The sequence below is a fragment of the Cyprinus carpio genome, chromosome A8 (assembly GCF_018340385.1).
Source record: "Cyprinus carpio isolate SPL01 chromosome A8, ASM1834038v1, whole genome shotgun sequence".
NCBI lineage: Eukaryota > Metazoa > Chordata > Actinopteri > Cypriniformes > Cyprinidae > Cyprinus > Cyprinus carpio.
The window spans coordinates 12562666-12846149 of record NC_056579.1 but is presented as its reverse complement, the minus strand read 5'-3'; the positions used below and the strand labels follow the sequence as shown (position 1 = coordinate 12846149).

General features: G+C 36.8%; 21 protein-coding genes, 3 long non-coding RNA genes and 2 pseudogenes across 58 annotated transcripts; 10 read left to right on the top strand and 16 right to left on the bottom strand.

Annotated features, from left to right (window-relative positions):
* Positions 1-2779: 2779 nt before the first annotated feature.
* Positions 2780-7047, bottom strand: LOC122145928. Its single transcript, XR_006160659.1, has 3 exons — positions 6364-7047; positions 6172-6288; positions 2780-4137 (listed from the first exon to the last, which is right to left on the bottom strand). It is a non-coding gene; the product is annotated as an uncharacterized LOC122145928 (long non-coding RNA).
* Positions 7048-8363: 1316 nt separating this feature from the next.
* LOC109095264 (DALR anticodon binding domain containing 3) lies at positions 8364-15279 on the bottom strand. The gene is made up of 13 exons (XM_019108956.2): positions 14919-15279; positions 13322-13626; positions 12927-13237; positions 11781-11839; positions 11577-11678; positions 10908-10972; positions 10694-10752; positions 10495-10577; positions 10292-10418; positions 9821-9879; positions 9509-9625; positions 9321-9389; positions 8364-9106 (listed from the first exon to the last, which is right to left on the bottom strand). Exons 1-13 carry the CDS (start codon positions 15117-15119, stop codon positions 8987-8989), a joined length of 1677 nt encoding a protein of 558 aa, XP_018964501.2. The 5' UTR covers positions 15120-15279; the 3' UTR covers positions 8364-8986.
* LOC122145927 lies at positions 14216-18409 on the top strand. 2 transcript variants are annotated; one of them, XR_006160658.1, is made up of 3 exons: positions 14216-14339; positions 17542-17689; positions 18274-18409. It is a non-coding gene; the product is annotated as an uncharacterized LOC122145927 (long non-coding RNA). The 2 variants fall into 2 exon arrangements; XR_006160657.1 differs by having other exon boundaries at positions 14324-14895.
* LOC109094871 (inosine-5'-monophosphate dehydrogenase 2-like) lies at positions 16474-29592 on the bottom strand. 3 transcript variants are annotated; one of them, XM_042762344.1, is made up of 17 exons: positions 29175-29592; positions 27014-27062; positions 26799-26900; positions 26259-26333; positions 25811-26017; positions 25644-25731; positions 24810-25009; positions 24618-24708; positions 24446-24541; positions 21932-22003; positions 20490-20633; positions 20251-20395; positions 19795-19938; positions 19411-19494; positions 17725-19126; positions 17107-17192; positions 16474-16653 (listed from the first exon to the last, which is right to left on the bottom strand). In XM_042762344.1, exons 1-15 carry the CDS (start codon positions 29270-29272, stop codon positions 19105-19107), a joined length of 1617 nt encoding a protein of 538 aa, XP_042618278.1. In that variant the 5' UTR covers positions 29273-29592; the 3' UTR covers positions 16474-16653; positions 17107-17192; positions 17725-19104. The 3 variants fall into 3 exon arrangements, with proteins under 3 accessions (XP_042618278.1, XP_042618277.1, XP_042618279.1); XM_042762343.1 differs by having other exon boundaries at positions 16474-17192; XM_042762345.1 differs by lacking the exon at positions 21932-22003 and having other exon boundaries at positions 16474-17192; positions 29175-29583.
* Positions 29593-35635: 6043 nt separating this feature from the next.
* On the bottom strand, positions 35636-44021 carry LOC109052831 (E3 ubiquitin-protein ligase ARIH2-like). The gene is made up of 15 exons (XM_042762367.1): positions 43865-44021; positions 41715-42168; positions 41522-41571; positions 40597-40669; positions 40127-40268; positions 39868-39989; positions 38965-39074; positions 38744-38861; positions 38572-38622; positions 38082-38103; positions 37829-37980; positions 37421-37564; positions 36641-36709; positions 36440-36547; positions 35636-36334 (listed from the first exon to the last, which is right to left on the bottom strand). The coding sequence occupies exons 2-15, from the start codon at positions 41961-41963 to the stop codon at positions 36263-36265; spliced, it is 1482 nt and encodes a 493-aa protein (XP_042618301.1). The 5' UTR covers positions 41964-42168; positions 43865-44021; the 3' UTR covers positions 35636-36262.
* A 914-nt stretch (positions 44022-44935) lies between these two features.
* LOC109095005 lies at positions 44936-45959 on the bottom strand. The gene is made up of 3 exons (XR_006160655.1): positions 45824-45959; positions 45668-45729; positions 44936-45453 (listed from the first exon to the last, which is right to left on the bottom strand). It is a non-coding gene; the product is annotated as an uncharacterized LOC109095005 (long non-coding RNA).
* Positions 45960-46607: 648 nt separating this feature from the next.
* Positions 46608-47189, bottom strand: LOC122134104 (annotated as a pseudogene).
* Positions 47105-47904, bottom strand: LOC122134248 (annotated as a pseudogene).
* A 20752-nt stretch (positions 47905-68656) lies between these two features.
* On the top strand, positions 68657-73462 carry LOC109095570 (hyaluronidase-2-like). Of its 2 annotated transcripts, none has more exons than XM_042762346.1 (5): positions 68657-69043; positions 70695-71280; positions 71373-71768; positions 72116-72205; positions 72466-73462. In XM_042762346.1, exons 2-5 carry the CDS (start codon positions 70768-70770, stop codon positions 72967-72969), a joined length of 1503 nt encoding a protein of 500 aa, XP_042618280.1. In that variant the 5' UTR covers positions 68657-69043; positions 70695-70767; the 3' UTR covers positions 72970-73462. The 2 variants fall into 2 exon arrangements, with proteins under 2 accessions (XP_042618280.1, XP_018964826.1); XM_019109281.2 differs by having other exon boundaries at positions 68657-69058.
* A 2104-nt stretch (positions 73463-75566) lies between these two features.
* LOC109095501 (BLOC-1-related complex subunit 6-like) lies at positions 75567-81019 on the bottom strand. Its single transcript, XM_019109234.2, has 6 exons — positions 80913-81019; positions 79087-79571; positions 78237-78717; positions 77988-78151; positions 77343-77426; positions 75567-77249 (listed from the first exon to the last, which is right to left on the bottom strand). Exons 2-6 carry the CDS (start codon positions 79558-79560, stop codon positions 77124-77126), a joined length of 1329 nt encoding a protein of 442 aa, XP_018964779.1. The 5' UTR covers positions 79561-79571; positions 80913-81019; the 3' UTR covers positions 75567-77123.
* Positions 81020-82284: 1265 nt separating this feature from the next.
* Positions 82285-99921, bottom strand: LOC109095500 (semaphorin-3A-like). 2 transcript variants are annotated; one of them, XM_042762341.1, is made up of 17 exons: positions 99727-99921; positions 95614-95768; positions 94767-94829; positions 94534-94653; positions 94042-94135; positions 93832-93951; positions 93474-93619; positions 91737-91851; positions 88629-88698; positions 86865-87009; positions 86524-86743; positions 86318-86406; positions 86187-86228; positions 85661-85818; positions 85462-85523; positions 84608-84750; positions 82285-84526 (listed from the first exon to the last, which is right to left on the bottom strand). In XM_042762341.1, exons 1-17 carry the CDS (start codon positions 99824-99826, stop codon positions 84122-84124), a joined length of 2247 nt encoding a protein of 748 aa, XP_042618275.1. In that variant the 5' UTR covers positions 99827-99921; the 3' UTR covers positions 82285-84121. The 2 variants fall into 2 exon arrangements, with proteins under 2 accessions (XP_042618275.1, XP_042618276.1); XM_042762342.1 differs by having other exon boundaries at positions 85661-85815.
* A 3991-nt stretch (positions 99922-103912) lies between these two features.
* On the bottom strand, positions 103913-108074 carry LOC109082310 (rho-related GTP-binding protein RhoA-B). 2 transcript variants are annotated; one of them, XM_042762362.1, is made up of 5 exons: positions 107922-108074; positions 105757-105914; positions 105224-105344; positions 104943-105073; positions 103913-104738 (listed from the first exon to the last, which is right to left on the bottom strand). In XM_042762362.1, the coding sequence occupies exons 2-5, from the start codon at positions 105910-105912 to the stop codon at positions 104565-104567; spliced, it is 582 nt and encodes a 193-aa protein (XP_042618296.1). In that variant the 5' UTR covers positions 105913-105914; positions 107922-108074; the 3' UTR covers positions 103913-104564. The 2 variants fall into 2 exon arrangements, with proteins under 2 accessions (XP_042618296.1, XP_042618297.1); XM_042762363.1 differs by lacking the exon at positions 107922-108074 and adding an exon at positions 107809-107827.
* A 1072-nt stretch (positions 108075-109146) lies between these two features.
* LOC109082312 (transmembrane protein 115-like) lies at positions 109147-112790 on the bottom strand. Of its 3 annotated transcripts, none has more exons than XM_042762356.1 (3): positions 112433-112790; positions 110897-111801; positions 109147-110294 (listed from the first exon to the last, which is right to left on the bottom strand). In XM_042762356.1, the coding sequence occupies exons 2-3, from the start codon at positions 111751-111753 to the stop codon at positions 110066-110068; spliced, it is 1086 nt and encodes a 361-aa protein (XP_042618290.1). In that variant the 5' UTR covers positions 111754-111801; positions 112433-112790; the 3' UTR covers positions 109147-110065. The 3 variants fall into 3 exon arrangements, with proteins under 3 accessions (XP_042618290.1, XP_042618289.1, XP_042618288.1); XM_042762355.1 differs by having other exon boundaries at positions 110897-111933; positions 112433-112788; XM_042762354.1 differs by having other exon boundaries at positions 110897-112790.
* An 8934-nt stretch (positions 112791-121724) lies between these two features.
* Positions 121725-128232, top strand: LOC109082311 (opsin-5-like). The gene is made up of 7 exons (XM_042762320.1): positions 121725-122091; positions 123554-123641; positions 124294-124456; positions 124891-125018; positions 126077-126215; positions 126303-126498; positions 127304-128232. The coding sequence occupies exons 2-7, from the start codon at positions 123554-123556 to the stop codon at positions 127802-127804; spliced, it is 1215 nt and encodes a 404-aa protein (XP_042618254.1). The 5' UTR covers positions 121725-122091; the 3' UTR covers positions 127805-128232.
* A 5433-nt stretch (positions 128233-133665) lies between these two features.
* LOC122134102 (EF-hand domain-containing protein D2-like) lies at positions 133666-149069 on the top strand. The gene is made up of 4 exons (XM_042762319.1): positions 133666-134218; positions 145673-145820; positions 145973-146107; positions 146322-149069. Exons 1-4 carry the CDS (start codon positions 133935-133937, stop codon positions 146451-146453), a joined length of 699 nt encoding a protein of 232 aa, XP_042618253.1. The 5' UTR covers positions 133666-133934; the 3' UTR covers positions 146454-149069.
* A 2168-nt stretch (positions 149070-151237) lies between these two features.
* Positions 151238-153409, top strand: LOC109095546 (transcription initiation factor TFIID subunit 10-like). Its single transcript, XM_042762317.1, has 5 exons — positions 151238-151576; positions 151769-151926; positions 152018-152082; positions 152832-152946; positions 153078-153409. The coding sequence occupies exons 1-5, from the start codon at positions 151447-151449 to the stop codon at positions 153165-153167; spliced, it is 558 nt and encodes a 185-aa protein (XP_042618251.1). The 5' UTR covers positions 151238-151446; the 3' UTR covers positions 153168-153409.
* A 644-nt stretch (positions 153410-154053) lies between these two features.
* LOC109068176 (dihydropyridine-sensitive L-type skeletal muscle calcium channel subunit alpha-1-like) lies at positions 154054-175371 on the bottom strand. Its single transcript, XM_019085031.2, is given in 45 exon segments — positions 154054-155956; positions 156049-156135; positions 156230-156315; positions 157457-157542; positions 157622-157842; positions 157934-158056; positions 158138-158265; positions 158360-158461; positions 158535-158637; positions 159117-159213; positions 159341-159468; positions 159583-159742; positions 159887-159978; positions 160094-160159; positions 160525-160650; positions 160759-160785; positions 160980-161027; positions 161563-161646; positions 161737-161847; positions 162415-162573; positions 162822-163023; positions 163133-163279; positions 163360-163412; positions 163500-163607; positions 163807-163894; positions 165614-165720; positions 165805-165864; positions 165950-166079; positions 166218-166350; positions 166707-166776; positions 166999-167095; positions 167711-167825; positions 168051-168171; positions 168244-168451; positions 168530-168755; positions 168959-169119; positions 169199-169283; positions 169413-169552; positions 169823-169926; positions 170569-170774; positions 170946-171098; positions 171333-171466; positions 171667-171806; positions 173270-173375; positions 174680-175371. Coding segments are annotated over 45 exon segments (5568 nt in total). The 5' UTR covers positions 174889-175371; the 3' UTR covers positions 154054-155725.
* Positions 175372-175498: 127 nt separating this feature from the next.
* On the bottom strand, positions 175499-178419 carry LOC109068301 (putative protein 2). Its single transcript, XM_019085134.2, is given in 7 exon segments — positions 175499-176545; positions 177094-177225; positions 177365-177473; positions 177615-177683; positions 177685-177704; positions 177824-177924; positions 178302-178419. Coding segments are annotated over 6 exon segments (567 nt in total). The 5' UTR covers positions 177920-177924; positions 178302-178419; the 3' UTR covers positions 175499-176404.
* A 296-nt stretch (positions 178420-178715) lies between these two features.
* Positions 178716-188145, top strand: LOC109050848 (histone-lysine N-methyltransferase SUV39H1-like). Its single transcript, XM_042762316.1, has 6 exons — positions 178716-178871; positions 180357-180538; positions 184210-184863; positions 185191-185337; positions 185457-185586; positions 186155-188145. Exons 1-6 carry the CDS (start codon positions 178853-178855, stop codon positions 186286-186288), a joined length of 1266 nt encoding a protein of 421 aa, XP_042618250.1. The 5' UTR covers positions 178716-178852; the 3' UTR covers positions 186289-188145.
* Positions 188146-188444: 299 nt separating this feature from the next.
* LOC109050849 (protein phosphatase 1 regulatory subunit 3A-like) lies at positions 188445-195843 on the bottom strand. Of its 16 annotated transcripts, XR_006160648.1 has the most exons (6): positions 194722-195843; positions 192477-192517; positions 192265-192353; positions 190936-190962; positions 190267-190354; positions 189785-189824 (listed from the first exon to the last, which is right to left on the bottom strand). XR_006160648.1 is itself a non-coding variant. In XM_042762304.1 (5 exons), the coding sequence occupies exons 1-5, from the start codon at positions 195558-195560 to the stop codon at positions 189706-189708; spliced, it is 1200 nt and encodes a 399-aa protein (XP_042618238.1). In that variant the 5' UTR covers positions 195561-195843; the 3' UTR covers positions 189301-189705. The 16 variants fall into 16 exon arrangements, 13 of the variants coding, with proteins under 13 accessions (XP_018923953.2, XP_042618237.1, XP_042618238.1 ...); XM_042762304.1 differs by lacking the exon at positions 190936-190962 and having other exon boundaries at positions 189301-189824; positions 190267-190378; XM_042762306.1 differs by lacking the exon at positions 190936-190962 and having other exon boundaries at positions 189301-189824.
* A 3064-nt stretch (positions 195844-198907) lies between these two features.
* LOC109050537 (forkhead box protein P3-like) lies at positions 198908-206416 on the top strand. Of its 4 annotated transcripts, none has more exons than XM_042762301.1 (14): positions 198908-199084; positions 199675-199766; positions 202770-202930; positions 203137-203211; positions 203333-203414; positions 203492-203648; positions 203748-203855; positions 203942-204029; positions 204251-204319; positions 204825-204978; positions 205150-205226; positions 205307-205408; positions 205674-205795; positions 206009-206416. In XM_042762301.1, exons 3-14 carry the CDS (start codon positions 202772-202774, stop codon positions 206082-206084), a joined length of 1269 nt encoding a protein of 422 aa, XP_042618235.1. In that variant the 5' UTR covers positions 198908-199084; positions 199675-199766; positions 202770-202771; the 3' UTR covers positions 206085-206416. The 4 variants fall into 4 exon arrangements, with proteins under 4 accessions (XP_042618235.1, XP_042618234.1, XP_042618236.1 ...); XM_042762300.1 differs by having other exon boundaries at positions 198909-199084; positions 199675-199898; XM_042762302.1 differs by lacking the exon at positions 203748-203855 and having other exon boundaries at positions 198909-199084; positions 199675-199898.
* A 351-nt stretch (positions 206417-206767) lies between these two features.
* LOC109050850 (testis-specific Y-encoded-like protein 1) lies at positions 206768-211215 on the top strand. Of its 2 annotated transcripts, none has more exons than XM_042762298.1 (7): positions 206768-207908; positions 208383-208460; positions 208558-208669; positions 208817-208971; positions 209100-209176; positions 209261-209379; positions 209509-211215. In XM_042762298.1, exons 1-7 carry the CDS (start codon positions 207120-207122, stop codon positions 209673-209675), a joined length of 1497 nt encoding a protein of 498 aa, XP_042618232.1. In that variant the 5' UTR covers positions 206768-207119; the 3' UTR covers positions 209676-211215. The 2 variants fall into 2 exon arrangements, with proteins under 2 accessions (XP_042618232.1, XP_042618233.1); XM_042762299.1 differs by having other exon boundaries at positions 206769-207908; positions 209264-209379.
* A 5654-nt stretch (positions 211216-216869) lies between these two features.
* Positions 216870-239259, top strand: LOC109050539 (semaphorin-3F-like). The gene is made up of 18 exons (XM_042762294.1): positions 216870-217398; positions 220971-221099; positions 233143-233303; positions 233441-233503; positions 233651-233770; positions 233861-233954; positions 234496-234615; positions 234754-234899; positions 234984-235098; positions 235266-235335; positions 235475-235619; positions 235821-236043; positions 236454-236542; positions 236701-236742; positions 236963-237120; positions 237247-237314; positions 237431-237558; positions 237987-239259. The coding sequence occupies exons 2-18, from the start codon at positions 220982-220984 to the stop codon at positions 238380-238382; spliced, it is 2256 nt and encodes a 751-aa protein (XP_042618228.1). The 5' UTR covers positions 216870-217398; positions 220971-220981; the 3' UTR covers positions 238383-239259.
* Positions 239260-239963: 704 nt separating this feature from the next.
* On the bottom strand, positions 239964-248078 carry LOC109050851 (wiskott-Aldrich syndrome protein-like). 2 transcript variants are annotated; one of them, XM_042762296.1, is made up of 11 exons: positions 247564-248078; positions 245375-245515; positions 245024-245110; positions 243561-243657; positions 243393-243425; positions 243251-243286; positions 242611-242785; positions 242343-242521; positions 241333-242267; positions 240696-240804; positions 239964-240509 (listed from the first exon to the last, which is right to left on the bottom strand). In XM_042762296.1, exons 1-11 carry the CDS (start codon positions 247666-247668, stop codon positions 240457-240459), a joined length of 1950 nt encoding a protein of 649 aa, XP_042618230.1. In that variant the 5' UTR covers positions 247669-248078; the 3' UTR covers positions 239964-240456. The 2 variants fall into 2 exon arrangements, with proteins under 2 accessions (XP_042618230.1, XP_042618231.1); XM_042762297.1 differs by having other exon boundaries at positions 242611-242779; positions 247564-248065.
* A 7359-nt stretch (positions 248079-255437) lies between these two features.
* LOC109086818 (sodium-coupled neutral amino acid transporter 5-like) lies at positions 255438-270003 on the bottom strand. 4 transcript variants are annotated; one of them, XM_042762293.1, is made up of 17 exons: positions 268824-268975; positions 268561-268686; positions 263163-263297; positions 262199-262283; positions 261804-261919; positions 260047-260120; positions 259846-259938; positions 259607-259688; positions 259106-259188; positions 258664-258722; positions 258423-258551; positions 258228-258307; positions 258031-258131; positions 257773-257888; positions 257529-257673; positions 257337-257440; positions 255438-257260 (listed from the first exon to the last, which is right to left on the bottom strand). In XM_042762293.1, exons 3-17 carry the CDS (start codon positions 263225-263227, stop codon positions 257159-257161), a joined length of 1434 nt encoding a protein of 477 aa, XP_042618227.1. In that variant the 5' UTR covers positions 263228-263297; positions 268561-268686; positions 268824-268975; the 3' UTR covers positions 255438-257158. The 4 variants fall into 4 exon arrangements, with proteins under 4 accessions (XP_042618227.1, XP_042618225.1, XP_018956659.1 ...); XM_042762291.1 differs by lacking the exons at positions 268561-268686; positions 268824-268975 and adding an exon at positions 269975-270003; XM_019101114.2 differs by lacking the exon at positions 268561-268686 and having other exon boundaries at positions 268824-268980.
* A 1652-nt stretch (positions 270004-271655) lies between these two features.
* Positions 271656-280094, top strand: LOC109086849 (serine/threonine-protein kinase 38-like). 4 transcript variants are annotated; one of them, XM_042762289.1, is made up of 15 exons: positions 271765-271799; positions 272393-272480; positions 272843-272979; positions 273435-273486; positions 273658-273780; positions 274351-274434; positions 274522-274645; positions 274754-274908; positions 275017-275119; positions 275482-275543; positions 275774-275891; positions 275974-276097; positions 276351-276446; positions 277024-277130; positions 277245-280094. In XM_042762289.1, exons 3-15 carry the CDS (start codon positions 272849-272851, stop codon positions 277379-277381), a joined length of 1416 nt encoding a protein of 471 aa, XP_042618223.1. In that variant the 5' UTR covers positions 271765-271799; positions 272393-272480; positions 272843-272848; the 3' UTR covers positions 277382-280094. The 4 variants fall into 4 exon arrangements, with proteins under 4 accessions (XP_042618224.1, XP_042618221.1, XP_042618223.1 ...); XM_042762290.1 differs by lacking the exon at positions 272393-272480 and having other exon boundaries at positions 271656-271799; positions 277024-277118; XM_042762287.1 differs by lacking the exon at positions 272393-272480 and having other exon boundaries at positions 271656-271799.
* The last annotated feature ends 3390 nt before the right edge of the window (positions 280095-283484 follow it).

Genomic DNA, 283484 nt, shown 5'->3' with positions numbered 1-283484 from the left:
TCTAGTCTTTAGTGCTGCGGGTGTGCTTGTGTGTGTCTAGACGCTTGATGGTATTATATCATACAGTCATGGCAACCCTAAATCACATTAAGTGAGGAGGAGAGGAATTCCCATAACTGAGAGCTTCCTCTGTGAAACCTGACTGATAGACTGACGGGTAACTCCGATCAGCCCTCCTGCAATTTACCGGCTCGCCAAACAGCCTCTGGGAAAAGCAATCATATTTAGTGTTACACATCATTCCCCAAATAAAGTAGAGTCCATAATTCAAATTCTTGCAAGTCATGAAATCACATATGGCTTATATTTCTGCTCATTTCTCAAAATGTACACTGGTGGATGATGATAAGATTAAATTTTATTCAGTATTTTTATTAGGAATTATATGTTAGAGCATTCTTGTAGCTCAAACAGCAGAGCATGACTCTAGCAACACCAAGGTCATGTGTCTCATTACCAGGAAATGTATGCATTGTAAGTCACTTTTAACCATCTGCCAAATGCATAAATGGATCAAATGTGAATGCAACAACAGTCAAAATACTGTTAATCCATTTAAAAACAATAATGTCTAAACCAGTAATATTGGATCAAATGTGAATACAATAATGTCAAGTTACTTTAAATGAATGCAACAATGTGTAGATCCCCAAAACATGACCTAATTTAATATGTTTTTCAGAAAATCCCTGAACCATTTAAAAATGAGCGTACAACACCTGATCTGTTCAGACCCGCAGACAGCACTCATGTCCTGGGCTTAGTTGGTGTGCTGCTGAATGCTGAGATCCATCGCTTCAGTCTCACATGTGCTGGTATCTGTGGATTTTGAAGCTGGAATTCAAAGTGAGTGGAAAAAAAGAAAAAAAAAAAGAAAAAAAAACAGGTCACATGTATTTCTGTGGTCCAAAACCATGAGAACCAAGTTCAGTTTAGAAGGACTTTTAATATCAAGTGAAATCTTGTTTTATTCATGCCTGCATCAACATTGACATACTAAATATAGCGTTGGATAAAATTATTAATAAGATGCCCATCTGCACAAGACTAAAAAGATAGTCTATTCCATACAGTCTTTATGGGTGCAGGTTTTGAGATGACAAGAGAGGAGCGAAAGAGTGAGAGCTCTAATGGGCTGATTTGTAATCCCCAAAAATCCAGCCTGTGGATTACAGGGGTGCACACTTCACAGAGCACACCTGGGGGCCCTTAACACGCATGCACACACATGTACATTCAGGTAAGCTGTCAGCTACAAGGCCACAGCTATTCTATGAGTTACCATGGGAACGGCAAAAGTAGGGGGTACCTTCAATCAAGAAAAGGGGTTTGTGTTTGTGCCTCACCACCACTGTTGATCTGTAATTGCCTGCATCCGGCGGACCCCTCCCTCCCCCCATATGCACAACCCTGCTGTCCTCTCAGCTCACCCCACTAACCCCTCCCCTGTGGCCTCAGCAGCAGGTGGCCTCGGCCCAGTGAGCATCTGTCATGGCTGGGCCTGAACGGGCAGGAGGCAATAATACATATTCACAAGCAAGAGGGACTGGCAGATAATCGAGCACATACTGTGAAGGCCATTTTTATTTGCTATCACCTTATACACCTAAGCATGGGTGCATGTACCGACAACGCACAAAGTTAGGTTTAAATAATGCTTTGTATACCAACAGAGACAAATCTCAAGCATTCTCTTTCTCTGACACCTACTCACACTTTAATCTGTCTCTCAAAATACTACCGTCTCCTCAAGACACAAACAGAGCCCTTGAGATACGACTGAAGTCATATGGTGTCAATTGGGCGGAGTGTGCTGAGCGTTATAAGACCCCTCCAAATCTGTGCCTGGTGAGCACGAATTAATTAAAGTGATGTGCACGTGAGCTGAACCTGAATATTCAATGTGGCTTCCACACCCAGAATCCATAAAAGCAAAGCAAGTTTAGCAAGCCCAGCCGTATCGTACTCATTGCGCTGTGTTGCACTGGAGCATAGTGATGTCATTAGCAATTTTAGAGGATTATGGGATTATATAAACTGTATGTTCGTTATCTGCTGCATGGTTATTGGATTTCGACATGGAGCTCTCGTAATTTAACTTCTGAATGACTCTTAGAGCAGACCACGCTCTCTCTAGCTCATTTGTTAACATGGAATAGGCCTATGCAAAAAGTTGGAATTAGTCCATCCGCGCCCACATGTACCCTTCAAAACGTGTTATCATCGCATTACTGATGCATCACTCCCATTTCATAAACAAACACAGCAGTCTGCTCTTCGCAGTCTATTCTGACAAAATGGTGAATCATAGCAAAGTAATATAAATGCAAAGGGCTGAAAAACAAGCACACAAACACAGCTGGATGATTAAGACTAGTTGATGAATTGAATTATTGTAAAATAAAGTAAAACATGTTTCTATATTTTTGGAAACGTAAAAAGGAAGGGTCATAATGGAATAAAATGAAAATATATAGATTAAAAATGTATTTTATATTTATAAAATTGTCTAAAATTGTATATTTCAGGCTAAAATATTTTTATTATTTATTAAATATTTTAATTATATATATATATATATATATATATAACAACTTATTAATTTATGCATTTTATAAAATTACATTTGATAAAACATTTAAGTAATAAAATAATTTAACAGTATTGCAAACCTAAAACAGAAAAAAAAACAAAAAAAACATTTAAGCACATTTAAATGCACAGCCTGGGAATAGACAATAAATTTCAATAATATTAATAACTATGTGGCAATAAAAAATATAGAGAAAAATACCAAAAGACAGAATTATGATTGTGCAAATGTTCTATTTAAAGATGAACAGTGTTGAGTTATGTACAGATGTGCATATATACTGCAAGCTTAAGGCAAAACAGCATGGAAAAATCAAATATTTCTTGATATAAACACACAGAGGATAAGAGAGTGGTTCATAAAGCTTGTTTTAAAAGACCTAGTAAACAAATGATGGTAAACGATGTGAGAGATTTGTGCCGCTGAATGCTGGAGTGAGAGGAGATTGTGTGTGTGTGAGAAAGCTAATGCTACTGAAAGGGGGAAGGCTGTTTATAGGCCAGCTGTGAGTTGTCTCTTAGTCAGCCAGTGACCCAAATCAGCAAATAAAAAATAGAGAGAATAAAAAAAGAGGGAATGAGGCAGGAAAAGAGAAAATGGCAGCGGAATGAACAAGTTAATAGTGTGAAAGAAAGAGGGAAATCAACAAAGAGATAGGCAGAGAGGGGTGACATTTAAGAAAAATAATTATTTTAATGCAGCTATAAATATTTTCTTGCTCTTTTATCACCTTCCCCTTGCATTCAAAGACAATGCACAGACACAGCAGATTATACATTTAGATATATACACTATATACATATATGAAACTGCACTTTCCATGCTAAACTATCATAGAGAACTAAAATGAAAAAATACAGATGATTAAATTACGATAAACATGAAATATTTACACATTAAAAAAGAGAAGCACATATCTGCATTTTGCCTAAATTAAATAAAATGTCAAAAGCACATTAATATTTATACATAAATATATAATTCAATATTTAGATATTAATATCAACAATACATAAATCCATCAATAAGAGTATGCATATATTAAGACATCTGAAAACTGAAATAAACCTTCTTACGCCAGCTCTTAAAAAAGGGTGTAAATTAATGAAAAAGAACTGGCTATGTGCCTTTAATAGGATCCTAAAGATTATGTCATATTATATTAATGAGAACAAATCTTACTGGATCCTATTACATCTAAAGAGGAGGAGCATATTAATTTGTTCCAGCATGGGATATAAATGCCTTTATAGAGCAGCCATGTTTTAAACACGCTTCAATAGGCAGCTTATAGCTCATCTGAGTCTTCCTCGATATGAATCAGAACTAATCCTGTTTGAGTGTGAATAGAATGTTTGGCCTGAATTCAGATCGACTGGAAGCCACTCTAATTGTGTTTGGAGTGAAAGTGAACTGGGATTAAATTGGATTAGCATCAGATGAGAGAGGTATCTAGCTGTCTTACTCAGGATTTAGATCTGCTTAAACTCCAATCCAGCTAGTTTCTCACCCAGCTGCTGGATCTGAACCTGACAGACCCATGCCTGGATAAGACACACACACACACACAGAGAGAGAGAGAGAGAGAGAGAGAGAATTATCAGAGAATTATTGCATGATATTACAATGGGGCTAAATTAAAATGACACAATATTATGGTTTCAACTGTATTTTTTATCAAATAAATGGCACCTTGGTGAGCATAAGAGACTTCTTTCAAAAATAACTTTTAAAGACCCCAAACTTTTCAACATAGCATGAAAAAACAACAGCAACATATTTTTGTGAGACAATGAACCATGAATTCCCCAGACCTAAAAAAAAAAAAAAAATTACCATCAACATGCATATCATGGTGGTCAGAAGCACACCTGTTGCTTAATATTTTTCACATAACGGCAATCTCTTTTACATTTAGGTGGGCGGGGGTGTCTCGTGGGGACAACATTCACATTTTAAGACTCGTTATCTTCAGAAGACCAGGGAGATTGCCCTCTCTGGAGGAAGGACCGTTAACGTGACATGTCTAAAAATCAGGAAATGGTTAGTAGGTAATTCAAACCACTTTTTATCAGCAGAGGTACAGAAAAAAGCTAGAGAGAAACAGAAAGAAAAGAGGAAGCTGATGCACTAGGTTCTTATCTGTTAACGCACACATACACAATGAAATACACTACTGACTATGCTATCATCTGTACCCCAGCAAAACCAGCAAAAATTCCAAAAATAATAAAAATAAACTCTGTTCGTAATACTATACCAAAGTAACACATTCAAAGTATGACACAGATTCATAAAGCAGAAAAATTTTCCATAAACTATTTAAAAAAAAAGACCCCCCCAGCCCCCTTTTTTGTTGGTTAAAGATAGATCACATGAGGTTGCTCTGACACAGTTTTAAATGACAGATTTATGTAGTCTCAAAGATCTCAACCCATCAAAAATTATTTCATCTCTAGTCTAAATTTGTCAAACTATCAAAAGTTTCAGCTGAGAGATCTACTTCAAATACGGTGCCGCAATCTCTAAGCTTCAGTTTGATAGAGGGAACCCAAAGGCTTTGAGAAAGATTTTTTTTCCAGCATGCTGTTGGGAAACACACACTCACACACACACACACACACACACACACACACACACACACACACACACACACACACACACACACACACACACAGATGACTTCACTGGTAACCACTAGAAGCTTGACAGACTCTAGTTTTGTTTTAATTCGATTCTGAGGCGAACACTGCAGCCTTGACTGATATTTGATGGGATTAAAAAAAGGATATAAAAAAATGAAGTGTGAAAATGGTGATCTAATTTATCACCTTAAGACTGCATTGTGTACTAGGCAATAATATAAGGTGTATACTAAGAGTAAAAAAATATGCAATACTTGCCAATATTATTATATATTAACAGTATGATTCTTGAGCACCAAATCATCATACTAAAATGATTTCTGAAGGAACATGTGACACAGAAGACTGGAGTAATGGCTGCTGAAAATTCTGCTTTACCATCACAGGAATAAATTATATTTTAAGAGAACAGTTATATTAAATTTTAATAACATTAATGATCAAATAAATTCAGCCTTTAAAGAAAAAAAAAGTTAAGTTTTTCACTGAGGTAAAAGTCATTCTTAGATGTGAGTCTTTGATTTGACTCATTCCTATCAGTGAGGTTCAGAGTAAACCATGTTTTGAACACACTTCAGTCAACAGCTCAAGGGCACGAGTCGACTCGACCCTGATATGTATCACAACTAATCCTGTTTGAGTGTGAACAGAATGTTTGAACTGAATTCAGATTTCTTGGAAGCCTGTTAGTTGTGCTCCGACTGAAAATAAACAGGGATTAAAGTGGATTAGCACCTCCTAATAAAATTAAATTTATACTTACAGTATGAATGGTGCTTGGTGACAATGGTCAGTGTTAATTTTGCACCCTGAATATGTTTGATATCAGACCTTTCGAGCTAAAACAGCAAAAGAAAATTATCGCTGTTAGAGGGAAACTCTAACAATCTATCTCCATGTGTCATTTCCCAACACTCCACAAACCACACCCACCTCATACTGTGATTTCCTGTCTAGGGTTCCACGCCAGTCAACAAGAACAACATACATCAATATCACTCTCCTCGATCATCTCCACCCCTCCTCTTCTCCCTCTCTCTCCTCCTATCCCTGGCAAATACAAAAAAAATCATTCAATTCCCATGGGCACCTCTGACCTCATTCATTCATCTCGCTCACACACACCTCTTGAAAAGACAGCAGTTGTGCTTGTAGCGATTATACAGAGTACTTCTTTATCCTTTGAACTCCTTTCACGCACTAGTCTCCTTTTTTCTCTCCTCCCTCTTTTGTCTTCAAGGTAGAGATGCCCGGCAGTGATGACTGACAGCCTAACCAGAGAAGGAGCGAACGAGAGTCATGATTGCTCTCCAGTGGATGAACGATGATATTACACTTTCTTAAACTTTTCATGTCCATATATACATGTGCATTCTTAGTATGCAGACATCTGTGGTTACTACTGGACAGATTGGCTGGCAGTATGATAGAGTTTAAACCAACAATAGTCACAGCGCTGAAAACTGGAGCCATTTTCTAGCAATGTGGCCACTATTAATGTTCAGTTCTGCAGATGGGCTCTACATTACAACCTGAGTTGCATATTTAACATACACTTCATTAAAAAAAGACCAGCTGCTGTCAGCCCACTCATAACTGTTATGAGATGTTTAGTCATGCCTGTCTGGGTCATAATTCTGGCTCCATCTCAAACTGAAGTAATATTTAAACCACACAAAGCACTGAGTTTGGATGCAGTCTCAGAAATTAACCAAATATTAACTGAGAATGACAAAAAGCCCAAGACATTTAAATATGGAGGAAAAAATGCCCCTGCATTTTTTTATACATAACCATTCAAAAGGTTTGGGGACAGTAAGTTTTTTTTTTTTAATTGTTTTTAATTGTTTAATCAAGAATACAGTAAAAACAGTAATATTGTGATATATTTTTACAATTATTTTTTTTAACTTAATATAACAAAGCTAAAACAAATCTCAATAAAATCCCACATGATCCCACTTCCTCATTCTAATATGCTTATTTAGTGATTGTCAAGAAACATTTATTATTATTATCAATGTTGAATACAGCTGTGCCTATAATTTTTGTGGAAAGTTTGATCCAGTTTTTCCAGGATTTCAGGTGTCATGGCGCAAAAAAAATTTTTTTTTTTACATTTTTTTTTATGACTGAAGTGTCAAAACTTTACAATATTCTATACATTAATAATAGTTAATGCAATTTGTTAATACTTTTACAGCATTTATTAATCTAGGTTAAAGTTTATGTCTAACGCAAATCATAATCACGTATAAATTAACAGTTGATGTAGTATGAACAATTATGAATACATAAACAATCTAGATTAATGAATGAAGTAAAAAAAAAAAAGGTAGTTAATTGTTGGTTACCTAATGCATTAACTAATAACTCTTACTGTAAAGTCTTGTTTCAAACATTGGCACACTTGAAAAACAACCAGTTCAGAGGTTGAAGTAGACACTCTTTTAATTATGAAGTGTCTGGGGTTTTTTTTTTTTTTTTTTTAAATACATTGACTGAAATCACCACTAACAAAAACTTATGAATTGTGAGAATGTTACAAAGTCACAATAAATGTGACCCTGGACCACAAAACCAGTCTTAAGTGCAAATTTTTCGAAATTAAGCTTTTCATTGATGTATGGTTTATTAGGATCTGACAATATTTGGCCGAGATACAACAATTTGAAAATCTGGAATCTGAGGGTGCAAAAAAAATCAAAATACTTAGAAAATACCCTTTGAAATGGTCCAAATGAATTCTTAGCAATGCATATTACTAAATCAAAAATTAAGTTTTGATATATTTACGGTAGGAAATTTACAAAATATCTTCATGGAACATGATCTTCACTTAATGTCCTACTGATTTTTGGCATAAAAGAAAAATCAATAATTTTGAGCCATACAATGTTTTTTTTGGCTATTGCTAAAAATATACCCCAGCTACTTAAGACTGCTTTTGTGGTCCAGGGTCACAAATGTGTTTAGTACTCTCAGAGCTTTGAATACTGTGGGGTGTATGGCACAGATCTGTGAAAAGTGAGAGTACCAACACATCTCAACCGTATGGCACATGAGGAATCTTAGCAATATACCTGTACACTTTGAGTGGCATAAACAATGAGGGACAATGGGGGAAACTTGAGAATTAAGACTATATTTGGTAAAGATAAGACTATTCATGGTAAAGAAAATAGCATCCCAGATCATGACATTTGAAGAATGCTAAATGATCGCCAACCACGCTGACATGATTCCTAATAAGAAACAGTGGTGACAGATCCTTTATTGCATGTGCATCTATCAGACTGTGAGAACAAATGTGCTACACTGACAATATGTGTTCAGAGTTGAACAAATAGAGCTGGGCACTTACACCAATTAAACATTATTACACAGAATACATATTCATGCAGGAGGTCAGAATCTATGGATATGGTGCAGGGGAATTTTAATTCACTGTAAAAGAAAGCAACTTCTTTTGACATTGGTAGGGGCGAACTTCAGACTAAATATAATTTATTGGATGAAAGGGTTGAATAGTGACAGATTTAGTGGGGTCCATCCTGCCTTGTGTAGCACATTTCAGTGGTAAAACTGCCTTCTGTTAAGGGCAAGAGGACTATTGGACTAGATGGTCTGGCAATTGTGGCTATGAGGAAGGTATCTAAAGTGTAATAACTGAGAAAAAAGAAAGAGAGGCTGGCTGTTAAGGGAGAGAGTTTGTGGCTGTCGGTGTACAATGTCTGTAGTGGAGATGCTATAATTGGGGAATTGGGGGAAGATTAAGGGAGTCCAGGGCGCTGTGGTAAAGTTCTCTTAATGCTCTCAGCAACAATAAACGACAAAACATCTGATTAAAAAGATGAGGCAGGGGCTCCTAAAGAGAGAGAGAGAGAGAAAGAAAGAGAAGGATCAGAAAGTTAATGGCCTTGAACTTGTTTAATCACATTAATCACTGTTAATGCTGATACACACATAGACTAACCAGTTCTAAGTGTCTAACAGAATGTGGAATGTCCTGATGTAAACAGATTCTGACTGAAATTCATAAACTGATTCATGAACAACCACACAGATGCATAATGTCTTACCCCAAGGACGTGAACTCTGTTGTAGTAGGAGCTAAAATCTTTACTGAGAGACACCAAGAATCTGCACACCTGACAAGACAAACAAAACACACATTATGTAATGGATGGCTGTATTAATGAAGCCAAGACAGCAGATAGAACAAGAGATTTGACTGGCTGAGATAACTAGGAATTTTTTTTTTAAGTACCTGTTCAGTCCTTAAATTAACTCTGGCTGTACCCCCTTCATGCTCCAGGATCTGTCCTGATTGGTCCAGCAGCTCAGAGAATGGAATGAGGTAATTGAAGAGAAGAAGCCACTCCCCCTAAAGACAAAATATAACAACTTAAAACAAACTTTTTATGCCACTAAACACAAAACAGATCTTGTCTGAATACATTTGGCATGTTTTTATTCATAGCAACTGAAGAATAATTAGTATACTTGAATAAGGACAGAACAAATAAGACTTTTCACAATAACGGGATCACTAAGTCAAGTTAGTTACATATTGCTTTACCTCCTCTTTTAGGGCAGAAAAGTCCAGCTCTGCGCCTTCAGGGATTTCAGGATAAAGACCTACATATTTTAAAATAGACATGGATATTATTTCACAAATGGACACAATATTTCCCGTTGCATTGTGACACTGTCACACATGCCATTAATCAAAAAGCCTATATTGGCTATTTTTTTTTTTATTCTGTATTTTTTCTGTGCATTTTCACATTGTCACAGAGCACACATAATGTCTTTCACTGCTTTTCTATTACCTAAGTTTAGAATAGTTACTAGCAGTAAAAAACATAGCATTTGCCTACTAAAGTTAAATTTTAAACATATATACAACAACAAACGGTTCAAATCTGGGTGTAGTCATACTGCATGCGCTTTAAAAAACAACTTCTCCATGACTGCTGTCTTGATAAAACTGCTTGGAACATGATTCATAAGTCAAGAACACTACAGTGTGTGTGTATGTGTGTGTTACCTTGCTCCACCCCTTTCTCGTAGCTGCTGAAAAGTGTGTGAAGACGAGCACAGTTATACATGACAAAGACTCCACCCCTGGGGCCCTTTGTGGACACACCACTGTCCCGCTGAACATCTAAGGTCACCTGAAATAGAGCGGTCAATCATCTCTGATGCAGGAAAATATATTCCACCCACAAACACACATGCAAATACACACACCGGACTTGTGTGCACTGTGGACAGCAGTTCAAACCTCACGGTAGCCGAGGTCATGACTCTAATGATGTCATCCCATGTCTGACCTAAAAGAGTTTAAGGAAAATTAAATAATGACACACAGAGAGTTTACATCTGGCATTAACATGCATCACAATATGGCTGTAAATTGAACTTTTCAAGAATGCACAGATAAACACACCTTCAACTTGTTCTCCATACTTCATTTCTGAGGCCTCTTTCATCTGAGCTTTTCTTAACCTACAGAAATACACAGCCAAACATGTACCACTGTAGTCATCAGACTTATAGACTGAACCCTTGTAAGAATGATTTATAGAGTTAAATATATTTATAGAGTTAAAAGCATTAAAAAGAGCTGTGATAGAGAGTTGCTGTTCTAAAGTTTGCCTTACTGAATATACTGAGCTGCATTCATCTGAATGCCAGGAGTTTTAACAGGACCACAAATCACCAATCTCTAATAGAGAGGAAGAAAGCGATCATTCATTTATTCATTCATTTTCCAGCAGAGATTGTCTAAAATGTAGTCATGTTCAAATGTGCACCATCTGAACTGAAAATTGTGTATCCATTTGGGAGTATTACAATGGCTTGATATTGCTGTAAAGACTTTTTAAAACTTATTATGACTTATGGGTTTCCTTTAAATGTTTTTTAGATGTTATGCCATCAATATGCTACTTTACACCTAAAGCAGTTATACACACTTTTTCACATACAATTTTACAAACTTGCTCTTCCAGGAAGTGGAGAATAAATATTGATCAGATCCAATTAAATGCTCTCTAAGTGAGCGTGACCCTTGCCCATTTCCAGTTGCTACTAAATAGGATGAACCAAATCATGGTTCATAGCATGGTTAATAGCTGTGATATAACTAAAAACTATTAGCTACTTTAGGGAAAAAAATAAATAAATAAAGGATGAGTCCTTTGATGGGTTCAACCAAAAGTTCCTATTACAGGAAATAGTAAATACAAAACAGAAAGCAATTGTTTAATATGTAAAGCACGCTGAAACAGCTGATGGGCAAATGTGTCTGTGTGGGCAGAGTGTAAAACCTGCACTGCCGCTGCACCCGCTGCTCTCCATAACATGGCTGTTTGTTGTTGACGAAACTCGTCCTGACAGGAAGTGACATGCAGGGCTGTTGCCGTAGAGACCTGCAGTAGAGAAATCCATTACAAGCGTCCAACTAAAATCTGGTAACTCACTGTAAGGTAAAGCAGACAGATATTATCCAGACAGAAGGTCATTTGACTCACAGGGAGATCTGCGGTAGCACTGTCCAGCTGGGCCAGATGACACAAAGCTTCTCTCTGCACTGAAAACAGAGAAATCACTGACTAATGCATAATACAGAGGAAAACTAAGGCTATCCAATAGTTTATCACTCAAACACTACAGGAGTAAAGCAGTTCTTGTAAAAAATCTGGTTGACTTGGCTCAGTACGGTCCAGTTCATGTCATCATTTCATCTGAAAATATAACTAAAAATTATAAAATGTAAAAAAAAAAAAAAAAAAAAAAAAAAAAGAGAAAAACAGATTTCACATTTGTTCCTTTTCAACATTTTACTCATCACAATGCTAGCTCACTAAAGATGCTTTTGTGCAGTAACTATAATTTCCTGCACAACTTGTATAAGATTCGATAAGTGCTGACATGTCACATCTCAGGCATTGTTGAATAATTAAGTGATGCATTGGTATTAAAATCATTACTACTGATGAGATTATAATTATTTTCATATTAAGACCAATAACGGATTAATTGGCCGGAATTGGCTGGAAACTTTGTTAATTAAATTAAAAATAAAACACTACAAACTAAAATCAATCATAACAACATATAACTTTCAGTTTTGAAAAATGCATACATTTACTTAAAAATATTTTTAACAGTGTCATTAAATCAATTTTAAGTGAATATTAGATCATGGCAAAAGTCTAAAGGCAAATAATGGATGACATAATAAAGCACAGTTAAAGTTCCAATGTTGACTTATGGTGATAAATAAAAAAAAATAGTAATAATAATAAATAAAAATACAATAAATAGAGAATAACCTATATCATACCAATATATTGTGCATTCCTAGTTAAATTTACAATGTGGTGCATTTTAATGCATCATAATGTGGTGCATTATGGCTTAATTTTAAAAGAAAAAAATTATAAATAACAAATGTCTTGTTTAAAAAATAAACATCAGCAACTGGAACTGTATTGGTCGATGACAGGGTTAAAATATTTATAAAATTAAATACAATTAAAATCTCAACATCAAACATTCTACTCATGCAACCCTAATAATGACATTTACTGACCAAACAGACACAAATCTTGTATATAAACCAAACCACGAGAAATTTAACCCGTTAGATCCCTAATAAACACACTACAGCTCACCTGTGCAAGAGCCAAGGCTGGGATCATATCCCTGAACGTTCTCGTCCTGTACCACTTGATCAACTCCTACCCTAACTTCCTCTTTTATCCCTCTTTTCTCTCCCTCTATTTTCTCTCCTCTGCTTCTCCTTTTCCCCCTCTCTATCTCTCGGTCTCTGTAGGTTGAGTTCTCTAAAGCCTTTTTCATCTTCTCCTCCCTGTCCTCATTGGTCCAGCTGACAGGGACTGTCGGCCAATCAATGCCTAGTGTTTTCAGAAAGTTGACAATGTCACTGTCCTGTGGCAAGGCTGGACAAAAGGACACCGTATACCTAAATGGAATATAGAAAGAGTTGATTAATCTGTCCTTCTGAAGACAAAATTTATGCCAATATCATAAAAGTCAAAGCACACACCCTTGTCTTCTGAGATGTGCCCCCAGGTGGTCAGCAATGAGAACGGTCCGTAGCTGCCCCAGAGCTAGTGTATCCGGAGATGGTGTGGTTTGTTTAGTGTGGAGGGCAGGACAGTTGATGAGGATACAGCCCTGTCTCTGAGCAGGAGGTGTCAGATATGGCGTTATTCCACATAAAACACCTTTAAATGCTGCACAGCGATCCACACACACGCGCAGGCCTTCTGCTGTCACTTCAGTGGCTCCTATCGGCAACACACCGCTGCCATGAAGAGAGCGAACACCACTGAGAACATCAGAGGGAACCTGAAAATACACACAACAATTCACATATTTAGTGTAGTGCCCAGGGACACTTTCTCATTAAATCAAAACTTTTGTTGAAAATGGTATAAAGTGATTTGAAACAATGCACAAAACCAACAACGAAATCAAAATTGACAATTTTTGTTTTTGTAATATTAGAATATTGCATTTAGATTGATTTATCTTTGCACATTACTCTTTTAATCAAAAACATTGTCCCCTCCCCCTCACAATGAAAAAGTTCCCCATTTCACTCATCTTCATTTTGGTCAAACGAATCTGCTGCATTGACCAACAGAAAGCTGACTGATTTGAAAGTACTTCTGTGTGAGTTTTGCTTTTTTGCCAAATAAATTTTACCGAAATGCTTTTTAAATTCTATGGACATACATGTCGTTCAGACCTACCGACAGAAGACTACATGAAAAAATACTTAACTCCCACAAAGAGTGTCAAGAGTATGTTTTAATTTTTACACATTCATTTTTTAACTAATTTTTTTTTTTTTACAATCACATATTTCACATCGTTTATAACTGTATATGTTGCAACAACTTTTTCAAGCAACATTTCAGTAACCACAAAAAATTAGATTAGAGGATAGAGGGCGCTGAATAGATGCACGCGAATGTCTGTGGTAACCATAGCAACAGTTCGCCGCTTGGGCGGTTTTCGTTGAGGTCTCCCACCGGACATCAACAAAACATAAAAAGGTATGTTTGTTAATACGTACTATCATAAACGTTTTGTTTAAAATGTCATTAACACGTTTGTTTTTCAGGGACGCAAAAAGACAATTCAGTTAACTGAGATTCCCCTTAAACATTTTGACCGCCTGAAAGTCGATAAATAATTCACACAGCACAAACTAAACAAGTTTTTTTCTGTAATAAATCAGTAACGTTAATAAATCGAGAGGTGATGATGGCATTGCGGTTCTCCTAGTAGCCTAACTTACATGTGGTTTTTAATATTGGCATATTCTGACCTAGATCTAATGGCAAGTGAGGAGTTAAATGATTTCTACCGCAGGGTTCAAATGTTTAGTCGATGCGACCGATGTCAGCAGTCTAGCTGTGCAGAGCTCGGGCTTATATTCTGATAAGAATATATTCCGGGTCAGTGACTTCGCGATGCATAACCACACGTCCAAGCCAATGCTTAAAATATCCAACAAGCCATGAATATAATATCCCCACGCGGAGAAGCGCATCTGTCAGTAGTGCAGGCCAGGAAGAGCTCATAACACAGAAAATAAAAAACCCACATGTAAGTAAATATTTCAGACTGACCTTTCCATCGGCGTACAACGTCGTCAGAACCGTGTTGGGTGACAAAAAGTCACGATTTCTCAGGTTTTTGGCGCTGCTCTCCTTGAACCAGAGCTTCTCTCGCTCGCGGCTGATCTCGGCTTCATGTTCAGCGTCTCTCCGCAACGCTCGGCTCAACGCTTTGACGGTGGACACGATGCTGAAAGGCACAGCTTCCTCCATGATTAGGCTCAGTATGTTGACATTGTTATTAGTGCCTGGACTCGAGGAATGTTACTGAGAACTGAGTGCCGTAACAGCACTGCGGTGCTGCGCTCCGATTGATTACCAGTCATAACAGATGTATGGGGACCGGAACGTTAAGAAATGTCACTGGTTAGAGGGGGGCATATTAACTTGTAACACCAGTTCCCGGTTGCGACCTTTTGAAAGGCGCCATTTTGAGTGTGGCAAAATCAGGTCTGACATTTACAGAACAGAAAGCAAAAGTGCTCTTTTGATCAAATACGTTTTGTGCAGAAGCTGCCGTTTTATTTTAAATAATATAGACAATTATTTTGATATGCTATGGATTACTTTTCTTCTATTACTGATATTTTACATATTCATATGTAACGTTAGTTAACTCAAAAATGCAAGTTATGTCATCTCTTTTTCATTTTCTGGTTCTAAACCTACGTGACTGTATTTATTGTGCTATATTACAAAGTCATTTGATAGCTTTGGGTGAGGAAAAGAGTATTCATCGTCATTAAAGTATTCTCTACAAATCTTACTTGACAGCTATATGTCGTTATTTTCATTCATTTTATGTAAAACAGCAGCATGCACATTCTGTTCTTAATTTCTGATTTTCTGAAAAGAAAAGAAATCGAGGGTGAGTAAATGATAACAAAATACGTTAGTTTTTGGGTGACTGAAGGTGAAAAAGTCCTTTAACTCCATAAAATGGAGCTATTTTTATAGATATATTTATATAAAAAATATATCAAATAAATAAATAAATACAAGCCAGCCTTTTATTCTATTTAATGTTTAAGCAGGCTGCCTCAGGAATATTGTTTCCAGCATAAACAAGTTTAAAAAGCATCAACATATTTTTAACGTTTGACTTCTGATAATACTAAAGTATTTCCATATGGAACAGTAATAAGACACCGTCTGTAAATGGTTTTATATATTTATCTTTAGAAAAGCATATCAAAATGAGATCTGGTCATACTGAGGCATATTTGAATGCTGGTTGTTCAGTTGCTTATTCGAGTACTTCCGCTTTGTTTGGTGCAGGTAACAATTGACTGTAAGAGCTAAACATGTCACATGTTATGGTTGACAGTAAGATCTAGATCTCTTCCCAAAAAAACCAAAACAGCAACACTGACTCAAAGATTTCACTTTATATCCTCTAACCAGAGTAAAATCTACAAACCAAATCATCCAAAACCTGCTTCAGATCACTCAGCTATTGAAAACACAAACCTCTATCATTCCTCTCCATGTAGATCTAAAAAATTCTTTAGGAGTTTTGATGATAAAGGCCTAAAAGAAAAAAAAAAAAAAAAAAGTCGACAAGTGATGCATGACAAATGTTCTTAATTTATTGGAGAATTCCAGAGACAACATTCAAATGTCTGATGACGCATTTTAGTAAGAGATTATGTGATGTACTGATTACTGAAGATTCTGAAGATTTGTGATTGTCAGGAAGTGATGCCAATCTTGGCTGACACGAAGTTCCCGGTGGCGAAAAATATTTCTGGCGATCCGGGAGAAAACGTGTCATTCCAGAGCAACATCAGAACTCATATACAGTACACACATACACATTTCTGACTCAACTATAATTTCAAGTGATACATTTCAAGTAATACAGAAGTAAAATTCACATTCAATATCATGTCTGAATGAGGCCAACTCCTGAATTCCCCCAACACACACAATTTTCATCTTCAAGCTCCTGCAAGAGAGGAAGGGCACGGAATCCATAGCCAGCTGTCAATCAAGCAAACAGCTGCATTATGGGTTCCGTTACCTTCCAAACTGCTGTGGCCATTTTCACAGACACTCTGTGAACAAACACTTCTGCCAATACTTCATCATTTAACTGTTTTTTTTTTTTTTTTTTTGTATGGAAATTTCAAGCTACTTTACATACAAAGTGTACTTTTATTAAATAAGAAAAAAGAAATAACATTCAAACAGCTTTTACCACAAACAAGTTTGGTGCCTCAATGAATCAAACTTGTTTATTTATCTCGTTTCATCTGTAGGCTTGTGTCTTGAAAAACCTGTTCCCTATCAGAGAAGAGTGGGCAGAGAGAGAGGGAGGGAGAGAAGGAGAATGAAGACAAAAAGACAAGAGAGATTAAACGGGATATAAAATTGACTAAAGAAAGTCACATGAAGTAAAACAAAGGAGGAACTAGAAGCTTCATTTTAGAAAAAAATGCCCTGATGGCACATTGTAAATACTTTAGTGAAGACTAGTTGATCTTTCACTGTATGTCCTTCTTTTTTTTTAGTGTAGATTTTCATATATTTGCCAAACACAGTGAAATGAATGAGGAAAAGATGAGCAGACAAATGAACAAGAGACAGTTTGTATCAATGTACATTTCCATAACTATTTCTTTTTTCATTTCAGAGTGATCTACTTTCAAAAGAGAAGACAAGTTAACAAATGAAAGAATCAAGTGGAGCTATAGGTGAAGATAAATGAAAGAAAACTACTTGTCACTGTGATAAACGACAAGAGAGGAGAAACATTGTACGTGCCATCTAAAAACAGACAGGTATGAAAGAGATGAGATGAATAATTCTCTGTTACCTGCTCCCGCCATTCCTCCTGTTTTTTTGCGCTCTCTCTCCCTCCTGGCTTGTGCGAGTTTGTCAAAGAGTGTTCGCGTATTTATGCGTACTGACTTCCTCCTCAGAAATCTGAGGAACATTTTTACTTTCACTTCTTCACTAGACTGCCCACAACCTCCCCCCTCCAAACATCTCAATGTCTTTCCCTTCTCTTTTCTCTTCTGATAATTCCTATCTCTTTCTTTTAACTTATATTTCTTTGTCTGTTACATCAAAAGGTGCTTCTACTATTATGGTTGATACACTTATTTGATTGTAGGTGTAATATATGTTATTTATTAATAATATATAATTCAAATTATAGTTTAAAATGAGAATTATATATATGCATATTCTTAATTTTTTTTTTTTTAATCAAAAAAGTTCTAGTTTTCAATATTGCAATATTGCTACACAGTAATATAGATCTGTCAGTCATTTCAATTTTGCTGTGTATAAAAGCGTTAAGAGATTTGGGCCCAGCTGGGCTGAGCTCACTAACGGGCCAATATCATATTTCGTTTATGAGGAGCCACCTGGAGCTCTCAGCCCAACCTGTCCAGGTGTGGATCCATTAGTGAGCATGTGTGAACGCTTGTTTGGAAAGTCCGGTGGTTTTGGAGGTGAAGGCTGGTTCCCTTGAGACACGCTTGCAAAATGAGGAATAACGTACCAGTGTCAATGTTGAGCAGACATCTACCCACACACCCACAGATTCAGGATTTGAAAACTAATTTATGATGAAAAACACATGCAAGTGAAAAATGTTGTATTTTACACGACAGGCACATTTTTATGAAGGTATTCGCATGCACCTAACTTGAACGGTCAGTTCTCTTTTTATAACAAACTTGACAGAAATCCCATTAAAATACAACACTTCCTGTTTCACACAGCTCAACTGCACTCAATCATCCTGTTTGCTTCTCTGGACAGAGAATGTTGACTGTTTATTGCTTATAATGATACACATGCAGGTATGTTTGTATTTTATTAATCAAGACAAGACAAATATCTGTGGCAATTTATTTTTTTATATTTTCCAACAAAAGTTGTCAAATGATTACAATCAGAAACATTTTTTTTTGACATGTAAGGCATCTGATAAAATCAGCAGACATCATGCGTTCCGCACAACCACACAAATGCACACATTCAGGCAAACTGGCATATGCTTGCAGACATTCACACACGCTTTCTCTCCTCGTTAAGAGGAAAGGCGGCTGGGAAGACGAGAAAGAGGAAGCTGAGGTTCTCAGTGTGTTTGGGTGCCTGTATGTGCAAAAGCATGCGTGGAAGTCCATTAATGGGGGTTTATGTGAGTTTGGCTTTGCATGTACTGGTATCTGTAGTGTCTTCTTTAAAACAGGCGTTTCTCATAGCTGAAAGAACAAAAAAGGTCAGTCAATTTTTTTTAAGTTGAAAAATTGTACATTATTCAATTCAAAAGTGTGGTTTCAGAACGATTTTGCATTTTCTTTTTGAAAGTAGTCTCTTACACTCACAATGCCATTTATTTATTCGATCAAAGATATACATTATTGAATTTCCAGCAGCCATTACTCCAGTCTTCAATCTTCAGTTGTGTTTTTTATTCTTACTGACCCCAAACTTTTGATCGGTAGTGTACAATATCTTCAGACTAAGTGTACAGATGTTCAGCTACCTGTGTAGACTGTGTACTCCACCCTCCATCTGAGCTGACATTGTCCTCTTTTCAAACCTCAGTTCACCAGAATACATCATTGCCCTGAGATAGATGGAGAAAGAAAGGGGGGAAAAAAGGAAAATGACAAATTGTCTCTAATTAACAACAAACATATAAATATTTGGGATGGTGTCGGTTTTAGCAGTGCATTATTGGGCTAAAAGTGCAGTGTTTAATTTCAGTGCCACTAAAGGAATCAAACAGAATTGCAAAAATAAGAAGTGATTGTTTTGGAAATAATCATACTTTTTACTATTTTGTTTTGCGGCACAGAAATGCTACACTGCGCCTTTGAATGCACTTAATTGCAGGTATGTGAGTAATTAGTGCGACTGCGTGTACCTCAGCTGTGTGAGGCTCTTTGCACCGATGTCTTGGCAGGAATGCTGTATGCCAACAAGAAGATATGGAATAAACTTATGGATGGAACCTTTATCCTGAACAGCCCCTGAAACTCCCTGAGCTACTTTAATCTGATCACTCTCACTGAAAAAGAGACAGAGAGAGATGACAGAGGGGTTGAGAGACTGAACATGGTTTAAATTTATATTCTGTAAATATTCTTACTTTCTCAGCCAAAAAGCTGTTTTTGATATTAGCTTTTATTAATGTTTCATAAATATATCTATATATCATCAAGCATTACTCTACAGTATATATGCAGTTTTGAAATAGTTAGCATATAAAAAAACAAACAAACAAACATGGGAACCTATAATTAGTGGCTAAATTGTAGCAGAAACTAAGAGCAATAAGTGCACAGTATTGTATTTGGGAAAGGATTTATTTGTATAACACCTGAAGTATCTGCTCTGTGAGCCCAAGTTCTTGTCCATGGCATCCAGTGAACCCATCCCTCTGTACTTCTTCAGACGGATCCCTTCAGAAAAGAAATATTCACCAGGTGCTTCAGAGGTGGCAGCGAGCAATGACCCCATCATTACTGAGAGACAGAGGAACCAAAAGCATAAGAGAATTTAGTGTCAATTATGACGTTAGTATATATTTCATGAATCTATATCTAACTCATAACTCACCTGTAGATGCTCCCAATGCAAGTGCTTTAGCAATGTGACCAACTGTCTGAATTCCCCCATCAGCGATGACAGGCACACCAAACCGCCGAGCGTATTCTGATACCTTATACACAGCTGTTGCCTGTGGCCTCCCGCATGCTAGCACTGTGAGAGCAATGAAAAATACAGACCCTTACTTACAAATTACTATCAACTTAAACTTGCATATTTTACAAATATTAATTGTGTAGATTAGGACAATCATTTGCATTGCTGAACAAATACTCTCCATTAACTGTTGTTCATACAAACACAGACATTGATACTCTCTCTCATGCACAAACAGACAGACAGACATATGAACACATGAATGACTATCAGTGTATTCTTTACTCATGCAGTCATGTGACTTCAGTCAGTGGCAATCAACCAATCAGTAAACGTTACAGAGACAGTATTACATGTCAATTCAAAATGAGGCCAAACCAAGATGAGTTCAATAAATCTGAATCATGGCTCTTCTTTGAACTTCACTAAGTTCAAAGACAAAAAGTTAGTATTCCATGAAATATGTGGGTTTATGAAAGTGCTATTTTAAATGTGAATTTTTCTATAAATGGTGAGGTAACATGAGAGGAGAAAAAAAGGGGCCAGTCAGCAAACTCTCTGCTTGTCTTGACAAACAATAACAACTGAGAAAGGACAAACCAAAGGAAAATGATTTGAATCATTCATAAGTTTTTGGCATTTTTTTTTGTTTTAAGACAAAGTATGAGAGTAGACAAGAAATGAAGGAGGGGGCAGCAGCAATGGAAAATGACAAGTGTCAACTTTTTACCCACAACCCCCTACTGTATTCTATAAAGTCACACCATCTACATTCTGCATACTGTAAAATGAAAAAAAAGAAAAAGAAAAGGTGTGACTTAAATTAACACTGACTATACTTAACTGTAAAACAAAAACCTTCTGCAGTGAGACTGATGATTGTGAAACCCTCAGCTATTTGTGCTTCACTTAGCAAGTGCACTTTATATACTCCAGTATCTCTAAAACACACACACATACACATACATATATATACACACACACAAAAAAACTTTTTCTTTTTACAAAATATATATATACACACACACACACACACACGCGTCACTTGGTTTTATTTTTCATGATGCAATGACACTGATGCATGTTTAAGTGTGACTTTCATGTCCAAATACCTTTTCTAGCCACTGCACAAACTAGTTCACGAATGTTAGAGAGGGATTCTGGGTAACAGATTTAGCTCAGAGGAAATGCCAAACGCCATTACTGACAGGTTAGTCAGACAATGACAAGCATCCAAAACCCCAAAAACCAGCAACTACTTCTAATGATGCAGAGCCATTAGCCAGTCAATGCAGCAGGCAGAGTGAGATAGTGAGCCAGTGGGATCTGAATGGGGATCAGGGGGACGGACTTACTGGAGTATCCCGTAACAGTAGTTGGGGTTTTGGGGCTGTGGCGCTTTAAACCAGGAGGAATACTGAGAGGCGCTAGAGAGACACAATTATAGAAAGGGAAATAGAGACTGAGAAAGAGCATGGTAGCTCAGTTCTAAAACCTAGTGAGAGTTGCCTTGCTGCCTACATAAGCGGCTTTCTTCTAAGGAAGTGTAACTAATTGTTATGGAATCTCGTAAGTCATGGATTTGGAATGCAGTACAAAGGCTGCAACTGTGTACAACACCGTTTGATGTTAGCATGTTGCTAAACTAACAGCATGATACTCCAAGCATAAAAAAATGTTACACTCATAAATGCTGGGTAAAATAATATTTTAAAATTACTTATCTATTTTACAGTATAAAACATTTTATTCAGTAATACATATATTTATAATCAAATTTTTGATTAACTTGTCAGCCGTCTTTGATTTATTTGCAATGCATTATGGAGCTGTGATATTCACTATTTTTAAAATGTAATTTATTTCTGTGATGGCAAAGCTGAATTTTCAATCTTTAGTGTCACACGATCCTTCAGAAATTATTCTAATATGCTGGTTCTTATCAATTATGAAAACAGTTGTGCATTAGTATTTTTTCGAGTATTTTTGTGGAAACCATGTTGCATCAGGATTCAGGATTCTTTGAGTAATAGAAAGTTCAAGGAACAGTATTCATTTTAAATAGAAAGCTTTTGTAATATAAACGTCTTTAATTTCAATTTTAATCAATTTAATGTGTCCTTGCTAAATAAAAGTATTAATTTCTTTCTTTCAAAAATAACAAAACAAAACTTCTAAATGGTAGAGTATCTCAGAAAGCAGTATAATTTTATAGCCTAGCTTCTGGAACAGTCTTTGCTAGGTTTTGGAACAGAGTAAAAAAAAAAAAAAAAAAAAAAAAGAAGGGGGAACTGATGCAAGTAACAAAGACAACAGGTCAGAAGAAAGAAAATATGCCATAGAGACAGTGAAAGAAAGCACAAGAAAACTGAGAAAAAAGGGTAAAAAGATATAAAAGTTGTGAAAGAAAAGAGCAAGGAAGAGCCTCCACTACCATACTCCCATCATTCAGAACGACATTTGTCACAGAGAGCTATACAAATGGACAGACAGACACTTATATAGACACATACATATTCAGGCATGTTATCAGCTAGAGACAAAAAATAAGGAAAATCTGACCACGCCCCCAGCACATTAAAATATATATCTTATATTGTAAAAATACATACTGTCCTGTAAAAAATAAAAATCAGTATTTAATAATCATGACAACAATATAATATATTATAATAAAGTACTATAATATATTATAGTAAAGTATATAGAATTATTATTATTATTATTATTAAAGTACCTGCCAAAAGTTTGGAAACATTACAATTATTAATGATTTTGAAATATCTTCTGCTCATCAAGGCTGAATTTATTGGATCAAAATAAAGTATTTTAATACATTATAAAATGTAATGTTATTCCTGTGATGCAAAGCAGAATTTTCTTCATCATTACTCCAGTTTTCAGTGTCACATGATCTTTTAGAAATCATTACTCACAAGAAACATTTCTGATAATTTTCAATGTTGAAAACAATTTAGCTGCTTCATATTTTGTGTGGAAATGATGATGCACTTTAATTTTCAGGATTTTTTTTTTTTTTAATAAATATAAAGTTTAATGAACAGCATTTATTTGCATTCATCAAATATATTAATTAAATTTGTTAATGCATTTATTAAATAGAAATCATTTTAAATGTCTTCACTTACTTTTTGTAACTTTCATGCATGATGAATAAAATTATTAATTTATCTCTCTTTTTTAAATCTTATACAAATGTTTGAGTGGTATCATTGTTTCCACAAAAATATAAAGCAGCAGAACTGTTTCTAACATTTATTATAATGAGAAATGTTTCTTGAGCAGCAAATAAGAATATTAGAATGATTTCTGAAGGATTATGTGACACTGAAACGTCTTTGTAAACAACAACAGATTTATAAACGTTTCTAATGATGAATGTTGCGTGCCCAAATGCAAATTAAAGTGGCTCAAACCAAGCGCAGCACTAACAGTGAATCACAACTAACCCCTCCAAAAAAAACTACGCGAATCACATGGGGGGTCCCTCAGATGTCGGAAAATACGGAAATCTGGAAAAATCACATCCCTGATATTATTTCTTCAAAACTACAGAATATGGAATAATACCACACAAACAAAAATATGAAACCTTTTCTCCACACATTCTAAAACCCCAGAAAAATGCTGGAAGAGTGGAAATCAATCAGTCTGCACAATTACCTTGCAGACCAAAACGGCAGGATTATTTGGGAAATGACACATAATTTGGACTGCTCTAACCATGTTAAAAGAGGGCCAAATGAGGCACTGGACATTAGGTGCTCTCTCTGGAAAGACTGGATGTAGAAATACAGCCGGTGATTGGCTGAGGTGGAGGCATTCAGGCATGGGATTGGTGGACTGACCTTCTTGTGTGATGCAGATGGAGCCGCTGCCCATTCCCACTCTCAGAGCATCCACTCCGGCATCAATCAAATTCTTCGCCTGAGCCGCAGTCACCACTACGACAAAAAGTCAACCCATGTTAACTGTGTGTTTGTAGATATTACGTTCAAAAGCTTTGTGTTTTAAACTGACCATTGCCGCCAATGACTTGTAGGCTGGGATATTTCTCTTTTATGTACTTAATCATATTAATCTGAAAGATGGAATTTCCTTGGGAAGAGTCCTAAAGTAAGCAGAGAGACAATATGTAACCAAATGGGACAAAAATAAACAGTGTTCAAGAACAGATTCACTGAAAGAAATTAAGCCCAAAACAGGCCTCACCAGGACAACCACGTCTACGCCAGCCTGCACCAGCAGGTCGAGTCTGTATTTGTCATCTTTGTGTGTTCCAATGGCAGCGCCACAAAGCAGCTGTTTACGAGAGTCCTTTGAGGCCAACGGGAAATCTCTGTTCTTCTTTAAATCCGTCCGAGAGATGATGGCCACCAAACAGCCCTCCTCATTTACTATAGGAAGCTTCCCTATGGCAAACAAATATTAAGTGTGAGAATGTGACATGGGAAAATAATCTTGCAGCATTCTGCCTTCATTTCAAAGCAGCAGTTGAGTAACTGAACATATTCAGTTATTTAGTGACGGTTGTATCAAACTGATTCAATATGATAACTCAGAGATTTAACTTTTTAACTTTTATATTTGGTCATTTTATACCTTGTCAGCAGCTATATTCTTGGCTAAAATCATTCACATAGACAAATAAATTAATAAACCTCTAAAAGGAGGTATAGAATGGATATACAGAATAAATAATTTTTACAAGCAGAAAGATCAAATGTATTAATATTTAAAAGATAGAATTCCACTTCTAGAATTCTAGAACTTCTCCTATTGACACTTTAGTAATATTGCAAATAAATGCTGTTTTTGAATAGTAGTGTATACTGCATGCAATCTGCAAAAACAAGTTGCAAGATTATTGATTATTTTGTAGCATGCCACTGCAGAGATATAGGTTGCTATATGGGTTAATGAGTAATTACCATTCACATAAATGTTTTATTTGGTTCAAGGATTAATCCAAAACTTTCCTCAGCCATGAAGTGTGAAGAAAGAACAGGGCAAAGAGCTCTCATAAATGCTTAAAGTCTACCCCACCTTTCTTGCTCCTCTGGAGGATTTCATTGGCCTCTTTCAGTGTCACTCCTGCTGGAGCAACCACCAGGTCCTCCCTCTTAGTCATTACCTGAGAAAGAGAAAGTTAAGGTGAGCTGAGTTTAGTAAAAACTGCTTAGCCCTCGTCCTCTGTGTTAAGCCCCACCCACCTCATTGAGGGGCAGGTCATGCTCAGACTCTTTGAGGAAGTCGATATCTCGTGATGAAATGATGCCAACCAGACGTCCGCCCATCTGTCCGTTGTCAGTGACTGGAATCCCGCAGAATCCATGCCGAGCTTTTGCCTGAAATACGTCTCTTACCCGCTCGTTAGGACTCATCACCACCGGATCTGTAATGAAACCTTGTTTGTACCTCTAAACGGAGGTTGATCAAAAGTGGAGGGAAAGGGAGGGAGAAAAGTCAAGTGATTTTCTATTTGGTAGTCACCTCAATTTATATCACTTAATACAGAATGAGTTGGGATTTCTCATTGACAAGGACACTGTTGCAACTACAGGGTAGGGGTCTGAAGAAAAACATATTACGAATGAGAAAAGAAAGCTGATACATTCATAAAAAGACAAGAGTCAAAGAAAGAGACCTGAAGAGACTCACCTTGACTTTACGGACTTCATTAGCCTGGAACTCTGGAGTGCAGTTATGATGAATGAAGCCAATCCCACCAGTCAGCTGTGAAAAGACATCATCACATCAGACTTTAGAACAAAATGCCACACACATAGATAATCAATCTTTGTAAATTTAAGTTTAAAGACTCAGAATTAAAGTGGAATGTGGTTTTGGGGAGACAGGACAAGAAATTTGTAGGAAAAAAGCTCCACTTACATGAAAGAGGAAGTACATTTTAGATGTGTATGTCAGCTAGGATTTTTATTTTGTCAACTTCTAGAAGTATATTTGCAAAGATGGTCTAAGAGCTAGTGGACATAGATTTAAAAGACTCATATCTTGATTCGTGGGACTTTAATGATTTCATTCTTTAATGATTTTCAACTGATATCAAAATATGAAGCAGCATGTTTGAAAATAATCTTTTCATTTGTAATATGCACACATTTAGATAATTGTGCTTACTCAAATGCCTATAATAGTAAGAGCACTTTCTGTGGTAGAGTCTTGCGTCAATCATCTTACCGCCATAGCAATGGCCACGTCAGACTCTGTGACTGTATCCATGGGTGACGAGACCAGTGGAGTTTTCGTTGTGATTTGTTTGGTCAGCGCTGATGTCAGGTCCTACAGAGAGAGCCAATCAAATTAAACCACTGATGATACACAAGCAACATCATCCATCCAGCAACAGAGTGTACAAAATTGACTACTGTTCAAAAGCAGAGTGTTTCATTTACCACTTGGTCAGCTGTGAAGTCAATGTATCCTGGCAGGATCAGAAAATCACTAAAAGAGAATGGAGAAAAGGGAGTTAAATTTAAGAGATTAGGGAGATTCGTTAATTTACAGCTGGTGCAAGTGATATTTGAACACATATAACTATTATTTGACAGATGTAAGTGAAGTACTTGTATCTGTGACAGCATCACATTGGACTCCAGTTCTAGCCAATCAGAAATCTTTATAGGTGGCTCTCTGCCAATAGCAAGAGTTTGGGCGGGACGAACTGTTTGACCAACCAATTTAAGAATGTATATATTTATAAACTTATAAACATAAAAATATATACATATAAAACAATCTATTTTTTCCTATTTAGATAATTACACTTAGAAACATTGAAAGTTATACATTTAAAACAGGCTATTTTTTCCAATTCTGCAGAGTTCACTTTTATGAATTACACTGAATCGATAATGATTCAGTGAGTTGTTGACTTGAGTACTGCAGATGTGCTTACAACTATGACTTTCGAGGCCACAATCAAACAGCATAAACTGCTGGTATGATTATTTCACATAGAAGAAGGACACAGGTATTGAATCACGTCTGCACTGATTGGTTTGTTATCACATGGCTACAGAAAGAAAACAGAAGAAACAGCAGAACCGCTGTGTCTCCGAACAACAGTGTTTTGTTCCTCAGCATTACATGGACCACAGTTGTTGTGTGCAAAGTTAAATGAATCAACTTTTTAAATGAATCGGTTGATTCAACTCACTCATTAAGACAGTCACTTGCTGCCACCTACTGGTGGTTGTAGTTTCATATTTAAAAAAGTAGCTTAATCATTTTTGCAATCATTTAATATTTCTACATTAAAATGCTATATTTAAACTTAACTTTTATGCACAATCCATCTATGAATTTTGTTGATAATGATTTCATTTGATTATTAATAGCCAGCATGTCTTTTTTATTTGATTGAATTTATTGATTAAGAACCTTACATAAGAGGGGACAGATATGACAATAACTTTTATAATACTAATAAGCCAACACCTCTGGCTTTTTTTTTTTTTTTTTTTGCTTAGAGTTATTTCAGGGTTTTTTTTAGGGTATTTATGGGGCTTTGATCTCTCAAACGATAACACATCCTGTTTATTATATTACAATGAATATTTAATATTACATTTAAACTTTGACTGTAGCCTAGACATGCTGCATATTAATTGTACTATTTATGAACCTCAAAGCATATGTTTGTGTATTTTGTGTTACTCCATAATGATGTTCTATTTGAGGGCATTTGTAGTGTAAGTATAAGGCCCAAGGGGGCACCCGCCCCTAGTCCTCATAATTTTTTGTTTTTAACAAATCATTCAAAAAACGACCTTTTCAAAAAACTCCCTCAAAAAAATAAAATCTAATAATTCAATGCTGCAACCTCATTATCATTAAATCATTATATCCAATGTAAACAGTCCATTAGCGTACAAGTCTTGTGTTAGACGGTAAACAGAAAGGCGCACCAGAAAAAAAGAAAAGAGAAAACTCGCACCTGCCACGGATAGGCTTTCACTTGGAGACATTATATGCTTTAGTTACATGGCACCAGAGAATTTGTAAAGAGAAAACAACCACAACATACTTCACGAAGCTCAACCTATTTATAGCGCATTTGGAAGGCCTGGCGTTGAGAGACAGCGATTAGTTTTGGTACAAGAAAAGCTGCTTGGGGTGTCAGTGGTTTAAGAATAGACTGTGGTAACTCTACTCCTCTGTACTTGGCACAATGGAATGGCAGCAGATGACGAATCTCCGATAGTTCATCAGTCAATCCAAAATGTCCCCCCGACCTGACATAACCTTGTGAACACACTGCACCACACGAACATGTGCCCTCCATAGTGATCTATGCAGTACTGACCCACGTGAAACCAGATGAAAAACAGTGTGCTGTCATATATAGCCATGCCATGCTGGATGCCAAACCAGACAAAAGTGGAACAACAACGACACCTACATGCTGTTCAGCCCATGTTACGTTTTAAATGAAGCTGCATACTGTGTAAGTACATCTGCAGTGCTGACTGGCAAGCCTGTTTGATGTTTAACAAATAGCAAGCATATGGAGAATGAAACAGAGGAGTATGAGACACAACTTAAGGTATTTACTTATAGGTAAGGCCGTCTCCGCAGTTGAAGAGTTGCTGTCCGGTTAGACCGTCGTCAGGCACGTAGCCCGTCTGTCCGCTGATTAAATAGTCCGCCATAGCGCATGGAAAGCGTAAAAGTCCAAATTCTCACAGGAGGTGAGAGCCGGTGCGCACACAGTCCGGTGAGTGGTGTTCTCCTCGGAGCTTCAGTCTGACAGTCTTCACGGCACCTAATTAAATGTCGCCAAAACAAAACAACAACGACGCAGGTTTGTATTAAGAGACAGGTCTTAATCAAAGTAAGACCCAGCGTGCTCTTGTTTTTGTGACTGAAGCTGGCCCATAGTGCCCACAAGCATCACACGTGCCTGTCTGTAGGACGGCCTCGTCTTCCGCAGATATAAATAAGCTGTCTTCGTTCGTCACTTCCGGGTTGTAGTAGGGGGGCGTTTATTCGCTAAAACTGTTTTATTTAATATTCCCGAATATTGCAGACTGAACAGTTACGTGACATACAGCCAAGTATGGTGACCCATACTCAGAAAACCCACCCAAAATACAAACCAACCAAAACACACGCACACGCACACGCACACGCACACGCACACGCACACGCACACGCACACGCACACGCACACGCACACGCACACGCACACGCACACGCACACGCCAGAGCAGTGGGCAGCCATTTATGCTGCGGCGCCCGGTGAGCAGCTGGGGGTTCAGTGCCTTGCTCAAGGGCACCTCAGTCATGGTATTGCCGGCCCGAGACTCGAACCCACAGCCTTAGGGTTAGGAGTCAAACTCTCTAACCATTACTTACCCTATTCAAACGAAATCGAAGAACGAAGTGATATGACATCTTTTCGAACTAAATCAGGCCGAAACGAAGTTCCTTTTGAGTTCGAAACAGCTGACCAAAGCGAACTTTCTGGGGGCAGTGTTGCCAACTGATGTTCATGGGAAGTTGCTAAAGGAAGGTCGATTTTTTTGATAAAAGTTGCTAAATGACGTTGTGATGTCATTGTGCGATGACGTAATCACGATGCAAAATTGACTGCATCAAATCTCAGCAAAAAATATATTTGATATATGTTAATTTTCGTAAAATAATATAAATGCATAATATAAAAATATAAATAACTGTATTTTTAATACAATATTGAATTACTGAATACTTACACATTTTTGAACAATTACAATTTAAGTTTTTTTTATTATTAGCTAGTAAACTAGTAAAAAAAAACAATATTAACAATCATAATATTAACAATCATATAATAAGCTAGTTACTATCCTAAAAAATAGTCTTAAAAAAATTCCAATATATAAATTAATTTTCCATAATGATTTTTCAGGTTTTTTTTAAACTGCATTATAAATTACGCATAGTATTTTGTGTTTTCAGGTTACAGGGTTACAACGGATAATGGATAAAGACCTGGAAAATTACTACTTTTTCCATTTTTCTAAATCAACTAACTGATCACCAATTACAGGTACAAGCTACTAACAATGTGTATCATAATAAGTGTGTTCGACTTGAAGCAATTTTCTAGGGTAATCTGAAATGTTGCTATAGCAACAAAATTGCTAAGTTGGCAACACTGGGGGAGTTCGCTTCGGCTCATAAACACCTTTGAGTTTCTATTGGTCCGTGGCGGTTACGCAAGCGGTGGGTGTGTTCTGAAACTCCACCTTCTTCGACATGCAATTTTTTTTCCCCCCGGTTCGTTTCTCATTCAGCGGAGGTCAGGCAAAAGAGAACAATATCTCTGGCCTAGTCACTAGCAACATGAATACGCTGGAGTGTCGAATAGCTGAGCTGGCACAAATACAGGTGCATCTCAAAAAATTAGAATGTTGTGGAAAAGTTCATTTATTTCAATAATTCAACTAAAATTCTGAAACTCGTATATTAAATAAATTCAATGCACACAGACTGAAGTAATTTAAGTATTTGGTTCTTTTAATTGTGATGATTTTGGCTCACATTTAACAAAAACCCACCAATTCACTATCTCAACAAATTAGAATATGCTGACATGCCAATCAGCTAATCAACTCAAAACACCTACAAAGATTTCCTGAGCCTTCAAAATGGTCTCTCAGTTTTGTTCACTAGGCTACACAATCATGGGGAAGACTGCTGATCTGACACCCTTCACAAGGAGGGTAAGCCACAAACATTAATTGCCAAAGAAGCTGGCTGTTCACAGAGTGCTGTGTCCAAGCATGTTAACAGAAAGTTGAGTGGAAGAAAATAGTGTGGAAGAAAAAGATGCACAACCAACCAAGAGAACCGCAGCCTTATGAGGATTGTGAAGCAAAATCGATATAAGAATTTGAGTGAACTTCCCAAGGAATGGACTGAGGCTGGGGTCAAGGCATCAAGAGCCACCACACACAGACGTGTCAAGGAATTTGGCTACAGTTGTCATATTCCTCTTGGAATACCTGGGCTAAGGAGAAGAAGAACTGGACTGTTGCCCAGTGGTCCAAAGTCCTCTCATAAGATAACAACAATCTTATTACATCAATATCAAACCAACTACATACAGAATGAAGGAAGGATAAACAAACACACAAACCAAGTCCCTTGAAGTCCAGTGTTAAAGGGGTCATGAAATGAGAAACCAAATTTGCCTTGATCTTTTGGAATATAAGAGGTCTTTGTACCATTAAAACGTCCTGCAAGTTTCATAGCTTAAGACGTCCTCCCCATTATAAACGAGCCATTTATTTAATCAAGCTCTAAATACAGCTCGTTCTGGATCCATGGTAAGAAGTGACGTCACGGTGCGAAGTGAGGTTCCAACCATTTGCATATGACCGCCTCCAGCACAAGACAACTACGCTCAATTCGTATCATTGTCGCGCCGCGCGCCTCACAAGTGTTCAGTCGACGGACAGACGCGTGGGTCTGTGTACAGGAAAATTACAATGCCACGCAGATGTGCTCAAACATATAAAGTTTTATCATTGCAAGAGCCATCGCTTCGAATGCATCACCCGCTACTAAACAGTTACGCTCAATCCACAAATGTTCTGGCTGGGGGTGTTAATAATTGATCCATAGGCACTGTCGTTAGCCAATCATTACAGTGGGCGTTAACACTGAACTCTTCAAGGGGAAACAACCCAAAAACAGACTGTTTGAATCAAAGGATGAGAAACAGTGTGGAAAATGTCATAATGCACTACATTTTAAAAGGTTTTTTTTTTTTTTTTTTTTTAAACTATAGTAATACTATAATTGCACCTAGGGGACCATAATAATAAAATAAAAAAACCCATGTCATGACCCCTTTAAGTTTCCACGGTCTATGATGATTTGGGGTGCAATGTCATCTGCTGGTGTTGGTCCATTGTGTTTTTTGAAAACCAAAGTCACTGCACCCGTTTACCAAGACATTTTGGAGCACTTCATGCTTCCTTCTGCTGACCAGCATTTTGAAGATGCTGATTTCATTTTCTAGCAGGATTTGGCACCTGCCCACACTGCCAAAAGCACCAAAAGTAGGTTAAATGACCATGGTGTTGGTGTGCTTGACTGGCCAGCAAACTCACCAGACCTGAACCCCTTAGAGAATCTATGAGGTATTGTCAAGAGGAAAATGAGAAACAAGAGACCAAAAAATGCAGATGAGCTGCAAACTGGCTGAAATGCAAACTGATCACCTCCATGCCACGCCGAATTGAGGCAGTAATTAAAGCAAAAGGAGCCCCTACCAAGTATTGAGTACATGTACAGTAAATCAACATACGTTCAAGAAGGCCAACAAATCAACAAATAAACTATTCTAACATGTTGAGATAGTGAATTGGTGGGTTTTTGTTAAAATGCCAGTCAAATCACAATTAAAAGAAAAAAGACTTTTTTTACTTCAGTCTGTGTGCATTGAATTTATACTTGTACGATCGCTCGCGGAGAGACTTAAAAGATTCAGAGAAAGCATTAATTACGAATTCTAATTTGTTGAGATGCACCTGTTTATCTGCACTTGTACGATCGCTCGCGGAGAGACTTAAAAGATTCAGAGAAAGCATTAATTACGAAGCTTGGTGTCGACGACTGGGAGTTATGCAAAAAGTGACGCAGAGAAACATCCGAGACAAGTTTTCCAAAGCCATGAAAAGAATGAAAGGAAAGAGTAAAGATATAAGGGAGCAAGTACCAAATACATGTTTCAATTAAATGTTACACCATACTGCTGCTGCTGCTGCTGTTCTTTCATTAAACAAATTTAAAGGGTATACAAATCAAATGGCATACAAACATACAATAATAAACCTTTGTTTTTATCTGTAACAATTTATCCAGTTTAATATAATAAATGAACTAGGGCTGTCAATGATTAATCACGATTAATATCCAAAATAAAAGTTTTTGTTTACGTTACATAATATATGTGTGTATACTGTGTATATTTATTATGTAATATAAATACACACACATAAATTAAATATTTAGAAAATATTTACATGTATATACATTTATATTATTTATATTCTATATTTTTTATATTAGATATAAATATATTTAATATATAAACATAACATATTCTTCTTAAATATATACATGCATGTGTGTGTATTTATATATACATAATAAATATACACAGTATACACACATATATTATGTAAACAAAAACTTTATTTTTGGATGTGATTAATCGTGATTAATCATTTGACAGCCTAATAAAAATGTGTAACAATTTTATCCAGTTTAATATAATAAATGAACACTAATAAACTGGCGCCAATATTTTTTTTTCCACATCATGCTAAAGTTTTACAGACTATGAGACATTCACACTTCCCATAAAGGACTGATTATGGTTATTTTGTATTGCAAACATGATACTTGACTCTGAACTGCTGCTTATCATTATTCTTTTGTCTATAATATTCTAACCATTGGTGCCCGTCTCACAACTAGATTGACTTCATCATTTTATCGTTGTTGTGTTTAGGGGATACGCGCAAAAGTCGCGAGTCATGTTTACATTAATCTACACCCCGTCTCCAGCAGCGCGAGAGTGTTGGAATGTTCGAAAACAGAATACCGTTGCTTAGCCTTTTCGAACTTCTCTTTGCCCCTAAACAAACAACGAAAACGAACTTCGTCTGAAGTATACCGGGGCCTTGAGGGTCATCTCTTCGCCCTGGGTACAGTGGAAGGGTGGGGTGTTTGTTTGTATCGTCTGTTGTGAGCGCTTTCTCGTTATCTTAAGCGCACATGTGTTCAGCAAGAGGGGAACTTCTTCGATTTAAATGTATCTCGTGCACACTGTTGCTGACTTTATTTGGCTCTCATGAACTGACCTGAATATGCAGGCCCGGGAGCGCGCGAAGACACATAATGTGTTTTTACTGTGAAATAATTTTCCTAATGTTTACTCTTAGGGTCGCAATAAAAATACAATAACAAAATAAATGTTACATATTTAAGCCTTGTATTATAATATTAATTTTTGTATTATAATAGATTTTATTTCTCAGAAATGTTGACTTTGCACCTGATCTCTGTACTACGCGTTTGACTTTTGAAGATAAACTAAATCCTAGCTAGCTACTCCTTTATGAAAAATCATCAAAAGGAAAAGTGGTTCATACAACACTGCATATTGTGTTTATTCTTTTCTATGAAGACCAAATGTATTTCATAGCTGTGGTTTGCATATAGTAATTATAATTATCCTGATGTAAGAACAGTATAAGTATTCAGTTTGTGATATCTCTAATTCTGTGTAAACATAAATTGGCAAATATGAACTGTACTAATATATGGCAGCTCTAACATTGTGGTGCCAGAGGCAACTCTGGTTTTGTGTAAATTAAGTGGTAAATTAATATATGCCATTTCAAATGCACATTTACACTACCATGCAAAATTTTGGGATCAGTGTTTTTTTTTTTTTTCTTAAAAAAATGTATACTTTTATTTAGCAAGGGTGCATTTAACTGATTAAAAACACAAGACATTTAATATTCTAAAATATTTATATTTTTAAATAATGTTTAAATGTTCTTTGATCATAAAAAAAAAAAAAATCCAGTTTCCATGCTACGTTTAGCAGCACAAATATTTTCACTTGTTATAATATTTAATAATAAAATGATTATTAATAAAATAATAATTACCGTATTAAAAATAATTGTAAAAAATATTGAGCATCAAATTAGAATGATTTCTGAAGGATCATGTGACAAGGAAGACTGGAGTAATGGCTGCTGAAAATTCAGCTTTGCCATCACAGGAATGAATTACATTTAAGATATATTAAAACAGAAAACAGTTATTTTAAATATTTCACAATATTACTGTTTTACTGTATTTTTAATAGAATAAATGCAGCCTTGGTGAGCATTAGAGACTTTAAAAAACAAACAAATATTACTGACCGCAAAAAGTTTATTGGTAGTGTAATGCAAATATATCTTTAATGTGTGTGCACAAGAAAACACAAGAGTCACTTTCTGGTTTAAAAACGTTCTCTCAGTAACTATTTCTGTATTAATGTACAACCGTTGAAAATTACAGCATCATTTGTTTTTCATCTTTTTTTTTCAGTTTTCTTTTTTTCATTTTTTTTTAAATGATCTAACTATCAACAGCCATTTCCAAGGAAGAAAAAAAAAACATGAGAAGAAAGCAAGAGTGAGAAGGAAAAAAGGCAGAAGTTATGGCAGGAGCAATGATGGAGGAAGAAAGAGTTAGACTGTTTCAGTGGAGTGTTTTGAGTGCGTGTGTGTATGTATGTGTGTGCGTGTCTAATGTCAGCTGACATGGGGGTGTGAGAATGCAATGTTTGTGTATGCGAATGCTAGGATACAATCATGCTATTCTCAAACCCTGCAGCGGAGTAAAGACTAGAAAGCAAAAAAAGGGGAACTGATTAAGGAAAGAATGAACAAAAGGGGGAAAAAATGCTTTGAAAAGAGATGCTTTAAATGAGAAAAACACAAAGGAGCTGGACAAAACGTGCTATTATGAGATGCAGAGTACAGTTGACAAAAAAAGTGGAGGGGTATCTTTGGAGAGAAGGGGCCAAGAACAGTTGAGAGAAGAGTGAACTCGACGTGGATTTGATGGACGGATGTTTAGGTGCCGTGGAAATCCTTCAGCAGCGTCCGTCTCTTCTGCTCAGCAATGTGCATCTGATTCTCCAGATCCTACGCAGAGAGAAAGCGAGAGGAAAAAAAAACAGAAATTATGATTTTATTTTTATTCCAGTGTTCCTGTTTACAACTTCCTCTAGTCTTTGTTCCAGCTCTCACCCCTCTATCGTTAGCGCTCGGCTCTCCTCTCTCATAAGTGTCTGCTCTCTCCACTTTCCATGACAAGTTCTCGATCTCCGCCTCCAGCTGAGCTTGCTGATACTCAAACTACAGGGAATGAAAATGAGATTTCCCGTTACCAAAGACTGATCTCTATTTGACCGTCAATGAGAGATTCACACATTTAATGCAAGTGCTTACCAATTTTTTGCGGGGTCCAGACTCCATGTAGTAGGCATAAGGATAAGTGTACTGCAGTGTGTAACGACACTATGGAGAGAGCAAACAGCCAGCGTAAGTGTGTGGAAGCACGGACCCTTATGCGTGTGCATTTGTTTCTGCAGAATAGGGCTGTAAGATTAATCAAAATAACTGGAATTGCATTATGGCTTAGGACAATTATCAAATCGCAAAGGCTACGATTTAATTAAACAAATATACACAATTGATTGTTTCAGAGTGAAGCGTGGCACAGTGTCATTTGACTTGTGAGCAGTTTTTCAGTTTGTCTCACAGTAAATGCAGCTCTGAATCACTCAAACTCCATCTCTCAATCTGCTAAGTCTGGGTCGATTAACGTACACTTGTAATGAGAAGTGCTTATCAACTGGCTGCCATGAAAAAAACAGAAGTTTTAAGGTTCCCCTCCATTTTTCCACCAAAATAAAAGCTTGATGGTTTAATGTTTGAAAATTAAAAAAATAAGACACCCTTAAATATTAGTACTCCAAGTTTTACAGTAAAATAAAAGTATTATTATTATTTTATTTATTTTATATTTTATAGCCATATTGATATATAAATTAACATTTTTGGGGCTAAATTGTGTGGCCTTAAAAATAACCAAACCCCGCAAAAAAAAAAAAAAAAAAAAAAAAAAAAAAGTAAAAAATCTAATTTGAAAAATCAGAAAAAAAAAAAATCACAATTTCCACAAATCGTGCAGCACTACTGTAAAGTAGAGCTGGATTTAGCTTGTACCTTGGCCAGTAGCTTGGCAGCATTCTGCAGGTACTGCCAGTCAATCCAGGTGCCCAGGTTATTCATGACTCGCTCCTGAATCTTCTCCTGGATCCGCTGGTATGTCTGTGCCTCCAGCTGCATACTCTTATTGTGGTTCTCCCACTGGACACACAGATAAAGTACAGATTGATGCTTACATATTTAAGCAATTAAGTGTCAATGGAGTTATTAAGATGAAACCTGCAACTCATAAATACAATTGATACCTCTCTGTAATGAGTTAACTATAATGTTACTGCCTACTCTTTGGAACAACCTACTTGTCAGAATCACTACTAAGCTCACTAAGTTTTGGAACAAAGCTAATGTTTATCAGTCTTTTTCAAAAGAGATTTATTTATTATTAATTAATAATTTTTGTCTCACCCTCTCAAAGTAGAACAGGTATTTTTTGAGGGCCTCTCTGGCCTGGGCCTGCTGGCTCTGATTCACGATGTCTGGGTTCTCTTTGTAGCGACTGCACTCGTAGTACTCACTGCCATGAGTCTTCCAATCTCCCAGACACATCCAGCAGAAATCTACACACAGCCATAACAATTTCATTACAATCAAGACCAATCAGCACACATTTTGATGTCATTTCTAGAAACTAAAAATCAATGGGAAAACAAAAACATACCATGTTTACACTTTGAGCATTGCTGCAAAGAGAGGAAGAGAAAATACAAGTTTAGTAAAAACATCAATCTTTTTTATATTATCATCCTTTTTAACATACACTACTTTCTATTCATCAAAGCATCCTGAATTTTTTTATAGTGGTTTCCACAAAAATATTAAGCAGCTAAACTGTTTTCAACACTGAAAATAAACGTTTCTTGAGCACAAATCAGCATATCAGAATGAAGCAGCATGCGACACTTAAGACTGGAGTAATAGCTACTGAATCACAGGAATTAATTACAACCTAAAATATATTAAAATAGAAAACTTATTTTAAACTGTAATAATATACTGTTAATAAAATGAAAAACTTCTATTTTGATGAGAACGATCTGAAGTTAACAAATAAAATATTCTACTAGTACTCTCACTCTGACATGCTGGGCGTTTTATTAAGTGCACTAAAAAGTGTGCAGATAATGTAAAAGATTGTGTACACTACTCACCATGTGGTTGCACCCTCCATTCTTCTCAATGCAGATATTGCACTTAGGGCACTGTGGGAACAAAATCAAATCATAAGGATATTACTAATACCTTTACTATCAAATTAAACTTACACTCAACAATATATACTTAATGTGACAATCTTAAATGTATCTGTGTGTGCTTCCTTACGTCTTTAGTGTGTGCACTGATGTAGTTGGCTGTCTCAGAGTCATCTGCACATTTGGTCAGCCATTTGCGGATGGTAGCACAGTCTGTGGGTGCATGATACATCTGTCTGCACTTAAAACTGAAGACAGACGGACAAAGTCAATCCAAACACACACACATGCAATTCCATGTATTACGCCATGAACTGAGTAGTGTGTGCAAGTGTAATCGGTGTTTAGTACCAGAAGACTTCTTCGCAGCGGCTGCATTGGACTCTACGAGCTCGAGGTTTCTGCACCTGTATAACTATCGGACAGTCGGCACCAGGACACAACTGCAGCTGGAAATGACTCTGCAGACACACAGAAACATGAGCAGGTTAAGAGCAATCAGTGAGATGTGCCTGTTCTACAATGTGACAACACTGGAGATGTACTGATATCAGAATTCTGAAATAAATATATTAATATTTCATAAATAGAATACATTTTTAATACAATGTAATAAATAAATCTAAAAAGAATAATGTTAAATTAAAGGTTTTAAGTGAATTTAGGCAGCATAATATTATAATTTAATACACATTACAGTTGAAAAGTTTGGGGTTAGTAACATTTAAAATGTTTTTGAAAAAAGCTTGTCAAGGCTGCATTTATTTAATAAAAATACAGTAAAAACAGTAATATTGTGAAATATTATTAGCATTTAAAATAACCATTTGCCATTTTAATATATTTTAAATTTCTAATTCTAATATGCTGATTTGTGCTTAGTAATGAACAGTGATTTGTTATCAATAATGTGCATTTTTAATATTTCATATTTTTGTTCAGATTTTTTGACAAATAAAAAGTACAGAACAGCATTAATTTAAAATAGAATGTTTTATGTAACAACTGTCAGTTTTTGATTAATTTATTTTAATCCTTGCTCAATAAAAATACTTATTTCTTTAGCTATAATAATACTTCTGTAATATAATGTATAATAAAATAATGTTTTTGAAGTGTTAGTCATCGACAAAGTAATCTAAATACAATAACAGGTGAAATGAGCATGCAAAATTAAATATTACAATAATCTTTAATATTGGCAGGTAACTTATATGGTAAAGACACATTGTGCACTCCTGGACAGATGCACACCTCCACATAGTCCCTGAAGAGGTAGCGTCTGTATTTGTCTTTCAGTTCCTCGCTGGGCAGCAGAGGAAGAACAAAATCATCTGGCATGCGAAGAGAGCAGTCCTGCGCCATGCAGGAGATCTCTACAGACAAACACAACCCACAGAGGAGATCAGATAACAAGCTCACTCTAATCATCAATACATACTCTACTGCACACAGTCTTTATGTGCTCTGAGTGTGTGTGTGTGTGTGTGTTTGTGTGTGTGTGTACACTTACCTACTCCCACACCATCTTTGACAAGTACAGTGCAGTGCTGCTCCCAGCATGTCTTGCAGAAGGAGTGCTGACAGGGTAGAGAGAGGAGAGCATCTCTTCGGACCAGCTGCAGACACACCCCACACTGCTGCGATGTCCCGACCTGAAAACGCACACACACACACACACACGAATGTCAAGAGAAGGAAGTGCTATGATCCTTAACAGTATAATTAACGGTTGTCCCAGGCAACCAGTTTTTTTCACAGCTGTGCTTGTTTCTTGTCTTTCAAATTACTATGTCCCACATAATAAAATAATTAAACATGAATCAATATTTCTTGTCCATCACTGATGTGGTAAATAGCCATGTAAGATGCAGAATAAAGTACAGTGAGCTGGTCATTATCGTGTTATCATATTATTTTCATCAAATAACTATGTAAAAGACAGTTCTCACGTCTAAACACACACGGATTACAGGAACTCACAGTGAGAGATCTGCAGATGCTTGTGGGCTGAGCATGGGCTTCACATAGCAACTGAGAGGAATTGGACTTATACCTTCAAATACAAGAAAATATTTACAGATTGAGACAGAAGTAACAAAAATGTGTCTAAAACTTTTTTAACATCAGGATTTTAGGTTAAGCAATATCTGAATGTAATGAATATTTTAGGTGATTTTTTATTCTTTTAGACTTTTTGCAGTTCACCTAAGAATTTCTGCAGTGACAAGTAACAAACACTTATGTTCAGAAGTTTGGAGTCAGTAAAATAATTATTGTTTTCAAAAGAAGTCTCTTATGCTCATCACGGTTGCAGTTATTTAATCAAAATACAGTAAAAACAGTAATATTGTGAAATATACAAAAACAGTTAAATATAATTTAACTGTTTTATCTTTTAAGATATGATTTATTCCTGTGATGGCAAGGCTGAATTTTCAGCAGCCATTGCTTCAGTATTCAGAAATCATTCTAATATGCTGGTTTGGTGTTCAAGAAACGTTTTTTATTATTATTATCAATGATAAAATTATTAATATTTTTGAATTCTGATACTTTTTTAAGTATTCTTTCACAAAAAGAAAGTTGAAAAGACCCCAATTCATTTGAAACAAATCTTTTGTAACATTATAAAAGTATTTACTGTCACTTTTGACCAATTTAATGCGTTCTTGCTAACTAAAATTATTTCTAAAAAAAAAAAAAAAAAAAAAAACTGACCCCAAACTTTTAAATAATAGTCTCTCAGATGTCATGAGTAATTACACAAGAATTACAAAAACATTTGTTTAAATAATTTTAGATGAAATATAGCATATCACACCACTGTAACTATTTCACTTTTCATATTAATTACCAATTTATGTGTACATATTTTGTGTGTGTGTGCTTTGCTGTACTTTATTACCTTTCGAGTACTTGTGACACTCCACAGAAAAAATACAAAAACAACATTTTCTACACATCTTGACACACCAAAAGAGAAAAAAAATTCATTTACTTACAGACAAAACAAAACAAACAGAATGAACAATTTATAGTTTGGAAAGATACATAAATACACAGCTTAATATTGTCAGCCAACGGTAAATCTGCTAAACGTGGTCACTCATTCGGTCCCTCACCTTTAGGGCACTGGCTACACTGTTGACTTCCTCAGTTAGTACCCTCTGGCTCTCCCTGTACGTCAAGCAATTGAACTGGTACTCTTCTGGGTCAAACGCTTCTTCTACCGCCACGTCATCGTCAAGTCCATCATAATAATCAGGGATGTCGCCCTCTACGCCATCTTCGTCTTCTTCGAATTCCTCGTTACTGTCTGAGGCTTGGCTACTCATATCCACAGACATAACCCTCTGGGCTCCACCTTTCCCTGAATGACAGCTGCTCTCCACCAATCAGCAGCTACTGAGCTGCTCCTCTCCACCCCCAACTGGACCGAGAAACCCAGGGGGCCCTGTGGCTTTTAGCAGCAACGAAAAAAACAGAAAAAATCACACTCCCCGTCACTCATGAGGAACCGGAGCAAGGGATGAGCTCAGACAGAGAAAAATACTGAAAGAGAGAAGAAAAACACATCATTTGTTATCTGTCATTTATACATGTTCAAACTGTATTTTTCATGATCTTAAAAGCTGTTTAACCTTTACGCTCAAAATGAGTTGGCAGACATAAATTGTGTCTATAATTTCTTTACAAATCTACAATTCCTATTTTCTGTTTCTAAATGGATTTGAATTACACCATTATGAAGAGATTTGTTTTGTAATAATGACCATCTGACTCTACCACTCCCCATTTATTACACAGCTCCTTAATAAATATATGAATGGACATGAAATATTGATTAGAGTTGAAATTATTTCATTCTTTCTTATGAGAAGAAAGAGACAAACACAAGTCCTGGTGTTAGTGGAGTTTATTATGCAATAATGCCCATCTGAATGCACATTATCTGTGTGATAATATTATTATAACAATCGGTAGAGTAATAACCCTATTATACAACTACTTAAATAAATGAGTTATTTTAATAGTTTACTTAATACTTTAATTACTCTGAAATATTCTACAGTTGAATCCTGCGATGGCCGATCAAATTCTGGGATTCCCCAAGTTGTGTAACAGAAGGTGACCCAACCACTTTTTCTGCAACCTTTGAAAAGTATTTCTCCCGTAGGGATTTTTTAAAGTCTTAATTAAAGAGATATGAGCAATCAACCAAAACAAACCGGCTACACTGCCTTGCTAGTGTACTTAACTTCAGTGACACCCACTGAGCTTGACCCGCTGGTCAAGGAGCTGTTCCGATATCTTTAGATCAACAAACCTTGGAAACTATCTGAAGGTTGTACTTGTAGATATCTGTCTCAGTATTACCAGTGGCCAAGCATCTCTTTGAGCGTAAGACAATCATACCCTCACATGCAGAGAGGCTTAGCGTTCCGTTTTAACGGATTACACGGTGTTCTGACAGTCCAACCGGACAGCAGGAGCAGGGGAGGCCGCGTGACCGCGCGCCTGATGATCACGGAGATCAGTGCTCTGTGTGTGTGCGCGCACCTGCTGATGTGATGACAGTCACCGACTCAACTGAATAAACAATCAGTGCACATTAAATTCAACGTGAATACGGGGTCGGGTGAGCAACCGTCCCGTCCAATCCGGTCCGGTACAGGGTGGGTCGGAACCCCACAGTCATGGAACGACCTGAAGGTCCCACGCGTCTGTCCCTAGCATTCCACTCGGGGCTATAAATAGAGCGCGACGCTGGGTGGCATGCATGGTATCACCCTCAGCTGGGTTACGGATCAGGTTTTAAGTGCGTAGGGGTCGGGTGGGGGGTTGAGCAAGAACTGCAAACTCACCGCACTGACAGAATGGGTTCTGCTTTGTTTACTCCATATGAATCGGGCCGCACCAGCTGTTGCTTCTCTCTACATCAGCACACATAAACAGCAGCGCGATCGATGCACGGAGTCCCTCTCTCCCGCTTTATCCCTCTGAATATCTATTGTTTCTTTACGCATATCTCGCAATTTAAAGTGCATACACTCCAATTAAACTTGTTTAAGTGAATGCATGGGTCGTTTAATGTCGCTTTAACGGCTTTATTTGCAATCATCCGCCAGCGCGCACTCCAGCTCGGGGATTCGTATGTAAACAAGGCCGTTTTGGTTCGCTCGCAAAAAAGCCGCTGCTCTGATCGTTTAAAGCCCCCCGTCGTACCCAACATACTGACTTTACTCACCTGCAGGACCGCGTCGGGCCGTCACTCGACACTGGCTATTGGGACAGAGATCCGATCCGTTCGCTTAGATGAGTCGCAGCACAGCTAAAGATCGGAAGTACGGGGGGATTCTAGCGCGGCGTCACTTCCGTGCTCGAGTGTGAGTTCTGTTACTGAGGACTGAGGAGGGGCCACACAGATACTAGACTCAAAATTGACATACAAACTTGCAGTCAGCACACACATGCGCGCACGCTAATGCAAATGTAGGTCAACAAAACAAGAAACCAGATTTACAATGTGCAACTAAAGTAACGTTACAAAGGCAAACAGAGAAAAGCGCCTTCATCAGGTCTTAATACCTTTAAGACCTGACTGCTTTGTTTATAAAGATATATATATGGAATATATATATGGAAAATAGGCATATTTGGAAATGACATGCTTTATGGTTGAATTCGAAATGGTGATTTTTCTGTAATATCTTTGTCAGAAAAAGTAAGAGTAGCTATTATGAATTTAGCCACTTCCTGTTTCAACAGGAAATGGTAAATTAGAAACACACACACACACACACACACACACACACACACACACACATATATATATATATATGTATATATATATATATATATATATATATATATATTGTAAATTCATGTTTTAGATCTTACTGATTCAAAATCCAACTAACAACCGCTGAATAGAACCAAGTCATTTCACTCTGATGTATCACAATTTGGATGAAAAGATCCATAGCTCTTTCTCTTTCATCACAACTTTAATAGTTATCACTAAAGTTGCATTAAAGATAAAGACAATTTAAAAATGGTAAACAATGTGCTTCTAAAATATGAATTATACAATTAATCTATTGGAAACATATTTTCAAATGAAATTTGTTTTCCCAGTCAATAGTCAAAAGTACTATTCTGTGCATGACCAGATCACCAGGTGACACCTACAAAGAGTGAAAGACTCTAACTAGACCTATTTGGAACTCATAATTCACAGACACAAAAAGCTGCAACATACCATTTGTTTATTTGCATGTTTTTTCAACAGCATGTTCTATAAAAATATGTATTTGGATATAGAAGAACAAATATACAGTCTGTAAAAATTACTAAACATAAATGGCTGACATTTTTGAAATTCCCTGCATATGTAGCTATTGCAGTTATAAAAGGTTGGGTATAGTGATGTAGAGCTCACAGTTACAGATAATACAGTACATGCTTATAAATGCAGAAAAACATTTAAAAGGAAGATAAGGAAAGTGAAATAATAAAGGGCCGATTTAGTCACACTTTTCAAAAGAGAAGAGATGTTTCTCCATGTTTTTCTCGTTTAGTTACACGCCTTAAAATCTTTTCCTCTTGTTCCTATTGCCTGTGTGGCAATGAACTAACCAGAGAGGGTGGAGCTGTCTGAGCCCCGCCCTCTTCCTCCTCATCTGAGGACACTCCTTCAGCCCCGCCTTCTTTGCCTTGCTTAAGCCCCGCCCCTAATGCCAGCCTTTGTTGCCCATAGCAACGCTTCAGCCTCTCTTTGATTAACAGGCCTTTGACCAGCAGTGTCCAATTAGCCACCACACACTTCTCACGTTTCTGTTAAAAGATTCAAAATGTGATCACCAGAATATAAAAACACAAACTGTTGACTATAAAATCAAAAGTACTGTTTCTTAGCTAAACTATTTCTTCAATTTTAGGCAAAGCTGACATTTTTGTAACACTAGAGTGTTTTAGATGGTGACGCTGTAGTGAACTACGACATTATTTACAGAGAAAGAACTTCACCAGATCCAAGAAATCAACACACCTCTTGTTCTTTCTGCTTCTGGTTATCTTGCTCATTTTCCCAGGCTGCTCATTACGTGGTACCTGAAACATACACACAGCTCAGCATTCCAGCAAATAACAGATCAGTAGATGTTTATTAACTTCAACTAACTTTATTAAAATGATTTGAACTCACTTTGCCATCAACAGCGATCAGAGGCTGGTATACTCTTCAGTTTGCCAGACTCCAAAGAGAGGCAGATCTCTGACATCTTTCTGCTCGGACATCATCCTGGCTTTGTGAGAACGGTTGGTAAAACCAAGCACCATCTGACAGACATTAGCTTTAAAAAGAAATCATATCATTTATTGTAAAAAGGTCAAATACACGCAACTCAAACAGCTCCTCCCCCATTCAAACAGCTATCTCTACAATCAACCACACACATCCAGAATGGAAAAATAAAACACAAACACAAAAAACAAACAATTAAAACAAATCTAATCAACTCAGAATCTAACCTAACATCTCAGATTCTAACATCTCAGATTTGGGAAACAGGGGATTTTTTTTTTTTTTATTTTGTATAGAATTGGAAATATTTGTTTTCGGTAATTTAAATAAAGCTGAAATTAACAAATTAAAATAACTGTTTTCTATTGTAATATATTTAAAAATGTAATTTATTCCTGTGATGGCAAAGCTGAATTTCCAGCAGCCATGACTCTAGTCTTCAGTGTCACATGATCCTTGAGAATTCATTCTAATATGCTGACTTGGTGCTCCAGAAACATTACATACTATTATCAATGCTGAAAACAGTCATGCTGATTAATATTTTTGTGATAACCGTGATATATATATTTTTTAGGATACTTTGAAGAATAAAAAGCTAAAAAAAAAAAAAAAAACATTTATTTTTCTGACATTGACATAAATGTCTTTTTTTTGTCACTTTTGATCAATTTAATGTGTCCTTCCTTATTAAATAAAAGTAATAATTTATTTTTAAAAAATCTCTATGACTGCAAACGTATGAAGGGAAGCATAAGTGTAAGTACACACTTACCTCCTGATCCTCCTTCTGTCCTCCTTCAGTATCTAGAGACTTGTAGAGCTCCTTCCACCATTCTGAGTCGATGCGTCATCGGCGTGATGATGTCAGCCACGTGGGGTCATACCTGCTGCTAAGATCTTTCAGGTACCCCTCGTTATCAACGGCCACCACGTAAGTGATCGTTTGAGTCGCCCGATTGGAGCAGAGCTGCATTTGGCCAACACCTTGATCCACATCCCACACACCCACTTCCTGGTACTTTCCAAATACCCCTCCAACCACTCATCCACCCCTTTTCCCTCCTTTCTTTTACATCTTTGTTTCTTCACCACCTCCTCCTCCTCCTGTTTGACCTCACTCGACCTCCGAGGAGCCCGACCCTTTTCCTTTCACCTTCGACTTTCTGCATACTTCCATAGCCCCGTCAGAGTCTTCACTGTTGTCCTCACTGGTTGGTTGAAACTCTTCCTCACTCTGCTCCTCTTCCCCACCAGCGGTTCCTTGTTAAATCGTTTCATCATTCGACACAGGAAAGTTTTAAACTCTTCTCTTTTCTTTTCTCCCTGGAAACAGTTGTCTTGGTGTTACAATTTCCTTTTTATCTGACCATCACTACTCCTCTTACGAATGCAACTCCAACTATCTTGTGGGCATTTATCACACTAAAGACTTTCATCACTTGGCAATCTGCCCCTTATTAAACTCTCTATCACAAACACTCACTTCCTCTGCCTCTTTCGAGCCATGTCTGGAGTCTCGATCTCAGTCTCCACTGGTTTTGACACAACTGCTAGTTCAGTCAAGTCCACAGGACCCAGCGGTTCTGCCATTTCTGAGAAAGCACACAGTTCAAAACAGTGTGAATGAGTGATGAAAAACATGACAGCATAGAGGACAGTTACTGACTTACTGTGCTACTGAATCTAAACACGTGTCTGATTTCTGATTCACAAAAAAACACTATGTACCTTCCACTTCCTCCCAGTCCCCCTCATCTTCACGTTCTTTTCTCGTCTTCTTTGATTTGTTTTGATGGTGATGAGTGCTCTGTGAACATGGGCCTCATCTCTTCACTGTGGTCACTCATGTCCTCTGACTCTTCTGTTTTAACTTCACTGGAAGTACTTGCTTGCTCTCTCATCAGAGGAATCTTTAACCTTTCTGGACGCACGAGACGCCATCCTGGAGTTTTTGCGGTTGTTTTTGTCCACCATACTGTTTTCTGAAACAGACAAACAGCTCATGGACCACAGCATAACAACGATCTCTATATAGTTTTGTGGAAAATGTCCTTCTCTGCAATGTCAATAATAATTTATACATGTGTCGCATCATGTGCTGGCACCTTTTGCTTGCAAATAATTAACATAAACATTGAATAACATCAGTACATATATGTTTATTTAAAATACTAAATAGAAAATATTAAAGTATTATATATGCATATATAATATTTATCTAATTTGTATCAGTCTTATAGTTAACTAAAACCATAAACCAAAACATTTATTTGAAATAATATAAACATTGACTAAATAAAATATATATATATAATACTTTAATATTTTCTATTTAGTATTTTAAATAAACATATATGTACTGATGTTATTCAATGTTCATGTTAATGTTCACAGCTATATATATATATATATATATATATATAAAAACACATATATATATATATATATATATATATATATAAAATCTCAGCTATTTGTGAGACAATATTTCTTATTTTTAATTTAGTACTTGAAATAACTAAAATAAAAACTTTCTTTTTAAAGAACATTTTTATAAACTACTTAAAAGTATCTAATACTAAAATAACCATGCTATATATACAATGTATGTGATATATAAAATATGTAATATTTCAATAATTTCCTTTGGCTTTGGTAAAATGAAAAAAATATATATATATATTTTAGGAGAGGGTCTGTCACAATAGGAGCATAATTTTATGATCCCAAATATGTACGCTGGACACAACCACACTATATTGATGACACATACAATGAACTGACAAGAGGGCCTATTTTCATTTAGTGAACCAGTTAACAAGCTACACAAGAGAACTCAAGCGAGAGTCTCTGCACACCTGCACACTGCAGCTGTCTGCGTCAACCGAGCACTACATTCAAACTATTAAAGCTCATTCATTTAACTGTTCAGCTGCAAAACTGCATTTTAACTCAGCGACTGGTTTTGATTCAGGGTTTGAGCATCAGGCAGACAAAGTTTATTTTATGGAGCATATAGATACCTTTTTTTTTTGTGATTTGGATGCCGGTTTATTCTTTGCAATCTGCTTCGGTTACTTTGTGTCAGTTTTCTGCTGTTTCTCTTTTCTCTTTGCCATTCTGCTGCTGCTGAGAGATCGCCGATAGTTTCAGATAAATTAACTTTGGTGTACTCAGAGAGACTTGAATTACACGTCAACTTATGTAGCTAATGTAACCTGAAGACCACTGTTACCCAGCACACTCACTTCCCACCTTTCGTAACACTGAAAAGCATACACTTTGCTTGCAGGAGATCCTAACATACGTCAATTCCACCTCTACTAAAGAATGGATAGTACAAGTAGACTGGGTAATGAGATCATTTAAACGCTAGGAGGCGTTGTCACATAAGCTTTTTTCTTTTTTTTTTTTTTTTTTAATACTGTTCGTAAGGTTGTAATCATCATATGGTATTAACATTTAGGTTGATGACGATAATATATGTACTTCTGACTTATAGTTCGGCTAAAATTGTTTTTTATTGTAATTATGATTAACTTGAATTAATATTTGGGAAATAGTAATTTATATTTAAATATGTAGGTATAAGTGGACAATAATTTAACTGTCATGCAAAACAACTCATAATCATGTACTGTAATGTAAAAAAAAAAAATAGTTGTTGTTGCACTACCTTTATTTTATGCTAATTTTAATAATAATAATAATAATAAAAAAGGTTATTGCACTTCAGTACTAAAAATATATCACTTTTAAGAATGGAAATTACAAGTAAAATTTTAAGTAAAACATCTGGACACATTACAGTAGGCGGGAAATGTGCCTGTTATCATGAAATATTGATAAAAATCTTAATGGCCCTTAAAATATGTTTCATTTTCTCAAAATAAACATTTTATTTTTATTTCATTTTTTTTATTAAACATTTCAGGATAAAGTGTTTTTTTTTTTTTTTTTTTTTTTTTTTTTTTTACACAAACCCATTTTATGTTCTATGGATCAATAAATGAACACACACAGACAACTATACAGTTATTCTTTTATTATTTGAAGGTTTTCCATTTAGTTTGTTAAGATTTAAGCCGTGATAAACACATGAGGGGACACAGATAGGCCTAATCAGTATGGGCTGTTTCAATCATATCATACATACGATCATATTAATGATGTGTTGATACTAGCTTGTCATCTATAGCACAGACAAGAAGTGATAATATAAAATTGTGTGTTTCTTTATATTTAAAATTGCTGCAGTTTGTATTCTATAGGACATTAACCTCATTCAGTCAAGTTCATTAACATTTGGGCCTGACTTTGTGTGTGTGTGTGTACCTGGTGGTGCTGATGCAAATGAACAGCTGTTTTAGCGTCACTTGGCAGCAGATGTCCATCCAGTGTGTGTGTGTGCGAGTGTGAGACTTCAGAGAACCGTCTGTGGACTTGATTGGCAGAGCAGATATTCTCCCTGCAGCCAGCCAGACTCAATGGGCATCTGTGCCCGGACCGATGCCAGGACAGGTGTATGTGTGTCACATGATTGGCATATAAAGAGGGCTGTTGGTACCAAGTCTCCATGACGACACAGTCCCCCATCCCTGCATGGCTTCCATCCCTATATGAGTCCTGAGCATTCTCAGATAGGAATAAAAAGCCATACGGGGCAAAGAGCAACAATCGAGATCTCTTTCAAGCATTTACACACAACAACGCTGGCAAAAATAATTTTTTACCTATTCTCAGAAAACGTAATTAATCAGTTTTATGGTGTAGCGCGACCTCCTGTGGACAAGTACGGTATTACAAGTCTGCCGTGGTCTTACATCGCACTGCAATAGTCGTCACCACTACTGTTGTGACCATTACAGGACAACCTTTCCGATACCACATCGACAAAAATAACGTCATATCCCTAAACTTAAAAAATAGCGCTAGCTTTCTAAAACGTCCACGCCAAAGTGTGAGAAGAAACCGCAGTTTTGTGAATGAAATAATTACCATTTACATTATTGTAGCCAAACCTATGCATTTTGAGGTTAATGGCAACAGTCGATACACTGATTATAACACGGATCTCCGGCACATGCACCTGTTGTCCAGCCATTGCGATGTCTGGGAGTAAAAGGGCAAAACGCTAGCGACAGTCTTTTCTCTCCAACCTAAACGCGCAACAGGAGTAGGCTACAAACCGACAAGCCACTCTGCATAGAAAAAAAAACAACAACTTCTAAAATAGATAAAAAAAAAAAAATAAAAAAAAAAACGCATAGTGTACAGTGAAAACTATAATCGCGATGAAGGTCGAGCTGTGTTCTTCCGCGGCTGACCAGCAGTTCCGTGCGTAAAAACTAGCAGCGCAAATCGTCACGATGTCATACATGACATTAGAATGACCAACGCATGATGATGAAACGACTGGAATCGCCTGTGTGACATTCCTGCAACATTTCTATTCACTACACACTGGTAGGCTACTATGGCAAGCTGGATTAACACTTATTATCGGTATCTCGCTAGTTACAATTGCGTTTTTCTTAATAATTAAAAAATGTTGCAAATATTAGACTACTACTAAAACAGATGCTGTACTTATATTGCAATAAAATATTACAATATAAAACTAGTAATAACTGTCTTTCTATATTAGGTTCTAGTCAAACTGGAATAGATAGGGATAGTTACTAGTAACTAAAAAATAAGAACATAATGAATAAGTAAACTAGTAAAACTGGAATCGGTACCATCATTAATCGGAAATACATATTAGATAGAAAAAAGTTGATATCTGAACCACAATTTTTCATAGGTTTCAATTACAAAAAGTGCGTAATTTGTTACCAATAAATGGAATAGTATTGAATAGTACATGTCACTTGGGACAGTGAAGAATACAAAAAAAAAGAGTCATTACTATTGACAAGTTTAATAGATTATAATCAGTATCGGAATATGTTCCGGTATAACCTATCAAATGAATAGTATTATTGATCAAATGTAATATAAGACAGTAGTCTACTCACTATTAGATTAATTCCTAGTAATTAAAAAATATGTATTGCCAATATATTAATAAATACTAATTGCTACAAATACTAATTTTACAGCATAAATGTTAAAATTGCGTGCCATACTAGTACCTGCTTTTCTGTTTTAACAGTTTGACGTAGCTTCATTTTTCTCGAGTTTGCCCTGTAAGAGATAAGTGACTCAGACAAAGATAGACAGAGGAGCCCTTGATCGATCATATCAGTGACCGGATGAGAGGAGCCATGGCGCAGCAATCTGACAGGAGAGAGATGATGAACGGTAAAAGTGTCTGTCCGGCTGCTCCAGACTCCAGAGGGGAGAAGTCTGCGATGTAGCAGCGGCTGAGGTGAAAAAGTTAGCGGAACGGCATTCCTCATTCCAAAGCATGGCTCGGAGCACGTCATCCCGACACAAATGCCCGTGTCTCCAGCTCCAGTGCCTCAGTTCGGATGATCTTAGGTATCGGTAGTAGCGACTGTGAGCCAGCAGGTGGATGTCGCCTCGCCCAATCAGAGTGCCGGTTTCACGGAGCACAGTAGCGTCAGTCAGTCAGGCAGCCGGTCGGAGTTTGAGCAGCGCTGTGCAGCTGTGCGCTCCTCCATTCACTCTCGCCCAGACAGAGGCGAAGGGGCCGCCGCGAGGAGGGGTGGGGGAGCGGACCGGCCCCCTCCCCTGGAGCCGTGGCGACCAATTGCAGGCGAGCAGCGAGAAAAGAAAGGACATCATACCTGAGCACGAGACCAACCTCCGTGCGCGCGGGGGATTTCCCCCCTCCTCATCTGTTACAGAAGCGCGCGTGTTAATAAAGGGCTGCGCCCGCTGAATAGGGCCTTTTTAAACCCTCTTTTCAAATACCGCAAGAGAGCAGTTTCTTTCTGCTTCTAATAGTACGAGAGAGACATTGGGAGTGGAAGAGCCAATAAAATATGCGTGTGTGTGTGTGGCTACTCTTTCTTCATCTTCAGCTCCTTAATACTAATGAACACCTCACCAGGACATCCTGCACTTGCTCTGTCTCTCCCTCCCTCTTTGCTTTCTCCAGTCTATGCGTGTGTGGTTCCCGTTTGTACTTTGTCAGGCGTCCGTTCCTGTTGGTTGTCCTAACAACACACTGTAGACTCAGACCCTTGAGACAAAAGACAGCTCCAAGTGTCTACTGAAAGAAGAAGGGAGGGGGGGGGGGTACCTTTCCACAGCCATTTGGAGAGTTCACTGCCCCCCTTCTCTCTTCTAGCACATTCCACAGTGTTTCCTCGTGCCCTCTCTCCTCTTGCCCTTCCACTGCTGTCTCCTCCAAGCCGAGCGGGGCACATCACTGTAGAGTGGAGAGGGAGGGGGAGACGGGGTCGAAGGCGTTTTTGGAGGCAGGGGGTTTCTTTTCTTCAGGCGATAACTTAGCCATTCGAAGCAAATGTCAAATGATGTCACTCTTCTTCCATCCGCTGTTGTTTTTGTTGTTTTGCATTTAAAAAAATAATTATGTTGGCACAGAGGCAGGAAGAGGCTGCCTTGTACTTCCACTACCAACTGGGAGAAACCTGATGCTTTTTTTTTTAAGTGAGTGGTCTTAGAGGGGAAAGAAAGAAAGAAAGAAAGAAAGAAAGAAAGAAAGAAATAATAAAAAAAAATAAAGAAAGAAAGAAAGAAAGAAAGAAAGAAAGAAAGAAGAGAATTGTTGAGAAAAGTTTAAAGTAAATTAACAGTAGCATGCATCTTCCTAAAATTAGGAATTTTATTAGGAATCCTAAAGAACTAATTTAATTCAACTCAATTTTATTTAAATGTATTATTCAATAAATTATCAATTAGCACCACAATTTTTTAGTAACAGCTTAATTATTGTTTTATATGACACTTGTATGCTGTTGGAGTTAACTCTGCAACTTGTGCCACTGAAGAAGAAAACATCTCGTAATACAAACATAGAACACCCAAAAATTACAATTCTGTCATTCTCATCTTTCATGTCATTCCAAGCCTGTACGACTTTCTTTCTTCTGCGGATCACAAAAATAAATTTTGAAGAATTTTGGCAACCAAACAGTCTTTGTGACCATTGACTCCTATAAAAAAAAAAAAAAAAAAAAAAAAAAAAAAAAAAAGCCATGCTGGTCTGGAACAACAATAAGGTGAGTAAATTTAAAAATTCAAAAATAACAACGGCATAAATAAAGTATGCAAACAGCAAAAAATAATCCTATAACACTAACTGCATAATTTATTCATACTGCAATGCATGCTGGGAGCTAGCAAACTCTAAACAAATCAGCAACATTCTCCAAAAAGAAACTGTCTGTGCAGACAACTCTGTTAGGCTAGTTGGATCAACATTTGTTGGTCTAATGTATTTTACACAGATTCAAAGTCATTCATTATTATCTGCAGACTGCAAGTCAAAAAGTCAAGTAATGTGGATAAATGTCATTCCTTTTTATCATAACATCAATAGAGCTCTTATGATTATTTTAAGTAAACAGAACCTAAAGAGTTAATGTAATGTAACCTTTAATGAACATTTAATTTCTTAAGGTAGCGATAAGTTCATTTCAGCCTCATAGTAAAAATTAAAATGGGAAATTAATAACATGAATTTTGAAATAAAGACATGTTGTGAGATATAAATTGTTATTGTGAGATTAAAAAAAAATGCCACAAATCTGCCATAAAGACTATGGGATAAAAGAGCCCAGACACTATTGTGCATCACTTTAAGGAAAATAGTGAGAATAGTTTAAGAGGCTTCATGCTTGAATGCCCTGAAATCATTCTGCCAAAGAATAAAGGTGTTTGAAACATTTTTAAGTATTCAAACAAATCTGAAGAAATGCAAGTGGAAGCAATTACTGGGAAGAACAAGCCTCTGTAATAGCCGTATTTACAGAGTGCTGATCAGTAATTTGGTATCTGTCGGTTTACTAGGCAGAATAGTGTGGTTTCTCTTGTGAAAAACACTACCTGGGGTTCGCAGCTGAAAGTTGGGCACACCTGCATTTGTGATTAGACGGAGGGATTGTGCGAACAGCAGCGTCGGCCGTTGGAACAAAAAGAGGTACAGGAAAATCATGAGAGTCATCTGGTCTGCAGCGAGGCTCCCCGTCAGAATTCCACGCTCAGCTCTCTGGACGCCGCACCAGCACAACAACACAATGAACTGCATAATCAACTGGGATTTACCTAACAAAGAACAGCCGCCACACATGGGCACACATACACGCACACACAAGGGTACAGACACGCATGGCACCTGAAATACACTCGCTCAAACACAGACACACAAACACACAGGCACAGCTGAAATAAGCATCTACTCAGTTTTAGAACCACTGAATCAGCAGCTAGACCAGTGCCAGTAGTAAATGAGAATGCAACCGTACACATCTATACAACACACTCACACTTACACGCTTTAATTAGTGACTGATGTGATTTATTCAGGTAATTGTAGGTGTAGAGCTCTGTGTATTCTTGTGATATGGATGGCTGGGTAAATTGAGCACAGTCTATGTGCGCGCGCGTGCGTGTGTGTGTGTGTGTGTGTGTGTGTGTGTGTGTGTGCGTGATGTGAATGGCTGGCTGAGTTGTGTGTATATGTGAGCATGAGGTATGAGTCTGATAGGGGGTCCAACGGCACTTTGATCATTACAGCCTGCAGAAGAGATGTTCTGACAGAGCTCCCTCCCACCCCCAGCACATACACACAGTCTCTTATCTAGACAATATTTTCAGTACTTTCAATTTTAAATCAGCCATTTTATGTTTTAGTAATCAATTCCAACCCATAGGTTACTAAATGGATGAAAGTAACCAGCAGTGCACATTTATTTAGAGCGAGAGGAGCATGATTGTTGGTAATGTCAGCTGTAGATTTCTGTCAGAGGTTTTCTGTCAGGGTTGAGTTCCCAAGACCATCCCCTCATTCACTCAAGGATGAAATTTCTGTTTCTTATCTTTTTATCCAGAAACATTGGGAAAGCAGACTCCTCTGTCTACTCTGACCCTGTCGAAGCAGTAGATATTGCAATTCCTGTTCAAGGAATTGGTGAGCTCAATAACATTTTGATCCAATTGCAAATGTACAAAGCTCCATACATAACATCGAGAGAAAAAAAGCAATATATCAAAGGTTCACTCCACACCAAAATGAAAATTTTGTCATTAATCACTTACCCCCATGTCCTTCCAAACCCGTAAAAGCTTTGTTCGTCTTCGGAACACAATTTTAAATATTTTGGATGAAAACCGGGAGGCTTGTGATTGTCCCATTGACTGCCAAGTAAATTACACTGTCAAGGTCCAGAAAAGTTTGAAAGAGATCGTCCATCTGCCATCAGTGATTCAACTGTAACGATAAGAAGTGACAAGAATAATTTTTGTACGCAAAGAAAACAAAAATAACGACATTATTCAACAATTAGTCTCTTCTGTGTCTCTCCGCATCACCATAACACCATTTTGGAGAACATCTGCTGAACACAGGCAGTGTACGCTCCTCTGTGTCAGCCTCGACAGTAGGATACGTTTTCTACATATATTTACGCTTTGATTTGAATGAAAACAGCGCATCTGTGCAGCTCAGCTGACATAGAAGAGTGTACGCTGCTTGCGTTCAGCGGATATTCTCAAAAATAGTGCTACGGTGATGCGGAGAGACTAATTGTTGAATAAAGTCATTATTTTTGTTTTCTTTGCATACAAAAATATCTATAATATTCTTGTCGCTTCATAATGTTACGGTTGAACCACTGATGGAAGATTCTGATGATGTCTTTCATACTTTTCTGGACCTTGACACTGTTATTTACTTGGCAGTCTATGGGACAGTATCAAGCCTCCCGGTTTTCATCCAAAATATCTTAAATTGTGTTCCGAAGATGAACAAAGCTTTTACGGATTTGGAACAACATGGGGGTAAGTGATTAATGACAAAATTTTCATTTTGGGGTGGAGTAACCCTTTAAGGCCACAAACTGGCCAACAACCCTGCACTACTGAAGAAATAAAAATGTATGTAGAATAAAAAATAGATATCGTATTCCAACGACTTATTATCAATTAATTTATGACCACACTGTACTAATGCGTTCTATGCTTTTAGGTAAATCGTGACTGCATGTACTAAGTCGTTCTTGTACTAATTCTCATTTTAGTTAAATTGTAGCCAAACTATAGTAATTTCTTCTCTTGTTTTAGTTAAATTGTGCTCACATTGAACATAATTCATTAATTGTACTAAATAAAACATGGCCACAAATTAATACATAGTGGGAACAAATTCTTACCCCTCATGGGGGAGTGAGCAGATATGTTTGATATTTAAAGAACAAACTAAAACATGAAGGTTCATAAAACCCCCTCATGGGGGAGTGAGCAGATCATAAAAACATGCTAATAAGATTTTATGAATTCACAAAGAAATGAAAATTAATAGAAATGTGGATCAGGTTGCTGCATAGGGAAATGAAATTGGGTCCTGGCATAAATCCAAGATGGCCATACTGGCCAGCGCAACATAAAAAAACAAAAACAAAAAAAATACTTTTTCATTTATTTAAAGTCGGCATGAAGTGAAATTTAATTTAAAAATAAATTTTTAAGCTTGCAATGTTGAATCAAAATGTCATAACTTGATTTTCTAAGGAAACAGCAGATTTCTCTGTGCTGGACTCCTCCAAATATTTTGCCCACATAAACCCTGCAACTCCATAATCAACTTATGGATAACCTGTTTCACTTGAATGTACGTCACAGTACGAAAAAACAGATCTGTCACTACTTCCATTGCACATCTTGTTTTCTACACAATGCACTGCCACTTTTTCCCCACACTTTGAGCTCTGAAAATGGTCAGGACATGTCTGTGTGGAGAACCCTTTCATTCTGGACTTACATTAGTCTTTAACGATCCCCTCCAGGATAACTTCCTTCTGTCTCACTCCTCAATTAAAGGACGCTTCACTGCCAATTCACCTACTGGATAAAGTGTTGCCAAAGCTTTTGACAACAGCAGCAATGTGTATAAGTGCCCATAGAAACGGTCAATAACATTAACAAGGGCATAATGCAACAATAAGTATACCACTAGTTATTATAACGGTGTGGTAGTTAAACTGCTGTAAAAATAACAGTTGAATGGTGAGAGGTAATCAATACCATTCAAGGCCTTAGGCCACTGTCAACCATGTGCATCTCTCTCCCACTCTCTCTGTCCAGGTTATGGGGTAGCGGTGTGTGTGGATGTGGGTGTGTTAGTCAGTGCATGCGTGTGTTTTTACGTGAGACAGGCAGCTCTTCCTGCTGAGTGGTTGTCATGGCTACAGCAGGGAGATGGAATGCGGTAAATATCTCAATTTCCCAATCAACCACACTCAAACACACACACACACACGAACACACACACAAACACACACACACACACACACACACACACACACACACACACACACACACACACACACACACACACACACACACACACACACACACACACACACACACACACACACATACTGGTGGTCTTTTGGGAGAAAGGTCAGAACATGCCAGGAGACAGGAAAAGGCAGAGAGGAGTAGGCAGTAAGTGTAGCATTGGTCTACATTAAATAGTTTTTTTTTTCTTCTTTTCGTTCATTTGAGCACACTGAACCTACAAAAGTTTGAAAAACTAAAATGAAGCTTGAAATTTTAATAACAGAAAACTGTAGTTTGGCTGAGAACATAATAAACCTCAGCACCTAACCTTCAGCCAGCTCCGATGCTCGCTGGAAGAACTACTTTAACAAGTCTGCTAGTGCCTAAGGCATTTATTAAAAAAAATCAAATTTTGAAGCCAGACTAAAAACAACACAAAACAGTGCACTGAGAAAAGCAGGGAAAAGCAAACATGCACGATAACATGAATTCTAACCATTTTTCTAATTTGATTTGTTGAAATGAGCCATTAAATCTTACACACCATAGGTGAAGTATTCAAGTTCGGTCTAAGCTTGGGCGTCCAGGCATTAGAGAGTTACTGATTGGACGAAATGTGTTGGTTAAGTACTTCCTAACCATTGTGGGCGATGTTACCAGGTCGTGTACAATTAAGCAGCTGTGTTTGCCAGTGTGTGCATGCTATTAGTCGCTAATGACTGCTTGGAGGCTGAAATCTACCACTAGTAGTATCAGCAAGGAGCTTTATGATTAGGTTTATGAAATCCTGGAACACAATTAAAGACACTCAATCAAACATTAGAGATTTTGCTAATTCCATTCCGAGCAATGAACAGCAGACAATTCCTACGCTGATCATACATGAGTTGTTTATCGAATTTTCTATGCTATAAACATCCTACATCCAAATGCACCACTAAATAAATCTGTCATGATGCAACCTTGATACACAATACTAAGATTTTTAAAAAATATATATATATTTATATTAAGCAAGGATTCATTAAACTGATCAAAGTTAACAATAAAAACATTTAGAATGTTACAAAAGCTTTCAAATTCAAGTAAATTCTGTTCTTTTGAGTTTTCTAGTCATCAAAAAAAGAAAGAAAATGTATCACAGTTTCCACAAAAATATTAAGCAGCACAATTATTTTTTAACACCGACAGCAGCAAATCAGCATATTAGAATGATTTCTGAAGGATCATGTGACACTGAAGTAATGGCCGCTAAAAATGCACAAAAATTACTTTACAAAATTATATTATATTATATATATATATTATATTATATTATATTATATTATATTATTATATTATATTATATTATAACAGTTCTTTTGAACAATACTATTTTTACTGTATTTTTGATCAAATAAACTTATGGTGAGCATAAAAGACTAATTCAAATGCACCAGCTCTGAGAGTCTTACCACTGTTTGTTTATGGTTACTTTGCATATTTTGCTATTATTAATTCTTCTAATCTGAAAAGCTGGCAAAAAATAGGTACTACCTGTAATCATGCCACCGAAATCTTGTAACTTTTAATTAAATGTGACAAGACAAAAGAGGTAGGATGAATCAGATGAATCAGATTTAAACTGGTGGGGAAAAACATAAAACAACAACTAAAAGAAAAAAGCGGGACTGGTCACCTGGAGATCCCTGGCCTGGGCTGATACATGGGGAGGTGGTAGCAGTTGTCATGGAGAGGGGCTCTGGTTGCCATGGTAACAGCTGGGCCGGGGGTCAGTGGCTAAGGGAATGTGTTTGCACACAGAAGTGCATGCTGGGAGGAGAATCCTGCTGGGTGTGTGTTTAAGTGAGTGAGTTTGAAAGAGAGAGAGAACGTTCTTAGTGTCCCTTCAGAGCTGAAATACCCCTGTGTTGCCATAACAAAGAGGAGAAATTAGTTTGGGGCTGTGAGGTACTTGTTGAGGCATTTTGCGAAGTTCTTTTGAGGTGCTAGATGAAATTATTTGTTTGATGAAATGGAGGCAGGGGGCTGTTTATGAGGTATCGCACTAAAACAGCTCAAAATCTTCAGTTCAAATCCAAGCCCTGTTATATATGACAAATATACACTTGCATGACCCCAGTAAACACAAGAACATCATAAAATTGATCTTCCTGAATGAGACCAGAATCTCTACACACTCCAACTCCACAGACGCAGATGTAGAGAACATATAGAGACCCTTAAATCGAAAGGCCATTTCTGTACCCACACAAACCTTAACTGAAGTTCACGAGTCACAGAGAGATGTCAGCAAGCCAGCACACATGGATGAATTCACGGATGAAGGTTTCTTGATGTCTGTGGATAAAATAATACTGGTTCAGATGAACACATTCAGTACATTTAGTAATAAATGTTTTTTGTTGCTATTGTTTTTTTTTTTTGAGGCACTTGAATAGGACCAATTTTTAGAAGATTTTAAAACAAATTCACTATCATTCAAAATTTCAGTAAGTCAGTAAGATTTTCTTTTTTTTTTTTTTTTAAAGAAATTAATATTTTACCTCAGCAAGGATGTGTTAAATTGATCAAATATAACACAAAATAAAAAAACAACTGAATCAGTATCAGTAAATTAAAATAAATATGTTGTTGTCTATTCATCAAATAAACCTGAAAATAAGTACCACGGTTTTCAAGATTGATAAAATGTTTCTTAAGCACCAAATTAGCATATTAGAATGATTTCTGAAGGATCATGTGTCACTAAATACACAGCAATAACAGGAATAAATCACATTTTAAAATACATTAAAAAAAATGTACATCTAAAAACAAATAAAAAAAAATAAAAAAATCAGTCCTTCTACATCAAAACGTTTCATTCTGTTACTTGACATTTTTTTCTGTGAAATGTGCTTGCAATTTTGGAGTAAAAATTGTTTCCAATATACTATTTGTGTGTGTGTGTGTTTGTGTGTAAGAGACTTCTTTCAAAAACATAAATTATTGAATTGTAGTGTACAGTATGTTATTTTTGTAAAAGCATATTAATTCTTCTGTTAGAATTATTTGAGCTATCCACCTTACACCTAATTTTAAAATTTACATCTTCTGTTAGAATTATTTGAGCTATCCACCTTATTTTTAATGTTAGAATGGCCATTTGTAAATTTAATGTGTCTGGCTTCCAGTGTCATGTGCTTCCAGTAATTTTTAGCTGTACAAAACTGCTAAAAAACTTCACATAAACTTCAAACAAACATCAAACTTACAATATTATTTTAACCAAATTACTTTAAAATAATAAACACTTCTTAATTATAAACACACTGGTTTGAAGAGTAAATAGTACAGTTTTACCATTTACCACACTTTGATATGATATTCTTCTCGTTATTTCTCTATACCGGCTAATAAAACGAAAGTGTCACACATTCACAGAAAACAAGCTTACTTCTGCGTTGAAAAATAAGGTGGATAGCTGTTTAAATATATTCTGTCAGTTTGGGGTTTTGGGGGATTTCATGGTGTTGACATGGCAATGAAGTTACAAAATTGCATATAACTTTACACAGAAAGGGTAATATTATTATTATTTTTTTTTACAGTAACACATAGCTATTTACATCTTGTGGCTATACTTGAAACAGTGAGCGCTTTAACGGTTGGCCCCATTCACTTCCATTGTAAGTGTCTCAGTGTAACCTAGAAAAGGTTGGACAAGCCACAATTTATGCTGATTAAGCTTAACTTATATTGAACTCCGAATATTACTTTAATGTAATGACAAAAAAGTGCATTTCACTTACATGCTCAAATACTTTCCAAACTCCACCCACACTTATATTCAAAGCCATCAGGTTCACTGAGTCAAACACACAGAAACACACACAAGCACATACAAATGTTGCTCCCAGAGCCAAACTGTCTGCAAGAGATGCAGTGAGATGGAAAACTTTAATCGCATTAAAAGAAAAACCTTCTCCTTTCATTTGGAAATTCCTCAGTTTCCCCCTGTCTCTCCCACCCTCATCCTTCTCCCTCTATTTTCCCAGTTGTCTCTCTTTCCGGCCTTCCCCCTCTTCCTCCTCCAGCACTTACAGCCACTTCTGTCGCTCCTGAATACCCCCCCCCATCTGTTCCACCCGTGGAGGAATTACAATCTGCTCTCGTCTCTCTCCCTGTTTCGCTCCATCTCTCTTACTGTCTCTCTCTCGTTCTCTTTCTCTCTTTCTTTTCATCCTGCTCCTGTGATTCTGTTCCTCCTCTTTCAGAAAGCAGACAGATCAAAGGCTCGGCCCCTCCTCTCTCCTCCAGAAGGCTTTGTCCCCATCTCTCTGTCACTTGCTCTTTGTGGACCTCTTTCCAGTTTCATGCCACATTCAAACTCTCCTTTTGTCATCTAGGTACGAAACACATTTACACACGGACACACAAATACACACGGTCACACACAACAGGGATAAACCACCTGAGGAGTGAGAGGGACTTTCAAAGTCTTAGTGACTTGGGGGATTTTGTACCTTAGGGGTCCTGAGGAAAGTTCACAGTTTAGGCTCTTAATCCAACAAAAACAACTTCAACAAGGTTTCATGATTCAGCTAGAGCTGAAATATGAGTTTGTTGTCTTAATCTGAAGTCTTTCAGTATTACTAGTGATAATGATAAATCACATGCCTACTAAATTATAGGAACATAACTAAACTCACAAACAAAAATACACAACACACTGGATCATTATCAAGCAATGCCATCAGAGAGCCTGTCATTTTACAACTCAAATAATCACAAGAGGGCAGTGCTGCACAACGTTAAAGGGATAGTTCACAAAAAAACTTTTCATCAATTCCTCACTTTATTCCAAAACTGTGGAAAACAAAAGTAGTTCCACGCAGTTATTATAAGAAAAATGAAGAATCAATCTTCAAAACAGACACAAAAGCAACAGAGTATAATGAAACTGACTCATACAACTTATGCAACATGAATAATTCTTGATCCATAAACTTGCACTGAAGGTATATTACTGTAAACACGTTACTTGTAATGAAACCAGAACATTCCTTTAAAAAGGGTTTGTGTTGAGGCTGAATTAAGTCAAGTTTGTTTTTATTTGTCATTTGCACAGCTTACATGATTCACTGGACAAGGAATGCTTGTGACAAGGCTCAAATGGCAGCGCAAAAACAATAAAGACAATGACACATAAAACATTACACAGAAGAGCTAATTCAAATAAAGTACACTGCCCTTCAAATGTTTGGAGATAGTAAGATGTTTTATGTTTTTGAAAGAAGTATCTTATGCTCAACAAGGTTGCATTTATTTGATCAAATCTACAGTAAAACAGTAATATTCTGAAATATGACCACAGTGTAAAATAACTGTTTCTATTTAAATATATTTTAAAATGTCATTTACTCCTGTGATGGCAAAGCAGAATTTTCAGCAGCCATTACTCCAGTCTTCAGTGTCACATGATCATTCAAAAATCATTATCATTTTCAACACTGAAAACGGATATTTTCAAAAGAACAGCATTTATTTTTGTATTTGAAATAATAATACTAATAATAATTTGTAACAATATAAATTTCTTCACTATCAGTTTTGATTTATTTAATGCACTCTTGCTGAATAAAAGTATTATTTTTAAGTGTATACAGTGGGTATAAAAAAAAGAATCACCCCCTTTAAAAAATAATGTTTTGTAGCTTCGCAGCCTGAAATTAATATGGACACAGTTTTTTTATCCAGCTGTATTTACTCAGTGCAACTTATAACATCCAAGTGAAAGAAACAACACCAACATGTCAAAAAAAAAAAAGGATCACCACCTTCAAAAAATGACTTATAAACTCAGTCAATCACCTTCTCAAAAGCACACAAAGCCATTTGACTTTCAACTGTGATGAGCTGTGGTCATTTTGATCAGCCCAGCATGAAAAGAGCTTTCCTGGAGCATTTCAGTCCGTGGTAGTGCAGCTGAAGCAAACAATCATCTATGGGTGGCAAGACACTGTTAAAAGCTTTACGGGATAAAGTTGTGGACAGGCACAAGTCAGGAGATGGATACAAAAAAAAAAAAAAAAAAAAAAAAAATCAAAGGCTTTATCAATGCCTAGAAGCACTGTAAAGTATATTATTAAGAAGTGGAAGGTATCTGGTACAACACAGACCCTGCCTGGATAAGGATGTCTCTCCAAACTGGATAAAAGAGCAGGAGGAAACTGGTCAGAGAGGCAGCCAGGCCTACAGCAACCCTGAAGCAGTTGCAGGAATTTATGACAAAGAGTGGTCACTGTGTGCATGTGACAACAACATCACAAATTCTCCACAAATGTGTCTTGCATGGGAGGGTTGCAAGACAAAAGCCGCTATTCAAGAAAGTCCACATGAAGATTCTGAGGCAGATGAAACAAAAATTTCATTATTTGGCCTCAACACCAAACGATATGTCTGACGAAAATCCAATACAGCTCACCATCCAAATAACAGCATTCCTCCAGTAAATCATGGAGATGGTAAGATCCTGTTATGGGGGTGTTTCTCTGCAGCAGGGACTAGAGCACTTGTCAAGACAGAAGGAAAAATGGATGGGGCAAAATACTGTCAAATTCTTGATGAAAATCTGCTGCCTTCTTCCAGAAAGTTGTCAATGGGAAAAAGGTTTACCTTCCAACATGACAATAACCCAAAACACAGCAAAACTGAGCACACAGTGGTTGAAGGAGAAAAAGGTGAATGTCCTTGCAAGGCCTAGTCAGAGCCCAGACTTAACCCCATTGAAAATCTGTGGAATGACTTGAAGACTTCAGTCCAAAAACACTCACCATCAAATTTAACTGAACTTGAACAGTTCTGCAAAGAAGAGTGGGCAAATATTGCAACGTCGAGATGTGCAAAGTTAGTAGAGAAATATCCCAACAGACTAAAGGCTGTAATTACAGCTAAAGGTGATTTAACAAAATACTGACACAAGGGGGTGATCCTTTTTCAGTGACTTTTTTTTCAAAGTGTTGGTGTTATCTTTCACTTGGATGTTAAAAGTTGCACAGAGTAAATACAGCTGGATAAAATAAAAACTCTTTGTATTCATTTCAGCTTGCAAAGCAACAAAATGTGATTTTTTTTTTTTTGGGGGGGTGGGGGGGGGTGATTCTTTTCTATACCCACTGTATATGTATGTACAGTACAGAACAGCACAGCACTGTGACAGTATATTAAAAGTTAAAATGTAAAAAGAAAATACTATAGTTAACAGCATGATGAACAAGCAAAAAACCATAACATGATGGTTCAGGTTGAGACTCAGGTCAGAACTGAAGTTCAAGTTAAGGTTATGAAGGAGGTTTAGATGTTGAGGTTTAGATCAAGGGGAGGCTGGTTTTGTGGCTGTGGTTAGTTAGGAATGAAGCACGGGTTAAGGGCAAGGCAGAGTTTAGCCTTAAGTTTAAAGCTGGACTGAGAATAAGCTTTGTTGGTTTGAGGTTGAAGTTGGGATTCAGTCTTAAGTTAAAGGAATTTTAAAAGCGTTCAATATAAGTTAAGCTCTGTCAACTGCATTTATGACATAATGTCAGTTACCAAAGAAACATTTTTGTCCCTTTGCTTTTGAAATAAACCACACTATAACATTAAAATAACTTTAGATAACACTGAAAAATATATCCAAAAGTATTATTTCTTATATCCTACCCCTCACAGAAGCCTGCAAACGTTTAAAGTAAAACATGATTTATGAGCCCTTCAAACAGCGAGAAACAGATTTCACTATATTTATGAGTTGGCCTTCACAAGAACAGCCAAACTTGTATTCACACACAAGTCTGGTCCATCTGCTAATTAAAATGATTGACCTGGTGATCCGAGTGACATAAAATAAATGAAAAAGGTTTCAAAAGTGGTGAACTGATCACCTAGATACAAAAATACTTTTTTCCTCAACTACTGTTTTTCACTTAACTGCATTAACAGAAGTTCACATTCTAGACACAAGATTCTAGTAGCTAACCATATTTTATTAAATACATTATTTAAAGTCACACCGCTCATACATTTTCCTGGTATGACACAAACATCCACATGAAAAACATTTCATGGAAAGCAACCACAGCATCAAAATAATGGTTAATACTGAGAAAGGTGTGATGTTTGCTTTTTTTCATACCTGATATAATGATCAGGCATCTTTCTATCTACACTCATAATAGATGCCCACTGCCCACATAACAAATTAATGTAAAATACAAGAAAAAAAAATAGGTTTAAACTATCATCATTGTAACTGCCTAGCAAGTAAACAGCAAAAACACATGAGCAGTGACTGTTTGAAAAGCAGGACTAAGAATAAATTGGAGTTAGAGGTGTTTACACTGGCTCAGTGAGGTGACCGAGGTCAGTTCCAAGCCTCCACACCTGTTTCCATCTGCATATACAGAAAGAGAAGGAAATAACAAGTGAGCTATATACGTATGTATATAAAAAAATAATAATTTTCGACATATTCACATCCTGACTTCTTGAGTACAATTTCATTGTCATAACTTAAGGTGAGTCTGTGTTCTGATCATCTGTCTTCACAGTCACTTTTCATATCATCAGTGTTCAGTCTAACCGCATATCAAACACGATGACATAAAGGTCAATCTTACCGAGAGAGAGAGAGAGAGAGCGAGAGAGAGATCTGTTAAACCTACTTCCACAAAACTGGATGTCCATGTACAAACCATCAGCACACACATGCACACACACACACACACACACACACACACACACACACACACACACACACACACACACACACATCCTTAACCCCCATCCACTGTCTGGGCCGGACTCATCTGAGCCGTTACCATGGTGACGGACCTGGAGAGCAGGCATCACCTTAGATACCTCAAACAGATAATCTCAACTAAGCATATGCACAAACAACCTTGACCAGGTAAGACATCCACACACATATCACATGAACATAAAACTGATAAGAAAAAAAAACGTACTGGACTGACTATAAGCACAAGTGAATCTACAATTAGAGGTCAATTAGAGTTTCAGGTGTTTAAACAGAGAATAGACAAAGCTGAACAAAAGTCTTAATTTCACTTCCAATTTGTCACAAATGCTATAGTGTTAACAGCTTGTAAAATTCAGTGAATCATTCAAGATCATATTTTAAAGAAAAAAAAAAATACAAAAAATAATATATATATATATATATAATGAAGCCTTGATGGAGTTTAATTCAAACTATTTTCTTTAAAATATGATCTTGAATGATTATATATATATATATTAACATCAATATATTATTTAAATGATGTACCCTACCATTAAAAACTGTGGGGTTGGTAAGATTTTGTGCTCAACAACACTGCATTTAATTGATAAAAATCTAGTACAAATGTAATATTGTGAATTGTTATGATTACTATTATAGTAATATTACATATCATAATATAATAATATATATACACATTTTAATAATTATTACGAATTTAAAATTACTGTTTTACATTTTAATATATTTATAAACAATCCTGCCGAAATCATTCTAATATGCTGATTTGATGCTCAAGAAACACTTATTGTTATCCATGTTGAAAACAGCTCTGCTGCTTAATATTTTTTGTTGAATTTTATTTTTTTCTTCTTCTTCTCGGGATTATTTGATGAATAGAACAACATTACAACATTTATTTGAAATAGAAATATTTGATAACATTGTAAATGTTTTTATTTCTTTCAAACACACACACACACACACTTTCAACCCTGTCAAGAAAAAAAACTGCCTCTCATTAATTAGTCTTTTTTATGACTATACATTTCAATCTGGACATAAGACAGACAGCCTGGAATGACACCAGTCACAAAAACCAAATCCTTCTTTTATCTCATCTGTAATACCAAAAGAGACTATAGAAAAGAACAGGATTATGACAGATTATGTCTGGATGATATAATTGTGAATAATCTTGCCAGTGATCCTTTTCAGGAAATGGGATCAGTCATCAGAAAATTGCCAGAGAAATGTGAAAGACAGGAAATGGAGAGAAACCAGCAGAGATTAAGGAAAAAGGGATTTAAAGAGATTTAAAAGTAAAAAAGGTATAGTTTGACATGAGGGTCATTCATGGAACCGAAATGTTCCATTTCATTACAGGTATGATGTTGAATTAAACGAAAACAGGAAGGAAAGAAACACTCATTGAATTTTATAATAAGTATTTTCTTTCTTTCTTTTTAATTTTTGTAAATTTGTGTCACTGTGACACAGTTTTGTGCTTATGTGTGCTGGGATGGATGTATGCGTGTGTGGGTGCGTGTTTTTGAATTAGGTGTGTTTGGAGGGAGTGGTGGATTAAGGGATTACGGTGAGTCTGATCATGTGATTGTCATGGTCCGTGGTGACCCTACTTACTAACAGATTACCATGGTGAAGGTGAGGTAGACTGCTTTCCTCTCTATTTCCTCCTTCTGTCACTTCATCCATCCTTTTGTCAGGACAGCCTGTGATCTCATCCCTCATGGTTGGGCTGAATTCTCTCCCTTCTGTGGCTTCCTGTACTGAGCCAGGACACCCGAATGCACGAACCTGCACAGAAACACTCATTTCTTATTATTCCGCATTCAGAAGAGTCCTCTTCATCTTGACCTTTCCTTCCGGATTCTTTGACCTGGAGATCCAATGCAGAAGTGAGTAATGCTGAGGTGAGTAACACAACAAATCCAGCACTCCGATCCCATCTCCTTAAGCACCCGATGAGGGAAACCAAACTATCAGTCAAACAACTGTGTTTTACTCCAAATGCTATAAATGAGATGGAAATTGGCATTATAAAATCTAAGTCGATTGCCAGCCGCTTCCTCGAAAGCAGGAACTGGCCTAAAACTATCACAACCAACAACAAAAGCTTACTTTGACATAGCCAAGTTTAACCGGATGAGAAACAACAAAACTTTGAAATGTGTGAGAATGATAACATAGCTTTCAGGTCCTTCCGTTTCAATTTCAGAGAACCTATTCAGAGAAAGGCACTCATTTGACTCAGAAAGATGTCTTTGAGTTCAGCTCATTACACATATATAACTGGCTCTCCTCTGTATGTGTCACAGCTATTATCTGGCATGGCTGAGTGGCCGAAATCACTTCAGAGTGAGCACTCCAGCGTAAAACGGGTACATGTTACATTTAGCAATGTTTCTCCCACATACGGAGAGCCAAAAATCTGGCAACTCCCCCATACAGCGGTTATTGTTAAACTATAATAAATCAATAATACAGAATTAGTACAGCTTATTGATAACTGTAGCTATTGTGGTACAAACTATTGTTATCATAGTTTCCATGGAGATGGTTTCTTTTTTCCATGATGAAAAAAATGGTTAATTTACAGCAAGCAGTATTTTCAAGGGATACACGAACAGCTTGATAAACTTCTTCAACCATTAATAAATAGTAACTTCCGAATAAAGTGAAAATTAGTATGTTGTGGCAGTATTTTTTCAAAGTACATAGGTAAAGAGATCGATACATATGTTTCGTCAGTGTAAGGAGACGCAGGTGTTGCTTGGCCCTCTGGCGCTCTCTGTTGAAAAGCTTGTGAGCTGCAGACTCGTATTAATACACTTTAAAGAGCGTTTAGCGCTGAATTTGGGCAGCACTAATTAATCCTGTTAACGATTAATTATCTTAAAGTGTCTCCTCTGACGTAGCGTCGCAGCTCCGTCCTTTCTGTTGGTAAACAGGGACTTGTGATCACACTTTTCTTTCACTTTTATTATTAGTAGTATTATTATTAGTGTCAATGACTGACAATAAAAGCTGTTGAAAATTTTGCCAGGAAAAGTAAATATATCCAAATTATATATATATATATATATATATATATATATATATATATATATATATATATATATATATATATATATATATATATATATATATATATATATTTAGATATATTTACTTTTCCTGGCGAAATTTTCAACAGCTTTTATTGTATATATTTATTGTATTATATATATATAAGCCTATCTACACGTGAATTGACCTTCTGTGACAACATGCTTGTCATGAGAACGCAGTCCAACATTTTGGATTAAAATCTATACTTTCAGTTATAATTAATGAGATATACATTTTGTGATAACTAACCCTGGACCTGGGCTCTCCTAACTTTAATAATGAGGGATGGAATATTTCTGTCCACAAGTGGTCCTAAATTTTAAACTGAAGTTATTGTTGAATTGCCCCATGTTTCATTATGGACACAAACACACCAGAACAGAAATCAATAAATACCTGAGAAATACCTATAAGATGTCTCTATGTCTTTATCTCCAGACACTATTTCTCTCCAAGGAGGCTTTTGTGTGAGTTTTGGGGTGAGGGGCCCTGAAACCTCTTGCTCAGCTCCATGGCTGGAAGAAAACACACATTCATCCTCCTCTCCCTTTCTCTTCTATTCGTCCTCCTCTGTCTCTTAACTCGTCCATGTGTCTGCGGTCCTGCCCGGGCCCCTCTTCTTGCTGGCCAGCCTTTCCTGGTGTTATGGGGGGTTCCAGACAAAGACTGTTTGGGTCGGCCGAACCCAGCTGCATTTGGGATGGAGTGGGAAGGCCGTGTGGCAATGTTTTATGAGGACACGCTAGGACTTTACCCATATTTCACTGCACAGGATCGTCCTGTCAACGGTGGCCTACCACAACACACCAGCCTTGACATTCACCTCCAGAGGGTGGAGGGTGACCTGACGGCCTCATTACCCCAAGCAGGAGCACCTGGTTTAGGGGTGCTGCGCTGGCAGGAGTGGGCGCCTCAGTGGAACAGGAACAGGGGAATTAAAACAAAGTATATTATGGAATCGAGGGCACTTCTCCGGGGATTTTTTCCAGACTGGAGCACAGAGGAAGTGGAGAAATGGTCTCAGGTGATGACAATCACAACATATTATGATATTTCAGAGACTATCATACTGCATTATGTTGTATAAATCTATCTTATGATTTAATTTCTTGTCAGGTTGACTTTGAAGCAGCAGCACAGTCCATAATGATGGAAACCCTGCGGGAGGTGAAGAGACTCCGCCCACAAAGATTATGGGGCATAGCCCCATATCCTAACTGCTATAACTTTGACTCCACCCAGATAGCATTAGCCAATTACACGGGACGGTGCCCTGCGGCAGAAATGGCGCTTAATGATGAGCTGATGTGGCTGTGGAAGCGAAGCGGTGCCCTCTATCCAGCCCTCTCGCTGGAGAAGCTGCCAGAGGGAACTAAAGGGGCATGGCTTTACGCAACCAATCAGATCAGAGAGGCTTTACGGGTGGCGGCTCTTGCAGGGACAACCTTTGATCTTCCTGTGTTTCCACTGATCAAGATTGTGTACACCTCCTCTAACTCCTTTCTCTCAGAGGTAATGGACAGTAGGTTGCCATCTGTTGAGTTTAACAAAACCAATGGTTACCAAAGACATTATAAGCGGGTATATAAAGAAAATATAACATACAGTATCACTCGAGTAGCCGCGAGACATTTCAGTCTCTTTCAATAAAAAAGTCAATATAAAAGTTCATAAATGGTGAAAAGGTTCCCGTGGGGATATGGGGTGAATATCTAGAAAAATTATGTTTCAGCCAATCAAAACTGAGTACCAGACAGAACTGTTGTATAAAGTATAATATAATATGAGGGTGTACCTTATAAGGATTTTGTTGTTACTCAGTACATCTCATAATTATGCCTGTATTGTACATGTATCAGATTGATCTGGTGAACACAATTGGAGAGAGTGCTGCTATGGGAGCATCTGGAGTCATTATATGGGAAAAATCCTTAGCAGTTAAAACACAGGTAATCATTCAATCATACATGTATTGACACTACCATACAAAAGTCTGAGATCAGTAAGATTTAGATCAGTCAAGGATGCATTAAATTGATAAAAAAAAAATATAAATTCTGCAAGGATGCATTAAATTGATCAAAACAGACTATAAAAGATATAAAAGATATTTATAATGTTACAAAAGATTTCTATTTCAAATACACACTGTTCTTTTGAATTCCTGTTTGACTGACATTATTTACATCTGCATGTGTGTCTCCTACAGAAATCCTGCTCAGAGTTCAGCTCGTATGTTCGTCAGGTTCTTGGCCCATATGCTGTCAATGTGACCACTGCAGCACGTCTCTGTGGAGTGTCATTGTGTCAGGGCCGTGGCCGCTGCGTGCGTAAGAAACCTGAGGACCCCACATACCTGCATCTTCCTTCAGCCCACTTTATGCTTCTCCCAAATGGGGCAGAAGGTGTCCGGGCCACGGGAGAGCTTCCCACTGCTTACATAGACCTCTGGAAGAAGGACTTCCGGTGTCAGTGGTTCGAAGCCTTGGAGGGTGCAGCAGCAGATCAAGAATCTGGCGTGGTGCTAGAAAACCGAAGGAAAATAACATCACCGGCAATAAAAACAGTGGTTGGAATAAGCCAGAGTCAGAGTACAGTGGTTCCAGTGATTCCAATGACAGTAGTGCGTACCAAGCAGCCAGTAGACGGTGGAAATTCTGCACTTATTACACCCACAATCTTTTTCTCCTCACTGGTTCTTCATTATGTTTGACGAGTAGAGAGCTGGAGTGTGAAGGAACTTTTGTTAACCTCAGTTGGCCTTGATTTTGATCGCAAATTTTAATATAAACACCCAAAGGAATATCTCTGTTAAGAGAATAGGTTCTGTGAAAGACAATTTCAGAGATAGATTTAAATTTACAATCTAAACACAACTGAATAAACAGATCTGTTCTGCTTCACCTGCACTTGAAAATGAACTGCATAACTTATATTGGATACAGTTTTTTAAAGGGATAGTGCTATCATTGACCCTCCACTTGTTCCAAACCTGTATGAGTTTGTTCTGTTGAACACAAAAGAAGATATTTTGAAGAATGTTATAACTAAACAGTTGAAGGTAGACACTGACTTCCATAGGATGGGAAAAAAAACTACCAATATGGTCAATAGCTACCATCAACTGTTTGGTTACCAACATTCTTCAATATATTTTGCATTCAACATAACAAACTCATACAGGTTTGTTACAAGTGAAGGGTGAGTAAATGATGACCCTATCCCTTTAAACTACAAACAAAATGACCCTGAATGGTTTTTTTAAACAAAATGATCTAACTTCTATAATATTTTTTTTTTCCTGACATGTTGGTGTTATATCTTTCACTTGGATGTTAAAGGGGGACGATTCTTTTCTATACCCACTGTATATATAATGTCAAACCTGTGTAAGACTTGTGATGGGACAGTGATTGCACAATCATAAAATGTCCTGAATGCAGCCAGGCCGGGGTGTAACTGGCCTCTATCTGTCTAAACTAAAATCTAATCAAATGTTTAGTCTCCGTTTTATCTTTTACACTTAAGAAAAAAAAAGAGAGAGAAATCAGCCAAGTTTACGCTTGATCGGAGCAGTCTGTCCCAAACAAAACCATCCTCCATAATGAAAATGTAAAGCTTTTCCAAACATTCAGTGACAGATATGAATAACTAGTAAGCAAATCTGCTGTTTTTTTAAATTAACAAATACCAACTAGAGGAGGAGGATAAGAACAACTACAATGTCCAAATTAAAAATAAATAAATAAATAAATGTGTGCATCTATGCGTTTTAATGCACTTTAATTAAAACTCCACTATACTTCTGCATAGGGCTGGGCGATATGAGCAAAAATTCATATCTCTGTATTTATTGTCTAATTTGCGGTATTTTGTATTTAGATTAAACAAATAAAGTGAATGTAAGCATGTAGACAAATATATTAAGTCGCATCAAAGCAAAAGCTCATGCACATCTGACAGCAAAATGGAAATTTTCCATGGCTTTTTTAACATTTACAGATGGAGAATATACCTGTGAAATGTAAGTTATGCATCAAGGAAGTGTCGCATCAGAATCGAGTGATGGAAACGCTGAATTTCGAACAAAAATGCCTTAATTCGCAAAAAAGTTTTTACGCTCGCTTCAGGTGGTTTTTGACTTGTGCGAAAAAGGGTTAATGCGAATAATGGGACATGGCATGTCCGAGCAAAGTCTTTCTTCAAAGTATTTCTGTATAATTGGCTCCCAGAACTGTTAAACGACTGCGTTCCCAAACAGCAGCATCCACCTCCGAAAGCAATAACCGCATTCATTGTGTTTCGTCTGCTCGTTCTGAGGTGCAAGTAATTTATTATATTCAGTAGCTTCTCCTACTTTTCTTAGTGACGTATAATACCAGTTTATCAGGAAGAGACGATTTTGTTCTCTTTGTCTCGTTGGATGGAAACCGTGCTTGTTCGCAAATGTTTTGTACGATATTCCAATTTTGCGCATAAGTTAAATTCGCAACTTTGGATGGAAACCCGGCTTCTGTCAGGGCATCTGACGGGCGAGCGCGAGCCGCTTTGAACTGACACTATAAACTATAGGCTACTAGGAGAGAAATAAAATACAGAAATTATTTAAATGCAAAACAAACAAACAAAAAAAGTTTTGATTGATTGAACTCTTCATCTTTTTCTGTTGCTTGTTTTGAATACGCGTGGACAGGGGCGTCACTAGATTTTTGCATAGTTTAGAGTGACAAATTGTACCAGCGTACTTTGAGGTCAAAATGCGTAGCCGCTACACAAAATGCGTACAGGTTGGCAGGTCTGAAAACATACATATTCTTTGCGTGAACATTTGGGCGGCATTACGAAAATATTTCCACATAGTGACGTAGATATGTGGGGGCGTGTTTAAATGAGCTGTTTAAGGGGGGCGTGGGAGTCTCTACTTTTATAAAGAATATCTCTTTGGATTTGAGACTTCAGTCTTTGCAACTTTACAGATCTTCTTCATGCACCAAGAGCTTGTAACACTCCAAAGAGAAAGGAAAAATTTAAATCGCATCATATGACCCCCTTAAGGGGTGACAGAGCAAAACCTTTTATCCTGCAGTGTAAATTAATCCAGCTAAGGCCATATGAGGACACAAACACGCTCTCTCTCAGTCACTCACACACACAAACAATATGCTCCACAATTTCACCCTGATCAATAGTGCAGATCAGGATGCAGCTGTAACCGAACTCTGCAAAAGCAGAAGACACTCAAAAGAAAACAACTATGTCAAAGAGCAATGAACAAATTCACCTTAAATGTAGCGAGAAGAGGCACAAAAATCAAGTATCATTCTAGCAAATTTATTTTGTTATATCATATAACAATTTAAAATATACAGTGATGACAGATTGTTGGACAAATCAGGGTTATATTTAGCAAGACAGTGATAAAGAGAGACGATTCAAACAGGAACAAACAGAGAAAGGTAAAGATCATAAACTTTCATCCATCCTGATTTTTTTTTTTTCACATCCACCGCCAATCTTTCCTGACCTTCCTCTGATTTGTGAGGTTCTTGTGGGGAACACTTGCAGACAACAAAACAGTTAATCAAATTACAGGACATTTGTCATGACTCTCAATACCGTAATCAAGAGTCCAATATTTGTAGGCGGGCCTTTATGGCGCTTGTGTTAGGAATAGTTCTGCCATTATTTACTCACCCTCATGTCGTTCCAAACCTGTATGACTTTCTTTCCTCTGAGGAACACAAAATATGATATTCTGAAGAATGTCCTGACCACTCTTTTCCATGCAATTAAAAAAAAAAAGTGAAGTGGCCATTTATGCTGCGGCGCCTGAGGAGCAGTTGGGGGTTCGGTGCCTTGCTCAAGGGCACCTCAGTCGTGGTATTGCCGGCCCGAGACTCTAACCCACAACCTTAGGGTTAGGAGTCAAACTCTCTAACCATTAGGCCACGACTTCCCTAAAATTAATGACTGGAGATTATGAATGTACACTAAAGAGTTCAAGCTTCATTATAACAGTAGTTCATATTATGTGTTCACAACTCTTCCAAAGTAATATGATATCTTTGTGTGAGAAACAGATTGAAAAGGAAGTCGTTACTCATGATTTATGGTGATTGTATAAACATGAGCAGCAAGCAAAGTCTTCAATAAAATCTCCTTTTGCACTCCATGGAAGAAAAAGTCATACAGGTTTCAAACAACATGAGGGTGAGTAAATGATATCAGAATTTATTTTCAGGTGAACTATCCATTTAACAGTGGTCGCTGTGAAAAGAAGAACTGATCTGGGATGCATAGCATCCATCCTGCAGAAACAAAGACGTCCGGGAGGAACAAGTATACACAGAGCATGGCTTCTATACTGGCGAATATTGGTGTTAAACTACTCTATGTTTTAAATTTGAGGCCATTAGAGATGGTGCATTTAACACCAACGATGCAATCCATCAAAACATCCACCAATGGTTCCAATCACACACACACACACACTTCATAAACAGGCAACAGTAAAACCAATCAGTCGCCCTAGAGCCACCAACAACAGACAGTGCTTCCTGTGCTCACGTGGAAGTTGTTGGACGGCATGAATCACAGGGAGGAGTCAATTTTGCTGTGCGAAAGTTCTAGAGGGGAGGAGCCAAGACAAAAGGAGGTGATTAAAGATGTGGTCTCCGAGGGGAAGGGTGAGAACCAAGCTGTCAGTAAGGGGATGAGCACTTGCAGAGCATTGCTAGTAAACATTATAATTAGCAAAACGCTTCCATTGCACGGTGTGTAGCAGAATGACTGCAGGAGGTGGAGCCACTGCTTTTCTCCAAGGGATGGAGTCCTCATTCGGAGAGGGGGTGTAGTTTGTTGCCATAGTTACTTGCAGATGGTCTCTAGGGCATCAAGGGTTCGTTTGATGTCTCTGATCTGAGCAGCTAGAGCATGTATAGGTTGCATGGAGCGATCTAGCTCCTCACACCGGGCCATGAGTGTGTACATTCCCTGGAAACACATATACAAGCACACACAGATCAAAACAGAAAATAAAATCAAAAAGAAAACTCGCCTGATTCTCACCTTTGAAGTCACTCTCACCTTTATACTCATGTCTACTGACTCTCCCAAACTGTCCACAGAGTCTCTGTATGTCTGGATATAACCCACACTTAAAGCAGTCATCTGTAGAGACACAACATTTTCATTTATATTCACGATCTGTATAAATGAATATACAGAATGAGGGTTGCATACATAAAAAGTGGAGCCAAAAAGTATTTAGACAATGAAAAGCTGTAAAGGTTTTTACACACATCGGATCATCCTATAACTAAATAAATATGAATTAAATTATATATTTACTACCGTTCAAGGATTGGAGTCAGATAGATTTTTTTTTTTTTTATTCTTTCAGCACAGACACATAAAATGGATCAAAAGTGAGAGTAAAGACATTTAGAAAGGTATAAAAGTTTTATATTTCAGATAAATGCTGTTCAAATCTGAAAAAAAAATTAATCATGGTTTCAACAAACATATTTAGTAGCACTGTTGGATACTAAGAAATGTTTCTTGATCACCAAATCAGAATATTCAAATGATTTCTGAAGGATCAGTAAAAAAAGTTAGTTCTTAACAAAGGAACAGAAGCATTTATTTGGAGATTGCTTGGTATTTTGAAATGTGGCTTAAGTGTCCAAATATTTTTTTGGGTGGCTGTATATGAATCAGGTTAATACTCACATTCTGTATAGTTCCATTGAGGCTTCGCAGCATCAGTTCTACACTCTGAGCCACATCCTGTGTGTGTTTGTGCAGGTCTTCCAGCACTGACGGGTCAATGGGTGGAATATCAGCCGGCCGACGCAAAGAGCCATGACCACGTACCACAGGCCCAGAACAGTCCGCTGAAGTAGTCACATACAGATCAAATATTACTGATACATGACATAACAAATCAAAAATAATTTTTTGACACCCTCAGATACTCACAATCTGTGTCCAGACTTGGCCGCAAGCTCATTTTAATCTTCTGTTCAAGATTTTTGGCGATGAAGTGCGTGAGATCTCCATCATGGCTGACGGTTCCCTCCAATTCGAGGGCACTGGATATGGTAGCTCTGCGTCCTTCCACCTGGCCGCCTCTAGCCCCGCCTCCTCGTGCCCCGCCCCCACATGCCCCACTGATCTCATCTAGGCTCTTACTGTCCTGCATGCCACGCACGACTCGATCTCGCTCTGGTACTGACCGTACACGCACCTCTGCCATCACGTGAGCCGGGCACGGAGAATCGTCCAGGTTTGGCAGCAGAGGGGGTGGGGCCTGGTTGGGAGGAGGGGCCGGAACAAGGGGAGGGGCCTCATCAGGAGAAATGGAAGCATTTGGCTGGACTTCATCCAATGAATCAATATCGGCCCATTCTTCAGGCTCAGAGCGAGTGGAAGGGTGTTCAGTTGAGAGCAGACCAAATGGCTGTAATTTGTACAGATCAGTTCATTCAAGATAAACAGCAACAGATATTTGAGTCACACAAATTGGCCATGTTAAATTATTTTGTTAAATTGGCCATGTTAAATTAATTTAACTGAATTAAATGTATTAATTTATTGGAATTATTGTAACAAGTTTAAGATTTTATTAATTATTGTCCACTATTTATTCCATTAGTTAGTTGTTTGTTTTTTTTTCTGAAAATTTCCCCCCAAAAAATCATGTAAAGTTTCCAGAAGTTTTCTGCATCGTTGCAACCCTACTAATAATATTAAGTAAATTAATTATTACATTATAAATGAGTATTTAATTGAATGAGGACCAGCGCACATCCTTGATTTAACCCCTTACCTGTACAGAAATAAGTGTCTCCTTTTTTTGCTTGATCTCTCTCTTGTTGACATTGTTCACCTCTCCATCACTTGTCTTTCTCTCATCCTCATCCCCTATCCATTCTTCCAGTTCTTTTTTAGAGTGGCCGTGTAGTAGTTCAGTCTCACAGGAGTGCGTGTCCTTGTGTGAGCCGTCTTCAGTTAGAACATGTGCACATTGGTTGTGCTGAACCAGTGACTCTGTAGATGTGGACTCAGAGTGATCTGTGTGTGCATCTCTACATGAGTCCATGTTGTGAAGTGTGTGTCTGAGAGTCTCTGACTGAGCAGGTGAACCCTCGTGAGGCTCGAAATCAGCCCCATCCCTGAACTTTAACCCCTGGGTGGTGAATCCATGAGGACCTGACCAATCTGAAGCTTTGGGAGAGTCAGATGTGTCCACACCATTGCTTGCTTCTTGCGCATCCTGCCCGGTCACAGAAGAGCGGCTCATCCCTCCACCTGCTGCACCAAAACAATTCATCTTAATCATCATCATCTTCATCACTGTAGATGTAGAGCTAAAGGCATATGTGATGCAAGTCATAAATTCTTATTAAAATGTGTACAAATGACAGTTTATAATTTTGCATGATAGAGTTTGCATGATATTATATGGTAAATTCACCATACAAAGAGTATTTAATTTTAATAATTTTCATTTTGTTAAACATTCCATTTTATAAGTAAATCTATTTATTCCCCCAAAAGGAAGAATAAATGAAAACATGGCATTTAAAATGATCTGTAACAGCATCATGAAATGTTTCCACTCAAACTACACCACAAGAAAATTAATATAAAACAACATTGCATATCTAATCAATTTAAGACAACATTATTTTAGTATCATAAAGATTATATTATAGTTTTTAATAATATTCTGAATGAGCTTTTACCATTATATTTTAAGTTTTCCATTAATTTTCAAGTTTTGGTAATTTTGCTTCTGTCATTTTTATTTTAATTGTTTACTATTTCTATATCGTTTTAATTATTATATTTGTTTATTTAGTTTTAGTTATTTTAGTGCAGGATAAACTAAATGAAAATGAGAAACAGTTGCCTCCCCAGCTGAAATAAAATAACTGTGAGTGATTTTATATTATATTTCAGTTAACAGTACAATAAAGCCACAAAAAAAATTATGGATTTAGTTTTAGTATCAGTTAACTAAAATAACCATGATTATTAAACAAGTCATTCGTTTATTCTTTATTTATTAAAGTTGTTCGATAAAAAGCAAAGCCTAAGTTGTCATGAACGCTCGTGCTGGTTTCACTTCACACTGAGGCTTTATGAACTGACTCGATCCGTTTCCTGAGTCTGTTTTGACAGCTGTCAGTTCATTCGTTGCTAATCAGTTTATTGGGATATTTCCTTACTGACATAAGCACTAAAACCTCAAAAGATTTAACCTAGTGATGAAGTGTCTCTCTAATGACAGAGAAACTGAAATCATACGACGCTGAAATCACCAGCAACAATTATTTACGGGTCTTAAAATTCATGACGTACAAACGACGACCTCTTCACAAACATTCAGCATCACAACCAGAAAAATCAGACGCAGATCAGCCGAACAATAAATATGTTAATAAACGGATCAAGGAAGCGACAGTGGTCACCTGACGTTAGCTTTAAGATAAGCATTAGCTGTGATTCAGGCCTCTGAATTCGCAGTTATTATGCGAGATATCAGCGAAAATCCGCAGCCTTATGGCTATTTCTGTTTGATCTGGGGCTGATTTGTCATGTTTCAGATGCTTGTAATGCAATGGTGGAGTTGAGAAGTTAAATATTTACCTGCAGCTCTTCGCCCAGGATGAATGTTGCCAACTGTGTCCGCACTAAATATTCGTCGTACTTAAACACAACGTTGACGTTATAGTTCCTCATTACATACAGGGATAAATCTCATGACATAAAAGTCGTGTGTAAAATTGCATGTAAACGCATTCTGTGTTTTCATATACTCATACCTTAATTTAGTTTATCAGATGACTGCGTTATAGAATTAATAAATAATAAACCTGCGGTTAATTATTCATTTATTTGCACAAAGGGAGATGTCTAGACAGCCTGTCCAGACAGACATGTAGTACACACATTTCGCCACAAAGGGCGGTAGACGCCGCCGATTGATTCAGCTACTGGCGTGGGTCCTGTTCAGTGGGCTGTGTGTATTTTTACCCTGCTGCCATTTTATAGGCTGGAATTAAAGGAATTGTCAACCACATCAGCAAAACCTAGGTCAGCTTTGACCCTGTCACAAAACCCTGACCAAGACTAAAACCTCTAAGATCCTGTTATTATCCAAAAAACCTCCCCCTGTAATAAAGCCCTCTAAAGTAGAGCCAGAGTAATGCTGTGAGTCACTGACCTACTCTCTCGACCTCTTTAGAGGACTGTAGTCAACACGAAACCTTAACGAGTCTTTTTATATCAGTAATTTATTATATTTCTAAGTGAAACTATGTATAATAAGTGATTCTATTTTGATTAATTTTTTTGTTTGTTACATTTTGGTATAATGTTTGCTAAGTGATTATGCTAAATAAGATCAGGAAAGTCTATTAAGACGGTATATTCAATAAAGTCTTGATTTCTTGTCAGTGTTCAACCACAGCAAGGTAGATATTTTCCTTAATAGAAATTAATATATTTCTTTCACTTTCCTTGTGTTTCTCTTCCGGTCTCTCCTCTTCACTTTGCTATTTGCATCACTGATCTCACTTATTCACATATAGGCTCTCCAATATTTGGTATTCACTTCTGTGAGGGTTTTAAGGGGCAGCCGTATCCAAGGCAACCCGCCTAGTCCATTTCCTATCATCTATATAGGATGCAATATGATGTGCTCATGGAATTCAAATGCTTGTCACACAGTAAGAGAAAATTCCAGCACATGTCTGTGCATGTGAGAGTGTTTCTGTTTATATTATACAGACCAAAAACAAAAACTGTTTTACTATTATGACATATCAGTGATCATTTTCTGCATAAAACAGGACTGTTTCTTGGCTCAGATTAAAGTTCAACATATGTTAGATGTTGGGATGTTGTACTGTACAAAGCAGTATATGTGGATGTTATTAATTTTACAAAATGGAATACAATAAGTAGTGCAATGTTGAATTCTGTTTTTTTTTTCTTTCTTTTTTTCAATTTCATGACAGTCTTCCAAAACAATTTATTCAAGGTTCAAAGTCCATAAGATTTACAGTTTAAGGTAAGACATAGTCACACAATTCACAAGGTTTAAATTACACAGGATTTACCATATGTAAAACATGAACATGAAACATATATTAATTTTTATGTATTTTATGACAACAACATTTGAGTTTTGTTTGAGTCTCCTGGCGAACCAAGCTGCTCCAACATATCCACAGATCTCTGGTTCTGTCTCTGTCATGTGGTGTGGGTCTGACAGCATTTTAATTTGCTCCTCTTCTCTCTGTTTTTGTACCGTACTTTAAAGCCTTTAAATCCCTTTTGCCTAATTTATTTTTAATTTTTCCATCCTTCTGATTGGAGGCACTTCAGGGCGGGTGCCAAACTTCTTGGCAGTCATGCATCTGTCCGTGTGCAGGAGAAAATAGCTGCTGTTTCTGTCCAGTAAAATAACACACCCTTTGTGCCTCCATCGTTCCCCAGAGAAACACAGTGTTCATCATCCTACAGGATCTGTTATATTTTGGGACTTTTGCTTTCGTTGATTAATTTAAATACATTTCTCGAAACCTTAATGAGTGATTTCAGAGACAGAATTACACCCTATTCAAATATTTGTAAAAATAATACCATGTACAATTTTTACACTTAAAATGCAAGACAATATCAAAACAAACCACAAAAACACAAGGAAAATAAATACCATGAAAGATAAATTAGGAAATACATTTCAATACAGTCTTTTTAAACAAAGAACATTTTAAGATGCTCCCTAACTTTGGAAGATTTGTCTTTTGTTCGTCAGAGGATAATTTGGGGACACTCCCTTGCCCTAAAAGATTTTTCAAATATGCTTAACACAGTCCTCAAATAATCAATTATTTTTAATATTAAAGTAAACAGTTCTTCTTGATTCAGACCTAATTCAGTTCATTCTTATAGCAACAGTTCTTCACATGATACAGAGCTTTGTTCCAAAACCTAGTGAGCTGTTTTATTGCCTGCATAGGCAGCATTCTACTTGTCAATGAACTCGTTAAGAAATTAGAAACACTCTACAATTCTGGACAACAAACATTCTTGAGATGCAATCAAGTTTATAATTAGCATGTCAAAACACACATGAAATATTTGTTAAAATAATATGTTCTTAATTACACTACTGCTCAAAAGATTTTTTTCATGTTTCGAAAAAAGTCACGCTCACCATCAATTTGATCAAAAATACAGTAAAACAACTAAAATTCTCTTTTAATATATTTTTAAAATGTATTTTATTACTGGGATGGTAAAGCTGAATTTTCAGCATCCATTACTCCAGTCTTCATTTTCACATGATCCTTCAGAAATCATTCTAATGTGCTGATTTAGTGCTCAAGAAACATTTCTTATTACTATCAATGTCGAAAACAGTTGTGCTGAATAATACTTTTGTGGGAACAGTGGTACAATTTTTTGAAATATAAATCTTTCATAATATCTTTCCTGTCACTTTTGATCAATTTAATGCAATTTTGTGCACAACAAATGTATTTTAAAAAATCTTGCTGAGCCCAAACTTTTGAACTATCTATACTGATATACTTCTTTGAATGAACTGAAAGAAATATAAGTTTATCAACATTGTTCTCTTCTCATCCCCTATCTTGCATGTATATTTTTGAGCTTGTTGCTTGACAATGTTGCCGCATACAGGCAGCTCATTAGGATTTGAAACAAAGCAAAAGTCTGTTAACATGATGCCATGCATGCTTAAATGTAATGTGAATATACTGTATATTGCATGTTTTGTTGAATTCTTTTGTTTTGAGCAGCTTTGTAAACACCTGCGATTTGTTCTATGCGCTCCTTGGCAGCCTCTTTGCTGAAATCTGCATTTGGCTCCGGTTCTTCCGCCCCCTTCCTTTCTCCTTCTCTGCCCCTCCTCTGTGCCTGTGCCGGTCTGCTCTCTTTCTGTCCTGTTTGTTATGCTTGTGATTCCCTGATTCCTTGTTGCTGTGACGCTGACTGAGTTCTTTGCAGTGTCGCTCCAGTTTGCCGTGGTTGATCAATGCCATCACATCCTGGTACCATGGCTGGGCGGAGACAAATGTGGGGCTCCACACAATTAAACGAATAGTAACGGCTGTCCAGCGGAATCCATGTTCTTCTAGCTGACAGTGATAAACACCGCCGTGATTTAGCTCAGCCCGGGGAATGAGGATGCCCCTGTCAATGACAACCAGCTGCTCCCCAGGTGTGACCTGAAAAACAGAAGGTTCAAATTTAGAGACATCTCAATATTTGATAATGTTTTGAGTGTGCAGGCATGAGTGTGCATGTACCTTATGTTGCTCCAGGCTGTTCTCACCTACGTCTTTAAACCAGGTGACTGTGGCATGGTGAGATTTGGGTAGGCACTCCAGGTAGGTGCTGTTACCCACGGCAACAACTAATGTCTTCTCCTCTGCCTCCACCTGAAGACCAGCTGAATAACATTGAATAGAATAACAAAAATTAAAAGAATTTCAATTAAATTTTAAATTAATAATTTTATAGTAATATTAACAACTATAACAAATATTATTAGCATTACTACTACTACTATCATTACTATTATTATCATTACTACAGTTCTAATTAATTGCTAGCCTATGTGCACATGAACACGGCATTTCTCAAATAATAATAACATTTCATTATTTCATTTTTTAATGAATTAATTGATGGTCTATGTGCACATACACATGGCATTTCACACATAATAGTAATATATTTCTAACATATTATTATTAATAATAATATTTTTATTGCATTTTTTGATTATTTGATTATGTGCACACATGAAATTTCACACATAATAGTAATATTTTATTATTTTTGTTGATGATAATATTAATAATGAAACATTTATTTATTATTATTATTATTATTTCTAATTATTATTAATATTAGATAATTATAATTTCGATTTTTTTTTTTTTGCACATAAACATGCCATTTCACACCATAGGCACTGCGCAATGCATGTTTTTCTAAAGGCACAAATGGTAAAAGTTCATTCAACCTTTAATAAGTTTCCACCCAGATTTAATGAGCAATGAATGAAATCAACATATAAATAAACACAAAAATGACAGAGCTGTTCCAAAGCAGGATGTTCAGCAATTGTAAATGTCTGGTTGTCTGTGTGTCTCACCTCCCTGTCTGACACACTGGTTCAGCGGGTTGCCGTCATCATTAACCTGACGAATGTTTCTTCTGCAAATAGGGAGGAATGTTTCAGATCAGATTTATTTCAGATATACCAACACGTTTCAGTTTCAGTGTATTGGAAACTGCTGATGAAATGGATTCTATCAAACAAGCTGCCTATACAAGTGTGAGATGTGTGTCACCTGCGTGCAGTCAGCATGTAAGGGCTGCAAGAGTGGCCATCCCAGGTGCAGTATGGGTCTCTAGCAAGACAGCATTCAGCGCAGGCTTGGCCGTACAAATCGCAGTGGAACAGACCCAATTGAACCACACCCTCTGCTGATCCAGCAAACAGCCACTGCTGGAGACAAAACACACACACACACACACACACACACTGATATTAGGCTGTGATCCTCTTTATTGCTTTTCTTCAGTAAGCAGGAAAGCTGGGCCAGAAACACAAAGATCTAAATCACATTCTTATTTCCAGCTTCAGAATTACAGAGCTCTTTCCATCCCAGTTCTTCGGGTTTCAGTGAGTGTTTCATGGAAAGAATGTGTATAAAAAAAAAAAAAATAATTCACAGTTTCATTTTAAATATCTTCCACCCTCTCACGCTGCCATGGCGACAAGATGAGAATGTTTATAAAAGTGTGTCAGTGTATCTTACATGTATATTCATGTATGTTTGTATGTATGTGTGCTTCCACTGAAAAACATGGTACCTTTTTCTTGGACAGCGTCATGGCCGTGATTGGTGACTTGTTCTGTTGAGTGACAGGAGATGAGCAGTTAATGTTTCAAGTTCAAAAGGTTATCCCAATGAATTTAGAATGTTAAGCTATAGCAGTTTTACCTTAAAAACCTGCAGCTGTTCCAGAGTGATCTCCTGATTCTGTCCGTTAGCTTTAGGGAGGTGAATCACTTTCAGAACCAGGCCAGAATCTGAAAACACACATAAAATACACACAGTATTTAAACTAACTAAATGGACGTCACATAATTTCCCTCAGAAATTCAGCAAACCTACAGTTTACGTCAGTATTCACCACAAACACACACCTGTGCCAATGAACAGCACGTCATATTGTCCATCCACCGCCTCCACTCTGTCCACAAGGAGGCGGGTCAGTTTATAAGGCACGCCCACTCTGATGAGCAAAGGATGACCCCCAAGTGGATTTACCACTTCCTGCATTAAAGGATGTGTGCGGCTAAAGAAGATGACATCGTCAGGATATTCCCTTGTTGATTTGAACCCTCCATATGTGCTGCTGGGACACTGAATTTTGACAGGAAGTTCAGTATTATGGTCCAAAAATAATTCTTTACATGATATTAGAATAAACTTTTTATACTGTACATTATACTGCTGTAATGCCTAATTGGATTTGAACACTCACTGTGCCTGGTCTGGGATAGGGAACTTTGCCTGTATACTCCGTCCACTTGTACTGTTGACCCTCCCTATGAAGGAAATTTCCTTTAAAAGCTCTAATAATATCTTGCATTCTGTAGACGCACACAGCGGATCCATTCAAGACATTGCTGTTGAGAGAGGAAACAAACGCACAAAAAAATAGAAACATGAATTATTAATTGATTGAGGGATATAAACAGACAGCATCAACAGCAATGAATAGGAATTAATCACGATGTATCAAAACAACAGAATTAATCTTATTCAGCTCCCCTTCATGTTTTTGGCCAGACTTAAATCAAATTAAAACTGAGCTCTGGTGGCACAAATGAAAGTGGCACTTAAGTTCAAGTGTGAAGCTAGTCGGCAGCAAGGCACTGACTCCTCAGTGAAAGTTAAAATGTCATCTGATCTGAATTGAATTGAATTTGGGTCTGCCGTGAAAGCTATAGTCTTTACAAGTCTCTGAGAGATTTAACAGTGGAACAGCTTAGCAGACAGCAATAACACTGTCACTCTTTCCATACTGCTTTTTCTATATCCATACTTCATTGTGCACTCCACCCTATGCAACCCTCCCCAAAACCTTAGGCAGACACACACACATTTTCACAAACAAAGAGGAAGGCATATGCTACTTGAGATGGCTGTTGTAAAATTGGTTCAACTTCTAATGTGTTTTAAACATCTTGGGTGCATTATTAATGTCATCTTAGACCAGCTGGAAAGCATGACTCAGTAATACTGCAATTCTATCCACACCCTTAACCACATAGGCACACACAGAGTTGTCATGATGTGCACATTGCTCTTTTCCATACAATTAAAAAATGCAGGGGCCATCAAGCTTCAAAAACAACAAAACAGCATAAAAAACAAGTACCATTACAGTAGTAAACTTGACTTGACTGAAGCCTACAGTAGCTCTGTATGCAGAAATGTAAGTCATTGTGTTATTTACTGAAAATCATGATATATATTTACAATTTGCATAATCAAATTTAGTGACTCATGATTTGTTACAAGTTCATTAAGATTCAAGATTCATATTTGATTATACACTACCATTTAAGTCACCAAGCCTGCATTTATTTAATAAAAAATAAAATAAAACAGCCATATTGTAAAAGTTTTTATTTTTTTTATTTTTACAATTTACAATTAAAAATAAACACACACACACAAATTTATTCCTGTATTTCAAAGCAGAATTTATTACTCTTTACCATTACTAGAAATCATTCTAATATGCTGATTAGCTGTCATTTTTGATCCTTGCTGAATAACATTAATGAAATTAATTTCTTTCAAAAAGCTGTTTTGAAAATTTTAGATTTGAAAGTTTCTAAATTTATTATTCATATCTATCAACATATAACAGCTTGAATTTCTTGTCTTTTTGTAAATAGCTTTAGAAGACCAGGAATATAGCACATAAGACATATGGACAAATTTGATGGTGATTTTTGTCAGTTTTGGAGCTTGACAATCCTTAGCCACCATTTAGTTTTTTGTTAGTTTGTTTTGTTTTGTTTTTTTTATGAAGAAGAGCAGCACCAACATTCTACTAAACACACCGTCTTGGGTTTTCTGTAAAGAAAGTCATATGAGTATGGAATGACTTTTAAAGCTGAGTAAATGATGACAGAAATTTCCTTTTTAATGTCTTCTCTTATTTCAGCTATGACTTTAGGCTCCAATTGTCATTTATTTAAAAACTGATACCAGGTCAGTGTGTAAGACTCACCTGGTAGTGGTGAAGAGCCCATAGATAAGGGGGTTCTTTTTTTCCTTTCCACGCTGAATAAAAATATCCTCTACAGAAAAACAGAAAACAGGATTAGAATATTAAACATGCTTTGTATGCGCTTTAGTCAATGCTAATGAGAAAGATTGAGTGTATGGTCTCTGGTTTCATCTCAAGGCTGTATAAACTCATGAAAAGAATATTTCCCTGGTCACACTCTCTTTCTCATTCAAAAAAAAAAAAAAAATGTGTGTAACGCAGCATTTTTGTGGTTTTACTTCTGTTTAAACACACACACACACACACACACACCTATATCTTCACAAAGAACTTGTGCCATCGGGGGTGGGCTAGTTCATTTCTGCATTCCAGCCATGTCAGATATAATCAAATGCCTTATCAACTCAAACACACACGTTAAGATGGTGGTTCTAAACTGGTTTTGCTTCAGGACCCAAATTTTACATTGGACAATATGTGACAGCCCAAAACAACAATTTTATTTTTTTTTAACTATAAAAGTAAACAAAAATGTAACATGTAAATTACCACTAATTTCATAGGTTTAGGTCATAATTTATATATTTAGCAAGGACACATTAAACTGATCAAAACTGACAAGAAAGAATTTTACACTTTTACAAAAAAAATTCCCAACTGTTTTCAACACTGATAATAAGGAATGTTACTTGAGCACCAAAACAGCATATAAGAATGATTTCTGAAAGATCTAGTACCGTATTTTCGATCAAATAAATGCAGCTTTGGTGAGCATAGGAGACTTTCTTTAAAAACATTAAAATATCTTAGCAACCCCAATTAAAAATACAGTGGAGTTTGATCAAACACGAAGCCCTTGGCGACCACAGTGTTAAACATTCATGCTACCTCAGACACGCTTTTGACTGACTCTCACAAACTGTTAAAAACTGGGAACATAAACTAGATCAGAACTATAAAACTGTTAAAACCTTTATTACACACCACTCTGGGCTAAATCTGCACGTATAAACACAGATGCTCTGTTTCCCCCTCCTATTTTACAGACAAACCAACAGAATCCTTTAATTAAGCATCCACTCTCCCTCTTTCCTTCTGAATCCCATTACTATCCCTCATTTCTGTCCCACCCCTCCTCTCTCTCTTTCAGATTGTTTTCACTACCCCCCATTCCCTGGCTCTTCTTCTCTTTCACTTTTGCGGGGACACTATAGTTGTGTCAATTTCATCCAACAAAAGCTTTTGTTTTCTTTGAGGACAGATAGTTTTGTCTGCCCTGCACTTGTTGACACTTCTCCGTCCTGCCACTATCCGTCCTTATCCCTACTAACCTCCGACTCTCCTGCTCTCTGCTCTCCTCCCTCATCCTCATCCCGAGTTAGCCAGTAGATTATGTGCAAACAGGATGGGGGTGCTACTGTAGATGTGAAAATGCACACACACAGATACTGGCGGCCTTCAAAACATTCAGCAGACCACCAAGACAAATGGCATATGCACTGGCACACTCATTTTAAGATACATTTATCATCATGTGGTTCAAAAATGCAAAATATTCAGGGGGAACTCAAGAAAATTAGTTCAATTTGTGACAAAACTTCTAGACGGGCAATAAAATGTATATAACCATAAGAAATTAATTCCTTAATAGGTGTTAGACATTAAACTTTTTTGAGTCATAGATATGTATGTAAATATCAGACCAGACACAACACGAATTCATCTCAGCTTCAAAATCAGAGCCACAGAAACTGGCAGCATCCCCTCCACACACACAAACACACACAAACACAGACATTATCTAAACTCATTTACACCAGACCGTGACGCATTCTGGAGTACTTTCAATCTCGCATACCAAAACACACGCCAGTCAATTTTTTTTCTTTAAAGACCTAAGCTTCATCTGTTCCATATTTCACAAGAACATAATTCACATAATTCTAACTCTACTCTTCCAGCAACCTGGCAGTTCTCAACTCGTATCATCAGTTTATGGATGTTTCTTTATACAATCTATAAACTCACTATTCCTGACAAACATTCACTGATTGCGGTGTGGTCTGGCCCATCATAACTATGGCAACATGATGCAGGCAGAGATTATGGAAGATGTAGTGGTTTAGGGGCCATGGAGCACAATGTAAACAAGACAGAGAATAGAATTCTTATAGTTTACCACCATAGGACAAAAAAAAGCTAAGATGAGATGCATATTAGCATTAGAGCATGTCTACATTATGAATCATAAGAACATTTTTACAGGCACAAATAAACATGAAAACTTTAAGAAATCAAACACAAAGCTGTTTTTTCATGTTCTAAATACTTTAGTAGGCCAAAAAATAAACACATTTCACAAGTCTCTAACACTTGAACATAACTGGACATGCACTGAGTTAAACAAGTTATGTAAACTCAGCTGTTTAAAGATTGCCATGCCACTGGACAATGAATAGTTCTGTTCAGAGCCGCTTGCAGATTTGATAAAGTTGCAGTCAGATATGGAAGCCATTCTTGATATCAGGTTATTGCTGGCTGTGTTTTATATCGTATTTGGGTGGAATACTTTAGGGGACATGCTATCTTCAGTGCAGTCGTCACTGATAACTGAGACGAACATTTCAATATGTATGCGCTGTAATGTGTATATCTTACACATATAATATATGAGTATGAGACTACAGTAAAACTTTGGTCAGAATGAGGATTTAAGAATTGTTTATTCTATGCAAGGACTTTGTTTACACAGACTGATTGATAAGAAACTGGTTTTTGTCTGAATTACTGTGTGTGTGTGTGTGTGTGTGTGTGTGTGTGTATGTGTGTGTGTGTGTGTGAGTCTACTGATAAACTTTGTGCCATAAATCAGGGAAGTTTTGGCATATGACACACACACACACACACACACACACACACACACACACACACACACACACACACACACACAGATTCAACAGTATAAATAATATTCTAAAAAATGTACAAGGTTATCTCAACACCTTATTTAATTTAAGATATTTGCTTAAACTTTGAATGTGTAATCAAGTGGGAGTGAAATGTTTTTAGTGTGTGTGGCATTTATATGAAGGTGTTTTTATTACTCACGGAGTTTGTCAAAGTGTGTCTGTATGCCGTCGGGTCCTGGTACTGAGCAAACAACACGAGCTTTCTGAAAGGTGCTCCATTTATGAACCAAACTACGCTGACCACCAATATCATTCTAAAAAAGAAAGAAAGAGAGATAAACACACTGATGCAGTACCATAATATCAGTTTCCTTCTAGTTTTCTCTAACAAAACTACCATGACACCATTGTATAATATATATACACCATGGATGTTTTGCATATTTTTGGACATGTACCATGATAATAAGGTTTTTCTTTTTTTTCTTTTTTTTTGCACATGTAATCTGTTAATACCATATTTTTTCAACATGTACTGTACCATACTAATATAATGTTGTTGTTGTTGTTTTTTTGTTTTTTTTTCAGATATATACCATACTAATAGCATGGTTTTTAGACATGTTCTTTGATGTAGATGTAAATGCCCTGGCACATGGATATGGTAATCATTATTTTCTATGACATACATGAAAGTACCAAGGCATTACCATCTGATTACCATCAAGTCAAGTCACCTTTGTTTATATAGCGCTTCATACAATACAGATTGTACCAAAGCAGATTTACAGTCTTAAACAAGAAAATAGTGTTTCAGTAATACAAACAAAATTCAATTCTGCTGTTCATCGCTGATGTCATCGTCCAGCTCAGTTCAGTTCTCTTCCAATATTATCTGTGCAATCAAGTCGACAATATTGCCAAATATTAAGTGTCCCCAGCAAAGCAAGGCAAATGGTGACAGTGGCAAGGAATACAGTTTTGTACATTTATTAATAATAATTTTGCAATATAAAAATGACAGAAATCCAACCAGACAGAAATTTCAATAAACTTTATTTTATTTATGTTTGGATCTCCAAAATATATGTATACTTTTATTTCTGTTTAAATTTGTACATAACTTATTATTGTAATAAAATTTTATTTCTGTTTGGATATATATATATATATATATATAGTCCTTAGCCATCTTCAAGATATATAATATATTATACTATATATAGTAATATATAAATATGTATATATATATATATATATATATATATATATATATATATATATATATATATTAGCCATCTATTCATATATGTTATATAGTCCTTAGGCCATCTTCAAGAATCGGAAAACACATCTCTTCCATCTTTATTTGACCCTCTAACTCTAACACTCTCTATTCTAATTCTATTCTTAAAAAAAAAAAAAAAAAAAAAAGCTTTCTAATATTTTTGTATACTGTCTGTTATCTTTTCATTTATTATACAATTGACAAAATCAAAAATGACCTCTAACACTAGCTTGCTCTATTCTTTTTTCTATTCTATCTGTTTTTCCTTTTATTTATTATATTATTTAAAAAGCCCTTGCTATGTGTACTGCGTTAAGCTAACTGAGACTTGTTATAGCACTTATATACAATTTCCCCATTTTTAAATCTCTATTGATAAAATCGTCCTCAAAATTAATAAACTTAAAAATATTTATTATATATAATGCAGTTACATTGTCAAGTGCCTATAGTGAATATATATATATATATATATATATATATATATATATATAAAATTCTATTATTATTTTATATGAAAATGACAGAAATCCAGCAGAGGAACAGTCAGAGTCATATCACCCAGCACATCAGATTCACAGAGGTGGTCATACAGGCACAGGAGCCACACAAGTGCAGTTAAGGACGTAGGAACACACTATTAGATACCTTGCAGACGCGGGCGATTCTAGAATAGAGGACCTTCCCAGCAGCCCCCTCTGCCTCCTGGGCGCGCTCAGTGAAGAACACGTAAACCTTATCATCCTCCTCATTATCACTCTCTGACATCGCTGCAACATGTACAAATTCAGCACCTGGAGAGAGCGCGAGAGACAAAAATACAGTTAACTAACACATACATCTGTTACTGTGTAAACAATATGGTTGCATTTTTTGTGTTTAACTGATAGACCACAGTGCATCTTTAATTGCTGTCAACGACCTGGCATGTGTATTTTTGTAAGTGTGAGTGTAAGTGTTAGAGCTAGCTCAGGAGTGTGTGTTCTTGTACATGCACATGTATCACCTTGCAGCCATGTAGAGTCGTATTGTTCAGTGCGAATCACATGTCGCTCCCCCAGACTCCGAATAAAAGCAGTATCATGACTTAGAAAGTCAGATGAGATGCCAGCGTACAGCTCTCCATCTGAACAAACATGCACAAAGATTTAGATCAGAGTTACACTGGCATGTTCTCACACAAACTGAAAAATTACACATAAACACACAGTCTTACCTATCATGGCCGTAGCTGTTCTCTGGTGAGGGTCGTAAGGACATTTTCCCTTCCCTGACTCTGTGTCTTCATACTGCAGCATTTGTTCCTCAGCCTGAAATTCCCATTACATTATTTACAGTTCAAATTATAAATTTTTGCCTATACACAATAATGTACTGTATAAAACTTGTTTTTTTTTATTAAAAATCTCATATTATATTATATTATATTATATTTATATTATTTTAATTAAAAAAAAATCTGTTTGGACGTAATAATTTATTTTATTAGAATTATTTTTATTAATTTGTATTATTTTAATAAATTAACATTTAATTTTAATTTATGAGCAATTTATTTATTAGTAATATAATCCTCACAAAATTGTATAATCTGACATTTCCTATTCTACCACCTGAGACACGCATAGTACATAATATTATAAGTACACAAACACAACAGGAAGCGTTTATGTGAGTGAGGTGCATGCTGGGAAATGTAGTCCTTTACCCTGAGGAAGAGGTTGGTGGGGATGAAGGCACAGCGAGGGTTGAACGCTCCAGTCCCACAGGCGTAAAGATGTGTTTGGTTATACAGCTCTAACACACGCAGGAAGTTTGCACAATCCGTCTGTGACATGAAAAGGAAACTATTACAATGAGGATTGAATTGATTTTGTTTGTGATTAAACACTTCAAGAAAAGCTGTCTAAACAAGCTGTGTTTCATAAAATCATGTTTTACCTGCAGGTTTTTTCCAGCCATGATACAGTTCTGGATCCGATCAGGACTTGCAGGCCAGTATATCTGAAATACAGCACACACACACAGATGTGAATCTCATCTGGTGCACAAGTGTGCATAAAAGCACCTCTTAGTCATATTAAATGTTAATGCTTATGCTGATTTCATCATGTAGCATGCAAGGAATTACAGTTGGATGCCACCCTGGCATTACTCAGATGAAATCATTATAAATACACACTAAGTTATGTAGAAAAGCAGGGATGGGCTCACACACACACTCTTACTCACACAAACATCCACAAATACACTCACAGGGCCTAATTCATGCAACAAATGTTTGTTTGAAAACCAATACATAAATTGTGTTTTTCAATTTCAATGAGAATGGGACATGTTTTTTAGCCTGGGACAGATTTTATAAGATAAGAATCTGCTAGTAAAAGCTATCTTGTTTGATACTACAGCATGTTTTGGTAAACTAAACTATCTTTTTAAAATTCTTGTTATTTACTACACTCAACTTGCTTTCGTCTGTACAATGAAAGTGAATGGTGACTTACTAGCTCCAAAAATACCATAAAAGTACTATGACATCAGTTCTTGTGATTTATATATGATATATTCCAAGTCTTTTTATATTTTCTCAGCTTGACAGCCCATGGTCACCATTCACTTTCATTGTATGGAGAAGAGCAGCATTAACATTTTGTTAAACTTCTGCTTTTGTGTTACATATAAAAAATACAGTATATAATGACAGAATTGCACTTTTTGTATGAAGTGTCCCTTATTTAAGAATATTTAAAATATATATGTGCGCATGCATGTTTGGGCACGTGCATACCTTGCAGGGGGTTTGAGTAATATCATCCAGGTTGGTGGACAGCAGATAATCTTTCATACCAATGTAAAGACGACGACCGTCTTCATCCGGCAGCAGAGAGTTCAGATCTCCAGCGGGCACAGAGAGAGATATGAGCCTGCCGCTCCGCATCAGCTCTAAGAAAGAGAGGGAGCGATTGAGAGAATGTGAACTGATTATTTCATACATTTCTGTTATGAGTATAGACCCTTGCAGCTGAGTTTTACATATATGCAGCATTGCTGTTTTCCATAACAAATCTTTTATTTCTGACAGGCCAATAAAGAAAATGCAGTTCAGATTTACTGTTTTTATAGGAAAGGGAAAAAAACAGTGAAAGAGGGTTTCTTTCTTCCATGCAACAGATGGTGAATTTCTGTAGAATGTCCTGGTCAGTTTTTCCAATTTACTGTCAAGCTCTAAAATTACTAAAATTACCATATCATAAAATGGTCTACAACTTGTGATCTATGTCCCAAGTCTTCTGAAGTCATAAGATAGCTTTGTTTGAGGAACAGACTGAATATGAAAGAGTTATTCAATGGAAATAACTGAAAACTCAATGGCACAATGATCCAGTTACATTAGTTAAAAGCCCACTGGAGGAGAAGAGTTTCAGAGAATCAACATTTCTTTCTTACACAAAGCAATCATATGACTTGAAATATAGTGCATCATTCAGATGTACTATTTCACAACGCTCCAGAAGCAACTAGTATTGTTCAAAACATCTCCTTTGTACTCCATGGAAGACAGAAAGCCAAGCCACTGGTTTAGAATAACATGAGGGTGAGTAAATGATGATAGAATGTTTATTTTTGTGGATTAACTATTTGTTTAAATACATTTAAAGCTGTCCACCAGAGTAACACTGTATTCTGTACTTTTCCTTAACACAATGAACTCATATAAACTCATATGTGGACCAGACAGGCTCACCATTGAGCAGAATAACCTGTTCAAAAATATGAACAGTCCAGACAGACAAAGAGATAAAATAACGTGTGCGATGAATGGAATAGACAAAAATATTGAAAAAATGACATGAACAAATGAATTAAATACAGTGAGAGTGCAGCAGATAATATTATAATACACCAAAAATCCAATGCACACATATCACGTTAGTTGTTCTATAGATTTGCATGTTTATGACTCCTTTAAAATATTCTCTCACTCACCCACACACACTAAAAAATGTCAGCTGTCACGAGGAACATGCACACAATCTGTCACAGCCTGAAACCTCACACATGCATTCCTGGCTCTTTCTTAGTGGGTGTGTTTGCTGTGTAAACAAGTGTGTGTATGTGTGTCTATGAACATTTAATTACTAGTTGGTGTGTATGTGTGTGTGTGTGTGTGTGCTCAGATCACTCAGATGGATTACAGGCTGGTATTCCACCTGTCTCGAGTGTGTTTAACAGGAAGTGAGGGAGTTTTCATGACTAGGTGGTCTAGAATCTGGTAGCCCCAGACTGTAATCAGTCTGACTCATGACCTTGTTAGCCATAAACTAAATTAGACAAACAGTGAGACATTCTGATGGTCTTACACAATTAGTACAACTACTGTCATTTTTCTCTCATACACACACAAAAAAAAAAAAAAAACAAACACACTTAACACAATGAACACAAAGTGAGTCACAGACCCTTCTATCCATCATTCTATGACCAGGGTATATTTAGCCACATACAGGCCTAGTGTTGTATATTTAACCACACACAAGCTGTGAGTGCATATCTGAACATTAGATCATCACAGTCATGAGAGAGACGGATGTGGGATTACATGATTAGTGCAAATATATAGCATGTGATACAGCTTAGAAACATTATACATCTACATGAGGGCAAGCGCGCCCTATTGAAACATTGAAACGCCCAATCTTTACTACCAAAAAATATTAAAAAATTATTTTTAATAATTTACTATGAGCCCTAAACAAAATATTACATAAACAAAAAATGACATCTACCAAAAAAAAAAAAAAAAAAAAAAAAAAAAAAAAACCTTTTACTGATTTTTTTTTCAATGAACAATTATGAGGATCTCATTTGAATCAGTCTGAAACACTGTCTTGCAGAGTCATAAAAAAAAACTAAACAAAAACAAAATCGTTAATTTAAAAAAAACATAAATAAAAAAAAAAAAAAAAAAACAAAAAAAAACTTAAAAAAAGAGAGATTTGCATGTAACTAAAATAAATAAGTTGAAGTTTACAAAAATTACTAAAAACAAAACTGAAATAAATATAAATGGACATTATAACTGAATATACTGAAATATGGAATCAAATGGAACTGATTCAAACTAAATCGAAATGGGCATCAAATCGAAAGCTTGTGAATCGTAAGTGAATTGTGAAATTTGATCCAAAAATCTGTTCACAAGCACACACCTCTTATACAATAATTGTGGATGGAAGTATGTTAGGGTGTGTTGGCCACAACTTTTCCCATAGTGCTACTGGCAGACAAGAGCAAACAGTAACTTCCTGTGCAAATTGAGTTATCGGCTATTACTACTCAATCCACCAGTTGGCATGTTCATATGTGTGTGGTAGAAATGTTAACAGGTGCAACTATAAGTCTGTGACGGGGAACACAAGGCCCAGAGATCATGCATAAACACACAGACAGCTAAAATAAACTGGGTGAACACACACTGCTGTGTTCTGGAATTTCTCAACTCTCTGTCAGTCAGACCTACTAAACATGACCTACGACCTGGGCTGAATACGAGTATACATCATAATTACAACACTCAAATGCACACAGATAAACATACTTGCCAGAGCTTATACTTAATTGATTGATGCTGTTAGTTATAATCACACCCAAAAGGCCAATCAACTGCAAAGTGACCAATAAAAACAGACTAGCTGGAAAATACATTTTATAGAACTGCTTGACATATTACTGGATATATGATTTCATTTTTTTATCCAGTGGCACAAAATCTCAGTATGTGTGTGTGCGCTACTTAAGAGCTGTCATTTATCATCTCTTCGGGGAAATCAAGCCAAAATGAGCTTGATAATAATCAACCACCAGCCGTTCCCTTACACAAACACATACTTATGCTCTACCCTCTGGGAGTCTGCGTGAATGAAAGGCTAATTGGGTAATTAAGAGATCCACATAAACACAACACATGCATTCATACAGATTCACACAGATTTATTAAGATATGTATTACCCCTAAAACTTTCTAAAAACATTTCACACACAATACACACATATACACACACTCTCTCTCTATCTAGCTTCTCTCACATTCAATCCCAGACATCGCTGATATACAGAATGAATCTGTGCTGTATCTGTGCAGGGTTTTCTAGGTCAAGGAGAAACACACAACCAGTTTCAGTTTACACAATGGCACATCACACATGATAAACGCCTGTCGAACCACGACTGATTACAGATGGCATTAGGGTAATTGGGTTTAAAAGAGAGAAAGAGTTTGTGTGTGGAGCACGGAAAGACTGAATATTTGTGTGACTGTGGGTCCACAAGGATAGTAAATCTTGAAATCTTCTACATAGTGGGGAAAAAATAGCTTAATAAACATACTAAATAATGTCTGTATTAAAATATTAAATGCATAAATGTTTGAAAAAATAAAACAACAACAACAACAACAAAACACCAAGAGCTCAATAGAAAAGCATTAGAGGTCAATGGAAAGTCAGTTGTCTCACCTGAGTGTTGCAATATAAACTATGCAGACCAACAGAACATTAATTAAATTATTTATGGTAACATGGTATTGCATAGTGCATGTTTTGAATGACCTTCTTAATTATTTTAAAATTATATAGTATTACTTTATAATAATAGGAATTGTGACAATTATTAATATTATTTAAATTGTATTTACTGTAATAATAATAATGATGATAATAATAATAATGACAACAATAATACAACCTGAAATCATTTACATTGAGGGAGGAAAATATCATAATAAACATACTAAGTAATGTCTTAATTAAAACATTAAATGCAGAAAGGTTTGTTTAAGGGTCAGGAAATTGAAAATGCCAATATCTCAATAGAAAAGTCAATAGAAAGTCAGTTGCTTCACCTGAGTTTTGGAAGTGCAGTCGTGGTTGTGATGGTCTCCATGCATCTGTTAGAAGTGCTGCCAGTGAAATTAAGCAGAAGAGAGCCTGCATCCTCTTCATGGCTGTCTGACACACACACACACACTCATGCGACTCTAGCACGGAGTAAACACACACTCTCTCTGTGTGTGCTCTGTTCAGAAATATCACACACACAAATGTGTGGTTGCAGCAAAATCCTCCCTTGGTCTGTCTTCTGTGTTTATAATATTGCGTGTGTGTGCGTGTGTGTGCAGTGCAGTGTAATATAATCCTGCTCAGGTCAGTGTTGCAGCAAAATCCTCCCTTGGTCTGTCTTCTGTGTTTATAATATTGCCGACTGAATTTCTCTTCTTCTGCTCCGTTCTCTGTTTTGTTCACTCTGTTATTGTCTTTCCCTTTCCATCTCTCTGCATCTTTTAACTCTTTATTAACTCTCTCTCAGTCGTCTCTTATCATTAACTCCTTTCTTTCAAACACTCCCCTGCTAGGAAGGAGGGAACTGTCCCAATTGTGCTCACCCTTCTCTCGCTCTCTCTTTCTTTCTATCCATCTCTCCCTCCCTCCTTCTCTGTGTATATCTTTTTTTAAGGAATAAGACAGCTGCTGAATGTGACTCTCTTAGGATTCATTTGCTTAATGGCTGTTGAAATTTCATGTTGGTTTTCTCTCTTTTCATCTCTCACCCTCACCGTCTTGTTTAAGTGCACACACACACTCAACACATTCCAATTAAATCTAACAGCATCAGAATTAATGGTAGCTGAATCAGGTCACATAAACAATTATCAAAAGATCAAAAGAATAAGAAAATGAGTGCGAAAACCCTTATTGCCCCATGGCAGACTTCACAGCACTCTCTCTCTCTCTCTCTCTCTCTCTCTCTCACACACACACACACACACACACACACACACACACAAACACAAACACAGTTTCTGGGAGATCATAGTTCTTTGCTGTATGAAAATTTCACGGAGATCGAGGAAACTGTGTGGATTTAACGCCCTCTAGCGACTAAACGAGGATTATTTTTTTAACATACCCCCCTCATCACAAGAAGTAAAATTAAGACAATTATCAAATAAGGCGCCACAGTGTCACTTTAACCCTGTACAAATTAAACAGAGTGTGTTTGTATTATCATGATGGGGTTTATTTTGTGATAGTGACTGATCAACTGTACTTTGTTCCGCTTATTTCACGGCTACTTTACATAGACATGAAATACTGATTTGAGTTGAAATTGTATTATCCTATTGTATATTAAAGTGCACACAGAGCAACAACTTTACAATATTAGCTGATTTATATTATTTTGTATAGGCCTTTTCATCCGCATCCAGGAATTTTTTGCTAAAATACATAAGCTACCAATATAACCGTCAATTTTATATTCCCTCTTATCCGTGTCTCTTACCAATTTCTTGTTCTGATGTTTTCTTGCTTTTCTACCTGAGCTTCTATCCATAGTGTCGAATGATTACCATTTATTTAGCATGGAACTGTGGTATTATAGCACATGTCCAAAAGAGTATGGAATAGTTTTGTGTTTTCTTAGTGTGGGATTCAATACGGGACACAATACGGCTCGATTAAGCAGTGTCTATAATTTAAATGAGAATGCCACTAAATATACAGTACAAGCTAAAAGTGTTATTAAAAATATTTAATTCAATATCAAAAGTTACGAGCATTAGCCTAACAGTTTAATACTATAGTTCTATATCGATTATAGAATTGAAATTAGAAGTAGAATTATGATGACTGGCCACCAGGTGTCAATGTTGTATAAATCTAGTTTTTGAGATTTAAACTGTTGAATTTTTTTTTTTTTTTAATTCCCACAGTGTTATTTACAGTGTAGGTATTGTAAGTATTTAAAACAATAAATATACATGCAGACTTACATACATAGTGGGTAGAAAGGATTTTTTCGTGTCTCAGTGGAACACTGAAATGTCTAAAAGTGAAGGTGCTCTTACTGTACTATTGGATATGAGGATGTATTGCAGGCTGCTGCACTGGATGTGAGGGGTTATTCATAATGCTGAAGAGTTTGCACAGCATCTTCCTCTTGGTCACCACCTTCACTGAGTTCAGTTTAGTGCCCTGTCCAGAGCCAGAGAGACTGTCTCCCTCAGCGTTTTCTCTATCCTTTTGCCATCTTCCCATTTAATGCTTTAATACCATTTTATTATGGTATACCGTGGAACTACATAGTGCATATGTTGAATGACATAAACCTTCTTATTATTAAAATGTTATTGTATTGTGTTTATATATATATATATATATATATATATATATATATATATATATATATATATATATATATATATATATATATATATATATATATATATATAGTTAATATTTTTATTATATTAATTGTAGAATATAATAATATATCGTTTAATAATGTATTATTGTACAATAATGTATTATTCTTATTTCATTTTCAAATTTACAACCCCGAGAACGCGCCGGGCACTGCGCGCTCCCGTACTTCCAGCCCGGTTTCCATCAGCTGTCCGTTTATTCATCTCTCTCTCTGTCTGTGCTTCCCGCCCACACACGTGCTCACCTCCGCGTTCTGATTGGATGAGCAGGAAAGCGATGAGCTCATATTGGTTAAAAATAGCTTCATGCGCTGGGGCTAAAAATAGGAGCATATATAAACCCCGGCGTTCGAGCTAGGCTCGCTGCACTTACGCAGCAGTAGCGGGGAAGGCTGAAGCTCTCCGAGAGATACAGAGAGGGAGAGGGAGATTGCGAAAGGGCGGCGGCCCCTTTTCTCTCGGTCCCGTGTCACGGCGCAGTCTTTCTCAAGACAGACAGAAAATGGCAAGATGTTGAGTTTTTCAGCCAGCCCGGGTCTGGGTGTTGCCCGCTGGGGGTGGGGGCTGCATGAGCACTTCCTTCCTTCCTTCCTCAACAGTTAAATAAAAGCAGGCTGTGTTATATTGCATAATATCCGAGAATTATCCAATACACTGTCATTAATCATATTAATAAAGATGGTTTGGAGAATTTCATCGAGCTGTTCTGAAGCCCGGATTATCCAGTGGGTGGCAACTCAAAATAATTCCAGTTCCTCTTTACGAAGTTTTGAATTAGAAAGCTCTCTCAGCGTTAGCTGGAGTGCAGAGGCTTAGTCATCAGAGTAAAACAGAACATACTGTTCACTAACAAAATGAAAGCAGGATTTCCACTTCTGTTAAAACTCTTTCATTCCAGTCCTGTAAAGCAACTGTCTTGTCATCTATTAAGTCTTCATGACACCCTAAGGCTCATTTTCCACATATTCTATGAACAGATTATGATGTCACAATCTACATATTTTTTGGTGAGTGAATGGTTCCTGTTTTTACACTAGGAACTGACTTGAGTTCTGTATTGTGTGCATGCGTACAATAATTGGTGATAATGAAACAGCATAAATATCTACTCAACTTTTGCTGAAAAAAAGTGTCATACAATAACTTTTTGTTAGGAATGGACCAAAATGTCATCATTCACTAATAATCTATTAAAATGATGAATTCTGTGGTACAGACTTATGAACTCTATGCAGAATTGCTTCTGCAATTAGCCTCAATGATCACTGCAACGTCCGGTGGAGCAGTGTTTGGAAATTATGAGTAAACTAAACAGAAAAATGACATCAGGGATATGTCACAACACGACAGACAATGTTGATGCAATCCACCTTTGATCTAAAGGTAATTAAAGCTTCTAGATCTCATAATTAAACTGTTTTCATATAATATACTAAAATATCACATTTACTATAGTTTAACATTTACTAGAAATATAACAAATAGTTCTCCACTAGCAGTTTGCTAGGGATAATACTGATTTTAGCAGAAATGCATAGGCAGTAAGTGTGCATGGAGTCCATTGATGTCTCTGATTAACACATGCTTTTATTTCATGAAAAAAAGAGAAGTGTGAACATTCTTTAAAATGTCTACACTTTATGAATAGCAGGTTTGTAGTAAGTAAATAACAGAAGTGTATTGTTTTGGAGAACAACTTACAAAAAGGGAGGGGGAACAAAATGTTTTGTTTTTTTTCTGTTAGTATCATTTACATTCTGCTAGTTTCTGAAGGTTTACACATGCATCTGATCATTCTCTCTTTCTCACACACACACGCACAGGGTTGCTCTTTATAGAACATATTTTATTACACAAGATTACCAAGTCTAGTTTACAAATACAGTTTCCAGTCCTGAATGTGTGTACATATAAATACACACGTTCATATGTACAGGTATGTATACATATCAACCCCCTACCCACCCCATGCCCCTTTTTTGCTTTAAAAGAGCTATTATGTACTTTTGTTCTAAAACCCCAATCTTGCCCTGATCTAAAAGAAAACCTTAAAATTATTCATACATACAGAAACAATCAAGTTCAGCCCTGTTTCATGTTGCAGAAAAAAAGCCCAGCATATGAGGGATGGGCTGAAGTATTGATTGGCAGCTCACAGGATCACACCTTTCCAATCAGCCAACAGGGTCAGCATTTGGCAGATGGGCAAGCTTGAATGATACCACAAATTCAGGTAAAGCATAAAAAAAAGTCCCATTTGTCCAAGTTCTCTTAAATACTGATAAACATCTCCATGACTTAAAATATAAGACCAAAAGGGGGGAAAGAGAGACAAAACAAAGCTTTTTTTCTGGGATCTCTGTCTCAAAAGCATTTGGCGAATGTGAGGGGGGTGTACGACTGTGTAAATAGGAGTGTGCCCCTCTCACACACTCTTACTGAGGCCCAATACGGGCACAGAGTCCAATGGCGAGTATTCACAGCAAACTGCATTTGTTGTTCTTCTTTCCCCTGCGTGCCTGCAGCGCCGCTCTAGTGGCCATTTCAAACACCTCCCGAACACCATCTTTTGTTTTGGCTGAGCACTCCATATAACCAAATGCTCCAATCCGATTGGCCATGTCTCTCCCTTCCTCTGCTTTAACGGGCTCCTATTGGGCAGTCAACACAAAATATGCTGTCAGTACAAAATATTTGTGCCTTGATTTTGTCTATGCCAATAGTAAAAATGATCAAATATTGTACATGTTTCTTTATTGAAACAAGGAAAACTAACAACTAATTATCTTAAAACATCCATTAGAAGAGTGACAGTAAACATTTATTTCCTGTGCGAATACTCTGTATATGTTTACCTGCTTCATCTTGGTCAGCTCCCTGCGTGTGTGTTCATCATTCCGTAGGTCCTTTTTGTTGCCGACAAGGATGATGGGAACGTTAGGACAAAAGTGTTTCACCTCAGGTGTCCATTTTTCTGGAATATTCTCTACACAGAGGTCAAAGATCAAAGGTCAATTCTGGAGTTTTAAAACCGACTAGAAGTCAGCTTCATTAGAAAATTGGAAAATAAAGTGTAATTTGAGCATGTGCATGTAAGAAAGGTACACAAACAATAGACCAAAGAGAGCATCTTTACCTAAACTGTCAGGACTATCAATAGAGAAGCACATAAGAATGACATCAGTGTCTGGGTACGAAAGAGGACGGAGCCTATCGTAGTCCTCCTGTCCTGCGGTATCCCAAAGAGCAAGTTCCACCTATTGTACAAAGAGACACACTGAGCTCAAACACACATCAGAACATCCCAAACCATCATAATGGACTTGCACTGCAAAAAAGACAGATGGAAGTGCCATCAGTATGTTAAGCTAAATAAGGAAAGTGAATCAGGTCAATATTTTCACATTAAAGCCACTTCCAAGAGCTCCAACTGACAGGCAAATACTTATTTAGCCTATTAAACTAGGTTTTGGGGTTTACTTGAACACATAGTGCTTCAATAGCCAATATTTTGACCTTAAATGAGCCAAACTTTATTGAGAATCTGCATTTTACAAACCATTGTTTGTTTAACCAGCATAAAATGACCTCAGTGAGTGAAACATAATTACAAACAGCAGGAACAATGATATTTATGCACATTGTATTTCTCAAGTGTGTTTTGCTCACCTGTTTGCTGTCAACCTCAATGTCGGCGACATAGTTCTCAAACACCGTGGGGACATAGACTTCAGGAAACTGGTCTTTACTGAACACGATAAGCAAACATGTTTTACCGCACGCTCCATCTCCTACAATCACCAGCTTCTTGCGAATTGCTGCCATACCTACAAAAGACACATAAACATGGTTAAATACTGCAGCACTACGCTGGCAGTCATCTTTGCAGCAGCAACTGGAATAATCGCCATAGCCATAATGTTGGGATACTTCATTTTTCAATGTCACTTCCTGCAGAATAAAAACTCTAATGTGAACGATGCCATTCGTGATAGTCCTCTACCTTTATAAAGTCCTGTAAATACACACCAACCCATCCCTCAGGCCCAGTAATCAAAGCCACACAGGGTTCAGAGACTTCAGAGTCCTCAGTTGGCTCATCACAGCCAACGGTGACATCCGACAAGCCTTCAACAGAGTCATTTCAACATGACCACTGCAGAACCAACCCATCCGATCGCATCAAAATGATGCGGCACTTCATTTTCTGATCCAGAACAGCCGTTTAGATCTGGAAGTGTCTGTTAACTGGGACAGATGTCTTTGAAGTGCAAGCTGCACCCCAGTGGCCAAGATAAAGCTGGCAGCTACAGAACAGAGCCCACATTATTGATGAACAGGCCCGTGGTGATGAGAGAAGCTCATATGGACAGTAGATTAAACACTGACACACACACATAGCAGCAAAGCCTCGGAACTAAATATCAACTGTTGGTTCTGTCTTCCATTTGACCCACTATATTAAAACATACATCGATGTGGTATATTCTCACCCCTACCTAAAAGGAGACACGATGTGCATCATTATGAGATCCTGTGCGGGCTGCGGGCCTGGATAACAGGCAAGAATACTGTACACCTGAAGATGAATCTGATGTTTATCAGCACCTCCTAAACTATTATTCTCATATCCTCATGGAAGTCAAAAAGTCAAACTTCATTGGGTTGTCTGTGGGCACATGATTTTGGGACCTCCTGGTAACTGCATGATAACAGTAAGGCTAGTGAATTATTCAAAGTGTTAGTACAGATTAGTCTGGATGGCACCTGTTGACTCAATGAAACTTAATTCAAGAAACAAAAACTTGCAGTATACAAACGTCTGTAAAATCACTTGACACAAATATTTATGAAAGATTTACCCTGAAATGTCTTCTGCTTATGCTGTCATGGAAATTGTAAATAAGGCCCAATGGGAATTTCAAACCACTATATGGGATTATAGACCCATATTAATAGAAACATTACTCACTATGACTTCTAACAGTCACCGGGAAAATTTCATGCATCAAAACAAAAGACTGTTACTATATCATAGCTAACTGAAATAAAATATGCTTGGATCATTGTGTCTGACTGCATGTACTGTTGTTTACAATTAAAAAAAAAAAAAAAAAAAACATTTTACATAAGCAGCTCACCTGGACATTAACAGTGTTTAACATCAAACTAAAGCAAATCATGGTAAATGATCAGAATAAAACGATAAAGTTCTTTGTGCTACCAAATAAAACAACACCAAAGATGAAATTTATACATTTCAAATTTTCAATAATCAGATAAATCACAGGGGTCAATAAAACATACACCAATAAGATTATAATCTCAACGATTTACTAATCTTATCAACGTAAATGAATATTGAAAATCACTTAAGAACAATGACAGTTATAGGCAGATAAAATCAATAATCCTCCAGTTACGTCTAAATCTGAGATTATGCGCGTCTGAGTCGAGCTTTAGCTCTCCGCTTCAAATCAACAAAGACAAACAGCTTCACCACATATATAACTGTTACCGGTAAGATCGAATATATTCACGAACAAACACTTGGGTGTAAACTTTACCGCTTTCCCCACACAATTCAAAGGTCTCTTCTATGTCTAAATACCTGGATACATTTTTAAACGGATTTACAAATCTGGACGCCGAGGGTGAGCTGCTACTCCCGGCCGGCGGTTGCTTGCGGAAGCGGCGAATGGTCAGTCGCTGAGCGCTTACCTTTTCACGATCTCAAAAAAGTAGTTTTAAAACAACCATTCCGCGACGAATTGAGCTTATAAAGTTTATAATAGCTGTATAAACACAGAGACGTGAAGAAAAAGTAATCTTACTTGTAGTTTAGATGGCTAGCCGTTTTGTTTTATACCAGCGGTGGAGCTCCGTCGCCTCTTCTATCCGATACAATAAACCGTTGACGAGCACGCGCAGAGCGCGGGCATTCAGAAGGGGGAAGGGATTGCGTGCACGAGCTCGAGCCACGCCTGCGCGAGCACGTTGAAGAGAGTTTGTTTGGCGGTGGATGAATGAATCATTATAAGAGACGGACCACCCTAACCACCACAAGGCAGTTTTGTGTTATGTATGAAGTTAAAAACTAAACTTGTGTGTTTCGTTCATGGAACGAAAGGCGACTATTATCTAACCAACGTCCAACTTTTTCCAGCCTAAAACAACCCCAAACCCTATAAAAATACTGTTTAATACAAGATATATCACCTGAAATGTAATTAGCATTAAATATTATGTTCAAACTGAACATAGGACATCCCTCACGCTAGATGAGGAAAAACGATGGTGCGTGTTTGTTGCGCCATCTATCGGCAACTGTGCTACATTACAATACCTTCAGTCTACAAACAAACCCACCCGTTAAAGGAACTCAAAAATGAAAAATTCCATTTACTCACCATCATGTTGTTCCAAACCTGTACGACTTTCTGTGGAACACAAAAAAGATGCTAACCAGAACGACAGCCTCAGTCACCATCCACTTTTATGGCATATTTTTTGTCTAACAAGATCGTTGTGTGCTGCAGTAAGTCAAATGGCTGAATGGTTCAGGGTGAATAAATGACATATATATTGAATTGTATATATATATGCACACACACACAATGTTACTGTATTTTTTTATCAATTAAGTGCAGCCTTAGTGAGCATGAGACTTTTCAAAAACAACAATCTTACGGACTCCAATGAATGATATATACACAGAGAGATATAAACACTAACAAATAACGTGAATAACAAAGCACTCATTGAATGTTTTGAATCAATAAGGTCCTCTGGGACAGGTGTGCTCTTCATTCAGTTTTTATTACAGATGGAGAGAGCAAAAAACTGGGTTGAAACCTGAATCAGAGAATAAGACTGTGAGAGAAGCATCAAGGCTGACACCTAGGAACCACGAGAAAACATAAACAATTACTATTAAAAACGGCAAAGAAAAAAGGTTAAAAAAAATATTAGTGAAAAATTCAGGAACCCCAATCAAAAATCGTAAAATAATCAGGTTTCTCCAGAGAATAATATTCATTAAATGAAACTCAAGTCACATTGTGTAGACAATCTGTGTTTTATAAAAAAACAGGTCCATTATGCAAGCTCATAATTTAGAGTGCAACACTCTTATCAAAGCCAACACATAAACAAAGATCATTAAGCACAGATGAGGAAAAAGGGCATAACGGGACAGAATCAGATTCTGTATTGCTATTATCATTTCAAACTATTCTGAACAAAAATATCTTTGAAATGACTGTATTTAACTCTCTCCTCGCTATGCCTCCACCTATGAAATCACAATGACTAACAAGAGGAAATCCCAGGGCCACATCATTATCAATGAGAGCAGAACCTTAAATTAGAGATCACATGTTCTTTGAAAAGTCCCAAATTTGCATAAACATTCTTCGTCTTTAGCAAACCCACCCTTGATGTTCCCGACATTCTATTGATGCGGTTACATCAGTAAGAGGAAAAAATTGCATCTTCTACTCAATAAATATCAGGAATCTTGCCTTTTTCTTCCTGATACAAGGCCAAAAAAAATAAAAAAAATAAAATAAAAAATAAAAAGGCAACCCATAAACATTTGTTGAGTCTTCGATACACGTAAAAAAATGGAATCCCATCAACCATTAGAGCATTTATTCAGAAATGGTACTTCCCAAAAAACCTTACACAAGAGGCCAGTGGGAGAGATATTTTTACAAAGCAAAAGTACTGGAGCACTGCAGATGTTATGTGACAGTCTAGTCCAGGGGGTTTTGTAGAGCTGAAAAACTGAGTATGGATGTCTTTGTCATTTTGTTTGGGTAATGTATTCATTTAGTGGCAACTCCTCGTTAGTGTATGTAAAACATTACCAAGATAATGTGTGTGTGTGAGATGTCTCCAGTAGCATTTGTGATTTTAAGGGTAAAGTGAACTCTGCAGGACAAAAAGAAGGATTGTGTGTGTGTGTCTTTGTGTGTTATGAATGGGTCGAAGCATCTTCAAAACTTATGATGCTGGACTCCTTTTGTCCCGTAGGATTTTGTGTGGTGCTGGGTGCTGGTGGCAAAGTCTCTCGGCTTGAAAGGAGAGGAGTGTCCGTTCGCACCTCCTCATCTTCATCATCCTCCTCATCTTCCATGCTGGGCCAAGCCGACTGGTCTTCCACACGCTTCAGACGCTCATTCAGAGCTTTCAATGCCAGTTGCCTGTATGCACAAATATGTCAGTACCATATTGGTCACTGGTCGATATCAAAGATTTGTTTTAAATGTACTAAACCATTTACTGAATAAAGTTGAAAATAAAATATAAATATTAGATGAACAACAAACTTGTGATGAAAAATTATGATGAAGTACTAAAATAACTACAAAATTAAATAAAAACAATTGAAAGCTAAACAGATCAATTAAAAACAATAAAAATGACAACAGAAGGTGGGAAAATTACTAAAACTAAAATAATTGTAGTTTAAGTTGTAGTAATTTTGTTACTTGTACTTTTATCTTTATATTTTAAGTTTTCATTTCACTTTTAATTATTTGGAAACTGAAAACATAAAAATAAAAGCTAATTCAAAATATTAATAAACACTATAACTGCATATCAATAATATTAAAATAACACTGAGCTAAACATATTTTTAGTATTGTACACTAAAAAGTTGTGAATCCTAAATTCATTTGCAGCATTTAAAACAATTAATTTTAGTTAATAATTAGAAGAAATAGTACATAATGTTAATATCAGCCATACCGTGAAAATATATATCAGCTTATCAGTATTGCTCAGAATTAAATCAACGTACCTCCGTCTTTCTGCGTCTTGTGGGTCTGTGCCTGGTAGGCTGATGGTGATGGAGGACGGAGCCCCGACATCATATCGCTTCACCATCTTACGGCAAACTTTCATCTTCACAAGGGCAGCATGCACAAGCCCGGCTGCAAAGCCAACTGCCGGCTGGAGCGCCTCTGGGAAGAAGGAGGCGAAGGCAAAGTGGTCCGACATGTCTCCACGCCCCCTAGGGTGCCTCTGGTAGAAGCGCAGGTAAACCCACCCGGACAGAGCACCGTACCCGCATGCTGCTAGTGGAGCTGAAGTGTCCAGTAGCCCTGCTAGCCGCAGGACGGCTATTGCTAGCAAAGCTAGTGCTGGAGCGGCTTTCAAGCGTACTTGAGGAACTCGAAGCACTGTGGTATCTCCTGCAGTCTGCTTCAGCGCTACAAGAACACCCCCCAGAAAAGCGGGCGCGCCATACACCCGTACGGCAAACAGGTAGTCCAGGTCAAAGGTCGCAGCATAGGTGAGAAGATAAGACAGTGCAGATAAAAGACCGGCTGCTACGTTTACCACGGCGAAGAAGATCAGCAGCTCCAGCGCTCCCCATAATGGCTCCAAAAGCCGTCCAGCAACCATCACAGTAGCAATGTTCACCACCACCCCGACAATGTGTTGCTCCACCACCGCATGGGTCAGAAGTGTCCAAATCCAGAAGTTTGGTGGGAAAAGGAATCCAGGTGTGACGCCAAGCAGGTAAGGGGTGTTAGCCGCCCAGGAGAGCAGGTACAGCAGGATCACTGTAGCACATATGGACTTGACCACTACGCTCGTGCTCGCGAGGGCACTCAGAAAGTGCTGCCGTGCCACTGGGAGGTAACGGTTCATCCTGACGGATTCGAGTCCTCAGCTGTAAACGCTCCAGAAATGGCAAGCCTACGAAATCAGCAGCTTGTGTCAAATATGAGGGACACAACCAGGAGATGACACCCAGACATCAACATGCAAGCAGTGTGACCTCATCAACAGAGGCTCTGCAACATAAGCAACTTTGGGATGGCGTCTTAGCTGAGGATTGTGGAGAGAAAATGACAGTATTACCTCACACTGGTCTTACAGGTGATTGTAACACTTGTGGTGAGATGAGCAGATCTTAACCTCTCTCAAAAAAAATTTAAAATAAAAAAAACGGTTGGTTTAAATAATATTGTTACCTAGTAAATAATACAAATAATCTGATCTTCCAGTATGCACACAAATTACTTTTAAATATAGAGCCTTAGTCAAGGTAACTTTCTTTCTAAATAAGTAATTAACCTTACTGACAAAACATTATTTTGACTATCTACCTGCTCAGGTCTTCCTGTTTGCGAGTTGTTAACATATAATTCATCACTTACGCGTTTCTATCAGAATCACCCGAGCTACTCTAGCGGTACACGTTTATGAGCACCGTCTGCTAACACTCCATAAACCTCACCTCCTCGAACTAAATTAACACACTTTCATGTCAGTTAGACAGTTTCATGTCTTATGTAAGTCTTTTAGTCTTGGTTCAGGCACTTGCCGTTGGTTTTATGGGTAAAATACGCGAAGAAAGGCGAGCTATGAACAGCTTTCTCTCCGGTAGCATGTCCTCTCAAAGCGGCCTGGAGTCGCAGTTCAGTCCGGGGATTTCCTCTCACAACAGGCCTCCAGGTAGCAGGTTTGAAGACAGTAAGTGTTAATCCGAAACAAACGTCCCAGCTTGTCTTTTTAGTATCCTAACGTCGACATTTCTTCTGAATTAAGCTTGTATTTTGTTGTTTGATAGTGTGGCGTTTCCAGCAAACAGCCACAAAGCACAAACATCAGATTTGCAAACGTCACCGTCCAGCTTTGCGACTGGGCGTGTCGTTTACGGCATTGTTAAGCTAAGACTGCTGGGAAATGCATTTTTTCCCCAAATGAACGCTAAAAGGCAATTCGTTTCTTTATTTCACCTGACCAGTATTTATTTTTATGCTACCAGTAACGTTAGTATGTTTCTTTAATTCTAGAAATAAATTAGTGGTTGGTTGCTACAAGTTGATTAAAGTAGCCTTATTATTCTTTTGCAACCCCAATACCAAACTTTTCCATTATTTATGTGAGCTTCACGTTCATCGGTGTTGGGTGAATTATCGTTAGCGAAATTCAGTCAGTAATACAATGCGATCCAGGATTTTCGTGTGAGGTGCTGAAGGTTTCCCCGCAGGTTTCGCAACAGGTTCATGTTGCGAAATCGAAGCTGCTTGGTTTGAAAGTGACTTCTGTGTGAGCGGTGCTTCAACGCTACACTATTGACAATAAGCAATGGACCTTTTTGCCCGTGAACTTTTGCTAATGAGATCGCATTTTTATTTTTTTAAAAAATTTTTTTTTTACCAAACATTTACTAGTAACTATTATTCATCACACAATATTAGCTACTATGTTTTTTAGTTACCAGAAAATATTCAGATATTCATAGTAGTGACTTGCTTCTATGAATATAAACTGATTAAAATAGCAATGTAATTGTTTAACAATGCAATAGCAATAAAAAAAAAAAACAGGAAAAAAAAGACTGTTACTAGTCATTATTGGAGTAAATATTACGTATTTACTACTGAAATTGAAAAAGATAGTAATCAATATTGGATAACATAGCTAAAACTAAAAAAATTATAAAAATAAAAATAGATATTAGTTAGTTTTAAGCAATAACTACCTGTCAATGTCTTATCTAGTCCACTAGGTGGCAGACAAAAGTCATTTCACACTGACTAGTATGAAGCTTATTTGAGCCCAGTCTACTTGTGATGTACTCATAGACAGTAAAAGAAATGGACACAGCGACCCCATTGGAACTCAATTGAGACAAGTGAAGCCCGTTTTTAGCGATTTTTAGAACTTCCGTTTCTGACGCGCAGACTCAAACTAAGCTTGATGACGTCAGCAACCTGTCTGACAGATGTAAACCTTCAAGTAGCTGTGCGTGCAAACTGCCATCGTTAATCTTGCAGAGACGGCGAGTTTGAGCGGTGAGTTCTTTGGCCTGAGTGAGCAGGAGTAAGTATTCTGATTAATTATTTTGTATAGTATTTTAAAATGTAACGCCAGTACGCCATATCTCTTGACGTCTCCCCGATTGCCTGCGAGCTTCTCCTCCTGTCTGTACGGTAATTTCTCTACTGTGCGACAGAGAGTCGAGTGGTTATGACGCAATCGTTAGCCTATTTTTACAAAAACTGTTTCTACGGGGCCATAATGTAACATAGAAGGTAATGGAGCCCTTTATACATTGTCGTGTATCTTTAGAAATAAATAATGGACAAATGGAGTCTTTAAACGCCTCAGATGTAAAGTTATTCGCTGTCAAAGTGACGCAAAAATGAATGGGAGTCAATGGGATGCTAACGCAAGTGAAGTTCTGCTACAAGATGGCGGCACGCGGCCGACTTCAACTTCCGGTCGACTTCCTTGCCCCCTGGATGTACTGAAGTGATTAGTGATGCACCGACTGCAATTTTCTTGGTTTCGGTCCCGATTATCATTACATTTTTTGCAAGTGTGACCTGCCGATACCGATTTTTGCCGATTCCTATTTTCTCTCTAACAACTATTATTTGACAGCATATACAAACAAAAATCTATGCAAATTCCAATGCAAAAAATATTTACATAATAAAAGAAATTATTAAACAATACAATTCCCCCAATCTGGACTAAGTTACAAATGTTCACTCACTTAAACAGCTCTCAAAATAAAGTGCTCTGTGACTGGAAAGAGGCAGAAAAAACAATTAACTGAAAATAATTTGCTGTATGTAACAAAACAGACATAATTTCCCACTATGTTTTTTTAAATGGTCAATAAACGTTTTAATGTGTCATCGTTTATGTCAAATTCTTACTTTGTTTCAATTAAATCAGTTAGAACAAGAGAGTTGTTACCATTCAAATAAAATCAGTATCAACAAACTCCATCTTTCCACTGCTGAGGAAACATAAGTTGCATCTGAAATGGCGTTAGATGTATTTACACAGACTGAAGCTGAGGTGCATAAATGCATTTACACCACAACACTTTAAATGCACAAATAATTTTATAAGATTGATGTTTTACATATTTTTCAAACATACAAATAAATGTTGGGGGAAATGCAATGATACTCTTAAATATGATCAAACCACCAGTAGTTTTAATGAGTGAGTCATTCATTCAACTGATTTGTTTAAATGGCTGATTGGCTAATTCCAGTCCCAGGCCGGTCGATCGGTGCATCTCTAGAAGTGATCACAAATATCATGCATTCCATCAGAGTCAGAAAAGCTTATTCAGTATTATATACAGAGACCTCATTTGTGAAGAACACCATGTACAAAAAGGTCTTGGCTGCTCCTTCACCTGCTCTCACCTGTACAGCTGGGGTCTTGTGTACCCGCTGGGATGCTGACAGGTGTTGTTGCACATGTTGTGTCCTCACAGGTAGGTAGAGCAGACAGTGATACTTAAGCCAGCAAGGATAACATGTTCTCATCTTCTCACACACAAAACATTCCTGACGTTTACATAGATTTAGCTCTTCAACAAATTCAGTATGGTTTTAATTTCAACGGTTTATGTCCAGTCATCCATTCTGGCACCACATACACACATTTATCTATCATGGCAAAGACTTTCCATTGACTTTCCATCTTATATACTGAGCGACTGTTTTTTTCTATCCGCCAATCCTAAATCATTCATTTTTACAGTTTACTGTGTTTGTGGGGAACATCTGGTATCCAAAATGTTTTACTGTCCAAGGATCATTTGGACCCCACATTTATGAAAAACCTAAATGCATTAAATAATACTAAAATAAATAAATAAAATAAACAAAACCCTAACATAATCCTAATCCTGAAATAAGACTAAAATGAAGAACTAAAATTAATAAAACTGAAATAAAAATAAAAGTTAAATAGACATATATTTTCTAAAATATTTACTAAATTATTAAAAAATAAAAGCTTAAAAATAGAAATAAATACTATAATAGTGTATAAATAATACTTAACACAGCTGTTTTTTTTATACTACATTATAATGCTGTTACTAAATTCACTTATAACATTTAGATTTATTTGTTTATTTATTTATTTTAAAGAAATATATAATTTTAATATCATCATAACGTCATTCAACATGAGATCATTTGGATCCCACAATGTATGTAAAACCCAAACACACACTAAGCTAGTGATATTTTCTATTTCCTATATAACCCTACCTTAATTTAGATTTTTATTATGTCATTATTTAGTATGTTCATAAAACCATTTTCCTTATGGAGATCACTGGCTGCTGCCCAACCCCCAATATACACACACACTGAATACTAAGCAGGATCTTTTTACAAATTCAATATGTCACATTTCTTGGAAATGGAAGTTTGTAACCCTCTGACAGCATTCTTTAATTTTTATTGCATTATGAAGGAGCTCTTTCTCCTGTCTCGTTTGCCTCCAGTGCCACAATTACCCAGCACATCTAAGCATGACGAATCAACACCTGGTGAAAACACTTGGTTAGGAGACACAAATGTGTGTGGTGCATTTCAGTGTGAGAGAAAGAAGCAAGGAGAAAAGAGATAGAAAGAGAATGTGGAGACCAGTAAGATCAAGGCCACTAAAAATTGCTGTCTGTCCGAGACTTTGAATATACACTCGCATACAAATGCAAACACATGTGAAAACACACTCACACTATCTGTCCTCTCCAATTCTGTCAGTCCCAGATCACATAGCATCTTTTCATCTTTCATTCAGCATTCATCGCACTACTCATCTGTTGTCCTCTTGTTATCACTCTCATTAGCTGCTGTCAATCTGCTGCTTTTTGCTCCATCCTCTTTAACCATTTCTGTCAAAAACAGTAGAAACAATTTCCAAAACCATCTTTGGGCTCCACAGAATTTTTTTTATAACATTTTGAGTAAACTAGCCCTTTAATGTCTTTTTATATATAGTATAAAATAAAATCTGCATCACTGATATCATGTGATCATGTGATATGCACTAGAAGTGAACAGAACAGTGCTGTGGGCTTGTGTCATTGGCGTTTTCTTTTCTTTTCTTGTTTTTTATCTTTTGATGCCATCGACCAGACAAGACCAGGCATTCCCAATTAAAGCAGTTTTATAGCAGCTCAGTATGTGTCTGTCTGCTACAAGATCACTAAAATTAACCTGGCTTTCCACTGTCTCTGAAGGTCATGTCTCCCATCTGGACTTTTATGTTTTGTTTGCATTTTGCCCTGTTCTGTTCCAATGACAGTAAAGAAATGAAAGCGAGATCAGGGATAACAAACCCCCTGATTTCATTTTAGAATTCACTGATTTCTTGCAAAACATCCAAAGCATTACTCAACAATGCACGTCATCAGAAAGAAAAAAAAGCAGCAGTTGAAAGTACTTCCAACCTCCTGCGTTTGTTCTTTTGAGACAGTCGTGGTGATAACACCAGGCAATCAAGACCAGCACTCTGTAAAAACCACATCAGCCATAGTTTCTCCTTTCAATTCAACAGAGGAACTCTTGTCAATAAAAACCATCTTGACACTTTTAGAAAACATAAAATGCAACTGAAGTTCTGTCAGAGTATCTGGTCAAAAGATTATCAAAACATTTTGAGTTTTTAGAACATTGCAAGTGCTCCTAATCTTTCCTGAATTGTGAATTATGGGAAACAATTAAATTAATGTATGAAACAGAAATTTTAACATGAAAAGAAAACAGCACTAACGCACTATAATTTAATGTATTTTATCATATACTATATATGTTAAACCTTTTATATTTAGCCTACATGGAAAACATCACAAACTAAAAGGTAGGAGCTCCATCTTCTGGCTCATTTTGGAAGCAGTTCCTGATGGATTCTCATTCCAAACTGTTAATGCAGTTGTGGTTCCAGAATTCTATTCAATTATGTCAATTTTTTAACACTGGATCAAGTTCAAACCAGTACTGGATCACTGAATGTCTGCTATTTTAAAACCTGTAGATATAATGATCTCTTGGATGCGTCCAGAACAGGTCTCAGATGAAATTAATACAAACCCGATTCCAAAAAAGTTGGGACACTGTACAAATTGTGAATAAAAACAGAATGCAATGATGTGGAAGTTTCAAATTTCAATATTTTATTCAGAATACAACATAGATGACATCAAATGTTTAAACTGAGAAAATGTATCATCTGGATACATCATCATAAGGGAAAAATAAGTTGATTTTAAATTTCATGGCATCAACACATCTCAAAAAAGTTGGGACAAGGCCATGTTTACCACTGTGTGGCATCCCCTCTTCTTTTTATAACAGTCTGCAAACATCTGGGGACTGAGGAGACAAGTTGCTCAAGTTTAGGAATAATACAGGCTTCTAGTTGCTCAACTGTCTTAGCTCTTCTTTGTCGCATCTTCCTCTTTATGATGCACAAATGTTTTCTATGGTTGAAAGATCTGGACTGCAGCCTGGCCATTTCAGTACCCGGATCCTTCTTCTATCAAGCCATGATGTTGTAATTGATGCAGTATGTGGTCTGGCATTGTCATGTTGGAAAATGCAAGGTCTTCCCTAAAAGAGATGACGTCTGGATGGGAGCATATGTTGTTCTAGAACTTGGATATACCTTTCAGCATTGATGGTGCCTTTCCAGATGTGTAAGCTGCCCATGCCACACGCACATGCAACCCCATACCATCAGAGATGCAGGCTTCTGAACTGAGCGTTGATAACGACTTGGGTTGTCCTTGTCCTCTTTAGTCCAGATGACGTGGCGTCACAGTTTTCCAAAAAGAACTTCAAATTTTGATTCGTCTGAGAAAACGCCTGTTTTCAACTTTGCCACAGTCCATTTTAAATGAGCCTTGGCCCAGAGAAAACGCCTGTGCTTCTGGATCATGTTTAGATATGGCTTCTTTTTTGACCTGTAGAGTTTTAGCTGGCAACGGCGAATGGCACGGTGGATTGTGTTCACCGACAATGTTTTCTGGAAGTATTCCTGAGCCCATGTTGTGATTTCCATTACAGTATATTCCTGTATGTGATGCAGTGCCGTCTAAGGGCCCGAAGATCACGGGCATCCAGTATGGTTTTCCGGCCTTGACCCTTACACACAGAGATTGTTCCAGATTCTCTGAATCTTTGGATGATATTATGCACTGTAGATGATGATAACTTCAAACTCTTTGCAATTTTTCTCTGAGAAACTCCTTTCTGATATTGCTCCAATATTTTTCGCCGCAGCATTTGGGGAATTGGTGATCCTTTGCCCATCTTGACTTTTGAGAGTCACTGCCACACTGAGAGGCTCTTTTTATACCCAATCATGTTGCCAATTGACCTAATAAGTTGCAAATTGGTCCTCCAGCTGTTCATTATATGTACATTTAACTTTTCCGGCCTCTTATTGCTACCTGTCCCAACTTTTTTGGAATGTGTAGCTCTCATGAAATCCAAAATGAGCCAATATTTGGCATGACATTTCAAAATGTCTCACTTTCAACATTTGATATGTTATCAATATTCTATTGTGAAAAAAATATAAGTTTATGAGATTTTTAAATTATTCCATTCCTTTTTTACTCACAATTTGTACAGTGTCCCAACTTTTTTGGAATCGGGTTTGTAGATGAGGTGGATCACAACAGAGTTGGGATATATGGGCAACATTTTTTTTTCTTTGTAAACAACATCCATCTTGCCTTTGCGGCATAATGGCTGTGCTGACCAGCTGGCCAAACAAGTATCCAAAAAGCATTTTTCATTGATTGATTTAGACTACTTATTTCTGGTTTTCAATTGAGGAGATTGCTGTTCTGTTCTTCCTGAGCAGATGATACACCATACTGTAACAGAAACTCTACATCAATTTACCTCTAAATGTTCCTCCAACAGTTGCAGTGGAACACAACACAAAATTGTACATCAGGCAGATATGCATGTACATCAAAAACTAACAATGAATCATCTCCATCTGTGCGTGACATAAGTGAGAGCATTGCTGTATTGATAGCTGCTACACAAGGTGGTGGAAATTAGTGAAAACAAATCATGCTGTTTCCTTTCTTCTGAAAACAAAAGACAATTTTCGGGATGGCTTAACAATCTAGCCTCAGAATTGCATCTAATACAGGCCAAAGTATGGTATGTCAGTAAAATATATATATAATATAATTCAATATAATTTATTATAATAAATTATGTATATATTAGATGGTTTATTTTTAGTTTTATAATTTTGCTTTATAAAATATATACTTTTTTATTTTTGCTTTAGCAATTTTGTGTCAGATGTAATTGGTGCTGATGAACAGGGAAAACACTGGCTAACATTCACAAACTGAAAGTTAAAAGAACCCCCCCCCCCATATATATATACAGTATATATATACTTACAGTACATAAATACTTTCATATACATATAGGAAAGCACAAACAGGGAGAATATACAGAAACAAGCCTCAACAAACAACATCTTAACACCAACAATAGAAAAAACATGTTTATCCCTATGGACGTATATATGTTTAATTTTCAATATACTGAAGTCTATATGTCTGCATGGGATCATGTGTGTCTTTCAAATGCATAAAATTTGCTCGATCGTCCTGAAGCTTGCCATATCATCTCATCATCAGCCCTCCCTCCCTCAATCCATCTGCCCATCTTTTCTTTTCCCTGTTATTCTCGGCTTCATGCAGTCATTCTGGTTACCCTACAGTTACAGTAGGCTACCCTGTTTTCACCCTGAACCCTGGGAGGGGGTAATGTCCTTGTCTTTGCTTGTTAGATCTGTGGAAGTCAAAGGAGATAATTCTGGTTGTTTAGACCTTCAGATATTTGAGCAATAAATAAATAAAATAAAAAAAATAAAAAAACCTTCATTGTAGCTCTTTGATAGTGTTTTGATGAAATTAGTGATTCAGCTGAAACTAGTGATAGGAATTGGATTTTATAAGATTTTATATTGTATCAATGAATACAGATATGTTTTGATAGTGTTCCTTTAGATATCCTTGGCTCATTTCAGGCCTAATCCTGAAAGTTTTGCTCATCTATGCATGTTTATGAAGGATTATGAAGTTATGATATAATATACATCATTTGCCAGTCCAAAATCTCCCTTTCTAAAGCAACTGATCGTAGGTGGCTGTTTCTTGCTGTAATCTCCACCGCAGTTCAGATTCTATTAAAAATGCATGGGATGCACTGAGATGGATTGCTTTGAAGCATGTCTTGGATGTCGGATCAAAAGAACCCCGGAACACTTTTTGGATTGTCTTGATGAACAATTTTTTTTTTCTTCTTTTTCTGGAAACTAATTGCATCGCTGATGCATTTCTTTTCAGTCAAAGAACTGAAAAGAAAAGTGTAAAAATCCAACTTTAGACTCTGGTTTCTTGTTGTTTAGCAGCAGGTTGATGCAAAAGATTTCTGGAAAGCTATGCCTGCTTCTTGTTGCCAGAAGAAAATGCTATCATTGACCTTTGCAAGAGAAAGAAGAGACAATTATAGATTGATTGGATCAAATAAAATTATCATACACACCAATCTCACTTTAATAGTATGAAACTTGTAAAAATAAAAATACAATTTCCAAGCTGTCAGACAAACACCACAGTCTTAAGATTTGTGTAAGAATAAGGTCTGTATGTGTAAGGAAAATTTGTCTGTTTCAGTGAAGTAAAAAATGAAAATAAAAAACGGGAGCAAGACAAAGAGAGAAAGTGTCTAGCCATAAAATGGAAGTGGGGAGGAGGGTCAGAAACAAGGGGACCGGGATAATACACAATAGAGCAGAGAGAGAGAGAGAGAGAGAGAAGGAGAGGGATGGAGAGAAAAAGCGACAGGACCAGTAGCAGAGAGCGTGTGCTTTCTAAGCAACATCAGACGTCAGTACTGTGGCTTTCTGACTCTGAGTCTGTTCGGATTATGTCAGTCCTTCACATCAAGAATCAGTTGTAGAGTTGCTCACTCTCAAAGCGGACTGACCACCATTCACCTACTCATCCTCCAGCACCGAGCAACAGAGCTCAAGCTCTCTGAATTTGGGGATATACATCTTTCAGTGTCTCTCTGTCATTCTGTTTGTGCATGTGAGTTTTGCCATATACTTTGGATTCTGCCTGGACTCCATGTGAGTAGTCAAGCCCGTGTGTACCCCTGGAAGGTAAGTTCTGTTTGGGGTTTGGGAAATATAGGATCGTCTAAAATAGGCATCACCGAGCTGGGTACATCACTAGCATCCAAAAAAAGTTATGTTCATCTTTTTAGCTCAAAAAAGGGATTGGAAATATCAGGAGAGGTTAAGTGAAGAGAGGTCAGGAGGATTAACAGTTATTAAGAAAAGTTGTCAATTGTAACAGTCTGGTTTTGAGTTAATAAATGACATGGCAGCAGGAGATGTGCATCTTTACAGAAATGGAATCTAGAAGTGTTTTTAGGGTTTAAAAGCAGTCAGCAGGTTAATTCAAAATGAGCTGTCTGCTTTAATACATCAAGGACTCTAGACAGAGAGAAAGAAAATGTATACGGTGAAAATGACAATACAAAAAGGGTTGAAATAAAAATCCTGCTCTGTTTTTAGTCTAGAGGTTTTCCTAGGTCAAATAGATCCAAACCAAAATGTCTGTTGTCTGAACAAAAACAGATCAGGGAGAAAATGAGGAAGACAATTCACATTTTGAGGCTTATTTAAAACATTTTATTCTCACTCTTAAAAATGACTTTAAAACAATTCTTCATTGGCATCTATAGCTCCATGAAGAACCTTTAACATCCACAGAATCAATCAGTGCACAAAAGGTTCTTTACTGAAACACAACACTGAATGTTTTAAAAAATAACAACTACTGCATTATGATTATATTAGCCACAAAGAATTAGCAGATTACAACCAAATAAAAATGTAGTTTATAATATTGTATAAAGTAGTTGTATAAATTGTCTATAAATTGTACAAAGTAGTAATTGTGCCACGTATAGGGTGATGCTATAAAAGACACCCGCTAAAAGACAAAAAGAAGACAAAAATGCAATTGTTCATAGAGCCCAAATCAACAAGTTTACCAGCCTGGTCAGTTAGACTGTCTCACTGACCATGCACAGTATGAATGAACACACAACTGACCAGTCAATCTGTTCAACCAGAACTAAATAACTGGCTGATTAATACTGGCAATTTGCCTGCTAAATTTAAAGGTCTAAATTCAGCCAAATGTTAATTGATTGAAGTGTTGAACACTTAACAGATCTGTCAGAAAGAGCGACGAGTATGTCAAGAAGAGACTGACAGAGAGGAGGAAATAGAAAAATGAATCGCAACCACCTCATCAGATCGAGGTGTCATTTTTTCAACTATTCCAGGAAAAACATGAATTAGAATATGAATCATCTCAGAGGGACTTTTAGTCACAACTTCTTTAAGAAGTTTGTAACTCAGACCTATTCAAAGCCTGACTTGAACAATTATTTTTTTTTTACTAAGGACATGGACATTCTGGTAAATATCTCCTTTTGTGTTCCACACAAGAAAAAAAGTCAAAAGTTCACAATCTAAAACCAATGCATCTGAGAACAGAAATGTGTTCTGTTTGGAACTGTATCTGACACGTTCTGTTTCTTCCCCACAGATGGGCAATGTGTCAGAAACAGCCTTGTTCGTATCCACAATCTCCAGACAGCACGACATCCTCATGGGATCACTTTATTCATTGTTCTGTGAGTCCATAATATTCTGATCTTCAACATCTTCAAATGTGGTTTCATCAGAGCAGGACAAAACTCAACCTGCCATTAACCTCCTTCTGCTTCTTACCCTGCCTGTTTCCACCTTGGCCAAATGGTCCTGAAGATGATCAAATATTCTAAAATCTATTTTCTTGAAATGGCCACATATAGAGTTACTTTGGGAAAGAGAATGGGGTGGCCTACTATGCCTTTAAATGTAAGTGAGAACTACTCTGATAAAGTAAAGTTTTTTTTTTTTTTTTTGAGACCACTTGGCATGGATATTTGCGATAGTTCTGGTCAGCTTGATATTAATGTTTCTTTAGAACTTTAATTATACCCCTGATGCTGCTGACAAATTGCTTGCATTATTGAAGCTCATGGGTTGATCCAACTTCAGTCTGTTAAAAGAAATAAGGATCATTGTTATTCTAGACTACTTGAGACACCATACCTAGCAGGGTTTGCTTAGCATTTCTAAGCTCTAGGATCAAATGGTGTCTTCATGTGACAGGTTTGTCGGCAATGGAATGGAGATGTCACACTGTCAGGGGCACATTTTCAATACAGCTTTACAAATTTCAATAGCTACTTTGATGAAAAGATGAATAGGTTGATGGATAGATCTCTTTTTCTCACCCAGGTGTCTTGTCACTCCTGGGAAATGGCATGCTGTTGTTTGTAGCCTACCGTAAGAGGTCATCTCTGAAGCCAGCAGAGTTTTTCGTCGTGAACCTGTCTGTGAGTGATTTAGGGATGACCCTGTTCCTGTTTCCTCTGGCCATTCCTTCTGCTCTTGCACACAGGTGAGATCCTGCTTCACAGTTTTACTCTAATAGAGACAAAAAAGTTATATATGCATGCTCTGCCCCTCTTTCACATTGTAGCGTTCAGTCTGATTGATTTTAGTGTTTCGGTTTTTATACAAGGTTCAAAAATAAATTCAAATGCACTGTTAAAATATACGATTCACTGACTTGTTTGAACACATGGGACTTTCAAAATGGAAATATAGTTAAATGCCGCTATTTAACACTTACTGTATGAACATGTTTTATAATTTTGTGTTTTCTATGTTTATTAGTTACATCTTAAAGTTCAATCTTATGTTTGATGTATAGTTCAAGCCTTTACTGTTTGATGTATTTTTCAGTAAAGTATCATGGTTTTAAAGTAAAAACAAAGAATAGGAGTATTTCAGCAAAAACAGTAAAATGATCTCTCTCTCTTTTCTCTGTAGGTGGTTGTTTGGGGAGGTAGCATGTCTGTGCTATGCTGTGTGCGGGGTTTTATTTGGCTTATGCAGCCTAACAAACCTGACTGCTTTGTCGTCAGTATGCTGCCTTAAAGTCTGTGTCCCAAATTATGGTATAATGATCTTTTGTCTCCCTTTAACTAAACTATTCTTTTATAAACCATTATGAAGTGATATTGTGCTTTTCTAAGCAATATTCTAATTATAAACATGGAATAATGATTAGGTGAGTCTCTGTCTTTTGGAAAAATGCCACCTGTTAAATAACACGAAGAAGCATTGTGATTTTGTTACTCATACTTTTGTTTTTGTGAAGCAAAACAGTAAAACAGATGCCAGTGAAACAGATGTATTTATCTTTAATTATATGTATTTAATTTGACTGCACTTTAAACAATGTTGCATCTCTGAATAAAGTTATTGGCCCACTCCTGAGTGGCCCACTCTATTTCATTTACTTGTCAAAGGCAAGTTTTACTCAGATTAGGTGTTTGGTCATTTTGGTTCCTGCATCTGAATCCTGGATAGGCCTGGTCATAGTAAATCACAATTTCTAGGCCTCTTCTAGATTAAAATATGAACAGTTAACATGACCAGTTAACATGTCCAAAATGATACTGTTCTCCTGAATGTCATTTTTTATTATTATTAGAATTTTTTTTTACTTCTTATCAAGTCTAATCTCAAACAGCGGAATCAGGTCTGAGTGTTTTGGACTGTTATTGCCGTGTTCTGTCTGAAAATTCTTAAAACTGTCACAATCGGTTCACTGTGAATTAAAAAGGCCATCTGGCTTAAATACACAAGAATAGGAGGTTAAAACAAATGGAAAGAGACACAAAAATGAAGAAAGATACAAAAAGATAAGAGAGGACAAGTGGAACAAAACATGTAGGGAAAATTAGATATAATATAGGAGAGACAGAGAAATGAAACAAATTAACCAAAAAAAAGAAGAAGAAGAAGAGCATATAATGAGTGTACATTTAGGGCTTGCTGGAGCTTGAAACAGCAGGTAATTTCTTCCTTCTGTCTCTGTGGGATATGAAATTAAAATAATTCCAACACTGACCTGTGTCAGGAGAATCATAGAGCTGGACCAATTAGTCACTTTGATCAGTCACACCATTTTTCATCAAAATATTTATTCATGCAGTCCTCGTTTACACAGGTAACAAATTTTCATCGAGCCACGCTTGTGTGATGGTGGTTGGAGTGTGGTGTTACGTGTCTGTCTTTGCTGTGGGACCTTTGGCCCACTGGGGGAGTTTTGGGCCAGAACCGTACGGAACCGCTTGCTGCATAAACTGGTATGACCACAAATATTTTAGCATTAATATGTTAAATGTACGCAAACAGATTCTGCATTCATGCTTTTTCATCATTGTATGTTCCAAGTACACTCCATCTCATGATCCCCTTGCCATGTCTTACATCATCAGTCTCTTTATTTTTTGTTATGTTCTTCCCTGTACCATCATCATCCTCTCTTACACCTTCATCCTGCTCACAGTGAGGGGGTCTCGCCAAGCCATTCAACAGCATGTCTCACCACAAACCAAAGTGGCCAATGCACACACACTTATTGTCAAGGTAAGTAAGCTTTATGGGTTCATTGTAGGGTTTACAAAAGCACACACTGACCCCACACTTTCACAATAAAGCTGTTCGTTTTAATACAAATCAACCCCTGGGAGATAAAAGTGTACAAAAGCACATGTGGCGTCCACACTTTCACACTGTGCAAATATAACATTTTATTGCCCTGTGGAGCAGACAGCACGAACGTGATACTGTTGCTGAGTATGTGCTTAATGTCCCTCAAAAGGTAATGCTGATTACCCGTCCTCTGTCCTCTGAACATGGGCTGACTGTACCTATGACTGTCCCAGCCTTATTTTTCAAAACTGTGTCATGAAGCCCTGGTATACTGTATCCATGTGTAACTTTGCTGTTGGCAGTGAGTGCTGCACTGTTGAATAATGCTGCTGCTGAATGTTGATTATTAAGGCACACAAATGTCCCCTTAGAACATATGTGTACATTGCATACATTTACACACATTTGGTGAACTGGGTCATCGACAGACACATAAAATAAGCAGTAATGCTGATACTAAAAGAATATCAGCTTCTGTTCATATTGCATAGAACACTACAGTTCAGTTCGGAATTTTTCTTCAGGATTCTGGAAAACAAGACAAAAATACTGATTAAGAAAATCATTTTTAGCAGTGTTTACTGTCACTTTTGATCAAATGAATGCATTCTTTCTTAAATGTGTGTGGAAGATAGAATATGGGTTACAGAGGTCAAAATATGATCTAAAATGTTTTAAAAACAAATCATTTTATCTAATTGCATGTCGACTAAGTGTATGTGGCGTGTTTTCTTTCTAGCTCTCAGTGGCTGTGTGTATCGGCTTCCTTATGGCTTGGAGCCCGTATGCCATTGTTGCCATGTGGGCTGCCTTCAGCGCCAATGAGCAGGTCCCTCCCACCGCCTTTGCGCTGGCAGCCATCCTGGCCAAATCTTCCACCATTTACAACCCTATGGTTTATCTTCTCTTCAAACCCAACTTTCGCAAATCACTGAGTAATGATACTCAAACCATCCGCCAAAGGATTTGTTTGAGCCATAGTAAGGCCAGTCCCACACCAGGAATAAAGGACTGGCAGGTGAAGAACTTTCAGCAGTGCAACAGTAAGGATGCCAGCACCTCCACACCCTTTTCCAGTGGACAGACAGAGAGTTATGGGGCATGTCATGTCTATGCAGAAGCGGGGTCCTGTTTTCAGCAAATGAGTCCCCAGAGAACTGTGCGTATTCTAGAGGGCACCGTTCAGAGTGAAATACCAGTGAGACAACTGACTGACAGAATGCAAAACAACCTCCTGTGAGAGATACTAAAGAAAGAAAGACTGCATGAAATGTAAGGAAGGAGAGGATGATGTATCGTGTAAAAATCGCAGATGTCCTTAGATTCCCAAACACAAGGACGAAGAACTGAAACTGAAAAGGAAGAAAATCTGCTGCCTCAGACTTCCTGCAAATTCCACCAATGTTTACTGAACCAAATCCACTTCTTTTTAAGATGTAAAAAGCATACTTAATGGCAATTCACACAGAATGTCATGCTTTTAAATTGTTTTCTATGTCAACATGCTTTACATGCATAACGTGTTCTGCATAAACAGTCATTGTGTGAGCAAGCCTCGAAAACAACAAAATATGATGTGATTTATTAATTGATGAATAAAGTAAAGTAAATGATGTGTAGTAAATCCAGTGAGAGTCACTTACTGAACAAAGACTGACATCTTCTGGAACAGGAGGAGTATTACAACTGAAAAGGTTCAGAAAAAAACTTTCTTGGTGGGTTTTCCAAATCACCAAAAAAATTACAAAAATAAAAACACCACAACAAATTTTATTTATTTTTTTGTTCCCAGCTGAACGGCGCCCACCACTCCTGTCGCAAATGGATTCATTAAAGCACAAAAGTACTTAATCTGAATGGAAATGGTAGTAAAATACCAGTGGTTGATGAAGTTGAGTGGGGGAAAAATTGTACGGTGTAATGAGCAAATAATTATCCCAATATGGGTCACTACATCCTTAAAAACAAAGAGAGGTGGAAAAACGAGATTAGCAAATAGCTCAGTGAAATAGCCTTGAGGCACCCCATATTCAAACAAAGCACACAGAGAGAGACAGACTTGTCCCTCAGATCAAACAGATTTCTGACAGAGTTGCATGCTGACAGTTACATGCAAAGCAAAACAATCCAAATTCTGACTTAAACTATAGTTAGATGTTTGACTAGGAGATGGGTTATGTAAAAAATAACTAATCATTTATCCAGGCTAAACTATTTCCTTTACTGGCATCTATTAACTATATTGTTCAATTAGCTCTCTCCTACGGCCTTGACTGAGAGAGATACAGTTCAGTAGATACAATCACAATAGCGCTTACAGCACTGCACTGTGCTCAATCCATCACTCAGTGAACTTTTGCTTGAAGGGATGTGAGAGTCGATCTCTAAAAGAGACGCTTTTATAGCCAGCCGAGAGGGTTTTCAGGACATTTCTTCTATGTTGATGAGTTCTGGAAACTGTTCAAATACAACAACATTTTAGGTTTCAGTGGGGAGAATGAAAGTAAGACCAGCTTTAATACAACACTGCCTCGAGTTTCATATGAATATATATATATAAATAACAAAAATACTAATCATTTATTTATGTGTAATCCATTTTAATGGGGACAAATACTAGATGCATGAATAAAATGATGCTGCATTGTCCTGTTCCTCTGCTTGGTTGCTGCCTTTCTGTGTATTCATTTATCTGAATTTATGTCTTTCTGTAAATTAGCTTGGTAAAGACTGACTCTGAAGGATAATACACATAATCCATTTCAAAATGATTTACAACATGACTGAATCTTCTAACACACCAATAATTAAACTAAATGTTTAATTATGTGTCACTGCATTTGTGAACAGACTCCTGGGTGGGACAACATACAGCTCTCTGAGCCAAATAAAAAAAAAAAAACTCAGAACTAGATTCAGATATAGTGATTTCACCTTCCCTTGAATTTGGCCGAACAGATGTTTCTTGACTGCCCTCTCTTTCTCATTGCCTCACCTCACACTGAACAGATGCACTCATGGTCCACCCCGCATCTGTCAGATTAAGAGTCAGAGTAGCTTTATTTTCATTCCAGCTCTATAGAGTTAGCATACAGTAAAACGAGACAGCGCTTCTCCCAACAAAAATACAGAACACAGGACTACAAAGAAACTAAACTGGACATAATTATATTAAAGGATTAGTTCACTTTCAAATTTAAATTTCCTGATAATTTACTCACCCTCAAGTCATCCAAGATGTTTATGTATTTCTTCAAGTCGAAAAGAAATTACGGTTTTTGATGAAAACATTCCAGGATTTTTTTCCATATAATGTACTTCAATGGACTCCAAACGGTTGAAGGTCAAAATTACAGTTTCAGTGCAGCTTCAAATGGCTATAAAGGATACCAGACGATGAATAAGGGTCTTATCTATAATTACCCTTATTAAAAATTCAGATTCCCCTATTCACAACACACCACCAAATCAATTCCTTTAATAATAACACCACCCCACCCAATCAAGGTCTTGAATTATATACAATGTCTTGTAACTACTCTCCTCCTCTCTTCTTCTAGTTTATTTTTTAAATATTTCCTTCATTTTTATTGAAAATAATTGTGATTTCTGATCTGATATATGATGGGAAAAAAAGAGAAGAATGAGTTCGGCAAAAGGTGGATAGAACTCCGGTTGATCACGCCAAAACATAGAGATGTGCGTTTTACACCCTATGTGTCTTTAGTAATGTTCTATGCCAACCAGACATTGGTGGGCGGAGCTAGTGTAAAAAGCCTCTGCCAACAAGGTGGGCTATTTGCACTTAGTGTAAATAGACACTCTGAATTTTTTTACTTTTCCTCGTTTGGGCCCCAAGTGCGCATGGGCCCCTGGGCCCGTGACCATAATTTCCATTGGATAATCCGGCCCTATACCTATAACTGCAGCTACTTCTGTTGTTCTGGTGTTTTGAAACTCACGCAGACAGCTTGCAGACCAGATCTGTTCATACCTGACTATTGTTTTTGAATAATACAGTGAGTTTCATCAGAAAGCTGCTAATTTTCTCACTTTACTGGCAGCAGCCTGAATCAATTGTCTCACTGGGCTTGTGTTCATTAATAATAAATAAAACAGCTGATCCTCACTGTACTGTACTCACAGATCTGTCAGTGTATTCTCCTTTGGGACTAGTACTGCCATTAACCTCTATGTGTGTATGTGCATATATGCCTTTGACTCCAGGCCTGAACTAATGCCATCCACCACTGACTTGACTGCCAGTTTTATAGCCAAATATCACACTGTGTCATTAATAGATTTTACAACCCCAGCTACACCAGCTAATTCGTTTTTAGCCTCATGTGTTTTAAAACTCATTAACCCACTGCTGTAAATGGTGCCTAAACCTTTTTTCATGTTCTCTTGAAGTTGTTTTATTATAGACTCCAAATCTGAATTTCCTATTACCTTCTAAGCGGGTGTGTTTGTGTGTGCTTAAAAGGGGCAAACAAAGACCAGGCAGGAGATGTTAAAGGAGAGAGCATGAGCTGGAGGCTTTGAAGGAGTTTGAATAGAAAGAGCAACAGAACTGTAAAATTGGCTTGAGTTGGACAGTCTGTCTCAAATACTGGAGAGCACCCAAACTTACTGAAGCTCACGGACACAAACACGGCTTCATTCACTCTGACCACTCATCACCATGTAAGCACATACTGAATCAGGCTTGGGTACTGTGATTGAGCCAAAGACATCAGGAGATTTCACATAATTTGCTGCTTATAATGTTATAATATTTCATAACAATGCAAATGTATGTCCTTATATGGCAAAATGTCACCATGAAAGTCACTGTGATATCAAAACTGAAATAAAAATAAAAAACCAAAAACTTAATATACACCTAAAAAACTTATTATACAGATTCACCTCTAATTTCATTCCGATACACCACAAAATGCACACATAAAAATTTGATAATTTTTGTTTTTTGTATGATTCAGGCAATATATTTATGTATAATTTTGCCATTATTTTAAATAATCTGCTCCTTTAGATAAACATAATATTATATTTCTAACAATAGGTTACATATTTATGCTGGATAATTGCCTATTTCCCTTTTTAATCAAAATCCCCCATGCATGGTTTCCTGTTCCTATTCTCACACAAAGAAAATAGATTGTTATGAGTTTGGGCATCTATCCAAGGACCAGATTCAAACAGCTCACACAGACTAGCATGATGCTCATTTGCTGCTAGCTCTACATAGCTGAGGGCTGTGCAATCTGCCCAATACACACATAAACACACGCACACACACATGATTCCTCAGCAGCTTAAATATACTGTGATATCTTGTTTTTCTAGGTCATAGTTAAAAAAAAAAGACGTCACTTTCTAATGAGTCACTCTAGAGTCTCAGAAACTACACAACAGGGTGACAGAATGAGATGTATGATGGAAAGAGACATGGGGAGATTTCTTAGTGTGTGTTTGTGTTACTCTCTTCAGCTTGCTTATTTTGTCTGACCCAGCTATATCCTACAAAACTACAGAAAGCAAGAATGATTACAGTTCAATATTTCCTCCAGGTAAAAGGCCATCCCAGAAAGTAGTAAGAGGAGGCCCTAGTGAATTATGGCTTTCTTAATTGTATCTAAATCTTTTCTGTTAAAAAAAGGGTGTTTATAAAGCCATCTGGAACCATGAGTAGCCTACTGGCCCTTTTATTGCAGACTGGGGTTTCACCATGCACACAACACAAAGGAAATATTTTCAGTGTGCGGTGGTATTACGGCATGCCAGATCACATTAGCTTCTCAAGAGAGGTGTGATGAACAAAACACTCCTTTCTCTCAGTGGTGAAATCCTACGTTTCTGTCTTTGTCCATATAAGGAGAGAACACAGGTAGTGAGTGCAGCCCCTCCTCTATCACTAGAGGGGATGTCTCAGATAAGACAGATGTGTGTATAATGCGTGTGTGTGTGTGTGTGTGTGTGTGTGTGTGTGTGTGTGTGTGTGTGTGTGTCTTCCTGTTTTACGAATCAGCCTTTAGTCACTCAGCTGATGGCTTCAGATTTTATGCTGATATCTCACATACTAACACTTTCTAAACTGGCAGCACATAGGACTATATACCCACATGAACTCATCAGTTCAGATCTGCTAGGGGTTTTTCAGCACTGATTTTAAGGAAAGATCTGATGAATTATGTGGAATAGATTTAAACATGTTAAACAGCTCAAGCTATAGTAGTACGCTTATTGAAAATATAGATTAGCACACATATGAATCATTTAATAAAACAATAATAATAATAATAATAAAAGAAACAATATGCAAGAGGTGATAAACGAGTACAATTTAGTGAATGACAAGTGTTTTGTGGAAATTCAGTGGAATTCTCCAGAGCAGTGCTTCCCAAACCTGTCCTGCAGGACCCCCTGTCCTTACATTTTGTATGTCTCCCTAATCAGACACACCCAGTTTCTTGCAGTTTCTACTAACTAGCTGAGTGGAATCAGGTGTGTTAGATAAGGGAGGCATACAAAAGGTGCAGGGCAAGGGGACCTCCAGGACAGGTTTGGGAAGCAACGCTCCAGAGCTTTATGCAGGCATAAATTCCGCATGAGTCTACAGAAAATAAGAGAGATAGATTTCAAGATAATTCCTATTAGATACATCATTAACTGTCAACATTTAGTCACAACATATAATAAGTGAGTTCAATTTAAAGTAGGCTACTTAAAGTACTTAATTATCGGTAATAAATAAATAAATAAATAAATAAATAAATAAGCAAGCATTCATAGCGAATTGCTTATATAACTGATGTCATGACTTGACAGCTCAGTATATGTATAGCAGTGGTTCTCAAACCTGTCCTGGAGTACCCCCTGCCCTGCACAATTTGTATGTCTTCCTCAATTATCACAACTGATTCATCAGCTCATAAGTGGAGCTTGCAAAACCTGAAGTAGGTGTGTCAGATATAGAGAGACATACAAAAGATTATATTGTTGTGTAATAACAAAAGGTATCACAGCTATGGTTTTGTATTATAAGTGGTCTTTTGTGTCCGGCGCGTCTCTTTAAAAGGCGTGGCGTAGTGAAGCGGTTTTGTGACCATCACACGCACGAGCTTATTTCACCGTCAGCGATCACGGAGGCGTAGTCACACGCACGAGCGCTGTCTGTTTGAATCACTTGCTTTACAGCCGCGTATCACTTCATAACGCTATAAGTCGGATGATTTGCATTTTAAAACGTATTTAACCAAATACTTAACTGAACCTTTATATGGACTGCGCTCTTTGCAGCATTCTGCGTGTTTCCCCACTGTATTTTCCCCGTAGATAGTAGTTCGATTTCAGAAGAAGACGAAATGGCAACGGACGAGCTGTCATCGAAGCTGAACCGCAGGCTGCAGATAGAGGATGGCGAGCACGAGCCGGTCGCCCTGGACGAGGCGCATGAGAACGGAGCGCACGAGAAAGCGGCCACAACCAGCGCGGATTCAGAGCTCGGGGCAAAACTGCAGCGGCGCGGGGAGCTCAACGAGGGCGTCGGTGAACACCAGCAGCCCAGCATGAAGGTGTTCAACCCCTACACCGAGTTCAAGGAGTTCTCGAGGAAGCAGATCAAAGACATGGAGAAGATGTTCAAACAGTAAGTAGCTCATACCAGCTGTCATCCTCTGCTGCTGCAGGTGCGAGACGTGTGCATGACATCTCAACCCCTAGAGACAACCAGCATGTCCTCCCAACATCATCTATCTATCTATCTATCTATCTATCTATCTATCTATCTATCTATCTATCTATCTATCTATCTATCTATCTATCTATCTATCTCTTTAAAGTTCATTCTTCAACATTGTTTATTTATTATGCTTTTATCAAGGTCTATATACTCATATTTCTGTCCTATTAAAATTGAGCTGAAAGTTTAAACAGAAACAAGCTGTCTAGTTTAAGGTCTGTGACACTTAAGTCACTCTGTGTTTACTTCGTTGTTATACAAATTTTTGGCTGAAACTGTTTCGTACATTTTAAGAAAGAGCCATAAGCTCAGCCCCACCCAAGTCTTTATCATTTATTCCACATGCATTCACACACAGATATCTGTAGGACTTTGAACCATGGGTTGAGAAAGTCCTTTAGATCATGTTCAGGTTTCATTGTGTCTCTAATCGAGAGGCATGCCGTGCAGTCTAGACACAATTCTGTTGCCACCTTGGCCAGATTCTTAGTGAGACTGCCCTCTTCCTTTACAGTTGATGAATGAATTTACATATTTTCCCCACGTTCTGCATCCAAAACTTTTCTCAGAGCTTTTCTAAATGCTGTCTGCTGCATACAGGGTTAGCAGGGCTTTTTATGTCCGGCTAGTTTCACTGACAGAAACAAAAAACTTCTCTGAGCTGGAAGTTAGGAATGGGAGGAGGTATAAGGGGAGCTGAATCTTTATGAGAGTCGCTGCAGGAATGTGTCCCCTGTGCTCTCTGTGGTGGAGCGATCGGTCTGCGGCTGTGACTGCAGGGTCGGTTTCACACAGGCCTGAACCATGTGAGAAAGGGGGCTGGTTGAGAAACTAGTGCTCTGAGGAAGTGATTGGTTCCTCTCCCCATTTCTGCTATCAAACAAAGCCACCGTTGTTGTGAATTAGCCAAAACAGGCCACCCAAATCTGTCTGAGAAGCCCTTTGCATCTAGATGAGTTGGCCTGTGCATTTCTTTAAACTTCACAAATTAATTTCATGGATCAACTTCTATGGAACAAAAAGGAAGATATTTAGAAAAATATAAAAAATATATATACTTCAGTATTTTTGTGTCCATACAATAAAAGTCAACATTGTCCAAAACAAACACTGGATCCCGCAGACTTTCATTATATGGACAGAAAGAGTTGAAACATCCTTTAAAATATATTTTTCGATGTTTCACAGAATAAAAAAACTCATTCAGGTTTGAAACAATGTGAGGGTGAGTAAATGGATGATTTAAATAATTCATTATTAATCACCTGCACTAGAGAACAATTAGTTCTGTCACTGTTCAACCTTTTAATCTCATTTTGCTGCAAAATAGATGTGATACCAGACTATCGCAATAATTTAGTTTCCTCTAGATAACCACATGGGCGTTACAAAAGTAGATAATGGCTTGCTTGAATCTCTTCTAAATTATTGTGTGTAGACTATTGTTTCAGAGTATCACCTTTTCTATTTATTCAGTAAATTAGTTCCTTGTGCAGTTCATTTGAGGTGTCTGGAGTCACAAGCCCTCGCCCAGGGTGAGATATAGCACTAGTATCAGTCAGTCTCTTTGGTGATGCCCATGGCATTATATGGGCTGAATGAGACAGGTTAGGTGGTTTTATCCTTAGGAGAGTGTGAAGTGTGCATAGCTCTCTTTGTTATGGAGAAAACAAAGCATCTGTGGTTACTTCAGAAGTTAATCATTAGCTAGAGTTTTTCATGATCCATTCCCAGTTAAGAATTTATAAGATAAGGGGTTTGTAAGTCAACATGCCATTTAGTTACTTCTCCATGTTGTTTACCTCCATACCTCCAGGTTTTCAGCAACAGAGAATTGTGCACTGCAGTTGATTTATTTTCCAGCTCTATAATGGCTACAAAAGCCTGAATGTAGATAAGCAAACAAAGATGAGACATGGGTGGTGAGGAGGCAGATTAGGAACACTTTATATGCCCGTATGAAGCAATCATAAGAACTCATTGATTGATTGTCTCATAACTGTGACCTTCCAAACTAAAGCTGATATTATTAGCTTTGCTTCACGTAGGCACATTCAGTACCCAATAAACACTCAAAAGCTTCAGTTGCAGCAAATGTTGCAGTCTTAAATGTAGGGCTGCACGATTATGACAAAATCATAATTGTCGATTATTCCCTTGAAATTGTAATTGCGATTATCACAATTTACACTGAATGATGTTTATACCATTTTTTTTGATGCAACAAAAAAAAAGTTGAAATATGAATGTTAAAAATAAAAAAAAACAACTTAAAAACCCAATTGGTTTCTTTAAATTATATAATAAAAAGTTGAAATATGAATGTTAATGTTATACTAAAACAATGGAAAAACCCTCAAGATAACACGTAGAAAAAAAAAAACATATCTTAAGCATGTAGAATAACATAAGGGGACTTTGAACGATTATGTAATTGTGGCATACACAATTGTAATTGCGATTAGAAATTCAATTAATTGTGCAGCCCTGCTTACATGCTTTTGTGCAGAGGGAGGCAGAAAAAACACAGGGCGACAGAAAGAAAACTGCATAATGTCCACAGTCTGGCCAAAGTCCAGCTGATAGGAGGAATGCAGGCTTTGCCTTACCCTCAGGCCACTGTTTGGGATTCAAAACTTTAGCTTCAGGACCAGTATTAAAACCATAATTTCTGGGTGGTTTTGTAGGGAAGATTAATATGAAACCATTAAAACTTTGCATAAGTCATTTAACTTTCATGGTATGATTGTTATAAGTAGTGATAAGTAGACTAGCAATGCATATTACTAATCAAAAATGAACTTTTGATATGTTTATGGTAGGAAGTTTATAAAATATCTTAACTTAATATCCTAATGATTTTTGGCATAAAAGACAAATCTATAATTTTGACCCATACAATGTATTTTTGGCTATTGCTACAAATATACCCCAGCAACTTAAGACTGGTTTTGTGGTCCAGGGTCACATATTTGTGGTAAATGAAAAAATGCATATAAATGCATGTTGTTCACAGATAGCTAAGTACACTACACTATTTGGAGGAACAGTCCTGTGGGTGACGCATGCTTTGTGTAAAGGTACAAACAATTGAACCTGAAACATTTGTGTTTGCTGCTCTTTTCGGTGGCCAACACCCACAGAGTTTATAGAAGAACATAAACCTGGGCTTAGCCTGCAGTTAAAGTAAGATTGATTTTGAGCAGAAGCAGATTTAGCACTGAGGATTGTTCATAAGAGGAATTCATTTGTGTCAGAACATGTCTCTTGAACTTGCTGTGTATTTGCCCCTTACCAAGAAACCTTTTTTTTTTTCTCAGATACAGAAATTATACTAAAATTGCTATGTTTACTAGGGATGCACAGTATATCAGGACCATATTGGTAATTGGCTGATCTTAAGAATTTAAAAATTTATTAGCATTAGTTTATATTAAAAATATATATATAGGATAATATTGAATATTTAATTTGACATGCTAATTACCCCTTTTGCTGTCATACAGTCATTAAAAAAATAGTTTATATAATTTAATAACACTACAATATTATTTATTTTTCCCAGTTATCAGGCATTTTTATTTAAGGTGGATAGCTAGTGATCAATCAAACCATGCATAATAGTCTTGAATTGGAGTTTCTGATATTAGGCATCTTGGCTATCTAAGATCCTTCCAGCAGATGAACTCCAACCCCTCTTATCCCCCCTGCTCGTCTCTGGTAATGTGAATGACAGCATGGCCTAATTGGCTGACTGATTATGTGTACAGGTCCCATGCTGTGCCTACATATGTGCGAGGGGCTTTAGTCCTGTGAGGAGCATTCCTGCAGAGTCGAATCCAGTAATGAGGGAAGCAGAAGATAAACTTTGCGCTCTTCCTCTTTCTGCCTTGTGCAATTTTCTATGGGCCATATTTCTCAGAAAAGACAACATCGAGCACATTAAGGAATGTTTGAACGTAAGCCATAACATATCTGCAGGTCACTGGATATGTTTCCACAGAAGTTTTTAGTGAGTTGTCAGTAGGCAAAATATTGCTTGTTTCTCATTGGCCGCCATCATAAATTCACTGCTGTAATATAGCCTATAATGTATTATGACAGAATGTAGTGAGCACTTTTCTCTCCAGTTCATATATTTGCCAAGTCTTTAAATGGCTATGCCTTTCTCCCTTCAGAAAGCAGAATGACATGATTATTCTCTAAATCGCCCATTTCCTCATCTCTGAAAGTCCTGCATGTTTAAAGAGCCCCTGAGGGCGGTTCAGTCTGGCGAACAGGATGTTGTTGTGCTTCTAATATGATGTAGATGCATTGAAAGTAAATACAGCCAAGGATTTTATACACAAAAGCTTCTGCATTCTGCCAAATTTAACTGACACAGTGACCTAAGAGGATAAGACGAAGTTAAGAGAGAAAAGGAAGCCAATCACTACATGCTGTCTCAGCAAATAAGATATTATACTTGCTCACTTAATATATTTAAAACTGATAGATTGTCGTTCATTTGAGTTTTAAGTTCCCTAATGGTTTGTTTTTATGTAGCTTTGCTTTCTTTGAAAGAGAAATTTAATAGCGATTTGGAGTACAAAAGATTGATGCATATAGCACAAGGGACGTCTTTTCTTCAGAAGCTGCCAATTCTTGTTTAGGTGTGTTTTATTTAGACGCATATCCCTTCTTTGGCATACACACACAGTCATCATCACATGCTCATAATGACTCGTTTAGGCAGTTGGAAGTGTCATATGTAACCTCAGCACTACTTCAGGAAGTTCTCCTCTTTTTGTTCTCATTCCGCCTGGCCTTTACTCCTTGTTCTTTCTGTTTGTGGCATTTTATGTTCATGCTTTGAACTCTCCACTCACTATAAATAACCTCTGGGATTGTGTGGCCGTTGGCTGAGCCATGGAAGGATTCTGTTTAGGACTAATGTTTAGTCACCTGGTCTATAATCCCAGTAGATCGAGGTTAGTGCTGCCTGTGATCATCAGCTACAGCAGCAGATAATGTAGTTCATTGCTATATTACACGCATGGCATACAGTTGTGCATAAACTGCATCAGTGTTTACCTCAATAAATATTCATGAGCTTTGTACAGTCACAGAAACATCAGTATCTGAGGGAAATTGTTAAAAATGGAAATAAGAATGTTAACCCAGGATGAAATGTGAAACATGACCCAAGATGACCCAGGATCACCTTCACACAGGGTTAAGAATGACCCAGAAGTGTGAAAAGTCTATGTGCATTCATCTGTGACTTTTTTTTTTTAATCACAGAAACAAAAAATTCAAACATGTATCATTATTTTTTTAATTAATGTGATTAAATGCATGTTATATAATAACATTGTTTATATTAAGATTTTATATATTAGCAGATTTTATGTTCTGTAATCCAGAACTGTATATTCTTCAGTAAAAACAAGGTGTAGAGGGGAAATAAAAAGAAACTTGTTTTAAATAAACATTGATTTAAATCAAAGTTTGATTTTATGTTCTTTTTAGCATTTTAATTTAAATTAGAATTAGATTTTAATATATTAATAGAAAAAAAATGACTGTGGACGTTTCATTAAGCCACCTGGTCTGATGTGTTGTTGTTCAGTGCAGCGTTGGACTCAAAAAGGACACAACATCTCACTTGATCATCAGTTTTTGTAAGAGCAGGAAGAGTTGGTTTACTATTTTCTGTGGATTGACTTTTCTTAAGAAATGTTAACCAGTAGCCTACTGCATTGCAGTGACTCATCCCTGAGAATGCTTCTTTTTTTGTTAATGGTCATCTATAGAGTGGGTGTATGATAATGGTTACATCTTAATTAATGCAAATATTCATGCATATAGCATGTCATCTTTATATGTGCTGTGAGCTGGATTGAGTATCTGGATTGAGAAGCCTGAATCATCATAAAAAATTAAAAAGTGGAGACACTGAAAAAGATCAAACATTTTCCTGTCTATAATCTTGACTGTAGGAGTTTCCAACCATTACAGCAAGAATTACAAGTATGTGAAGAACCCCTGAATGCTGTTGATCTCAGGTAATTCATGAGGGAAACTGATTGACGTGGGTCAGAGGGAGGTGGGAAGGTCATGTTTTGGAGAAATATGAACAGGAAGCTGTCAGATTTTTTAGTAGCAAAAAACAAAGTGCCTTTGAAAGTGGAAACTGACCATTTATTCTCTGACAGTGATCTTTTTTTGAGTAATGGATTTAACTTAATTTTTATAAATGATGAAAAGGGAAACGTTTGGCATGGTTTCGACTATCCTTTGTCCAAAATTCTCAGATAAGAACATGAACTACCTGATCACTTCACAGAAAAGAGTTTGTAGATTTCCTTTCATAGGTTACAGTCTTTTAGAACTGATTTGTTGTTTTGTGTAGGCTGTTAGTTTCTGATTTGCTCATCAGGTTTTGTGCCTGATAGTATGGAGAAGTTCTCCAATGATCTGTGAATGTAATTGACTTTGATTTCTTTCTTGTTATGTTTAGACTTGCTTTTGTCTCTCTCTCTGGATTATTCCCTCATCCTATCCCATCTCATGAAATCAAATGGATGTTAAATGATGTCTAGTGAATGTGAAATGCATGATCACACAGTTTTGGTGTTTGTTCCTGATTGTTCACTTCTGTTACGCTGGGCCTTCTTGAAGAATGTACTTGCAATTTGATCACGTGTTTGTGAGGGTTTTCCCGTGACTTCTTCTGTCAGCTGTTGCTTGGCAACCTGGGATTAAGGAGATTGGCAGGAAGAGATGGGAAAGGGAGGGAGTGAGTGAGTGACAGGAGGAGGAAAAAGAGTTGGTTAGTCACTCCTCCTGCGTCGGAGTTCAGTATGAAGTTTCTTGTTTATCAGCACATCATGGACAAAAAAAAATCTGCTGAAAATGCTATGCTGACACGGTACTGTCCTTCAGATCACATTGAGCTGCATCCTTAAATACTGCGGACTAATTTTAGCTCCAAGGCATCATTTCACTTTGATTTAATCAGGTATTTTCAGAATTAAATCAGCAGTAGCTATAGGCATGCATTACAGGGTGTCTGTTAAGACAGGCATGTGTATTTAGGCTGGCATCAGGCAGCTTTTCAGTAAATTCAGGCAATTGTTAATCCCAAATCCTGTTACTTGCCTCACATTCTGACAAACAGTTGCTTTCAAAGTCCACAATTCACAATACATTTACCTTCAATGGTTGGTTTGAGTAACAGTCTGCATGAATTTAAGTGGTGGTATTTTAGCAGAGTTCAGGACAGTTTCACTAAAAAGTTTTTCACTTCTAAACACAGCCTCATTTAAACTCTGCTGCACTGAGTTTTACCAGAAGCTTTTAGAGTTATAGGGCCTGTTTACACCTGGTCACTTCATGTTTTTTTTTTCTGATCGGATAGCTATCCCATCGTGAAAAGACCAGATGTAAATGCCATCTGAAACGCATTTGAGACTGATATAAATCCAGTCGCTCAAACCACTTCAGGAGGTGGTCTGGGACGCATTCCAGACGAAACTGGACAAGTGTAATGCATCTTGGTTGTTGAATCCACATATGCAAATGTTACTCCTCCCAAAATGTTAAAATAATAAACGTGTGAGAGCGTGCTATATGGCATAGGGCTGCACAATTAATCGAATTTCTAATAGGGATTACAATTATGGATGCCACAATTACGTAATCGTTCAAAGTGGCAATTAATCGTTCAAAGTCCACTAATGTTAATCTGCACGCTTAAAATGCATTTTTTTCTTTCTACATGTTATGTAGTGCATCATGTAGTACGTTTATGCAGTTGCATCAAACAATGGTATAAACATCATTCAATGTAAATTTTGATAATCGTAATTGATAATCGCAATTACAATTTCAGGGGAACAATCGACAATTAGTATTTTTTATTTCCAGAGAGTGCATAGGAAAAAATGTTACACTTTTTAATGGCAAGAAAATAAAAACCTTCCATAACTTTCATTTATGTTCAGACTTGCATGGTAAAGTGTTTCAAGAGTTTTTGAAAGTGGATAACTGGATAAAGAGGACTTTTTAAGTACACAGAGCACAAATGTAGTTACAAACTAGCTTTCTTGTTCCTCCTTTTGACTTTTTAATTACTTAACAAACTTGATTTTGTTCCAACAACATCAACTGAATTCACTCGGAGTTCAAATGCAGCTATCAGTAAAGCCAATCAGATGAGTCAAACCTTTTTGCTAAGGCAGAAGGAAATCTGTATCAGCTTGAGGCTTTGACTCTACCTCTCTTGGTTATTATAAGGAAGTGCTGATTGCATTTGCTTCCTCAGTCATCAACTTAAAGACTTATTTGGGCAAAAACATGTGACATGTGCAAGTGCAAGTGCACATGGTGACAAAAAAGTGCAAAATTTATTTTTCAGCTTTTCAGGCAGCAACTGCTTTGCTGACGTGCATGTCCCCGATTGGTGCAACCAACTGAACGGTTACTACATTCTGTCTTGTTGGGTTTTTAGCACTTGAGAGCTTTTCATGATCTGTGAAATCTCAAACCCCACAGATAAGAGTAGATGGAGTCAGATACAGATACTGTCAGTACACTTTAACCAGCTGATCTTGATTTTACTCGTCTTTACTGTGTTTTAATCAATCAAATGCATCCTTGCTGAATAAAAGTATTAATTTCTTAAATAACATTTTTTAACCAGGAGATCACAAGTCATAATTCACCATGATCAGGCTAAAAACCTCCGAGCATGATTGAGAGGAAGTGACAACACTTGGCACAGTGATTCAGCTTGACTGATGACAATAAAATTAAAAGAACTCTGAAAGTCTAAGCATGGCAGTAATCTTTCACAAATCTGGGTCATTGTACAGCACGAGGAGTCTTTCAGAAGTATAAGCATATGTGATTTCAGGGGTTGAGGTTTGACTGCATAATTAAACATGGTGGATTTAAATTACAGCTGACCTTTAATAGCACTGAGCATGCTTGACCTTTCTTGTGTTAAAGCTGCAGTCCACAAGTTTTGCCTCTTTGTCACGATCTCTGTTTGAAAACCTGCAGTTGCAGCTATTTGCTCTAATTGTCATACCATTCAAATTTCATATTAAGAAATTCTTTTAACCCAAAGAACGAATTATGCTCCCTTCGAACTGGTTGTCTTTAAAATACAGATCTTGTGTAATCCCTGGCTATCCGAAATCAGATTCACATTTGAAACTGGAATATAATTTAATTTCATTCACATGTGTTTCATAAACACATAATCCTTTCTGGATTACAATCCGCCATCAAAATGTTAAAATGAATTATTCCAGCTGCTGTGAGAAAAGGCTATAAACGATCTGCCACCTGCAGAATCCTCACATGAGAGAGCCTACTAGCAGAGGACAACTTCTTTGTTTACAGACGTGACGTAATGATGCAGTGCCATGCTTGAATTTCCCGCGAAAACCTACCCGTACCACTCAAATAAGAAAACATTATTATAAGCTTACCTTTGTGAATCGAGCTAAAGTAAGGCGATAGTTTTGAACACTGTCTGGTTATGTACTTGCCCCACAACGGCAGTAAAATTATCTTATTAAACTAATGTTGTATTCTACTTTAAATGTCTTCATTGTTTTATTTGAATATTTTATTTTGAACTATTTAATATCTAAATTCATTTAGTTTTATTTTAACATCTTTTTATTTTTTTAATTTACTATCTTAATATAGTGTCTCTTTTATCTGTTTTAATTCAGATTCCTTTAATGTTATTATACTTAAATATCTCCTATTTCATTTTGTTTTATTTTAATATTTCCTTTATTTTATTTCCTTTTATTTTATTATTTTAATACTACTTAAGATGTCCAAAACACATTTGAAGTCTTCTTGGGGCATTATCGGGCTAATTGAACATATCTTTCAGGGAAGATGTAAGAACAAAATGACAAGAAGGAAGTAAGAACCAGAGGTAGAAAGAAGAACTGGTTGATAAGAGTCTCATCTAAAGTACATTGGTCTCTGCTTTTAATTACGAGACCCTGTTACCATGGCAACATAAAACCTCATTTTTGGGCAATATGTGTGTTTTCGCTTGTGTGTATGAGAACATGTAGAGGAAGTGGTCTCATACATAATGATTGAGAGAAAAAGGAAGCGACTCTTCCTTTCTCATTGGCCCACTGCTGCACAGTAACTCACCCACCCACACAAGAAGAGGAGGCAGATGTGATCGGTCTGGCCTGTGTGTATGTCACCCTGTTTCAAACCATTAGTGGTCATGTCTCTGCTGAACCACAGGAAGTGTTTGTGTGTTTGTGAGAGCGATGTACAATCAACGTCCTCCTTCCTTCCCCGTGTTTAAGAGAAATTACTGAAATGCTTTAACATTTATATAACTTAAGTTTATATTTAGTCTGTAGATGTTGTGTTTAAAGTTCACAAATTTTAATGCTTTCACACAAGTGTCTTGGATTGCTATTAACTCAATAAATTACCAGCAGCTCATGAGCTGTTTATTAAAAATGCAGAGAGATGAACATTAAGATGATCTCAGCAGTGGGTATAATAAATGGGTGACTGTTAATGAACACTTCATCTCTGAATGATGATATCAATGCTGGGAGGTCTGCTTTAATTAATTCCTGTACGTTTCAAAGCATAATGCACTTTAGTCAGGGTAGATGTCATGATTTATCATACACATGAAAACAAGATTTGAACTGGTGTGTATACCTTGGTGTAGATCAGTGGTTCTCAGCAAACTTCCAAGGTTTTCTCAGTAAGTTTTTAAAAATGATTTAATAGTTATATTAACCATATTCATTATAATAAATAATAAAGATGTACAACATTAAAGTTACTTTTTTTTATTTTTAATTTTCTTACAACAGACAAGGTGGCAAAGATTTTGAGTACCACTGGTGTTGATAATTCAGCCACCTCCAGTACACTGAGAATGTCTTTGCAAAATATTTTCAGAGGACAAAAATTTGGATCTGTACAACCAAATGAACAAATTGGCTGTACATTTGTCCATCACAGGAGTTTTCATTCAAATAAAATTAAATGTAGTAACTTCCCAGAATAAAGTATTATGATTTAGACTAACAATCTGTTGAGAGTTCAAGTTGAAATAAGCTGAAAATCTATGAAGAGTTGGTGTGTTAAGTGAAAGATGTTACAATAGTGTCGATAAGGGATTCCTGCTTGCCAGGACCCAGTTTCTCATCCGCACTGCCCTCTGTTGATCACAGGAGACATTGCACCAATATAGCCAGTGATGAGATGGGTAGAAATGTTTTCAGGGACATTTATTTCAAAAGAAGTCCTGTTTTCCATGATATTTCTACTTAAATAATTTGGTTGCTTGTTTGTGTGTGTGAAGTATGATTCCGAGAAAGATAACTTCATCGATCTGATGGAGCTGAAGCTGATGATGGAGAAACTCGGTGCACCTCAGACTCACCTGGGCCTGAAGAACATGATCAAAGAAGTAGATGAGGACTTGGATGGCAAACTCAGCTTTAGAGAGGTAAATGCTTCAGTGTGTTGAAATAATTTGTTTGTAGATTTGGCTGTATTTCACAGCAATGAAGTACATAATGAAGAGATGCGCACTTAACAGGAAACTACTTGTATTCCCCCATTAATCTCTTCAATTCCTTCCTCTTTCTCTCTCTCTAGTTTCTCCTTATCTTCAGAAAGGCAGCAGCTGGAGAGCTGGCGGAGGACAGCGGGCTTCATGTCTTGGCACGTTTGTCAGAGATTGACGTGTCTACTGAGGGAGTGAAGGGAGCCAAATCATTCTTTGAGGCAAAAGTAAAGAATACTTCTTCTTTTCACTGCTAAGTGAAATAAATCCTCAGTTTTAACCATCAGCAGATTCATTCATATTTTTAAACCCCTTTTAGTCTATGACAGCTCAGTGTTTCAATAACGACTATAATTTCCTGCCTAGATAAGTTGCATTGAATGCCATTGATAAGGAAATTCAATTTAGGATTTCCTAAAAATTTATATTTTTCTCGGACAGGTGCAGGCCATTAACGAATCAAACCGGTTTGAGGCTGAAATCCGTCAGGAGCAGGAAGAGAAGAAGCGTCAGGCGGAGGAGAGGAAACAAAGACAAGCTGCTTTCAAAGAGCTAAAATCAGCCTTCAAATAACCTCATCCACCTCGACAGCCTCGATTTACTCATCCACTTTTGTCCGTCTGTCTGTCATCAGAGTCCCCTGCAATCAGAGATACTATGCAAGGCTGTGAAATGCTCCGAGATCCATGCAGATTCATCTTCCTGAGAAAGGGACACCTATGTCGGTGTTGAAATTGTCTGTTTTACCATTGCCTGTTTCTCTCACTCACTCTCAGGCTTAATTTAAATGTGAAGCCAGACACTGATCTCAATACACTGGATTGGATTTGCTTTGTTTCAGTCACATGTGTATATATTTACTGTAGTTCATTCTCCCCATCGTTGCGTCAGTTTTGTTTTAGCTGGAATGGCATTTTATCTTGTTCTCGTCGATGATTCAGTAGATTAAAATCTAACATTTTAAAAGTGTTTTTTTTTTTTTTTTTTTAATCAACTAGTACTCTCAGTATGCCATATCCAGTCCGTTGTATTCATATCAGTGGCAACTGCACTAGTGCAAAACATCATTTCCTGTTTCACTAGGAAATGCTTTTCACTGTACCGTGACTAATTAAAATTTCCTTGCTGACCATTTGAACATGAGAAGACAAACATTAGTATACACCAGACCTCTGCTCTCATTCACAGATACATTAGATACTAAGAGCATAAAATAACTTATATTTTTACTGAGCAGAGAGAGAGATGGAGAAGTGGTTTTGGGTGTATGTGCATGTGTGGTGATGATTGTAATAGTGTTTGTTGAGTGTTTATCAATATTTTCTTGCATGGTCACTGTGACGTTTTTCCTACATGGTTCTCTTTTAGTCTTTAAGGTGTTCAGTGCTAAATGTGGCACATACGAGGCATGAAATCCACCTCCTCAGGTTTTATTTAAAAAGGGATAGTTCCCCAAAAAATCATTTACTCACCTTTGTGTCTTTCCAAAGCTGTATAACTTTCTATTCTTTGGTGTTTCGCAGAAGAGTGAAGGTCATACAGGTTTGGAACAACATGTGGGTGAGTTTTCCCTTAAAGAGTTAACCAACTCAATCAGTGTCTGGATTGCATAATATTAATCAAATTATGACCAATATTACAAGCCTTTGCACAGCAGCCCATGCTTCGTGAGATGAGGTGAAAGCAAATGTTTCATGCTTAAAGACATCATTGGCTAATGAAATATGCATGGCTTTTCTGTAGAGCCAGAGCATGTATTCCAACATCAAAATGTCAGAAATGTCAGTGTGTCTGAAAAGGATCTAATATTTAATTATTTTGTTTTAAAAATAGAATGGGCTTCAACGTTTACTCTCACATCTTCTGAAAAATGAGGGAACATTTCTAATGAAATCATCCAAAGGTTTTGTGGTCATGTGACGCAGTACACTGTGGCAAAGGTAACAGATTCTATGTATAAAGACAAATCTATATTTTCATGTGATGAAAATTAAAAATAATTTTAGTTTTGTATGGAAAAGGGGTCTTGTGAAAAGAAACATTCTTATTTTCTCAATATGAAATTTGTTGCCTACAATCTTGTCTCCCTTCGGTTCTTTGTATATCCGATATTCCTTAGGTTTTTCCATTACAATCTAATCAGTAAAGGCAAAATACCTTTAGTCTTTTCTATAATGGAGACAATATTGTTGGCAATTGCTATGCTTCACTGGTAAATGTTCTTGTTTGATCACTAGTTCTGTGGAAATTCAAACAATAAGTGTATAAATATTTGTCTCCCAATCTTTCCAGCCATCCACATCTTCTTTTTTTTTCATTTGTTATCTATTGTTCAGTTTAGAAGTAATTTAAATATTGTCTGTTAAGGGGTGAATGTAGTAGTGTTAATGTTATTGATTGGTGAATGAGGAGTCGACTGATGACACCAATCAAACACCTGTTGTGTTCTTTTAGAAGCCATAAACCATTCTGTCATTCCTTTTGAGATTTTAACTGTTCCATTGTCGTCGTGCCAAATGATTTCACACTTCTGTACTGTTAAGCTTATTTTAGTGCAACATTCCACTGTGAAATTGCCTGAAATCCATCAGGATACTTCTGATCAACAGCCCCAGGAGAGATTTAAATTTATATGAGAACAGCTAATTAGAATTTAGACTGAACATCACTGATCCACAATGTTAAAAATTTAAAAAAGTAATAACTCATAATTAATCAGTAAAACCCCATTTTATGGTTTTGGTTTTTATTATTAATGTTTACACGTCTGAATGATTACATTAGAGCTTTGGCTGTATTAACTGTATTAAATTTCTGTGGGAAAAAAAAAAATGCTTTTTCCAAGGCAGATAACACAAAAAGCACAACATTTTTAAACATTTATTTTTCTTTTATTTAAACTTTTCTGTGAAATGTGATGATCAAAAATGGCTGTGTAGTTAAACAATTTCATTTTATGGCATGTTTTTTTGTTTCATTCATCATTCCAGTGATTTGACAATGGTTGAGAGGGCCTTGAATCATCTATCTGTACCTTACTGTCGCTGTCTGTGTCAGTTGAAACTCGTGGTTATGGTATCATACTCTTGTAGGCTTATGATATGTGGCTTCTCTAATATGCACATTTATTTTAGATTTTCTTACTAAAATGTATAATTATTCTTGTGACAATAAAAATACTTTTCATTCTGAAACACTTTGTTTATTTGTGATTTATGTGGTTATGCGTGTCATACTGAAACTTATATAACATGAAAAAGATTTTGATTTAGGAAATAAGCAATTAAATATATATTAGAAAATATAAATATACAGTGGAGATCAAAATTAGAGAACAATAGCCACTGTAGCACAAAAGAAGATTACAAATAAAATTTTGGAGGGTTACAGCTGTCAGAAATTAGGAAGTGTAAAAGCCCTTGCTTTGAGTGACTTCAGCACATCTGCAGCCACAGTATCTCACTATATTCTCACACTGTGCTGGTGTGATCTCATCTCAGTCCACTCTTCTTCCAGTCTCTTCCATAGCTCAGTAACTGTAGTGGGTTTCTTAGCCATAACTTTGTTGAAGATTTTCAGATGGGTTTAGATCAGGACTCTGGCCCCGCCATTTCATTATTTTAATGTTCTTAGCTTAAAGGAACTGCTTTCCCCATTTTTCAGTGTAACGGGGTCATTGTCTTGCATGAAAATTGCCGGCTGATTGGGAGATGGTGCAGGGAAGGAACTACATGTTGCTGAAGAAGGTTCTGATAAACATTGCTTTCAACTGCCATGTATCTGTACAAGAGGCCCAACTCCTGCTGCAGAAAACATCCTCCAAACCATGACACTTCCTCTTCCAGTTTTCACTGACTTCTTTACGCACTCAGGGTGCAGTCTTTCCCCAGTTTAAAGAAAATGTTTTCCATCAGACCCAAATAAATTAAACTTGCTCTCATCACTAAAGTGAACTTTGGACCAGTTCTCCTCTCTCCACACAACATGCTCCTCAGCAAAGGTGAGCCTAGCCTTTTGATTATTTCTGTTGACAAGGGCTTCATTACTGCAGAGTGCAATTTCAGTCTCACTTCTCTTAAACAAGCCAAGACAGATCATTACCCTGTATGGCACTGAACTGGCAAACAATTCCAGCTGCAGTGTTGAACCAGTTCTCCATCGAGAGTCTCCACATTGTGCTGTCACATTCTCACTCATTTGTCTTATGCAGACAGCCAGCCTTTTTGGGGAACTTGAATGAATTAGTGTCATTGTAAACCTGCAATTTCCTTTTGGCTTTGGTCTGGACAACCTCCCTTTCACATGGTTTCAGTTACCTTAGAGTGGCCCGCCATCTTGCAATCTCAGTGAAAATTAGAGAAAGGCTGCCAGTTAAATAGGGTTGTCATATAATAAAGGAAATTAGCACCAGGTCCCAGATTAACACCAATAACTTGGAGGTATCTTAAGTGTTCCCTAATTTTGATCAGAGTTCTTTTTCAAATATCTCATTTAAGTTTTTTATATTGTGCTACAGAATACAATTAATTTATGAAATATGCTTAAAAACTGCCCTTCTTCTCCTGTTAGGATAACTTCAAACAGGACTAAGCAGTGACATTGAATTTTAGGAAATTGTAGGTTGTTCTCTAATTTTGATCTCCACTGTAAGTAAACATAATTATATAAATATAATACAAAAATTATATAAAATACATTAATAGAAAATATAATTAGTTGTTTTGAAGTAATTATTCAATTCAATTCAAGTTTATTTGTATAGCGCTTTTTACGATACAAATCATTGCAAAGCAACTTTACAGAAAATTACGTTTCTACAATATTTAGTAGTAGCTTATCAGTGATGACTGTCAGTTTATGTACATATGGCAGAAATGCACGGAAAAATCAATTAAAGACGTAATCAAACAGACGATGAACACTACTAACAGCAATTATTATATGATAATAAAACTTCTAGCTAAATTTGGTACATATATTATTTGTTGTTAGGCCAGTGTCACAGAGAAGGTGTGACAAGAACAAGAGGGTCATTTGAATACTAAAGTGCACATGAGTAAACCACTCCGTTTATGAAATTAATGTTTTGTAAATTACCTTTACAACTTTATGAAATCAAGTAACCAATTGAAAGTACCATCACTAGGTGGAGCTGTTTACAAGGCCTCATCTGTAGACGCATGAAATATGTTTTTCTCTATTTATATAAATTATAAAATATAACTTGAACACAAAACCTGTATTACGTTTGCGCTTGATATTTTATGAAACAAAACACGCTTGGATAAATGTTCACAGAAAGTCAATCTATCCCGGAACTATTGTTCACAGATACTGATGTGAGCCTTAAACAGATATTCTCCGGACTGTCGTACTGGTTGCACACGGAAGTGTTAATCACGTGACTCATCCAGCGTAAATATTTCTCTCCTCAGAACGAATGATCCCCGACTTCGCTGTTTTATCTGCATAAATGATTATCGACTTAACTTTTCCTTAGTTTAAACTGCGTAGATTTTGTCTAGTACCCCCAATTTACTGCAATATTCGAGCTAAGCAGGACAAAATGAACGTGGATCTTCCTCAAACCGGACAGACCGGAGCAGCAGCCGCATCCAGCAGCAGCAGCAGCAACTGCGTCCCGAACAGCGCCTCCACAAACACCAGCAGCATCCCTGCGGTCGGCAGCAGTAATGGTGGGTGGTTTCATTTATTTATTTATTTTTTGTCTGTTTTGACAGTTTGAACGCGCATAGAGTTGCTGTTGTCTTTTAGCCTTTAGATACATGAGTGTTGGTCTGCAAGTTCGTGAATATGGAGAGTATTTGTAATCTTTATTATTCGTGCAGTTCTGAAGGTCTGTCCTGTCGTACTTTCCCCCCTCACAGTTCCCACTTCGGCAGCCATGGCGACCCCTTCATCTGACTCCAGCGTGTCAAACGGGGTGTATGTGCCCACGGGCATTGCTAATGGAGACGTGAAGCCCGTTATCTCAACCACACCGCTGGCTGATTTCCTGATGCAGCTGGAGGATTACACTCCCACAGTCAGTCCACATATGATTGCAATACTCTATATTCTTTGCTTATGGATGGTAGATTGTGAGTAGCACAGTTAACAGACTGTCTGTGTTTCAGATCCCAGACGCAGTCACAGGATACTACCTCAACCGAGCTGGTTTTGAAGCATCAGATCCAAGAATGTGAGTGTCAACAATGTCCTCTCAGAAAGCGATTATATAGTGGTGCTAAAAAATAATTAGGTTCTTTAAACAATTTTTTTTTAGACAAAAGTAAGTTTTTAAAAGTATAAACTTCTAAGTTATAACTAAAACTATTAAAAATAATTTTGTTAATTGAAATAATGCTGAAATAAAATGTAAATATTAGATGAAAAACTTAAAAATTAGAAATGTTGCTTTGGGAACTAACTGAAATAATTATGTTTGAGTGGAAGTACTAAAATTACTTAATCTAAAACTGAAATAAAAATCAATTAAAGCTAAAAAGAAAAAATTACAAAAGTACATACTAAAATTTTAAAATAAGACACGAAAGTATAAAAATGTGAATAAGTACTATAATAATATATAATAAACAGTTATTATAAGTGTGCCCTGCAGTTTTGTTGTCTGGCAGTTTAAATGCTCTGATTAGCTTTTAAGTGTTTTTACCATTCATTAGCTGGAAATTTTTTTTTTTTTTTTTTTTTTTTTTAGAAAAGATACCAATGATATCATTCCCATGTCTTTAATTAAATAGCGGTAGAATGATTTTTAAAAATGTATAGCTATTGTCCTGTGAATGGGCTTAAATAACACATTTATGTCTCATTAAGAGTATTGCATAAAAAATATCTGGTGTCGAAAACTTTATAATTTACTCATCAGGGTTTAATAATGCTTGAATCATGAATCTTCCTTGACATCTTTATCCACTTGTGTGTTTTCAGAATCCGTCTCATATCTTTGGCGTCTCAGAAGTTCATCTCCGATATTGCAAATGACGCACTACAGCACTGCAAAATGAAGGGCACGGCCTCTGGAAGCTCCCGAAACAAGACCAAGGTTTGTGTTCGCAAACTGAGATTATTACAGTAACATGTTATACAGTAAATCTATATAATGAATGTTTAATCTGCGGGCCATAATTTGTACAAAAAATTAAAAATGTGTTGTAAATATCTCTCACCTCCCAGGACAAGAAGTACACACTGACAATGGAAGATCTGACACCAGCCATGGCAGAGTATGGCATAAATGTAAAGAAACCTCATTACTTCATTTGAGGGGAAGTGCTTCATTGAAATGGACTGCTGCTGGAAATGTGCTGTTTGTCCCGTCAGAGCTTTGAAGGCATTATCCTTCAGCGTGGGAACCATCAGCCTACTAGCCCACAGCTTTAAGGGATTTAGCAGCTTTTTTTGTATTTTCTTTAAGCGTGTTTGATGAAGTTGTTTGATTACACCACACTGTGTGACTTTAGTTGATGTATGTAAAAATCCTGTATAAATAAATTCATTGTAATTAAGTTCTGTGTAATTGCACGTCTTCTGTTACTGACGCTTGTTGAGTTCAGATATTTAAAAAATGTGTCTTAATTTAACCACTGCTTTTACATTTGTGACGTCAGTTCATACGCTGTCTGAACTTCTCAGCTCTGCTTTATGGATTTAGTTTCATGCCATAAAAAGGCTTGAGCTGTAACGTGTTGCAGTATTAATAGTACCTGGAGCTCCTCTCAGGTTTCCCTCTCTACAGTGTAGTACAGCTGCACTGTACATAGACCACTCATCACACCATCTGTCTACAGCAAACATGATATTAATAATAATATTTAAGTACTAGCTTTTGCTTTGTGCTATTTGCAGTTGCACTTCATCTGTATGTGCTCACAGGCAAATTTAATGTAGCTGTAAAGCTCAATAATAGAGTGACAGGACAGTTATATGAATGAATATTAAAGCTATTCAGTAAAATTAAAATGGGATTATTACTGTGCTCTTATTTGAAAAACAGTGAATTAATATAATTTACTTTTTAAGTGTTAATATTTCATGTTTTCATCAAATGATTTGCATATTTTCCTGATAATTTATATAACACGATATGAATCTAAATAGCTAGAGAGAATTTTCCCTTATCCCAAGAAAAAATGTGAACGTCTCTTTCATGTTTATTAAATTGCACTTTCAACTTCATTAGATATTCATTTGCAAGACACACACAGGCTGAGGTGGAAAGTGAAAATGTGTGTAACTTACCAACGCAAATCCATCAACAAAATTTTGTACTTTGCAATGAAAAAATAAATAAAAAATGTGCTGAACAGAAATGACAGATCAGACATTATACAAGAGAAAATACAGCTTTAAGGCGTCAATCTTTGGCATCGGTCAACACATTCTTTTGTTTTTAAAGGTGCATCTTTGCAATAGTCAATGAAGTCACAAGCAAAATGATTTCATTTTAGGACTTCAGCTGCTAAACTGAGAAGATTAAAAAAACATTGTTACATTTTAGCTCAGTTAAAAACTATTTTTTTCTTTTTAGTTTCAGTGTTATTTTAGTCAAGTATCTGCACTGTATTTTTGATATGCATGCTTAACATGTAAATGTCTACATCCAAAGTCCCTAGAAAACTCCTCTAGCCCACTAAAAATCCCTTTTCTAAGGAAAAATGTGTCAGTGGCTGTGGGTAGTGCACAAAAAAAAAAAAAAATCCTTGTTCTCAAGGGGACACAGTTCAAATCCGGCCTGCGTCACGTACTGATCCCATTACCACTGTCCTATATCCATCTTAACTGTAGTATACAACAAATATACACGCTGTTAAATGAAAAATAATAATAATTGAACAAAAAAAAAAAAAAAAAACACCCCAATCCTTAATCTTTAGCATTCTCCAGAAAAAAGGGGGATGTTTCTTCATATATAAGCCAATGACCGACATTTCATTTTAAATCCTATATTGAGCACTGAGGAAGATTCTTTTGAAGAATGTAAAGGCTCATGTGAAACATATGAATATATACTTCAATTTGCAGATAAAATAATTTCATTTAAGCCTTTATCAGACATTATAAGCCTTTCCTGCCTCATTTATAAGTCACTTTGGAGCATTTGCTAAGTGAATAAATGTAAAAACACAAATGAAGTGTTTTGCATATTGTATTTGTCCTGTGAAACACAATCATTTAAACATTTTCCATTTAAATTAGATAAAAAATGTAATGAAAATGAAACAAAATCTAATTTCTTTTTAGGACCACTATGTTTTATGTGCACATTATGGTTTTTTTTCTCTCTAAATTTCACCTTTAAAAAAATGCTAAATATTTCCTTTTAAACAAGATGTCAGGATGATAATCCCTCCATTCAGTGTAACAATTATTTTATAACTAAATACGAAAAGGTTTAAACCCCAGGTACATGTGGCAGACAAACCAATAGAAAAGACTTGCCTTTGTGGCTCTATGTCCACAGATTACAAAGTTTTCAGGCATTTGTCTGTGTTATATAACTCACTCAACTGTAAATGTTCACAGATCAGAGTGTGAACAATATCATTGAGGATATTTGGTAAATTCAGTCACCAAAAAACAAGTCCTAAATCAGAACAGCCATCAGAAATAAAAATCACCTGACCTCATTTAAATAGCAGTAACGTTCTCCAGACAGACATTCTTTTTTATATGTTATTTCTCTTACCATCTTTGAAAAAAGTACCCTTCAAATCAACCAGTGCACTACCTGTTCATAAACTGAAGTAAGTGATTTTGGACAATGGCAGAAGATTTAGGCTGATGACGTCTTGTGAATTTGCTGAATGTCTCTCAGTGTGTTTCTACACCGCACTAGTGTTTTCCTTGGGTTTGGTTGACTCGGTGCCGGGTGGAATTGGGATGGGACGGCATTTACGTTTTGTTACCTTGCTGCTCTGCCCGTTAACAATTCTCTGAGCCATGCCCTCCATATCTTCCACACCAATATTAATGGCTTCTGCCAGCTCCTTCCTAGTCACATATACAAACTGTGGGTCCTCAGCCAAGGAGTCTAGACCACCGTCTCTCAGTGCCTGAGGATTCATGCAAAATACAGTATAATAGTCTTTCCTGAGAAGGTACGGAATGAATGTGAAGTACATGAGATCTGGCCGGGGCATTTTACCTGCTGAATGAGTTTGTCGGTGGCTGGTGAAGCTTCTGTTGCTTCTCTGTGGTTCTTTGCCGCTCCATATGAGGGGTTAAAGGGGAACTGAGAGAGTCAGACACACACGGAGGAGTCAGAGGGGAATATCAAGTAGTCACTGGACCGTGTTTAGCTCAGGAAATGTGACACCTGTCCACACCTGTGTGATATCGGTCCTCACAGTGAAATCTGACAGCCGTCTGTCATCAACGCTTGAGGCCCCGCCCACATACGAACTGGAGTCTCCTATTGGTTGCACAGGAAATAATGTCATTTATACAATAAAGTGTGCAGATTACTGTCATTGTGATTATTATGTGATTCACGGTGAAATGATTATAAATGGCTTGATAGATTATAATAGATTTTTAAATGTTTTTTTTAAAGAAGTCTTTTATGCTCACAAAGGCTGCATTTATTTGATCAAAAATACGGTAAAAACAGTAAAATTGTGGAATATTATTACAAATTAAAATGTTTTCTATTTTAATAGATTTTCAAATGTAATTTATTCCTGTGATGTGAAACTGAATTTTCAGCAGTCATTATTACAGTTTTCAATGTCACATGATCCTTTAGAAATCATTCTAATATGGAAAATTTTCTTAAACATCTCTTATCATTATCATGTGGAAAACAGTTGCTCTGATATATTTTTACAGTACAGTACAGTAAAAACATGATTTTCAGGATTCTTTGATGAATACAAAGATCAAAAGAACAGCATTTATTTGAAATATAAATATTGTAACATTACAATGTCTTCACTGTCACTTTTGATCAATTTAATGCATCCTTGCTAATTAAAAGTATTAATTTCTTTAAAAAAAATTTGGTTGCACTTTATTTTACAGTACATGTACATATATGTACTTGTAGTGTACTTACAGTGTATTTATCTAAGAAAGTTCTGGTAATACAAGGTAACTACATGGGGTGGGGTTAGGTTTAGGGGTAGGTTCAGGGTTAGTACTTAGTTATTACATAGTTATTGTAATTACTAAAATAAGTACATAGTATGTACATGAGGAACAGGACTGTAAAATAAAGTGCTACCAAAAATTTATACTGACCCCAAACTTTTGAACAGTAATGTATATGGTGGCATTTGTTATAGTGCATTTTAATAAAAATGTATTTAAAATAAATAACATTTAATAAAAAAATCATTTTTTTCAATGTAATAATGTAAAATAAACTGTATTACAGTAAAGAGTTGAGTATAAAATGTAATAAAATGCTTAATTGACCTGAAAACAATATCATAATAAATTTTTTTTTTTTTTTAAATCTTACGACTCCTAATAAAAGATACAATTTTTCTAATAAAAAAAAGATTATATAAATTAGTTTATTCTATATTTCATGTTTTTCCTCGATCACCTACTGTTTTCACTTATGTCCTCGTATGAATAGTTTCTGGTTGCAGCAGCTGACAGTGACTCGCTTTCAAATGTAAACCTGGATGACATACTAAAAACAGCATCAAATGAGCATTGTGACCTTTACAGATACCCATTAAGTCCATTTTTCATTATAGTTATCCACTCACTCTTCAGCGAAGTTGGCATTGTTATTGGTGTTGGTTGCTGGCATGTTATCAGGGAAGAACACAGTGTTCGGGAGGAAGACGGAGTCAGGAGGTGACTCTACATCCTCCAAATGAGTCTCCACAAACTGCAGGGGCCTCTGGCTGGTCATCTGTGTGGAGAGAGGGCTGTTGGGCTCAGAGGAGAAGGGGTCTGTGTGGAGTCCAAACAGACCTCCTGTCCGCTGCATAGATAGAGACACAGAGACTGTAAGTCTAAATGGATGGCTTAGTCTACATTTATCTATTTCCTTATGAAGATGCTTCAGTGCAGACCCTGTAGATGCCCTCCTCTCCGGCCTCCAAGGCACGCTCCATCTCATCCTCAGCGATAAGGTCACCTGAGATGGCCCTGTGCAGCTCAGGTGCTGCTTCCTCCTCGATGCTGCGCAGACCTGCCTGCAAAGTCAGACAGAAGTCTTATTAGTATTTTGCTAGAAAAGTGTCCTTTTTATGAGTTATTACAATCAAAAAATGCACCTTAATCTCATCAGCATTTTTCTTGGTGGGCCTGTAACCGTAGTATTCCTCCTGCCGCTTCATAAACTTGCGGAAGTGTTCCTGAATCAGGAAGGTTGCATAGAACTTTCCAACAGTGACTTCATCCTCTACAGCCAAAAGAATTACATTACAGTCAGACATGGATTGCATTTCAAAAACGTGTTAATTAAACACAAATGACTATGATCGCAGCTATCTCACCTCCAATGGGCGGAATCACCTGGTCCAACAACTTCATACTGGTCCTCTTCCAGATTGACTTGATGATGGCTCTCAGCTCCTCATTGGCCTGTTCAAAGTTTCCTAACAGAAAAATGAAAATTAAAAACTGTGCTGCAAAATAAACTGCTAATTGAATTTGATCTCAATTACACACCTTCAGTTTTGATTTTCAAAGCTGTTCTGACCAGTGCAAAGAGTGTGGCGTTGAAGGTCACTGTGCCGTCGCTGTTCAGCGGCATGTTCATGGAAATCAGGCGCTGAGGTGGAAGTTCACAAATTCAGATTTAAAATATTCACTGAAATACACTACTGATCAAATGTTTTGGGTCAGTACTTTTTTTTAATTAAGTCTTGCATGCATTGAATTATGATGCTTTAATTTTTTTTAAATTCTTATTTTTAATTGTATTGTTTACATTGTTGTTGATAATAATATGAAATGTTTCTTGAGCTGCAAATCAGCATATTAGAATGATTTCTGAAGGATCATGTGACACTGAAGCAGCTTTGCCATCAGGAATAAATTACATTTTTAAATATATTCAAATACAAATAACAGTTGTTTTAAATTGTAATAATATTGAACAATATTGCTGTTTTTACTGTATTTTTGATCAAATAAAATGCAGCCTTGGTGAGCATAAAAATTTGTACCAACCCTAAACTTCTGAACATTATACTGTACTTTTAACAGAATACAGAAACCAAATACTTAAATAAATGGCAATTGTCTTACCTTACATGCTGAGCGGTGGGGACAAAATTTACCAAAACCCAACGGTGGTTGAATCCTCCGCAGGAGAGTAACTACATCCAGATGTTTGATTCGTCCCCTTTATAAGGACAGAAGACAGATTACTTTATTATGTCTTAGGGCAAATCATAAAATAAATATCCAAGAAGCACAGAGCTAAATGATAAGATGACACTGGCACTGGAGCCTTGTGTGCTTTAACTCACGTTGCTTCAGGGTCATACTCTGCCCAGATCCTCTTGAACTCATCCAGGTGATGTGGGCCAAGGATTGACCAATCGTGAGTGAGGTAATCAAAATTGTTCATAATGACAGCCACAAACAAATTGATAACCTACCAGGAAGAGAATGATTTAGTTACTAAAACAAACAGCAATGTCGGATCCTGTATTCTGAGCTGATTTCCAAGTTTACCATGTTTAAATACAAGTTCCTCATATTTGCTTACCAAAAATGCACACAGCATGTAAAAGCTGAGGAAGTAGAAGACAGCGATGCTGGAGCCGCAGGTATACTCCTCTCCAGGGCCGTAGTCTGATTTGGGGTCACAGAGCTTCCCGTACATTGAGGCCAGCATGATCTTAGGCCACTGCTCTCCAGTGGCAACACTGTGAACCCACACATTCATCAATTACCTGATTATTCAACTAAAAATAGAGTTGCACTATATGAGCTCTCAAGTTTTTAAAGAATGACTTTTATTAGAGAACAAACAAGCAAAAATCATTTCTCTCAGTACATTGTTGACTCACCGGAACAATAACAATACAGCTTGAGGGAACGTTTGGAAGTTGTTGTTGCGGTTAATCTCTGTCCCATCAACCAGAGCAACTTTACCAAACATCTATAAAGAGAAGGAGAAAGAGAGAGGAAGAAGGAATTGGATAATAATATAACATGAATGAGAGAAACTACAGGAAATTTAAACAACTGAAGGAAACCAGGTAAGTGAAGCTCACCTGCATCCCTATGACAGCATAGATGAAGAAGAGCATGACAATGAGAAGACCCACATGAGGCAGCGCCTGAAGCAGGAAACAACATCATATACTGTGAGATACATTCAGTTAAAGCTAAAGCACTTTTCATTAAAAAAAGGATAAAAAAATAAAATAAAATAAAATAAAATAAAATAAAATAAAATAAAATAAAATAAAATAAAAGAAAAGAAAAGAAAAGAAAAGAAAAGAAAAATTAAATTAAATTAAATTAAATTAAATTAAATTAAATTAAATTAAATTAAATTAAATTAAATTAAATTAAATTAAATTAAATTAAATTAAATTAAATTAATACATTTGTATGATCCTTATATATTCTTAACTAGCTATTATTAATTATTTCATTTTCTTTTGTCATGGAGATGTGATGTGTAATTATCTTGTCTGACCTGGAAGGACTTAATAAAGGTCCACAAAAGGTTCCTGATCCCCTCTGAACGATTGAGCAGTTTAATGAGACGCAGCACACGGAACAGCCGGAAGAACGTGATGGAAACTCTGACATTTTCTGCATCCTATAAATGAGTAAAATTGTGAGAGAAATATTTGGTTCCACTTATAAATATAAAAGGTTGCCATTTTTAAGTGTTTAAAAAGAAAACAAACTAGGATAATGTACTTACAGCTATTGCCTGCATTGGATTCACTTCCTGAAAAAAGAATAGGCTGTTTTCACTCTTTTCCATCAGTCATGCAATATAATACAATGTAATAGCATATAACATCATATAAAGCAAAATAGCAACACCATAATGTGGTATGATGCTTATTTGTGGAGATTTAAGCTTCTAAAAAATGATAATGTGAGCAGTGTCTGTCCCATGCAGTGCAGAATGATATTTACAGCACAACCATGTAGACACCACAGTCCTCCACTGGCCTCCAGCGCAGCCTGAGAACAGAGAGATGAGAAGTCAGGGTGATGGAGGAGAGACGACATCATAGAAACGGAAATGCATCTTGTGAATCAGAGACAAATGTCAACAAAACATCAAAATGATGGATCACACTTCCAAAACAAGTGGTTATTTATAAAGACTATAAAAAGTGCATCAAATCACTCTTGGAGATGTGGAGCGGTGTGTATTAAGCAGCAGTGAGCGATGGAAAGAGGGTGGTTCATTAACATATGTGAAATGAATCATGAAAATGAGCCCATCAATGGCCACTGATGAGTGAAGTTGCTTGAATGAGAAGAATACTAAGCTGGAGCTGATGAAATTGGTACCTCCTGTGCACTAATGCTGACATTGACAGCTTGCTGTGGTCTGTGCTTCATGTATCGCTAAATACGGGTTTAAAATACAAGCCATTGTTGGTCGCCATTTGAAATGCTTTCGCTTTTGTAGAGACATTTACACAACGTGTAAATCACTCTGACAATATTTTTACATATGTGTGGAGTCTCAAATTATTGTCATACTCACATCAACCTCACTGAGGACCACGTCAACAATACTACCGACCACAATGATGAAATCAAACACGTTCCAAGGATCTCCAAAGTAACCCTGTGTCAAGACACACACAGAATCCCAATAATGTCATAAAACAGAGCACATCTTCTTACTCACTTTCATACAGAGAAAAAACAGGAGTACCTTTGCTTTGAATGCAATGAGTTTGACGATCATCTCGCCAGTGAACAGGACAGTGAAGATGAGGTTAAGATTGTCAGAGAGTTTGGTTATGTGATCGGACTGGTTGCAGTGCTGTACCACAGAGAGAAGAGAGACAACAGATTAACAAAACAGCCAATTTGAAAATGTTTTATAAACTATTATACAGAGTGAACATTGTTCTGACTTACATACAGAAAGAATGGGATTAAGGTTTACTTTATTGACTTGAAAACAGTGGTAAATTTTAAGGTTTTTAATGGTCAAATTAAAGGCAATATAAATGTAATGAAAAATAATATTACATGCAGCAATAAAATGACATAATAATTACTAAAATAATGGAAAATAATCAACACGGTATATATGCAAAAAAAAAATATTGACTGAATTCAAAATCAGATTTTTTAGGAGGAAGAAGGAAGGAAGTTTCTTATGATCATCAAGGCTGCATTTATTTGATCAAAAATACTGAAATATTGTGAAATACAGTAGTATTACAATTATTACAGATACAATTGTTTTCTATTTTAATATTTAATGCATCCTTGCTGAATAAAAGTATTAATTTCTTTAAATAAATCTCACTGACCCCAAACTTTTGAACAGTAGTGAATATCATTAGCTGTAAATAATGGTAACTGCTATTTAACTGCTTACCTGCATTCCAAGACACAGCGTGTTGAGCATGATGAGAAAGAACATGAGATACTCAAAGTAACAGGAGGTCACGAAGTACCACACACGGTACTGGTGCGGGTTCTTCGGGATGTAGCATTTAAGGGGCCGTGCTTTGAGTGCATACTGTACACATTGACGCTGGTGAGGGGTGAGACGGCAAGAGAAGTTGATTATAAAATGACAGCACAGTAAGCCCAGTTGCATTAGCATCATAAACATGATAGATACTGTATATACAATAAAAGTGGAGTTAAACCAGGTATTTGAAATGTTGATATATAGTATACTGTAAAAAGGATATTTTGTTTAACATTAATTGTTCAATATACACGCAAATTCCTGGATCAAATTGCATGTGAAGAACAATCTAAGACCACACTGTTTACCTGGTTCTTGTCCAGCTCGCAGTCCTTGTATTCCTGCTCTCCTTGTTTTTGGAAAGTGACAATGACGAAGCCCACGAAGATGTTCATCATGAAGAAGGCGATGATGATGATGTAGATGATAAAGAATATGGAGATGCCCACCCGGTTATTGTACAAAGGGCCTGTGTCTACTGCATTTGAGTCTATAGCCTTATAAAGGATCCTGTTGAAGGTGAGTGAAGGAAGGGTTTGTGTGAAACATGTTCTTGACTGATTAATCAATATTAAAAGAAGATTAAAAAAAAAATAGGATGAGATTTTCACACACTTACTCTGGCCAGCCCTCAAATGTGGAGATGGTGAAGAGAGCCAGCATGCCATTCAGCACATTGTCAAAGTTGAAATCGCTGTTGACCCACTTGCGCTGATGGACCTCCATGTCATGAAGAGAGTTTTGCACATGCTTTAAAAATGTTCCCCTAAAAACAACCAAAAGCAATGTAGCAACATTCAGAGGTCAAAGCACAACATTTAAAGAAATGTGGCTAAAAATACTCACTGACACTCCTCTGCTGTTGTTTGAAGAGGGTCCGTACAATAGTACAATTTTCCCTAAATAAAGGTAATACATTTAGCATGCAGTCACTTCCTCCATTTTAAAACGCAAGGTTTTAAATCACAATATGGTGGTTGTCTCACCTTGAAGAGCTGCACTCCAATGCAGGCAAACATGAAGTCTAAGAGCATGGTGACCAGGACAATATTACCAATGGTCTTTATGGCCACAAACATACACTGGACCACGTGCTGGAGATGAAAATTTGAGTATATTTAATCACAAATTGGTATCATGCTTTGAAGATTGGCCCTAAACCAACCATATAATAGTAGCATTTAAAAAGTCCTCAGTAGTTTCAATGGCAGCTATCCATATTTTAATACACAGACAAATGCTACATCACAAATCAAAGCAGCTTTTTCATTAAGATGCTGAATGCATACCCACCTTTAACCCTTTGGCTCTGTTGATGGCTCTTAGAGGTCTTAGTACCCTCAACACCCTGAGAATCTTCACCACTGAGATGGTACTCGACCTGCAATCCAATAATGCATTTAAGTTATCGGCCTTGACTGTATTTTAATTCAAACTTACAAAAATATTAACTTTAGAAAGTACTACTAACAAAACTCAGAAGGTGTTTCTTTACATTGAACGCTCTATATGTTTTTGATTCACTGAACAGGCTCTTAAGAATAATTCATTCTCAAATGGGAATACACAGGTTGAGCATTGTGTTTTTGATTCACTAAAACAAACTGACTAATAAGAGTCATTAAATCTAGAACAGTATTGGTTGCACTGTGTTTCTGATTCATTGAAAAGAACAGGCTCACAAGAGACCTTCATTCAGGAATCGGTTGAACTACACTCAACGAGCTGAATGTATTTGAGACTCATCTGTTCAAGAATCACTTGGACTACATTAGTTGGGCTAAATATTTTTGATTCACTGTAAAGAACTGGCTCATAAGAGTCATTTATTCAAGAATCGTTTGAACTACATTTGGTTGTGCTATGTATTTTTAATTGTCCGAAAAGAACTGGCTCTTAAAGGGATACTCTACCCCAAAATGAAAATTTTTTCATTAATCACTTACCCCCATGTCGTTCCAAACCCGTAAAAGCTCTGTTCGTCTTTGGAACACAATTTAAGATATTCTGTATGAAAACCTGGAGGCTTGAGACTGTCCCATAGACTGCCAAGTAAATAACAGTGTCAAGGTCCAGAAAAGTTATGAAAGTCGTCCTCAGAATACTCCATCTGCCATCAGACGTTCAATCTTGGTTATATGACGCGACGGGAACACTTTTTGTAAGTGAAGAAAACAAAAATAACGACTTTATTCAACAATTCTTTTGTCAACTGTCTCCTCTGTGTCTCTCCATATCACTGTATGCTGTGTATGCTCTTCTGTGTCATCCGCGCCACAAGGGTGTGTTGTTTAATTTCAAATCAAAGCTAAATACACGTAAAAACAGTGCATCCTTGTGGCGCATTCTGCTCTTCTGTGTCATCCACGCCACAAGGGTGTGTTGTTTAATTTCAAATCAAAGCTAAATACACGTAGAAACAGTGCATCCTTGTGGCGCGGATGACACAGAAGAGCATACACAGCATACAGTGATATGGAGAGACACAGAGGAGACCGTTGACAAAGGAATTATTGAAAAAAGTCATTATTTTTGTTTTCTTTGCTTACAAAAAGTGTTCCACTCGCTTCATATAACCTAGATTGCACGTCTGATGGCAGATGGAGTATTCTGAGGACGATTTTCATACCTTTTATGGACCTTGACACTGTTATTTACTTGGCAGTCTATGGGACAGTCTCAAGCCTCCAGGTTTTCATCCAAAATAGCTTAAATTGTGTTCCGAAGACGATCTGAGCTTTTACGGGTTGGGAATGACATGGGGGTAAGTGATTAATGACAAAATTTTCATTTTGGGGTGGAGTATCCCTTTAAGAGTCATTTGTTTGCTGATTGGACTATGCTGTTCACACATACTGTATGTTCACACACTGTTTGTACATATTGAATTACATACAAATATGCTATAGGTGTTCATCAGTAGAATAATGCATGTGCGAGAACAGTTAACTGATTTTTTTTTATTTAATGGGTTGTCTTTGTAATTTATATTCAAGTTAGAATATTCCTTGTTGCAGACAAAAATAATCTTTTGAAAGCATTAAAACAATGGGTAACGTATACTAAAAACTGAAACAACATAAACTATTATTGAACTTACTCCATGCCCATGGACAAGAGGGAAACACCCACAACAATGAGATCCAGAATGTTGAAGGAGTTTCGGCAGAAAGAGCCGGTATGCAGGAACGCTCCATAAACCGTCATCTAAAAATAATCAGATCAGTGCTGAATTAGATGTCAGCCCATCCAAAAAATCTGAAAGTAACATCAAGTTAACGATAACATTACCTTCAGCACAATTTCAATGGTGAAGACAGTCGTAAAAACAATGTCGGCATAAGCCAAGACCTGTGAAATGAATTAGTGAATGTAAATTTTTAACGCATAACTAATAATTCAGTTAAAGCAATACAATAATCAAAGTTTTTGTTACCTTGTTTCGGAATGAATGGGGGTCGATGGGGTCTTCAGCAGCCAGGGAGATACTGCTGAGGAGGATGAAGAGGAGGATGATGTTGGTGAAGGTCGTGTGGTTGATGATCCTGTGGCAAAGCTTCCGGAACCTTTCGACAGACAGCATCAGTTATCGGACAGCAACGGTAAATCATTTTATGGCCATTTGTTAGGCACAATTAAAGTCTAGTTCTAAATTTAATTTTAGTGGTCTACATGGGGTTATAAATCAGGGCATAAAGCCTCACTTGTTCTGTGGCCCAAAGATGAAGAAGGAGCTGGCCTCAGGCATGGGAACCACTGTCTCCTTGAGCTGCAGGTCAGCCATGGGTCTGGGTCTGGGGCTGATTGGGATCTCTGGTTCCTCTTCCTCATCATCACCTGAGCAGGAGAGAAGGATTACAGCTGGGTCAACTCAAAAATACTATGCTTTTATTTGTGATCTACTTGTGTGAAATAAGATTTATTTGGATAAGCATTGATCATGAAGCTGTATTTAATTTTGCACAGCTCGAAAATCAAATGAAAAATAGCCAGCCCTGTGGCTTAAAATGCGCTCCATAAATGAGCTTAGAAGCTGGAGCTAATAATACATTTTACTTATAATAGACCAGCTATCTTTGAACTTTTTCCTTTACATGTTTAGAGATGTACTGTGAGGTCTGAGCCAGCATTTTATGGAGTGCAGAGCCCTCAGTTGAAATTTAAACTCTTGTGTTAGAGTATTACAGCCTTACCTGGAAAGTCTGCAGGAGGGAAGGGGTCTTTCACTTCATTAACATTTGATTCAAACTCATCTATCTTGAGCTGGAGACAAAAACATGATAAAACTGGTTTAGGCATTTACATTTTGTTTATTTAGCAGACAATAAGCAAGCATCAGAGCCTAAAATTTTATGTTTTTAACTGAAGACCTGATGGTGAATCATCCTGATAGTGTTAGACAGAAGGCCAAAAGTCAAGTATTGCAGTAGGCTTATCTAAAATAAGTACAGTGAACAACCATACTCACTTTTGAGTCAACCATACCTTTGCTGTTGTGGGCATTCCCTCAGCTTTTGACCTGGACTCCATTAGTCTCTTAGCCATCAGAGCCTTCTCCTCCTCACTTTTCTCTGGCAATGTTTATTTGAATAAATAAGTCAAAATGTTGTTTAGTAATATATAGATATGCAAATGCACTACCATTCAAAAGTTTGGGGTTTGTAATATATATATGTATATATATATGTATATATATATATATATATATATATATATATATATATATATATATATATATATATATATATATATATATATATATATTTTTTTTGAAAGAAGTCTCTTATGCTCACCAAGGCTGAATTTATTTGATCAAAAAATATATTAAAAACAGTAATATTGTGAAATATTATTACAATCTAAAATAACTGTTTCAGTCTTAATATATTTTAAAATGTAATTTATTTCTGTAATGGCAAAGCTGAATTTTCTGTGGAAAAATCTGTGGAAAACGTTTTGTGGAAACTAAAAATTTTCAGGACTCAGGACTTTTTTTAACTGTCTGTTTAGCCTCTCTTTGTATTTTTTAACTGTCTGTTTAGTTCTTTTAATTTATTGGTGAGCCAAAGGAAAATATCCACCTTGGTGGACACTAAAGATATACTCTACTCTACTCTACTCTACACAATATATATGACTTTTGATCAGTTTAATGCATCCCTGCTGAGATAAAAGTATTAATTAGTTGTTCTTTTACCTCATGAGTTTTCTTCTGGCTTTCTCCTCTGCTTTCTCTTTCTGTGCTGCTGTCAGACTCTCAGCCTCAGCTAGATTGTCCACAGCGATAGCCAAGAACACATTCAAGAGAACGACTAACCAACAGCCTGCTAAGGAAAAGTCCAAACAGCCTTATCACAACAATACAACATGACTGGTTCTGAAATACTTCGCACTAAGAAGCAGAAACAATGGCAAATGTTTATTTTAGACTAAGTGCTTTGCTATATTCTTTTAAACATACTTAATTCCCATTTATCATCTCCAATCAGTTCGGACAAAATAACAGGGACATAATGACATATGCTTCAAAAGGATACAGTTTCCACAAAAATACAGAATTATGAAGTAAATGCTGACAAGAATTCCTGGGGATTGAGGTCCACCATGAGCCATGATTCCATTGTACATGATCGAGTCCCACTCCTCTCCAGTTAGGACCTGATAATGAAGCCCAGTGTCACATAAACAGCTTCTGTTGTCAGAACACAATTTCGCTAAAACTGCAAGTACCTGAAACACACTGATGAGGGCCTGTGGGAAGTTGTCAAAGTTACTGCGCTGAATCACTCTGTCAGGAAAGTTGAATTTCCCACCAAACACCTGCATACCCAGGAGGGAGAAGATGACAATGAAGAGGAAGAGGAGCAGGAGTAGGGAGGCGATGGATTTCACTGAGTTGAGTAAGGATGCCACTAAGTTATTTAGTGATGTCCAGTACCTAAAGACCCATGAGAGGAAATAACAGTGAGATTAAATAAATAAATGAAATAAATGAGGTTTAAATAAATGAACGTACCTTGTGATCTTGAATAAGCGTAGGAGTCGTATACACCTCATCACAGAGATCCCCAGTGGTGTCATGATGTTTGACACGACCAGGAAGATCTCCAGTATTCCGATCGTGACCACAAAGCAGTCAAATCGGTTGAAGATGGACATAAAGTAGGCTCTCAGACCAAACGCATACATTTTCATAACCATCTCAATCGTGAAACAGATGAGCAGGATTACATTGGCAGTGTCTGCAAAAGGACCAAGACTCATCAAGATCTCACTTCATTCACAATATATATATATATATAAAATCAACAGAATTATGAATGATTCTGTTGAATCATTCCATTTGAAAGATTCCTTAAAACAAACAAAAAAACTTTTAAATTACTAGGAGTTGGGAATCTTGTATTGCTTAATGTATTGTATTTTACTGCTATATGGAACAGACCTTGGAAACTTGTTAACCCCTCAGTCTGGTTATGATGCTCCGTCGCTATGACCAGAGTGTTGAGTAACACAACAAGGAGAACCCACCAGTTGAAGAATTTAGATTTCACCCAAACATGACACTTCCTCCGTAAAACAATGTTCCAGCGGCGTGCGAGGCGGCTGCAGATTACACAGTAAATGAAAAATGTGACTTCGGTTAAATCATGATGCATATTTTTGTTCTTGATTGCACACTCACTAGAAATAGATCACCCTGTTGATCCCCTCCATCTGGTATAAACTGTCTGTCTCTGAATCAGTGTCCTTTCTAAGAAGAAGAAGCGCTGGAGAGTATCAAAGTAGTGAGAAATGTTAAAAATGCAGTTCCTGTGCTTTTTATCAAATATACATACACTGAAATTTTCATTTGAATGACATCAGATATATACAGAGGACTGTAGTAGCACCATTACCCTCATAATCTCCATCTATAACTTCAGCATGAGTGATCCATTCCATGTAACCTTTCAGATCTTCATCCATTTGTTGTCCCTCTCGTAGCTTTTGGTACTCTCCTCGTGACCGTGACTTCTCCCTTTCCTTAGTAAACTCCCTGTATAGAGGAAAACTCGTCTCAGTTAGGCCAATTAACATTCATTCATGTAACATTTATGTAATATTCTTGTATTTCTATGTCTCAATAAAGTGAGTCATTTAAGTTGATTGCACAGATCTGTGTCCCATAAACCATTCAGTAGACTCATCCAGCCAGAGTGTATTTAGGTGAAATAATAATAAAACCAAACTTGTCGACCAAACTTTAAGTAGGTAATAAGCAGTTGGTATTAAAACATTTTATTAAAACCTTAGCTAGAGCTAATACCCGCTCAGTACTCCAAGGACGAGGTTCAGGATGAAGAAGGAGCCCAGAAGTATCAGAGTCAAGAAGTAGATCCAGGGCCAGTCGTTCCCCATGGCATCATTAATCTAAAAGATCAAATCATCACTATATTTGATTTTGACAAACATGAATTTTGGATATGTTCCAAAAATCTTGCTCTAGACAGACTGTCATTCTGTGCATTATTGGTGGGGATTTTTCTATATCTTTTCTGATATCTTTCTGCAGTTTACATCTTTGCATCAGTAGGTGGCGAAAGTTGCTGTTTTTATGAATGAGTCATTAAACCAAATTAGTTCAAACACACTGACAATGCAACACTACTTCTGTGTATTGCCTGGAGACGCACAAAGAGCTCATGGGTCTATCACACATGTAATTGCCTTAAAAAAGTCTAGAGGCGCCATTTAAAACAAAAGTATTTCTTTTAACTAGAGCGCCGATTTCTAGGACGCTGTGTGAGGTCATACATGGTTTTTGTCTATTGAACTGTTGTGTAAAACTAATATCAGCCTTGTTATCCTGCTGTTGGACTGACTATCAGCATAATTTAATATATATTAATTTATATATTCTACTGATGGATACATTTATAGTAGCCTATCAATAATTATTTAACTTTAGCATAGAGAAGTTGAATTATTGCCTGATAATATAAATGAATGTTTGTCTTCTGGCCTCTCCACAAGATAGTAAAGAGGAGGACTTTCATGGCCATAAGTAATTACCCAGTAGAGAACATCAGTCCAGCTCTCCATTGTGATACACTGAAAGACTGTGAGCATGGAAAAGCCAAAGTTGTCAAAATGGGTGATGCCGAAGTTGGGACCAGGCCAACCTGCCCGACATTCAGTGCCATTGATGGTGCAGCGGCGCCCATGTCCAGCCTGAGCACAGGGCGATGGCTTCTCATTCTCCCTGATGGCAATGATATCTGTAACAGAGGTTGAAATCATTGATCTTTTACTGCTATGCAGTACTAACACTGATTTGTCAATTCATTATCATTAAAATAAGGTAATTTCTTTTACATTTCTAAAACTTGTTTTCAGTTATGAGATTCACTTTATATATTTGATGTCAGTCTCCAAATAAAAAGACTCACTAGTGCCCTGGTAGTAACATGTCTTGTGCATTTTACACTTGAACAGCTCCAAACCCATAATGGCATAAATGGTGACCATGAAGAAGACCAGCAATGCAATGTGGAAGAGGGGCAACATGGACTTCAGAATAGAGCTCATTACCACCTGGAGGCCTGGATGACAACAAATATACTTTTAACACAACAGCTTTTTTTAACAATCGACAAAGACATGATTATATTGTAATCTTAACAAAGCATGTACATATATACAATTTTCACTCAACACTGCCTCAGTTTGTTAGAAATATTATAGGAGTATACTTATCATAATTATATATTAAGGTATATTAAGGAGCTAGCTTTAAAGTCCTATCTTGGCCTACTTGTGGTGCTTAAAAGTCTTACTGGGAACTCCCGACACGAGCCGCAGCGGTCGCAGGACTCGAAATGCTCTAAGAGCCTTCATATCAAACCCTCCTCCTTTCTCTTTGGGAACTCCTGCTATTGTGTTGATGGTGTCCACACCAAGCGTGAAGAGCCTGAGGAGGCAATTTAAAAGTACTATTATTTAAGAAATGTGAAACAATTCATTTTAAAAAGGCCAGCTTTTATTGTATTATTAATACTGCACAAACTCTACAGAAAAACAATCTATGGTTGAAATGAGTTCAGGACAGTTTTAGGAATCATTTCAGGGTGTTTTGTATATGACTTATGGACATTTTAAATGTCATCTTACCCCATGAACACAATGACAAAGTCTAATATGTTCCAACAATTTCGTAAATAGGCTCATTCATGGAACAGAAGCCCATACGCTACTATCTTTAGAAAGCACTCAAGAGTGAAAATGATCAGGAAGATGTACTCCAGACTCTCCTGCAAGGAAATAAACAATGTTATAGGAGGGTTTAATGGGGTGTAAAACATAAAACAGTCACGATTCTGACTTTTTTTCCCTCACAAATTCAAAGATGAAAAACATTTATTTATGTAGTATTTATTTATTTGAATTCAGACCCATATCTGCATATTAAACTGGATTGGGAGAAAGTATTTTAACATTTAGAATTTATAACCTACAAGACATTTTCTTAAACATTCTTGTTCTTCATGTTTTGTAGTTTCCATATCCTAAAATTACTTTATATCTTAGAAGGGTTTTTAGCAGCTTCGACACACAGTCAACTGTAAAAAAAAAAAAAAAAAAACATGCGCAAGGTGCCAACGAAACCTGAACCTTAACATTTTGCCAAACCAAACAACTGTCCTCAGTGTGCAGTGACTGCAATCAGTATGTTTACACAGCACACAGACTCTAATTCTACACTAACAGGCCATATTAACCTCATTCTGACCATGTCTACTGAGACCCACTCTCAGCTCCTGTTTCATGACTTAGTATCTGAGGAATGGACAGCCCACCAGCGTAAGTCACTAAACCCAGGGGAGTAAATAAGTGAAGGGGTCTCAGATTTGTGCCATCTGAAATTTAATAGCACTCTGTGTTCTGAGAGAGGAGAATATGACTGCACATGCTAGTGGAAAGAGTGTGTGACCTACATACCATCAAAGCTTGAGTCATGAAATAAGCTTGTGTAAAGAGGATTTATCATTATATAAGTGTTTATATAGCCAAAACAAAAAAAGGTTACACATATAAAAAAAGCAGAACAGCACAGTTCTGTGTCCTCTGCAGTTGTGCAGTGGACACTCAATGTGGGACAGGGCAGTCATGTCAATAGAATCTATATTAATTTCTCATTAGATGCGTCATGAAAATCCCCTTCTGAGATATGAGTGTATTAATAAACACCACACCATCTCAAATAAAAGACTAAATATAAAACCCATGACACAAAACAGCACCTGCTGCATGGTATATTTTTAGTTTGTAAAACATGATCTAAATTGCATTCATTGCATATAAACCCATAATTCTATTTAACTTAAACTCACAAGAGCTTATTTATGCAAATCACAAATTTGTCCTGTGCAAACGCCAACTGGGCGAAAATGTTAGCGCACACATATCCGTTTCAAAACAAATACGTCCCCCTCATAACCCAAGGGCCAAAGACCTGAGTAGCCAAAAATCTGAACACTTTATCTTGGACATGTTTAAGAATCTCAGATTCTCTGGCAACACACCATGATGTGCCTCTAAGACATAACTATCCCTTTAATCCAGTTCATCCTTTTAATTGCAGTACCATAATGTTTTTGTAGCTACCTGCAGCATTTGTTTTCAAAATTAGTTGATGTATTATAGCAAATGACCTGTAATTAAAGATTATTCATGTATGTTTTACAATGGTAAGTGTAGTTTAAGAACATCTCACCAATGTTAAGTTGGTGTTGTTGGTGTCCTCTTCAGGCATGGGAAGAAACACAGCCAGAGCTACACAGTTAGCGAAGATAGTTAGCAGGATAATTATCTCAAAGGGTCTGAGGGAGTCTGCTCAGGAAAACAATGAGCATTAACAACCACTGGAAAATGATTTGCATAAATCAGATTTAAACAGAAATTTACAGTCGCTCAGTGCCAAATACAAGTAAAAGTTGCTTTGGTGACTAAAGAAACGAGAGTGATTTTGGGTAGTTATCTGGTCAGTAACTAAATTAGAATCAATGGCATACAAGCCATCTAGTAAAGATGGTTTTACCTCAGAGTAAACATTTACTAGGACAGAATATATAATATATAATAAATATATGATTTCTTGTCCAGTAAGAAATATTATAATCATCAATTAGTGCTGTTTCAGTTTAAACTACATGACTAGCAACTGTCATTATTTGTGAATTTCTGCCACTAGGCGGTGGAATCAGAATTTCCCTGCCAGCTCAGCATCATGTCCACTAGTGATCCCACACAACAGCTGTACACAGCATATGATTAAACTGTATAAATATGCCTATGCAAAAAAGTGCTCCAAAATTACATCTCCGAATCACCTCAGTACAAAAGCCAAAACACTCAGTTAATGAACTAATCAGGATCTGAAAGCTTCACTTCATAAAGCAAATGTTTACTGTATATGTCAGTTTTGTCTCCAAGGTCTCAAAGAGGAATTTAAGAAGCCGCTTCCAACATTTTCTGAATTGCAGCACAGTTAATATTTGTTCTTGTTGTGAATTTAGGAACTTGTAGGCCTAGTTAGTAAAGATTCTTACAGCATTCAAATGCCTTCAAAAGTGCATTTAAACATATTTACATATACATAAATTGTCAATCTAATAGCTAAAAACCCCATGAAGCCAAAACAATTAACACTAGTGCCGATTAACACTAGTTTGAAGTCTTATTAATATATGCTGACTGACTGGCTGTAGATAGGCTGGGGTTCATCCTTATCATCTTCAGTGTAAAGACCTGATCCAGCTGACCGTGGGGAGTCTGACACATAACAAAAGCTTAACACCTTCAGTTCACAACTGAGACAGATTTCCACACCTTAAGACACACTAAACCTGGGGATTACGAAAAACAACTGTCTGTCCACCTCGCAGATGGAGATATCTATCATGGAGCAAGTATCTCAAGTCTGGTTTTGTTGAACATATGACACCGAGTAAGACAGATCCAAGTTATGGTTGCATGCTTTTTCTGGCATGCATGCTAAACCAGCTCTCTGGGGGATGGATGCCTTTCTAAATCATGCCCATTTCAATTATGATTCAAAACTAAACCAACATCAAACCACAGTCCAAAACTATGGAAACAAAATGGATGTAAGTTTGAAGGATACTTCCATTCCACAATGTTGATGCAGGTCTTCCGGAAAGGGTTTTTGAGCGTGAAGAAGAACAAGGAACGTGGAGGTCGAGGGTTTCCTCCTGTGGCCTGCAGTTTCTTGAGTTTCTCCCTTTGCTTTCTCTTTAGTTCTTCTTCATTCATGATGAATGAGGCCAAAGCTGCCACCCCACCACCACCGCCGCCGCCACCTCCTGACTCCATTTTGGATCTCCTAAATGTGAAATCTTCTCAATTCCCACAAAAAAAAAAGTCAAAACCTGAAATGATTCCTAGTTTAGCATATCCTTGGTCTTCTTAAGTCCAGGTCAGATCTTTAGTATGGTCCTAAGCTTCATCCACCATCTCGCCCTCTCTGAGAAGGCACAGTGTACCTTCTTGGCCCTGGCCCCTGTTGCAAACCTACACCAGACAAGGAGGCATTGGAGGGGTAGGGAGCATTTAGGCGCAGCTGGCCCATTCGGAGGGATATATATAGACGGGCAGTCAGTTTCCATTCTTGGGGGAGTGGAGGCAGGTGGAGGAGGGGATAGGTGGCCTTGGGGTGCAGCAGATGAAGAAAGAGAATGCTTATACAACACCACAAATAAAATAAGACATTGAAATGAAAAAAATATGAAGAATAGGATACATTATTGGTGTTGAAATATGCCTGCCTTTTTCCCTTGGTGATATACTGTACAAAACAGCAGATGGGAATGTTTACAGGAACCAGTTTAGGCCGTTTCTAACTAAATATATAACATAACCATTGTATTTTAGGAAGCGAGTGTTACTCTGAATTTCACCAAGAAAAAAGAAAAAGTTACAAAGAAAAGGTTGACAACATTATATATTTAATATATCAGTGCACTTTCACATAAGCAAGAATATTTCAGCTGTAAAACAGCTGCAAGTTGTTTGGATACATACTGGAAAAATCATTATAGCAGCAAATATAATAAAGCAAATTCCTTCACATTTTGAGGTGCAAAATCAACATTTTGGGATGTCTGTAAATCAAAAAATCCAACAAAAGTGTAAATCATATCAGTGGGAGCTTATGATATACTATTCAACAGTGCTGATCACTTAAAGCCCCTTATTTCCTTTAGTATTGTGAATATTTACATTTTTAAATATTTCATTATAATATGACATTTAAGACATATGCTTGTGACAAGTGCCATCCTAAATGGTATTTTCAACTGGCAAACATCCAAGCAATAAATAAATAAATACAGTAAACTACAGTACATGAATGGAAATCATTCAATACATTTTCTTGGTATTTCAAAATGAAACTACAACAGTGCAATGACAATCTAAACATTCATAAAGCGCATCTATATTATATAGAGGTCCACATCAATACTCCCAGATTACACTGCTTTCCATGTAATCTCATCCTCTGCAATGCTATTTCAAAGCAAAGTAGTGATAGCAACGATATATTCAAGTTATTGGGTGAGAAATGTAGGTGTGAGACCAACTGGACCTGGCTGATTCTCTTAATTTATGTTAACAGCAAGCAAACTAAATAAGTTGCTTCATGTTTTCACAGCTTCAGTTTGAAAGAAAGAATCAACCAAGTCAGTCTTGGTATGATTATAATACTAATGATAATGCAGGCCCACTGATAAAACATACTGTCATAAAAGCTGAAACTATAAGACCACCATGCAAGTTGTCTCAGTCAGTGCCCATTAGCCTTTTTCCCAGCTGGAGTCTGTCTGAGGGCTTAGCTGAGCAGCTTGTGGCGGTCAAACACAGTCTTGCGCTGCTCCTGGACCTGTTTCTTCCAGCGCTGCTGAGCTCCCTCTACCTTTTCCAGCACAGTGTTCCCACGACCTTGTGAACCATCCACACGGGGCCTCACATCCTGTAGGGGGAGACAACGGACACAATTAATACCTAACCCCCCCCAAAAAAATATTTATGAACTCAAGCACAGTATCTATAAAAAAGTGATAAAAATGAAATGACTCTTTGTCCCAAGTTCCCTATCAGACACGTTCACAAGTCTAACTCTTGTCACAAGTCTATGAAAAAAATTCTACACTTTCAGTAATATAAGACAATAATAAGAAATGTTTCTTGAGCAGCATATCAGAATGTTATGATTTCTGAAGGATCGTGTGACAGTGAAGACTGGTAATAATAAAATAGCAAGCTTACAAGTTGTCGAATGAACAACCATTTAACTAAAAAAAAAAAAAAAAACTTTTTTGTTATGTATAAATGCATTCAATAGAGAATGTGTCTTCATGTTTGCGTCAGAGGGTGAGTGAAAGACGTATTAGACCCAAAATCTATCATTTAAATCCAAGTCAAGTACATTTATAATCTATGAAGAGTGAAGTCTCTAGTTTACATCTTAATTACAAATAAAAACTTCTCCAACAATAAATTAGGGCAAAAGAAAAGTACCTCAGAATCCTCCTCGTTCTGCAGTGGCATGGTGTACGGATCATGTTTGCGGATCAGAGGATCAACTAGAAGCAGAAACAGCATGTACAGCAGAAGAGCTCCAACCACTGACAAGTAGATTATAATGGTCACCTGGGAAATACATCAAAATATTATTACTCCTCAATTCAGCTTAAAGTGGATAACTAGATTATAAAGGCATAAAAGCAGACTCTAATAAATATCTTTAAATCAAAGTAGGATTTATTGATTACTGTGAATTGCTCAATACCTTAATGGTGTTGCTGCTTCGTTCTTCATACTTGCACTCACAGAGCAGACAGTAGGCCTCCACATCATGGCCAGGCACCGGCATGGGCTCCACCACATGCAGACAGTTACTACAAACCAATACATTAACAATAAATTCACAACTAGATGAAAATACTACTGTAAGACAATTCATTTAAATGTACATAATATCCTTTACAGACAACGCAGATTCTTTGTCAAACTGTCCCTAGTACAGTAGCCTGTCTCACCAGTCTTTCTGGGACACGTTCTTTTTGTAGATATGTCCGCTGATATTTCTGTAAGGTGGACAGATACATGCAACGCACATCTTCAAAATTCTGTGTGTGCAACATAGTAAGAAAGAGACGTGTTTAGGAAATATGTTACATAAGTAGGACACATTTGGGAAACTATTGAAAACATGGATGAAATGGATATGCGTCAGGGATAAACTTACTTTATCTGCATATGCGAATGAAATCACGTCTATAAGAACTAGAAACACCAGAAGGACAGCTGCTATCCAGAGATTCTGAGCAGTGCTGGATGACATGGTGCCTGCACATAAACATAATTTAATTCAACATTTATTAAGGGGAGGTGATTGAATTGAATTGGGTCAACCGGTACTTTTTTATTAAAAAAAAATAAAAAATAAAATAAAATAAATACAATCAAATTTAAACAAACAAGACTACTCGTCTATTAAAATGATTATTCGTGTAGGATCTAAATAATATGCTCATGATCATTTTTAGTATTCAGTGGCTTATGCAGCAGTCAAGACACCGGTCTCAGTTCTACAGTTTAGGCCTTTTCCCCTCTCTGTTGTGTATTTTGAGAGAGCGAGGGAGAAAATTAAGTCTGCAAAGTTTAAGTCTAAAATGTTTAAGCTAAATATTATATGCAAACGTTAATTAAATACATATACGCACCTGTAATATTTATAAACGACCATCAAACAGACTTCCTCCGGAGTATTTTATTTTCTGTGTCACGTGATAATGGATGAACTCTACGCCCCGCCTTCACAAACAGCGAAAGGCAAATTAAAAGACTTCACACAATAGACTATTACAAAGAACACGATGTGATGTGAAATAGCGTTATTTATTTGTTCCATAGAACAACACAATTTATAAACTGTAATGCCCCCACGAATCATATTATACAAATTGTAACATAAAAAAATAACATATGTTCCGACTACATAAAAGCTCTCTTCAGATTTTTTGTCAACTATCACAAAGGAAATAAATGAGCAAATGAGAAGCTAAAATAACTGAGACAGCTCAAACTTGCATGTAACATATATGAAGTCCAGGTATAAAGAGTTGAAAACGAGATGAATTCATACACGAACCCCACTTGGTTCAAACGTCATCGAGTGTTATTTCTCTATTGGTTGGCCAAACCGTCACTCAACTGCGCTGCGTCCAATCACAGAGCGGCCTTTCAATACTAAAATTTTGGCGCTGGTCGGAAGATGGCGGAAAATTTGAAAGGTGAGAATCTATCGTGTTAAACGACGGTTTAGACGTCTTATATATTACACGAGTTGTTAGTTAAGTGGTGTCTTTTCAAAGACCCCCCGGGAACAAACACTCAGTTTTGGAAGAAGCTTTGCTGCAAGTTGTTGATACAGATTCACATTAGGTCGATGTTATGGCTACCGCGCGCTCATGCTACACATTCATCAAGCTCACTGTGAATGCCGTATTAATCTGTTTCTCTTGCATCTTCTGTGTAAAGTTGTACAACGTAGCATGTGGTGCAAAGATGTGCATGCTCAATAGTTAGCGTAATCTTCAGTGTTTAGCTAACTTTTACGTCCTCTAGGTAAATATGATTTACTCAGCATGCTTGACTTTATCAAAAAGCACATACTTAAAATTCTCCCGCATCGTGTTAATCTAATACCTAACGTTACGTCGTTGTTTAAATACTGCGTGTAGGTTCACTGAATCTCTTGTTCATTTTGCTCATGACGATCCGTCTTCAGGCAGTTTATTAAATGGCCCATAGGTTACTGATCATGAGTTTTTGTTTTTATTTCACACTGTCAACATGATCAAGTTATCTGTACAATATATTAATGATTTTGTGTGTGTTATTCTGTGTTGTTGCGTCGTTTGATTCAAGGTTTTTATTGCCAAATACCCCCAACTATGATAATTTTCTTGTCAGGGAGCCCTTTCTATATTATAAAAACAGTTATATATATTTTCATTATATTTTCATGTCATATTTTCATATGCATTTTCATTTATACTTTGATCAGAAAAATTGTTTGATAAAATAACATCAATTAATTGTTAATTTCCTTAATTAAATTATTGGCTTTTGTTTTCCATTGTAATCTTCTGTTATAAAAATATTTGTGTATATGGAAAATATTTGCAAGTTGGCAACATTTTTTTTTTTTTAGATTAAAAGATTAATATATTTTTCTAATCCTATATTAGAGTATAGGATTGCCAATTTAATTTACAGTTATGTGAATAGCACTTTCCATAGTAAATATAATTCCAAAACAGCTTTTTTAACAGAAATTAAACCATATTCAGTCAGAAAAAGCAGACAGTGGTGAATTCCTAGACAGAGACAATGCAAATTGAAAATAATCTTGAATGTAATAAAGTTTGAGGTCTGTCATTTAAAAAAAAAAATGTTTTTGGAATTTATTTTGCTCACCAAGGCTGCATTTATTTGATAAAAAATACAGTAAAACCAATAATACTGTAAAATATTAATACAACTTAAAATAACTGTTTATTATGTTTTAAAATGAAATTTAGTCCTGATGGCAGAGTTAATAATAAAAATAATTGCTCTCAAATTATCTGCAAACCTCGGGTTTACAGGCATGAGGACATCAACTATTTGCTCAAGTGCTGTGCAGTTCTTGATCTAAAGTTGCACACATGTCTGACATCCCACATTTTACCTCTGTGTTTTTCCTGCAGTTAACATCTAATTGTATTTTGTAGCTCAAGTTTGTAGGGTAGCATGCATCGCTACTGAAGACCAGTTGGAGGTGATCTGTCGAGAGCAGGGGGTGACGTGTGAAGAGCTGGGCATCAACAAACACAACCTGTGCAATTATGAGGTGGAATATCTCTGTGACTACAAAAGGAAAGTTATCACCGATGGGAAGAGACAAACAATACAGGTGGGCTTAAAAGTCTTGCTCATAAATGTACTCATGTCAAAGTAAATTCTACTACATGATGGGTGAAATGAGTTTTAGGGATAGTTCACTCAAAAATGAAAATTTGATGTTTATCTGCTTATCCTCAGGGCTTAAAGTTCTCCGGCACCGTGCCAGATCTCTGGCGTGCAGCAAAAATAATCCTACATTTAAAAAAAAATACTTGTTGATATCACTTTCGAGTCCATGAGTTTGCCTACCAGTGGTATGAGAGGAGCACAGCTTTCACTCTCAACCAGACTAACATTATTAGCCATTCAGAGTTTTTTGCTCTTATAAATACGAGACGCACATAATAGTATCCAACTGCAGAGTCACAGCCCTGATGGATGGAGAAGCGTGACACGTTGAAAAAGCTACGAGGCCCAATGGTCAAAGATGTCCATCTAATGCATATTTATATAGGAAAACTAATTAAAAACCGGCGGAGCTTTGTAAACAGCTCAGGGTAATCATGACATCTCCATAAGAACGCTATGATCGGCAGAACCAATTTACCAGGATTTTTCCTGTTCACACATGATCTCTTAATGGTAACTCAGCTGTAATTTACCAGCAAAGGCTGTATGTGTTAAAGGGGCTAAACTCTCCTCTGAATCTGAATTGCTTAATGTTCATCTGGGTAAACAGTGTGCATTATCTCACTAGATTTGTAATGGAAATAATTTATAAACCTTTGCCAAATGCCAACACAGGAGAATACATCAACCTGTTTCTAAATATGCCATTTATTGTACATCACAATTTCAAAATAAAAGTTTCCGAGTTTGCATGTGGCCAAATATTAAAGGGGTCCTATTATGCTCTTTTACAAGGTCTTGATTTTGTTTTGGGGGTGTACTAGAACAGGCTGTCATACCAGGTTGTTCGAAAAACACATTATTTTTCACATATTTATCTCATCTGCCTTGGGAAAGCTAGTGTGTCTCCGACATAGTGATAACACTCTTTGCCTTCTCTAGTGCAGCTCAACCAGGTCTCGTCCCATTCGTCGATCTTTGTGATATCACAAATCCCGGAAAATATGCATTGTCGTCCAAACGAGTCGTTCGTTGTAGTTTGTGAAAAGTGATTTCTGTTAAATAAAATATCTCCTTTTGAATTGGACTTTGAGCTTTGTAACTTTTCAGATCTTTTTTATGCTCAAACAGCAACATTACAGACTAACTAAAGTTGAAAAAATGAAAAAGCATAATAGCACCCCTTTAAAATTTACTGGATTTAAACATGGTTTAACAATGATGAAAATTAAAACGTAACATCACCCAAATATGAAAATTCAACCATTAATAACACACCCCATCTTCGTATTAAAGGGTTAGTTCACCCAAAAATGAAAATTCTGTCATTAATTACTCACCCTCGTGTCGATTCAAACCATTAAAAACAACCATCACATCCACAATTAAATTAAAGATATTTTTCGATCAAATCTGGAGCTGTCTTACCCTGCATAAACAGCAATGCAACTGAAATATTCCCAAGTCCAGAAACGGAGCAAGGAGATCTGTGTATTAATCCGTGTGACATCCGTGGTTCATCCGCAATTATATGAAGATACGAGAATATTTTTGTGCGCAAAAGAAAAAAAAATTATGACTTTATGCTAGGGGTGCACGATAAATATCGCCCGATAATTAATGTGCATCTCGTCAGTAAAGCCGGTTCTCTAATCAGGGGTAAATTCCATCAGGTGTATGATTTCACATAGAGCAGCGGTTACTACACGGAGCCGTTGTTAACTGACAAGCTGCGCAAATCCACGTTCATTATCAGCATGGATTTGCGCAGCTTGTCAGTAAACAACGGCTCCATGTAATCAATTACTTGACTAGATTGATCTAATTAGTAGGGCTGTTTCGAATGCCATTTTTTGAGCTTCGAAGCTTAGGTGGCAATCAATATCGAATATTCGAAGCTTCGGTGGGTGGGGCTAAATATATAATAATAGTGTCGGTTTGCATTTGTATCATCTTTCACGACTTCACGTTTCACTCTTCGGGATCGTAAATGTGTTGCGGCAGACCCAGTGGAGTGCAGTGTTGCATTTGGTGCAATATGATCAGGTAGCACACATTCTTTAAATATTAATAAACATTTAATAATCTTTTAAATAGAACAGTTTCCGGTACGCATTACACGGGCAGGTTTATGCTCCGAAAACGGACAGTGCACAAGTCATACAAAACACAAAGTCTGTTGAGAGCAAAAACTTTAATAAGGTATTAATAACGAACATTTCTTTAAAACAAATGAATCCCAAAACAGAAATTAAATTAGTAACACACAGTGATTTCAACGAACTGTAATAAATAAAGAACACGGCAGCATGCTTATAAAAAGTTGAATAAAAATAAATGAATTGTTTTTAAAATGACACAAAATGTAATATCTATTACAATTAGTTTTATTCTATATAATTTATTTATTCTTACTCATACTTACTTTTAATTAAAATAAATCTTTAAAATGCGCGATGCTTTTATTGAAAGCATGTTGCGGTGTTTTTTTTTTTTTAATTTATTATTATTAGCCTGCAGTTCGTTGAACTACATTCATTTATTATTCGTAAATGTAATAATTACTGACACCGTAACGAAACGAAGGCAGAGAGTTCCCACTCCTGAGTTATAAAGTGACAGGTGACAGCCATATACGCCTCCATACTCACGGAAGTCCAGATGTCCGTTGTGAAACTTAAGGCCGTAGCTTTTTCAACGAGAGCATAAATTTGGCCTCGCAGATCGCTGTATTTAAGAGACAGGGTGTTTGAAATACTGGAACGGTTTGGGACAGTGTAGTCTGGCTCCATTATCTTCATTAATTTTCTGAAGCCTTCGCCTTCAACTACATTAACGGGCCTTATATCCATAGCGACAAACTCCACTATGGCATCTGTTATCTCTCTCTTTCTTTTCTCTGTTAACGGTTTTCGGAATTGCAGGATCTGCTGTGAAGTTTTGGGTTTTGTTGAGCATGTTGATGGCTGCGATACCTGTGGATGTACCTATAAACAAATTATTATTAGCCTGTGCTGCTGTATGTTTTTAAATAGTGTCGTATTTGCAAATAGCCTATTTATCATAGCAAAATAAGCGCATAAAAGCAGTTTTTTTTTTTTTTTTTTTGCCGCGTGCTACTTACAGAACTCAGGTGATTTTTCAAACTTGTGGTGCTGTTGTGGTAGGCCAGTTTATCGCATATTTGACACACTGCCTTTGTCTTGTCATCCTCACTTAATTTAAAGTGCTCCCAAACAGCTGAGTCTTGGGCATTTTGTACCTATTCAGTATGAGATGAAATAAATCACTACGTTCGCCAACGGGCGGTTCAAGCATGAGTGAGAATGAGTCCGCGACGGAAGTCACGTGTTGAAAAAAAAAAAAGAATATTCGAATCTCAAAACTGAAAATCGAATGCCACCCCACCGAATGAATATTCGAATATTCGATTATTCTAGTACAGCCCTACTAATTTGAACCCAAAAAATTTGACTGATTGACCCTTTGACGAACCGTTACTTGGTCAGACTAGCTCTTAAGACAGTCTTAACATAGTGGCTGTGTCTATGCAACTGGCCGCAGGTGTAAATGTGTTTAAACCCACTACCATCCCTGTTACCCCCTTCATAGGAGTTATACTTGGTGAAATGGAAGGGGTACCCTGAATCCAGCAACACATGGGAACCACGGAGGAACCTGAAGTGCATAGATCTTCTCAACCAGTTCTGGGAGGACCTGAATGCAGAGATGCAGAGACAGAAGAAACGTGCTGCCCCTCGTCGCCTAGACCCTGCCACAGTCTCACAGCTCATCCAGCGGGCGAAACTCAGACAGACCCTTAAACAGTGGGAGACACACCTCAACAGCCTGGGCACCCACAAGGGCCACATCTACGTCCGGAACCAGGTCGACCTGGAAGGCCCGCCTAAGAACTTCACTTACATAAACGACTATAAAGTCGGTGATGGGATCATGCTGAACGAGGTATCCGTGGGCTGCGAATGTACAGACTGCCTGGGCAACCCTGTGGAGGGATGCTGTGCCGGAGTGTCTCAGCACAAGTTTGCTTACAATGAGTTAGGCCAGGTCCGCATTCGGCCCGGGCTGCCCATTTACGAATGCAACAAGCGGTGCCGTTGCGGGATCGACTGCCCCAACAGAGTGGTGCAGAGGGGAATTCAGTATTCCCTCTGCATTTTTAGGACAGACAATGGAAGGGGATGGGGGGTAAAGACCATGGAGCGCATTCGGAAGAACACTTTCGTTATGGAGTACGTCGGGGAGGTGAGAAGCACAGGAGGGCTTGCTCTATATATTTACTTCCTGTACGGATTAGATGTTTTTTTTTTTTTTTGGTAATGTTATGTATCGGTGGCACTCAGTCACTTTGGCTTAGACAAGTTGTTCCTTTTTTCACCTTCATATTGTCATTCTGTCAGTTTAAGGTTTTTGTGTTATCTTGGAAACATGTTTTGCTTCACTAGTAGATAATGGCATTATCAATCAACGTTTCAGTCTCCTCGTGACAGCTGATGAGCTGTTTATCTGTCTTTCCCAGAAGTGAGTCTGGCTTCATGATTGTTAAACCCTCTTTTTCTGTTTTTGCTTCAGATCATTACAACAGAAGAAGCAGATTGCAGAGGTCACATATACGATAAAGAAGGCGCCACCTATCTTTTTGACCTGGATTATGTTGACGACGAGTACACCGTGGATGCTGCTCACTATGGAAACATCTCTCACTTTGTTAATCACAGTGTGAGTGGACTTGAGCTTGCATTGTCTTGTAAACAACAGACTTGATAGTAGTTAAACCATAGATTTTTATCTGAGGGCAGTAAATTGAATATCACAAGTGTTTTCTTTTGTCTCCTCAGTGTGACCCCAACCTTCAGGTATATAATGTGTTTATTAATAACCTGGATGAGCGGCTGCCACGGATAGCGTTCTTTGCTACTCGTGGGATAAAGGCAGGAGAGGAGCTCACATTTGACTACAAAATGAAAAGTAAGTCTGGAACTGTCAAGTTATTTGGGATCATTAACCATTTAATTATTAGGATCAATTGATTTATATACTACCACTCAAAAGTTTGGGATCAGTATGTGTTCTTTAAAAGAAATTGATTCTTTCATTTAGCAAGGATGCATTAAATTGAGACATTTGTAATGTAACAAAATATTTTTATTTAAAAAAACTGCTGTTCTTTTGAACTTTCTATTCATATTCTTCTGTTACTTGAGCAGCAAATCAGCATATTAGAATGATTTCTGAAGGATCATGTGACACTGAAGACTGGAGCAATAACTTGAAATTCAGCTTTGCCATCAAATAAATAAATAAATAAATTACATTTTAAAATGTATTAAAATAGAAAGGAGTTTAAATTGTAATAAAGTTTTACAATATTACTGTTTTTAAATTTTTTTGTTGTATTTATTCTTTAATGTTCTATTGAAGAGTAGTGTGTCATTCACTAAATTTACATGCACTTTTAAATAGGCAAATACAGTATTCTTAATTTTTGGAAGGGGAAATTTTTAATTTTTTCCTGAACCATTTTTTTTTTCCATAGTTGATCCAGTTGATGCCGAGAGCACGAAGATGGATTCTAATTTTAGTCTGACGGGACTCCCAGGCTCCCCTAAGAAGCGCATGCGCGTAGAGTGCAGATGCGGGGTACCAACATGTCGAAAGTACCTCTTTTAGAGGAAGTCCATGCAAAATAGGAACTGAAAGAAGATCATGTGATCCAGTGAATTTTGAAAGTATCTGTGGTTTAGAAACTGCTTTGGGTGGTGTTTGGAAATACTTCATTGAATTTTAAATATATATTTAAGATTTTTTTTTTATTTCCCCAAGATTAACCTCAGCTTTTTCCTTAGTATTGTTGTTTTCCGAGCTTAAATAGTGTATAAAATGTGGCATTAATTTTTTTTCGATTTGTGCATTAGCAAAGATGTTTGTAAAGTTAAAAAAAAAAAAAAAAAAAACTTCAGTCCTTGTTTTAAACCCATATTTTAATATCAAAAGCTTTGACACCATGGAATCCTTAAAGTAAAATTTTGTAATTTTTTAAACATTGAAATGTTCATATGCTTTATCTGTTTGAATAGGAGGGAATAGCCTTTTACTTTTTCCAACAAACTTTTGTAGTTTTTCTCGCCCCGTTTTTAGCAAGTATCTTTAGGCCAGTGCAAAAGTATGAAAAATCAACATGTCCTTCGTTCTATTTTTTTCTTGAAATGAACTTTCCACCAGGGGGCAAAATTGTTCTATTAATGCACAGAAGGGGAAGTTTGTTAGACTGAAGTAGGTGGACCTACATGAAATGTTGCTTTTAACGCATGCAAAATGTTATCATTCTGTGTTTTATGTGTACATAGTCTAACACATGACAAAATATATTCATACTGTCAAACTGATCTTTCAGTGACTGTGTTTGAGCGCTGGACTTGACAGATCAATAAATGAGAGCAAGTGCATATGTTTGGTTATAATTTCACAGATCTGACTACTATTCAGGGCTGTTTCCCCCAAAAGCACAGTTGGCCTATTGTTGATAGTGGTTCATACAATCTGCTATGATTTTGGGAATCATAGCTCAGGTGGTTTTCAGAACTGGACAGTGAAGCTGGAATGCTTGCTGTAGATGAATGCAAGATGGTATATAAATTCTGGATTAACCAAAGCTCAGGAACATTTTGTTTAAATTAAATCAGTTCACAGAATTATACAACTATTGTTCAACCAAATCTGTGCATATGTAAATATATAAAAAAAAAAAAAAAATCAAGTTGCCTAGTCAGACCTCATGTTGATCACACATCCATGCATGTGCAACTATGTTCTTGTTTATTAAATCATGAGTTCCACTGCTCTGTTCAATGCCAAAGTTTAATTCATTTCAGTTTGGGTAATTTCGAATTCTTATTGACATTAACAGCAAGCTTGATCATCTTTATGTGAAGAGTTGTACATAAAAAAAGCTGTGAAATAAACAGATTGGTTTTTATCGGTAATAAACTTTTATTTCTACTTTGACACTGACATGATAAAATACATGTGAATATTTCATTATTGAGAAGGAACAGTTCCATCCTCTGCCTTCAATGGTGTTTAGTCACCCAGTAACCTGATGCTGTGACTTCAGTGCAATGCGTGAACTTTTTGGGGTATAAGAGGCTTGGGGCACACCGCAAAATGCCATACACTTGTCTGCTAACTGACAAGAACAGTTAGCAACACCAAGTGTTTCAGTTAACCCTTTAGGAAGTGGAGGGATGTAAAATACCATACTCTTCCAAGATTAACATGTTAACTTATTTAAAGCTTATAGACAGCATGTGTCTGTAACTGAAGTCACAGATAACATCAAACACACATTCACAGTGAAATTAAATGAACAAACATTCAAACTCAAATGTCATAAAACATTTCATACCTTGATAAATGCTCTGCTTAGTTCAAAGTTGCCTACACAGACTAACTCCTCATTGTGGTATAAGCAAAACCTCAGATTTAACTAAACAACTTAAACTCTATTAAAATTCTGCTCTGAAATCACCTGTGCTATTTGTCCAGTCTCACCTCATTTCTTATTACACACAAAACCACATACGCACACCCTCCTGTCGTTCCATTCACAAATGACCCACACATTAAATAAAAAAATATACAAATATAAACATAAATAGAAAATTTAATCAGTGTAAGAATAGTGAATGAGTGTAAAGAGAGAGAAAGTCACAAAATAGACAATTTTATAAGTATGAATCAGTGAGCTGAGCCACATTTCTAATGGCCAGTTGTGTATGAGGTACACAGCGATGTCACTCAGCTAAAACACACATTGCTTTTTTTTAAACTATAATACTGGAAGTCTGAATGATACACATTATATCAAGCAGAAGCTCAACTCCTACATTTGAAAACACTAACTCGCACTCTACAAATATATAAACACAAGTATAACACCAGATATGATTGCATGTCATTATAACACACACACTTTGGAATTCCTCAAGGCACTTGGGGGAAAAGGAAGAAGGAAATGTCTTAAGGCTTTTTAGAAGAAACAGATGGGGGGGGGGGGTCTAATAGATTGATAAGACACAGATCTATCTCTCTGTAGCTAAGATAAGAAACAGGAATAATCCCACACACAGAAAAAAACTGGGCTCTTGAATCCCAACAGCCAGGCAAATTACAGCACTGAAGAAGGTTGCAGAGACCATCAGACATGTGTCCAGCTTTTCTGGTTTGCTCGTAAGATGCTCTGGAATAGACATGGAAATAGTTTGTTTATCAAGGAGTGGATCCTCAGGGAGGACTGAGGCCAACATGCACGGATCCAAGACAAGTCCTTCCTCTTGCTGATGTTGTATGGTTGCCGGCTTATCAAAGAAACTTTGGGATTCTTTGTCCTGTCTTGTGTGACCTAAATGAGAGGGCAACAAACAGGAAGCCACCAAACCAACTGTTTTCTCATCATCCATCTTGGTACTTTCCACCTCAATCGTCTTGGTGGTCTCGACTCGGACTGAAGAGACGAGTTCTATTTTCTGTTCCTGAATTCCTTCCTCCAGGGGGTGCTGTAATCCCTCTGATAAACTGAGCTCTTCAACATCTTTAGTTGCATTGTTTACCTCATTTGATGAAGGAGGCTGCTTGGCTTCTTCCAACATTTGAAAATAAGTCCCTGTTTTATCTTCTTCTATATTCCTACTTGGTTCTTCAAGCACATCTGCCAATATGTCATCCTTTTCTTCAACATCTTCCTTATCTTTAACATTCTGCATACCTTCTTCCTGGATTTGTGGCATGTCTGGAAGGCCAGCCAGTGATGGTTGGCCTAACTCGAAAGGCACTTGCGCTAACATGTCAATGTGAAAATCATCCTTTTGTGGATGAAGGGATTGGTCAGGTTTACTGGAATCCTCAAATTCATCCTTGGCTGTCTCTGGGTGATCATAATGGTGTACGAGGACTGCAGGAAGGGGAAGGGACAAGGAAGGGCCAACATTATAGAATTGATATTGTGGTTTAGAGAACTGCTGTGTTGAGCGTGACTGGGGGACGGCTAGAGTTGACGGCTGAAGTCCAGACTCTTCTGTTTGTGGTAAATTATTGGATGACTCTAGTGCAAGTGGTTCTCCAAGGGGAGTATCTGAAGTGGACTGAGGACATCCTGCTGTGGAGGAGGCTCTGGTGGATTCTGGAGAACTGGACGAATTCTTGGCAGTCTGCAACAGAGAGGAAAATAACAAAAAAAAAAAAAAAAGAAAAGCTTGGATTCCAAAGAATCAAGAATGTAAACTATAGGCAGAAAAGACTTTGTTTTGCATTTATGAAATTTAATAACTACCAAATTACAAAAAGTGTAAGATGAATGGCACAAACTTGAAATTCAATGCATATTATTATTATTGACACCAACACTGATTATGAGCACAAATTATCTACTGATATTAGTATAAATAGTTTTCTATTAATGTTAAATACATGCTGTTTTTAGACAGTATCATTTTAACACTAATAATTGTAAGGTAAAAACTATATATATAAAGAAAAACTATTTTTACGAATATGAAGATGTATACAATTAATTTCACAGAATTAAAAAAAAAAAAAAAGTAAAAAATAGTTGTGAATAAAAAATAGTGAATACATAAATAGTTGAACTACCTATAATGCACTGGCAGGAAAGTGCAGGAAAGTGATTTGTGTTAGCATGAAGTTTGTGCCAGTTCCCTCTGGCTCTTTTCCCAGAAGTCTGTGCCAATGAGGGGAGATTATGCTAATGGAAACAAAACCTTGAAAATATAGTTCTAAATGTGATGTGACAAAATTACACAAGAATTAAAAACAACAATTAGAAAAGTGATGTTGAATGCTGTTTAACTACGAATTTTGTCTGTTTAAAGTTGTGCAGGGAAAACCTCAGGGTAAACATGCTATGATAATGACAATATTTACACAGAACATACACAGAAATACAATCTCTACTGTTAATTTTTTTATATATGACAGTTTTGTGCATTTACTTCAGTTATACAGGGTTTTCTTCCCTCCCAATGGCTCCTTGCCAAAACAGCCCAAGGAGCCCAATAAAACAGCCCAACGTTTTGTTAAAAATTCACAGCAGTTTTTGTCTCAAGTTGGAAACATCAGGAAGTGACAACATAAAATAAGATTACACTGACGGACTAAACTCATGAGCATGAACACGAATAGCTTCTGCATGGTTGATCTAGATATCATATATTATGGGCCATGATACAGGACGCATGTTACATGCAACATGGTGAATGGGTGAAATTAACAAGTTAGCGATAACTTGCACATGCACATTACCTAAGCTGATGCTGAAGCTTCAATGAGCTGTTCAGGTAGACAGATGAAAAGAATAACAATATCAAAATAAACATCTTGTTTTTAATATGATATATAACGGAGCATAGGTTAAATTATTGTTGGTTATTAAATACAATGTTTTGTTTGACACATTTACATTGTTTAGCTGATTTACAAAAAGCTGTGACATACTGTCAGCATGATAACTAATTTAAAAAAACTACATCTTTACATATATTCTAAATTCATATTTTTATATAGTTTAAAGGCTTAATAATTCACAACTAAAGGAATGGTTCGCCCCCAAAAATGAAAATACTCACCTTCATGTCGGTTTCTAACTTTTATGACTTTCTTTCTTCTGTAGAACATGTCTCAAAATGTTTTTATCCATTGAATGGAATTCAATGGTATTGCTTGTTTACCAAACTGTTTGGTTACCAGCATTCTTCAGAATATCTTCTTCTGTGTTCCACAAAAGAAAGAAAGTCATACAGGCTTGGAACAACATCAAATGATAACAGAATTTTCATTCTTGTGTGGTCTATCCCTCTAAAGCCTCTGGTAAATAAATAATAATGTGTCTTATCAATTTATTTATTTTAAAGGGTTGACCACAGACCAGAAACTGAGACGGTGATGCTATTGTTGTAAATACCAGATTCAGTTACTTAAAACAGCTACAAACTGGCACACTGCAAATAGACACAAGCAAGTGGTTATCTGGACAGTGAAATGTTGGTGGAAATTTTAATAAGTGAGCTGTATTGTGTGAATATGCAGGTATGATGAAAATCCACATAAGAATTTTAGCTAGTAGTAAACTGACAATAGGCAATCAATGAGTTAAAAGTTTAATTTTATATCTAGGTTCTTGAGTTATTTAGCCTGGGTTGCTCTGAAAAACACTACAGCTCTGCATTTGTTGCAGTAGTGACAGACAGGAATCCAGTGTATAAGAATAAACTGAAACAATTGGAATCACTGATTAAAGAGAGCAATCAGAAGACATTGTGATCGATAAATAACTGTATACTGTCTGACACAGACAGTAACAACATCCAAAGATTCACTGTTAGAGTGTCTAGACAGCATAGAGGTCGATGAGTTTTTGACACACAAAAAACTGAGAAAAGAAAAAAGAGTTGCTGTTATAATACCACACATGAAAACCGTCATGGAAATCTGGTAAAGGTTAGAGTAAGGAGGGGAAAACAAAATTTTTTTACTTTTTTTTTGTACAATATGTTCATGATACGCTTTATCTTTTTTCCACCTGCTATCCCAGCCACACTTAGAAATGGTGATTACAAAGCAAACCTCACTCACCTCGATGTCGATCTCTGGCTGGACTATAACTGGCTGTGCAAATGACGCTTGATTCTCTGCCTCTTCACACTTAGTGCTGCTCAGATCTTCTGAAAAAAAAAAAAAAAAAAAAATCACAGAGAAATCTGAAACATAAATCTACCAACCTGGCAAATGTTTGTTATATTTAACCTGAGATAAATAAGCTGTACATTATGATGCTTAACACATACCATCTCCTTTGTCATTAGAGTCATCAAAACCAATGTCAGCTCTAAAAAGAAGACACACATACACACCAAAACAATCATTCTTCAGCATCACACATTGATAAAGAGCATTTATAAATTAAAAGTATAGATATAATCCATATAACTAATTATCATTAATGCAAGACTTTTAGTTGCTTATGACAGAATATTGCATATAAAAGGGATAGTTCACCAAGAATGTTCACCCTCATGTCATTCCAAACCCGAAAGACTTTCTTTGGTGGAACACAAAAGATTCTGAGAAATGCAACTTCCATACAATGGAAGTAAATCAAAACTGTTTGGTTACCAACATTCTTCAATATATCTTCTTTTTAGTTCTGGAGAAAAAAAAAAGTCATAAAGGTTTGGAACAATATGATGGTGAGTAAATAATGACAGAATTTTCATTTTTGGGTGAAGCATTCCTTTAAATGTACAAGTTTAATCCATCGGCCAGCTGTATACACAATTGTTTTACTAAATGGAAAATAACTGTGACCTCTGTGACATTTGTTACTATGGTAATATCTGACAGCCTCCAGAGCTTGAGATGTTTTTTCGGAGTGTGGGTGAATACGGTCTAAACCCACACTCACCCTTAAATCGCATGATAGATCCTATAATGTGATAAGGACCTGTCCAAATAATACACGTGTTCTTGCATACTGTACATCACGAAAGGTTTTGATGAGCATGATGGTCAGATGCTCTGGTCATGTGATTCTTTGTACAACCTTTTCCATTTCATTAAGTCGCTACATATTCAGAGTATTTTGTGTGCGAAGCAGTTCGATTGACATCCTGTTCTGTGACCTTCTATTGGTAACATGTTTGAGCAATGTAATAGAAACAAGACTTGACATTTGAGGAAAGGTTGCAAGAGTTGCGAGTCTAAACTGTAGGTCGAAACTTGTCTTCTGATTTATATCTCCTGACAATACAGGAGTTCCATGACAATGCTTGTACATAAAAAACTTTTTCATCTCTATGCCACTCATTTATTGTTGTTGTTGTTTTTTTCACAAACTTTTATTGTCGTTGGTGGAAAAGTGGAAATAATGGGTAAAAGGATATGTCTCCAAGTGTACAGATGGAACCGGCGTAGGTTTGTGTCTGCTTTTGTTGGTCTGTTGTGTCTCTTACTGTGCAACCCCTATAGAAAAGGTCAGAGTTAAGGTCTCGGTACACCAGAGCTGAAAGTGACACCTGCCTTGTCCTATTTTCATCCTCCTCACACACCCTCGAATGACTGTCATTTTCAAAAGGGAGTGAGGGGGTGGGGAAGAATGTGCAACCCCAAAACTCACACAACACAGATGCTGTATAACAGGCCCTGTAGAATTCAATATAGCTTTGTTATTTTTGCAGCAGGAAATTTAAACGTGCAGTTGGTATTCCTGCACTGCAAAGGCTGCATCTAAATATAACATGAAAGGGTGCATTGCACAGAAGCTGCATAAAATCAGCTTTCAATTTCAGTCACAATGATACTCATTTTTGTTTTAAATATAAAACAATGAATGTAGAAGCATTCAATTATCATCGGAAATCGAGAAATATAAATTATACACTCTGACATTAAGCTCCACTGTTGCATTTCAATAATACTGTATCAAAGCAGCATCAGAGCTGGCATTGATACTATGGCCTGTGGTGGCTCAGAGCGTCATATTTTAGTATGTTTATGGTACATTGGGTCTTTTAGGGCCATAGGTCATATTTTAATATCTTTAAGGGGCATTGTGTTTTATTGAAATGCGCATTAGTGCAATCTCTCTTCCCAGCATCTCTCAGCGCAGGGGTTCTCTCTCACAGGTGAGCAGAGCGTGGGAAATGCAAAACCCGGAGCGGAATTCTAGCGGCGTGTTCACAGAACGCTGTTTGTACACGGTACTCCACACCAGCTTTTAGTCTGAACGTTGCTTGAAAACTTCTAAAGCTTAAAGCTTAAATTATACTTCTGTTCGCGGGCAATAAATGAATTAACTTTTGAAATAAAATTTTGTTTGAACGGGAAGTTACCCGAAAGTTTACAGGGAATAAAAGAAAACTATTAAGTAATATCACACACGGCATTTTTAATCCTGTTGATTAAAAAAAAAACTATCGTTTTTGTACGACATTGCTCAATTAACCCGTTCTAAACGGCTAAATCAGCCTGCTGGCTAAACAAATGTAAGAACAGAGTTTGACTCGGGTTAATAGTTCTCTAACGCCCACTTACCGGTATCGGGGAGGTTTTAGGATTCCTCTCAACTCTGTTGTGTCCGCTGTGGTGGTCTGGACTGTGTCTTCTTCATATGACTGTAAGAGAGTTACCGAGTAATTCCTGCCAGAGTTGTTTGCCCAAAACTCTCCATCTGGCGTCTCATAGCGCACTACAAAATCAATCCGCGCTCCGTTGAACAGGTACGGTGAAGCGAAGGTCAGTTTCACGGAGAACTTGTCCGTTTCGCCGTCGTTGGAGTCCTGGACGTACTCGGCTGGGTAATCAAAGTGATTGATCCAACCATCCATCGTGGACCGGGCGTAGACTGATTTGTGAAAAGAAATGTTGAGCACACGAATAAGCACCTCGAATGACAGAGGCTCGTCTGGCACAGATGTCACGCGCTCCACTTCCAGCTTGTTGCTGTGTACGGCGAGCACGAGCTCCGCTCCGGTGAGCGGCTGGAACTCTGGCCACACACGGTAAGTGGGCTCACGGAAGGCCTTTCGGCACCGCGCCTCCTCTTCCTCCCATCTTGAGGCGTCCTCGTCATCTGAATCAAACGGGACAAACATTCTGACATCGACCAGCTCGGCTCCCGTACTGTCTGCAAACGACACACTTCTGTTCGGTAACACCAGGCTGATTCGCATGTACTCGTCGGTTTCATCCGCGATCGAAGAGCCTCGCTTCCTGGGAACAGGAGAAGACCTCGGTATTAGCCTGACGTCTTCCTCCGTTTCTTCCTCATCTTCATCATTACTGTTGTCTTCGAAACGCTCAACTCTCACCGTCTTGAAAAGTTCCTCTTGTGAGGGGATAGTCAGGAAATTACTATTATTCCCCTGCGCCATTACGTGTTTCTGAGTCTCGTAAACATGAAAGGAGCTGCGATGGTGCGCGTCCGTCAGATCGAGCCGCCGCTCATAGTGCCAACGGAGACCCGCGAGGGCCTGTCACCTTGTTTCGTCCGAACTAGGCCTAAACTATTGACATAAACGAGAACTGCAGTTTGGAGCTCATAATGCACAGACACGAATAAGTGTCTAAATTTAGAAGGAAGCGGCACGTCCATCGTTTTCCAGAGGTCAGGAGGAAGCTGGGCTCTGTTGGTATATCCCTCCCCCTAAGCTCTTGTTGGCCGCTGCAAAGCGCACACGCCCCCACCCCGCTGCTATTTTAAAGGTAAAAGACACGCTTATTTGTTAGGTCGCCGTTTGTTGTGAGGAAAAAAAACACTTAATACCAATTGCAAAGGAAATAAAAAAGACAATATTGCAATAAATAAATAAATAAATAAATATTGCTACTGTAATAATACTAATCGATCTATTGGGCATAATAATAATTAGGCTATATATATATATATATATATATATATATATATATATATATCAGTAGTAGTAGTAGTAGTAGTAGTAGTAGTAGTAGTAAAACATTCATAACAATGAAGATGATTATAACCTGAACCTTATTGTGAACATTCTATTATTTTCAGACCATTTAAAGACATTTTCAGTTAAGAATACACCAAATGTTTTGTGTCACTGTCAATGATATGTAAACTAACAAAATAACAGAAAGGTTCGATTTTCTTTATTACAGTTTCTTTATTTAAAAAAAAAAAAAAAAACTGGTCACAGTTCACTCATATTTAAACAACTGGTTATGGCCATTCAACATGTTATGCAGCTTTAAATAGTTTTGGAAGATTCAGCCCCTCACACATACTCTCCTCCGTGATAGGGTGAAATGGGGCTAAAGGCCACCTGGGGCAACAGACCCCTGTAACCTTCTAAAACAAAGTTAAATTAATTTCTGATAGCATAATCCAGTTAATGGTTATTTGCAAATGCAGCTGTTTCGAATGAACATTATGTATAACAGAATAATCATGAAGCTAATGAGATCCAGTAGTGAGAAGCATATTCGATTGACCACCACTACTTAAAAAAAATTATTGATAAGCAATCTAAACCAACACATAGATCAATCAGTCATGCTTAATGCTTAATATAGTGAAATCAATATTTGCAACAGGTGCAGCATCAGTGGTCTGGGTTCCTGTGTATAGATGGAGACCAAGGATGATTGTAACCATTTTTCTTAAACCATGAATAACATGAGAGTTTTGGTTCTTGACCTCTCATATGTTAGCACAAGATATCTATATCTGTCTGCTACAAATGTCAGCATGATTATAAAACCAATTAAAAGAGCTGATTTTAAATACAAAGAGATTCATTGTTGCAACCTACTCTAATTTTTTAAGTTGTTAAACTAGTTGGGATCATTTGTAACAATATGACAGAAAAGAATAACAGTAAAAATTGAAGTAAACATTATACAGTTTGCCTCGTAAACAGCTGAAATGTTTTACAAGGTGTTACCTATATCTAATACATTTGAAAATAAATCCATAGTACAGGTCTGCTGCCTGCATAAAATAGTCAAGACATCTCTTACCTCTGAAACATCTCATTCTTTTTCTACTGTGTAGGCATGCTGAAAAAATCTAGAAAATATAAAAAGTCTTCAGTGGGGATTGGTTTTCTTAAAACCCTCCACACTCCTGACAGGGATTGTTGTTGAATGAGAATATGAAATAATCATGATTTGAATACATCCCCATATTTCCCAGCAAAAACAAGACCTATGATTGAAATGGAAAAATCATTGTGCAGACTTGGTTCAAAAAGTATTTGCAGCTTTATGTCTCAAAAGTCTCGAGGAACAAAGTGGAATATGATATTGTACAAAACACTGTGATGTTGTGAACTATGTATAGAGACAAATAATAAAACAAAACATCTAACCTGGAAGTGGTTAATATTTTTCATCTCTTATTGTCTTATCACATGGTTTTTAATTCGTCAAGCACACATTATAAAAATGATAAATTAATGTAGAAGAGCAATCAGAATTTTTAAAAAATCCTTGAGCTTTAGTTTATATTGAGCAAATCTTACATTTTCTTCATAAGTTTATGGACACAATAACTGTTAGTTTATGTTTTTCAAAGTAAGATTTTTATCATATTTACATATTCATTCTATATTGATCCTTTAGGTTTACTAATCTAGAAATTTCTAGTAATTAATTATTATTCTAGTAATTAGTAATCTAGTAATAAATCTAAAATTACTAGATTAAAATACGAAGATAAGTGTTTTGAATTGAACACAAAACATTATGTCATAAAGTATGACCACTTATCAAATGTTTATTAACAATGTACATGTTTTATATGTACATATTGGGATCAGACTTAGTAAATATGATCCCAAACATAATTTGTTTTTTTAACATTGAAGATTTTTTTTTAAAATGTTGATCTGCCTGTTGTTAAGATACATGTTCAAATCTAATCTCTGTTTTCATATTCAGAAACTTTTTTAAGTTATTTATAGTCACGTACATGTAACAGAAAAGAAGTCTACATACAGTACATATGCTCGGGAGTGTCATTACTGAAGAACAATTTGTTCAAAAACAGGATGAGGATGTTTTTTCCTGCTTTAAACTAATCGACACATATTCTATATACCCTGTATATATGTTCGGTCTCCCCCCAGAACCCTATAAACGGACTTTCCGTACACGTAATAGGTTATTTTATTTGCAGTCTCATTTTCCGGTCTTTTGGAATGGACTTCACCAGATTTTGATTTGAAAGTACTGGCCCTTAAAGCAGAATTATTACTTTTTCATTTAATCTCAGTCATGAAATCTGACATGAAATATCTAACTGATGAAAATAAGTTTTTATCTTATACATAAGATGTTTTGAAATGAAACAGAATGAATGAGGAGCAATAGAAATATCTGTCAAAGAAAATGTGCAGAATCTCAATGCTATCTCGTGGTAAAACAGTACAAGAAATGTTTAAGATGAATTTAGGCTTTGGCTCCTCTACACCAGAGAAATCATTTCTTTAGGAAACACACAGAAATAAAAAATATTGTTTGCCATTTATAATTCAGTCAGCAATACACATACAGTATGAGACCCTTAGTAATAGAAAAGCTAAATATCTATAAAAATATTTATGTGTAGAAGAAAACCTTCATTATAATCACGCTGCAAAAAAAGAGTTCCTAAAATAGGAAACAGAAACAACAAAATGCCACATAATTTCTGAAGAAGATGTGGAGACAGTCTAGCAGTTACTACACACTGGTAAATGTACACATGAATACACACACACACACACACACACACACACACACCAACACCCAGTGGGGAAACCGTCTGTCTTGCTGAATTTCCACTAAATGTCATCCTAAACATTATAAAAGGGTTGACCCGAACATTTTCCAGAGCATTCAACCTAATAATTGCTCTTTCGCTTGCATCAATCTGACACTCGCACAACAGGTGAGTTTTTTTTACTTTACCTCTTTAAACCTGGTTGTATTAATTAGGTATTTGTTTGTTTTCAGAAATAAATATGCATTTTTTTTAAAGAAAAAAGCTTATCCTTTAAATGAACAAAAAAATTATTTTATTTATTTATTTTTACCAGTTTGAGAGCAGTAAGTTTTTATACAGTTTTAGATTATAAACAGCATTGCATCATCAAATGTACGTACTTTTTGGTCAGTTTTTGATACTCTAAATTTCCTTTCGTTTTGACAGACAATAGTTTTAATCAACGGATGTTTCAAGGCTAGATTGGTTAAAATTATCACATTTCTCAAATCAACCACTGAAATGATTGTGATCCGTTTTACACTTAAATTAGCATTGGAATTCCAGATGATGTGGAAATGTATACTATTTACTCACAGCACTTCAATACGTTGTAGTTTTCTTTTTCTTTTCTTTTTTAACCTCACAAACTAACACAGCTCAGCATAGGAAAAAGAGACAAGCAACCAAACATTGTGCTTTCCTAAAGTGCAGACGCAAATGAGGTCTGTGTGTCTCACAGACAACTCAGTCTTTGATTTTTCTTTCCTGTGCAGAGGCACTTACAAAGGCCTTTGCTGAGGAGAAGGATCAAGCTAAAGCACACATAGAGTTACAAGGAAAAACACGACAAAGAAAGGTGTGGGAGGTAAAGCAACCTTCATCTTCTACAGAGATCCTGCAGTTATGATAGCAATTTCATCATGTGTTAGTTAAACTAATATCTGTGAAATCAATTTTCCAACCTAAAAAAGGATCACCCAGACACCAGATGTAAAGGGTAAGTTATAAAACTCTAAAAATACACTTCTTGTGTATATGAGAGCTGTACATGTGGAGAAAATGAGTAGGTGCAAAAATTTCAAAAATAACTTGGTTGACACAAAATGAGTTTTTGATGTCTTTTAAAAGGTCACCTCTTTATTCGGATATTTTACGTTTTTGTGACAGTCACGCTTAAAAGTGGTTCTTTGTGGCATGTTAGTTTCAGCAAACAATCCACTTTTTAGCAAGAGCCAATTTTGCCAGCGGTGGATTCTTGAGTTGAGTTATATAGTTCTTTGAAGCCTGAGATTAGAGATTAGTTCTTAGAGGACATTTCTAAAAAGTTCTACTTTGACATCTTTCTTTGTTTGAACCGTTATTTTTAAGAATGACAGCACTAGTTATTTAGTTATGATTTGGCATGAATCAAAAATGTCAAAGAAAAACCAGATAAATTTCTACAGATGCTTTGATATTACTATTCTGAATGATACAATAGGCCAGTCTAATTATTTTCATGTTATTTCATGTTTCATGTAACCAATAAATGGCAGATATTTATTCTTTTTGTCTAAGTAAATAATAATAACAATAAAAAAGATAAATTGCTATATATGCATTCACAGGATGCTGGTTAGTCATTTTCACAAGCATGGAAATCTTTAGGCACTTACCTTGGTACTTACTGTACAATGCCGGAGAATAGCCAAGAATAACACTTTTTAATGTAAAATTAGTTTGAACTTGCATATCTTCAGCAATTACCACAGATAACGCAGTAGATGCCATGTTAGTTCATTACTTAATTAATTCTGACCTCCAACAATAAAAAGCCACGATGGTGGAACTGGGTGGAGTAGGGTGTCCAACTTATAAACACTATCATTTAACTCTTCGATTTACAGTACAGTACAGTACATGCCTCAGATATCCTGGTCTTTGATTCACATCATATTGTGTGTTAAAACAAATGAGTGGGTACAGTGGAAAAAAAGTGAGTCAGAATGAAATTTTCTATGTTTGTGGGAGAGAATTTAGGCCAGAATTGTCTTTCTGTTCCATATCTTTTTTTTTTTAAATTAATTACAGGTTTCAGGTTTAATTCCGGATGTGTGCAAATTTGAAATATTTGATGGGCGTTCGCTGCATTTAGTTGTCTCACGGCATAGATCTAATGATTATCGTTGTGACTATGAATTCCACAGAACATGGAAACTAAAACTGATTTTACTGAATGCTGTAGTGTCATCATTGCAAAATGAAACTTGCTGTCAGTCCAGACTATTCTCATATTTTGAGGGATTTTTCTCAGTGATTGGAACTGAGAGAAGACTGTATTCAGACTGAGAGATGAATAATGAGTTTCATTGCCTTAAATTGTCCCAGTCTTATAAATATCATCATCAGGCTGAACTCTCAGAGGAACCAATTAAAATCAATGTACATTCACTAGGCATTAGGGCACAACATAGAAAACTAATCCTGCAAATTACTGGAACGTTACACCCTTGCATATTGCAGATCTAAACCTCTGATAAACTCTCAACTCTCTCTGATAAAGTCTCAATGACTAATGATACAGAGAAGTGCAGAAAAAGGGGTCATTAAATGACACTACTTTTAAAAATAAATACTGCAAACATGTGCATTTTATCATTTTCAAGATAAAAAGTACTTGTAGCATATTTGAAAACCTTAGTTACAATTCAGCAGCTACAAAATAAGGCTCTTCTCCTTCTCATCATGCCAAGTTGCTTGTTTGAAAAAACCCCCCAGGTGAAAAATGTTGACATTTATCATACACTGGATGTGGTTAATGTCAAATGTCAGAGAAATAAGCAGAAAACCGCAATGACAATGGTGCTCAAAAATCCAAAGATGAAGTTTTTTTTTTTCTTTTTTTTTCTCAGAAGTTGTATGTGCGAGATCTATGCTTTAAGTCCATCTTCGGTTTTAAGCATCAAAATTCACTGATTATTCCACATTTTTATGCTATTAATCATCGAACAGAAGTTATTGCTTTATATCTAAACTTGCCGAAGTACTATATATAGAGGGTTAATCAGATAAATGATCCAGGTAAGATTGGAGTTGCCTTTCATGTTTAATAGCAATCATGTAATTATTTAATCGCTATAAATATTTGAGACATTAGCATGTACTTCACCTGTAGCAACTGAAATGATCTGACTATCAAACTATCTTTCTAAGATGGACTGATCAATTCTTTTTAGAGAAAAAATAAGATTATTAACAAGATTAAGTCCATACATTTCAGGTTGATGAATTTATAATATAAAAATGTGTAATAGTTACACCAGTTTAACTCATTCAGTACTATTTTGTATCTACAATGAACAAATACTTAAACTCTTATTTAGCAGATTTATCCAAATTATTGTTTTTTGTTTATATTGCAACACTCTCATCTCCAATTTCACAAACACATTTTTTTATGTAAATATTTTGTGGTGAAGTCATATTGTAAAATATGTAATGTCAAATGCATTAATAAAGAGTAAAAATAAAGATTATTTGTTTTAGTTGAAAAAATAGTTCACAAAATGGTATAAAAAATGAAATTTAATCTTAATATGAAGGGCCCACTTTTCCTGACCTCTTGGTCCCTGCTCAAGGGGAAGGGTGGTTTGTGTTCAGAAAGTACCCACACATTTAGTGAAATGAGAAGGAAAAACAACTTCCATTACATTTACCAGTTTTATTCAAATATGTATAGTTATACTATATTTGGAAACAAAGCAAAGGGTGAGTGTATTTACACAGGAAATGGTTTGCGCCAGGGCTGATTCATTTCACTCTCAGTACACAGTAGTATGTTAAAGTTTATGAACTGTAAGCTCTTTTATGACTTCTTATTTCTATATAGGAATGTTTCAAAATGGTGCTGGAACAGACAGAGGTGGAGATAACCGGAGTAGTCACCAAAATCGGTACCAAGACGAAGACTGTTCTACTTTTTGCAGCATACAGATGAAGGCCAGAGGAATCAGTTCATCTCTGATCTCAGCTAAACCCATGGCTACCAAGGTAACAGACTAGAAACTGCCATATTTCTGTATTACTACACAAAACAATAGATATTGAATGATATTAAATGAATATTAATAATATTAATTTGAGTTATTCCTAAAAAAAAAGAAACTTTAGCTATTCACAGCTCAAGTAGCACATTATACTGAAAGAATGAGTGCTGTAACAAACAAACCTTAAAATGTATCTTTTTGATTTCAAAGGTATCTGTTGACTTGGACAGTGATTTCAGAGGTTCTGGCTCTTCTCACATTCAAAATTCCACTCTAAAACAGCAGGTACAGTTTAATTAGAAAAATGTTTCACTTCCATAGCAACACCTTGCCTTAAAAATAAAGGGTTAAAAAGATTAGAATAAACTTGCATGATCACTTTGAGCTGTCTGTTGTCTATATCCAGAGTTCCAGTGAAAATACAAGCAAATATTTTAGACAGCACAGACCATCAGTACTACGCAAAGGCAACCAGCCTTTCCCACAAGGTACTGGTACTGTAGAATTGATCAAAACAAATGAAATATTTTATATCTGAAACTAAACTTTTCATAATGCTCCACAGCGTTTGGTGTTCATGACTGGGTTGTGGACACTGTGTGTAAGACAGAACCTGACAGTGACCTGTCAGACCCTGTGCCACTTTACAACAGCCAGTCTGAAAGCAGACTCGGTGCCTCCGTGTCAAGCCCTGAGCCTGGCAGCACAGAGCATACTGGGAAGTGAGTATCTGGTTTGAGAAAATAAACACACAAACAAATAACTAATACCCATATGGTCTCAGTTTTTGTGCTAAATGAAGCATTTATTATCATCTCTAGACATGCATATAGTGTTCCAGGTGGCTTTCTGTGTGTTAAAGGACAATGCAAATGGCCTGGGTGCTCAAAGAGCAGAGAAGTGTTCAAAGAATATGGACATTTCTTAAAGTGAGACAGTTATGAAATTAACAATATAATTTACTAAATCATTTTAACAATACCTCATATATGTATGTCTTTATGTATGTATCTAGACACCTTTCTACTGACCATGCTCATGGGGACAGAAGTATAGCCCAGCTGAGGACGCAGAAAGACAAAGTACAATACATGGAGAATCAGGTATGTAACCCCAGTGCTCAAAAACAATGGTTTGTTCAACAGTTATATATTAGGCCAGCTTATGTGGGAAATATAGAACCAATTTATCATGTATCGCAGGAGCTAATGAAACGTAAATGCAGAGTGGCGGTCAGGAGGTTTTAATAAGAACTGGATTATAAACAGATGTCTGTTTATGACCTGACCTTGCATTATATTTACTGTGTGAATGTTACTGTTAGTTGACCGCAGAGAGACAGAAACTGCAGGCTATGCAGCTACACCTGTTTGATGTCAAATCTACCTCTGAGGTAAGCACTCTAATATTAAATTATATTTGAAATATGATACATATGTACTGTTTGCAGTGCAAACCACAGTGTGTGTGTGTGTGTGTGTGTGTATGCACCAAATGTTGTCTCCACAAACATCTCCTACTAGCCAACCATCAACCATACTGACGAAGGGACTATAATCTTAATTTGTAATTGATTTATGGCTTTGTCTTCACACCAGTTTATTCTCGAGACAAATGCAAGACCATATGTCTGCCAGCTAAAGCTGACCTGAAATTAGGTCACATCAGACAACAATGATCTTCAGCTAGTGAACAACAGTGAAAGAGGGAGCATTAGAAAAGCCAAGACAAAACCCTGTGTGAATTAATCAAATTGTTCCATAATGACAGTGGGATCTGTTTATGTTCTGTTGGTCACTTGAGGTTAAATTTTACCTACTTCAAGGGCTTGATGAAGGCCAAATGATGTTTTATGCCCAAAGTTATACATTGATGTAATTTTCTCCTTTTGATCTCAGGATGGTAACGGTGTGGAGAACCCAGGACATCTGTCAGGACTCCTGCAACCTGCAGCATTTCAGAACGCGATTGGTGTTTATGACAGTGAGAGAGCAGCAGCTGAAGCGTTAACACAAGGATTCTGGCAGATCTCTACCTCACAAGTTATACCAGGTAATCCATCCCAAAAACATATGTTAATATAAAATTAAACTATACAAAAACACAGATTCTGAAACTGAACATATGTACGTTAAATCTAAGATTACCAGTCATTCATATTTCATCTCCACATACAACACAACGGTATATGATGTTGTTATTATTATTTTTTTCTGGCGATAGGGATTATCCCCAGTTTTGAGTATTATAAATTCACAAACATTAGGCCACCTTTCACCTACGCCTCCATGATACGATGGGTAAGTACTGCTGAATTAAACATCCTGTATATTACCTTTTCATTTCCTGTCAGTCCCACAAAAGCTGTCTTTTATGTTAGGCGATCCTGGAGTCCCCTGAGAAGCAGCTTACTCTGAATGAAATCTATCATTGGTTTACCCGCATGTTTTTCTACTTTCGTCACAACACTGCCACATGGAAGGTATACGATGCAGTATTTGTACTGTAAACATTATATTTGTCATTCCATGACTCACTGCACGCAAGCCAATCCTAAAAGCCACAGCCTCCGGTTTATATACCAGAAAACTTTCACAACTTGTATGTTAATGTTAGAAAAAATGATGACTACCTTGCTGTGAAATTACAGTGGTTTTATGTTAGGGAAGACTATGTGAGTTTTATTCCAAATAGGTACAACCCATTAGATGTAACAAGTAACTTAACATATCTTTGCCTGTGTGCAGAACGCTGTTCGGCATAACCTCAGTCTTCATAATTGCTTTGTGCGTGTTGAAGGCAAGAAAGGTTCTGTTTGGACTGTGGATGAAGAGGAATTTCAGAGAAGAAAAGGACAAAAGTTTCACAGGTAAATAGTCTTCACTTCTTCATAGGGGTGATAGTAATGCTGTACTTTACTACTGCATGTCACACTGCTGGTGGATAGTTGGTTGTATGTTTAAGATGGTTGAGTAGTGAAGATTAAAAAAAAACTACTTGGGATGGATCTAATAGTGTATTTTTGGAGGTGGGAGAATCATAAGACATTGATTTATTGCAGCTGCACCACTTTTTCCTCCAGGGACCAGGATATGGGCTGGATGGCACCTTTTCACCTGTTTCCTGTGACTCCACAAAGTGAAACTTCTCAGATGTGAGGCTCAAATGGACTCATTAAGAGATTGCAACAACATTTCAACCACTAACAATATTATTCTTTTTTTTTTTTTTGTAAGAATGATAAATATGATCATTTTAAATGTATAGGTGGCAGTCTATTTCAGACCAAACTGTTTTTCTTTTTTGGAAAAAGTGTAAGGAATCAGTATGTATTTTACATAATTTAAAGATAAAGTTAAGGAGTGGGTGTTCGGCAAACTTTATTATCCTTCTTGCATTTAAATGCACTGATAAAAAGTACAAGTACATCAATTTTTATTATGCCTACAAAGGTACATCGATGATATTAATGGTATCCTATGTAATACATTTAATATGGTGCTTAATTCAGTATTGATAGCTATGCTGTTGAACAATAAGTGTATATTAATGTCTTAAAATATTATAAATCCAAATAAAGTTCCAAATTTAAATGCAATCCAGCACTGTTATACTGTTCTTCTGGTACAATATACACAACGCAACGTCAAGTTCTGCTTATAAACTAAAATATAATACAAAACCGTCCCAGTCAGAAATATTTCACGGTGCGTAAATGCAACGCAACGGTGATGTACTCAGTGAAATGGCTCGTCATCAACTGTAGTACAACGTCTACGATTGGCCGAGAGATTTTTGCGCGGTGCATTTCAGCCAATCAGAGCTTTGTTTTCGCGCTCGTATGTAAAGCCTCTGATAAATGGCGAACGGAAGGGCAAACTGTAAACAAATACAAAAGAACTGGACATTTTTAGGCGAATTGTGACTTTTAAGGGAAAAGTAACTTAATAGTACGAATACTGTGTCTAAATGCAAACGGAAATATTCGATATGCGGCAGTGAGCGAGAGTTTAAACTAGCATTGAGCGTTAGGAAGCTACCTGGGCCTGCTGACATTTGCGCAGACTTGGAATTTGGCAGTGCTGTAATGCGAACGCGGGCTCTGGATAGAGACCCGCACAGTTAACACTGCTATAATTTAAAATCCGTTTTAAAACCATATACGTCTGACAAAGTTACCACCAGTCAGTATCATGAGTACAATCTCGGACAGCAGTCAGCCGTCCGAAACTAACAACACGAAAAGAAGTGCAAGTCCAAGTGGAGAATCTGAGTCCACGCTGCCCAAGCAGGCGAAAGTCAGCGATGAGGAACCAAGGAATGACTCTCATGAGGATGCAGGACCTGAGAAAGTTGGCAATGATGAGCCAAAACACGGATCCGCCGCGCAGGAGAGCACAGGAGCGGCTGGTGGAGGTGAGAGCGCGCGCCAGCAGTCAGACTCCGCTGCCATCGCCGCAGCAGAGGCGCTCGCCAGTCTGACCGGTGGAGACGGGGGCGAAGACTGTAAAGAAATGCCCTGTTCGTCCAAAAAAGCAAATCGAGAGAAATCTAGGGATAAGTCTAATCGTCCCAGTTGCTCTCAGAGCGAGAGAAGGACGGAGGCAGCCGCGGCTGACAGCTCCTCATCCCTGCTACTCTGCGAGGACAGAGAAGATCCAGAGCAGGCATCGTTTGTGGATGATGATGAGGAGGATGACGACTCCCTTCCTGTCTCTTCCTCCACGGCTAGCTCGTCTGTCGCCTCTGATAATGAGGATAACGAGGACGGAGAGTGTGCCATAGTGTCGGTGAAGATGGCCCCGGAGGTGCGGCAGTCCGTGGCGCTGCTAGCACAGGTGCAGATGCGGCTGGATGTGCTGGAGAAGAAAGGCGCGCGTCTGCATCAACGCCTGGAGTTGAAACTGAGCCGCCAGCGACGCCCTCACCTGGACCAGCGCAGCGCCATCACTCAAGCCATACCAGGCTTCTGGGTCACTGCTGTATCCTTTAACACAATGTGCTTGACGTTCAGGTAGTCAACTTAAGTATCAAGGCCTTTGAAGTTGAGTTTTGTCTATTATATATATATATATATATATATATATATATATATATATATATATATATATATATCAACACACACCCATTTAAATGTAATTGGTCAAAAAGTCTGGGCATCCAATTAGATTCTTAGCTGGATATTATGAGATGGATTCTTTACAATGCCTGAAGATATTAACTCACCTCGGGTGTCACAGCCGGGTGAAAAGGGGGACAAGAGTGCATAGGAAGGGTCCCAATACCAAATTCTGTTCAATGGGCCCAAAATCCCTAGCAACGTCACTGATCATGCTTGAAACTTCTATGTTCATTTTGTATTTCCATTTGCGTCACATGTCATTCAACCAAATGATTGTGGATTCCAGATCTTTGTCTTCATTTACGTAATGTGCGCTTAACTTAAAGCCAATCAGCTTCTGAATCACCCACATCTATCAGCACAAATCGATGAGACTGATGAAGATGCTTTAAGCTACATGACTAATTTAGAGGTAATACAATTTTTTTTTCTTCCTATTTTCAAATCTTGCAAATTATCTGTTTTTTTTTTGTTGTTGTTGTTTTTTTAATATGCTCATCATTTGACAGATTGAGTCTTTCAAGAACAACAAACTTGGATACCGCATCTGCTTCCATTTCCGGCGAAATCCCTTCTTTCAAAACAAAATGATAGTGAAAGAACTTCATCTTGGTATGGGAGGTGAGCTGACCACTATCACAGTACCCCACTTTTCAAGAATGTGAAACGGATTACTCTGAGACACATTTATGTATTCTGAGTTAAAAAATAAAATAAAATAAAAAGAGTGATCATGCTTTATCTGCATGTGCTTTCCTTTTTGTGCAGGGTCTCCGGTGTCATTCTCAAACCCAATTTTGTGGCACAGAGGGCAGAATCTGGTCGGTAGTGGAGAACCACGTCGAACATCACAGGGGGTCTACCAGAGCTTCTTCCACTGGTTCAGTGACCACAGCAACCCAGGAAGGGATGACATCGCACAGGTACATCAGCTAGGTGCAGGAAAAAGAGCTGTATGAACAAATCCGTATGAACAGGCCAAATCAAAATCCTTAAACACAGGAAAGGATGATGTTTAAAAGAAAAATAACTCTTCTTCCTTTGGCTCTAGATCCTGAAGGATGACCTGTACAAAAATCCTTTGAGGTACTACCTGACCCCACTCTGGGAGCCACGAGAGAATGGCAGGTAATCTCTAGCCAGAAACATCCAGATTTTTCAAAGTGTATGTTTTGCTTTTTTTTTTTTTTTTAACAAATTTCTGTTGTCCAGCAGTGCTCCAAAACGTCAGGGCAGCAATAATGGAGACGAGTGTGTGATCATCTCAGATTCAGATGAAGAAGAGGAGCAGAGGAGCCAAAACTTGGGGCAGGAGGAAGAAGATGACCAAGGTGAGGGTTTTCTTTTTCACAATCAAGTCACAGTTTAATATAAAGTGTTTTACAATAAGTCTTTCAAAGCTATTAAAAACAAAGCAGATTTTATTACTTAATCATCATGACTGATAATTTTTCTCTTAGGCTCAGAAGAGAATGACAGAGATGAGGGGGAATCCTCCTTCGAGGAGAGAGAGGAAGAGGAAGTGGATGTTGAGGAAGTAGAAGAGTCACGTGACTCCGAAGGCTGTGAGGTCAGAGAGCAAGGACGGGAAGAGGAAGATATTGATATAGACGAAGAGAAGAGTTAGGACTTGGGGTTGTCGCCATTTCTTTTTATGCAGAATAGCATCATTCGATTTTTCTATGATCTGTTTTGATGATATTGTTTTCTGCATAAATTAAGTCAAGCTGTTAATGATGCTTAATGATCAGGATTTAACTATGTATTCATTGTAGATGGTACTTTCTATACATCAAAGAATATGAATATTAAAATTCAGTGTGTGCACTCCTCCAAAAACATCTGGTTTCCTTAAGGTGTCATCACATTTTACACTTATAACTTTGCATTAACAGATTTCCGAGGGCTACTGATTCCCGTAAGACACCTCTTTTATCTCACAATGGACTGTTTAAAGCTTGGGATTATAGACTGCACTCAGTTTAGTTTAGTTTTTTTGTCCAGTTTAGAGGGCTTTTGTGTATGACAGTATACAGTAGCATTGTCCATCACTCACAATCATGACCATTTATAAACACACCATACTTTCCTGTTTGTATGTTTTATGGGCTTAATCACATTTTTCAGTCATTGCTGTAATATTTTTGGGTGATTGTTGTTTGTGTTACTTTTTCATCCTCCTCTACAGAATTCTGGCATCATGAAGTGATTGGTTTTCTTGCCTTGTTATTGTTCATTAAATACCACCACATTTTGGTTATAAGGAAAAAGGTCAAACATTCTGAAATGCACCTCATTCTGAACCAAAACTAGGTAACTCAGGGATGTTAACTCTTTTATCCTCCTTATATTATAGATGGGTTTCCCTTCATCAGCTTCATTTATTAAAAATTGTAGTTTTTCACTTTGTTTACATAAGCAGATAAAATCACTTGGTACCTCTTGCTATGATGACCATGTGATCCTAAATCTACTTTTGTCATGTCTAAGGATTGAGTTGGATATCTACACACTGTCAACACATGCACATTACCATTTATTCACTGCAGTGAATAACAATTGTTATGTAAATGAACAAAATAGTGGCAAGACCATCTTGTGGTGTGTTTTTTTTTTCTTTCCTTTTGACAGCATGATGTGTGCACTCAATACTCAGACTTTTGTGTCCAGTTAAATGCTTGGATAATATTGTAAAAATAGTGAATATGTACACATTTGTTCATGACGTCTTTCATATTCATATCACTTTTCTTTTTCATTTATTTCTGAATTGTGCTTCTTTCCCTACTTTGCAATAATGTATTTTCTTAAACTTTGGTCAGTCAGTTATTCGAGTGAAACCATTCTAAATGTTATCATAGTAATCTGTAATAAGGCAATTGTGTTAAAACATTTTGAGTTCATTGATTTTGAGTTTTGACCTGTAAAAGTTTGGTTTAAAAAGCGAAAAGCTGTATACTGGATTGAAGGCCAGTGGTTTGTACATAATCCTTTCCCTTAAAAAAGGGTTTATAATTTGTTATTGAATCATTAGGATAGATTTGACCTACAGTATCAATGAAAAGCTATATTTTGTGTGCTAAATTTTATAGAGAACTACAATTTTTAAATATGTGTTTTTTTGGTTTTGGTTTTCATGTCAAATAAAGTTTTTGTCTTTTCATTCAGAATGTTTAATGTGGCTTTTGTCTCTTCTGTTTCTCCAGGAAATGAATGAAATGAACAGCTTTATTCTTTCCTGTTGACACACTTATTTAGTGTTTATCTCTTAACACTAACTCATCTGAGCTGGGGACTATGATAAGATATTACATCAAATAAATATGCACCTAATTGTATTTACAAGTTTCTCTGAAACTTCTGTAATTTGTTCTTTCACAATTCATCTTTCAAGACTTCTTTGTTTCTCATGTCTACCCACAAGAGGGCAGCATAGCAAAGAAAAGAAAAGAATTGATAAGACGTTCTAAGCTGTCTTTTCAATAAAAGAACAAAGTTGTTTTTACATAGAGAGCTTGTTTTGACTTTTGTATTTGAAGCTCCTCCAGACAACACAAGCTCTTGGTTATGGTGGTGGGATAGCAAAGGCGATGAGATAAGCCTCCTGGTGCAGCGTAGAGTGATGTCATTGTCAAATGCTCTTATCTCCATTCACATGCCTGTGCTTAGACAGCTGTGTTGTGCTTGATCACGTGAACTGATGCATTTCATGTTTTCATGATCAATTCAAATTCAATTGAAATGCATGGATCAAACTAAACACATATTTCCTTTAAAATATGGAAATACATGATATACAAGATAAATATTACTTTGCCCTCGTCACCTCTGGCTGCAGGTTAACCAGAAGCTTGGATCTTGTCACAAGAGAGGTCAATGTGTAATGAAGCTTGGATACACATTGAAATAGCACAGCTCTGCAAACAGCCGAAGGACAGGCATTTTTGGGCAGGCCTCAACAGAGGAGAGCCGATGTTGCAATGGTACACTTAAAAGCTCTGATTTCATGCTTAATGCAATGCTATAAATATTCCACTAGCAAAAGTCTGCCCTGTTTTTAAATGCAAAGCAGCCAAGCAGGCAGCGGGAGTAGAGCCATAATGTAGATACCACCACATGCTTTATCAAGATTGAAGGAAATACTACTGTCCCACCCGCTCAAGTGGTTTGAATCGGAAAAATGTTGTTTAATAAGTATAAATAGGTTTAGATTGCAATTAAATTACATATATTATTTTTTTTTACATGAAAATATATAATAAAACATTTAAAAACAATATTGTAATTTTTTATTATTTTTTTAGGCACATTTTTGGCTGTGCTCTTATATTTAACTCAAGATTGTCCACATTTTATAATCTTCTTATGTGTTTAATGTTGCTGAAGTAAATCTCAAAACTTTTACATTCAATTCCTGATTTGGTTTTTATTTAATTTTTAATTTATTTATTTTTAACTTTTTTGTTTAATTAATTTTAAAAATATTTTAAAACAATGTTTATATTTTATTTTTATTATTTTATTGTTAAATTTAAAAATGTCAAATACAATTTGAAATATCATCAAATTTTTTTTAAATATTATTTTTAAGTTAAATAAGTACATTTTGACTGTATTGTTATATTTTACTTAATATCACCCACATTTATACTCTTCTTGTTTATTTAATGTAAGTGCAGTGAATCTTAAACCCTATAACATATAATAAGTTTTTATTTTAATTAATTTATTATATTATTTTGTTTCATTATTAATATATACACACACACACACATTTTATTGAATTAATTGTATTGTTAAATATTAAAATGTCAAATATATCTCAAAACTTAAAAACTTTTAAATTAAATAAGCACATTTTTAACTGTATTATTATATTTCACTGAATATCATCAACATTTATACTCTTCTTGTGTGTTTACTGTAGGCGCAGTGAATCTCAAAGCCTTTTACATTAAATTCATTAATTAATTATATACATTATTTCCATGTTGTTGACCATGGGTGCTTAGAAACTCTTGCTCATTCAAGTTATAACTCACTGTTTTTGTCAGGCAGAAGAGGTGAAGAACAGAGATTTTGATTTAAACCATCTTTACCCTTTACCATTTCAAAAAAGATTATAATATCAATCTGTCTTTACAATTCAGTAAAGCATCCATAATACCAGACTATAACATTAGATCAAATTAAAGTCTTATAAAATCATCTGTCCCATAAAGTAATTTAAATATGCACTGCAGGTCAAAAAAAAGTATACTAAAATAGTCAAATGCAACTGGCAGAATAGAAGAAAGAAGGTCAGAGAGTGAAGGGGACAGAGACGGAGTATGATGAAGAGGGTGGGAGCTGGGGAATGGAAAGAGTGTAAGACAGACAGAAAGAAGGAAAGAGAGATGAATGGTAAAGCTCATTAGCAGGGTCTCTGACAGCACTGGCGAGCAGATGAATGGTTTTATCTGAAATATCACCAGTGGCAGCAGGAGTCGCAGCCTTCAGACATCCCCTGCACTCTTTCCACCCGTCTGCCCTTCAATATGTGTTTTGACTCACTCTGTGGCTTTATGAGTATACATGCACATCTGAGCACTGAATTTTGTTATTTCATCAAAAACACAACCTTTTTAAATATAGTACACAAAGTCTGTGTGCGTGTTCCTCAGCTTTTGTGTATAAATTGCCCATTACCCATTATTAGAAGAACATCACACCTCGGGCGATTGCTTTTGCAATCAAGATGGAACTGGAGTGTACAGGAAAAAAAGGAAAAGACACCTCAGTGGGACTTTTATCATCCCAGAATCTCATGGCACCGCATCCATCTTTGATGAGGCAGGCCGCTTATACGATCATCCATCCTGGGCATCCCGTGGGCTGCGGCTAAGGTGCTGACAGAATTATCTCCTAAGACAGATGTACTTTACACTCCCACACCCCTCCAGCTTTTCAACTTTTCCATGGATTTACTTTCCTTTTCTCTGGATTTTGGAGGCTAGCACCAGGTTTACCCAGGATACTGACTCATGCTGTAATCTATCGGAGGCGGAGACAACTGCTGAGAGGAAATAACACACTTTGTTTTAATGGAGTTAGAGGCTACTAGGGTCAATGACATGACATTAATGACACGAAAATACATTAAAATACAATAAAGTGCTGCAGGGATGATGCATGTGTGTACTCTCAAAAGTCTCTTAAATAAAATATCAGGTAATTTGACCTGTTTATGACAAGGCAAGGTTAGTTCAGGTTGTGAAATGTGGTGTGACTCCATACAAATCTGATGACATTTGTGAATAAATAATTAATGATACATGTATTTGTAAAATAAAATTAAATAAATAAATAAATAACAAATAAAACACCCTGACAAAATCATTTAAAAATAATATATATATATATATATATATATATATATATATATATATATATATATATATATATATATATATATATATATATATATATATATATACATATATATATATAATGAATAAACCATGTAAAATCAACATGAATACAAAGAGTGCATTTTTAATTATCAAGCCCATTTTCCTTTTCTTTATTGTGGAGACTCTTATATGTGATTGACCTACTAGTCTACTTTAAAAAATGAATCCCTCCCCAACTCAAAAACTGTGCAGACACATAGCCTACAGCGTTTCACAGAAGCGCTGCCTGAATTGATGAGCGCCAAGTACTCATGATGATAAATTTGTTGTTGTAACTCTTGCTTTGAGCCTGCAAATCCCCATTTATACACTCTAGAGAAAAAAAGACAATCATCTCCCAACAAAACCCCACTGACTTCCTGACCATGTATGATGAAACATGACGCTTTTTGTAGACCAAATGCATTTGAGCTCTTTAAAATTCAAATACAGCCTTTTTTTCGATCTTTACAATGCATATTGTATCAAATCAATGAAGGTTTAAAGGAGAATAAATCATGTGCTCTTTCACACAAAGGATATAGTTCAAATTCTCTGCTTTCACAAACATGAGACGGTCACTCAAAAGGTCTGTTGAAGTTAGTAACAAAGGGAAATATATAGCTGTGGCATTAGGTCATCAACTTTTAAGTTGCCATAGCAGCATGTTCATGCAAGATACAAAGGTCACTTGTGAATTAGAATATAAGAAAGTGTTTTCACTTAAAACAGGGTGTGTACAATTCAAAACATGACCTTTTGGACTTGTTCTTTCTCTGTTACATGCCACGTCATGTTGTTTCATCAGTGTGGTGTTTTCTCACCAAATTGAGGTTTAACTGCACTGTTTAAACCAAATAACCTCATATGTCAATTAAGCTTCTTAGATGATTCACTGATTTGCGTAGATGTGGTCGTAAAACTACGGACTGTGTAAAGTGTCTCTAACGTGGGAGAATTTGGGGCTGAATGATAGTGGGGCTGGTGGGGCTTAGTGCATTGTGGGTGAAAATCACACGGAAACCTGAAGTTGACTTGAGTCATTTCCTCTCAGAGGAGAATAAAGGATGCCTCCCACAAAGAGAGAGAAAGACAAGAAACCACCTCCACATCCGCAGAAGTATAAGAAAAGGGCACATTATGTGATGTCATGAAAAGCAGAGCGTCTTTTTAATCAGCTGGAAAGGAAATGGTAAAACTTTTTACACGCCATTCCACTGACTCTTGAATTATATATAAAGGCTATATACATTTGTACATTTACTCTAAGCACTGGCATCCTAATGCGTTCCAGTGTGTCGGAGGCCCTAGAACGAACACACACCAAGGGCCTTTTGTGTCCAAAATACCGAGTCGCAAGTTTTTTTGTGTGTGAGAGAACGTCCTTTCACCCAACCCACCCCCTCGCTGTGTTTCACCACCGTCGTCTTGAGTCACACAGCTGGATGCAAAAGAACTTTGGGAATTTCAGGACACTTTCTGGTGGGACAAACAGATCCACCACAAATGCACTGCAGTGGGTCTCCCAATACAACAGCTTGACAACTGTCTGTCACTCTATTCGCAGCACAGTGATGTGCACATCTAATGAGGGGAGACAGACAGACAGGATAGTCCACAAAGATTTCATACCATGTACACTGTGCTGAACCGTTTTTGTACTATTATGCATGTATATGTGTGTGTGTGTGTGTGTGTGTGTGTATATATACATATAATATAATTATATGCTATAATTCATACTACTGCATGTTGCATGTTGTTTTTATATAATAAATGTATATAATATACAACAATTAGAATATGAAATTATTAAAATATATTATTATTTATTATATTTCCCTTTTCTCTGTGTCATTTCTCTATAACACTAAATTAATTTTCAAAAGTATTGCATTGTAGTATTTTAACAATATACATCTTAAATGAAAATATGAATTACTGTAAAATGTAAACACAATTGCTATGATGAAAATTCAGCATGTTTGCTCAAATTTGCAACTGAAACATTTGTCAACCAACAACAACAACAACAACAACAAAATAACTAAAATTAGAATCTTTTTCGTTATATAATAATTTGGAATCATTTTCATTACTCCAATCTAAAATGTTAAAATTATATATAATAAAACAGTAAAATATAAAACGTTTCTCTTATATTATTCAGTCATCACATTTAATCATATAGTCATTATATGTTGCCTTTGACATGTTTTGCCATTTCATGAATAGTTCTGTTTGATTATTATTTTACTGCTTAAATGGGATTTTAATGGCAGATTCCATTGTGACAACATGCCCCGTTATTGGTTGTTCAGTAAACTGTATGTTTTTTTTCCCCTGGCCAATAACAGAGGACATGTTCACTAGTTTCCTGCCCTCTTCACGGTTAAAGGCTGTTCGCTGGGAGCAGTGCTGAGGGGGTTGGACCGTGACACTTCACCGGCGGAATAAACCAAACACCTGCCACCGCGCACACTTTCAACTCACGGAGACGTGCAGCGTGGAGCTTGCGTGACAAGAAGACGAACACATCTTCTGTTTTGTATTCAAAGTGGCAAACGCTGGAGATATTCTCACGAAAACTGCAAAACACAACTTGACTTTTGTTGCCTTTATCTCATCAACTGTCTAGATAAGAGGAATCCTGAGGAATTTCGTGCACAGACTGCAACTTTTATCGCCGATTATTTTTTTTTGGACTGACTGACACGCCCCAAAAGTGAGAATTCAAAGGCTAGAGCTATAAAAGCTCTTATGTTTTTATGCGAAGGTTCGGACGGATTTCAGAACTTCAGTAAGGCACGAGCTGTGTTCACAGAGACTGTAAGGAATGTAACGATAACATCTCACCTGCGCCTCAAGACACCAAATACACGGAGCAACAGACCGACTGAAACAAGACCAGCGAATCGGGTGAATAAAGATACTTCTCTCAGTTTATACAGAAATCAATATTAAACTTCCTTTTGTCGTAAGAGATCTTTTGGCCTCAGGTAGCCTAGATGACAGGGAATTCGCTGGTGCGGTTAAAAATAAAAAAGAGAGAGAATGTTGTTTTTGTTATTGGTTGACAGTACAACAGCTGAAAATTTGTGCGAACCTGCAACAGTGTTTACATTTTACAGGCACTCCAACGTCACCCTACATCTGACATCATCCTACAAACTGTTATATAAATATTTGAATGTTTATACCCTTTTTGTATTTACCACAATATATGTCGTTACCAGATATAAAGTACTATAATACTACATTTTAAATTTTATTTTAATTAATGTTATAAAGAAACTACATGGAGAAAAATTAAAAATATAATCCAATAATTGTGCCTACTATTGGAGATGAACTGATTTAGCAAGGGTATATACACTATTTGAGGATTTGGATACATTGACTAAAGGGTGATCTAAAGCAGAATTAAAATATAGCCTGTATGTAGGCTACTTTTTCCAGATAGTTTTTTGTGTGCTCGGTCAAGTTTTTTTTTATCTCATGTGTGTATGGGTGCTTGAATGGTTTATTCTTTAGAGATTTTTTGTTAGAGCAGCTTTATGAACTGAAATTTCTTTTAAAATTGTAATTGTATTTTAAGTCAAGTCAAGTCACCTTTATTTATATAGCGCTTATACAGATCGTGTCAAAGCAACTGAACAACATTAATTAGGAAAATAGTGTGTCAATAATGCAAAATGACTATAGTAAACACTCATTTTTCAGTTAAAGGCAATTCATCATTGAATTCAGTGATGTATTCATCCAGTTCAGCTTTTAAACTGGTACTGTCAAGTGTTTGTTTGATGGTTGTGTGTGTAAGTATTATTATATTTCTGTATTATATGAACCGTTTTAAAGAAAGGGACCAAAATCCTTTGAATGTCAGTTCATAAAGTTTTGCAAAAAAAATGTTATTTTGCAGATTAATTTTTCATAGAGATCATCAGTTTACAATTAATTCTATCTTAATTTTAATTGATACGTTTTCTATAAATATATAAAGCTTACAATTGAAAAGTTAGAATTAACATGAGAGGCAAAATGTGCAAAATTTGTCCTGTCCACTTTAGCAAACTCAGACCTATCAAATCTGTTCATAATTGTCGAGTACTAGTGTGGCACTCCAACATCACCCTACAATTTGTATGTGTTCTATAAATATTGACTGGTTTATACCCTTTTTGTATTTACCACAATGTATTTGGACTTTTAAAAAGACAGGTACAGCAACCTAGCATTTTGTCAGTCACAAAAAAGGGGAAAAAACAGACACGTTGGAGTTGGATTTAATGGACGTCATAGATTGCGCTCGAACATCCATAATTTATATGCTGGCCATTCTGGCAGAGCATGACTGATACATAATGCATGCTAACAAGAAAGTATAACAGTTTACACCTGTGAAGTTCCACTCAAGATTTAAAACAGCAAATATGCACTTAACAGTTTACTTGAGTGATGTAGACATCTATCTATCTATCTATCTATCTATCTATCTATCTATCTATCTATCTATCTATCTATCTATCTATCTATCTATCTATCTATCTATCTATCTATCTATCTGTCTATCTATCTATCTGTCTAGCTAGCTAGCTATCTGTCTAGCTATCTGTCTGTCTGTCTGTCTATCATCTGTCTGTCTGTCTGTCTCTCATTTCTCCATTCATCTATCTATTTGTGTCTGTCCTGTTAGGTTAGATGTAGAAGTGATGTGTGTGTGTGAGAGTGAATGAGAGTCTGTGCTTACTCTTTCCCCTCAAACCAGTGCCAGAACCAACATGTAAGAACACCTGTGTGACTGGTGCTGTTGAATATGTGAAGGAGAGGAGACATAAGACAGATCTGATCTTGCATAGAGTGTGCGTTTCATCAAGAGCCAGTGAGCATGGTAAAACATCAGAGGATTTTTGAAATCAAGTTCAAAAGTGAGGATGCTTTGAGCTGGAAAAGATGATATCAGTTATTTGTTGATTTTCATAGTCTTTCACAAGAGCACCCAAGATCACAAATGTGCATTTGCAGCTTTAAGACCAATAATTCTTTGTTCTTGTCTAACACTAACACAGCAGCTATGATCCCAGTCTGATGTCTACAGTCATGATACACATCTACATGAACATGCAGACTGTGATAACTATCTCCAGTCCTTTTTTTTACTCTCCACTCTCGTTTACCAACTTTTCTATGCAGTCTACAGTTCTCTCTCACTCTGTCTATGTCATCTTGCAGTTTGGACATGTAGTACATTCCTGGACAAGCCTCTAGATGCACTTTGAATGTGAATTTGAACCTGTGACAGCTGGCAGAGCCTGGACCGGTGTTTGTGTTTGTGTGCGCGTGAGTTTGTGGAAAATAATTAAGTGAGTTGCCTAGTGTCAAACTTTTGTCTTAAAGCAAAACAGACAAACAGCCCAAGAGCAAAGTTGTGTTATATGCACAGATGCAGTATTTCTGCTACAAAAAAATCTGCAAGTTGGCATGAAATTTAAGCTGATTTAATCATGCATCTCCAATAAAGAGTATGTATGGACATACAAATCCCAAGTATGTGAATCCCTGCTGTGCTGACATCACTCACATACATCACTGGCCAGCTGATGATGTCATACCGAAGCCCAGGATCAGTACCTGATGGAAACTGATCTAAAAGAGGCAGCAGTCGCAGCCCTGGACTCCAGCGAGATCTTCCAAGTTATAACAATGAGCAGCATGACGGGGCTTTGCTGCAGCTTGGAGTGATTTGCCACCTCCAGCTTTTCCCAGGAGCATGGCCCCATAAGCTCTAAATCACAATCAGTGATTTTTGGGTCAGTTTTTTTGGGGGTGTCTATTCAGTTATTCTAAAGCATGTTAATCAACCCCCTAAGTATTTAGCATGTATTTTTTATTTTTGTTTTAAGTAAATTAGTAAAGTTTTTGTTTTAAACATTATTTAAATTTAATATTACATTTCTAAAAAGAAATCCACCTCTCGTACACTAGTCACAAACCACAGCTCTTACGATATCAGAATCTGCTAACTCTTAAATCAGTCTGTGCAGTTGCACCGAGTGGATGAAGATGATTAACGGCACCTGTTTTTCCTAAAATAAAACTGACACCATGTTGCATAAATGCAGACCCTCTAATGCAGGCCTGAAACCTCTGTCTTTGCATGGAGTTGAACAGATGAAGGTGTGACACGCTGGGATTTGTCTGGCTGTTAAAACTCAAGGTTAAATATACAACATAGTATAGTAAAGTACTTATGTTTGCTTTCTGTTCCTTCTGTTGTCTGTCTAATTCAAACTGTCTCCAACTCTCTTCCTCCTTTTCATCTCTCATTTATTTCCAAGCTATTTTTTCCTCTTTTCGTCCTTCGTCTGTTCTTCCTTTGTCATTTCAGCCTCTTCCTTTGTCGAAATCAGTGATAAATTTAGCCTCTCCCATGCTTTTCTCTTTACATGTCCACCTTGTTTTATTTTCTTTCTTTGTGTGGTTTTGTATAGGTTGCTTGCGAATGGGTCTAACTATGAGAGTAATGGAAACGAGACTCCTCCTGTTGATATTGGCTTTGTGTGTGTTTGAAGAGGTCTGCACACATCGCTCTGCTCCCAGAGTACACCTGGATTTTAAAGGTGAGCACAAATATTATTAATTACCTGTCTATGCATACTAAAATACTCAGCTTCTCTCTTTTTCCTTTGCATACAGCCACATGCCCGTATGTACACACACATGTACACACTTAGTCTAAATGAGGACATACCAGACTTCTGTTGTTGTTATATAAAGCCAGTTATATACAGAATGTTATAGACTAACCATAACTCACACCCTTCCTCTTGAAGAAAACATTTTAGTTGTGTCCCAAACGACATGCTATACACTGTATACTTTACTGTCTAGTGTATGACATTTAGACAGCTAAATGCTCTTGATAGCCCCTGCCCTTCACTACGTAATTAAAGCTTCGACCGTTAAGTACTCAACACTGCACACTTCTCGGTTAAATAATGCAACATCTGGGTATTTCAGTTGCACTTCTTGTTGGAATTTTCAGTGTGAATATTCTACTATTACTACTTGTTACTACTATTACCTTGTTGGGAGCAATTTTATTCCCACATTATAGCGAATTATGTACACACACACACGAACATGTGTTTGCATAGTTTCCTTTTCAGTGCCAAGTAGTTCTTGGCTGAAAACAAATGGTGGATGTTGAGAGCACGGTTGAGGTGGGGAACGTGCTGGATCTGGGTGGGTGTCCTCAATGGAGCATATTCCAGAGAACCTCCGAATCCTGTATGTTGTTTATTGTTAAAAAATTCAAGAGCTCAGTAATATTAGTCATTTCCTGGATTTTAAGATGAGATGATACAATGTGGTGTCACTGGGGCTCTGCGAATTCCCATTAAATGGAAACTTTTCTCAGTTTTGTGCACCACAAAATGTAATTATTAAGTAATCAGACAAAACATTCTATAGGAGTGCAACAATAAAAGATTAAATACCAAGGAGTAATTGTTAATCTAAACATGTTCAGAGGTCTTCTGTTCTGGTGTAACCTTCTGCTTCTTCCATTTTTCTTATGAAATGATGGTTTCAAACTGAGTTTTATTTCAATCTTTTTATTTGTCACCAAAGTCCAACAGAAAATCTGACAGGATCTGGCAGGAAACTACTGAAAAGGATTTCACATGAATATATGAAATGCAGTATTTTTGTAAAAAAATAAAAATAAAAGCACATTTATTACCAATTGTTTATTTTACTTTCTTTACCACAGTAACAGATATTTACATTTCATTCATATTTAACCTTAACTAGATTTAAAGTATTGAGTTACTGTATGAGAATAGGTGGTTTTGGGGGGAGGGGGGGGTCATAATTCATAATAAGTCATAATTTTGATAAAGAGAAAGTCAGATCACATTAATGTTGAGGTCATTCTATTGATCCTCATTGATTCAAAATGTTATATAGTGTAAAAATATAGTGTAAAATGTTACTATTATATAAACTAATGGCAGGTATAGCCTTCTTAAGAACCAGTGCTGTAACTCCTTATGTGAGATTTGCAGTTCCTTTTCTTTGTTTGCTATTCTGATCTATTTCTGTTGTTTTTTAGCATTTTCTCTTTAAAGGGAATCGGACACAAAACTCTCGTTGTGGAGAAGTTGAGGGCTATTCCCACAGATTCTTTCCCAGCATCCTCCTCTCATAATTGTATGTCTTCAAAGCATATATGAGGTCTAAATCAAAGTCTTTTTGAACAGTTATAGTCATTGTCAGATGTCAAGCTGTCACCCTAGGTCTTGACAAACACATACACATGCATGCAGTCACTCCATACACACATTAGTGCAACTAATACATACACAGGTATCCACTAGTTACACAGGCCTTCTAACTATAATTTTGAAGCAGGTTGAAATATGGGCTGCTTAACACATACCTGATGTAAACAGGAATATAACGTGTGAATCATGTAAGAGGAATCATCTCATATAATGTTTAATAAGTTAAAGGTGGAGAGAGGTCCCACATAATTACTTCTAAGATTATAGAGCGGCCCATCTCTCATGTATGTGGGATTGTAACCCTGTGCATTATTGTTTGGAAAGTACTCTGAGATTAAAAACATGGTGAACATCAAAATGCAGCATCCCACCAGAATATAAGCACAATTTTGGATTTGTTTGTGTTGTACCAACCGGACTATAAACAACTTTTTTTTCCAAAAGAGCATTTTCCATTTTAAGTCACTCCATTTTAGTTTGCTATTTCTGTGGGGCCTCATTCTTTGCTATGAGACAATAACCATGACCTACATAAAAAGCTGACTTGACTTGACTCAAGTTTGCACTCAAAGCTACCTTTGTTTGTCTCTCTTTAAATATTCTGGTGCAGTTATAATTTTATTATTTCTAGAAGTTGTTTTTAGGTCATTTGGCAATTTTGACAATGATATTTTGGGAATAATTTTCCTTGGAAGACTTGCTGTGTGTAAACACAATGAACAAGAGCAATGGGTCAAGACCTGCTTGAAAATTACACTCCACTTGGAAATTCTCTTGAATTTACAAATGCATTCTTTCAAACTTCTCATCTCATCTTGTTATTTGTAGAGGTGCACAATATATTGGTACCATATTGGTTATATTATAATATAATTTTTTAGAAATTTATCAGTTTATATTGCCTCCTTATGTCATGAGTCAGGTTTTTCTTCCGTTTTCGCTCTCGCACGCTCTCACTCATTTACACACACACACACACACACACACACACACACCTTATTAGCTTATTATATTACTCTTTCTCTGTCCCGCTGACCTCTCTCTCTTCATGCACCTGTTTGTCATTGCAATCAGCGCTCGCGCTGATTTGCTATGACACCTGTTTCTACTTTGCCCTAAGTGTTCACCCTTTATCTGGTGTTTGCTCTGGTAGATTCTTTGTTGGATTATTGTTACATGTCATGCGTTTTGTCAGCAGTTACATCCTGTCTGTATTGAGAGGTACTCACCTATTCTTGTCTTGTCTGCCTGGAACAGTCTAGCCCCAAAGTTTTTGCTGTATTCTGCTGCTGTTGCTGCTGATTGTAGACCAATGTGGTTCTCTCACCCTGCCTGAGTTATCTACTCCTGAGCTTCAAGTCTGCTACAAGGGAGTCCTGTTCTGTTACTCATCGAGACAGGAGTCTTTCCGTTTGTTCAAGTTTCTATTTACCAGTTCTGTGTGCTGAAAAGACGGACTGCCTTTGTTATATATAATTTCCATTAAAGACTGTTATTCCTGTTATCTCTGCATTTGGATCTTTCATTTACCAGCGTGACAGAATAATCCAACCATCATGGATCCAGCAGATGAGAGGCCTGTCCGGTCGGCGATCGAGATCCAGGGAGCTATGCTTGGCAAACATGAGCAGGAGTTGGCCGCCGCTCATCAGGCTGTTAAGAGTCTTTCAGCTCAGGTTGCTGATCTATCTGCCCGTTTACTTCACCTGCATCAGGAATCTGCCATGTCTCACAATCATCAGCTGCCCTCTGAGCCACGAGTCAACAATCCCTCCTGTTATGCGGGTGAGCCTACGGAGTGCAGAGCTTTTCTCATCCAATGTGAAGTTGTCTTTTCCCTTCAGCCCCAGACGTATGCAGAGGATCGGGCCCGCATTGCTTATGTTCTCTCTCTCCTCACTGGACGAGCACGCGAGGTGGGGTACGTCAGTTTGGGAAGCGCAATCTGCATGCTGCAGCAAGTACACTCTTTTCAAGGATGAGATGATCAAGGTCTTTGATAGATCCGTCTTCGGCAGCGAGGCATCACGTCTACTTGCTGTGCTACGTCAAGGCAGAAGATCTGTAGCAGATTTCGCGATAGAGTTCCGGACTCTGGCTACTACAAGTGAGTGGAATGATCCTGCACTAACTGCTCGCTTTCTTGAAGGGTTGAATGTAGACCTTAAGGAGGAGATCTACGCGCGGGGGTCGCCAACTCAGCTCGATCAACTTATCGAACTGGCCATCCGCCTTGACAAGTGTTTCGAGCAGAGGCGTCGAGTTCGTTCTCCACTTTTCACATCCTGTGATAACTTTCCTTCTGCTACTGCTTCTGTTCAGAACCAACCTGATGCTGTACCCATGCAGCTGGGGGGCGTACGCATCTCCCCGGAGGAAAGACAGCGGCGAATTATTAACCGTCTCTGCCTTTACTGTGGTACGGCGGGCCATTTCGCTTCATCCTGCAGTTTAAAAAGCCAAAGCTCGCCAGTAGACGGAGGAGTACTGGTGAGCGCTTCTGTCATCTCCTCATCACCAAGGTCTCGAACCACTATATCCGCTGTTCTCCGTTGGGCTGGTTTTTCTGTTACCGGTCTTGCCCTCGTCGACTCGGGTGCGGAGGGCAATTTTATCGATGAGATGTGGGCTCGTGAGAACAAGATTCCCTTAGTTGATTTGACTGATGTCGCCACTGTCTTTGCCCTGGATGGCAGAGAGCTTTCTTCTGTTCGTCGTGTCACCAGTCCGGTTAGTCTCACTGTTTCCGGCAATCATCATGAGACAGTCTCATTTTATGTTTTTCAGTCTCCCTTTACCCCCATTGTTTTAGGACATCCCTGGCTTATCCAACATAATCCTCACATTGATTGGGTTAAGGGGTCTATTCATTCATGGAGTTTAGCTTGTCATGTAAATTGTCTGGTTTCCGCTGTTTCTCCCCGTGTCTTCTGTTCCTCTTTTCCAGGAGGAGCCTGATGATTTGTCTGGTGTCCCGGAGGAGTACCATGATCTGCGGGCGGTTTTCAGTCGTTCCCGGGCGGTATCCTTACCGCCTCACCGTCCGTATGACTGCTCCATCGAGCTCCTTCCTGGCACCACGCCTCCTCGCGGTAGACTGTACTCTCTTTCGGCGCCCGAACGAGAGGCTCTGGAAAGATATCTTACAGAATCTCTCGATGCGGGGATCATTACTCCTTCTTCGTCTCCCGCCGGCGCTGGGTTTTTCTTTGTAAAGAAGAAGGATGGTTCTTTGCGTCCTTGTATCGATTATCGAGGGCTGAACGACATAACAGTCAAGAACCGTTATCCTTTGCCTCTTATGTCGTCGGCTTTTGAGATCCTACAGGGCGCAAGGGTTTTTACAAAGTTAGACTTGCGCAACGCCTACCATTTAGTGCGTATTAAGGAGGGAGACGAGTGGAAGACCGCGTTCAACACTCCTGTCGGTCACTTTGAGTACCGGGTTCTACCTTTCGGTTTGGTCAACGCTCCCGCTGTATTTCAAGCATTAGTAAACGATGTCTTAAGAGACATGCTAAACGTTTTCGTGTTCGTTTACTTGGATGACATCTTAATTTTCTCACCCTCTCTCCAGGTACACGTTCAACACGTTCGCCGTGTCCTGCAGCGCTTATTAGAGAATCGCCTATTCGTCAAGGCTGAGAAATGCGTTTTTTTCATGCCCAATCGGTTACTTTTCTCGGTTCGGTCGTTTTCAGCGGAGGGGATTAGTATGGACCCTGACAAGGTTCGAGCAGTTCTTGATTGGGCTGTTCCCGATTCTCGAGTCGCACTCCAGCGATTTCTGGGGTTTGCGAATTTTTACCGGCTCTTTATTCGTAACTTTAGCCAGGTTGCCGCCCCTCTTACCGCTCTCACTTCGTCCAAGTCCAAATTTGCTTGGTCTGAAACTGCTCAGGATGCGTTTGACCGTCTTAAGATGCTTTTTACGTCTGCGCCCATCCTGATCACTCCTGATCCAGAACGTCAGTTTATTGTTGAGGTCGATGCCTCCGAAATTGGGATAGGAGCTGTCTTGTCGCAACGCTCCTCCCAGGATGACAAGGTTCATCCTTGCGCATTTTACTCCCACCGTCTTTCGCCCGCGGAGCGCAACTATGACGTGGGTAATCGAGAACTCTTGGCTATCCGTCTGGCGCTAGGTGAGTGGCGACACTGGCTTGAGGGAGCCAGTGTACCATTCATTGTTTGGACGGATCACCGCAACCTGGAGTACATTCGCTCTGCTAAACGTCTTAACGCTCGTCAGGCCCGCTGGGCATTATTTTTTGATCGCTTTGATTTTTCCATTTCATTTAGACCCGGTTCCAAGAACCTCAAGCCTGACGCCCTTTCTCGGCAGTTTGACTCATCAGAGGGTGCCTCGACCGATGAGAGGATTTTACCTCAGCACTGTGTGGTCGGGGCAGCCGTCTGGGGAGTGGAACAAGCGGTCAGGCGTGCTCTTTCTCACACCGCAAGACAGCCCCGCGCTCCTGAGGGAACTTTGTTTGTACCCGAGGCTGCTCGTTCGACGGTTCTTCGCTGGGGTCATTCTTCTAAATTAGTCGCGCATCCCGGAGTTAGAGGTACTTTAGCGGCCATCCGCCAGAGATTTTGGTGGCCCACTCGTGAGCGCGATATTCGTCGTTTTGTTGCTTCTTGTTCTATCTGCGCTCAGACTAAGTCTAGTAATAATCCTCCGGCGGGTCTTCTCAGACCTCTTCCCGTTCCTTCGCGTCCCTGGTCGCATATTGCGTTGGATTTTGTTACCGGGCTTCCCCCTTCGTCTGGCAATACGGTCATTCTCACCGTCGTGGACCGTTTTTCTAAGGCTGCGCATTTTATTCCGCTCCCTAAATTACCGTCGGCTCAGGAGACCGCACAGATTATGGTGGATCACGTTTTCAAGATCCATGGTCTTCCTTCGGACATTGTGTCTGACAGAGGTCCGCAATTTACTTCTCTGTTCTGGAGGGAGTTCTGTCGCCAGATAGGGGCTTCCCCCAGTCTGTCGTCAGGATTCCATCCACAGACCAATGGGCAAGCCGAGAGGACCAATCAGATTCTTGGTCGCATGCTGCGTAGTCTTACCTCTCAGAATCCCGCGTCTTGGTGCGAGCAGTTACCATGGGCCGAATATGCTCATAATTCTCTCCCATCGTCCGCCACTGGGTTATCTCCGTTTGAGGGTTGCCTTGGTTTCCAACCGCCTGTTTTCTCCCGCCCAGGAGTCTCAGGCCTCGGTTCCGTCCGTCGAGGCTTTTATTCAGAGATGTAAGCGTACCTGGAGGAGGGTGAGATCTGCCTTATGTCAGACTAGGGAACGTACTCGTCGTGCCGCTAATCGCCGCAGGGTGAGATCTCCCAGATATTTTTGCGGTCAGAGGGTGTGGTTATCCACCCGCAATTTGCCTATTCAGGAGACGTCTCGCAAGCTCATGCCTCGTTTTATTGGACCCTTTTCTATTGTTAAGGTCATCAGTCCAGTCGCTGTAAAGCTAAGACTGTCTGGTCAGATGCGCCGTGTTCATCCGGTTTTTCACGTGTCTTGCATTAAACCCGTTATTCGTGCGCCCGCACGTCCCTCCGTTCCCCCTCCTCCTATTGACGAGGGGGCCTCCATTTACAGAGTTCGAAGGCTACTCGACGTTCGTCCCCGGGGGCGTGGTCACCAGTTTTTGGTGGACTGGGAGGGGTATGGTCCTGAGGAGAGGCGGTGGATTCCAGCCCGGGATGTCCTGGACCGCTCTCTGATTTACTACACACAACCTTCATACAAAAGCTTCCTGTCATGAGTCAGGTTTTTCTTCCGTTTTCGCTCTCGCACTGTCATGAGTCAGGTTTTTCTTCCGTTTTCGCTCTCGCACGCTCTCACTCATTTACACACACACACACACACACACACACACACCTTATTAGCTTATTATATTACTCTTTCTCTGTCCCGCTGACCTCTCTCTCTTCATGCACCTGTTTGTCATTGCAATCAGCGCTCGCGCTGATTTGCTATGACACCTGTTTCTACTTTGCCCTAAGTGTTCACCCTTTATCTGGTGTTTGCTCTGGTAGATTCTTTGTTGGATTATTGTTACATGTCATGCGTTTTGTCAGCAGTTACATCCTGTCTGTATTGAGAGGTACTCACCTATTCTTGTCTTGTCTGCCTGGAACAGTCTAGCCCCAAAGTTTTTGCTGTATTCTGCTGCTGTTGCTGCTGATTGTAGACCAATGTGGTTCTCTCACCCTGCCTGAGTTATCTACTCCTGAGCTTCAAGTCTGCTACAAGGGAGTCCTGTTCTGTTACTCATCGAGACAGGAGTCTTTCCGTTTGTTCAAGTTTCTATTTACCAGTTCTGTGTGCTGAAAAGACGGACTGCCTTTGTTATATATAATTTCATTAAAGACTGTTATTCCTGTTATCTCTGCATTTGGATCTTTCATTTACCAGCGTGACACCTTATTTCCCATATTTTTATATTTTTGATTACTTTTGATGTTATCTAACACTCAAATTTCATCTTTAAAAAAATAATTTAATAACTTTTAGATGTAACCTTTTTATATTGTTAGTCTAAAATCAGTTGCACTCTTAAAACAATTGTTTTATTATTAAAATTTTTAATTTAGGCAAAATATTAAAACATTTTATGTTTGTTATATCAGCCAGAATATTAGTTTCGATGCATCCCTTATTTTCTGAGGTGGGATGTGAAATGGTCTGATGATGGTTATGGACGACTGACAATAAGAAAACATTCATTGCTTCATGACCAATAAGCAGAGGTTTGTCTATTTTACAGTAAACATTGTTTGATGCCTCTATTCTTAGTGACGCTCGAGATTTAGAGAATTCAATTGACCCCTCTGTTTTTCACAAACAATCCAATCAAGATGGGTTAAAAGTGCCTCGAAGGAAATTCATAATGATGTTAGCAGGATTCATGAGAAAGAAAAGCGGTTTCCAATATCAATCACCTCTTGTTTCATATTTCACATTGCCTGGGGCTCATATTCCTCCTGCTTGTGCCCTGATAAAACCTAATTGAAGAGATGACTGGGCTGAATTATACGCCCTCAGTAATTTGGATCTAACTAGTTATTGTTAGCTTTGTCTTGTCTTTCATCACCAGTCCCTCTAATTCCACTGAAACCCTTTGGCTCTGATCCAGTCCGTTTCTGCCCTCCCTTTTCCCAAAATTTCAATGTATTTTACCCCCGTCAGGAAAGATCACCCTTCCAGTATTAAGCCCCCTCTCACCCTCGCCACCACCCTCTCCTTCACATCAAGAATAGCTGGGTGGAAAAATCCACTTGTCTCATTGGCCTCTCTATTTTCTGTTGTTATCTGAGATGGATTGTTCATTGTTTACCACCGGGATGGTCTTTGTTTCGGAGGCGCCTGCAGATGAGGGAAGGTCTTTGTGTAACTCTAGAAAGTGTACCCAACTAGAAACTATGAGAATACTGCGAGAAACTGTCAGAAAGAGTGAAAGAGGAACGTGATATACTACAATGGCCCTAGTGCGCCCAGTGTATAACCTTACCTCTTATGATTAAGTAATTTACTTTGATCAGTTTAATAATTTATTCAGATTATGATATGCTGGTTAAATAATCGCGTTTTTATTTATTTATTTATTAGTATAATAAATAATATTATTATTTAATAATAATAATAATAATAAAGATAATATAGATATTATGGCAAATTAGTAGCTTAAAAAAAAAAATATATATATATAAAATAATATTGGTAGAAATATTAATTTACTTACTTTGCCAAATAAAAGTTTCTGAATTTATATTTCAGCTTAGTTAAATATAAAATACATTTGGTCATTTTTGTTTTATTTTACTGTTTTTATTTTTATTTTTTTTATACATTTTGTTATATTTGAGACTAATATCTGTCTGAAAGTGCACTAGTATATTGTTAAGTCCCAGTTGAATTCTTCTCACAACAAAGACTTCCTGCAGGATGTTGCATCACTAGCCTCACCTTTGTACCAGCGTCTGTAATGAACCCTGTGCTGCATCCACTTTGGTCCACTGCAGGTTTGGCAGAGGTGCTGTGTCCGGTGTTCTTTCCTGAACGGTAAAAAGAGGAAGAACGGGGAACAGGATTGTACATAAGACCTTTCCCTTCTGCCCGCCCAGTTCCGTCTCCAACAGATATCCGATCATTAGCAGTTATTTTAGCACCTACTCTAGAGCATCCTGTAAACACACATTCAAACATATTAGATACTTTTAGAACATTAACAACGTCATTGAAATGGCCACATTTCCTGTGCCTAAACGTTTCCATGGGTGTGTAAACATCCATACGGATGATCGTCCAGGGAAAGATGTCATAGCTCACTGACAAATCAGTCTTCCGCATGTAGTTTGAGGTTTTAGTACATAATTTGCGGTTCAAAAGGCTACAGTGAGCTTGTATTAAGCTGCATTCAAATGCTCACCCTGTCACTCAGTAGGGCAGTGCTTGAAATATTCAGCTCTTAAAAGCTCATCAGACACACTGAAAAGGACTCAAGCTCTTTAACCCACTTTTGCATTTATTTCAGCTTGATAAAACCAAAGAAAGTGTTGTGTTGGCTGAACTAACTCTTATGTTGAGCAAGACTGCATTTATTTGATCAAAAATACAGTAAAAATAGTAATATTGTGAAATATTATTAACATTTAAAACAACTATTTTAATATATTTAGAAATGTAATTTATTCCTGTGATGGCAAAGCTGCCTTTTTTTTAGTAGCCATTACTCCAGTCCTCAATGTCACATGATTTCACATCTGATCATAATTCATAACCGACACAAGTCTACGCTGTTAGACTTTCACACAACATTAACTGCAATTCTTGCATCAGGGGCTGGTGTTCTTTTGAAGTTCTGTGACAGCTTGCAAGAATGTCCGAATAAACGGTTCATTTTAACTCCACTGGATTTCTTCATTTTAATCTTTGCCTTCAAGACTGAATATTTGGCACACATTTGGAAGTGTTTTTCTATTTGCTGGCACTCAGGAAATGTTTCTGGAACTGTGTTAAGTGCAGTTTGCTCCCAAGAGACACCAACTTGCACTTCTCGGCTCTTCCTTCCACCTTGGAGAAGAGCTCGCTGAGGAGGGGCAACCCAGAACACTGCTGCTACAAGATTTTTATTTTAATGATTTCATCTGGAAAAGGAAATGCCCACAGAACTGTGTTTACCCCATTAGACTGAGAGCATGTTAGTTTAGTCAGAAAGCAGATGGGTGAGAGTAAAGAGCACCCCCTACAGATGAAACTCTATTTTATTAATAGATTGATTTTACTAATAAATTTATTTACATTTTAATATACTTTAATTAACTATTCTTATTTAGCACATACATTAAATTGATCAAAAGTGACAGTAAATACATCTACATTATTACAAAAATTCTGTTTCAAATAGATGCTGTTCTTTTCCTGTTCCTGAATGCTCAAAAAAATGTATGACTGTTTCTTTAAAAATAAAAGTAGCACAATAATGGTTTCTATTTTAATATCCTTTAAAATATCATTTATTTCTGTGATGTAAAGCTGTATTTCCACCAGCCTTTACTCCAGTCTAAAGTGTCACATGATCCTTCAGAAATCATTCTAATATGCTGATTTATTATTAGAATTATCAATGTTGGCAACAGTTGTGCTGCCAAATATTCTTCTTCTTTTTTTTTTTTTTTTTGGAGACTGCGATACTTTTTTCAGGATTCTTTGTTAAATAAAAAGTTAAAAAGAACAGCATTTTTCAAAATATAAATCTTTTCTAACAATTTAAATCTTTGCTATCACTTCTTAACAAGTTAACAAATCCTTGCTGAATAACATTTTTGATTTATTTAAAAAAAAAAGAAAGAATAAAAATTTACTGACACCAGACTTTGAAATGCAATGTATATTGTTAGAAAATATTTCTATTTTAAATAAATGCTCTTCTTTTTATTCATCAAAGAATCCTGAAAAAAAGTATAACAGGTTCCAAAAAAATATTAAGCAGCACAACAGTTTCCAGCACTGATAATAAATCAGCATATTAGAATGATTTCTGAAGGATCATGTGACACTGAAGACTGGAGTAAAGATGCTGAAAATTCATCTTTGCATCACAGGAATAAATTAGATTTTAATGTATATTAAAATAGAAAAATGTTATTTTACTTCATAATAATATTTCACAATATTATATTTTTTTCTGTATTTTTGCTCAAATAAATGCAGCTTTGATGAGCATAAGAAACTCCTGTAAAAAACATGAAAAATCGTCCTGATCCAAAACTTTTGACCGGTGATGTGCATATATATTTATCAAGCAGGATTATTTTTTATTTTTATTTCCTGTGCTTCTCCTTTGTCATTCATCAGAACTTATGGACACTCGAACAGCGAGGCCATTCAGTTTCTCCTTCAACACCAGTGACTACCGGATCTTGCACGTTGACCCAGACCAGGGGCGGTTGTACCTGGGCAGCCGTGAATATCTGGTCTCTCTGGACATGCAAAACATCAACAAAGAGCCTCTCATTGTAAGTGATGATTCAAATGAATCAATTCCATTCACAACACAACAACATGAAGCAATTAGCACCCAAATGCTGACCCCAGAAGAATTGAAGTGTCAGTGAATTCTTCTCATAATGCAGTGGGCGTCTTATGTCTCTAGATCCACTGGCCGGCTCCAGCCCAAAGAAAGGGAGAGTGTCAGATGACTGGGAAAGGCAGGCATGTGAGTTTACATCATTCTTTTCATCTAACCACTAAATGACTCCCTAAATAAGATATGTGAGACTCTTGGTCTCACGTATATCAATATAACCTATATAAATTTTTAACAGTGGTTTGTTTGTGTTTGTCTCTGTGTGTGTGTTTTCAGGGAGAGTGTGCTAACTTTGTGCGTCTGATTGAGCCGTGGAACAGGACTCACCTGTACACCTGTGGCACCGGAGCTTATAAACCCATCTGCACCTTCATCAACAGAGGCTGGAAAGCTGAGGTACACGCACACAAACATACTCTTTATACACGTATGTAGACACAACCAGCAGTAACCCAACCAATGCTTTCCCTGCTCTGATGTCCACAGGACTATCTCTTCAGACTGGTTCCTGGATATGTGGACTCTGGAAAGGGAAAATGCTCTTACGATCCAAACCAGGAGAATGTTGCAGCCCTGATTAGTAAGAAACAATTAATGAAGATATGATGTAATTGATCCGTTGCTAAACAGATTACAAGCCGATCCAACTGTAGCAACTGTTGCAGTTCAACAGATTATCAAACAAACTCCAAAACAGCAAAACATAACATAATCATAACATAAGTTAACAAACACATATAATAAGATAACAGAAAAAAATACATACAACAACTGAACAGAATCATAACATGCCATGAAATAACAAAATCATAGCATATTAAGTATCAGAATCCTAACAGAATAACAGAACATATCATAACAGAATCATAACATAATAGAACATAGAATAGAATAATACAAGTTTTACAGTGTCAAACAGGAAAATAGTTTGTCAATAATGCAAGAGGACAATAACAAAAAGTAATTTTTTCAGCTAAAGTCTGTTCATTGATAATTAAGTGATGTCATCATCCAGTTCAGCTCTCATTCAATAGTGTCTGTGCATTCAGTCAAGCGTCCCCAACTAAGCAAGCCAAAGGCGACAGTGGCATTTATCTTTTCTTCACCTTTCCTCCATCTAGATGGAAACCTGTATGCTGGAGTGCCGGTGGACTTCATGAGCACTGATCCAGGCATCTTCAGGACCATGGGGAGCCGGCCAGCTGTGAGATCAGAGCAGTATGACTCTAAGTGGCTGAATGGTAAATAGCTTGGCTATTCATATTTGGATTGTAAGATGACATTTTAATTGGTTTGACAATAAATATTTACTCAGCTGTTTAAGTTTCCATTAAATATTTGGATGGACATTACATGCACAATCTCTGTTTATTTCCTAGAACCTGTATTTGTTCACATGAAACAGATTCCCGACAGCTCTGAGAAGAACGATGACAAACTCTATTTCTTCTTCCGTGAGAAGAGTCTGGACTCTGGGGCTGGAGCGAGTCCAAGTGTGCTGGCCAGAGTGGGCCGTGTTTGCCTGGTGAGCAAGATCCTGCTTCTTGTAACCAGAAACTGAACATTCACAGTTTAGTCAGTCAATAAACAACTGTTTGTTTTATTACAGAATGATGAGGGCGGACAGAAGTCACTTGTGAACAAATGGACAACTTTTTTGAAGGCCAGGCTGGTGTGCTCCGTGATGGGCGATGATGGGGTTGAAACCTTCTTTGATGAACTGAGTGAGTGTTGTTTATTTCATAGCAGTTTGTTATGTGTTACATACAATCTAGTGGCGTTAAATCTGCCAAGTATTTCAGATATAGCAAATACTGTTGTATTTCTAGCGATGCATACTTAATATCTCAGCACTGACACAGTTTTGAATTTCTTTTCTCGTCCGCTCCAGGGGACATGTTTATCCAACCCACCCAGGATGAACGAAACCCAGTGGTATATGGTGTCTTCTCAACTTCTGGGTACATATTTTCTGCAGATCAACACAAAATCTCAAATTATAGTAATTTCTGACTTTTCATATTCTTCTTTTTTGTTTTAATTTCACTTTGGAAATTATTTCATTGTTTCTGGATCTGTGATATTTTACTCGTCTCTTAGCTCGGTGTTTAAAGGCTCAGCCGTGTGTGTCTACTCAATGGCTGACATCCGAAATGTCTTTAATGGCCCTTTCGCCCATAAACACGGACACAACTACCAATGGACTACTTATACAGGGAAGATTCCCTATCCTCGTCCGGGAACAGTGAGTTTCAGTCAATTTCTCTCTTAAGCTTTATGAAAATTCTTAAATTTCACCCACGGTACTTGCTATCGCATATCCTTGTATATCTATGATAAAGTATCTATGATATATTTTATGGCTATAAAGGTGCATTTTTAAGACAAGCAAACCCAGAAACATGTACATTTTTCTGATTGGCTTTTCCTCCATGTCCCACATCAGTGTCCAGGAGGCACATTCACGCCGGGCCTTCAGTCCACAAAAGAGTTCTCAGATGAAGCGGTTAACTTCATTCGTGCTCATCCTCTCATGTACCACCCCGTGTATCCCATTCACAAGCGCCCTCTGGTGGTGCGCTCTGGTGTAGACTATCGCTTTACTACTATTGCAGTGGATCAGGTGGATGCTGTGGATGGCCGATATGAGGTTCTCTTCCTGGGAACAGGTGAGCCTGCATCTTCTGAATGCTGATATTTGTTAAGCTTAGAGAATCTGTTAAACTTGGGGTGGTGTAGCCTAGTTGATCTATTTTCTAAATGCACATTATAGATCTTTTTGTGAACAACTCATCCAGGAATATGTTTCATTTATAAATTATTTTTAGTCCTCATAATGTTTAATCAAAATGTCATAATATATAATATGCTGGACTTCTCCAATCATTTAAACTCAGACCTGCAATGTCACATGTATCTGCCTCCACTTTTATATGCAACGTCCAAAACCCAATCAACAACCGTTGCACAGAACCAAGTCCCCACTATTGATTTTCTTTTCTGATAATCTATAATGTAGGTTGCAGATTTTGTTAAACATATTGTGTTGACAGTGTATCACTTATCTCTCACCCCACAGATAGTGGTACGGTCCAAAAAGTTATAGTCCTGCCCAAGGATCCCACCACAATGGAAGAGCTAACTTTAGAGGAAGTGGAAGTTTTCAGGGTAAATACATTTTAAAAACATTTTTCAGACCTCAGCATTTTAATTTTATACTAAAAATAAATAAGGACATCTGTGTGAGTTTGTGTGTGTGTGTGTGTGTGTGTGTGTGTGTAATAAAATTTTAAAATATAATATGCTTTTCTATTCCTTATTTATAGACACCTGCTCCTGTTAAAACATTGTACATATCAGCCAAAAGGGTAAGATACAATAAAATATTTTAATACCCTTTAAGAGTATAATTGTTAAAAATGTATTACAGAAATCATAGAATTATAATTTCATTCAGCAATAGGGCATTACAATTTATTTTATATATATATATATATATATATATATATATATATATATATATATATATATATATATATATATATAAAATTTATTTATTTATTTATTTATTTATTTTATTTTTTGCAGCAACAACTGTACGCATCTTCAGAAGCAGGTCTTACCCAGATGTCCCTGCACCGTTGTGGGGTATATGGGAAGGCCTGTTCAGACTGCTGTCTGGCCAGAGACCCCTACTGTGCTTGGGATGGAGAAAACTGCTGTGCCTTTACACAAGCCACCAAAAGGTCTGAGAACCTGAAATCTTTAAACTTGTACTTACTTATCCAGTCTCCTCACAGCTGAATCAAGATGAGAGTGAGTGATGAGAAAATTATGTGGCGTTTAATTATATCTTGTATTATTTTATTTAGGAGGAGCAGAAGGCAGGATGTTAAACATGGTGACCCTTTGCGTCAGTGCCGGGGCTACAACGCTAAAGGTAACAAAAACAAACCGTCATCAATAAATAGTCTGCAGGATTATAATGAGGGTTGTCTGGTGTATTTGTATAATAAGACATAGCATATGACTGTAATATCTTTCTGTATTTACTAGTGGAGAGGAGACTGCAGGAGAAAGTTCAGTTTGGTGTGGAGGGTAGCAGCACATTTCTGGAGTGTGTGCCGCGCTCTCCTCAGGCCACTATCAAATGGCTTTACCAGAGAGATGGAAGACGAAAAGTGGTATGATTGCATTCTTTTAAATTATTTCAAACCAACCGACTGACCAACCAACTAACCAGCCAAAAAGAACATTACATAATAAGAGTTTTATTTTGTTGTTTAATATGCTCTGTTATGCTCTGAACAATTTTATACAGCAACATTAAGACACAGTGAAAGTAACAGTAAACACATTTATGTTACAAAAGATTTCTAGTTTAAATAAATGCAGTTTCTACAAAAATAGTAAGCAGCACAACAGTTTTCAACATTGATAACAATAATAAATGGCATCAAATCATCATATTAGAATGATTTCTGAAGGAAAAGGTATTTTAATACCTAATAAAATGTCACAATCTTACTATGTTTCTTTTGAATCGGATATATGCAACCTTGTCCAGCATGAGAGGTTTTTCAGAAACATTTAAATATCTCTTTGTTGACAGCTGAATCGAGACGGGGAGGTTCTTAAGACTCCTCAGGGGGTCCTTCTGAAAACACTCACTAAATCAGACGCAGGCCTCTACCATTGCCTGGCCACAGAAAATAACTTCAAACATACGTTGGCTCGTGTCTCCTTGCGCATCCTGGACCGGGACATCGCTGTAGCCCTCACCACCCCCGATGATGAGGAAGAGGCATCAAGGAGCCGTCACAAAGTTTATCAACAGGACCCTGCACCTCCTACCCCAGCGCTCCTGCTGGAGCCTGAGATGCGTCTGATTCAGCAGTACTGCAAGTCCTACTGGGAGCAGCTGACGGCCGGGGGGAACTCACAGGCTGACCTCCCCAAACGTACAAATCGCAGACACACAGATGCACTGAAGGCTAGTGGGGAGTGAGGAGGACAAGAAAAGAGAGTCACCTTGCTCCGAGCAGTTTGTGGACTTGCATAGGTTAGTTCACATGCAGTGGCACCAAAAAAGTATTTGGACACTTTTGGACCATTTAGACACTTTCTACAGTGTTCAAAGTGAATAAAAATTCAGTTTTGATTCTTAAAAATGAAAATGTATTAATTTCCCCAGAGTATTTGGACACTTTTGGACTACTTGAACACTTTGATACTGTGTTCAAAATAAATCAAAATACAATTTTGAATTATGATTACATTTGTACAATATTCCAAAGTATTTTTTGACATCTAAAAAAGAATAAATTACAGTGTTCAGAAGTTAACCAGTTGTATAAATTAATGTTATTAATATTAATGTAAAATTAATTCATTCAAATATCGGGAAATTACTTTATATTTTAGACACATAAAAAAAATGGATACATTTTTACAGTGTTTAAAAATCATTTTTAAATGAATTAATTATTTTCCCCAATATTCAAAATAATTTTGAACACCGTATCTGTTTTTTTAAAATTTGCCACTTGGTTTGATATTTTCTTATCTAGTACAATAACATTTATCCATAAAAAAAGAAATGTCCAAATCCTTTTTTGGGGTCATTGTATGTAATCAAACATTCATTGTGCATTTGTTCACTGATCCAAAGTTTAAATACGTGACCATTAATTTGTCAGTTGTACTGGGATTGTAGTCTGTGTTGATTTAGGACTGAACATTTCCACTTGCCACAGTGATTTGACTGAATTTCAGTATTATACACAGGTGTAAACTTTTACTAATCTCACAAATTAAGCTATAAATGACCTCCAGGATTCAGTCATTACATACTGGCTTTAATTAAAAAAAAAAAAAAAAAAAAATCAACCAAACCATGAAGCACCTTTAAAGAGGATATGACCTCACAAGCTTTGAAACGTTCCACTATCCTGTCATCAGGAAGACCCTTTGTTAACTCACCAGTCATTGGGCCAGTGCAATTTCTAATGTTCCACCTGCATTATGAAATTGTAAAAGTAATTTATGTATGTATGTTTATTAGTAATATATGTATAGATTCTAATAACTGAGTTAATAATGGAGCCAAACATTTGCAAGAACTCACTTCATACAGTATCTTCATATCTGTGACTCTGGCTGTTTCTCACCATTTGTAATATATATTTATTTGAAGTTGTATATTTTTGTTTATATGGGATGATCTTTGTTGTTTGAGAATACTCAATAAGGGTGGAGGGCATTTTTGCATGATTGAGAAATTCGATATATTGTCATATTTATTTAAATGCATTCAAAATGACTGACACTGTTTAGAAAATAGCACTTTTATGTTGTGCATTTCAGTTCATGCTCTGTGCCTGGTTGAGCAATCACCATTCAAGCAAATACAAATGTCATGAGTTCACTCAGATAATATCTAACACTGGAAAATATTTCACAATATTTGTGTGTCCCTTTTTAGTAGAATGGTAGAATAGTGTGGTTGTAAATGACAATGTCGTGTCTTGCTCTTAGATATCTTGTACGGAAAGAAATAATAAATGAGCAATAATTTGTGAGCCATAGATTCACTTTTCAATCACATTTGAGTATATTTTTATATTGTAAATACATTCAGTACTGATTCACATTATATGCTGTTATAGAAATCTACATCAGCTGATAAACACACAGAGACTGAGAACCCTTGAGACTAGAAAGAGAACATATGCATGATATATCAGTACAATATTTTACTTTATTTTTACCTTTGATATCATCAAATGCTCACTTAAGGTAAATAAAAAAATACTATAATTTAGTAAATGTAATCTTTTAAATGTAATATTTAGCAAATCTCAAAAAGAATATCCATTTTTCACACTGTATAATAAAATGTTGTGGCACCTAAAATCACCTGAAGCATTTCAAACAAATGATTTCAGTGTTATTGATTTAATATGTTTAGGAATATTATAGAATTTTACTATCAGCCATTTATCCACATCAGTGCATCCCCCTTCCAAAACATGTAAAGCTGCCTAGGTACATATATTTAAAATATTTCAGTTACACCAGGATTAATCCCACTCTTCATCGTCATCCTCGTCATCATCAAATTCATCATCGTCTTCTACAAGATATGGTGGATAAGGCACAAGGTAAAAGGTTAATAGTTTCCGCAGATTCCAGTAGGCAAACTTATTGTCCGAGCATTAATTGCAAAATATATTTTGTAAATATTAATATAAATGTACAAAATTTTTCCTTTCATAATTACTATATTAAATGACAAAAAAAAGAGTGATTGAGTGGTTACCAGATGAATGGATGACTTTACTCCTCTTCTGCATCACCATCATGAGAGCTCCAACTATACCCTCTCCTGTATCCAGGGCAGCTGGAGGTGGATCTGGGTTGGTGGTCACCTGGGCAAAAGACATTACTGTGTATAGCTTGTATAGAGTGTAATGCTTTAAGCATAACATTATCCATAATGAGAAGCTAACATTATGGGAACCTTATTTGTGCTTGGATGTTGTAAGTGGGTGATCTGCTTTGAACACTAAAATGACCATTTTTTCACCAAAATATGAGACTGCATTACATCACAAATATGGTCAAATCTGCAAAAACTGCAAAATAGTATTACATATTCAAATAACGTCTTTCTATTATAATATATTTTAAAATGTAATTTATTTCTATGATGGCAAAGCTAAATTTTTAGCATTCATCACTGCAGTCCCAAGAAACATTTCTTATTATAATCAATGTTGAAAACAGTTGTGCTGCTTCTGGAAACTGCACCACTTTTATTCACAATTCTTTGATGAATAGAAAAAAAGAACAGCATTTAAATAGAAACTTTTGTGACATTATAAAAGCCTTTACTGTCATTTTTGATTAATTAAATGGTTAATTATTAACTTTGAAATGGTAGTTTAGGCACTCACCTTTTTGAGCTTCATCCCTGATTGAATCTGGGAAAGTAACGCCCCTCTACCCCCTTCCCCACCGCTGGATGCTGGAGATGGTGCACCACTTGGAGGTGAGGGGTTACTTCCAAAGTTCATTGGAGGAGCAGCAGCGGGAGGTGGAGGAGGAGGAGGTGGCGGAGGAGGACCGCCTGCACTGGGTTTGGCTGAGACTGGAAGGGGCGGAGGGGTGAAGCCCGAGGATTTGCTTTGTGGAGGAAAGTTGGATTCAAAAGGATGAGGTGGAGGCACAGAATTAACAAAGTCTTCAGGTGGAGGAGGAAGAAATGATTCACAAGGTGGAGGAGGGAAGAAATCAGATGGGGGAGGAGGTAATGACATATCAGACTCCGGTGGAGGTGGCAAAAATTGACTATTGTCTCTTGGAGGTGGGGGTAAGGGTGCGCTCCTCACACCCGGTGGTAGTGGTGGTGGAGCCGCCTCAGCAGGTTGGGGCGGCAGACAGCTACCTCGTCTTTCGCTCATTTGTGGTCCAGGTCTCTTTCCTGGAACGGTTGTTAAAGACTCCCTACGTTCTCCTGGAAGTGGTGGTGTGGGCAGACCTCCACTCCGACCTCCAGGTGGAGGTGGTAAGGGTCCACTGCGGGATCCTGGAGGTTGAGGCAAGGGCCCAGTACGCCCTCCGGCAGGCACTGGTGGCAGGGGTCCTAATGATGTTGATCGGGCTGGCAGAGTACCGCCACGGCCCTCAGGGGTTTGTGGTGATGCAGATGCTCTTGCAGGTGTTGGTGGAAGGGAACCTCGATGAGAAGGTGGACCAGAGGATTGACCCGGGACAGGCGGTAGAGGCCCCATTCGACCTTGAGGTAATGGCGGTGGAGCTGAGGAGAACCCAGATGGCACTTGGGGAAGAGAACCCCGATGACCACTGGGAACAGGAGGGCGAGTAGGCTCTAAATGAAAATTAAACAATACGTTTAACGTGAAGCAAATCTAACATTTTAACTTTGCATATCACCATGACTTACCCTGCTGGTTCACAGCCTTTTTAACTGCCTCAATTCCACCTGAACGCTCAATGACATCATAGATGAGCTGAGAGGTTTCCGAATCGTTCATATCTGCTTCACTGATCCCAGCGCAGGACAGAACTTTCATCAGATCCGGGTCCAAATTGCTGGGACTCATGCCAAGGTGACTGACATGCCTAGTCATGACACACACACACAAAAACATAAGCTAACCAAAAACAGAAGACATTTATCTTGGTTAAAGGGAGTCTGCTTATTCACTCACGTGAATCCACTGGGTGCTCCAATATCCCCTTTCAACAGTTTAAATCCTTTCTTCTTACTTTTCTTGTCTTTCTCTTTCTTGTCTTTCTTTGATTTGGAAGGGGTAATTTGGTTCTGGCTATTACTTAGTACCAGTGGAGACATGGAGGAAGAGGTAGGAGTACCAGAGTCTGTGACTGAAGATGCAATAATACTATTTATTTATTTATTTTTAATTTGTGTACACTTCATGCCATTTTACATCACTGAACATATAGAGTTAAATTTGTATTGTTTTCAGAACATTCAATGCTTGTAGTTTGCATGAGAGGCAGAGAAAGCACAGGGATATTTGGTGGATTATTAGTTCTATTTTTGGGCCACATGACAATAATAACCCTTTAACCCTTTATTTTCTTTTTTCTTTTTACAATAACCATATAAACAATAATACAATTTAGTAAAAAAAAGAAAGGAATAAAAACAACAACAGCAAAAGAAATAGATTAAACTGCCTTGTTTTCTAAAATAAAGTAAAGGTTAGTGAAAATGTTTATTAAGATGTGAAAGGCCTTTTAAAAATATAACTTTTAATATGCTGACAAATACTTTTAGTTTCCCATTAGACTAGCAAAATATTAGTGTAAAAAGTGCTTACTTACCATTTGGTGGAGGAAGTGGTGGCAAAGCTCCATGATCTAAAAACAGAAAATAAATATATCTGACTTGCACTTTATTCAAATAACCTAGACTTCTAAATACATAAACAAAAATGAGTGAAGTGATTTTGAGAAATCACAGTACCTCTATATTCTTGTCCTTTTCTCTGCTGTTTATCTTTATGTTATTAGAGGAAAAACATAAAACATTTTAAGTGAGATGCCTTATTAGAACATCTTCATTATCAGATTTATGAAGTAGTTTGAATTGACAGAAATGGTTAAAACAAATTAATACACAATTATTGAATACCAAAACGATTATTTCTCTGGCTGATCTTCTCCTCCACTACAGCAAAGAAACTGTCAGCCTCTGCTACATCTGCAAAGTTCAACCCCACTTGACACTCCTGAGGAAAGATGCAAAACAATTTTTTGTTTATTATTATAAAGATACCAGATTAAAGTAAGAAAACTGAAGAAAGCATAGTCAACTGTTAGATAATATAGGGTTAAATTACACTCCCAGAATGGTAGCATACATTAAAGCTGATGATTGTTTGAACATTATGCTAGTTTACGCTTATCATTAAGCTAGCCAACTTTTGAAAAGTAGCCCTAACATACTTTGAAAATGAATGTTAAATCCAAATTTTTACATAATCTGTGGATTATACATATTAGTATTAGATATAAGCCAAAATATTGCAGAGCTTTTATAAACATTTTTAATTTAGATTATAAGATGTAAAAAAAAAAAGAATAAACCTCATCAAAAGGAACAACTATCAACATAATTAAACAAAACTTTTTCAAATAAAACAACATCGAACATGCATACAAACAGTTAAAAAATGTATTAATACTAATACATTCTGATAAGCCACCATGGTTTGACTAATGGTGCTTCTCAATATTCTAATTGTACTTGAGCCCTTGACCCGGAAACCGGTCAAGTCTAGCCATCTTGAAGGATATCTCAATTCTCTAATGTCACCATGAGGAAGTGAGGATGAGGAATGAGGAAGCTTCCAGAGGAGCTATAAGCAAGGATGCACCAGGTGTATCCTCTGCAGAAGTCTTTCTTGTCTAAAAACCTGACACACATAAATTCTCCTCCCCCTTAACATTTGTCATAATAATCTTAATTTATGTTTTACTTTTGCAGTTTAAATAAACCATACATCTCATATATTTCAACAAGGCATCTTGCTTTATTAATACCTTTAATGAATGTCTCAAATAACCAAACTTTAACAACTTAAGGGCAGAGCACCTGAGCGCAGCTGATTGCGTTTTAAAGTGACGGTTTAGTCGTCAAGAATATTCCAATGTACAAATAAGCTTTTCTTGGATTCTTCCTTCCTCATTTTCTTTCCTTGTATCCTTCTTTCTCTTCTTAAGGTTAGGGTTAGGGTAGGGTAGCAATACATTGTGTGTTATAGTTATATGGCCAGTTAGAGTTTCATCAGTTACAACTGCATGCGTTCTGCATTATACATGCAAATACTGTGGGTAACTTTAGCATCTTTTGCCTGTCTAAATGCAACAGCAGATAGTTTTGTTGTAGACATTAATATGAGGAAGTACCTATGATGCGCTAAGTTAACTTAACAGGAAAGAGAAATAAAACTTCCCCGACTCAAAAAAAAAAAAATGATTATTGCTATATTTCATACTGCATACAAATGTTAAAATCAATTGTAGTAATGGCAGTGAGCATATGACTCACAAGGTTGCAATGAACTGCTTTAAATTCAAAAGGTAAATACTTACGTCTCCAGGGAAAGTGTGAAAAAAAGGCTTGGTCCTTTTGTACATCAGTTGATTATAGATTTCCTGTTCCCACACCAGATTCCCTGCCTGAAGGGAAGAAACAGGTCTGAGTTCATCTCAGTTTTCTCCCAGACAAAAGCAGGTCAAAAATTTTGTGGAACTAAAAGGGTAAAATGTGTTTTTATTATATTTTATTTTTGTTTTAGATAGTTTGTTGAGATGTTAATTCATGCACATGAAAATGTGATCATGATTTTTATAATGACCTATAAAATCTAGAAATTTAAGATTTAATGTGTTTATTTAAGGCCTGCTGTTTTCACCATGTTTAGCAACAAGAGTGTTAAGAACCTTGATGTCATAGAGACGGATGAAAAAGGAGCGCTGAGGACTGTCTTTGACGAAACAAACTACTCCAGACTGCTGTGGTGTCCAGCGGTTCGGGTCACTCGGAAGAGCCATAAGCAACTGCACAACTGCTGAGGACAGAGACTGCAGACGAAACCAGAAAAAGGCTATAATTAGTGCCACACTTTCACAAAAGTCTGTTTTTCTCACGTGCATGGTTGCATGTGAATTATGTTCACTAATGAACACACCAAGCAAATCACACTCAGTGTCCAAAACATGTACCTAAAGATTACAGGTTATATTGTACAGTAGCTCTTTACAAGCCTCATTCTGTGACAGGAAATGTCTTTAAGCAACTTCCCCTGTCAAACCCCCCCTCAGAGATCACAGTTCAAGCTGCAGTGAGGGCTAATTTCACACCTTCTCTTCCTTTTAATCACAAAAGCTTTCACTGTGCATTCAAGCAACACCAAAAATTTACCCACAAAATGGCAGTTACTGCACTGTCGGTTCTGATCTGTTAGAGAAAGGCTACCATGTAAAAAAAAAAATCAGTGTTATTTTCCATCAAAAAAAAAAAAAGTATATATATATATATATATATATATATCTATATATATATATATATATATATATATATATACTTTTTTTTTTGATGAGCATGTGCTAAAAGTTTTGCCGTGTATGTAAATTAAGCAATACAATTTTATAATCGGTGCACATTTGTATTTGTGTGATGTTCAACCTCAATAGTTGCATTAGATAAACGCTTCTGCTGCATGAATGCGAATGTTAGTATAAAAAACATAGCCAGCAACAACAGGATCTTGCCCTGACTGTGTCATAATGGAATGATTGGAGGAAGCAGAAATAAACATCCCAGTACAGAAATGAGAAACAGCTTTTACCAACAGCTTTCTTTGATGTGCCGTATGACCTATGTGATTGTGATTAGTTAATGAATAACTAAATTGGCAAATAATCAGTAGCGTACCGTGGGGTTTCAGTCAGGGCCTTCAGTAAGCAACGGTAAACTACATACCCTTACACATCTATCTTACACACATCTCTGTAACAGCTAATGCAGCCATGTGCATATAATTCGCATATTATGCTGCACACAGGCTCTCAACGACAATGACAGCTGATCAACAATTTCTCGCTGAAAAAAATCTAGAAATCTTACATTTCTAGATTTCAAGCTGATCTAATGCTCGTTACAAATCAGATGCGACGTCTTTGAACAAAAGAGAAGCACTATCTGTAGTGCTGGCCCTGTTTTTATACAGTCTATGTGCTGGCCGCAGACTTTTTTTATGTAGGATGTTCCAGTTCAACCTCAACGAAATCATAGCCCATTTTGTGGACATTACACAAATTAAATGATACCTAAATAATAATAATATTAATAATAATAATAAAACATTTTTTACACAATTTTATTTTTTATAGGGCAAGCAGAGAAGGCCCTGCTGACCCTGATGGCCCACCGCTGCAAATAATAAATAAATAAATAAATCAATTTATACTTGTAATTATCTGCCAGAACATTATCCATTAATTTTACAGGCATTTCTGTTAACCCCAAATCACAATGCAATGAAGTGCAAAATTCAAACAATAGGTGAAACACCTGCAAAAAAATAAATAAATCCAGAATATTGAAAGAAAATACAATTTGCATTTGAAATGAAGAAAATTTCATTTGTAAATGAGTAAATGTGTCACGAAGCGACTTCTGAAAATATCATTGCACTGATATTTCATACTTTGAAAAACATAACTTTAAGAGTATGCTACTGTTAAATTAAAAATTGTCTAAATAATGCTAATTTTAATAAATGTTACACTGTTTTGCATGTGCTGTTTAACATTTTACTGCTGTTAAATCTACAAATTTTAACAGTATTAGGTCACTTTTGTGTAGGGTTTTCGCATACATTTTCCCATTTAAAATTACAAATATTTTTACAATTTAAAAGTCACACCATTAATTTACCAGGCTTTTTTAAATTAAGCTACAAAATGTTTTATTTTTTTCCAACACATGGTCAAAGTGAAAATGTTCCACTTCTTACATGAGATAAATCAGGGGAAAAACACTGAAACAAATGAGTTCAGCTTCTCAAAAAGAGAAGTAAAACAATAGTTATTTTCTTCAGATTGCCAAACAGTTTGATATTACTTACCACACACCTCCTGCCCAGCAGATGCTCCAGCCTTTCATTCTCCTGTTGACTAAGCAGAGAGCTGCCCACACTCTCCTGGCCTTTCCCCTTCGTTGCTCGCTTCATGGCCTCATATGCTCATGGAACAAACCGTTAAAAATATGAAACTTGAAGCGAGCGAAAGAAAGAGACCTTGGAAGAGAATGAGAAATCTCCTCTGTACTAGACTGAACAGCGAGCACTGAGTTTCTCTTCCTAGTTCTTACTCTCAGCATCAGCAGACAAAAGGTTTTCACAGGAAATGGACAACCACACTTTTTTTTTCTTTTCTATTTTCATTCTCTCGCCTTGTTGTCAGTGTGACACACTGCTGTATGCTCATGTTGCTTTCAGATGAGAGCGGAAGTCCCCTAAGAGCCACCCCTCTCGCTGGAGTCAGATCATCAGAACAGCCATTCTACAATGTACCACGTATACCAAGATAACCTTCTGTTGGTCGGTTCCTGTCTGGTGACTTTAATGTCTGTCTGTATGTCACATATGATGAAGAGCAGAAATCAAACAAAACAAATGGACTGAGGAATTACTAATAGTGTTAAAATAAGTAAATAAGTCAATAAATAAATAAAGTGGTGGTGAAAGGAAAATGAAAAATATCATGGCAATGTCATGTTAAGGGAGTTTTGGCTTTTCACAACATTTCACCAAAAAGTTCCTCACACAACCACACTGAAGCTTCTAGTTTTTAACTGTTAAAAATAATAAGTTGAGGAAATAGTTGAAAAAAAAAAAAATCAAGGCAACACATGCACTGAGATTTTTTTTTTTTTTTTGGTTCTCTTAACAAATGTAATTGTCTTCAGTACTTTAGGCAATTGGATTTGTTTGTCCAGTCAGTGCTAAATGTCTTTCCAACTCTTGTCACAGCAAATACAGTTCTGTATGAATGTTTTGAAAAAGAATGTTTTAGAATGTTTTGTGTTAATTGCCCAGGAAGCATTAGATATTCGTTTAACCTTTATTAACATGTTGTCTCCATTGTTTCGCAGCCAACAAGTAGTTAGCTTGTTAACTAAATAGCCTACCGTCTGTAGGTCGGTGAGCTAGCATGTTTGGCGCAGGATTATTATTATTATTATTTTTTTAAATCTATGTTGTCAGGATTGTTAATAAATATCTCGTGAAGAGCTTAAAAATTGTGTGTATGGCAGTTGAATCTCTAACAATAACCTCACAGTTGCTAAGGGACTCTTAGCACTACTTAAAAACTTGCCAACAGCGCACATTACCATGCTATTTTGACTAGTAGCTAACTATTTTAATTATTGGTAACACAATAAAGCCAATAATAGTGTAAATGGTGCTCATAATAATAATAATAATAATTATTTTTTATCTAGGTAATGGAAGAGGAGGACCAAATCATGGTTACTCTTAATTTTACACAAGTGCTTTGCACAGAGAAAACTTTTGGATGTGTTGATCAGCTCATGCAGAGCATTGGTGCAGGTTTGCGAGTTTTCACAACAAAACTCGTACAATAGAGTGGTGGAACTGTGACGTCAGAATCCGGAAGTGTAATTCGCCGTGGGTTCCTTCGAGATTTTCCCATGGGGTTATATAATTTTACGTTTTGTTCTACAATGGAAATTACACGCATCCATACCCAAAACACAAATTTTAAAGTAGTTATGTTCATTTTTGAAAACGTATGTTTTTAATGAGTAACTAGATAAGAACGTTTGGGCTGTTTACATAGTAGAACAAAATGTAAAAGGATCGTCAAGTTATGTTTACCACAGGCTTTATTTTACTCATTAATTGAAAAACCCCATTATAAATCTCGAAGGAACCAACGACGAATTTCACTACCGGGTTCTGACATCATAGTTCCCCCAGGAGGGTCCCCCAGTACAAATCACGTTTCAGGGGTAAAATACACATTTTTAAAATTCGCATTCCAGGGGCTAAATATCACATTATTGGGATCGCTTCAACCCGTGGACATGAAAAACAACCCGCAGCAACAGTGTTAATGTAGCCCAATTCCGTGTGAAAATAATGGACCTGGCAACACAGCATGGATTTACAAGTTGTACAAAAAAAAATATAATATAGATATAGGCTAATTCTATGCAGGGGACAAGATAACATAGCCTATATTCAGGGGCACAGGAAGATGTTTTAGGTTGGGGGTGCTGTACACTAAGTGAAAATAGCAGTATGTTTAGTGATATAGATTCTATTTATACTATGTTAAAATAGCTGAAAAATAGTGGCAATTATCCGCACCTCAGCATTGTAATAGATTATAAAACAATATGCAATAATTACTTATTGAGTGTAAATTTAAATTTTAATTCGAATTATTAAATGGATGCCACCTTGGGACACAAGCCCTCCCTACACCTACCCTAAACCTACCCGATACTTTATTTTCAACTTTTTGATTATTTCCTTTATTTTTATTAAAAATAAATGCTTTTCTAATGTGATTTGAAGTTTGAAAAGGCAGAAAAAAAATTTGCCAAAAGGCTGATTCTAACCTGGGTCAATCGTGTCAAAAGTAGCCTGCCAACAAGCCATAATTCATTCTGGCACTCTCACACACTTATGTTCTCCTTTCACATACATTTCTACTGCCACACACTTACATTCTCCTTTCACATACATACATTTGTACTCTCACACACTTACATTCTCAAGATTCAAGATTTTTATTTGTCACATACATGATTATATAGAGAATATATAACCAGCAGTGAAATTTGAGTCTCCTATCACATGCATGCATTTGTACTTGATAAAAGCAATTTTTTGCTATTTTCCAAAAAGTCTTGGGGATCATCAAGATGTTTTCTGGCAAAACTGAGACGAGCCTTTATGTTCTTTTTGCTCAGCAGCGGTTTTCATCTTGGAACTCTGCCATGCAGAGCATTTTTGCCCAGTCTCTTTCTTATAGTGGAGTCATGAACACTGACCTTAACTGAGGAAAGTGAGGCCTGCAGTTCTTTGGATGTTGTTGTGGGGTCTTTTGTGACCTCTTGGATGAGTCGTCGCTGGGCTCTTGGGGTAATTTTGGTCAGCCGGCCACTCCTGGGAAGGTTCTCCACTGTTCCATGTTTTTGCCATTTGTGAATAATGGCTCTCACTGTGGTTTCTTTGGAGTCCAAAAGCTTTAGAAATGGCTTTATAACCTTTTCCAGACTGATAGATCTCAATTACTTTCTTTCTCATTTGTTTCCGAATTTCTTTGGATCTCGGCATGATGTCTAGCTTTTGATGATCTTTTGGTCTACTTCATTTTGTCAGGCAGGTCCTATTTAAGAGATTTCTTGATTGATTGTGAACAGGTGTGACAGTAATCAGATCTGGGTGTGGCTAGAGAAATTGAACTCAGGTGTGATAAACCACAGTTTTAACGGGGAGGGGGGGCCAAACACTTCTTCACACAGGGCCATGTAGTTTTGGATTTTGTTTTCCCTTAATAATAAAAACCTTCATTTAAAAACTGCATGTCGTGTTTACTTGTGTTATCTTTGACTACTATTTAAATTTGTTTGATGATCTGAAACATTAAAGTGTGACAAACATGCAAAAAAAAAAAAAAAAAAAAAAAAGAAATCAGAAAGGGGGCCAACACTTTTTCACACCACTGTACATGCATTAGTACTCTCACACACACATACATTCTCCTTTCACATACTTACAATTCTACTTTCACACACATACATTCTCCTTTCACATACATACATTTCTATATTTTTTGGTATCCATTACTTCCTGTTAAAGCAGGAAGTCACTCTCAGACCAGGAAATACATGTGTAAGACTTGCTCAGCTCTTCCTCACAATTTTACGATGATACTAGTTTTTAATTTTAAAATATCATTATGGAACCTACATGTTCTACAGATCTGTGTACAAGTGTTATTATACTGATTTTGATCATATTGACAGGGCTCAACGCTAAGGAAATTTTCTACTGGCCCGGTTTGGCCAGTGGTTTAAATTTTTTACTTGCCCTGGCAAAATTTTCACAGGCCTTGCCACAATCAGTCAATCAATAAATAAGACTTATTGTTTTCATTGTTGACTGTAACATTGTATTGGAATAAATGATGACCATTTTGCAAAAATAGGTACAATAGTTCAAAGATAAAACTGAAATGAACCATGCTTTTTCAGGTTTTTCAGGTAGGTCTAACTCTATTCCAGTTAAGGATGCATTGGTCAGGATTTTTCGTGACCGATTCCAATTGCTTTTTTTTTTTAACAATCAAATGAGCAGATTCCCATACTCATTGCCAATTTATTTAGTTTTTATTACTTTTATTTATTTATCTGTTGTTGTTTACATTTCTTCAATGTTCATTTTGCTCTGTTACTGGCCAAACTAACATTAAACAAACAAACAAAAATATATGCAACATGAAGCAACTGCACAAAACAAAAACATCAGACAGGCTGAATGAATATTTTATTATTACTCTTTATTATTATTAGTGTTTTATTACCTTAATTAGATGTATGTCTGCACTATGTCTGTGGGCTACTTTCTGTACTGGAAGCTCCTGACACCAAGAAAAAGTCCTTGTGTGTGTAAACACACTTGGCAATAAAGCTCTTTCTGATTCTGATGAAAATGCAAATTCAATCTCTGACAGCAGGTGGCACTTATAGAACACTAGCAATATAGTGTTTCCTGGGTTATTGCCTGTTTTTATACAGTCTATGGTTATTGCTGTATGCAGCACTGCGCTTATTAACACTCCGTTAATATGTATTTAACAAAGATAAGAGGAAAAAGAAAATGCCATCAAAACTTTTCTGAAGACAGAAGTCAGTTCTCCTCAGAAATACATCCATATTAAACACCACGCTTATTCCATAATTATGTTTTTTGATTTCTGTCAGTTTAAATGCCAGATATTGAAATCAAACAAAACTATTTAAAAATAAATGAACCGCAATGAGTTCATTTATTTTTTATGGAAATAATATAAAATAATATAAAGCTGTCCCTAACTTGCAACCTCACACTTTATTTACTTCCTAAATTAAGTGGTGGGGGGGGGGGGGGGGGGCAGTGGCTATTTAGCGATATAGAGGCTATTTACACTCAGTGAAAATAGGACTGAGCCCACATCCTCAATTTCGAAACTCGCCATGTAACCTTTTCATGATGATATATATATAAATAAACCCAATAGCTTGCTGAAATACTTTTGTGGCCGCCTCATCTAACTGTCCCGGTGACCCTGATCTCGCCTGACCTGCCTTCCGTTTCTACTATACTCTCTCACACACATACATACATTCTTCTCTTACATACACACATTTTCTTCAGACATACATACATTCTATATGTATGTGAAATGAGAAGGATGTGTGTGTGAGAGTAGAAATGGATGCATGAAAGGAGAATGTAAGTGTGTGAAAGCAAAAATATATGTATGTGAAAGGAGAATGTATGCATGTGTGAGAGTAGAAATATAGCATATCATGCATATGAAAGGAGAATGTAAGCATGTGAAAGCAAAAATATATGTATGTGAAAGCAGAATGCATGTTTGAGAGTAGAAATATATGTATGTGAAAGCAATAAGTGTGTGAGAGTGCCAGAATCAATTATGGCTTGTACGGCCCATCATAGCCTGGTACAGGTCTCTACTTCAAAGGCATTTCGAAATGAAACATTATCAACAAGCATGGAACTGCGCAGCTGCTAAAAGTCAAAGTTTTTCTAAAAGAACCACATTCTATTCTTATTCTAATCATATTTGTTTTTATACTCTCTTTATAAATACTTCAGCTACAGCAAAACAGGATAGACCAGATTGTTTAGCATCATGCTCATTCAAATCATGATTTTTTTATGATTCAACCCGATGGGACAGGTGCCCACTTAGATTTTCGAGCCAAGTGGATTTGGAATGCAGCTTCCAAAAGACAAAAACAGCCGAATAATATTTTTTATATTTGATTCAATCACACGGGTCTACAGTTTTTCTGAAGTTGCAGTTGTTGTTTTTAAATTACAGTTTTATGGAGTTAAGCTGGTCAAAAACCTTATTTATTGTTTTGATAAAAATAAAAATAAAAGCCTGCTGTGACACAAATGTGTTCCAAATGTGTTATAACTCAAAATTGAAATGAAAACCTTGTCATTTTGATAAATGTAGTTTAATTATTATTATTTTTTTTATTTATTTATTTATTTTTTTTAAATACAGTGCACTTTCATTTTATCAGTAATCTAAATATCATCAAAATATATGTCCAGCCCCTGATTTTATTCACAACCCTCAGCATGGCCCTACCCCGAGTCCCTGGAGGTGCCAGTGGGTAAAAACTGAACACATTGGAGAGGCTTTATAGTAGCAAATTAAGTTTAGCTTTTGATGAAATTATACACTGACACAGTTTTTCATGTTTAATACTGCAGCTTGCTTTTAAGCAATATATTGAATAAAATGGATGTAAATAGCCTTCATGTGACGTGACTTCACGGGAGTGCCAATTTGCAGAGCTCGTGCAAACACACTCATGTTGCTATGAACAGATGCTTTTTATAATAATAATAATAATAATAATAATAAAAATGCTTGCTGTTCTCTACATTATTGTTGTGTTTATTTAGTTACTGAGAGGAAAGCGCACAGCACATATTAACATATTCATATAAACGTTGCTTTCATCAGAGTGGACGGCATCGGGATGTTCGATAACAGTGTACGGCTGCTCACATAGCCTATTTCGAACTTCATTTTACCCCTAAACGAAGAAGAACTTTATTTTAAGAATATAGCGGCCTTAAAGGAAGTTGCTTGTTAAAGTGATGCTGTCAGTGATATTGTGTAGAGAAACATAGAATGAAAGTATATGGTTGTTTACTGCTGTGTATCTTTTGCATTTTCAATATTTAAGAATAGGCCTACTGTCCAGAAATCGGCTATTTGTAAATATTAATATGACTTTGATTTTGTTTTATGCACTGACACTGAATTCTCCAAGCTTACAGATGTGAAAGAAGACTTGTTCATCAGGAAGTGGTAAGGGACCAAAGAAATACCATTCTTGGAAGAAAATGGACATCAGTCACTATATGAGGCCTGAAACCGATCTCGAAATATCCGAATGCATGCGCTTTTTTCCTGTTCACACTGTCATAGAACAGTTGTTTAACAAGTTCGAAATGTTTAAATATTCTTGTTTAACAGTTTTATGTTCAGCATACTGTAATAAAACCGTTGAACGAACACACAGTATTATAATTGTTTCCATGTTAACAATCAATATATAGGCTATGCTACTTCAATGGTTCTTTGTATGATTTCATAATAAAGGTATCTAAATTGTTAAGAGACTATTATCTTTTATTTTAAAACCTAAAAATAATTGCTCAGGAACTCAGTTTTGTAAGACACGTACCAAAAACATTACATTAATATGTTTACTAAAGTAACACAGTTTGTGTTCTTTTTTAACACAACTCAATGTGTTATCCCTGAGCACACTCAGAACGTGTTAAAAATAATACGTTGTGTTGTTTTTAGTACACATTTGTTTTAAGAGTGTACCTTGAAATTTTGTGTCCAAAACATCATGTTAATATCATGGTACTTTATTGTATGCAACATATAAATTAGTATATGAAGTGTAAAGACGGTATGTATTTAGATGAGTCTATCTTTGGAAACAAGATCTACTTAAAAAATAAAAAAATTAAAAAAAATAAAATCAACGAATTTTTAACGAAAAATCTAATCTAAACGATCTCGGGCGCCCCCTGCTGTCTAGCCACCTACCTTGCAGGCGGCGCCCTTCTTCCAGATTTTCAAGGTCGGGGTCAACCATGTTAGAAAATAGTTTTCTAAAATAAAACCAGTCGTCTTTAAACAATCTTTCAACTTTATTATTCAAGCCTAGAGAGAGCAATGTGTTCAACAATAAATACATGTATTTCCTAACATGGAATGTGTGAGTAATGTGAAATGCTTAAATTGTTTCCATTAATTTAATGTCAGGCACTTTAAAAAAAAAAAAAAATCATTGGAAAAAATGTGAATCAATTTAAATTTAATAAGCTTCCCATTAATTATTGATCTGTTAAGTATTTTGTTTCATTTTTGCTCAGCATTCATGTCCATACTGTGAAAAAGACCAGAATATGTACACATATGTACAACAATTAATAGAAAGTTTCTTCCATTTCACACACAATATGTACATAAAAGACTATACAAAATAAGCATACATGTTGACATTAATGATAAAGTAGTCCTGGTCCATGTAAACCCACAGATACTGATGAGGTGTAACAGAAACGGACATATTATAGTATGACACATTTCAGTAAACTTGTTGATAATGAAATCTGCAGGCCCAGCATTGCTGTGTTATGCTGTAGTGACCTTTCAAAAGAAAAGATCAACATCATTCATTATTGTCTGGTCCATTTCTGGAGTGGAGTAACACTTAAACACAACATGTCACCACGCAAACCACAAATTTATCAAGCTTGTTAAAGTATGCTCATTTTCAAGATGTTCAAAAGTATTTCCAATCATACAACAAACAAAATAACATACAACATGAAAAATCTTCAAAAGTGTTGTGTGTTTCTTGAATATTACTCGATAACTAGTATTCAGAGATTTATGTACCTTCTCCTCTATAAAACAGAATAAAGAAACGTTGTCATATGAATGTGTCTAGAACTGCACTAAAAACTAATGGAGTACTGTAAGACATCTTGTTCTTTAGATTTCATTTCTTTGATCATGTAACAGAAAAAACTGAAAAAGTACCAATACTTCAGGTTCTTCATCGGACATTTAAGCATTGTGCTTAAACATATTGATGAAATTCATCACAAAACTGTACACTTTTCCTATTTTAATAATGTTATAAACTGTTTTTGGGACTGCTGAATGATAGAACTGCCTATCATTTATCAAGAATCATATCAACTGAAATTCACATACAGTGGGGTCCAAAGGTTTGAGACCAAATAGAAAATATGGGATTCAAAATCAAATTTAACCTAGTTTTTAAATCTAGTTTTAGGACAAAAATCTTAGCAAATAAATTATAATGATTATGATAAAATTCAGTTGTTTAGGAGCATCAGATTCTAACATTTCACTTAAATTTTAATAGTTTTTAGAATGAAAAAAAATTGTGTATTGAACTAGAATTTTCACTAATGAAAGGCTTTTGGAGCTCAATTATAAAAACAGACACTGTCAGTGTAAAATGCTCTGTGTAGCAGGAGGTAGACTTCAAACTGCATGTTTACAACTTTGGCAATATAGATGAGTGAATTCTCATCTCAGTTTCACAGTTTCGTGTAGTTGAGGAAGTTCCATCTGCCAGTCATAACAGCAATACTTTTGCAAGAAAAATTGTCTTTAATTAAAAATACATTTATAAACAGGGGTGCATATAAGTTTTTCAGCCTGGTTCTCAAAAGAGCCCCTGGAGATTTTATATATATATATGATATCTATCAGAGTAATGAAACTGAACCTGGTTCAGAGGTTTCAGGTGCAGGAGTTTGTGTTCTGTATTAGATTGTGGTCTTTACATGTTGTAATCCAGTTGTAGCTCTTTCAGTGGCCACCCGACGTCTTCTTTCCGGTGACCCACTCTATCATGATGAATGTAATGCTCATAATCATGAAGATGAAACCCAGTGTCACAAACACCAATGCCTGGAAAACAAAAGAATGTGAGAAAAAAGAAGCCATAGATCTGTAAAAGTTAACATAAATTTTGTCTGATTCTCACCTGGATTTTTGGCCGAGATTTCAACGGCTCCTGTTCTTCAGGGACGATGCAAATGTAGAATATTCCCGGAAGAATGAAAATGAGGCTGGGAGCAGATGTGGCACCTAAAACAAAAATCATTCAGGTCAATACCGCATTTGAATTATATTAATGCGACAATTAAAATCCTCTACGTGATAATATTTGACTTACCGATGAAGCCGAAGATGTCACGAATGTTGGGCACGAAGATGACGAGCAGGTTGACTAAGAAGAGGAGACACACAGCGATGGAGATGTGACGCACCCAGTGGAAAGGCTTATCAGGGAAAAGAAGCTGCAAGACGGCACGACGAATCTAGAGAAAAATAAGGCACTGTCAACACTCAACCAGCACGATTAAGAGGAATCATATGCAAGCAATAATGAGCCAGGAAAACCAGGAAAATGAAAGTACCGGGAAGAGGACCACTGGAACGGTCAGCGTCACTGCTATCAGCACAGCCAGCCGAACACACAGCATCAGGGTGTCTTTTTTACTGTACATCTCCAGAAGCTCTGACTTCACATTTCCTACACAGATGTAGATTGTTAAAACATTTTCAAAGATAACAAACCTTGAAATGTAGGTACTTATTTACCATGGTACTTTGTAAATGCCATACTTCTAGAACTAGGTGTAGGTATTTTTGTTTGCTTGTGAAGTTTCTCTTACCATAGAAGGTGAGGTAGCCAAAGATGGCAGTCAGCAGATACATGACAAACATGGCCAAAATAGAGATATTTGCAACGTTTTGCATGCGTGTCTTGTTTGGACTGAAATGAGGAGACATAAATACAAAAATATGTCAATACATAAAAAACGATTTTTAAAGCCATTGTGAATGAACAAAAGTGCAATTCCAGTCTTACGTTTTGAGTTCTGTATAAATGGGCAACACTTCAGGATGGCACACAAAAGCAAAAGCCATAATGGGAATGGTAAAAGCAGTCTATGATGAATAAAAAAACAAACAAACAAACATGAAATTAACTGATTAATTCATTGCACTTAAGCAAAAAGTGTACATTATAATAATGTTCTGATTTGCAGTTTATATCTCTAACCTGTGGGTTGATAGTTACAAATTTGGCTTCACACGTGTCATCCGTAGAGTTGTTTATGCTTTCAGTGACACCAGTTTCATTATAGCTGTGTTCTAAAGAACACTCTGTGACAAACTTCTTGTAGATAACCTAGTAAGGAACAATGGCGAGATGTTTTTATTTGTCACAACTACATAAGAGTCATTATTAATATAGACTGGTGTTTTTATACTGTATGTAGGTGGATGAAGAGTGGACTTACAGATATGAGGAAGAAGACCATGCAGCTGAGAGAGAAACCACTGGTGTAGCCCAGATACCCTAAAATAAATGCATGAATATATGATAAATGCATGTTCATGCTATACCAATTTTAATCATTTTTAAGGCTCAACTGGTAGATACTGATACAATGTATTGCTTTAATGAAGGCTTTCACTACACCACACCGGTGTGGTCATATTAGCAAACCTCCTTCTGTTGTTTAGCGTGCCAAATTCACGTGACCATCTTGAAAATGAGTGAAATCTTTTTTGCCCTTACATGATATTGATTTTAAAAACATTGTTTGAGACACTCAACATAGATCTTTAGTGCAGATGTGTAAATGTTTGATTGTGATTATTATGAAATACAATGGAATGAGAAATGACAGAGGGGGGAAACAAAATGAAAGAATGAAAGGAAAGGAGGCAGGATCCTACCAAGTCGTTTCATTAACGCCAGGGGAAGAATGATGCCGACACTAACGATGATGATGAGACACCTCCCATCAACAAACCAGTAACTGACAAAGAGAATAAATGTAAATGTTTCACACAACATATCATGTCAGAAAGGGTGATATGATTATGAAAAGCAGTCAGAATGGACACTTCAGAGTTTGTTTTAGCCATACACAGCGAGTTATAAATTAAATAAAAATCAAATACAGTGAGGTTCAAAGTCTGAGTCTATTTAGAATTTAAGAGGGATCAACATTGTGCTTCAAAGGAAGCAAACAACTAACCTTTGATACAAAGGATTTCACATGCTCAATGCCACAAATTTGCTTATTTGATTAGTGACTTTGAAATAGTACATAATCTATAGTGTAATAGTTCTCATTCATTTTACATCATGTTTATTTGTTTAATCTTTTTCAGAAACGTACAATTTTGAACCCCACTATATTCAGTGCATCAGTGTTATGTTCTGGTACTCACGTTGAGTTTTCTGGCAGTTCCATAAGACCCTGAATAATATAAGGTAACTCTATCTTCACAATGAACAGGTAACTGGACATTGCTGTTGGATCAAATGAAGAAACATTGAGTGTTATAGTGCATCTGTATTCAGCTCTCATATTGCTTTAAGTAGTTATCCCTTTGATTTATCAGCTGTGATGTCTTTTTGACATTGTGAGTAACTACTGAAATTTATACAGTAAAATGTTTAATTTTACCTCCAATGTTGTGCAGTGTTATAATGCATGCTGCTAAGATTTTCCCTGGTGGACCAAATGCACGGTACCCAAGCTGTTCATATGCACGGATGCCTAAACAAACATAACAGAAAGTTAAGAAGAAAGTCAAGGTGCAATTTTAACATAGCGTGTGATGTTATCAGGATTGTCTTAGGAGATAAAAGAGATAATGTTTCTCACCAACCACTCCTGCAGTCTTCAGAAGCAGGTGAATGGAGTAGGCAGAGAGAAGAGCGATGAGTATCAACAGGATTCTGCAAACAGTTTACACAAATAATGAAACTAGATAAACAACAACAGCAAAAAGCAACTTCCCACAAGGAATGCTCCAAACCTGTATGTCTTTCTGTCTTTAGTAAAGGACAAAGAATATATTTTGAATAAAGTTTTTGACCATCCAAAGAAAGTCAAACGGGTACAAAACAACACTGGATTCCCATGTCTTTCGTTGTATAGAAAAACAAAACAAAAACATTGTACATGTTACATTGCACATCTTTTTTATGTTCCACAGAAGAAAGTCATGTTTGAAACAACATGAGGGTGAGTAAATGTTGATAGAATTACAATTTTTGGATGACTTTAAAATATTATTTTAATCTTGCTCTTTTAGTTTTACAGATTGTCAGACTCCTTAGCCAGTCACTTGTCTTTCAGAGGTGCTTAATTTATCACGATTAGGCAACCGAAACTGCAGTTTGATGAGGGATATTATCACCAGTTGACAAGGAGATGACAGAGGAGACATAAATCTAACCTCTAATCTCATTAATGATGCATTAGGCATTAGTGTATTTCTTTGGAGTACAACTTACAACAACACTGTCACACACACAAACAAAGTCTTGGAAGTGAAAGTATACAAAATAACCATACATTACGTGTTCTATGAGTTAACCCTTCCCCCTAGTATCTATTTACATATTGGCAGGAAGTTTGTTGTGTTGTGTGTTTTTTTTTTTTTTAGCTGTTGAGATTGAAACTATACTAGCAACTTTTTTCTTTGTTTTTCTTCTCTCTCTCTTTCTCTCATACAACAAGCTGCTTGAAAAGCCTGGTTGAGCTAGACAGACAGACAAATAAACAGACAGACAGACAGGCTTTGATTTGAGTACAGATTACAGCATGCTATTATTAACCCTCTCAGGTCTGATCTGTAAGCTGTGCGTGTGCAGGTGTCACATCATAGACACACAGTTGCGTTTAAGCTCCCTACACAAATAAAACCCTGTCATTCACAAGGATTAGCTACTGCATTAGTTCTATCAAGAAGCATAGTTCTATTTAGTTGTTGTTTTATACTATGTCTGCTGTCAGAACTTGTGAATTCACCCTAGCACTCGATTTGTAAGGAACATGGTATGTGGTATGGAAGCAGGAAAAATTGAAAGAATGCATCTTTAGCACTGGGTTTGCCCGACTTATCCTCACAGCGGATTAAGTTACATGATACCTCAGCCAAGAAAAAGCAAATATTTGAGTTTGTATTGACTTAGCATTTGTAAGGCTGGTTGTGACTGGCAAGTGTACATGACAGAGGCACACTGGAGTATGGCTGGATATGCCTATGCAATTAAATGTAGATGGACACAAAGAAGCCTTAATGCTCGGTCAGGCCAAACCCAAACACGCATACAGAGCACATGCATTCCCTGCTGAAGTTAATGAATAAAACGCAGCCAAATGCCAAAAAGAGACATCATTCCACTTAGAACCTGAAATGTTTTGTTGACACTTGTAACTAGGACACATACCAGAAAGACTAGATGGCTCTTCAACTCATATAGTATTTACACACTGTACTTATTTGTTGATGACATTAAAGAAACACTAGAACTATTTTGCATTATTACACCTTCATTAACCTTTATTTTTATTATGTATTATAGCACAAATCAACCTAAATGTGAAAGAATAATTGGAAGTGTTTGACTTACACAAAAAGGATGATTCCGGTGTTGGCCATGGCGTAAGCCAGTCCCAGAATTCCACTGCCCATAATGGCATTACTGAGGTTGAAAATAGACATTTGGAAAGAAGTCTTTCCCTCAAACTGGAATAAAAGATGAATCGGGTATTAGTCATGAATTGTATATCTGTTTATCTCAATAGGTTATTTTAGCTTAAATGGTTGTTTCACTTTTTCTGTGTATTAACTCCACCAATAATTAGCAGGATGGATTAATTAGAGGTTATTCCTACTGTTACACGTTATACTTAACTGTAATATGGAGCGTCTATATTTGTGAGTGTTTTACATCATTCTAATTAGTTTCACCCACCCATATACAGTAAGTTTTTGTGAAGTCAACACTGAAATTTGGATACTCACATCTGTAAACTGAGTCTCTGTATTTCCATTGCTTTTGGTGGGGAGGAAGTTATCTCCCTCTGTCATGTTTTCAAGGGCATCAAATCTGTAATACAAGGAAAAGTAATATTGTTTTTATGTAAAGTAACAATCAAGTGTGAATTGCCCTGTTTTGAGTTCTGTTTCATCATGATTTGAGAAATGCAGGAAATGTCATAGCTACTGAGTCACTTTTTGACCTTTTAGCAGATAAGGACCCTTAATATATAAGACTTGTTTGTAATTGCATTAATGCAACAGGTTCATGAATGTTGTATTAATAAATGCCTTTGAAACAGGGATCTCAAACTCAAATTATCAAGCGGTCAACTGTGTTGTTTTCTATCGGGGGCAAACTAAACAGCTGCAACAAATATAAGTGTTTTTACAACATGAATATGGCTCTGTGTTTTTATCTTCAAAAATTTTTTTATTTAATTGTTAATAAAGCTGAAATAAAAGAAAATATTAGATGAAAACATGTATAAGTTTAAATACTAAAATTACTAACTGAAATAAAATTAAAACATAAATAAAAAGAAACTGAAACTATATATTTAAATTATATTTTATTAGAACAAACACTTATAAAAATGACAACAGCACATAAAATTACTCTAAAATTAAAATGAAACCGAAAATATATAGTTAAAAGCAAATTTAAAATATTAATAAAAAAATATAATAGTAAATGAATAATAGTAAAAAAACAATCATATGTAAAAATCATATGAGATAACATTATTGGCCAAACCAACATGCGAGTGAAAATTGATTTCTGATTTAATGATAGTAACACCTGAGTTTAAGATCCCTTCACAACTTGAATATCCAATATACTTTCAAACCAAGCTTTGCTTAAAGCAGCAAAGGTTACAAACTAAAAGATATAATGACATGTAAAATTTGATAACTTTTTTTTCTGAGTGTTGGTGTGGAAACGTACCCATTCTCTGGAATTTTGCCAGGGCTGAGCTCATGGTGACCGTTTGACATTTTCTGTAGTTCCATTTTAAACTTCACAACAATTAAAAATCCTCCAAAGAACACTGCCTGTAAGCTCAAGCTCTGTAAACACAATCTGAAACACAGAAAAAGGTTCTGGGATAAATTATAATTTTACTGAAAACTGAAATTACTGTAAAACATAAAAAGTGCAGTGTGAAAATGTCTAATATCTGAAAAATAAATTGCAGATAAATGCTCAAATCTGTTTGAGCAGTGAAATCAGTGACAATCACTTGCAACATTTCTCTTACTAATGTGCAACAGGAGCATAACCTTCACATAAATATCAAGGTTGAGGAGAAGGCATGGAAAAAGTAACGGTAAAAACATTCCACAGAGCATTACTGCATGCTAAAAACACCTAATGGAAAGATTAGGCTTGATATAAAACAGCTGTGAGTGTCTATGTGTGTATTTCCCATCATCATATTCAGGCTGGTTAGTTAGTTAGTTGTGGGCAGTATTCTGAAGCTCTAGTGTTTTTAAAGCATGATTACTGTAAACAAAGTAAAAATACACTATAATTTTAATATGTGGGAGGTGCAATTACATGCAGGTTAACTCTACTAAAGTAGTAACCTAAAAACTAAATATATATTCAGATCTTCCCAGAGTGTTTTATTAAAGGTCAAATGTGTATAAATATAAAGATATGGCAGAAATAAGAAGAGTATCATGCTATTGCATTTTCAGCTGACTGTTTTCACACAGGTTTCCTGTACACGATTGCCATTGGTCAGGTGAATTATAACTCTGCCTCCAAATTCTTGCTTTTGTTTAAGCTATTGTAGCTGCATTAGTTGGTCGGGATGCTAAACCAGGAGGTCAAGGTTTTTCTGGTTAGCATGGCCCTATGCTAACAGCTTTCTCCAAGTATTACAGACCTCTTTGACTTAAACAGAGCAATGTTTTCATAGTGTCGCAGAGCTGTGAAAATCACCCTATGAATTGCTGGATTGTCTCTCATATTAAACTTGGATAGGGGGAAGTATTTTACGTTTTTGGTGTAGTACATTTATAATATATTAACTAATTAACAAATTATAATCAAGTACTTCACATGTGCTTTAGTGTGTTAGTTAGCACACCAAAATAAGTGTATTTTTTAAGCATTGCAAAAGATCATTAAAACAATTATTTACAATTTACAATAAAACTTTTAATTTGACTTTTTAAAAAGTGTGCTTAGGAAACAGTCATGAAATACACTTGAGTGGCCTTTTATTTCATTTATTTTGTATTATCTGCAAGTACACATTTAAAAAAAAATACTTTTTTAACCATTTGAAGTACACTAAAGTGCACACTGAATACAATTTAAGTGCTTTTCTCTTACACAAGGGTAATTAAGCATGAAGCTTTTGATGATGGACACATCATAGTGTGAGCCGTACATTATGATTAAGCATAAATACCAAGAATTGTATGCGTTTGTCATATTGGCATCTTTTAGTACAAAATAGCATGACTGATGCAACTTTTCTTAAACTTGCACTCTCAGCATGACAAGGAAACATTGTTAAAAATGTGCAGTTCTGGTAGGTCAGGAAATACTTAAGTCTTGATCTGTCATTCAGTATACTGGCAGTAGCCTTATTAGGGAAAATGTCTGTATTCATTCAGGTCTTTATTTGGATTCTCTGACTACTTTAAGTCTTGCCAAAAGCTTGGCAAGCACAGAACTTCAGTGTTTAGTGGTCAAGCTACTAGCAAAATAAGTCGATGATTATAAAGTGTCAGAACTTTATGTAGCTTTAGAGCCACAAATTAATTAATGGTCCATTCAAAACACTACATTTAAGACCACCATCATATTCTGTACAATATATTATGTGCTTGTTTAAAATAAAAGCAAAACAAGAGATATTCAGTTCAAGTGAAGTGGACTTTAACAGCGTTCCATTACTGAATGGCTGTAGCTGTTTGGTTAAAGTGCAAAATATGTCTATGGAAAAGAGGTTAATGCAAAAGTTACTCTTGACAAACCATCAACTCACTGCCCAAATGAACAACTGGTGTCAAATAAAGCATGAAGTGAATAAAACATGTTACAGAAACTGCAAAGCAAGGGAAGTTAAGCCTGTGAGGCAACTCTACATGACTTGTCTGATGCAAGACTTTATCTGTACTGAAACAGAATGAACCTTCCTTCACACCCTTATTCAAACACGCTTTTGTTCCAACAGGAAGTGGATGTTGAGACAGTACTCACCACTGTGGGATAAATTGAAAAAGTCTCTAAATGTAGCTATGTGGTGTCCTGAGGTCAGAGTCTTCATTCATTCGTTTGTTTCTGTGTTGCCTTAGTGAAGCTGTGCAGCTTGTGTGAGCAGACGTTCAGAGCTCACCTGTGTCCTGAGATGGGGGAGGGTAGGAGATTTACTCCTGTGCGGAGGAGTGAACATGTGTCTTTGTTTAGGGACGCCCTGGCACAAGTCCACCATCTTAACACTCTTGTATATGTTAAAAATAGCAAATCTGTAGAGTTTTCTATGTATGATGTACATTTATATATGAACACATATTATTATATGGCTGAAAAAGACATTCAGGTATTAGAGCACTGAAGAATGGTCAGGGGGCATTGTTTAATATGGGTGGGCTATAAAATTGGATAAGGGGTTATAAAGATGTTGCAAGTGCATATTTTCCTATCCCGGTTGTGACTTAAACCTGAATACACACCAACTCATGGGGACTTGAGTCACAATGGGGAACTAAATTTAGGTCTCTACGGGGAAACAAGCTTATAAATCATACAGAAGGAATTTTCTTTTTTGAGAATGCAAAAATGCAGAAAGTTTTCTGTGAGGGGAAGGAGACATAGACAGTAAAAGAAATGGACACAGCGACCCCATTGGACAATTGAGACAAGTGAAGCCCGTTTTTAGCGATTTTTTAGCACTTTTTCTGACGCGCAGACTCAAAAAACTTGATGACGTCAGCAACCTGTCTGACAGATGTTTCTTCTAGTGAGCGGCCATCGTTAATCTTGCAGTTCTTTGGCGTGAGTGAGCAGGAGTAAGTATTCTGATTAATTATTTTGTATATAGTATTTTAAAATGTAACGCCAGTACGCCATATCTCTTGACGTCTCCCCGATTGCCTGCGAGCTTCTCCTCCTGTCTGTACGGTAATTTCTCTACTGTGCGACAGAGAGTCGAGTGGTTACGGACGCAATCGTTAGCCTATTTTTACAAAACTGTTTCTTTTCTTCTACGGGGCCATAATGTAACATAGAAGGTAATGGAGCCCTATACATTTTGTATCTTTAGAAATAAATAATGGACAAATGGAGTCTTTAAACGCCTCAGATGCAAAGTTATTCGCTGTCAAAGTGACGCCAAAATGAATGGGAGTCAATGGGATGCTAACGCAAGTGAAGTTCTGCTACAAGAAGGCCACACTCACTTTTTTACTTTCGGAATATACAACATATAACATACAGTTTAGATGTAGAGATGGTGTACAGTTCACTTTGACTTTACTACCTTAATAAAAAGCGGAGTAAATTAAGCCTGTACAGAAAACACGTGTGTGTGTGTTGTGGTAAGTAATAAGATTAGAAGATCAGGGCTTTTTTAAGGTTACATGCATGCACTTGTTCTGCAAGTCAGGGGTGAGCGGGGTGATTTGAGCCTGTGGGGAAGTTGAGCCACCAAAGCTTAAACAAAATTGGTGATATGACCTCAAATATATAAAGAGTTAACCATTTTATTAACCATGTGATGGAGGGAAGCCCATGGGATAATTAATAACTACATTTAGGTTATTTTTGTATGTTGAAGTACTCATGCTTCTTGTGTCTAAACAATTACAGACAAATCTGAAAATATATCACACGTGTTTGTGCTTAAGGAAGTTATAATATGATGCTATAATGTTAGCATGATGTTCTAACTCTAAACTGTAAAAAGTAAAAAAGAAGAAATCTGTCCTTCATTAATCTTTATTATATAATAGGCTATTTGCTATAAAATATTTGACAGATGAAAAAATGAACCATGTCACATGATAAATATTTGGCTAGCCAAAAGTAAGCATGGGTTTGGCTGGAATTGAAATGATATTTATCAAAGTATTGTTAACTTTGTTTTATTTACTAATTTACTCATGCAAGTTCAGTATTTTGTTTTAGTTTCAAATTTTTGCTTTTTAAACTTAATAGAATACAAGAATGCACACAGCACAAGACATAATCCTGATACATGTACTGTAAATCCATTTAAGGACCGCAAAAGTATACATTTATATAATATTAAAAAAAGCCAAAGTATGAGAAACAGTATTTCACACACACACACACACACACACACACACACACACACACACACACACACACACACACACACACACACACACACACACACACACTCTCTCTCTCTCAAGGGATTATACCAGTGTTTGCAGACATGTGGGCATTTGGTCACAAGTGTTTACTTTTAGCTATAATAAAAAGATCGATATTAAAAATGCTGTGTTATTATCGTCATCAAACAGGATGTTCTCACACAAAGACAGGAACTAATGTATATGACTATAGTAGTCACACATATGTGGCTTTCACTCACAGCTACTGTAGTTATAGTTGTATTGCCTTGTGGGTAAAACAAAGATTTACACAGGAGTCAAAACACTAGATGTTATAAAGTCTAATGGTCTACACTTATTAGGAAACATCATCTATTATTATTTTCTGGTAACTTGGCTAAGAAGACATGTCAAATTCTGAGAAATTCAGCTGAACAATATCAGTGATCCAACTCAAGATACACTTTGTGATATCTCACAAGAACAGACTCTTTCACTGAAACGGTATAAACAGTCACAAAGTACCATTACGTACTGTTGGCGTTAAACACCTTTATTCCAAAGTGGAACTAAGGTATGACACATTTTAAACCAGTAAAGTGGCTTTTGATGCTCTAAATGTGTGAAAAATGAAACTGCTACAGGAATTGATTGCATAGTGGAAATGTGCTGGATTATCTAATACTCAACCTTATTCCACCACTTCAACCTTAATTTACCCCACATCCTGTCTACATCACACGTGAATCCTGTGAATCTGTAATTTGTGTTTGAGTATTTGAGAATACGAGTGAGAAAATGCTCAGTTATGAATATTCCAATTCATAACCCATATCAACCATGAGTGCCATTGTAAACCAGGAATATTCAAATCTAAGTTTATTCTTAGTAAAATGAAACAATCTAGATATACGCATAGTAGTCTGTACAATAGCAGCCATTACAATTATATGAGAAATACGTAATATGCAATAATTCTACTAAGATTAAATGGAGAAACAGTATAAAGATCCATGTGAACCTACATACAACTGTTTGATTGTTCTCTGAGTTGCTTCTGTCATGAATTTATGTTGCTTTCGCTTTATAGATGCCATGATGTGCCACATGGTCCCCTTACTTCCTTCTCAGAGATGATCTCATGAATGGTGCTAACAATTAATCAAGAAACAAATGAATTATTAACTAGAGACTTTGTATAAAGAAACCGTTAGATAACTGTCAACTGTGTTGTTTTGTACTGGCTTACTGTTGAGAGAATATTTGAGAGATAATGTAGTTTTCTTACCTTTCGATTCTTGAATTAATAATCTTCAGTGTAGGCAACAAACAGATCTTCCAGCATATACAGAGAGAGAAAAATGACGGTTTTTAGGATGATACTCCTAGATGGTTCTTGAGTATGTCATCTTATACAGACAGATGGAGTGAAAAGGAGAGAGAGAGAGCTTGAAAGACGAAAAAGTGGTAGTTTATAGTAAGGGAAGTTTTAAGCCACTCCTTCTACTCTAAGAAAGAGCGGGACTTCCAGTTTGTCCCGCCTTGTTTTTTTAAATCAGATAACTATGCTCTGAAACTCATATCTCTTTTTTTCCTTTTCCTTTTGTGTGTACATACCTAAAATAGTTATAGTTTGAGGACAATATTGTCCCAAGAAGTGAGCTAAATCTGACAAAACCTCATTATGAAGATGTTTGAATCTTGATTCTTGATTGGGAGAAAAAATGGGTCAAAGTTTTGGTTTATAGACTATGAGTTTTATAGACTATGAAAATAATGTATGAAAAATGATATCAACATTCAGTTAAAAAATATTAAAGCCATGTTGTCAGTTTAAGAGCATAATAAGAAGCATGCACCTAATATTTAAAAGTGATGTAAATTGTCATTGCTATCTATATATGCATCCAACCAACAAAAAAACTAACCACATATCTATCTAAAAATAAACACAACTATCTATATATGCTGTCAATCGATAAAAAAATGAATCACATTTTTTTCTGAAATTAATCACGATTAATCCCACATAACATTAAAGTTTTTTAAATATACTTTTATATTACAGTAATTTCACATTCAATCTTCAAATGAATGTACAAACAAAGTCAGCATATATTTAATATTTGTTAATGGCATCTTTTTTATGAAGGCCAGTATCACTGATACCAATTAATACTGATTTCCTTATTAAAAAATGTCCTCCTAATATTTAACCACTGACTAGCCATTCAACATTACATTATAATTAAGAGTTATCAATTTTAACATTTATTAGACTTTAAAAATAACTTCTAATTTAAGTGAATTTAAAACAATCTCCACGTAAACCCAATATAATAAATGTCATATCCAATTCCCCTCGTTAGATGACGTAGTATTTCTTTAAGAGCTGGCGCGGATCTGACACGCATCATATTTTCTCTCAACTCTCTTTACCTTTTCTGACCCATTTCAGTAATGAGCTGACGAGTTGAATTGGGTGTGTTAGATGACGTAGACAGTGCTGGGCTGCTCCGGGACACTTTGGAAAACCCTTTCAGAGACATGTTCTAAATGTTACTCATATGTAACATATTAGCCTAAAGTGGAAGTGGAGCGCGCGTCTGAAACGTTTCCGGTTTGATGTGGTCATAAAGACGTTCTGCGACTGAATAAATTAAATGTACATGCACCTGTCTGGGTGTGTATTGAACTGTCAAAAAACTTCTCATTGTGATCCGGTCAGCACTGCTGGTCACTATCATGTTGTGGTTTGGATGCTGGTTAAGTGTTTTCTTAGTACAACAGCACCTTCGGATGGTGATAGTTGTTACCACAGCAGTGGTTTCAATTCATTTCAAACTTTCAGTCCTTCATACAAAACCCTTTAAACCAGAATGTGTGTGTGTGTATACATGTTTTTATACTGGTGGGAACTTAAACCTGAATACACACCTGCTCATGGGGACTTGTGTCACCAAGATGACCTAAATTTAGGTCCCCATGAGTATAGAAGCTTATAAATCATACAGAATGAGTTTCGTTGTTGTTGTTGTTGTTGTTGTTTTGAGATTGTAAAAATGCACAAAGATTTTGTGAGGGGTAGGTTTAGGTGTAGGGTTGGTGTAGGGAGATAGAAAATACAGTTTACAGTATAAAACCATTACGCCTATGGGGAGTCCCCACAAGGATAGTGAAGCAGACTGTGTGTGTGTGTGTGTGTGTGTGTGTGTGTGTGTGTGTGTGTGTGTGTGTGTGTGTGTGTACCTACTTAACTATATTTTGGAGACAATTTTGTACCCAAAAGTGAGCAAAACCAGACAAAATCGCCAAAAGCCTCAATTTGGGGATGTCCTCATTTGTAAAACTGATATAAAAATAAAGTAAAGAAAGTTTTTTTTTTTAATTGTAAAAATGCAGAAAGTTTCTGTGAGAGGTAGGGGTGGGTTTAAGTTAAAAAAAGTGTCTAACTATCTGTATATAAAACAATACAAGTCTATGTAATGTCCCCATTTAAATAGCCAAGTAAACATGTGCATGCGTATGTGTGTGTAGTGAATTCTGAGCTCTAAACTAAAATTCCAATATCACCAAATTTTGTAATAGCTGTTGGGCAAATAAGTGAACTCAGTTAAACTACGCTGACATGACAAGATCTTTTTCAGATTGTAGAAAGATGTTTCATGTCACGTGTTTATTTATTTATTTATTTGGCTAAAAGAAATGTTTGATATTTTTGTACGTTACTGTTTAATGTGTTTTAAGTTTCTTTCTTATTTAACAGTTTCAATTTAGCTGAAAAGCCTAAAAAATTCTCATACAAGAACAAGAACGAAATTGATTCTTAATAACAGTTCAGTGTGACAACTAGATCTCCCTTATTTAAAAAAACAAACAAAAAATCATTCGTTTTTCTTTTATTTTATTGTTTGACACTATAAATATTTATGTTGTTGCTGTTTTTGTTGTTGTTGTTGTTGTTGTTTAGTCACAAAATGGGTACATACAATTAAACTGAAAAATTATATGAGTGTGCAAATATTGCCAAAGTGGGTATTTGTATAAAAATGTATGGATGAAATTAAATGAAGGAAAACTGATTTCTGTAGGTCAGTTAATTAAATGAAGGTTGACCAAATTTATCTAATTTTAGAAACTACATTTTAGACGACAGAAAGGGTACTTTTGTTTTGTTCCCTTTCCACTCAAACACAAACCCGGAAGAAGGAAATAATGTCCGTCGTCGTCCACTAGCGCAAGTCAGTTTGAGGTCGAGTGAGAGGTAAGCAAACAAGTATTATTTCAAACTAACACATAGTTTACAAGTAAGTAATAGTTTAGTTTTCGGTAGTTTTTCATACTTTGCCAAAGTCGCTTGAGCTCTTATTAGAAATTAAGCTGTATTTTAGCCGTTTCACACTTTGATACGAGAGCAGATGAGTCTGAACAGTTAGCGTCTGCTGCTAGCAGACTGACAGTCTTACTGCACTACTGAGAGTAGTTCTTGATTTGTTCTTTTCATACATCTTTTTAGGCCTGTAATTATTAGAATTATAAGAATTATCAGCATTGTTTTTGCTTTTAAAATTGCGTAAATTCTATATAAACAAACTCGCTGAAAACGTGGGTTTGCACTGACAAACTTTAGTGTGCGTGTTTACAGTGTTTGTTGTTTTTTTTTTTTTTTTTTTTTTTTTTTTTGGTGTCGTGTTTCTCCATGATGGTCTTTATTAGTATTAAGCGTTGTTCAACAGATGCCATGTTTATGTCATGACTTTTGTTCTGATTTTCCTTTTCAACTTTGTTTCATTTTATTAGTCACACGATTTATTCAGTGTAAAATTCCTCTTGATGTCTTTAAATTCTTCTTTCCAGACCTCAGTCTCAGTGACATCAGCTGTGGAAACTGAGTCAGAAGACAAATATAGCGTTTGTTTGAGTTTCCAAGCAGAGTAAAGTAAATGTACGTATTTAATGCTTGTTTTGGCCCCGGCTCAACAAAGGGCCAGTCAGACTTTACAGGCGTGGAATTTCTGGGAAGTGGAGGATTGAGTGTTAAAGGACCGTGGCTTGCAGTGTAAATGTTGTAGCTGAAGTTAAACGCTGCCTTTCACTGAATACCTGCACAGCTATCCCCGTGAAGCTGGTAATGGAATGATCATATTTGGGTGTCCGTGTGGCATCTGAAAGATTAAAAACCCCTGTCATAGATTAAATACAAGGAACAACCTGAACTCTACTTTGTATCTAATTATAAACATGTTAAATTCTGTTCATTCTGATGCAACATTCTCCTTGAATCATCAAAAGTCTTTTCCTGTCCAGTTGACCATGGCGATGACAAGCCAGATGTCCTGCTCCTCGATGAGCAACCACACTAAGGAAAGGGTGACCATGGCCAAAGTAACACTGGAGAATTTTTATAGCAACCTGATATCACAGCATGAGGAAAGGGAAATGAGGTGAGAACCAAAAAAGCAAGAGACCTTTTTTTATGTTATTTGTAGGCATAGACTTTATTTTTTAATTGAAAATTTGTTGTAGCCCACGTACTGGTTGAAATAAGTGAGAAATATTTAGGACTTCTGCAATACTTTCTCTAATGTAGTTTAGAAACTTTCGCTGGTGAACAGGTTTGGCAGGTCTAAATGAATCACTAAGCATTTGGACAAATGCATGTAATTCTTCACATACTGTAGGTTTGTGTGAATATGGTGAGACGAGATCTGTTGTTATCATCCATTGTTTCTTTAAGAACCTCCCAAATTCCAGGGGCCCTTTAATACGTTCTCTTTCATTCCTCTTAAAATGATGTCAGACTAGACGATCACACCTTTCATTTAACTGATGAAACAATTCTGCCTCTTGGTGCTAGTGTTTCATTACATGTCTAAAAGTTATCCTTTATCTGTTACAGACAGCAGAAGCTGGAGAAGGTCATGGATCAAGAGGGCCTAGGTGATGAAGAGGTGAGCTTTTCTGGAATACTGCTGTTTTTTTTCTGGAAGCCATGCCCTGCTTGCATTACAAACGTCTTGATCTTGATACTGGTGGTTTTATAAATATTAAAACACACAGAAGTTCAGAATGATATTTCATGTGATCGGTCGGTTTAATTTCGACTTTTTCTGGTCCTGCAGAAGCGTATCCGGCGGTCTCAGCATGCTAGGAAAGAGACTGAATTTCTTCGTCTCAAACGAACACGGCTTGGATTAGAGGACTTTGAGTCACTCAAAGTGATTGGCCGAGGAGCTTTCGGAGAGGTATGAGCTTCTTTCTGTTAAAGACTACATGAATTCAAAAGTTTTGGCACTTTTAGCATGTTTATGTTAGTTGTGAGGCTGGCTATATATATATAATATATATATATAACATACTTTACCATTGTTACACTTTTTTTTTATATATAAAAAAAAAACGTATTCACCAAGGATCCATTAAAATGATCAAAAAAGATAGTAAAGATGTTTACAATGTTACAAAAGATTTTATAGTTCTTTTGAACTGTCTATTCATCAAAGAATCCTGAAAAAAATATATATCATAGCTTCCTAGACTTATTTTTAAAGAATCATGTGACTCTGAAGACTGGAGTAATGGCTGCTGAAAATTCAGCTTTAACATAACAGGAAGAAATTACAGTTTTAAACATTAAAATTAAAAGTTTTAAATTGTAACATTATTTTACAATATTACCGGTTTTTTTTGATCAAATAGCTGCAGCATTGGAGACCATAAAAGACTTTTTCCATAAACAAACAAACAAACAAAAAAAGGATGATAGTCTATTTTGTGGTATTTTAGCACATTTAAAATCCTCTTTATTTCTCTAGGTGCGGCTTGTTCAGAAGAAGGACACAGGACACATTTATGCCATGAAAATCTTGCGTAAGTCTGATATGCTTGAGAAAGAACAGGTGAGTCTTCACTGAAGGAATCACATATGTCCACACATGACATTTAAGGTTCTTTGCCTTGTTAACAGGTCTGTGTTTTCTGTTCAAGTTGGCCATATTCGAGCAGAAAGGGACATCCTTGTAGAGGCAGACAGTTTGTGGGTGGTGAAGATGTTCTACAGCTTTCAGGATAAGATGAACCTCTACCTCATCATGGAGTTTCTGCCTGGAGGTGAGTGCAGGATGCCAGATCACTTCAAAGAAACTTTTACCATCAAAAAATGGTGCTAAAGCCACTCTAAAGGATGGCTGATATATGTATGTGTGCGTGTTTGCCCAGGTGATATGATGACTCTACTGATGAAGAAAGACACCTTAACGGAGGAGGCCACACAGTTTTATATTGCTGAGACTGTGCTGGCTATTGACTCCATTCACCAGCTGGGCTTCATCCACAGAGACATCAAACCAGACAATCTCCTGCTGGACTCAAGAGTAAAAACACATATTAAAACAGTACTCGAATAGAATCAATCTAATAGCTTTTCAGGTCACATGGTCTAATGAGTGATTCTCATTCACAAGGTCATTTTACTCTTTCAGGGCCACGTGAAGTTGTCTGATTTCGGCCTATGCACTGGTCTGAAGAAAGCTCACCGCACAGAGTTCTACAGAAACTTTAATCACAGCCTTCCTAGTGACTTCAGTAAGACTTATCAGCATCCATAACTCCAGTCTTCAAAGTCACATGATTATTCAGAAATCTAATGTCCCGATTTTCTGCTCAAGAAACATTTCTTATTATTTTCAATTTTCTTATTTTTTTAAAGAATCCTCAATTCTTTTTCTGGATTCTTCAATGAATAGAAAGTTCAAAAACAGCTGCATTTATTTGAAATATAATTTTTTTTTACATTATAATTGTCTTCTCAGTATATTTTAAATTTAATGCATCATTGCTGAATAAGTCTTAATTTCTTTAGAAAAAAATCTTACTGGCCCAGAACATTTAAATGGTATTGTAGCTGATTCTGTGGCAGTAACTTTGTTTTTTGTTTTTTTTTGCAGCGTTCCAGAACATGAACTCAAAGAGGAAAGCAGAAACATGGAAGCGAAACAGGAGACAGTTGGTAAGAGTTTCCTCTTGACCCAATGCTACAAATAGTGGGTGGGTACATATAGATTCAGTGTTTCAGAACGTTATTGTGAAATGATCGTGTTGTTAATATTGTAGTTGATGATTGTAGAAGCACTGTAGAAGGGTTACTATGTACTCTTGTGTAATCCATTACATCTCACAATGTTTTTTGTGTTGTGTCAGTAAGTAAAATAGTTGTTTTTTGTTTGTTTGTTTTTTCAGGCCTTCTCCACTGTTGGAACCCCTGACTACATCGCTCCAGAAGTGTTCATGCAAAATGGGTATAACAAGCTCTGTGATTGGTGGAGTTTGGGCGTCATTATGTATGAAATGCTGATAGGTGAATTGATTTTTGGTCAGTAAATAAAATATGTTTGTTTATTTTGATATATGGCTTAAGTGTTTGTGTGGGTGTTTTTCAGGTTACCCTCCATTTTGCTCTGAGTTGCCTCAGGAAACTTACAGGAAGGTGATGAACTGGCGGGAAACTTTGACCTTTCCACCTGAGGTCCCAATTTCAGAAAAGGCCAAGGATCTGATTCTCAGGTTTAGCTCTCTCACTGCTTAGCATTCTCCCACTTCTCTTTATTTATGGGTTTTATTTTCACCTTTAATTTTTTTTTTTTGGCTGTGATTCTTTGCCTTTATTTTGTACTCTATATTAGCTATAGCTCTTCATTCAATCCAGTGCGTTTTGCTTTGATTAACCATAATGCTAACCCAAATTTTGAAACATGGTTAATTTTAATCAGTCTCTTTTTCTTCACTTTTCAACTTATGTTTTGTTGTTTACCACCAGGTTCTGTTGTGAGAGCGAGCACAGGATTGGAGCTGTTGGAGTGGAGGAGATCAAGACTAACCCTTTCTTTGAGGGAGTGGACTATGACCATATCAGGTATGCTGTCATCACATATAGACAAACACACAGATTAAACTGCTAATGAGTAATGAAATCATCATACTATTAATGTATACAGTCTTTTACATAATGTGTCTTCTAGATGATTTCTAAAATTGTTTTTGAGCTTTGAATGAAAATATATATATTGTGCAGTATATCTTGCCTATGTTGCCTTCCAATTTGTATAAAAAGTAGTATGTGAAATGTGAGGCTTCATTGCATTATAAATATTTCAACAAATGATCTTGTCACATGGCATGTTTCATCCAGAAAATAGTTTTGTTAATTTATTAATTTATTTATGTATCCAGTTCTGTTCAAAAATGACTTTTCTGGTCAAATAATTGGTAAAAACATAAAAAAAAAAAATAAAAAAAATAAAATAAAAAACGTAGTAACTTTGGGGCTTGTATTACTTCTGTTGTCTTCAGTATCACATGATCCATCATTTTTAAAGAAGTCTCTGATCACCAAGGCTGCCATTACTCCAGTCTTCAGTATCACATGATCCTACAGAAATCATTCTAATATGCGTTTTATTTAATTATTTATTTATTTATTTTTTGTCCAGGGAGAGACCGGCAGCTATTCCAATTGAGATCAAAAGCATTGACGACACTTCCAACTTTGACGAGTTTCCTGATTCAGATATCCTCCAGCCTTCAGGTGTGTTTTCAGGTATTTGTAATGCTTACTAAAATACATGACGTTTTTGGGGTTATGCATTTCAAAAAACATCTACCTAAACACTAAATCTGACTGTCTCTCCATCCCCCCCCCCCCTCTCTAAAGCCCCTCCTGTGTCCAACCACACTGAAGCTGATCTGAAGAGTAAAGACTGGGTGTTCATCAACTACACCTACAAGCGCTTTGAGGGGCTGACTGCACGAGGAGGCATCCCAACGTACATGAAAACTGGGAAGAGATAGGCTTCAACAGGACTCGATAACTTGCTGCATTCTTGGAGTGGTTGTTTTCCATTCAGAGACGTTCTCCATCACTCCGCCTCGCATCTGAAGGATCCTGCATCATCCATTTCCTATTTTGACTCACTCAACCATGATTCATGGATGTGGACTCCACCCGCACTCAAGAAATGTTCAGAGTCTTATCTAAGGGCTTATTTTCCTTGAACACCCTGACTGTGCTCGTTTTTCCATCCCTGAGCTTTTCCTTTTTTCATTCTTAAGGATATAAGATTTGAGGCAATCATCTTTTAGGTTGCCAGATTTTGTACATTTTGGAATTGAGATATTTTAGTACACTGACACTGGCAAAAAGGGCTTGAACGGAAGCTGGTTAGACCTTCTCCAACCATAAATGATTTTAAGTGATTTAGCGTTTGTGGTAGAAGCCCTGTCTCAGCCTTTTTCATGTCCACATCTGCTGTACACATCTTAAAGACTGAAAACGTCCCTTTTATTAAATAAGATGGATGTTTTGAAAATCCATACTTCTAAAGACTTCACTTTTCTCCTCTGTTTTCGAAAATTCTTTCTTGTTACGCTCACCATCCAAGATCTCAGTGACAATGGCAAAACACGGGGCTTCATAGTCAGTCTGATCTGAATGTGATTCCCACAAACCCCCAGAGCTGCAGATGTTGCCTTACATTTGGATCCTCCTTATACCAGCAGAAACATCATGAAAGCATTTGCCAGTCAAACCAAATTGTTCATCAACATACCATGAAATTTCACCAGCTGATGTCAAAGACCAAGCAAACTCTACAGACCAGCGTTTTTTATTATTATTTAATGGGTAGTTTCAGCAACCGACTGATTTAGAATTTGTTTGGTGCTGATGCTGTTCTTTTTTAAAATCTTTTTATTTTTGCTTTAATAAAGGGGCTCGTTGCTGATGTTCGGGGAACAAAGCCACATTTTTATTTTATTTTTTAATCTTTTTTTTTTTTTGCATCTTGAGGACAATAACAACACTATTCAGGGATTTGAATTTGATCGAGTCTTCCATATTAATATGGGGATGTAATGTTCAATGCAATTTTTTTATATTACCAAAGAGGCGCCACTTTTCATCGGCTTTATGGGCTTGATTCATGTGGATGCTTTGGCTTTTATACAGCATTAATTAGCAAGCTTATGTCTTAAGCTGTTAATATATAAACTTGTAGCAAAACTTTCATTCCAATATGGTTCCAATCAGTCTGCTTTATTGGAAGCTGCTTTTTTCAGCATGTTGCTTGTGATGGCTGACTTTGTAAAAAAGATTCCAGACATTGAATGACTAAGTCATATTTCTACAATCAGGACCCATATGTCTTCTTTCTGTGACCAAATTGAATGTATCTTGAAGATTAAAAGAGGCTTCTAGAAATTGCATTCATATAGGATTGGCTGGCCAGGAATGATGAGATTCTCCTAAATGCTTGAGTGAATGATTTGGTTACTAGGTTTTATGCTACACAGCATGACAAAGGTTTCGTATGTGGAATTGCTTGTTAGATGTCGAGCTGAGCAGCTGTTTTACACAGTTTACTGCTAGAGAAATATTATCTCAAATAACATATTACTGTATCCCAGAATGCTACAAATGATATGGAACGTAGATTGTGAAATCGTTATTGAATGGTGCATTTTTCTATTCTTAGAGCAATATGTGACCAACTTAGGTCTGGATTTGTATTATTATTGTTATTTTTTAATATATAATAGTCATGGCTGGAGATTTCCATGCTGTCTGAGAGTCGGCCTGATGCATGTTTTTGTGTGCTGGACAAGTCAAAGAGCTTTGAATGAGATGGAGAATTTATATTTTGATTTTCTTTGCGCTGCTTTGTTTCATTTATTCAAGTGTCATTGAATGGGAATATGTGAGGGTGATTTCATGGTTATCGCTTATGAATGATAGCTTGATGGAATTATACACTGTCTCTACAAGAAGCAGATCACAGGCTGAGCTGCTTTGTGTCTTTTGTTGCTGTATCTCACATGCTGAAAACGATCATGAAACAAGCGTGTCAATGAGAGTGTCTGTTTTAAAATTTGCTTGCATCATTGTCCTAAAGTGAGGACTTTATTTGAATGAGGAAAAAGGACTTCTTTTTTTCTTGAAGATTAACAATGCACCTTTTGCTAGTTGTAATGTCATGTATATTTAAAATACACACACGCACACACTTTTCAAGATGTTAAATTCACACTGAATGACTGTTCTGTTGTTTGCCTGTGAGAGTTTGTAATTCTTTCTGCAGCTTTTTTCACCTAACCAGATGTAGACTAGTTTTAAGATTTTTGGGGTCTATATTTGCTTGCCTAAAAGAAAGAATTACACCAATGTGTATAAAGGGGTTTATTCACACTGGCACTAATGCTCACAAACTATCCGTGTGGGAGATCTCAGATTTTTTGCTGATAATCCAGATCTCAAACGCAGTACTGATGGAGGAACAGCATTCCTGCTTCTGAATGGTTTTGAACACGGCTCCATTTTTCCCTGATGTCACATTCTGCTGTGGGAGGTGGACGTTTGTCCTCTCTCTGCCTTAAGTTTGAGTTGTAGAGATTTTTCCTGTGCTGACAGAGCACCTTTCACTGGTTTATTTGTCTGATAGAGAGTTTGTTTTTGAGTGGGCACACTTTGACCTGTTAAACGTCCTCAATAAATTACCAGTTCATTTAATTGTGTGAGGCTCTTCTATTCCACTTACATAGGAACATTTTGTTCCTTAAAAATATATTAACATTATTTTTTTCTGTTTAATATGTAAAATAAGTCCCCTCAACCCCCCCCCCCCCCTTTTATGAAATAACACAGTTCTTGAGAGAAAAATAACAAAAACAAAAACCATTAAATGTATGATGTATAAACTATATGTAAGCTATCTATCTGTCTGTCTATCTATCTTTTTTTGTTTAAACGCATATATAAAATATAGACCCAGGTGCTAAAAATGGCCCCTTAATTTAATAATTATCTCTTCATTTATTTATTTTTAATTGTCCCCCTTTTTAATTGAAGAACATACTGTTCTTGAATGTAAATCTGAAAATAGATATGCTTAATTATCTTTTGCCTATTGAAAAATTGGTTGTTACTCACCCTCAAGTTGTTCCAAACCTGTATGAGTTTCTTTCTTCTGTTGATCACAAAAGAAGATATTTTGACGACTGTTGTTAACCAAGTCAATGCATACCATCAACTGTTGTGGTACCAACATTCTTCAAAATATCGTTTTTTGTGCTCAACAGAAGAAGGAAACTAATATAAGATTGGAACAACTTCTGAGGGTGAGCAAGTGATGACAGCGTTTTCATTTTTGGGTGAACTATCCCTTTAAGGAATATTTTTAAGCATCATCTACTGGTATCCAAATTAGGAACTTGTGATTACTTGACCCATTGTTGATGAAGAGAACTGTATGACCTTTTTAATTCAAACTTTTTTTTTCATTAACCGTTTTCATAAAACAGTTCATTAACAGCTCCACTCTATATATAGTACACATGGTTTAAACATGTTTTTCAATCCCACACATTTGTGACTTGGTCAAACTCATTCTTAACACTTCTAATCATCAGTGACTTAGTTAATGATGCAGGAAAAGGAATATCCGATATTAATTTGACTTTTAAATCTTTGAAACGTTATGTCCCAGAATCCCCTTCTCTGAGAGGGTCTATCACCACCTTGTCCAGGCTCAGGGCTTTATAGTGGCTGAATAACAAGTCATCATATGTGTTGATTCCACGGGCAAAGCGGCCCATGGCTTCCATCACTTCGTCTAGGCAGTCAAGCACCAAACGCTGAACTGCAGTTGATGTTTGGGTCTTCAGCAAAAGCTGTCAGAAGATACTGAAAATGAGAATCTATAATATCTCTCTATTTTTTTTTAACATTTTTATTTAAATATTCAGTTTTTATACACATACCTTAGCATATCTGAATAAAGTTAATAAATTATTCATTTTATAAATGTATTTGGATTAAATAAATAAATTATTCAGATTTATTTATTTATTTATTAGTGATTTTCATACACATATCTTCAGCACACCTGATTTTTTTTTATGTTCCAAACTGGCATTTTGCACTTATTAGGAAGAAAAATATACATTTGATATTTTTAATGATCATTAACAAGTATATGTCTTACATTTGTAGGTGTGCTCAAAAGATGAGAGAAAGTAAAATTAAACTAAACTTAAAAAAAAAACCCTGAACCCTTTAAGATTCAAATTCTGCATTCTATTTTTAACGTCATATTGAACTTCTGTTCAACAGTTGCGTCTATCACATGCGCTTGAAATAAGGCGGGAAAGCGCGTGCTTAAAAGAGAATTATGCTATAACTGTCGGCTAAAACGTGTTTATATGTTTTAATTACTTAATATATTTTATTTGTTAAATATTTAATCGTGTCTTTTATATTTACGTTTGTGTTCGATTTTGCCGCAAGATGGCGCTCAGGCTCACAGAACGTATGCAGTGTAATTACATGGTTTAGGTTCCGGCCATCGTTGTAGTAAAATATGCAATCTATTGATGATGTTATCTTTCTGTCAACTATAATAATCTAAGTTACTGGTAAACTAATTTTGAAGTTATGTCAAAACATATGTGTCAGCTCAATTAGACTTACTATGTACCGTTATTGTGGGCAGAACTCAAGCAAAGCAGAACCAGCAGTTACTGACACCTCTCAAATGTCAGACAACTATGAAATACCTGGAGCTAAAAGAATCCAGCAGGGTAAGAGTGATTCAAACCAGGCCAACGAGTCATTCTTACCCTTAACGTTTTTGCCCATTCATTTGGTGAAGTCTAGTGGTTTGGCTGGCAAATTTGTAGTGTATAAGAGAGATAGAGAACTAGTCTTTTGTAATGGTGTAAACAGGATGTGGACAGGCCCTGATGGCTGTTTGTCATGCTGAGGAAGCATCACCTCAAGGGCACAGACAGTGTGAACAAAGACTTGATAGACTAATGTATAACAGAACAAACAATCATTAAAGGAGTAGTCCCCCCCCCCCCCCCCCAAGAACATTCTGTCATCATTTACTTACCCTCATGTTCTTCTGAACCTGTATGACTTTCAGGACAGTTTTGGTGACCAAAAATGCTGGTTTGGTGGACAAAAATGCTGAGACTTTTCTCAAAATATCTACTTTTATGTATTAAAAAAGGAAGAAAATCATACAGGTTTGGAATGATATAGGAGTAAATGTTGACAGAATTTTTTTTTTGTGTGTGTGTGTGTATGTGAATTATTCCTTTAAACTGCAGGGATGCCACAATCATCCCATGCAGATAATGATACATGTTTTATTTTCTCACTAATCTCACTAGAGCTAGTCAAATTCAGGCCTTGGGCCTTTAACCGTTAACCAAAATCTATTTTACTGACTTTAATGATAGAAATAAACATATATGAGTGTTTATATTTACTTCCATATGCATCATTTTAAAAAATATCAAGTTTTTTACACTTAATTTTTGCTTACAGAAGTATTTTGAGCTGTGTCCAAAATAAAAAATGTAATTTTATATAGTATGAAAGCGTGTAGTATGTTATACAGATGTACTACATTTGTCTTGTTGTCATTGTCATGTGACATACAGTTCCAGCATTGCTACAAGGCCATTCACAACACCTCTTCCATGGTCTCATGGGATAGTAAAGGATGCACTCTTTAAAGTACTGCAGGTAGGCTACTTTGTGTCTCCTGTTTTGTGAATACTGTGAATTTGAATGTACTACTTTCAAGTAGGTTTATTTTTTTTTTTTTTTTCAACCTACTATATAGTGGGGAAGTATGCATATTTGGAGGCAACCTTTGTTAACATAGCTGGCTCATATTTGTCTCAATAGTACCAATGGGTTTATATTTTATACTGACACCTGTGGATACAAGCAAGTAGTACCAGTAACCAGGGGCGTGGCACAAGATCCTGGGCCCTATGCATAGGCAGTCCTGATGGGCCCCCATGCCCACACCCATGGCGGTCACCCCCCTCTCCATGCAGAATATAACTGCTTTTCTAAAGCAAATTGTATGTCTAGAGTCATCAT

Coding starts and splice junctions, on each gene's coding strand:
- LOC109050850 (XM_042762298.1), top strand. CDS start 207,120: ATGAGTACAATCTCGGACAGCAGTCAGCCGTCCGAAACTAACAACACG. Junction 208,461..208,557: donor GCTACATGACTAATTTAGAG/GTAATACAATTT, acceptor ATCATTTGACAG/ATTGAGTCTTTCAAGAACAA. Junction 209,177..209,260: donor GAGCCACGAGAGAATGGCAG/GTAATCTCTAGC, acceptor TCTGTTGTCCAG/CAGTGCTCCAAAACGTCAGG.
- LOC109052831 (XM_042762367.1), bottom strand. CDS start 41,963: ATGTCTGTGGATATGAGTAGCCAAGCCTCAGACAGTAACGAGGAATTC. Junction 39,990..40,126: donor CAAAGATGGTGTGGGAGTAG/GTAAGTGTACAC, acceptor GTTTGTCTGTAG/AGATCTCCTGCATGGCGCAG. Junction 38,623..38,743: donor TCAGTGCACACACTAAAGAC/GTAAGGAAGCAC, acceptor TTGTTCCCACAG/TGCCCTAAGTGCAATATCTG.
- LOC109050849 (XM_019068408.2), bottom strand. CDS start 195,560: ATGGCGCAGGGGAATAATAGTAATTTCCTGACTATCCCCTCACAAGAG. Junction 192,518..194,721: donor CTAAAACCTCCCCGATACCG/GTAAGTGGGCGT, acceptor TCTTCTTTTTAG/AGCTGACATTGGTTTTGATG. Junction 189,825..192,264: donor AGCCAGAGATCGACATCGAG/GTGAGTGAGGTT, acceptor TCTCTGTTGCAG/ACTGCCAAGAATTCGTCCAG.
- LOC109095570 (XM_042762346.1), top strand. CDS start 70,768: ATGGCTGGAAGAAAACACACATTCATCCTCCTCTCCCTTTCTCTTCTA. Junction 71,769..72,115: donor CTAACTCCTTTCTCTCAGAG/GTAATGGACAGT, acceptor TACATGTATCAG/ATTGATCTGGTGAACACAAT. Junction 72,206..72,465: donor CCTTAGCAGTTAAAACACAG/GTAATCATTCAA, acceptor TGTCTCCTACAG/AAATCCTGCTCAGAGTTCAG.
- LOC109095264 (XM_019108956.2), bottom strand. CDS start 15,119: ATGGAGGAAGCTGTGCCTTTCAGCATCGTGTCCACCGTCAAAGCGTTG. Junction 13,627..14,918: donor CGTTGTACGCCGATGGAAAG/GTCAGTCTGAAA, acceptor GTGTATTTTCAG/GTTCCCTCTGATGTTCTCAG. Junction 10,753..10,907: donor AATGCAGCTCAGTATATTCA/GTAAGGCAAACT, acceptor GTATTTCTGTAG/GTTAAGAAAAGCTCAGATGA.
- LOC109082311 (XM_042762320.1), top strand. CDS start 123,554: ATGGGCAATGTGTCAGAAACAGCCTTGTTCGTATCCACAATCTCCAGA. Junction 123,642..124,293: donor ATCACTTTATTCATTGTTCT/GTGAGTCCATAA, acceptor TTTCTCACCCAG/GTGTCTTGTCACTCCTGGGA. Junction 126,499..127,303: donor CACACACACTTATTGTCAAG/GTAAGTAAGCTT, acceptor TTTTCTTTCTAG/CTCTCAGTGGCTGTGTGTAT.
- LOC109095501 (XM_019109234.2), bottom strand. CDS start 79,560: ATGAGCCGCTCTTCTGTGACCGGGCAGGATGCGCAAGAAGCAAGCAAT. Junction 78,718..79,086: donor AGACACTTATTTCTGTACAG/GTAAGGGGTTAA, acceptor TACAAATTACAG/CCATTTGGTCTGCTCTCAAC. Junction 77,427..77,987: donor TCAATGGAACTATACAGAAT/GTGAGTATTAAC, acceptor GTGTCTCTACAG/ATGACTGCTTTAAGTGTGGG.
- LOC109050539 (XM_042762294.1), top strand. CDS start 220,982: ATGGGTCTAACTATGAGAGTAATGGAAACGAGACTCCTCCTGTTGATA. Junction 233,304..233,440: donor TCAACAAAGAGCCTCTCATT/GTAAGTGATGAT, acceptor TTATGTCTCTAG/ATCCACTGGCCGGCTCCAGC. Junction 235,099..235,265: donor AACCTTCTTTGATGAACTGA/GTGAGTGTTGTT, acceptor CGTCCGCTCCAG/GGGACATGTTTATCCAACCC.
- LOC109095546 (XM_042762317.1), top strand. CDS start 151,447: ATGAACGTGGATCTTCCTCAAACCGGACAGACCGGAGCAGCAGCCGCA. Junction 151,927..152,017: donor TGGAGGATTACACTCCCACA/GTCAGTCCACAT, acceptor TCTGTGTTTCAG/ATCCCAGACGCAGTCACAGG. Junction 152,947..153,077: donor GCTCCCGAAACAAGACCAAG/GTTTGTGTTCGC, acceptor CTCACCTCCCAG/GACAAGAAGTACACACTGAC.
- LOC109086818 (XM_042762291.1), bottom strand. Junction 259,939..260,046: donor GAAGACTGCAGGAGTGGTTG/GTGAGAAACATT, acceptor ATGTTTGTTTAG/GCATCCGTGCATATGAACAG. Junction 257,441..257,528: donor TGACATCTTCGGCTTCATCG/GTAAGTCAAATA, acceptor TTTTTGTTTTAG/GTGCCACATCTGCTCCCAGC.
- LOC109094871 (XM_042762343.1), bottom strand. CDS start 29,272: ATGGCGGACTATTTAATCAGCGGACAGACGGGCTACGTGCCTGACGAC. Junction 26,901..27,013: donor ACTTCACAGCTGACCAAGTG/GTAAATGAAACA, acceptor CTCTCTCTGTAG/GACCTGACATCAGCGCTGAC. Junction 26,018..26,258: donor ATGAAGTCCGTAAAGTCAAG/GTGAGTCTCTTC, acceptor ACCTCCGTTTAG/AGGTACAAACAAGGTTTCAT.
- LOC109050848 (XM_042762316.1), top strand. Junction 184,864..185,190: donor TTATGGAGTACGTCGGGGAG/GTGAGAAGCACA, acceptor TTTTTGCTTCAG/ATCATTACAACAGAAGAAGC. Junction 185,587..186,154: donor ATTTGACTACAAAATGAAAA/GTAAGTCTGGAA, acceptor TTTTTTCCATAG/TTGATCCAGTTGATGCCGAG.
- LOC109095500 (XM_042762341.1), bottom strand. CDS start 99,826: ATGAAGAGGATGCAGGCTCTCTTCTGCTTAATTTCACTGGCAGCACTT. Junction 94,136..94,533: donor CCACCAACCTCTTCCTCAGG/GTAAAGGACTAC, acceptor TGGGAATTTCAG/GCTGAGGAACAAATGCTGCA. Junction 88,699..91,736: donor GACACACTTTGACAAACTCC/GTGAGTAATAAA, acceptor GTTTTTCTGTAG/AGGATATTTTTATTCAGCGT.
- LOC109086849 (XM_042762287.1), top strand. CDS start 272,849: ATGGCGATGACAAGCCAGATGTCCTGCTCCTCGATGAGCAACCACACT. Junction 275,892..275,973: donor TATGTATGAAATGCTGATAG/GTGAATTGATTT, acceptor GGTGTTTTTCAG/GTTACCCTCCATTTTGCTCT. Junction 276,447..277,023: donor GTGGACTATGACCATATCAG/GTATGCTGTCAT, acceptor TTTTTTGTCCAG/GGAGAGACCGGCAGCTATTC.
- LOC109082310 (XM_042762362.1), bottom strand. CDS start 105,912: ATGGCAGCAATTCGCAAGAAGCTGGTGATTGTAGGAGATGGAGCGTGC. Junction 105,345..105,756: donor TTGAGGTTGACAGCAAACAG/GTGAGCAAAACA, acceptor TTTGTACAATAG/GTGGAACTTGCTCTTTGGGA. Junction 105,074..105,223: donor TGATAGTCCTGACAGTTTAG/GTAAAGATGCTC, acceptor ACCTCTGTGTAG/AGAATATTCCAGAAAAATGG.
- LOC109050851 (XM_042762296.1), bottom strand. CDS start 247,668: ATGAAGCGAGCAACGAAGGGGAAAGGCCAGGAGAGTGTGGGCAGCTCT. Junction 243,426..243,560: donor CCAGAGAAATAATCGTTTTG/GTATTCAATAAT, acceptor AATAACATAAAG/ATAAACAGCAGAGAAAAGGA. Junction 242,522..242,610: donor GGAGCACCCAGTGGATTCAC/GTGAGTGAATAA, acceptor TGTCATGACTAG/GCATGTCAGTCACCTTGGCA.
- LOC109050537 (XM_042762301.1), top strand. CDS start 202,772: ATGTTTCAAAATGGTGCTGGAACAGACAGAGGTGGAGATAACCGGAGT. Junction 204,979..205,149: donor TACCTCACAAGTTATACCAG/GTAATCCATCCC, acceptor TTCTGGCGATAG/GGATTATCCCCAGTTTTGAG. Junction 205,227..205,306: donor ACGCCTCCATGATACGATGG/GTAAGTACTGCT, acceptor CTTTTATGTTAG/GCGATCCTGGAGTCCCCTGA.
- LOC109082312 (XM_042762354.1), bottom strand. CDS start 111,753: ATGAACCGTTACCTCCCAGTGGCACGGCAGCACTTTCTGAGTGCCCTC. Junction 110,295..110,896: donor CAAGACGCAGAAAGACGGAG/GTACGTTGATTT, acceptor TTGTGCATACAG/GCAACTGGCATTGAAAGCTC.
- LOC122134102 (XM_042762319.1), top strand. CDS start 133,935: ATGGCAACGGACGAGCTGTCATCGAAGCTGAACCGCAGGCTGCAGATA. Junction 134,219..145,672: donor ATGGAGAAGATGTTCAAACA/GTAAGTAGCTCA, acceptor TGTGTGTGTGAA/GTATGATTCCGAGAAAGATA. Junction 145,821..145,972: donor GCAAACTCAGCTTTAGAGAG/GTAAATGCTTCA, acceptor CTCTCTCTCTAG/TTTCTCCTTATCTTCAGAAA.